The 278,246-nt window shown below is 40.0% G+C and overlaps 1 protein-coding gene across 11 annotated transcripts; it reads left to right on the top strand.

Annotated features, from left to right (window-relative positions):
* Positions 1–42,575: 42,575 nt before the first annotated feature.
* Positions 42,576–208,539, top strand: kirrel3b (kirre like nephrin family adhesion molecule 3b). Of its 11 annotated transcripts, none has more exons than XM_063492875.1 (17): positions 42,576–42,833; positions 42,984–43,055; positions 138,197–138,346; positions 143,176–143,325; positions 157,463–157,620; positions 164,755–164,905; positions 174,984–175,089; positions 181,921–182,069; positions 182,227–182,354; positions 182,831–182,957; positions 191,898–191,998; positions 195,022–195,220; positions 196,537–196,644; positions 197,182–197,265; positions 197,579–197,688; positions 198,452–198,538; positions 203,661–208,539. In XM_063492875.1, the coding sequence occupies exons 2-17, from the start codon at positions 43,010–43,012 to the stop codon at positions 204,120–204,122; spliced, it is 2,316 nt and encodes a 771-aa protein (XP_063348945.1). In that variant the 5' UTR covers positions 42,576–42,833; positions 42,984–43,009; the 3' UTR covers positions 204,123–208,539. The 11 variants fall into 11 exon arrangements, with proteins under 11 accessions (XP_063348945.1, XP_063348944.1, XP_063348949.1 ...); XM_063492874.1 differs by having other exon boundaries at positions 197,579–197,694; XM_063492879.1 differs by having other exon boundaries at positions 195,022–195,232.
* The last annotated feature ends 69,707 nt before the right edge of the window (positions 208,540–278,246 follow it).

Below are 278,246 nucleotides of genomic sequence, written 5' to 3'. Positions count from 1 at the left end.
TGTTTTTTTAGATTGGATGTCCAGTGAAATACATTTCCTACACATCTCCAAAAATGATTTGTTATTGCTTGATTTTTATGGCTTGCCTTTAAGGTGGGTCAACACATTGTTCCTTTAAAGAACACTATTCAAACCTTTAGAGGTAACAAACTGGTCTGTATTTTGTTGCCCTGTTACAACACAGTTTAAATTTTCATTAACTATCATTCCATGTTTTTGTTCCATGCAGTATTTGCCTTTTATTCAAACAAAATAAAACAACAAACTGTGCCATGGGAACTAGAATAATCCAAAAAACCTCTCCGTCTCACTGCTGCTGAAAGGCTGAAAAAGAAAACGGAAAGCTAAGGCAAAAAACGTGAAAATAATAGTAATACTATTTCAGGTTTCAATACCTTGAAGTTAAACTTAAATGGTGTAATCTCAGAACACAAGGAGGGTTTGCATTTGTTTTTCCTTTTCCCTTGTTCCATTTAATTGAAAGCAGGTTGACCCTCAACATGCATCAAATGTAAAAGCTAAACAATTTCAGATACACCCTCCTATAACTATCATTTAAATGTACAAGTCTGTTCTGAATTCACACTACAGTGAATCAACCTCCCTAGTTGGTTTGATTGGATTCACCTATGGTTTTATTACCATCAATGGGTTCTCTTTAAGGAGTGACCAGATACCCCAATTGTACTCCCATTTCCAATGTGAGCGAAAAGACCTTTATAAGCAGTTAAGCCTCTTTTCTAAAAGTACCTCAGGTCGACTCGACTCATGTCTACTAGGTTTTGGTCATTTTCCTTTACACTTGAAAATGAAACAGCTACAATCTTTGACATCATTTGTATGTGAAACAAACACAACACAACAATGGAGGATGTAGAGGCAATGGTATTCCTGCTGCTTGGTCTGTGGCTTTTTTGTCAGACCTGGGGTCCATGGAGTTGGTTTTTGTGCAGGTTTTTGCGAAGGAGTCGTTCTAATGACACATTGAGGGACACCATTGACCGGCCAATTGATGGCATGAAGTCTACTGTCACGGTCTGCGGGAGGCAGACCGAATGGAGAATGAGTGGAGGACTGAGGTGCGGACACTGACAAGGAGACGGAATTACTTCAACGTAAAACGAGCCTTTATTTGGGGCTGATAAGAGAGCATACAAAAAAATTAAGCAAACAGGTTGAGACCAGACTAAGAAAACTATGAATAAACTATTACAAGACTAGAGAGACTGTGAAAGCTATGAACGCTGAAAATACTATAAAACATGAAGGGACACTATGAAGTCTAAACCTAGACATGGAGAAGGGAACACAGATGACACCACACTGAACACAGGAAGACTGAGGGCTTAAATACTACACATGAGGTGATCAGGGGAAGTGGAGACACATGAGGAAAACAGCTGACTGGAATGAACATAATGACGCCACAGTGGAAGCGAAAGCTAAGTACATAGAACATGGAAACAAGACTTCCAAAAATAAACAGGAAACATTACGAGACGCAGACATGACATGAATTTAACCAGCACCACAGAGACATAAAGCATGACAGGTAGACATGAAGCAGGGAGACTTAGAAAAGGGGAGAAGACGCAAAGGGATCTGCAAAGCAAAGGACTAACACAGCAATCTAGGTATCGTAGCACTTAATAAGGTATACTAAACTCAAACCAGAACACGAATAGAAAACAAAATACAATAAAACTCAAACACTGGGTCACACAACCTAGTACCGTGACAGTCTACCAGGTAACAGGTAATGAGAAACCCTAAAAACTGGGTCGAGTTGGGTCGAGTCAAGGCAAGCAACAACTACTGTAGTGGAAAAGAGGCATTAGTAGTTAGTCAATCATCTTCTACAGGTTGAATATGTTGTTGTCTGAATCTTTCAGCCTTCTGAATGTTACTGAATGAGTGCCTGGCACCATAAATCATAAGGATCTGTTTCTGGGGGTGTAAAAAAGTCTGTAGGGAATACCGAAGCTTTGTAGCTTGTTTTTCACTTTGTTGAATTGGGCATGTAGTTTACCAACTTCAGATTTCATGTCCCTAAGAATAATTACAGGCGAGCCTTTGTAAGTCAGATGGCCTTTGGTTCTTGCTTTTTTCAAAATTTTCTCTTTGTATCTGTAGCAAAGTTGGTGAACAGTTAAGACTTGCACCTGCTCTCCTTGCTGTGGTTTTGGTCAGTCACTGGTGATCGGCATGGCAAAGTTTTCACTGTCAAGCACTACTGAAAAAAATCTGCTGCAGATCCACTGCCCTCTGTAATGCCGATTATGTGCAGGTTTTGTTGATGGCTTCTGTTTTCCAGATTGGTGCATTTGTCTTGTAAGTTCTTATGCTCATTAATCAGATTTCCATGTAGCTTTTATGAAGTTGCAGTTTTAATTATCACTTCATAGAGTGCCATCTCCATTACTTTCTGTGTTTTTGCCATCTTTTTCTGTGATGAGTACAGGACTTATGTTTTCTGAGTGTTCATTTCACACTTTTTTAAGGTCTTCCCTGAGTGAGGGTATGACCTTTTGTATCTCTTGATGCAGGCTCTCAATTTGCAACTTTATGTCACCCATTAGTCCCTCTAACTGAGCCAAAATACAGAAGCAGTGTGTGAAAAAGTAAGCACATCCTTATTCCTTCTATAGGAATTAAAAGGGTAAGTAGCAGCCAAGTGCTGCTAATCAAATCCACTTAATTAACAGATCATCAGTGGTCTGTGAGCACCTCTATAAAAGCAAAAGTTTAGCCAATTTGCCGGTCTGGAGCATTCAGGTGTGTGTTGACGTAATGCCAAAGAAGGGGTTGTAAGACTATTTCCAAACAATCTAAACTCCGGCATTCTACAGTGAGAAAGATTTTTGTGGAAAACGTTCAAGACAGCTGTCAATCTGTCTTGATGTCCCAGCAAATACACACCAAGGTCAAGCTGTGAAATGCTCAGGGAGATTCCAAAAAGCCATAAGATCAACATCTCAGACTCGAAGACTCTACAGGGCTTAGTTAGCATGTCAAATGTTAAAGTTCACAATAAGGAAAAGACTGGACAAGTTTGTTTATAATGGGTTGCCAAGGAAGAAGATGGCAGCATGACTTTGCAAATGTGCATGTGTTTATACACCTCTCTGCATTTAATTATTATTTACTATTAATTCCCCCCCCCCCCCCCCCCCCCATTATCGGATAGCTATGCCTGGTTTCTTCCTGTTAAAAGGGGAGTTTTTCCTTCCCACTGTCCCCAAAATCCTTGCTCATAGGGGATCTGATGATTGTTGGGTCGTATAATTGTTTTTCGCACATAAAGTCCAGACAACAACCTGACTGAAATCCTGTGGCAAGACAAATTGTGTGCAACATGTGTTGTTAACATGTCTTGCTGTTCATTTAGGTTTTATTTACAGAGACTTTGTTTTAGCTGCTGTTAATCCTAATCCTGCCCACATTTGGCTATTATTTAATGTTTCTAGTGTTCCGAAGATACAAAGCAAAGTCAAGATGTTGTACCATCTTAAAGTGCCACCTGAACAGTTTTGATAAGCCTTGGTATTGATTCTTGAGCTCAGCTGCAGAAGTGGAACACCAGTCTTGCAGAAGATATTCCCTTTTTTGATGTTTTGATGATGAAGGTGGAGATGTAGTAAAAGCAAAGGTAGCATATGATTCACCTAATGCTCATACTCAGCAAACAAATCAGTGACCCTGTGAGCCCCCACAGATGGAGGCGTTATCCACTATTTCATCATAAGATTGACCATATCATAAGATATGGTCAATTTGTACACGATAAGATAAAGGCAATCACTCAGAACAACTGTGGATTGCTTTTCAGTCTCTCTTCCCTCTAGGCAGGCAGCTGCAAAAAAACTAAAAGCAAAATATCCCGCAAAGTTTAAGAGAGCGAGATGCACCCAATTACAAAGATCAGTGATTAAATGTTTGCTTCAGTTTGTCAACTTTAAGGAATCAGACAATGAAGCCAGCATAAATTTTACAATTGCAGATATTTTGATTTGTCAGCTTATCCAGATTTCTGGACATTCTTCGTTTGTGAAGAAGGTTTAACTGCTTAAATTAATATGAAATCAAGACATAACTGCACTTTAAAGATCAGAAACACATGGCCATGTATACAGGGTTGTTATTAAGGTTGACTGAACATGAAAATCAGAGCCTTAGAGGACTTATAAATGGACTCTCAAGAGTCATTTTCATTAAAAATGAGTCAGCTGAAGGCTTCAGCCAGATATTCTGACTGAGAAAATGTGAAATTTATTAAAGTTTACAGCTGCAAGCATGGACCAGCCGTTTGTCAACCATGTCTGTTGTTTGAGCTTCGAGTGTCCTTTATTTTGAAACCGCTTGTTAAGTCATATGGTATTAGCCCTGCCCACATACTGCACAATCTGAATCCTGTCTCCAGCAAGGAACAACAACAAAATCCTTTTAATCACTTCAACCATTTTAAAGAATGATTCAGTGAAACTGTCGTCGCTTGTAGATGGAAAATCTAGAGACATGACAGATGCCCAACATGGAAAAGCACCTGTTTGATTTGGCGGGGTAAATGTGTGTTGCTCTTCTTAAAGCACACACAACTGGTGCTTCCTCAGAAATCTTCCTAGAACTAATCAGTTCAAATCACAGTGATTGCTCTCAGCAGAAAATTAATCTAATTTTCTGTCAAAGCAGCTGCCAGTTACTTAAGATCTGATCTCTTTCATTCTTTCACTCTCATTTCTCTCCTCTCTCACTTTCCCGCTCTCTCTTTAAGCCTTGGTTAATTAAAATGGAAAGGAAAGGTTCTGCAGTCAGTAATTCGGGACAACTTATAGTGGAAGTTAATTATAGAGGCCAATGAATCATATAAAGAACATTTTCAACTCGTTGCTACAAAAAAAAAAAAAAGTTTAAGCGGCCGATGTGTTTGTTGACCTAAAATGAAAAGGCAACACTTAAAATTGCTGTTTTAACAGAATACAAGATAAAACAAAAACAATTGCAGGAAAATGTCAATGGAACAACAAAAATCTAATTCTAATTAACAAAACCAAAACAACATTTGGACAGATCTGATTATGTTATAAATTTACATTGTTTTTTAACCTTTCATCAACCAGGAAGTGAAACTCTTGAGATTTTCTGCAAGAGGGTCCAGGGCTGACATAGGCAGCATTAACCTAGCATGTTTACAATGGCAAAAATCCACACAAGCACAGGGATAATGTGCAGATAACACATACAATACTGTATGATTTTAATAAAGGACTGACACACCAACAGAAACAACAAGTATGCCAATGTTTCTTGATATAGCTCGTCCAGGTCCCTGAAAGTCCAGCAGATGAATGCACATCATTCACCAAAATATATTTTGTCATTTGGTGTTTTGATGTTGAGCAAACAATGTGGCCAAAATATCCTGTATTTATTGTGAAAAAAATTGTTCTGCTACTTAGAGATTCCCAATTTTTTTAGTACGTTGAAGGTTAAAAGCCATTTGTTGTCCACACTGTAGAACTGAGCTTGCCACAAAAAGCTATGATCTTCTTTATTTTATTTTATTTTATTTCATTTTATTTTTATGATATTCCCTGCTTTCACAGTAGATCCAGGCTTCAAACACATTGTTCAGTGCATAAAACCCAGTTTGTATTCATTTTTGTACAGCGCTGCACTCACCTTACACCAATCTACCACCATCATTTGGATTATTTTTGCACCTACTGTATGTTCTAGACTTGACATGCAGTGCCGGTCTCTGCCACAATGCCTCTTTTTCCCCTTTTTTGGACTGGATGTACTGTACAATAATTGTGATCATTATATCTCTAAAGGAGATAAAGGAGTATGAACCAAACACTGCATCAAGTGTTGAGAATTAATTTGTCAACACAACATTTACAATTGGGTCGCCTCGCCAGATTGTCATAACAGGACGTCGAACAACTTTTTCTATTAAGAGGGAAACAAAGAAAAGGATGAAATCAAGAGTTTGAAGGAGAGAAAAAATATTAGTACAAAAAACATAATTAAATGTCAGTCACACAAATGAAGAAAAAAAACTCTTTACAATCAAAAGTGTTGAGAGTTTGAAATAGATTTATTTGGTAGGAACACTGACAAAAGATGATGTTTATCATCCAAATCATTCAAAGAGGCCTAATAACTTTCAATGAGTTTACTGTAGCATGCCGCTGTTCCAACATCCATGCACTTGCATTATTGATGCCGCTGAAACCATTGAAAAGATCATGTCTATGTGACATTTCATTATTTGATAACTGAAAGAGCATCTGTACTGTTTTGCCCTATCTTTCGGATAATCAGTGGATGCTCATTCCCTTCTTTGTGAAGTGCTGATACTACCCCTCAAAATGAGCATGGAAGTCAAGCATGAAAGGAAAGCAGGCACGTGTTTCTCAACTAAAAGGGAAAAAAAGAAACAGACACGGAGACATGTTTAACATTCATTCATTTGTGCAGTGAGATGAGTGCATGTTTCAGTGTGATGACACAGTCTTTCAGCTTTCATTGATTCACAGAAAAAAAAACTGCTTATAGTGGCAGTCGGGGTCCATTAACTGTGATACTCTTCCAGGATGCTTGTTGTGTGGACCATTATTAAACTCCAGTTAACAGCTGCAGTAGACCATATTAGCCGAACAGAGATTCTTTGTTCATGACAGCCTCCCATATCCCAGCACAGCAAGAGCACTAAGACACTTTCTACCATTGTAAGACATCTGCTTTCAAACATTAAGATTTGCTTCATAGCCTCTAATGGAGTCTCCAGGGTAAACATGTACGCTTCTGAGACTTGTTACATGCTAACCTCTCAACATTTTTTTATTCTTTATTTAATCTGTTTTTAGAGAACTTTAATTCTTTGATTTTTTTTTTGTTAACATGGGAATGATTCATGCATTCTTTTAAACTTTCTCATCAAGTTAGCGCATTATGTAAGAACACATTTATTGGCTCGAAGCTGCACTCTCACTTCTGAGTACCCAAATGAGGACAAATGCTCACAGCAAACTGCTGATCATCTGTCTGGTTAAAGTTAGACTGCAATCCTTAACCAGGATATGAAGTGAGAAGCTTCTTTTGAATACAACTTTATTTTGCTATTTTATGTTTATGGCACCTCGGCAGATCGATAAATGGATTGGTGGTGTCGCTTCATGAACCGGATGCTGTACCGGTGCATTGTGGTTAAAAGAGAGCTGAGTGTAAAAGCCGATTTACCGGTCGATCTACGTCCCCACACTCACCATTGGTCACGAGCTCTGGGTAATAATGAAAGAACCAGATCGCGGAGCTTTCTCTGAAGGGTGGCTGGCCTCTCCCTTGGAGATAGGGTGAGGACTTCAGCTATTCAAAAGGGGATCAGAGTAGAGCCGCTACTCCTCCACATTGAAAGGAGCCAGAATGAGCACCTAAATGAGGTGTTCTGGGCATGTCCCACTGGGAAGAGGCCCTGGGGCAGAACCAGGACACGCTGAAGAGATATATCTCTCGTCTAGTCAGGGAACGCTTTGGTGTTCCCCTTGACATGCTAGAGGAGGTGACTGGGAAGAGGGAGATCTGGGCTTCTTTGCTTAGGCTGCTGCCCCCGCGACCAGGCCCCGGATAAGCAGAAGAAAATGGATGGATGGATGGATGTTTATGTCTTACCAAAGGAGCCAGTGCTTCAACAATCAGCCAATAAGTGCAATCATCTTTATCAAAAAAGCAATGCCAATAGGGAGAAAAGTCAAGTGAGAAATATCAATATATTATGTGGTATCATAGTGCATGTATGGAAACACTCTCATCTTATGGCTGCCTTTATTGCAGTACCAGCACCTGCTGAATCTGCCTGCAGTAACTAATATAAGATTTTCTCATTACAGGCTTTGTGATCACAAGGCAGAAGCAGGAGCAATAAAAATGAAGGGAAACGCATGCAGCCTAGCAGATAAGGTGGTCTTGATCAATAGCTTCAAATTCTAACAAGACTGACCCCTTGGATATTAGCACTAATCTGAAAGAAGGCTCAGTAAAATTGAAGTGGAAGCAGGGCAATGATTATCCTCACAGTGAATATCACTTTCTAAGCAAGCATCAGTGGTGCTCACATAGAGTTACTGCTCTGGATTTGTTAGAAATATGCCATAAAGTGTAACATGAATCAGAGAACTTGTGTTCAGTGCAGCCTAATGTAAATATTTAGATTTTTTTTTAAACAATTTAATTTAATACACCACATATAAAAAGCCATACCAATATACTTCATTTTAGAAAAGTCAGTGATGCCTTAGTAAATAAAAATTCTCAATGCTACACACAGTTCGTCCAAACTCATCTTGTCAATTGCATGTACAGACAGGGGATAAAAAGAGCAGATATGAAGTCATGGTGTTGAGCTAATAACAGACAGAACAAGGTTTTATTACTTCTTTAACTTTTTTTATACAAGAGGAAAAACTGCAAGGACTTTCAGGGAGTTATGCATCAATCAAATTCATTGGATACATTTTGAGGCCAACCTTTAAAGTCACCCTGTTCTGCACAGTTAATTACCGAACTGGCAAACTCCAATAGGACCAATAATTCTCAAGATCAGGCCACAGGTCGCTGGCTTCAAATAGCTGAACTGGAATTACGATCATCACTTATGGGTGGTATCTTCAGTTCTTGAGGTATATGTTACTTAGATGACATGATCTATAATACATGATTAAAGTTTGTGTTCAGATATACACAAACATTTTTTGTGACATGACACAGTGCTGTTTCATTTGTTGATTTCATTTGCAGCTGTATATTATAAATAGTGGCTAATGAGCAAGTGTGTCTTTCTTCTGTCAGTGTTACTCTTGAAAACATAGTACTCTGCAAAAGTCTTGATCTGCCCCTCATTTCTTTATATTTGTTCCTTCCATGGAAACTTTCATGTAACTTTTAAATTGGCTCTGAGCAACTATTAGAAACTATTATATAATAATAGAAATAATATTTAAGGAATATGGGAAATACTCAACAGTTTTAAAAATAAGATGTGGGGCCAGACTAAACAGCTACAATAAGTATTTCATTGACAGTGACCATGAGGAATATAATATGGATGCTGTGGCAAACAGCATTAATAAATTATTTGTAACTGCTGGACCAGATTTAGCAAAAACAATCACTGATCCTGGGATAGCAGAAGAAAAATTGAATACCTCAATAGACAGAAATCCTTATTCCTCACAGCTGTGGGTGAAAATAAAGTCTTTGAAATTGCTAAAAAAAAACAAAAATGTAAAAATATTGTAATGACAATGATAAGATAGTGGCTAAAAAGGCCATTTTAAATAAATCTGTAATTTATAATTTCAAACTGGTCTTTTTCCATAATGAATGAAAACAGCAAAAGTTATGCCTCTATACAAATCTGGCAATAAAAACCATTTTACAAACTACAGGCCTGTCTCTTTACTGGAAAACTGTATAACAACTGACCGGAAAAATTTATAGATAAACATAAACTACACACTGAGAGTCGGTACGGGTTCTGCTTAAGCAGATAAAGATCACTGGCACTTTTAGATTTAATAAAATTCATAGACAAAAAACAATATGTTGTTGGATGATTCACAGACTGAAAAAAGGCATTTGACACAATACATTATGATCTATTAATAGGAAAACTGTAAAGTTATGTTGTTGGGAAAGTAGTTTTAAATTAGGTTCGGAGTTATTTAACAGTCAGGAAGCAGTTTGTGAAATGAATGGTTGTTGGTACTTATGTATGGACATTGCTTGTGGTGTACCCCAGGGGTCAGTTTTGGGCCCTAAATTATTTAATTTGTACATCAATGACATTTGTAAAGTGTCCAAAGTATTAAAAATTGTACTATTTGCTGATAATGCAAACATTTTCTGCTCTTGTGATGATTTGCAGCATTTATTGGATGAGATGAGTAATCAAGTACAAATGTAAATATTAACATAAATGGTGCTGATATTGAAAGAGTCAATGAAAATAGATTTCCTGGGGTAGTAGTAGATGAGAGTCTAACTGGAGAGCACATATAAGAAATATGCATTCCAAAGTATCAAGACGCATTGCAATATTAAACAAGGCAAAGCAGGTATTGGACTGTACATCACTCCATATTCTCTACTGTTCGCTGGTTTCACCTTACTTAAGCTATTGTGCAAGTCTGGGGTAATAACTATAAAAGCACATTAGATTTACTTTTTATTCTTCAAAAAAAAATAATAATAATAGTTCGCACCATCCACTATGCAGGCTATAGGGATCATACTCACTATTCTTGCAGTCTGAAACAGCAGATCTAGTGGAATTCCAAACAGCACAGTTCTGTTCAGAGCAAAAAAAAGAAAAAAAAGAATAAACTACCAGGTAATATTCAAAGCATGTTTGTTATTGAGGGAAGGAAGTTATAAATTAAGAAGTTTTTGTAACTTCAAAGCTATGCTGGATTTGGCTTGTTGTCTAGAGGCTAGAGGTTATTGAGTTACAAAAACATAATGATATGATTTGTACTTTATGTGACAAATATATTGCATTAGAAACATGTTATTATTACTGCAGTTTATATTAGTAAGGAAGCTGAATAAGTATTAACTGATAACTTATGGCGAAGGGTGGGATTAAATAAGTGTGCACTTTTTCCCACTCCTTTTCAAAATGTAACTGAATCAAAACAGGTGAATCTATATGGAAATGCTTTATTTTGTATTGCATTTTTTTCTTTTCTTTGCTAAATGATCTTCTGTATATTGCCTACATGATCAAAATAAATTGAACACAAACAAACAAATGAACAAAGCAATAGTGCTCAAGACCTTCTGAAAATGTTTCAAATATTTTCTTTGAACATTTGCTGCTTTTTCACCTTCTTTCATTTTGAGTCCAGTTCTTGTACCTGAGGAGGAATGTTTAATGGTTATGACACTTGACACTGACCTGTGAATCATCCATAAGAAAAATGCAAACCAAACTCAAGGGATGAGCCCCTAAAAACTATTTTAAATAGTATGTTAAGGCACTTTGTTACTAGCAGCATGTTGCAAAAAGACATCATTTGTCTATCTACTGCAGATGAACCATATCTAAAAGTCATATCCTTAAGAAACAGAAAAAAAAATCCATCAAAGACCTGACACAGGACCTGAGAGATGCATCAGCCCTTTCAGTTGATCCATCTACTGTTTGCAAAAACGTCCTAAGACATGGTCTCAAATGAAGGTTGACTGTCAAGAAGCCATTATTAAGGAAGGGAATTGGGGGGAAAAGCCTGAGGTACTTTAAATTACACCAGAATTGGACCCCAGCAAGTGCTAGTTTGTAATTCAACAATGTGCCCTTGTCCTTTTGTGCAATAAAAATAAAAGTAATGTCCATATCCACCCTGCGTGCAGATAACTTAAAAACCTGTGTAACACAAGTATCTGTAAACTAGTAAATAACTGTAAACTGCAATTGCTAAATTTAGTAATGTGTTACATTATTGCATTACTGAAAAATGTAATGTGATTACAGTAATGTACACTAATGTGCTACTTTGGGATGTGTTACACACAGCACTGCTACCAATTCAGTAAAACCATACTTTATATAAACCTGGATAGAGGAAAACACAATGGAACACTATCATGTCATCAGTCATGGATTGAGTACACAACTCAACATTATTAAACATGTTTGGGATTTTCTTGAAAGACACAATAAAGGGCAGCCAATATCCAAAGAAGTGTTTTGAATATCCTTCAAAAAGTCTGGAGAACTATTCCTGAAGACTAATTAAAGAAATGACAACAACACTTGACTAAGAGAGTTCAGCCTGTGTTGAAGAATGACGGTGGCCATACCAAAAACTGACTTTCAGGTTGGTTGTGATATGTTTGCACGTTTCAATAATTTGCTGCACCTCTTCACAATTTTCATAGCAAAAAGAATTACTTTTTTTCCCAAAATTACTTTTGCACAGCACCATATTTTATTAAGAATTAATTTTAAATGAATGTTCTTTTCTTTTCTCCTGTGTGTTTCAGTGTTTCAGGAATCTCCACTGTAATATAGTTTCATGATAACACATCATGAACCTCAACAGATAACACATCAACAGAGCCTACAATACTGCTTAAACATTAATGCACCATACTTTTTCAGTCTCACATATTCCAGTCTTTGACATTTAATATTGGTATAGTGTATAATCTTTTCTAAACAGTTAAAATAAAAAATAAGTATTCAAAGGTGTAAAGTCTCTTGTCCTTGACAAGACAAGATACAACATTTAGGCAACTCATAAAACTGTAGAGCACTTTATAGTCTTCTCCTGAAAGCACCTTTGAGTGCAGCGGTGCCATAAACAATGACCATTATTTGAGCGATAAGAAAGGATGGCAAGGAAAAAGCAATGTCTCTCAGTGGTTGTGTGCACTTGGCTAATTTATTAATTTATTTTTGTATAGAAGAAAGCCCCAGGGAACTGAATGTTTTTTTTTTAAATCCATGATTAATGAAACATTAATCATAAATTTTGTAGAGGAACAGGAAGACTTGTCACTCTGTATTTGGACCCATTAGGAACTAGAGAGGAGGAGGAGGCAGGGAAAGGGAAAAGGGGTGACAGATTGTGTGGTGGAAGAAGATGATTTGGGGGTGGATGTCAAGGCAGGAGAGGAGAGTGGGAGAACAGCAAATGAAAATGATAGGAAAAAGCTTTTTGGAATTCATAACATCGTGACATAGCAAGAAGCTTTCGACAATGCCATAAGGCCTTTATTTTAAAATCCCATTAAACCATCCATAAGACTGTGCGTGAAGCACTATTAAGGACAAAAAATGCGATACTGAAGTTTCAGCTTTACATTTCAAACGATAATGATAACACCTACACATTAGCTGAATTTAATGTACATAATGGGCTTAAAATGCCACAGTGTCAATGCAGTTACGTGTTGTCTCAAAACAATGTCATTCAAGGTTGTAGTCAAAAGTCTTCTTGCTTTTAACCAGTTTGAAATTTGTATTAAGCAAACACACTGCACTTTAAATCACCCTCTCCTTGAAATGAATTCATTTTGACACTTGTGCATTTGTGTTCAGTGCGTAATACAGTATATCCTCCCATCTGTATTCAAATCATAAGGCTTATAGAACTACAATAGCACTTGTCAATATTTGTGCCAGGTATAACAATCCCCTCTTTTCTAACTTTCCGCTGAATGCTAAGTGCCCAAATTGAAGTGAGAGGCAGCAGAAACGGGAGACTTTTCAACGGCGATGCCTTTGAGGCAATCATTTCAGCGTAGAATAGATGGGTAGGGATGGGTGGAGTGAAGAAATACAATGAAATAAACATGGCAGCTGCTTCTGTTGTGAACTTTCAGTGATTTCACAGTTCTCGGAATTTGTCAGCAGCAGCGCCATTGAGTGACTGCTGATAACAGCGGTGGGGGCTTTGAGTGAACAACAAAACTCAGATATGTTAACTCTGCAAACTAATTCAGTCCGCAGACAATATGCCAGATCTGACTTACTCAGGGCTGGATGTAGATGATGTTTTTTCCAGAGTTAGATATTTAAATATATTCATGGAGATTAGCTAATTGTATACAGGGGGTCGGCAATGTAATGTAAACACCATGTGGAACAGGATTTTTCTATTAAGTTAAATCACAGTAGGTCTGACAATTTCCACTTCGGGAGTCGAAAAGCATCACAAGATTGGCATGCAGTTTTATTCTGTAAAACTGAACACAGAAAATACACAACCTGTACTTATTTGACAGAATATAACACAATCAGGGCAGCAATGCTTCCACAGGAGCACACTCACACATCCAAACAGGACACATTTCTAGTATTTTATATGAATGGAATCACAGTGGAACTGTGACGTTTAAGGCCTCAATCTCATATCTGCCGTGAAATTTAAATCTAAGAAAGTAGTCTTGATCTTGCAAATGAAAATGGAATGAGGTTCTGATTCATTACTTTCCCTTGGCCAAGAACATTGGTGGGTGACTGAGAGGACGTGCTGTGCAATGGAACAGGATGGAACTAAGGTGATCTAATGGTCTTGGGTAGCAATCAAGAGGTGCAGAGGGCCACACGGTGAAATAGATGCTGAGGTGGTTGTTGGCATGTAGTAGAGCAGAGTTTTCTTTTTTTGTATTCTTGCCATCACTTGCTCCTGGGCCCAGGGTACAAAGATATACAGGGGCCAGGAGTGTCAAGTCATTTCCCCCCTCTGCATCAATCCAGCCCTTTGGCATAACTCACTTTTGACACTGATCCCATATTTGTCAGAGTCTAAAACCTGCTTGAATTTTGATGGCAAACCCCATGCAGTCCTGACTGGAACTCCAGCAATCCTGGTGGTTCATACATAACTGAGCCACATCAAAGACATGACAGAGTAGTTTGGTCTATCAAAGTCAATAGAAGGAAAATTATGGGAAAATTATGAATTCCCATTAATGCTGAATTCCCTTTTTTTAAATTGTTTTTCTTTTCGTCATTGTTTACTATGTGTTTTATTCTACTGTTTTTAATTGTCCTTGGTTGTCTTGAAAGGTGCTTTTAAATAAAAATTATTATCATTAATAATAATAATAAAATATAAAAATAAATTGGACAGTGATTCCTGATGTATAGCAAGTGAAGTGTTACTCAAAGGCCTTTCTTGTGTTTTATTAGAGGTGTTCACAGCTAGATATATTCCCACTGCTGCCACGTGCAGCCACCCTCCATCATGTTGCCCCATTCTTCAAAAGCTGAAATAATGTGGCAGGGATTTATTATCTTACTCAGGAACCAGGCTTCATTTGCACAACAGAGGCCACAATCCTCAATCTGGCATTGATTTCTTTTGATTTATGTGAAACAAGCAGTGTCAGGAGTGCATATTCATTGAGCCCACTGCCCCTCCAGTCTCCTTTGTTTACAATGACAGTAATGTGGACTGTTGTGACACATCGAATCAAATAAATACAACTGGAAATCATCTTCCATACCAACTCGCTTCCCTCTTTGTAAAAAGCTACGTTTCTCTCAGTGCGAGCCCTAAATGTTGCACTACTTGAAATATTTGTTGTTTCCAAGAATGCTATGTGTGCATTTGCGTCTGCTGTTGCAAATTGCTAATCAAGAGTAAACTTCTGACAATTAAATGAAAAACACCACAGGAGCTACAAGTTGTGATTAAAATTAAGTCAGATATGGCTTGCAATCAAAACAATAAAGAAAGAAAGAAAAATGTGACAATGCCATTTTCCTGTTTGTCTCTTTATTGTTTTGGCAACTCAAGCTAATAAGAGATTAAATAAAAGATTTCCAAGGCCATTTCCGCTTCAACCCAATCCTAACCCTGTTGCTACCCAGTGGACATCAGTGGGACAAGTTGGCAGCCATATGCGTTTTAAAAATAGTTCATCACTATTCAGAGTGATTCTGAATGTCACAGATGAGGCAATTATGTCACCTTTTAGGTTCACTTTAAGGGCGTCCATATTCAGTGAGCCATGTGGAAATCACTGCCCTTTTTATAAACACACACCTCAAGGGTAAAAAATAAAAAAGCCTTTGACTCCGGAACTGTTTACATTCAGTGGATGTGAACACCTTCTGAAAGTCAGAACTTTAACTCATATACACCGTTTCATTTGAAGTCCAGTGCAGTGGAAGTGAGCCACAACTGTGAGAAAAACATTGTTTTTCCAGCATTGTTGTTCCTCCTGAAACCTTTCAATATTTAGCAGTCTCTCTAGAGTCAGACTTTAAAATCTCCATGTATATTATGTAAAATATATGATGATATCCAGTAAATAACCAGTTACAAACATGTTTTCTCTTCCCTTAGGTAAAACGTAATCAGAACTAGACTACTGTGTCTGTATGACAGTCTATCCCAAATAAAGCTTGTGTAGGCTTAGATAACAGGAGACATTGTTCTGTAACTTTCCATTTCATTGACTAACAGTTGTTTTACTTGTCAAATTCTGTTCCTAATTAGATCCAGTTGTCCTCTCAGTGCATAAGTGGGTGTAGGGAAGTTGTTATACCGTCTGTGAAATGATGGATAATCAAAGTTTGGACCAATGCTCGATTTTCTCCTGGCAGGTCAAGAAGGGTTCTCTTGTCTTACTCCTACTCTCCTCTAGAAAAACAGCTGTGTCTGTACTTGAGAGGTCACACTTAAACACTGGTGCAGTCTGCTATGGTTTTAATCACGACTTGTCACTGTGTTGCTGTTGTTTTGATGCTCCTTTGAAAATTTAAAGGGTATCGACAGCATCTGAAAACCAAATTGTTTCGTGTTATGAATGTTAGAAGCAAAGACACTGTGCTGTTATTTGTACAGGTTTGAAGGTAGTAGAGGTCATAAAAGGTTTTTGCTGTACTCCTATACAATTTTAATAGTCACCGCATCACATGACGCAAGAACGTTACCAACCCAGTACTGACTGAACAATATATTTATAGATGGTAATAAATGTATTATATATAACACTTGTTTACCATTGATGTAATATATCTTGTGCTAGATGGTATGGTGAGCTCTCCACTTGCAAAAATTAAATAAAGTATAAACCCCTAGAATTCAATAAAAACTACATGGTTAAGTATCTTGTTAGTGCTCTGAATATTAATTTGTTCTTAAGAATAGGCACTGCCAAGTCTTCTGAAATGATTTTTTCCACACAAGAAAGTCAAGGTAAAATCTTTTTTTTAATCATGATTCATACCTGGAAGGGAATTGAAAGTAGTATACTTCTGGAAAGAAGAAATTTCATGTTCACGACAAGGGATAACAGAGTCTCTAAGACAAAATTAGGTGTTAATTTTATAAGATAAATAATTGTACTTGTACTTAAATGACTTGACTCTTTTCCTGCTGCTTTGGATTTTCAATGTCCATGGTTTAAAAAAATCACTGGAACTTAATCATATTTTTAAATGTATCTGCAATCTTTTATGTTTGTACATCCAGTGCAATACATAGCTATTCAACCCTCCACCATTTATTTCCCTCTTGAAGCTGTACCTGACCCTGACCTTGTAACTTTTCTTCAAAATGCTCCTTAACCACTTACTTAAATGATATCTTCAATAAATACAAGAAGGGCATGATTGCTTTTTGTATTGCATTGAAACCACTGAAATGTCCACTTTAGCGAGTGCATATATCATAAAATTGTCTTGTTTTCAGTAACAGTGCAAAGTTAGCTATCATCAGATACCAATAAAAAACTGGTTTTCAACATGAGAACAAAGCTGGCTTTGTTGGCTTAGATTGAAAATTAATTTGAATGTCCTTTTCACAGGGCAGCACGGTGGTTAGCACTGTTGCCGCACAGCAAGAAGATCCTGAGTTCAATTCCACCATCAGGCCGGGGTCTTTCTGTGTGGAGTTTGCATGTTCTCCCCGTGTTTGCGTGGGTTCCCTCCGGGTACTCTGGCTTCCTCCCACCGTCCAAAGACATGCAGTTAGTGGGGATAGGTTAATTGATTAATCCAAATTGCCCATAGGTGTGAATGCGGGAGTGAATGTGAGCGAGAATGGTTGTCTGTCCCTGTGTGTTAGCCCTGCGACAGACTGGTGACCTGTCCAGGGTGTACCCCGCCTCTCGCCCTATGACAGTTAGGATAGGCTCCAGCGCCCCCCGCGACCCTGAAAAGGATAAGCGGAAGCGAATGGATGGATGGATGTCCTTTTCACATCCAGTGTGATGCTATGCATTAATGTCTGAATTTACATAGGTTTACACTTGTATAAAGCTACACAAAAGTACACCACATAATTCAATAGTTTATAGAATCACTTTTAGAAGTAATAGGTAATCATTGTCTGTATGACTTTATCACTCTCCCTCATCATTGTAGAAGAATTTCAGACCCTTTTTCTCCTTTTTACAGTGCTGCTTCAATTCATTGAGGTTTGCAGACATTCACTTATGCACAGCCTAAAGTCCTCACATTTGACCCTAGAATACCTTGGTAAAAAGGTTCATGGTTGGCTCAGTGACTATAAGGTGCTCTGTTCCTTTGGCTGTAAAACAAGCCCAAATTATCAGCCCTCTTGTCAGTTAGTATGTGTTTGTGATGATGTGCTGTGTTTGGTTTTCTCCAAATAAAGTGCAGTGCATTATGGCCAGACGTCTCCACTTTGGTCTTGTCTGTCCAAAGAACATTGTTCCAGAAGTCTTGTGATCTGTTCACATAAAACTTTTGCAAACCTAAGCCATGCTGCCATGTTCTTTTTCAAGAGAACAGGCTTTCCCCTGGCAGCCTTTCCAAATAAGTTTCACTTGTTCAGTCTTTTGCTAATTATACTGTCATGAACTTTAACATTTAACATGTTAACTGAAGCTTATAGAGTCTGAGATGTAGTTCTTGAGTTTTTTACAGTTTCTCTGAACAATGCACGGTCTGACCTTGGGGTAAATTTGCTAAAATGTTAACTCCTAGCGAGATTGCGGCATCGTGTTAATGCAAGCATGAGGACTCCAGACAAGCAAACAGGCAAAAAAATTGCTTTTATCAAGGTGTTTACTCTTGCTAGTGAGTTAATCAAATACATTTCATTAAAGACATCTGGTTGCTACTCAGAATTTCTATGGAAACATTAAGGCTTAGCAAAAGTGTGAGGAGTTCAGTCATTCAATAGCGGCAGACTAGCACTGCTACTCCTCAATATCAAAAGGAGATAGTGGAGATGGTCTGGGCATCTGACTAGGATGTTTTCTGGGCACCTCCTGTGTTGTAGGCATGTCCAATCAGAAGGAGGCCGCTGAATATTACATCTCTCAGGTCCAGGAATGCCTCTGTGTTCCCTTGGATGAGCTGAAGGAGGTGGCTGGAAAAAGGGAGGTCTAGGCTTCTCTGCTTAGACTGATGCCTCCACAACCCACCCAAGATAAGTTATTCTGATCATGCCTACCCCTTACATATTGTTCCTCTTCTACACTTTTACAGTATGGTTTGGGACACTGTTGAGACAATATTCCCTTCATAAAGAGGGTTTCAACCTGCAGATGCATTTGGAAAGCATAAACACTGTAAATGGTATTAAAAATTGTGATTAAATAGTTATGGCTGTGTATGCTTTGATATTTTGTGTAAATAGGTATATCCCAGCAAAGTCGCGGTTCAGAGTTCATGGCCTCAGTCATTTCCATAAACCTGCAATTTCACAGAAACCACAAATTTCCTGAAAATATTTTTTTTGAGCAAAATGTGGCTTCGTGGATGAAATACTGCTGTACTCAGAAGTGGGAAGTTTCAAAGTAGCCAATCTGAGAGTGTTATTCATTTCTTGCAGAAGCAGTCCAGGATTTCTGCATCATAACTAATGTGTGTAGCTATCTCGAGTGTTTCGATGAATGTGCTCATGTTTTGGTTTTGTTCTTCTTAAAGACCTAAGATGCTGCCCAAATACATATTTAGGGTTTAAACTATAAAACTAGACATTTATAGGCATTTTTTGCGGTTTTTCATAATTCGAGGGTGCTCTACGGACGTAACCCTGGCAGATTTTGGGGTAGACTGTAGTAGATTTTCCTTGAGTGATCCCTGTTTACTGCCCCATCAGTGGGACCAAGAGGTGTCTGCCTCTGTGGGAACCTCAGCAAATGTAGTCAGAAAACATGACAATGTCTAGCTTTCCCTTTAATTACGTTACCAATGTCCCTTTAAAAAAGGCACACACATCACATCATGTTATCAAGCTTCCCTGTGTAGGGAGTAAAAGTATGTGATCGCTTTGATTTTGATTCACTGTAGGAAAAGTCATCTAGTTTCAGGCATAAAATGGCATTTAGAATGTTTTTGCTGCTGTCAGTTGTAAAATCTGACAGGTCACTTGGCAACATTTGGGATTACTTAAATTTGTTTATCGGTACATATGAAAACATCTGCCTGATGTGAATTAAATCGCCCAAAGACAACTAAAGGCACCACAGTGAATACTAACAAAGTAGAAAGATTTGACATTTGCAGCTCCTCCCTTTCACTCCTGCACACACAACAGATAAAAGAAGGTATTAAATTTGCTATGCCTTGCAGTGTTAAAATGTACCTAAAGGACACTGTGTGAACTCTCTGCCACACCTCCTAATTCTATTCCTCCTCCTCCTCTTCCTCCACCTCCTATATCTTCAAAGACAGAAAGAAACCACCAAGAACAGGGTTTAGGTCCCAGGAGATCCTCAAAGAATGGGATCTACTGACTGCATGTAATATTTCACAATTTAACCACCTGGGATGATATAGTAGCAGAAGGTGGGTTAGAGCACATTATTATAAGCAAGATAGTAATTTTCGATTTAAATGTAAATCAGTCTCTTTTTTTCAATTACTGTAATGCTGTCCTTCTTTTATTTTGCGACCAGGGATCAATAGGTCTCAAACTTAGAATGAACCCCTAAAATTATGCAAGTGTATGAAGCATCATGTTGGTGATTCACTGAAATTTGCACTGGTGATTTGTACTGATTAATAAAACAGGATTTACTGCCATGAAATCCTCAACTGTCTTCTCAGTCTATTTTCCTCCATTATTTCATTTCACTTATACTGCTAATTACAACTTATGGAAATAGGGAAAACTGCCAAACTAATTAAACCATATTTTTTTTCTGTCTTATAGCATATACAATTTAAAGAGCTATAATTAGACCATTGTTTCCATTGTATGGCCGATAAATCAGTAAATAATTCTTGTTACTAAAGGAATGGGTGTACAATTCCCTACTGAATTGCTCGCCAAGTGAAATTCTCTTCCTTTCACATCTAACATGTGGAAGTGGTTTGTATGGTATTTTCCCTATTAGAGCGGCTCTGCACAGCATCATAGCTGCTTCTAGGACTCGAATTCTGAAGAGAAGCCTACATTCCAGTTGGTTTTTCAGTATTCCTTAAATTTCTGATCTTCTCACATAATCCTTCCTTTCGGCAATCAGCTTCTGGTCAGTCCCAAACATGTAGTCCTGCAGGATCTTTGTTCAGTTGTTGAAAACCTCTTTCAGTTTTGTGTCTTTGGACTTTCTAACCGATATTCCTGTACAGTGTGAATGGATAGTGAGTTCATGTCCTGTTCACTCTTTACATACAGGTGATGGTGTTGTGTATGGGAGGTGGTTGATAGTGTCTTCAGTTGTGACTCCGTATCCATCCACCCAATGTAATGATCTAGCTCAGGGGTGTTTGACAATACCAATAATCTTAGTATCATCTTGTCACTTTTAGTGTAAAATGTAGAGGGCGTAAATTTCTTAGATTCAGTCTCTTTAGAGCAGCCCAGGGCCTTCTATTGATCAGCCTAACATCTGTTATGCTCAGCTGTTCTTAGAACCATACATTCTACTCCTTCCTGCAATGTCAGAAGTGATTTTGAAGGGAAAAAACAGCAATCTTCTCTTGCTAAAAAAAGAAAAGTGGGAACTTATACCCCAGAGATGCCCTGAATGGGGTGAAGCCCTTAGAGACTGAGGTTATGGTGTTGGGTGAGTACTTAATCCAAGGCAGCAGTGAATATCAGGCAGACAGATTTGATGCTGAAACACAATGTAGGGCAGGTTCAAATTGTTGATTAGCTTGCGCTGTGTGCCAAACCTGAGGATAAGATAATATTCACACTTTTTTCTTTTTTCTTTTTAAAGACCCTGCAAACACAAGAGACAAACTGTGGACCCCAGTCTGAAAAACTACCACTCGCAAGAAACATGGACCACTGGGAGTTTAGCAGTTTCTAGGGCCAAAGGCAATTTTGAAAGGGCAGTGAAATGAGCACCTTTAGAAAATGAGTCGACAGTAGTGAGCATGACTTTCAAATAGAGGAAGTCGAGTAGCAAACTCTAGTATTATGTGCGACTAGGGCCTACCTCCAACTGGCAGGGGCTAAAGAAGGCCTGATGCAGAACAATAATTAGACTTATTCCTAGTGCAAAAATATACAAACAATATCTTACAGACTGTGAGACATCCCTCCTAAAAAAAATTCAAGGGGATTTTTTGTAGTTCTGTGTTAAGCCACTTAAATCTGACTTAAAAATCATTCAAGCACGAAAAAAAGCAAATAACTCAAGAGCTTAACCAGTTGTGTCTACATATAACAGACAAATTAGCAAAGAGCGCATTTTAAATGTAGTTAACATTTTTAATTAAATATTCAAATTAATTATTGAATGGAATTAAAAATAAAATGTAGGCACATTGTTACTAGTAGCCTGTCACAAAAACAAATAACCTGTCCCATTACGTTAATTGAACCTCTGAAAAATGCCAAAGATAACAAAGTTGGATAGGCATAAAATTGCATTTTTGCACCAATGAGTGCTATTAGCTAAAAACTTGGCACAACTCAACATACGGTGTAGTGTGTCCTTAAAAATTACAGGATACTTGTCAAGTTAAAGACAAAAGAAGTGGCAGAACTAAATCACTATCTACTGCAGATGAACAATATCCAAAAGTCATGTCCTTAAGAAACAGGAAAAAAGCAAAGCAAAGACCTGAAACAGGACCTGAGAGATCCGTCTACCCTTTCAGTTGATCCATCTACGGTTTACTGAAACCGTATCAGAAATGGTCTCAGTGACAGGGTGGCTATCAAGAAATTATTCTTAAGGAAGGGAAACAGGTAGAAAGGGCTGATGAATGCCAAATTGCACAAGAACTGGACTAAACATCAACAACAGGCTTCTCGAATGATGAGTTCAAATTTGAAATTTTAGTACGGTGAGTGTCTACAGCCATCTGTAAAACACGGTGGAGGCTCTGTCATGCTTGGAGCTGTAATTCAGCCAATAGTGTTGGGGATCTTTTCAAAACTGATTATTAACACAGAAAAGTACCATCGGCTTTTCATTAAACACCACAACGCCATCTGGAAAACTTCTGATTGGCATGACACTGATATCGAACACACTGCCAATGCAGTAAAAGAATACCTGGATATGAAAACATACAATGGAATCCAGTTAGTCATGGATTGGCCTCCCAACAGCAAGGATCTCAACATGATTAAATCAGCATGGAATCACCTTGACAGAGAATGTAACAAAAGAAAAGGAAGATCTGAAGAAGAGTTTTGACTCAAGACTCTTCATAATACTGTACTCACAATGATTTTCCATGTCAGTAGAAGGGAAGCAAAAAGATTGTTACAATGCAAGCAAGGATTTCTTTTTTCTTTTCAACAAAAAAAAACATCTTCCAGAGGTGAGGAAAAGAGGGGAGATTATACCTGCTTTCACAGAGTCTCCAAAGAGCCTCTCCATGGCCTAATGTTCTGGATATGCCAGACTGTAGAAGCGGCTCTTAGACATGGAGCTCCTGGAGGTACATCTATTATCCAATTACCCAAGGTAAAGTATGTTTAATAAATTTTATTTGGGACAGTGCATAGCCAAAGGCTAATTTCCATCTGTTGTCCAAAAAACATATTAAAAATGGACATAATCATTCATAAAAAAGTTCATAATTCATACATAATAAGAACTCTATCACCAAACTCACACATACAAACCATTCTATTCCCAAGTAAAACATTAAAACTATACAACTTATACATGATCACACGGATGAGGGCATCTCTAAAGGTAGAGGTTTAGATTCATTATAGGGAGCAAGGACAAAGTGTCTTTCAGAGGATATTTGGACAAACAGAAATTACTCCAACGGATGATTCTGATTGTAGCCGATTTAATTATTTGTGTTTTTTACCCATGTTTTTTAGACCAGTCATTAATTATGATCTGTAGCTGAGGCAGGTAGGCTGTTTTTAAGTTGGCATAATGTGTACTGTGTGTGCATATGTCAGTGTTGATGGATGCTAATAAGATCCTCATGAGGTGAGTGTTTTGTGCTGTGACCTTTAGTGTTGTGGGGAATATGGCTAGTTTGTTGGATCACTTGTGAGTGTTGTTGGCCAGGTGATGGCAATAACACTTAGGGGTGCTGAGCCGCCCTTGATGTAATCATTGTGTGGCCATAGCTCTCCATTTGTGGTTGGTCACTAGTGTGCTTGCTTTACTGAACTTTTTGGATTAAAGTAACTTGTTGTGGTATAGGGCCACTTGTATGTGACTGTTTGTGTGGTGGAGACAACAGATCACTTGTGATTATTTGTTCCTACTTTTGGTTTTGTGTTGTAGGTCAGGTAATCGTTTTGGGTTGGTGACTGTTGTGCTCCTTTGTGTTAGTCACATGTTACTTTTTGTGTGTGTTCAGTGTGGCAACTTCAAATCCTCATGCCCATCCATGCTTACAGATGCCAACTATAATGTGAACACTGTGCTTCTGTTAGCTTTTACTTTTATTTCAGGTTTGTGGGTTGAGGACCTGAAGGCTTCAGAGGGGCTTTTAATAAATTTAGGGGTCCTAGAGGAACCCTTTTGAGGGAGGAGGTGTTACGTCCCTCTGCAGCCCCTAATCATCTTAATGTGTTCGTTCAGCTGGTGCTAATTGGCCACACCTAGTCAGGTGTGGATAAAAGCATACCTGAGGCAAGCTTTCAGGGAGCTCACTTGTCTTTGCCTTGGTGGCACCAGCCCTTTTAGCCAACCTGCCATGCCATTTTAAGATAAAACCTCTTCTCACACTCACTCAGGTATTTGTCTCCTTTTTTATGTTGCGGCTTTTGAGCCGGGTCGTAACAGTGCCCAACAACTATGGGAGTGTCTGGTGAGCTGAAAAAAAATGGAATTTCAAGTAATCATCGTGGGTACAGTGTGGTGGATGAAAATAAGATCCATTTAAACCTGTTACACTCTTGAGAGCATAAAAAAAGCTCTGCTCTACCCCTGAGTCAAACAGAGCGTTTGTCTGAGTAACTTAGAGACTGGATATAAGTGTTGCTGGCAGCTGCAGGCAAGGCAGGGACTTCACCTGCCAGTAACCCCACACCCACCGGTGAGTGGCCTCTTTTGGCTTCCCGGGACAGGTGGAGGGAAAATGTTCCATGAAGTCACAATATATACACTCTCACCAACTAAGATCCAACATCAACTTTCCAGAGGTGAAAGACAGGCTCTGCATAGCAGCACAAGTTCATTATTCTACTCACCTGAAGAAGGCAAGTGAAAAGAACTGGGACAGGCCGATTTCCATGGAGCTACTGGCTGCTGATCGAGGCCTGGCTTATGAGTGAAGCTGTGCCCTCTCTTAGGAAATTGTCAGTCTGTGGTGAATCAAAGGTAGTGGTATCATCACTGGATATTCGCGCACATTTCATCAACCATTAGGGAAAATTCCCCAGGAAGTCCAATTTTCACGTTTCTAGCTACCATACTTCCCAGTAGTAATCCTAAAACTTATAGAAAGATATATTTCTTTTCTCAGTGGTGAATGACCGAGCAGCATTAAATACTAGCCAAGATTAAAAAAGAAATCTGCAGCAGCCTAACTAACCATTATAGAGCTTGGGGGCTGGTATGGTGGTTAGTTCTTGGATCAAAGTTGCTGTGTGAGCTAAATGCTCTGTTTCTTCATCATGGTGTTCAGAGAGCATCTCCTGAATAGCTTTAAAGTCTGAAGAGAAAACATGCTCCCTGAATTTGTATTTTACCCAGTTTGTTCTGTCACAATGACTGAAGGCCTTTACACACCCAACATGTAAAATTTGTGTGAATATTTTTTGAGGACTCAAAGAATTTGTGGCACCTATTTTTTTCTTATTTTTTTTTAACAGATCTGATCAATCACTCAACTGCATGTGGCAACATCTGCGTTCACAGCTCTAAACATGCACTGGAACTAAAGATACAGCGATATAAAAATAACAAAATAATTTTATTTTACCTCAGGCACACAGCTAGTTGCTGCTTCAGGTCAATCAGCTCTCTGAAATTATTTCTCTGCCTTCTCAGATATGGTCCCAACTCTGCTAACAAGAGCTCAAAGTGCCCCACTGAGATCCTGAAATATGTACGAAAGTGGTCGTAATACAGCTTCCAACTCCTGGATCAAACCATGAAATTCTCCCTGCTGCTGCCTTCTCTTGAAAATTGGATAAACCCAGAATCTCGCTTTCTTTCTTTTCTTAATTAGAAAACATCAGGATGGCCTCATCATCACTTTTTTTTTTTGTGCATTTTTTTACGGTGATTTTTTTTGGGGGGGGGGCCAAAAACATTATGCTTTCAGTGTGTATATACAGTGCATTACATGACAAGTTTGTATCCTTGTTGTTTTTTCGCAAACCGCTTGGTGCATAAAGGCCTTGAGACTACTAGAGGACATATACAGTGGAGTAAATAATTTTTTCATACCCTGCTGAAAGAAAAGAAAGGGGGGAAAAAAAGAACAGTCTTTAAATCTTTAAATATCTGTTTAATAATCAAAATAAAGTTTTTATGATAAGATAAAAATATTCTGTATTTAAACACGTGCTGCAGCATGTAGACCAGAAGATAACTGTCGAGTTTTCTTTTCCTGGCATTGACATAAATTGTTAGATAATTTCAACAAATCTCTGGTTATCTGATTACACTGTCATAACGCTGTGCCTACGTAATTTCGTTATCTGGGGCAACATCACACTGAAGAGCACTGAACAGAATAGATGAGGGCCTGTGCAAGGGGACTGGCAATTGAAGAAAGAGCAGAACAAAATTAAGGGGGCACATACATTAAGCATTTCTGACACTGGCAAATCAGTTTTCCTTAGCAATTACACCAAGATAGCTTTGATTTCATCTGGGGATGGCAAAGGGGGATTCAGCATTACATCTGTCAGCAAATACAAGCAAAATTTACAGCCTGAAGTGAATCTTGTGAGCTTTTGAGGATATTTTAATGACCTGCCTTGTCCTTTACAGGGTTCACAATCTGATTATATGTAGTGAGGACAAGAGGCTAATTGAAGTGTCACTCACCAATAAAGGATCTTTCTTTTCTCCTTTTTATTGTAAGTGAAGAAAATCATCTTTATTTGAATAAATCGTCATCACTTGAAATACACTAAAGCTGATATATAGAACTAAAGAAGCCATTCATTCCTGAAGGCACAGTCCCAAAACAAAAATTTTATATACTTTTAAGTGGAACTGAGGCAACAGTTATTAATTCCATAAGTACACACTTTAAAAGTAATATTTATGTGTACTTTACCTTATGCTATTTTATGATGTAGCCAACTAAAATGTAACAGATGCTGCCTGCCTAGAAAAAAAGACCAAAAGATAAAGAAAGAAAGAAAAGAAATCTATGGGGTATCTATGGGGAATCTTTTATCAAAGGTCACATGAAAATTATTTTGAAAATTGCCCTACCTGAAAAATATAAATTCCTTGTTCCCTCATTTATTCACACACTAGCATTGCACCTTTAGAGCCTGTCATGATGGATGCATGGGTACGTTTTAGGCTCCAATCTTTTTGATTCTCATTCATGTAGCATGGGGTCATGTCGCATGTCACTGAACTGAATTATGGATTTCTGCTTCACCTAGCTTACACTGGTATTTGTATTTGTGAGAAATTCACTTTCTGAAGTAAAGGCATTAGCCAATCAAATCTCATCAAACACTCAAGTGCAGCCAAAGAAGTTGCATTATCCAAATGTCTTGAGAGAACAAAGTTCAGTTTGGCATCCAAATGTGGGAGAAGTGAACGAGAAGATCACTGCAGCGAATACTCAGCTTGTTATATAAGAACATTAAGTTACTAATAGGCAGCTAACTTGGCTAATGCTAGCTGCTAATCAAAGCCCAGCAACGTTGCCTGCTGCTATGAGTTAGCGCCAGCAAAATGTTTAAACAGTGCAGCCTGAGTGCATTAGTTTTTGTTGTGCTAGTCTATCTATCTATCAAACATTAAATGATGCATTTTTTAAGTAATAGCTATTAATGTCAGTTTATTCGTTTGTTTATTTGAGAGGAGGTGGACAATGCAGTAGCATAAGTACTGGACTGTGTTGTTTTGAACACCTTACATCTCAGGTCAGTGTGACATTCTCAGGGCCATTAATCAAGACAGCAGGAGAACAGGAGAGCTAAGAGGACGTCAAAGGAAAATACATTTTGACCTAGATAAAGCTTTCATTGAATGAAAAAAAGTGCCATTATTGCACTTAGGATTCACACGTCCAAAAGAAGTAATAGATAACATCTTGACAGGTACTGGTTTAAACATATAAGGTGGTGCTAATTCTTATAGAATTAGGGCTAGCTGAAAAAGAAGAATATTTTATTCTTATTTTTGCTTTTTCCTTACTTACCTTTGCACAGATAGTTTACTAAGAACCAGCATCCAACCATCAGCAAAAATCATATTTTTACTAATAAGAAATTAATATACTATTTATAATTTAGCCCTCCTTTATTACTTCCATCTCTTCTGCGATAATTCCCTTCTCTCAGTACCTGACTAAAGACAGGCAATATTAGTGTTGCCTCTTCTTAATGTTTCCATATTTTATTACAACCTTCAAGCATTGTATGATGTGTGTGTGTTTTATTGCAAGTGGCTGAAAAAGTCAGCTGCAGGCTGCTCTCTGTAAATGGGAGCTGTGAGTGTTGTTATGTACTCCTTATATACACTATATTGACAAAAAAATAATCCCTTTTGATTAATGAATGTGTTCTATGTTTAAGTAGTAATGAAAAACTAACATGTGTTGTTCAGCTACTGGATTCGGGACTCTTTAACAGAAATAGTAAATGGAAGTGAAGATAGAAACGGATAGTTAGACCAACATCAAGGAAAAATGCACAGCAACATGGGCATATATTGAACAGCGAGGTTCAATGATTTATTTCTTGAAACAAAATGAAAGATATGTGGATCCCAAGATAGCACCAGATTGCCCTTTCCTCCAGCTTATGTATTTAAATCTCCTTGGCAGAAAAGCTTCATACTGGGAAGCTGTACAAACAAAAGATAGATTTACTGGAAAAAGAGGTTAAGGTGTAACACAAACACCATCTAACAGGATTGTCCACACCTGCCAAAGAAACCTTTGGCATCCTTCACACTGGAAAGAATGCTTTTACTTTGAAAATATGATTAACCCAGTCACAGCATCAAGACAGACTTAATCCAAAACATTATGTGCAGTTAAGTTTTAAATATACTTGGCTGCATATAAAGGATATACTACTGCTGGAATAAACAAAAAAGTTTTAAAAAAGATTTGTCATTACACAATCAGAGAGCCTTTGTTTGTTTGCAAAGATAGAATCAACCCAGTTGATGTAAGAGATTGGATCTAAAGAGCTAATGTACATATACATATATATATATATATATATATATATATATATATATATATATATATATATATATATATATATATATATATATATATATATATATATATATATATACACACACCTGCTTCTAGGGTTAAAAAAAGCTCATATTGTATTTTAGTTTTCATAAATACAGAAAACTATAATGCAGATTATAAATATATGTAATATTTCATGCATGCTAAGCAGCCAGTTAAAGTTTTATGACGAGACACGCCCTTGATAGCACCTATTTGTAAATGATAAAGCGTGACCACACCCTTAGAACAGTATTTCACGACAACTATGAATTGTAAAATCTCAGAATTGAGCTATAACTAATGGATCAATACTGACAACATATGGAAATATCCAGAAGAAAAATGTTTACTCCACATAATTTACATTTTTGGACTGCAGCTACATCTGAAATATCTTGTGTCCCTTGTGAGAGACTAGAAGTTCATAAGTATTTACAAGTTCTTATGTATCAGGGTGGGCAGAAGCCAATTAACAATTTGGAATTATGTTTAAAAGTTGTTGACAGTGCTAACAGTGCCATATAGGCACTTGGTTTATATTTTCTATGTTTTAATCATATTTGTACATGTTCACCGAAATTTAAAGGAGAATATGAAAACCTAACCTTACCCACTTTTATAGCCATGGAGTTAGCAACTCTACACTACTCTCTCTGTACAGTCACTTTCCAAGGTGAATGGTGGTATGACAACAGTTTTGGCTGGCTAATGATTTTAAAGTACTCTTTATGGTCAGATTCCATCCTCACTTAAAAGTTAAAGAGAATTTACCTGTTTTTTTGCATCTGTTTTTTATTATTTTAACTGTCTGCCTTTGGGATCATTGTTAGCAATACTCTATAGCCCTTTAAGTGACTCCAGTAAATACTACCATTAAGCTGCCTTCTCTGACTTCTTATCCCAAAGTGGTTTGGTATAAAGTTGACCCGAAGTCTTACCTTTTTCTGCCCTCTGTTAGTTTACAGCTATATTAATTATTTATTGGGGTTTTTTTTGTTTGTGTGTGTCTTACACCTGTGATGGTAAGCCACACATGGTAAGATCCACACCTCACCACTAATTTGCTTCACTTTAGTTTACTTTGCAGTCACTACTTTAAATATATTTTACTTATTGTCCAATATATTGTTTCTTTATTAAATTAGTTTACTTTTTTCCATCATACCTTACATATGGAGTGCACTCATATCAACAGTGCAAGGTCAAATTTCTTACATCTTTCTTTGTTTGAGTTACCTGGAGGTTTGGCTTCTCCTTCCTGGTTGGCAAAAGGTGTGACAAAGGGCTGGGGAATCTGAAGTACTGCTGACAGCCTCATTGGACTGAACCACATGCTTCATTGTCTGGGGGGTGTTTGGAGTTTGTTTAATTGTTTTTGTGCTAGTTGGTTATATGACAGCCATTTTTGTCTTCCCCTTGTGTGTCATATGGTTTAGCTAAGCCAGTATCATTTCAGCAGGTCAGTCTTATTTCTTGAGTTGACCTCCTTTATTGGTCTGCCTGTTTAAGTTCTTGGCTTTGTTAATTATTTTTCATATTTTGGGGTCAAACATTTTAAAAAGGAAAGTCATTTCAACCTCTCCGTGAATTGGTCCTAGGTGAGGGACCAGACAAAGAGCGATTCAGAAGACCCTTATGAGGAAAACATAGAGGGAACCGTTTACCCTGCCCGGGATAGGGTTACCGGGGCCCCGCCCTGGAGTCAGGCCCGGGGAGGGTGCCTGGGCCTGGCTGGTGGCCAGGTCTGGTGGCCGGACCTTAGTCTATGGGGCCCGACCGGGCACAGCCCGAAAAGGGGACATGGGCCCATCCTCCCGCAGGCCCACCACCCGCAGGAGGTGCCGTAGGGGTCGGGTGCATTGTGTGCCGGGCAGCGGCCAGGAGCGGAGGCCCTGGCGGACTGATCCCCGGCTACCAAGACTGGCAATTGGGACATGGAATGTCACCTCTCTGGTGGGGAAGGAGCCTGAGTTAGTGCGTGAGGTTGAGAGGTACCGGCTAGATATAGTCGGGCTCACCTCTACGCATGGCTTGGGCTCTGGAACCAGTCTCCTGGAGAGGGGCTGGACTCTGTCTCAGTCTGGAGTTGCCCCTGGTGAGAGGCGGTGGGCTGGGGTGGGTATTCTAATATCCCCTCGACTTGCTGCCTGTACGTTGGGGTTCTTCCCGGTGGATGAGAGGGTTTGTTCCCTGCCCCTTAGGGTCGGGGAATGGGTCCTGACTGTCATCTGCGTTCAGAGTACCCAGCCTTCTTAGAGTCCCTGGGTGGGGTGCTGGAAGGTGCTCCACCTGGAGACTCTGTTGTCCTACTGGGAGACTTCAGTGCTCACGTGGGTAACGACAGCGAGACCTGGAGGGGCGTGATTGGGAGGAACGGCCTCCCTGATCTGAACCCGAGTGGTGCTTTGTTATTGGACTTCTGTGCAAATCACAGATTGGCCATAACGAACACCTTGTTCGAACATAAGAGTGTCCATAAGTGCACGTGGCACCAGGATGCTCTAGGCCGCAGGTCGATGATCGATTTTGTAATCGTATCACCAGACCTGTGACCATATGTTCTGGACACTCGGGTAAAGAGAGGGGCTGAGCTGTCAACTGATCACCACCTGGTGGTGAGTTGGATCAGGTGGCGGGGGAGGATGCTGGACAGACCCGGTGCACCTAAACACGTAGTGAGGGTGTGCTGGGAACGCCTAGCAGAGGCCCCAGTCCGTGAGATCTTCAACGCACACCTCTGGCAGAGCTTCAACAGCATTCCGAGGGAGACTGGGGACATTGAGTCCGAATGGACCATGTTCAGCATCTCCATTGCCGAAGCTGCTGCATTGAGCTGCGGCCGCAAGGTGGTTGGTACCTGTCGTGGTGGTAATCCCCGAACCAAATGGTGGAAACCAGAGGTGAAGGGAGTCACCAAGCTGAAGAAGGAGTCCTATCGGGCTTGGTTAGCCTGTGGGACTTCGGAGGCAGCTGACAGGTGCTGACAGGTACCGACAGGCCAAGCAGAATGCGGCTTGGGCGGTGGCTGAAGCAAAAACTCGGGTGTGGGAGGAGTTCGGAGAGGCCATGGAAAAAGACTTTCAGACTGTCTCGAAGAGATTCTGGCAAACCGTCAGGCGTCTCAGGAGGGGAAAGCGGTGCTCTACCTGCACTGTGTATAGTGCTGGCGGAGCACTGCTGACTTCGACTGAGAAAATTGTCGGGCGGTGGAAGGAATACTTCAAGACCTCCTTAATCCCACTGACACGTCTTCCGAGGAGGAAGCAGAGTCTGGGGATGAGGGGGATGACCTTCCAATTTCCGGGGGCGAGGTCACTGAAGCAGTTAAACAGCTCCTTGGTGGCAGAGCCCCTGGTGTGGATGAGGTCCGCCCTGAGTTCCTGAAGGCTCTGGACGTTGTAGGGCTGTCCTGGTTGACACGCCTCTACAATGTTGCGTGGAGATCAGGAGCAGTACCCCTGGACTGGCAGACCGGGGTGGTGTTCCAACTACAGGGGGATCACACTCCTCAGCCTCCCTGGGAAAGTCTATGCCAGGGTGCTGGAAAGGAGATTTCGTCCGCTAGTCGAACCTCAGATACAGGAGGAACAATGCGGTTTTCGTCCTGGTCGCGGAACACTGGACCAGCTCTTTATCCTCTCAAGGATACTTGAGGGCGCATGGGAGTTTGCCCAACCGGTCTACATGTGTTTTGTGGACTTGGAGAAGGCATTCGACCGTATCCCTCGGGGTGTCCTGTGGGAGGTGCTACGGGAGTATGGGGTGTCTGGCCCATTGCTACGGGCCATTCGATCCCTATACAACCGTTGCAAGAGCTTGGTTCGCATTGCCGGCAATAAGTCGGACTCGTTCCCGGTGGGTGATGGGCTCCGCCAGGGCTGCCCTTTGTCACCGATTCTGTAAATAATTTTTATGGACAGGATTTCTAGGCGCAACCAAGTGGTGGAGGGCTTTCACTTCAGTGGCCTCAGAATCTCATCTCTGCTTTTCCCGGATGATGTGGTTCTGTTGGCTTCATCAGGTGATGGCCTCCAGCTCGCACTGGAACGGTTCGCAGCCGAGTGTGAAGCAGCGGGAATGAGGATCAGCACCTCCAAATCTGAGGCCATGGTTCTCAGCCGGAAAAGGGTGGAGTGCCCACTCCGGGTCGGGGATGAGTTCCTGCCCCAAGTGGAGGAGTTCAAGTATCTCGGGGTCTTGTTCGTGAGTGATGAGAGAAGGGAGCCGGAGATTGACAGACGGATTGGTGCGGCCGCAGTGATGCGGACGCTGCACAGGTCCGTCGTGGTGAAGAGAGAGCTGAGTGTAGAAGCAAAGCTCTCAATTTACCGGTCGATCTACGTCCCTACCCTCACCTATGGCCATGAGCTGTGGGTACTGACCGAAAGAACGAGATCGCGGATACAAGCGGCGGAAATGAGCTTCCTCCGAAGGGTGGCTGGCCTCTCCCTTAGAGATTGGGTGAGAAGTTCAGCCATCCGGGCATGGCTCAGAGTAGAGCCGCTGCTCCTCCACATCGAAAGGAGCCAGCTGAGGTGGTTCGGGCATCTGATAAGGATACCTCCAGGGCGCCTCCTGGGTGAGGTGTTCCGGGCATGTCCCACCAGGGGGAGACCCCGGGGCAGACCCAGGACACGCTGGAGAGATTATATCTCTCGGCTGGCCTGGGAACGCCTTGGTGTTCCCCCGGATAGGCTAGAGGAGGTGGCTGGGAAGAGGGAGGTCTGGGCTTCTCTGCTTAGGCTGCTGCCCCCGCAACCTGGCCCCAGATAAAGCAGAAGAAGATGGATGGATGGAAGTCATTTCAATTTAAAGAGTTTACGTACTTAAGTGTTATGGGTTTTTTTTACAGCACTAATATTGTCTTGTGTATGGTAGTTGTTAAGCTTGATTTTATTTGAGCACAGGAGTGTGTCTTTTATACACCCATCTGACCGGCTCATTGAACAGCTTTCATAAAGTCTTCAGTTATTTCTTGTTAATTTTGTACAGTTCATCCAATGAACAAAAAACACATCCGTAAGTGTTTTGCCTGTGTGTAATTGTTTTTAAAAGTTAGTGATGGGCATAACTGAGGTTTTCAAAGCTAAACAAAATTTTTAACATCGGGATTAGTGTGCACACACCATCAGTATAAAATAAAAAGATATTTATTTTAAAAATGTATAGTTCATTTTGTAGACTCATTAACCATGGTGGCGATTTGAAACAGTGTCTAGCATATTTGAAGGCCTGCGTCTTTGTATGGCTGTCTGAATTACACATTTAAATATACTGTAACACAACCTTCCTTGCTTATAATTTTCTTTGGTCGTCACAGAGTAATTTGTGTACGGAGGCAAATGCTTGGCTTCGAGCATCTTGGATGCAAAGACTTTGAGGCTCATTCCGCATTTTCAATTAAGACTGCTGGCAAAACACTTACCTTAGGTTAACTGAATATTATTAGTGCAGGGCTAGTAATCGGCTGATTCGGCATATGTGCTTTTTCTGCACATCAGCATTTTACTTTTTTTAAGAAACACTCCATTTTCATGGTTGTGCTACTCATTTCAGAGTAACATATCCTCTGCTGGGATTACTTCCTTTGGAAATCTACCCCAAGGCATTTTATATTTCTATCTGGAATGCTAAAAAAAGAAGAAGAAATAAATGTAGCATTTGGGGTGAAAAACTCACAATCAAAACCAAATTTTCACAACGTGAAATTTGGATGTCTTACAATTTCTTATCTTTTTTTCCCCATTTGTTCTCAGATTCATTTTTCTGCATGTTAGTTTAAAGACCAGGGAAGACACAGTTGTCATACCATATTCTGGAAGATTCACTGGTTAACCAAATATGATTATAGTAGCATACATACATTTTGTCTTTGGTTAATATTTATCCTTTAGCTGTTGTATTCTCTCCCACTGTCATACGGAGAGTCCAAGCCTGAGGGTAAATCCATAGTTCACCACATTTCTTTTATTTACCACACAGTGTGTCAGCTATGGGCATGCAATGCATGTCAACAGTTTAGCCATTAGATGTTAAACAACTTATACCAATTTCCCTCCCAAGAAAGAATCCAACTTGACTTATGCAAAACCCTGTGACCCCTAAGAACCTTTCCTAAGGTGCATAATGCTGACCGCTGCTCTTTACCTACCTTTCAGATGAGCATGGCAAACAAATCTATAGCAGCATTTTGCATGTAAAAACCTAATTTCCACAGTGCAAAGGAGATGAAATTCAAATTGGGAAGAGTCAAATGACCCAACCGCCCTGGAGCAGTGGGAATTTGAGTGAGTCAGAGAAGAGCTCCAGGCTAAAGCAGACTGTATACTTTGGTTCAGAAACACCATTTGGTCAGATTACATGAACAAAAGGACATGTTTGCACAGTAAAGCTGCACTGGATGTGATGTGAATGGGCATGTCAACATAGTGGGATGCTGATCACACTGGTCTGTCTAACATGGAGCTAATATATTCTTAAACAATACTCTTAAGATAGCCTGCAAAACACATCTGAATTAATTTCACTAGATAACAGCCAGTTTGGTAGCATAGAAGACATGCTGCATTAAAGCATGTGGAAAACAGCATGAGACACAGATCCTGAAAATATAATGACAGGACAGAGGCATCAGACAGAAGAGATATTAAACAAGAGAGAATGACAGTGTGGGGAGGGACTGACAGAATCAAAGTACAAATCAGTTTTTGGGTACATGTGTCAGAAAAATTAAAATAATTTTTTTTAAAGGGTCAAAAGTGATAATTCAGTTTTTGGAATTTCTTCAGATGCTCATCCTTTTCCTCTTGGGTATATGTGCTCATTTATCAAATTAAGTGTAAGAGTGGCATTAGTTCGGATGCTTTGGGGGAAACACCTCTTAAGCTTAAGAAGGTTCATAAAATGTACCTTATAAACAATTTAGCTCCTGAAATGCCATTCGGCATTCAGCGAGGTTAAAAACTAATGAGCAAAGACCTTAAAGGGAATAGTGTTAATTATAATTTTAAAAGATACTGCAAAACTAATTTCTCGCCCAGTTTTTTTGTTTGTTTGATTTTTCTACTTTGATACAAAATAAAAGTTAAATGAACAAAATTCCAGTGGAATTGGTTTTCTCCCAGTAAATGTCCTGTTCAGATGTGCTCTGGAGAAAAATAAGATGTCGCCACTCTTTAAGCGTTCTCCCCGCGCCCTGCCGTACTGTTTAATTCCATTTATTTAGACCTCTGCTCTGCTACTTTGGAGGCTTGATTAGAATGAGAATCTTAGCCATCAGGGCTAGACATGTAGCATCTCTAGGGAATCATCTGACTGACAAAGATTGAGTGGATGTCCTTCCCTGAAAGACAACTGGCTGATTTGTTAATTTCAAAATACAATTTGACGGTAACACACTTACCGTACACATGCACACTAGGATGCACGTACGCTTCTACAGGCAGATGTGCTTCAGACCTTTCAGTGTTTCAACAACGGATATGCAGGCCCAAGAGAAATAAACAGATATGTCACTTTCTATTTAGCTCAAAAACACGGTGGCTGTCTATCATCTCGACGTGTCATTTTTTGAGTGTGTGAACGAGACTTTGCATTTCATCTGATGTAGAAGTGGGGAAAAGGGCGGGGAGGCAAAAGATTTCATGGGTGGAACAAAAAAGGTAAACAGTATACAGTAGCTTCAACACTTCAAAAATCTCATTTCTCCATGGCAGCTTTACAGTTACAAAAATACAGATTAATGCCCTAATCCATAAAGCATTATAATTTTTTTTCTCCTTAAACAGTTGATAACCATGAAAATTACTCATAACCTCTAAATTGCATTTTTCGTTCCTATACTCTCAGTTTTGGATTGATTCTCAATCTGCTCCTAGTAATTTTTAAGCCTTCAAGCTTCAAAGGTCACTTTGTAACCAAACCTAATTAATTAAATTAGTTTGGAGCTGCTGCTTTGCTGCGCAGTGTAAGATGAGCTTGAGCTTTGACGAGCAGACATGAAAAAGTTCTGGATAAATAAGATTTATTGCCTTTTCTCACTTGAAAGGAAACTGTTGGCTGCCTTGAATAATCCTGTCTCTTGAAAGTCAGAATAACATGAAAATCAGTCCTTTATACTTACAATACTGCGGCGTAAGTATTGCAATTTCAATAGAAATCTGTTTTTCTTTGTTGCACAGCTAAGTTAAATGATAAGGCCTAACTCACAGGCTTCAGATATATTTTATTAGGACTGAGGCTTTGTGTTATTTTAAACCATACCACAGTTGTAAAATGGCATCTACATAGCTGCATTGATTCCTGTTTTACAGGTTATCAAAGAGGCCATGAAATGTAAAAGAAAAAACATCCACCCATTTTGAATATCAGAATAATGGGAGTTGGGTGGCATAACTCAGTATGTAAACATTTTGAAGTCCTTGAAGCTTTTAAACTGCTTTGTGGCTCTGTTGACATCTGTGTAAAATCTGCTAAACTGAGACAAAGACTAAATTTACTAAAGACTAAAAGAAGAAAAGAAAAATGCAGGAGCAGGGTTACAAATAAGTGAGTTTGACAGAGTTTTGTATGGTCTGCTCATCGTCTCTGCCGTACACTAAAAGCTTGAGGCATTATCTACTGCTAGAATGAGCTATATGGATTTTCATATTTTCTCTGAACTACCTATTGCGACTCCAAGAGTGTAATAGAGGTGCGGTACTCCTTTAATTACAAATATTTTTAGCGCAGAGATCCGAATGCCATTAAACAGTCACTAGAGGACAAACTATCCGCCTGAATCTAAGGTTATTTGAAGTCATCGCCGATGTGTTACCCTGCTGGAGCTCAGCAGAGCAAAGTAAAAGCGGTTCAGTGTGTTTCTCCATTTGTTGTTCAGCGGGAACGACTCTGTGTGCTGAAAACAAGTGAGCGCCGGCAATTTAAAATATCAATGTGGCAGCACACCACTTGACAATCGTTTACAACAGCACGACAATGGCCTTAGTCCCCGCCCATGGGCCTGATGGGCTAATGGTAAGTCCTCCTGTGGCACTCATTGGACAGATCGTTCTCCAACGGAGAAAAGCCTGTTTGATGTCAGTCAGCTCGATCAAGTGGACACAATCAAATGTTTGGGCCCAGACTGGATTTTTAACACGTGTGGTGACTGTGCTCCAGCTGAAGGAAGCAATACCCTTTAATAGATTGCCCACATGACACCCATCAGTCACACAGATTATTTCCTCATGACTACATATGACCCACACATAAACTGCATTATTACTTGAAGACAGAATGACCTTGACTGCTATATGATGAAGATGACCTGAAATTAAGAATGTGGGTGATTTACAGGCAGCAACATGCGATTAATGTTATACTTTGTTTCAGCTCACTTTCAGTTCCTTTCAAGCTTGTCCTTTTGACTGGGGATTATGGTCATAGCTGATATAAAGAGACTCTTAAACCCAGAGAAAAAAAGACTTCCCTCTCTCCAGAGTCTTTTAAGATTATGCCCCCTGTGGGTGCACTGTGGGTTTAAGAGCGTAAGAGCCCTTCACTAGACATCACATCTCCGCATGCATCAGCTCTGTGCAGGGATGTCACAAAACAAAGCATGTTGATTTTTGTTTTGTTTTGTTTTGTCTGTAAGAGGGCAGGGGGGCTTTTCTGGTCTGCTTTTAACTACTTGAGAATTTGGGATGTGAATGACACAAGCTGTAAGACTAAAAAATAAAGAATGGAAATGTTCCTACCTCAAAATGAAGTAGTCATAATGTCATTTACAGTCTTTGTAATTTGTTTAGATATATATATATATGTAGTATTTTTTTCTACAAAAATAATCCAGGTTAATGTTTGTCCTACAAAATGGAGGATTGTGAGCACTGGAAGTACAAATTTATTTGCCTGTTTACCTCCTTTACCCCCATTGCTCCATTGTTATTCTTTGCTCCTACTCATCATGTTCTTAGGCGGAATGCAAATCTGTTATCCTCTGATTCGGGCCGCAGAGGGGTTGTTTTTGTGTGTAGCTGTTAGTTGCACTGATGAAAAGACCACCTGTCATCTGCTGGCCCTTTGATTAGATTAGGAGGTCAGAAGGATGGATTAAATTGATATAAAATAGACTAGGCCCTCATACAGTGCTTACTGTGTCATTACAAGAGCTCTGATCCAGATGTATTAAGCATTTCTCGTACTCATGTGGAGTCCATCCCTGTAGTACGGATTTTAATATCAGTCATTACTAATAAGAAAAAAATATAGGATATACAATTTATAATGTGCCAACTTGATTCATATAAATTGTGTTTTCAATAAATCGTCCAGGGTCTAATAGTTAAATACGGGATTCATAAAACCTATATCACCTCAATGATAGAATCACAGGCTGAGATGATAAAGACATGGGCTGATGGTTTTCTATTCTGTTCAGTTCAATTCAGTTTTATTTATATAGCACTAAATCACATTAACAGTCACCTGTCAGGTCCTTAATATTGTAAGGTAAAGACCCTATAACAATACAAAGAAAACCCTAACAATCAGATCACCCCTACATGAGAAAACACTTGGCCACTGTGGGGAGGAAAAGCTCAGTTTTAACAGGAAGAAACCTTCGGCATAGCCAACTTTATGCTTCGTTTTAAGTCTAATCTTAAAGGTAGAAAGGGTATCTGTGTCCCGAATCCAAACTGGGAGAGTTGGAAGTTCCATATACGAGGGACTTGAAAGCTGAAAGATCTGCCTTCTATTCTACTTTTAAATACCACTTCTTTCTACCTTAAACAGTTATCTCTAACAAACAAAGGCAGCCTGTCAATCTCTCAGTATGCAATAAAAAATTCTAAAAAGCAATATAGTTTATCCAGTATGTATGTGAATTATTTACAGATCTTGCTTACCTGCAGATGACACTGGAAAAATGGTATTTAAATCCATGTCAGTGTTATAGCATTATAAGAAAGAAAGAAAGAAAGGAAGAAATGTTTCATTGTGTTGGATTCTGATTTTGTCTTTTAAAACTGATCATTTTCCTTTATTAGTTTCATGTTTCTTTTCCGGCAATTATCCATTTTTTCCTCTCTCCTCCTTTCCCACCTTTATTCATTATCTGGACATATAAAAAGGTTCTGTTTTAAATATCAGACACCGAGCAGTACTCAGACTTGTACAGCGTTAATTATAGTAGCTGTGGATTAACAACTTACCGTGCTGGGAATTTAAACTGAATTAAAAGCAGGAACAAGGCTGATAAATTGCACAGTCAAAACAACCATTTGTATGACTAGGTGGTTCATAACTAGCTAACTGCTTTGACAGGTTACTATTTTTGATAAAGACCTGATCCGGTCCCAGACAAAGGGTTTGTTTTTTTTATTTTTAGTTGGTAAGCTGACAGTCGTGCCAAGTTTATACAAATGCGGCGGTGCACACATGAGGATGCAATGCTGTAAACAAAACAAGCGATTCAATAATTTGAGTCATGACTCATTTCATATATGTGTTCCTAACATTTTCTCAAGATTACCAATCTTATGCAAGAATTAGTCACATACAAAATTGCAAACACCAGAGTCATTTGGATTGCACATGAAACAATTTTTAATTTTTATTCTATCTTTATTGAACTAAGTCAGTTTAATATCCATATGTAAGTGTTGGCAATGGTTGAGTGAAATCATTGCAAGCACGTTGGTGTCATGTATGCTGCTGTTAGTCTGTCAGCTCTCTCCCTTTAAAGAGGTCATTCGCTGTGAGCCACGTGTGAGAAAGGCCAGCAGCCGGACAATGTCCTGAAATGACTCTCTGGCATTTTCGATTTTCAAGAGTTCCCATGTGAAAACATCTCTGGAGTAATGGAGAAGTTCATGACGCTGAAAACTATTTACCTTAAAATGTTTAAATGAAAAAATAATGTGTACACTTTCTGATGAAAATTGTAGAGCTGTACTATATACTCCATTATCACATGAAGAGAGAACACAACCAACTAAGATATTTTATATCTATAGACACTCTTGTCCCCTGTTAACTCCATGTTAAATGGTAAATGGTAAAAGGCCTGTATTTGTATAGCGCTTGCGCTTTACACTACAATCGGTCATCCACCCATTCACACACACTGGTGATGGCAAGCTACATGTTAAGTAAAAATATTTGCAGAAACTGGTATATCCCACCTTTCATTTCAGTTTAGTTCATTTCAGTTTAATTTATATAGTGCCAAATCACAACAACAGGCGCCTCAAGGTGCTTTATATTGTAAGGTAAAAACCCTACAATAATACAGAGAAAACCCAGACAATCAAACAACCACCAATGAGTAAGCACTTGGCGAGAGTGGGAAAGAAAAACTCCCTTTTAACAAGAAGAAAACTCCAACAGAACAAGGCTCAGAGTGGGCAGACATCTGATGTGACTGGCTGGGAGGGTCCCAGCTATTATAAGGTGAGAGACGGGGTACACCCTGGACTGGTCGCAGGGCTAACACAGAGACACACAACCGTTCACATCGCATTCACATCTATAGGCAATTTAGAAACACAATTTAGAAGCCAGAGTACTCGGAGGAGAAACACGCTGAAGCGCCTAACTCTAGGTTACTGGTGACCCGGTGGATATTAAAATGGTTTTCTGAACAGCAACAAAGTCAAGTACAAGATGTGGAATACTGTTACACATGAACCTTGCTTGCCCTGTATGAAAAAAATTCCCCTTTATTAAATATTTAACATGCATAACTAGGAGAACTTGTCAGTAAGCATGCAGTGCATTTGGCTATTTTATGGTGCCTTGCATCATATCTCCTTGAGTGAGTGACTATGAATCTAATTCCCCTTTAATAAAAACTGGATACTAATGAATCATACGGCTTTGGTGGTGAATGTTAATCTGGTCTTCATTCATTCACCGAGAAAAGCTTACAGATTCCAAAATCCACTTCTAAAGAATCCAAAAAAGGGATGTACAAAAGGACAAAGGTCTTAACAGGGAGGAGGGGCTGAAAGTGCAGTTTTTGTTTGTGAATGTCTGCATAATTTGTAGCTACAGAGATCTCCTCCTATTCTCATTCTAATTGGAGCTGCACCCTCTCCCATGGCAGCTCTGGTTCCCAGAGTGAAGACCCAAGCCTCCCAGACTCTCACTCAGGCACACAGCCACCCAGACAGCCAGGCTGAGAGAGAGCGATGGAGGGAGGAGTCTAGTAGTGGAGCTCTATCCCCTGACAGGGTCTGCTGTGGTAGAGCAACAGAGAGAGAGCGAGAGAGAGAGAGAGAGAGAGAGAGCGGGCAAGTGAGGGCTGAAGGCACTCAGAATGGATGGGCAAAGAGAAACCGTGCGAGCGACAGAGGCAGAGTGAGCGAGTGTGTATTCTCAGAGTCAGCTGCGAAGACAGAAAGTCTACAAGCTCACACCACAAAGAGAGCGCGCAAAGGCAGAGCTGACAACCGGCTACACTCAAGAGTGACACACAGAGGGAAAAGACACAGAGAGACAGGAGAGGGAGAGAGAAGAAGAAGGACCAGAAGAAGAGGAGGACAGAAGACAGACAACCAGCTTTCCTCTGGTAAAACAAGACTCCACTGAGGGACTGTAGCATCCCCCCCCCCCCCCCCCCCCAACCACCCCCCAGCAGCACAGAGGAGCACTGTCTCATCTCGTGCATGTGTTTGTGCCTGCCAACTTCAATTTCACACTCGCCTACTGTTTTTCGTAGGTTTTGCCCCTCTCCACTCCGCAGTCATGATCCTCTGGGTCCTTCTGCTGCTCCCGTGGATCTCCGGACATGGTAAGTTTTTTTTCACGTTAAAGTTGCTAATTCATCACGTCTCTCGTTCTCATGATTGCTGTGTGTGTGTTTGTGTGTGACTGGCTGGCTGAGAACTGTGTCTCTATACCCATGTCTTGCTGCTGCGACGTCTTTCTTGCGCTTGTTGCTGTGCCATCTGCGTTCTTTTCTTTCTTCCTTTTTAAAAAAAAAACAAAAACCTGTTTCTGATATAGCGCTCCCGTGTGCGCTGTTATGTCTGATGCAGAATGAGAAAGGAGAAAATTAAGAGCGAGAGAGAGAAAGAAGAAGAAGAACGGAAAAAACAAAGTCTGTATGACTGTAGTGGGGGTTAAATAAATAGGAGAAGCTGCAAATAGTTGCAGTTTGCACTTTTCTCCATCAGTTGCTCATAGCTGTTCAGGCAAGACAAGTTAAATACTTCCTATGCGGGCTTGTTATTCCTGTCACACACGCAGACACACACAAACAAAGCCCCCTAAACCCAGTCCAGTTCAGTCGAGCGTTCACTCCTGAGTCACATTGTTTTGAACTGACAGCCCTTTCCACATTGACTTCAGCTACAGGGAGGAGGGGGTCTTGGTGAAAAGAATGTAGAGAGAGTTGAAAGTTAACGGTAAAGTGCTTCAGAAGGCAGACCCATGTGGATAGCTTGGCAACCCCAGCCCTTTGGACAGTATCTGCTGTTGTTATTTTTATTCCTAGACAGACTGTTTGTGGACAGAATGAGGATGGATTAGTTGTTTCCCCTGCTTGCCACCAGGTGGTTGTCTTTGGAAAACAATAGAAGTGAGTAAAGTAGTGCACAAGTCTGACTCTGTGTAACACCTCTGTGGCGCTGGGAGACGCAGAGACACACAGAGCTGAATCAGACAGTCAGAGTTCGGCTTGGAAGGTTTGCAGCATCATGCCTCCCCGTTAATGAGCGTGCTGGTTTATACTACACGGGGCAAGAGCCAATAACTCACCACCTCTTTTCAGTGGTTTGACCCCCGTCACATTGGGCTGTATTCTAAAGAGGCAGTGGCTGAACAAATGCCTGTCTGTGTGCCTTTAGTTGTTTCCCACGGGAAGTTGTAATTGTGACCTTTTTATTTTATTTTATTTTTTAAACCACAGCTCAGAAACTGCAAAAAACCCCAATACAAAAAAAACCCTCTGAGATCTCAGTTTGTTGACACATTGTGTGGAAACTGACAGCTCAAAGTTGGTAACATGCTGATAAAACAGCAGCTGTAAATGAAACTTGGTAAACAAGATCATTTTCTTCTGCACTGAATTCAGCTGTTTCACATTATGATTTATAGTCTATAGCATAGGGGGGCGAAAAAAAAATGCACTGCTCGTCAAACGCAGCAATTTGCTGTGATTATATTTCTTTTCAGCTGACTTATTTTTCATGTAGAGGCAAATAGAAAATAATGATATCATAACAGACCTATTTGAAACTGACTGATGGAGCAATTAAGCCCCCTCTCGGCTTCTCTCACGCTTTAACAGGGGGGTAGAGGTTTTGCAGATGAAGCGTCTTTATGGTTTGTGCTCTTCACGACAGCATATGTCTCAGGATACGGTAGCGCTAGTTGTGTAAATTGAAACAACGGGCAGTTGGAGCAGTGAAAGCGCTGTCTCTCTCTCTTTCTCTCTCTTGGCTTTGGGAATGGAAAGTTGTGGTCCATCAAACACCGTAGACGATGCTATTCCTGATTGTGCTGCTTTGCTGTATTCTTTTCCCCTGATTCCATAAGTGTTTCTGTGCCATCTGTGCTTATTGTGATGCAGAAATACATGATCGTTCATTAGTATCTTCCACTTTGTTATGCATCTGCTAAGTATTTTATCTGCAGTTGACTTAAGCTGTATATTCTGACTGTACTTGATTTCCATGTCTTGCTGGTGTAGAGTATAGATAAAACTAAAGCTGTGGAAGACATTCAATACTGAACATTAGAAGATCTCATTTTGTTTTGTTCCTAAATCTCAACATTTTCATTCCCATCATCGCAGGTTTAGCCCCAGTTGTGGGGAACAACTAGCACCAAATCTCATATATACCAATTGGAATGAGACGATTGCTAGAACTGGAATGAGATGGGATTGCTGTGCATTTCAGCACAGTTGGTTATTACCATAATATAAAATACCACTTTCCCTGCCAGGTAAACGGGGGATAACAGCCTACCTTCTCTATTCATGCCTCTGGGGAGAAAAAAGTGCTTCCCTGAAGCTTACTGTTGTTGTACAAATTACGGCTCTGTTTATGTGTCGAGCCGGTGTCAGCAGAAAGCTGCGAAAAACAATCTTGTTTTTATGAACACGGGGGACAGTGGGGAGTTGTGGCCATTGCAGGCATACACTTCGACGCAGCTATCCTGTGAGACAGCGAGAAAGAGAGCAAGAGAGAGAGAGGAGTCAGTCCAAAACGAGTGGCGCTGAGCAGTTTTTCCTTTTTTCTCTCTCTCTCTCTCAACTTTGAGAAGTAAATGGTCCAAAGCGAACAAGACGGAGAGGGGGAGAATAAGGAGAGAGGGAAAGCTGTTGTGAGCTGCTCTCATTCCTGACTGCACTGTTATCGCATCTAGGGCACCTTTTCTTTCGCTGTCACCTCTCCAGCCAGTGACAGATGACACAGCTCCAGTCAGAAATCTGGGAGACAGTCTCCAGGAACACATTCACCTCAGGCCAAACTCTTCCAGGCCCTAGTCCATCCCTTCATACCACCTCCCCCCTCCTCATTTCTCCTGCCGTCTAATACACCATATAGCATCTCTCACATTCTTCAGCCTGTTTGCGATTTCACTCCTCACCTTGCAGTGGCACATTTCCCTGTCATGTACTCACTGAGTGTCCTTCTTTGACTCCTTGTGTTTATTTGAATTTTTTCCCTCTTACTTTGGGTGATTGATTGTCTGTGTAGGGCAAAAGCTGAATATGTTGGAAAGGAACAGTTCCTCCTATTGAATGTGCTAGACTCTGAAGAAAATGACCAAAAGAAAAACTAAACATTGCTAAGTGTACAGCCTTTTTTTTTTTTTATCCCTCTCGTTGCCTATATTTCCCCTGCCCTTTTTCATGTAATTTCCTTTCTCTTCACAATGTGACATCAACATACAAAGTGTCTAGTCTTTTGTCTTCTGTTAGGGTATCTTTAATGTGGGTTTTAGCCACTAGGGGTGTTGCTGCTGCACAGGAATGAAAATCCCAATCTTAAAATCTCCTTAAAATCTGCTGCCCACCCCCGTCACCTTCATTATCTCCCACCACTTAAATATATCTGGTGTCGGAACTCCTGATTTTGCCACCAAGCCAGACTAAGCCGTTTCTTAGTCCTGGAAAGCACGTCTTAGTACCCCCCCAACAGCCCCCTATTTCATTTACTACTGTCTATTAACTGCTGTCTGACGACTCTAAATCCGCTTTTCATGGGCGGCAGGCTTTGATACATATTTCTCCACCAAAGTATAATTAAATGTCTTTTCTATGTCATGTTTGGATATGTGGATTTTTTATAGATGGGAAATCACTCTTGCTTCTCCAGAGAGGGGAGGGAAAGAGGGGAAGAAATACAGCTCATGACTCTGCACAACACTACTCAAACAGAAATACCAATTTTCAGCCTCATTATTATGAATAGTTATTTGTAAGCAACACACTCTGCTGTCTAATGCATGGATTATGACTATAATAACTCAGAGGTAATTAATTATTTTACCCCAGTTCTATTGGAATGCTAAAAACGGCGTAAATTTTCCAACATGCTGTTCTAGAAGTCATATGTTCAGTGGAAATATAACAAGAGCCCCCAAACGCAGGCTGTAATGGTCGTGAGCATTGTCTGTATTTTGAAACGGTACAGGATTACTAAAATGCATGGTACGAGTCGCAAGCACGTCCTTGCCTTGTCCAGGTCATATGACTTTTCCACTAACCGTGACAGTAATGTAGTGAGTGACGGATGATGTCACCAGTTCATGATGGAGCCCAGTGGCATGCAGTCTGTTGCCTTGTTTGTGTTGCATGTCCCATTAAGGCTAGCCAGCTTAAGTCACCTCATCCACTGTGACTCCTGCTCATTTCTATGCCACGATAGATTAAGCCCACTGTAATCCCTCTGAGCCGAGTGCCCTGTTGGATATTTATGGTAATAAGTAAACATATGAATAAATAATCTAAGAGGCTGCTGCTGGACAGCTGGAACTTGTAATGCTTCAATGTTAGGAAATACTTCTGGCATTAAAGAGAGATGCTATTTCTAAGAAAGAAAGAGGGAAAAAAGATTAAAACAGAGTTTTGTTGATTGTTGTTCGACTAGAGAAATGAAAAAAAAATATTTGAAGATAATATTATATTGACGTACACGTTCACAAATATTAAAATGTGAAACCTAAGTGTCGTTTATCCAGTGACTATGGTCTGGATGAAAACCTCATTTTCAGTCTGCCAGGATTCAGGTCAGCCAGGGAAGGGAAAATGATTAGTTCAGTCTTCTTGGAAAACCAGGCAATGATCTGCTCCTCTCATGCCGTCAGTCAGTCTGTCAACAAAATCAAGCTGTTTACTGTTGGGCCTCATTATCTATCTAGACGCTCTTCCCAGTTTTCTTTAGTACCAACCAATCAAAACCCCAAGGCCCTCATCTCCTCTCTTTCCGAGTCTCTGCTGCTGGATCCCATTCCTCTGGGATGAATTTATCCAGATTGGAGCACTCAGCAAAAGGGCATTATCCCGGATTACATGTCTGTTGGGCGGCAGTGTTAAGTAATTCAACCAGATGCTGTTGTGATCGCTGGGTCACCTGTGAAGTCAGGGTTAGCAGCTGCACTTCTTCACTCTGCTCTTTCTTGTCATGTCTCCGTCCCTCTGAGACTTTATCCTCGGAGAACAGGGATAGTGGAAGTTTTTTTAAATAGACCAGTGCAATAATACCACAATATCGATACTTCACTAATGCTGAAGAAGCATGTGGAAGCCCTCTCTAACCCCAGTCAGGATTTTATTTGGTGACAGATTATGGGTTGGATTACCGGCTTCTAAATTGCAGTTTAATGCACAGGAAACAACAGGCTATGCTTTTTTTTTTTTTAAGGCGGCTCTACAGGACTGTGTGTTCAGATGTGGGGGTGCTGTATATAGAGCACTGCTGGATCATACTGTGTTATCTTTCCTTGGAGAGGGTAAACATTGGCATAACTGGGCCTCAAGAAATATATTGATGGGTTTAACGTGACTGTATCCTTCCTCCTTTAATCCGGGTCTTTCCCAGCTGTGGTTTTGATATATTTTTAACTTGCTGCTAGGATCTGTAATTGCTTGCGGAACATAGCTGTTGATAGCTAGATGGGTTCAGACAATGTAAGGATTAGCAGTTTGTTCCTAACTTGTCAGCATACTGCTTTGCAGACCTGAGGCATGAATAAGTCTTTTGTTTAAAACATTCCCACAGAACGACTGCCTGTGATTAGTGTTTATTTTGGCCTACATTTAACCTTAATATATAATTCACAGTCAATTATGTTTTCTTCCCATCATGGTTCTGCAGATTTACTCTACAAATTTCATTTGAGAAAAAAAATCGATCATCTCACTCATAATGTGAGCACAAAGAATATATGTATGTATGTATTTTAAAACTCTCAACATTAGCATGCCTGGGATTAAACCACTGAGCATGACTTAATAGATAAGAAAAGACCACAAGGCTTTGAGATTATCATTTAGTCATTTTCCAGATCATCCTTTTGTTCTCACAGACATCCACTTGTAGAAAGGAGTTTGATCGAACAACACATTTAAGGCAGTTAAACCTGCGTCCAGTACATTAGTAATAAGAAATTATTAACTCAATCTTGTCATTTTGTTACTGGCAACTGAGCAGTTTAGTTAGTTCACAGTTAGTTTGCAACATCAACAAAGTGCATGCATTGTTGTCTCTGTTGCAGTTTGAATCTGAAGAAAATGACAGATTGCTGCTTTGATATTATGATCGGGTGGGCACAGGATTGGATTTTGCTAAAAATCCGAGCATTCCTCATTTTGAGTGTTAGTCACACAAGATTATTTTTTATTTTTAAATAGTTGACTGTCTTGGCCTAACATTTCTGGCCCATTTTTCCTTAGGGTGGTGCTATCTCTGCAAATCTTCACCTCCAAGTTTAATTAAATTGCATGCAAGCATGATGCAGCACAGTACTGCTACCTGTGTTGTTTTACTGCTCAGGGAATTTGTTAGCAAACCAGCCTAGCAATACATCGATTTTATGGTGAAAGGCTGTGCTTGGAAGGGGCCCAGAAGATGCATGTGACGCTTCAGCACAGCAGTCACTTGAGGAATTGGGTTGCTGATCCGATAACAACTTCCTAGTGTTTGGCTGGAAGTTTCTGGGACAGCCCAATATTACACTCGGGTGAACTCGCCCTCCTCCCCTCTCTCCCGTTTGTTCCCTATCTCTTTCTCCTTGTAGCCGTTCCGACATTCTCATGCCAAAGATTCATAACAATGGACTCAAGGAAAAGGTTTTCATACCGGACACTTCACATGCATTCTGTGTCCGCCTGTGTATACATGTGAGTACATAAGCGCACTTTTACTGTGCTCCTGCAATTACAGCTGCAAGCCCTGAATGGCAATATAAATGCAAATCAGCCTTTTAACGTGTACAGGCTCTATCTAAGGAAGAGAGAAGCTTCTCACCTGTGGGTGAATGTTGATGTTGATGTGTCTGCCTGGCATTACAACTGCTGCGCATGTTTTAAAAACTGGCAATGGATAGTAATGTACAGTACTTTAATTTGTAAGTAAACCTTGAGGCTGTTGTAGGTGTCTGGACCCCAATATAATAAAGAACACTCACGGGAACTGCTGTAAAGCATCATTGTGTGGGACAGCCTCCGTAGTGAGATGCCGTCCCTACTTGTGTGCTTCCATTTTCGTAGATACATCTAAATTGTGCTCAACGTTGCTAAATGGATGGGCACAGTGGCTTCTATTTATTAAACGGGGTTGGAAAACAGTTCTCTCTGTGGTACCAGGCACCAGTGGTGAGAGGCATGGCTTTTTGAAAAGCTATTTGATCTGCCACTGATACCCAGAGATGTTTTATTCAGCAAAGCACATCTCACACAATAGCAGCACAAACTTGCTCTTGAGCCAAGCCAAACTTTTGAAATCTACTAGTGGGTGTTGGGGCCTAGGAGTGGGGTGGGGTGGGTGCATGTTTAATGCTGGCATCCACCCCAATACTTTCATACATGATGTAGATGAGCTTTTTTTTCTTTTCTTTTCTTTTTTTTTACCAGATGCCAAATGGGGCTTTGAGCCACCTGCCTGTCCCACTAAAACAATTAAGCAATTGGGAAGAAAGGACTGTTCACTAGTGGGGATCTCAGTGTTAGCATACCCTCCCTTTTCCCAAACTCTTTTAGAACCCCTCGGTGTTGGCACTGTGCCATCTTCTTTCATTTCTATTTATCTTTTGGTTTCTGTGAAAGCAAGAGCAGTTGACGACAGCCTGTGTGTGTGTGAGAGAGTTTTTGAGATGGTAAAACACCATCCCTCTATTGGTCTGTTGGTCTCATGAGACACTTTTATGAAGTGCAACTTTTGTGATTGCGCATTTATAAAGCAAATATGTCAAATTTAAATATAGCCCCCATCCATTTGGGGCTATATTTGACCCTATGACCCTATGCAGCAATATGTTGCTTCAAGTTCTCCTCCCATGCTTATGGCGTGTGAAGGCACCATGCAACACTGTGTTACAGTGGTGACCCTTAAACTTGAATTTGTATCAGAGATCATGGGGTTCAGTGTAGTGCTGCTCCTCTGTGATGAAAATCACAAATGTGCTGAAGTGGTCGAAAAAAATACGTATAATATGCAACATTATGTGGAATCCCAATGAGACCTTTTGATTGCACCTTAAACAGTGGATTACACAGCAAAGCTTCATCTGTCATAATACTCATATGCAAACACACTCAGGCATATATTTTGTTACCTCATTTGCATTATCTGGTTGGCTGAGCACAATAATAGTTAAGAAGACCTTTATACTTTATAAATAAAGGTTTGTATTGATTCTCAAATATTAATATATCCTAATATAAAGAAAACGAACAAAAAACGCCTCTATTGATTTTAGCCTGTGCTTTTGGTGTTTTTTTTTTTACATGGCACTGCTAGGATTCACTCTGCCCACTTTAATACTAGTCCTATTTTTATACGCGGCAATAATTTGGTGTCACAGACAGGATCAGCTAAAGGCAATCCTTATATATTTTCCACTGCTGTGGGTCTCTGCGACAGCACACCTCTTAAGGCCTTTGCTCCTCTTCTGTCTTAAGTCCTTTCTCTTTCTGCTGGGTTCTTTGAGTGGATGACAGAAACCTGATAGAGTAAACAAAGTGAATTAAAGTATAATTAATTTTTAGTGGCCACTCCAATATTCACTTTGCTGATTTGGAGGTTGAAGAGCTCTTGTCGCACTCTCTGATTTTTATTTTATTTTATCAAGTGCAATTTAATATTGTGGAGGCTGGCCTGGGCAATGAAAAAAAAAATGCTAATGCACATTGGGGAGTTTAAATGATTTGCTATCCTTTCAAATCTGTTGGCAGGGGTTTCAATCTGGCTGGCGTCCTGGGGGAATTCACAGTGGTCATTGCTCAATCCCTGGGGGACATTAGCGCAAATCACAAAGGAGCACAGAAGTCATTTCAGTTTTCCACTTTCCTTTGGCCAATGCCCAATGCTAAATGGCAGAGGACTGGCTCACAGTACTGGGAACGGCAAATGCTTTCCCTCTCTCTATATCTAACCTTTTAAACCTGATTTAATCAAATCAAAATACCACAGTGCAGATCCATTTAAGACAACCTGAAGACAAACAGTTGAAGAGGTACCATAAGGCCTTGGCGTGAACCAAGGGCAAGGCCATCCATTATTTCCTGTGCAACCAAGAGCACAGGGACACGGGAAATGCCTTGCGGTGCATGATGATGGACAGACTCCACATCATAGATTGGATTAGAGTGGCAAGAGAGAGAGCCCTAAAAGCTATGGCAGTTTATTGAAGCCTTATCTAAAGCGATAATGTTACTACAGAAAGGCCCATGTAATGACGGATGAGTGGACAGCACCCTGTAAAGAACTGACATCAGGCAAGATAGTATGGCGAATAGGCAAGTCCACTATGGTCAACTCATCTTCCTTTAAGAGCAGGAAATAGGACTTACGGATAGTCACTATAAAATGGACTGTCAGATGCTGGCACCCTGGTTACCCAACAGTGTCATCATCATAGGTGTATCCAGTTTAGAGAGGTACAGTGCTCAGGTCTGCTGCAATTTAGATCCCATTTCATCACTGATAACCACGAGGCATCTGGGGGGAAAAGTGTCATTGCAGAGATTTGTAGAATCCCCGAAGGCAGTGTTTGGTTTCATGATATATGAAATCTACATTTCAAAATTCCTTGTCTTTACACGTAACAGTACTTTTCGAACATGCTGTGGAGTATTGGTGAAGTGGTAAAGTTGTACTTAGGTGAAATTCCTGTTCTTCTTCTTAGCAGTATTGTTCTGGGATGACTAGAGGACATTCTCTCTGCTTTAAGGCAACATTATCCATCTAATAGCAGCCAGATGATAGTAATGACAACACAATGCCTTCCAAGGTAAACAGAGATATCTAGTCCTTAGGAAAGGAAACGAGAGGAGACGACAGAACAACAAAGCCATAAAAAATGGAAATAAATCCATCTCTAAAGGAATGGCCTTCTTGTCAGAAATTAAAACATATCTGTGTCTTGCAGCCCTAATCCCTAATGCCAGCGCATTTGTTGTCTAAGTAGAGTATTTGTGCATATGTGCGAACAAGCACAAATGTGATTATTTTTCACTTTGGCTGTATGCTAATTCTATTACTTTGCATTGTTTGCCTATCTTAGTCTCAACAGCTTTGGTTCAGACTACTTCCAAATGTTTGTTTTCAAAGGATACCGTACTGTTTGCGTTGTGCAAAGTGGCACAGTCATTTAAGTGATTATTCTTTTTCTGAATACCCTTATGTGACTTTTTAGCTCATGTCCCACTATGATCTGGTTGAGAGGAGTCATTGCCCCTGTCCCAAGCCTGTGTGACAGTGGCACAGCAGGACATTAAAAATGCAGCAGAGCATCTAAGGATGATCGTGGCAGCACACAGTTGGATGTTCAGAGTTCTCAACCAAGCCCCCTCCCCATCACCTCCAGTGCATGGCCCCAAAACTTTCCGCAGGTTACTAGTATGTATTATTAATGCAGCTTTCATTAAAAAAGATGCAATTTGCTCAGACCAGCTGCACAACTGCAACACAGCCTCATTTGAAACATGGAGAAGCTCTCTCATAAATATATGTTGGATCTCCTGCAGCCCAAAGACTCTCTTCCAGATGGGTGTGCTCCACACTGAGGGAAGAGTTAATGGTTTGGATTTTGCTGTCAGTCTTCATGAGCAGACTCCTAATGATTTTACATTCCTCCACTAAATGAGATGAGATGTTTAGTATCGGTGCAGTAGGCTGCTTAATATACGTGTTGCATTAGAACGCATTTATTTATTTCAAAACAATCAGTTCCTCTCACTCTTGTTCCTTATTAAATCATTTTTTTTTTCATAACAGTTTTCTTTCAAATACAGAAATAGTAATACTTGTGTCTGGCATTAGCTAAAGGACAGTCCTTAAACCAGAGCCCCATGTGGGTCTGGGGATTGATATTGCTGTTGTTTACTCCAAAGCAGACATCTTTTAGCTTCTCCCTCAGCTCAGATCCTTTTGATCATCACCTCCATATTGGATATAAAATGGAGAATGAACAGCGCTGCTGCACAAGTGACTTTTAGAGTTCTGTGACTCTTTGAAGACTGCCAAACAGTCTTTCATCTCAAAAAACAGCAGCTGCCTCGTACAAAAGAAGTACAGGACGAAATAAGAGAGAAAGGCAGTATCCCGGGCTTGAAAATGAAACAGTGTAGATTGTGGGGTCTCGTTGTGATCGCATTTCCTTTAAGGCCTCCTGTGAGGAAAATGACATGTACTTCATGCAGCATTGATAGCCGGGCATCTGTCAAACAACCGGGGCTTAAGGAAGTGTGTGTGTGCGTATATGTGTGTATGGGGTGGTGGTAGGGGTGGTGGTAAATAAATAAATAAATGAAACAATCTTGACTCAATTTAAAAGGCACAGCAAATGACTGCTTTTCTGAAAGGATCATTTCTTTCAGTTTAAACTTGGCTCAATAGGTAATGCAGAATTTTCAGGCCAAGAGGTCTTGAAGTTTTCCTTCGTGAGAATTTGCAAGTGACTTTCAGTATTATGCCGTTATCGAGTCGATTTGAACAATGCCAGCAACATAAAAAGAAAGGAAAACAGAGACTACAACTTAAATGAGTTATTCTTGAATTAATGAAGGAACAGGATCTGTAGAGTTCCCCCACTGAGACATGAACCAGATTTCAACCCAGAGCTCCCTCGAGGTGACGGCCAGCATTTCTCTGACAGGACATCTGGTCCCAGAGCATGGTCACCAGTGGGTCGATGTCACCACCTTAATTGTAATGTTTCTCTCTTCCTCCATGAAAGAAAAAAAAAAACAAGAAAAAAAGGGGAAAAACTAGGGCGGCTTTCCATAAAAGGAGAAAAGGAAAGGGGGAGCCACTATTTGCTGGGCCGTGTCGGCATGCCACATCATTTAAGCTGACAGCTCTAATAAATTACAGCAACAGATCGCTGTGAACAAACAAAGCTTAATGGAAATAAAGTGAGAATTATCAGCCAAGAAATAAAAGGAAAAAAGAATGAAATTAGTGCAAAGAGAGAGGATGAAAGGATGTCAGGCCTACATAGCACAGGCATTAAATGGGCAAATTGCCACTTTGAAAGATAGGAAATGTTTTGTTCTCATTATTGCTTCCTTTCAAAATGGAGAATAATGAGAGAATCCTGAGCAGACCTAAAATGTCCCTTATCAGACTCCTCAAAATCTGCCTCTCTGCATTGCATTTCTCGTCCCTTTCGTCTTGTTTTGCTGCTGATTTTTCTGCTCTGTAGGACCCTTGCTCCACCAATTCAGCCAAGCCAGAGAAAGCCTGGAAGCCTTTGTCATTAAAAAGCTTAGGCATGTGGAAGAGAACGACAAGAGATGGGAGGTATGTCAGGGGAAACGTTTGTCAGGTACCATCAGTATGAAAGCTGTTGCACATAGAGACCTTTGAAAGAAAGGCAGGTCAGAGAGGGTCCACTTTCAAGACCACTCCATTCTGTCTGAAAAAAATAAAAAAATAAAGAGGCAAATTGCACAAATAAGTAAAATGAACCAAACTAAAAATTGCTAAAGGACTCCAAAATTTTCAGTAACCCCATGAGGATGTGATCTGTCAGGTGCACAATTAGTGTAATTACACTTATTTTGACAGGATGAAAGCTCCTGCCTTGGCAAGATGGAGATGTTAACTGGAACAAAGGACAGGAATTAGAGTCAGATAAGCTTGATAGAATAAAGGTAATTGAAGCAGACCTTAATAATTTGCCCCATGAAGAGTTTGGGTCAATCACACAGGTTTGCCTTTGCAAATACCTGTTTTGTTCTTTCATTGTAATTGAGTGGTTTATATTCCCCTGCAGCACTAGATTAAGTCCTCTTAAAGACACCCTTTATTTTTTTTTATATTATTTTCATTTGCTATGACAAAGGTGCGTATACATTTTTCCTTCTTTCAGCTGCTCACCTTCAGCAGTCACCTGCCACCATCTCATTCTATCCCTAATATCCTGTTCTGTCACTCCAACCATCTGCACGTCCTCCTTCGTTACATCCATGTATCTTCTCTGTGGTCTTCCTCTTTTCCTCCTGCCTGGAACCTCCATCTTTAACATCCTATGTCCTATATCCACTATCCCTCCTCTGCCCATGTCCATACCATCTCAACCTTGCCTCCCTAACTTTATCTTCAAACAACACAGCCTGAGCTGTCCCTCTGATACACTTGTTCCAAATCTTGTCCTTCCTGTTCGCTCCCAAAGAAAATCCTAGCATTTTCAGCTCTGGCACCACCAGCTCGGGCTCCTGTCTCTTTGTCAGCACCACCGTCTCAAAACCATATATCATAGCAGGTCTCACTATCATCATGTAAATCTTCCCTTTCACTCTTGCTACTATCGTTCTGTCACAAATCCCCCCTGACACTTGTCTCCAGCCGCTCCACCCTGCCTGCACCCTCTTCTTTACTTTCATAGCTTAGGTTTTGATTTTTGAAAAGCCATCACAAGCTTTGTCAACAGTGTTTTTTGTAGCCATTGAGAAAATATGTGCTGTCCAAGTTTAAAGAGGTCCCAAAAGATGAGAGGCGGAGGAAGATCATTTAGCTTTTCCCAAAAATAATAATTTTTTTTTCTTCTTTTGTCTTTTCTTCTTCTTCTTTGAGTAGAGCGTTGATGCTATGGGGTGTTGTTATGATGCTGAATTAAACAGTAAAGCATTTGAGCCCTGCAGGGACATCCTTAACCACGAGCTAAAGTTTTTGTATTGTGTTTTTTTTTTCCCTTGTCCACTTTGTTAGCCAGAATGTGCTGGACTTCAGCCAAGGTTTGCCTGCATGGTGGACATAGAATCCCATTGCTTTTAAAAAAAACACACGAGAGGTCAGACACCACGAGACTCTCATTAAAACTAATTAAGAATGTCACTCAATAACAGTAAAACAGTAATAGGAACTGCTACTTCTCTATGCAAGCTAGCGGCTTTCAGAAGCACTTACGCAGGAATGAGGAGGGCTTTTATGGGAGAGGGGTGTGAGATGTAATATGAGTGCCTTGGGAATAATGTACGTCCCACTTCTTAGCTACATTCTTTGTGTATTTATGTGTTTGTACGGCCTTGTGTTTGTGTGTTCCCCCTTCTACCTGTGTGCATCTATGAATGCTTTGTGTATGGCGTGTACTCTAGAGAGGTTTTGCACTTAGGCTTAGTGTGTGTGTGTGTGTGTGTGTGTGTGTGTGTGTGTGTGTGTGTGTGTGTGTGTGTGTGTGTGTGTGTGTGTGTGTGTGTGTGTGTGTGTGTGTGTGAAGAGACCATGGAGGGCCGTCCAACAGAGAGCACTGCATTTCGAAAGGTGCCAGAATGAGTTTGTCACAGAGCGCGTAAACTTGAGGAGAAAGGGGACTGCAGAGAGAGAGAGACTTTCCCCAGGCACCCAGAGTCTGTCAGACTGATTAAGTCACACGGTTGGAGTGAGAGTTGGGAAACTGAACCAGAGCATGCTAGGGAAGCACAGGATGACAACAGAGAAATAAAGAAATAAATAGAAACATGCAAGTATTAACATGACTGCATATCACGTGTGCACTTACTTATACCTGGCCCCAGAGACTCATGCTGGGACACTGCACACCAGCCCACATCCCATCATGCCATCCTGCAGCTTCCTCACCCCGCGGCGACATAAAGCAGGTCAGGTCCATCTTAAAGTTCACAAAATGCAACATGACAGGACAACTCTAACATATGCCTGTGTGACAGTGAAGCAAATAGATGACTGATGGCAGAGTACTATGTCTTAAGGGGAAGTGAGAACAGTATAAGGAAAACTGACTTTACATTTGTCTCCCTTTCTGCATTGAGTTTGCTTTCAGACAAGCAGTAGAAAACTGGGGCACGAGCTGCAAGTTTCAGCTTCGAATGCATGGATCTATAGGAACTTTTTGTAACATGAACATACCATACATCAGCCCACGTGCAGGCTCGGCTTGTTTGTTACTACTGCAGAAATGCCAAGGACTTTTGAACCATCTAAAAGAACGGGCAGAGTACCATACCACATCACCCTGTCATCCACCAGACTAAAAGATGAACTTGTTTTTTTGTTCAGAGGACCCTGGCTGCTCTGAGGTGCCCTATATTTGCTTTCTATCTCATTCAATCAGTCTCTCTCTCCCACAGTGACCACAGACCTGTCGGTATTTCGCAGAAGGGCAGCATCCGCAACAATACCAAAGGCTTAAAGTGAAATATTTTCTATTGGACTTCTATTTCTATAAGGTGAAAATGAGTTATGGCGTATTCTTCCACTATAACTAGATGTGTGATAGATACCTAGCTATAGAGCAAGAATACCTTACAACTATCTAGTTATACCTCTATAACTAGACAGGTATCTATGTTATAGAGGTATTCTACCTCTATAACTAGTTATGTGGTAGGTACTTCTCACTAAGTAAATGCTATGCATCTCAACTTCATCCTCCCACGACTCGCCACCCCCGTACTGAAATTAACATTAATCGTCCTTTCTTCCAGAGGCTCTACAGTCTACAGTGCTATACCAAAGCACAATCTATAGCACCTCTAGCATTTAATGCTAATTGCTAGGTATTCAAAGCGAGAAAAGGCCTCTCTGAATTAAGAGTCATTTAGCGAGAAACTGAGTTCAGCCTAGCACTGCGATGCCTACAAGCTAATTTCTCTGCTATCTTGCATAGAACTCTGGAAGTGTAGTTCTGAGTGTGCTTTTGCTACATTGTAATGCAAATTTAAACCCGGGCTTAGCTTTGCGAGTAATTACAATGGTAGAGCAAAACAACACAGTTAATAGGTTCAAAGTATTCCATCAAACAAGAAACAAGAAAACTACCTTTGTGAGAAAATATGGCTTTTGACTGTGGGCCCCATAATCAATGAGCACAAAGCAACACTTTGGTCTGTGCACAGATTTTAATTTGTCAGACAAGAACTTGATTCAGCTGTGTTTCTTTCAAAGGGAATTGAAACAAATAGATTTCTCTGTATTCAGGAGCACTGCAGGAAGTATTTTTCTTCCCCCTGCATCTGCGGTTCAAACAATGGGGGCAGTGTGTGCCTTTGATCAAGGGGCATGTCGATGTTTATGACAATAAGAAATCTGCAGTCTGTCCCAAAAGTGTTGTAACTCTACCTTCAAAGTGCACTTGCTTTTTTCCCCCCTTTTTTTTACAGCATCCTCTTCTCTGCAACTTTCTTTACTGTCTTGACATTTTTTAAAGGAATTGAAACTCTGGCATAAAAATAGAAGAAATATACACGTATTTCATTCATTCATTTTCATCTGTATATCTATCTATTGATATTTGATTTATCTATTCAGTATGGCTTCATTTGTAAAATGTAGCAACCTGATGAAAACGGTGTCACAGTGAATACTTCACAGTGAATGTGTGGGTGTGTTTCTGATGGCTGTGTGAGAGGCCAGTTCATCTCTGTTGATTTGTCCCCAGTTTTCTTGGGGCCATGCACTGACACTTCATTGTACCGTCTGTCTGTGCGCTGTATCAGCAAGACAGGCATAAAGGGCAATCCTCTATGACTGGAGCTGACCCCAGTGCTGTGGCCGGGTCAAGGTCTGAGCTAGTAGCACCAGCTGAGGTCCTCTGCCACTTGCAATACATATTTGGATAGGATCATACAAGCGCAGACAGGATTTCAGGGTCACTGTGACAAAAACTTGAACTTAGTTTCTAAGATGAGGATTGTGCCTAATCTTGGATCAAAAACTTTTTTTCTGGTGGAGATATTTGAACTCTTCTTCCAGTCAAAGACTAAGGGAGGGTTGTCAAACATAAGGCCTGGGGGCCAGAATCGGCCTAGCAAAGACTTCAATAGGGCCCTATGAAGGAGGGCATACGTTTTTGGATTAACTGCATTTTTTTATAAGTTTTACAGCCTTTCCTGCTAATAATGACCTCCTCCATAGCCGTGCTTCTTTAATTTATATGAAGATATCTCTGGGATTACATATGCTGTTAAAAGTCTTTACACTGACAGAAAGCGAGTTTCACTTGTCCAGCACACTTAAGATCAAAGTGGATATTTTGAGTGGGTTTGACATCCCTGGACAAGGGTTTAATTTAAGTCCAGGAAGCTGGATTGTAAAGACCCCTGTTTATTTGTTTTTGACTTTGTGTTTATCGTGACGTAACCTCGATCTAATCGACAAAGGTTGATTACTTCAGTCAAGCAGATAATGTGTATGTGTATTTGTCTCACAACTGAGACTTGTTTTAACATATACAAGCCTAATTAGGAGCCTTTCAATGTGCTGGCCTTAAAAAGGCTTTAATTAAGACTTCCATTACACTTCAAGAGCGTTCAAATTAGTAGCTCTTTAAATAGGTTTTTGTTTGTTTGTTTGCTTGCTTGTTTGTATTTTTCTTGTTTTTTGCAGGCTTCATTTGTTTGTTAATTAGTCATTGTGTTAAATGTATATATAATGTGTATGGTTGCCTTATAAAGAAACTAATAAAATAAAATAAAAATGTAATAATAAAACATATTTAACGGTATTTGCTGAAATGAAAAGAAGTGACCATTTAAACAGTGTGTTTTGCTTTTTAGAAATTGTAATTTTGGCCTGTAGAGACTTTAATATCCAGAGGTGGGAAGTAACGAAGTACAACGAAGTTCGTTACTGTACGTAAGTGCCATTTTCAGGAATCTGTACCTTACTTTACTTTTTTCCTGAATACTTTTTACTTTTACCCCCTACATTTAAACAAATATCCTTACTTTGTACTTCTTAATTTTCAAAACAGGCTCGTTACTTTAGCTTTAAAGTACTATCACTGCGAGCCTCCAAACACCAAACATCAAAATTTGAGCCTAAACCGAAACACATGAAAGGCGGTGGTGTTCGTTTATTATTCACCGGGGGATGTCGCATAAAAAGAAATGACGTGTGCAAAAGCCAGGGGTTAAAAGTGGAAACTGTGTTTGTTTGTTTTTGCCTTTTTGACACAATGACGGAACGACTGCAGGTGTCTACAAGTATTTCAGCATCTAGCCATCTAGCTAGCCCTACTGAAGAGGAGCTAGCATAGACGGATTAACATTTTTTTCAAGTGTCTCACAGCGTGTTGCTAGCTAAACGTCCAGCTGCTGTACTTCACAGGGAGAGAAAAGAAAGAGCTAACTTCACTCACAGATGGAGAAAGATAAGAAAGGGGTCAGGAGAGGAAGAAGAGAGGTTGTATTTAAAGGTAATGACTGCTCATTTAAAACTTACATGTAAGCCGTCATGTTTGTAAGTTAGATCATGGGTCTGTACATGTGACATTAAGTTTTTTCATATTTTGAAACATGCAAGTCAAGCTGAGGTAGACTAATTGTGTTATTTAAAGGCTGCAGGAAAATGGTCTGCAGTTTAGTGCAGGATAAACAGGTTAGCTGGTGTGATGGATTTACAGTAAAGAATAGTGTGTGACTGGCGCACAGTGGCTGTGGTTTCATGGTCAGACTAAAGATACAAAAAGGGTAGCAGAGATTCATATGACTTTTAGTTGATGATTCTGAGATCCATCGACTGTCAGTGCAGAGGATGGAAATCAGCCAGGACGACTAATGAAACATCTGCTGACATCATGTTGAGTTCAGTTGTGCCCATCCCCAAAGAGCAGCAGGTCAGCTGATCACAGCCTGTACACTAAGAAAATCTATTGGAGCTCTCAATATAAATTATTGTGAGTTATGTTTCCCCACACTGAGCTATTACAACCAGTTTTAGGGCTCCCCCACCTCCAATGCGACTTTTACCCCTGACTGTACTCATTTTCCTGTCTAGATGCAAAGTCGTCCTCAAAAATGTAGGCAACATAAAATAGAGCTATTTTTATTTTCTTTTTCTTCAGATTCAAGCTGAGTATAATTAGAATAAAAACAGTAGAGTTAAAGTTTGTATTCCAATCTACTGATATTATTTTGTTATTTTGTTAATAAAGCACACGGTTCAGTTAACTTTGCACAAAAATAGAAACAGCCTCCAAAGAGCTGCGTTCTTACTTTGAGTACATTTCAGAACCTGCACTTTTTTACTTTTACTTGAGTAAAGATGTTAAATCAACTTTTCAACTTTTATCTTTTAATGGTAGTATTTGTACGGAATGTCTGTACTTTTGCCAACTCTGGTAATATCACACAGTATAGTATGGACCACACAGTATGTAGACCCCATATAAATGTTCTGATCATATCTGATTCTTTTTCACTGTTGGATTATGCCGTCTGTTGTCTTTCCGTGTTACACTTTTGGCCTGAGGTTGAAAAAGTATCCAGGGGACACCAAAAACACAAGTTTTGCCAGTGGCTGTTGAGCTTTACAGTGTTCTTTCGAATGAAGAGACAGGACTCTGCAGAAAAATCACACTGTTGTTTCATCTGAGGCAAAAAGGTGTTAATATCCATCTGTATAGCAGGGCAGCGGCATATCATATTGTCCGTGATAATACTGGTATCAATTTTTATGTGATATAAAAATGTCACGGCAGGATGATATTGCTATTTATTTTCCCTAGTACATGGAACAATAAGGCTACGATGAAGGAGATGCTAGCAGCTGGTGATGTGCAAACTGAACCGGTGGAGCACTTGCTAGCTGCACTCCAATTAATTGGAAATGACTAAAATGAAATAGTGGGGAAACAAGAGTTTTAAGCAGTAAGCTCCACCCAAGATAAAACATCCCAGGTATCAAATATTTTTTTATTTTTGTTATGTGACAGTATTATGCAGGCTCCTGAAGAGCCAGTTTGGTTTTTGTTAAGCTACAGTGTTAAGCTGTGATTTTGTGCTTGTACATTTCCAAGGAGAACACTACCTTTGCCAATTTTGTGCTTACATTTAAATTAAACTGTGTTACTGGATATACTGCCATGTCACTACTATTGCACTATAATACTGGCACTGCTGCTGGCAGCTTTTGATTCCCTGTTCAAATTAGGCAGTCTGTCATTAATGACAGCCTGCAAGCTGCAAGCATCAATAAAATGTTCAATATTTTTTATTCTGTATAGTCAGAAATATCATTATTGCAAATTTTCTTAAAATGCTGTGATAGAATTCCAACTGTTCACTATATAGACAGTAGAACATTTTTGCTGGTCCATTTACCACATTAGACTGATCGCTGCCTGCATCCTCCATAATAACAAAAGAGGTCTAAACTAACTTACTTACATTTTTGCATATTTATAATAAATTCACAGTTATGCTAATGTGGCAAGCCAAAATGAGTTTTTTAAAAGACCTTTGCCAAGCACTTTAATGTATATTTACATGTTCAGTCTCACTGTCAGCTGGTCAATAAAACAATAAAACACAACGGTGCAATGAAAAGAGTATACCCACTGAGCCAGACACAGAGCCACGGAGCCAGCTCAGACTCTTTAATCCAGGCACCACTTTTTCTTTTGCTTCTTCTTGCAGAGTGCTCTGAACCTGCTGCGAAATTGAATTTTCCACCCCTGTGTGTACATGAACCAGCCAAGCACTGCATTGTCAGAGTACTCAATTAGCTCCCAAGGCGGAAGCCAAAATGTTTTCCAACAGCAAATGTATTCTTCACAGGGCAAGCTCTCATTAGCATAATGCTTCTATTCCTATAGCACGGAGTTAGAAACCTTCCCAAGGTTGAAAACAAAAACAGTCTGAAGCTTTAATATCAGTGTCCCTCCATGCCATTCCCCATCATACTTAGGAGTAGAGTAGCCTTCAGTGAAAAGGAATGTTAACCTCTGCTTAAAATGTCTCATTAGCATTAGTAAACACTCTTCTAGTATGTGGTGCACATAGCAAAGCCAGTCTGTTCTTCTTTCCTTTTTTTTCTTCTTATGCCCAGGTTTTTTAAAAATCTGAATTTCAATGATACAAGAGAAGTCTCTGACTTTCTTATAACTCATTAAAACAGATGCTTCAGTACTCTTGTTCTATTTTCTCACCAGAAAATCTAAACATACACTATGTGGGTCCACTTAATCTAAAGAACAAAAGAGATTTGAGATTTAAGACCTTATAATGCTTTCTGAAAATTGTATATTTGCAGAAAATGATTCATGTTGTTTACTGAATGTGCTGACATTGAAACAGTTGGCTGAAGCATTAGAAATAATCTGCGCCGACAAGTAGCTAAACAGTTCTCTGACAAAGTGACATTGAAGTCAACACAACTATACAAACTTTTTTCTTTTTTTTCCCAGCTGAATGGCTGAAAGGAAGCAATAGAAAAGAAAAAAAAAACACGAAGACAAAAGCAAGCTTCAACAACTGGAGACAGTTGGTAGCAATGGCACAACTCTTACTCTGAACCCACGCACTCAATTTTTGTGTGACTGAAGTGACAAAGTGGCAGTAATGCACTGAATGGAGAGAAGAAGAAGAGGTCAGGGGGTTGTAGTCTTGCCCCATAGTGTCTCCTCACTCTCATTACTGATGGTGCGGCAGACTCCAGATTTAGTGCTCCTATGTTTGTCATACGCCCTGGGTCTTGTATGTCGGCCCCAACACCCACACATACACATATACACATACATGACAGCTTCCATCACACAGGCAAGGCACTGATATCAATGTGAGGGTTCGTTAATAGGTTGTTGTAGTGGGATTCACACTCACACCCTGTTCTGGTGTAAATTATGCCAACAGTCTTATTCGCAGAGCGCCCTATCACAAAAAATTGGGAAAGAATCAAAAGTCAGATGAAGTGTCACTGAATCAGCACTACTTCATTTAAGTGGGACCGCAAACAAAGGTGGCATGGTTTAATATTGTGTCTGTATTTTATTTTGATATATATTTGTTGGTTGACAAAGTTACCTTAGATCCCTACCATTAAAAAACAAAAAAGATTAGCATGAATGGAAGTGGCTGTTTTCTTTTTGCTCTGTGGAAGTTTGACTTGCAGTAACACTCAATGCCTTTGGGATGTTGACCGTGAAGAATGAAAGTCAAAAGTCAACAATGTTTGTTTCCCCAAAGGCTGAAACATTGACAGGTTATAAGCACAGGTGTAAGCGGGAGGGGCTTGAGTGTATGCTTGAACGCATGTTTAGAAAAAATAAGCGTTTTTCTCAATCATCAGGCTTCCGAGCTAACGTTCCTGGGGCTTTTTAATGGAGCGCACAGATTAGTGCACCCTCAATAAGGCAGAGACAGCACCAGGATTAACCTTGTTTTAAATATGCCATGTGAGAAAGATTGGTTGACCTTAGTGCGGCCTATGCTTTGGACATACCATCACACTTGATAGAAACTGGCTGTTAATGGACTTCGCAGTGCCAAGAAACACCCTGATGACATATGCTCATGTTTGAGATTAATATTGTTTGCCTTCCAGCACTCACTACTTGCTATAGCTTCAAATTAATTTCCTTCTTTGGCAAGCCGCTTTGGCCTCTGTTCCATTCTCTGAAGCAGAATGCCTTTTTGCTCTGAATGCCTATGATCTAATTCTGTGATCTGCTCTGGTTTCACCTACCTCAGTGAGTCAAAATCTTTACAGCTTCAGCGGTTTCACTGCAACACATGTGTCAAAGCCTCTATTTTGAAGGAGGTATAAAAAAAAGAATCTTACTTTAATCCAATTCAGAAACTTGCAGATCAGATGTTACATAATGTTTGTACAAGCGGTGATCGTGAGCCAAGGTTAGACTTCATCAGGTCGGGAGAGGAAACAGAGGCATTGCAAATAGTGAGGTACCTTTAATCCTCCCCATTAACAGAGTCCATTGCCTGGGATTGGGGCAGTTGGAATCTCTGTTTGAGATGAGCTGCATTTCACGAGAAAATGAAACGGGATGATGGAGATCAGTGACAATATCGGTTGGATAATCATGCCCAAATCACAGCCATCTGCTCTCAATCTCCATCCCGATCTACATGCACTACCATCAATCCCTCCCCAGCAAATCCCTAAATCCTGACAATCTGTAGCACTCAGCTTAGGACCTATTTTAATCCACCTAGCAAGCCCACATTACTGGACAGGAAGGTACAACATCTCTTGGACCCTGTGTCCATCTAGAAACTGAATTTCTTCCTTTATATCCTAATATGTACTCTTTTTTTAATATATTCACGTCACTGTTTTCTTGTAAGCTTTTGTCTCTTAGATGAAACAGGTGTAAACTCATTTTTATGTGGTCAAATCTAAACTTAACTGCTGTAAGTCAAGGCAAGTACGGTTTCATGTTTTCTTCATCATCTGCTTATTTAACAACAACAGGAATAATAATTTGAATATCAGCAATGCAGGGGAAAATGCAAAACGAGAAGTCTTACCGATTACAAGGAGATGCCTTGACAGCAAGCCTGATGTGGGTGGAATATGTTAGGTCTTTTGCATATGTGTGTGTGTGTGTGTGTGGTTAGGGGGTGGGTGTACATGTTTGTGTGTGTGTGTGGGTGAGTGGGGGTGGGGGGGATTCAAATACATATCAAAACTGATGGAAAGTGGATGTCGAGAAATATTACAACACAATTTAGTTTTTCTTTATTAACAGTAAGAGAGGATAAAAAGTGCATCCACCAATACCGCACCAAAGAGAGTATGTGTTACTCTGTCTGTGCACCATTGGAAAGAAAGGGTCCTGGCCTTGTGGCTAAAGGCCAATTTCAGGGACCTGAAATACCAATTGGCTAGCTGTTGAGTTTGATAGGATGAAGAATCCTGATAAATGAAATGCACCTTGACTTTTACTGATGAATCCACTTGGCTGCAAACCTCTACCCCACTACCTATTATTATCTGGAATCTGTGTGTGATTGGTGTGACCGCCATAGAGGTCAGAAACTAATATTTTTCTTTAGCACACCTATACAGAAAATGTAAGAATGCAAACAATGGACTTTATACTCAATTAAATAATGTAAGTATATATATATATGTGTGTGTAGCGCTATTTTGCTGTCTTTTTATAATTGAAATCTCCTGGAGGCTTATTGCAGCTGTATATTTCCTGTCAGTATATGTCTTTTCAAAGGACATGGCACAGGACCTCTTCCCACATATTTTATGCTCCTACTTTCAGAATGAAAGAACTAATCAATACTAGCCAACTTTTTCTGCTTTGTTTACAGTGAGTTCAACTTTTTGGATTTTGAAAAAGCAATTGCTGATTTCAAAGCCTTACTTTAAAATGCTTATTTCTTTGAAAACTAAATAGTTCTGACTTTGTGAGTTTTTTGATCAGCATCTACATCTTCTTCATCTTTAGTATGTGTATTGTCTTGCAGCTTCCCTTAAAACACACAGTGTGCTAAAAGCTGTAGTACATAGCTCGTGTTCTTGCTAAACAAAATAACTGACTGTCTCATTGAGAGGAGCTTAGATTCTTCACATCTTGTTTTGAGACAATGTAGTCTCAAAGAAACTGGCAAGTACCTATGGCTACCTTTCCAACAATAACACTCCATGAGCAATTGAACTTAAGTAGGATTAGACTGCTGAGAGCAGTCACATTTGTTTATGTAATTCCCGTCTTTTGGTTCTTAATGGAAGTGTGCTTTCTCAAGTATGAGTCAAGAGCTGTTGTCATACATGAACAGCAGCCGTGAACTTTTACAGACAATCCTTTTCAGAGAATGCAAATGTCCAAATCAGTCAGACATTAAAAAGCCTTTTTACTGGTAGCACTCAATTTAACAGTTTGTGTGATGGCCTGTTGAGCTCATATGATGAAAGACTATGTAATTGTATAGTGACATTAAATAATTTAGCTAGTAAGGACGTGTCCAGTACATTGTGCATGACTTGAGAAAGGTGTGACTGACAAAATAGGTACAGGCGCTGACTTACGCTATGTTTAAAACAGCCTTTATACAAGTAACAGATTACATATTGAAAAGGCAATCTGCTACTTATGGTTTACATAATTGCCTAACAAGCAAAAGCCCCCAAGTTTGATCCCATGACTCAAAATCCCTTGGGGTGGCATCAGGAAGGGCATTTGATGTTAAAAAATATGTCAAATCAAATATGTGACACTGATATGTGTATCAATAAAAATTCTTTTAAAATGTCATGTTTATAAGTTAAAAAAACATCCTGAATTTTTACTTTTGAGACACCAGCTCTTCACTGTGAGTTGGGAGTAGTTAGAGTAATTTGCTATGGCAATAAGTGAAGTAGCAATGTTGATGGGAGAATTCATTGTGTGGCTCAATATGGATGACTAACGTGCTTTGCTCAACTAGCTTTGTAGATGCAGCGATCATATCTTTATGCAAGATTGCGGCTTCCTTCATTTAGCATGAGCAGGATTAGATGGAAACGCATACAGAGCCCTCCCCATTTCATGGTACTTGTGGAATGTTGTGGTGAACACATGGAAACAGAGGCTGACGGCATAAATATCTCATTTCTGTCTCAGCATAAATGAGTTCTTTCACAAACTCTTGTAAGCACTATCGAAATTTTAAGTCGACGTCCCTAGGCTGATGCATGCAGCATTTCTTTATTGTCATGCCAAAAGTGTAATCCTCACACACAGTCACACTGAAGTAAGTAAACTGTTACATCATAGGGTCATGGTATGTGTCTCGAATTGTTTATAGGCGTACCGATTGTCATTATGGCTTTTGATGGATTTTTACAGGAAACTTTCCTGGCATTTTAAAGACAGCAGAATGGTTAAAAACAATGCAAAAACCATAGTTTTGAATATGTATCTGAAAATGGGTATGAAGACAAAAATGCAGTATAAATGCACCTGAGTTTAGTAAGTAAAGTAAATTTGTATTGCAATGCTACCTACTTACAGGGATTTTGAACATTATCACGCTGGCTGGTTATCAATGTAACAGTTTTATTGCCATCAAGAAATTATTAGTTCTGAATCATAATTTAAAAAAGCATAACATCATAGAACTGCAGCTTTGGCAAAAGATGGATTTTATCATGTTTTCATTATCAACTTGTCTTCAGGAGACAAGTGTTGGTGTACAGAAATTGTTGCTTAACAAATTGACTGTTTTGCCCATCATACATTACAGCATGGCTACAAAGTCGTAGGTGAGCATTTGCAACAACAACTGTTCTTCAGAGAAGATTATCTACAGTTAGCCAAAAAGCCATCCATTTAAGTGACTTTATCGTAACGATGCACACAGTACGGGTCTTCAGAGCGAAATGGGAATAGCTGGGAAATTAATAGCACTCGACAGATACAGGTGTTAGATAGCATCCTAATCTTTGTATTATGTGAAGAGAAGGCATTTTCCCAGATCATAATGTGTGGTGGTATGTGCGGGTAGTTGTGGTAGGCGTTATGGTGGGGGAGGTAGGAATAGAGGGTGGTTAGGAGAAAGATATAACAAAGTGGAACAACCCACTTTGTCACTTTCAAACCAGTAATTTGTAATGGTCGGTTAAATGTTACTTGCTGTTCACTCTGAAGCTTCTCTTCTGAGAACAAAAATAGCAGATCTTGCTCCTGAAAATTGCAATAAACCATTTATACTCTATGCCTGCTTTACTTGAAAGCAATCAATCCTCAGCTACAGTATGTGTGTGTTTATCTCTCTCTATCTCTCTATATCTATCTATCTATCTATCTATCTATCTATCTATCTATCTATCTATCTATATATGTGTATGTGTATATATATATATATATATATATATATATATATACATACATACATACATACATGTATATATACATATAAATATATATATATATATTTATATGTATATATATATGTATATATATATATATATATGTATATATATATATATATATGTGTATATATATATATATATATATATATATATACATATATATATATATATATGTATATATAGTACAAACCACAGGAGAGTGTGAGACTCCCTTATAACTATGGTTCCAACTCTAAATGTTAATTACAGTTAGTTATAATTAAATTACACAAGGTAAACGACTAAATCAATCTGAAAGTCATACTCTGTGTCATGCTACTGACTGAGGCATAGACCTGTAATTATATTATTTAATCTATCTATCTGTCTATCTATCTATCTGGAGAGACAGAGAGAGAGAGCAAAGGAGTCTTTCAACATCGTTCAACATCACCTTGTGAGGTAGTTGCTTTGCCATGAATGATGGACCGGAGGAGGAGGAGGGTGGTGTGCCTTCTTTTTTTTTTTTTCTTGCCGATCTGAGACTTGAGTGAGCAGCACCGGAGATTGCATTACCTCCCCATTGGCTGTTTACAAAGCCTAAGTGATAAGAGAAATGAGTTAGTAAATAACTAAGACGTCCCTTTAAGCTCTCTTCCGCTGTGCTGGTGTGTGTGTTTGTGTGCGTTTGATACACTCATCCACTAAACAGTTCTCAATTAACTGAGTGATTGTTTTCACCAGATTGGCCCCAGTGATTAGCAAGTGCATCCCGAGCCCAAATGTATTTGTGTGTATGCGTGCTGTGCTCTTAACAGTTTGATGTGAGAGCACTGATCAAGGTCACATCAGAGGACAGCCTCATTAGAAGTGTATTGTACATTGTACGTTGCATACGGGTATATTTTACGTCTAATGCTTTCAGTGTTGCCTACTGAGCAGTATCTGTTCATTTTGATTCAATAAACCGTTCACTGGGGCTTACTGATCTGACTTGGATATTGCTGATTATACACTAAAAAAGATCATACATCTTGTATCAGCCTATGAGATTAGGTCACTTAACTGAATAGCTGAAGATACTGCGAAACATCCCCATGGAAAAGCATTTTCAGGCTTTCAATGTCTCCATGCATCATGCAGTTTTCCACTGCTACTGCAACCACATATTATTGGCTCTCTAATTTAAAGCTACCAAGACTGATGGTGGGTTCCAGAAAACATTTTTTTAATTTAGCCTGACGGAGTGCTTTTATATCATCTGCAGTAATTGGCATCCATTAGTGGTCTCCTTGCTATCATTGCAATGGTTTTCAATATCATAACTCTTTTAGCCATATGGTTGGTGTTTTGCGTGCCCCTGAATGGCACAGAGAAATTCCACCCATCATTATCCACTTCCACGTGCTTTGTTTCTTTTTGCATTGAAAAAGCGGTGTAACACAGCTGAAAATCAAAGCGCACCCTTTTCTCCTTCCTGCACAGATAAATCTGAGGCACTCAGCATGAAATTAAGAATTGATTATTGTAAGATGATTCTGCTTGGTTAACTGGATTCAGTGGCATTCGCTCTTACAGACTGACACGTCATCCTGTCCCCCGGGCCGTGGCATTAATTCTTTTAAATCTGTGCAGGTGACCTCACTGTTTAAAGATTTACACTGGTGAGATTTTGCTCCTAATGTCCTTGCCAATAAGAGCCTGGAGCTCACTAGTGGCAGCCACAGCTCTTATTGCCTTAACAGATGAAGAAGAAAGGAATCGGCCAGGCAGGCTCTCATACATCTCTTCTACAATTATGGGTTGCTCCCCCATCGTAAACTCTGTTTTTGTCCTTCTTCATTTTGTTAAAGCTTTGCTTGAGGCATGGGTAATATGAGGAGAATAAACAACTTGTTTTCTGAGATGCACTGCATTGTGGTGGCAGACAGTCTGTGACAGGTATGACAGCAATGTTCTCATGAGTAAAATTTTAAGGACAAAGCTATTGTATCTTTGATGAGTTGTTGTTCCACCCTCACTGTTGTGGACTGAGCTTGGAATTTCTTAACAAAGAAGATGCCTCTGTTGTGATGAATGACTGCAATCAATGCAAAGGCCCCCCCCCCCCCCCCCCCCCCACCACCCCCCCGAAAAAAATTAACAGTCAAAGTTTGTGGTATGAGCATCCAATGCTATGAACATTTTAACATTTTCTGACACAGCGGACAAAAAAACGTCCTCACAAAATTATTTTAAAATACATGCACGGTCAAGTCACTCAGCTATTTCATATGTGTCAGGCTGTGCATGTTTGTCTGCCTGCCTGACTCTTAATTTCATATGTCTACTGGAAACAGATCAGCTCACACCTTGGTCATAATCCTCCACAATGTGTGGTCCAGACAGGAGCTAAAATCTAGAGATAAGGCTCTTGGGGTTACGGACACACACACACACACAGAGGCAATCGTGGAGCCTAACTGGTATCCCTCCTCTGCCTCTGTCCCCGTTTCCGTCTTCGACATATCCCCTCGTTAAAGAACCATCTTTAAACTAATCTGAAGAAAATCAGATAATCAGGTTCCACTCTTTAATAAGGCAAAGCAGATAAAAGCTGCCATGCTGACAAGCAATGGGGGATCAGGTAAAGGGGGGGACAAAAAAAACTGCAATGATTAAAATTGTTATTATTTTACCTAGCAGTGATGGCTAGAAACAATTTCCATTTAAGAGAACTGGGATGTGTATAACTCGATGACAATGACGATTTAACCTCATGCAATGTTTTCCCCAGGTGCACTCATTTTTCACATTTCCCAGGCCTACGTGCTTTCAACAAAGATCCAGGAGAAATAAAAGAAAGGGAGACTCTGTCACTCAAGGACTAAAACGGATTCAGTCTTCGATTTTCTTTTGTTCCTTATATGTTTTTTTTTCTTTCTTTTTAAGTTAAATACTGGGTGGAGTTTAGGGGGTCTCCCACAGAGGCCACAGACAATCAATAGGAGCTGGCTACAAGTGGGTACTTAATTTATTTTCTGCTTTTTTACTGTCTTCTCTTCCCCATAGCGGATATACTTTGAATCACCGTTTTGATTCGTACTGTATTCATTCTTGTGTTGGCGATGTCTGTTGTCCACTACCTCACCTCCCCTGCCTTCTTTCTGTGTCGTATCTTTTTACTTTCCTCCAGCTCCACACCTCAGTGCTCCCCACATTCAGGTTCTGGTTCGCCTGTGGCCAAATGACCACCCATTCGCTATGCTCCCTGATACAACAATTCCACCCCATGCATTGCCCTGATATTTGTCTGCTCAAGGGCTATGGAGGGGCTCTGTCTGTCATTTAGTTTGACAGCAGTGCATACTTATTTGCCATTCTATTTTGAGGCTTGATTGACGGGCCGACAGCCTTGACATTCTTGCAGGCGTTGCGGAGCCTGTTATTATGCATACATTAACATTCTGATAAACACATGGTCGGCCATTGAGGAAATAATTACATGCCATCACTCTACTGTCTGGGAAGAGTATGCTTTGTTGTGTGTGTATGCACTCACACACGTTCATCTGCGTGTTTCATCTCGTAAATATGATCTCTGTTCCTCTTGTTCCTCCCCATCCATTAATGAGTTCGACAGCAGGCCCTCTGATCTGGAAAGCTCATTGCGTGCTGCAACACACACATATATACAATAAGGAGATGAGTGAGTTTACCCACAAAATTTTAATGGTTTGGTTAAAAAAGGGGGGGGGGGCATAAAGATGAATTGGTAAAAAAAAAAAGTATTTATAGATTTATCCAGTGATTAAACTAGTCTAGTCTATTGAAACAACAGTGACTACTGCTAGTAATCCCATGATAGTAATATGAAAAACTAGATATTTATAAATTCATTAACATGTAACATTCAGAAACACAGCAGTGCTAAAGCTGACAGTTGACTCACAATGTTACCTTACCTCACCACAAAGGAGCCACTGGCTAATCATAGATTGGCAAGGGACATACTGTTCAACTTCCCAAAGGCTCCAAGTAGCCACCTAAATCAAATTCTGTTCACAGCTCAGTGACACAAAGTATCAATCAAGCAGCTTGTATCTGCTGACACCTCTGATCTGACTGATGGGTTGTGGCAGTGAATGATCATCGGAGTCTTAGTGGGTTGTCCTAATCTGCAGAGCTCTGACATTAACTTTGGATATGTTGTTTATATTTTGGAAAATATAAGCAACTCACCTTTTAGAAAGAAGAGAAACAAGGTAATATTTTGCTGTGCATTTAGTGTTAATGCTAACACCATGTGTCACAGTAATTAGAGCCCCCTAGGCCACCCTGGTAGTTGCTTGAGTCTTGACACTTTTTGAAACAATCATGTCAGCAAATGCAGCATATCCAGCAATTGTAGCCCTCTCAACACACCTTTATTAAACTGTGAAGTAAACAATAAAAAAAAGGCGAAGAGTGCAACTCTGGCAGTTGGTGTCAGATTTTGCTCAAGTCAGCTAAGCTAATTTAGCGATAACTCTTGAATTTTTTAATGTACTTGCACCTGCTACCATGTATGTGTGTGTGCGAGTCTTTGCACATCGATTAATTTATGTGTGTGGTTTGCTGTGCTCGAGAGATTAGGATTTGGCTAGTTGGATTTAGATGAACCGTTCACATGAACCACCGCTTCTATTTCTAAGAGACCTGCGACTGCCATGAATTTTGATTTTATTGTCGTGCTGAATATTTCTAAGAAGAAAGTCTTCCATAGTCCCCATAGGGAGGCAAAACCTCCTTGGTAAAAGTGCAAATGGCAATACGTAGCATGTCAAGCTGACAAGTAGGACTCACAGGTCCTAAGGGAGCCTTGTTGGTTAACTGCTGTCTACTAAGCACAGTATTTGGAGCAGTTTGACTCCCAAGCTCCTTTTATCTTATGGGCCCCCCATCAGTAAATCAAAGACTGCAAACACTATCTCCCCTTTGTACCCTGAATAGAGCTCAAGCACTCGTGGGAGAAACAGAGCTTACGTGAAAGAATACCTAATGCCTGTGTGCCGACAGGAGCTGCCCAGCACTAGAGCAGAAAGAAAATGAAAAAGCGAAAGCAACGTGATGTGATCGTCAGGCTCTTTTAACACATAGTTCTAGTGAGAGTGGGGCTTTCAATTATTCAACCCTTTTCTTTGCCCTTGAAGTGTACATTCGTCTTGTTTCATTCTCCGTGTGTTAACAAGCAGTGTCTGGCTTGCTCCGGCAAGGATGTGGCTGTCACCACCATTACACTTCAGTGCTTTTTTTTGGGGTGTGGTGGATAAAAGGCCAAAGTAGAGTGTTGTCGTCAGCTAAAAGCAGCTATGGTGACAAATAAATGGATCTGTTGTTTTTAAAAAATAGTCCTCCAAAACATAATAACAGACCTGAGTATCCAGGCTCTTGAGGTTTGAGACAATGGCTGTGTGTTGTGATAATGGATCTAGCGGGTGGAGTGGGCACACAGATGTAAATCTCAGTGAATGCACGCAAATTGGGCAGTTGAGGTTGGGTAAACATGTGTATTTTATATTTGTTGTGACCATTATTGCTTCATTCTCAAAAAAAAAAATGTAGATTTCACATTTTGTTACAAAGGTGAACAACAGGTACTGCTGCTAGGTCAGTGAGTACTATTTCAGTGACTTACTAGGAACATAATCTGAGGAATTCTGCATATAGCCAAACCACCGGCTGTGTTTTCAAGTATTAAATCTGACCATTTTTAGCTAGTATCTCTATATAGTAAATCTTAACGTAAATGTCAATCACACTAAAGCAGTCAGTGTTAACTACTGTTTATAGCAGAGTATAGAACAGCTTATAGCTTAAAGCAAAGCTTTTTTTTTTCTCTCCTGACCTGGTTTTCAACATTGTCTCAAGGCTGGGTCTTGAACATGTGCCAGCCAGCACAGCTTGAGAGCTTATATTTAGACAAGACTGCCGTCTGCCCCAAAATTACTCATGCTGTGGCTCCCCTGGGATTCCTGTTAGCTCATCCAAGGCTCCTTTCTTCAAAAAGGCAAAGGGGCTGTGACCTTTCCTCACTGCCTGTGGTGTTTGTCCTTTGCATGGTGCCATACCTTGACCTTTTCAGTCTTTTTAGATTTCAGCAGGTAATCAATTAGCTGCTACTTAGATTAACAGTCAAAGGTGAATAAGACTGTGTTGTTATGCCTTTTGTGAAATATTGTTTTTAATGATTTCTGTGTGTCTCTCCTCCCTTGGGTATATGAAATGAACTGAAGTATGAAGTCTGTCTAGAACTTTCTCCTTGTTTACGAAGAGAATGAAGTATGTTGTGATTGGGTTTGTCCTTGAAACATTAGAAAGATGAGAAAATGCCTAGAGTGATCTTTAGATTCTTAGCAGACAGAGCGCATTGTGTTTTTCTGCACAGCTGAAAGAATTGGGTGAAAATAAGTAAAAGCAGTCTAAGAAAATGATGGGGATTTCTTAAACTCTGCTGCATTAATTAACCAACTACACTAAGAAAGTTGGATAAGTCAATGTGGCAAGACTTCTCTAATGAGATTTTCTTTTCAACCTTTTGTACAAACACTCAGGGTTTTGAGATTTTTGTAAACACTCAATTAGGTTGTCAGCTTTTCTGCAGGATTAAAACATGCCCTCTGGTTCAGGAAGTGGACCTCCCTGATGACCAAAAAGCCTGTTTGATGGAGCGTCGACCTTCAGCCTATAAAGGAGTCTAGCACTGTGTTGGGATGATGAAGCATGATGCTTAAGGCTGCCTCCTCTTGGGCGGCTAGGGCGGCTTGAGCGTTTGCCAGTGATAGTCAAGAATGAAAGTTATTTAGCATGAATAATAGTATGTGGAGGAGGAGGATGCTCTGGGTGAGTCATAAAGATTCAGGTTTGGCAGGAGGTAAAACAAAGGCACTGCTACAGTTGATGGGAGATGACAGGTAGGGGGAGACATTAAGGAGGAACCAGCCTGTTGCTGTCAGAAATCACAGGGATAAAATGGAAGCCTGTTCAGTTGAAGCCTGTTGAGAGCTGTGACAAGAGCAAGTGAAGAATAATGGCTTGGACCATCATGTCTTGTTTTCCTAATCAATATATGACGTTGATTGAAATTGATGAAATGTACATCTTCACTAGAGTTAATAGTGAACATATAAACTTGGCATTTGCATATAGGTTATCCTGTATGTATATACATATATATATATATATATATATATATATTAGGGGTGCAACAATACTCGTATCGATATTGAACCGTTCGATACAGTGCTTTCGGTTCGGTACGCATATGTATCGAACAATACAAAATTTTTAATTTATTTTATCAACTTTTCTTCTGACGATGCTCTCTGTGTTGACCGCTCAGTGAATCTGCGTTCGACTACTCCCCCTAGGCTGCACTGTCGAGCACAGATCCACTGAGCGCAGCGCAAGCTAGCGAGACAGAAGTTCAGCTCGTTGCAACATGGCAAATTGAACCTCCCCCACCCTCATTCAGATCTGGCGTTTGGAGCTATTTTGGTCTTCATGTGACGTATGACCCTGAAGGTAAGCGCGTCATGGACAAAAGTAAAACAGTATGTCGGATGTGCCACGCAATGCTCAGTTACATTGGTGGGAACTAGTGCGTTAGCGCAGTTAGCTCGTTAACGTGTTGACGCCGTCCAACCCCACGCACGGGGCGATCCGCGGTAGCTCGTTAACGGAGATTTGCCGCGTTGTGGCGTTAATGTCATTTCAACGAGATTAACGCTGACAGCACTAGTGGGAACACAACGAATATGACTGCACATTTACTCCGACATCATCCTAGTGCAAAGACAAGTGGAAGCAGACAAAAACAACAAGCACGCATGCTACAAACTTTACCCGAGCCATTTAGACAGCCGTTAGCACATGATTCTCCTTATGGGGACCTGATATGTTTAATATGCTGCTGAGAATATAGCCCAGAAGAAGCGTATAGTATAGCTTTTATTTTGGAAAGAGCCATTTCTCTGTAATAAACTCTCTTTTCCAAAGATGAGTGATTTCTCGATCAGATAGATTTATTTTTTATTACTTTGTTGTTTCAGCAACATTAAATTTAAAAACTGTACTTTTGAGTTAAAATATAAATTTATAATTTTAATAAATGACAAATTAAAAAGGCATGAACATTTTTTTTTGTATCGAAAAAATATCGAACCGTGACACCAAAGTATCGAACCGAACCGAACCGTGAATTTTGTGTATCGTTGCACCCCTAATATATATATATATATATATATATATATATATATTTGTTATTGTTTTCATGTTCATCCATTTTTTGTGCCACTAAGGACAAAATCTGGTGATAAGAAAACCAATCAAAATAATGGAATAGCCATCCACCTGAATTGTATTTTGTTTTTTTATATTAATAAGCAAGTAGGAATGCACCGACTGAATGGCCAGTTATCGCAATCAGTCCATTTCCAGTCTTCCCAGATATCTCACATATGTCAATTACAAGCTGGTCTGTTTTATGTATATGCCACAGGCACGGGCAACTAACCGTGATCACACTTATAGCCACATGCTAATGTGTTGTTAGCATGGCAGCTCTTCACTATGAGTGAAAACACTCATAGTGAATTGAGACGGGAACACCATGCAAAAACTCATAACAACAGCCCTAATCACACACTTAAATCACTTTCACCACTGGACATTTTAAGGAAGCTAACAAAGGCTAAAGCTAAAGCTAATCAGTGGTCAGAGCCAACCACAAGCCAGCAGCCTTGAAATAATAATCAAAACAGCTACGGGGAAAAGTATGGAAATGATTGAAGAAAAGAACAAAGGTCCAACTAAAAGTTAATAGCATGCCCGTAGCCTCTTTCCCTTGCTCCATTCATGCTGGTTGTTGCATTATCTGATAACATTATCTTACATAAAACTGCTAATATATCATATATATATATATATATATATATATATATATATATATATATGATATATATATATATATATATATATATGATATATATATGATATATATGATATATATATATATATATATATATATATATATATATATATATATATATCATATATATATATGATATATATATATATATATATATATATATCATATATATATATAGTGAGATGAGCCCCCTTCCTCTGATAGTTAAGTTTTCTTTTACCACTCTCAGTGCTTCTGTATCTGTCCCTCCTCCTGGTTTCCCAAGGCTTCCTCTAAGGAGTGCACACATCACTTTATCACACTGATGAATCTGGTGGGCTTTTCAAGGAGAGATTGTCTGCCTATAATGCAAAGACAAATGCCCCCTGTCCTTCCTAAGCTGCTTCTTATGTTTAAGGTGATGCAGAGAGACAGGTTGATTAAAAGAAGGTTAAGAGATGCGCTGGGGCCGTCACTCAGCTGTCATGACGGATTGGTGACAAGCAGGTCAAGGGTGTTGCAGCCCAGAGATGGCGGTAGAAGAATGGAAATAGTCCCCCAAGAACACCCACTCACCTACAAACACACATGCACACACACACACACACGCATACATTGCACACTAACCTTCCTCTCCCACTTTCCTCTCACTCTGACAGCGCCTCCACAGTTCAGCTGAATTTACGATCGTACAGGTGTTCACAGAGAGACATCTCAGCCATATTTTAATTAAGGCAGGCATTTACTCAGGAACAGTGGCAAAGTCACATAGAGGGGAGCGGGACCTGAAGGGATAAGGATGTTGACCTTTTCTCAGATTGTCTTGTCGGATGATTCCGATTCGCTGTGTTCAGTCAGGTTGAGGTTCACTGTACATGTGTGAGGAGAAAGAAAGCTATGCTTTTGTTTCGTATGAGGTTGGGCTTTCAGTAAACCGAAAACAGAAAAAAACCCCGTTAATTTTAAAAAATGATATGCTAGCAAACAGATGCCTCGTTATCATACAGAAGAGCACAGTGAAGAATTTTTGCACATATTTTGTTTGACCTTGAACATACCAGTCATAAAAATAGCCCCAGTAAGCAAGAAAGGGAGATCAAGTACTTTCCCCTGTAGCCATTTAACCATGTCTTGACCAGAGATGCACACTGTGTGATCACAGCAAAATTTGCAGGTATGCTGAGAACTGCATATGCTGAAAATTTGTTGAAATGCTAGTAAGCATTCTGACAGATTGATTAAATATTAATTTTCATGTAAGTAAAAATACATGCCAAGTGGAATTATTTGATTAACCTAATTAAAAGCAAATAATGTAAAGAAATGATGATGCTTTTTGAGTAGTCAAGATCTTAACTTTACTAAAGAGCAAAAGGTAACTTTAGCAGTGGAATTGCAAGATGTTGTTGTTAGGAAGCTCATAATCATAGTCAGCATTTGAGAGACACAACTATTTGGACTCAAAAACCTGGATTGCACATTGGTGGCCTATGGTCGATCCATTCAGTTCAGTTGTATGTTGTTTTCATCAATTAGTGAAAGAGCTGAAGTAGCAGTGAGAAAGCTGACAGCAAAGCCATGGTTGCTTGGAGGTCTTTTACTTGATCTACATCAACAGATTTTATTTTCATGCAGTAGTTTTTAATTGAACTTTAACCTCACATTCATAATTTTAGAAATTATTTATTTTGATTCTGTTTTTATTTATGACTTTACGTATGAATAGCAGTTTAAGACGTTAGTTTTTTGTAAGTATGTATTTGTCACATTGTATTTTACAAAGTTAATAAAACAGTGTTTAAGCTGAGCTTGATGCTGTCTTATATATGAAAGAATGATCCCCAGTGTCTTCCTTACAGTCAGCTCGACGCCATATAAAGTTAACACTGGTATCGGCTCTGTCCTCGATATCAACACATACCTTAAGCCAAGCATCCCTTTTCTTTTTCATAGTACTGTATCACATAAACATGTACTCAGCTGGACTGTTGTTTGCTGGCTGTGAGTTTCAAAGAAGAAAAGTGGAAAATCTTTAGCATGCTAAGTTAAACACTAAGCCAAGGCTACTGTCACTGAGTTGTTTTTCTTTCCCGAGCTAATGTTATTATTGTTGCTGATGTTCTGCAGTTCTGCTGTTTCCTTCCTGTCTTCATAATGCATGAGACTGACTGTGCGCCTGTTATTATTTTGAAAGTGTTGGCCTTGCAACATCAAACACAGTGACTTAAGGGAGAAAGCAGGCAGCACATCCAGCTAGTATAATCTCAGCAGCCATCTGTCTGTCACAGGGCCTCGGGAGGAAAGAGTCAAACCAGACAAAGATGGATTCTTACTTTTTCTCGATTCTAATTCAGATATGTGAGAGTATGCACAGTCAAATCCTTGTTTAGCACCTGAGAATTACACAGCAAACTCAGTCTATTGACTGATGAGAGTTTATCTAAGATTTCCATCTTTTCTCTGTCTAATAGTATTTACTATACAGAATTTTTCTTGGCTAGGTTAAATTCAAAGGGAACTTGTGACTGTGTTTAAGAGCAAAGTTTTACATGTGGGAGGGCATAAGAACCGGTCCCCCTCTGTTCACAGCATCTCAAGCGGCCACAACAATGTCACATTGGCCTGGCTGTAACACTAGCAACATGGGGCTGAACATCTGTGAATTTCCATGTTTTACTGTGGGCAAAGTTCTCTTTCCATTTCATTCTGAAATAGGAAAGGTAAGAAGAAGATTCATCTTTCCATTTCTTTTTTCTTTTTTTTTCGCCTCTCCCAGTGGCATCTTAGGTATGCTTATCTGAAGCAGCAGATGCACAGAGCTCATGGGACCTCATCAGAAACATTCTGTGAAGGCATACCCACTGCCAGTGAACTGTTGCCTCCTTTCCTGCTCTATTCTTTCGAGCCCTCTAACCTCTAGCCTTCTGGGCCAAGAGACAGGAACACCAATATCCTAAACTCAGGATGAAGCTAATGTCATATGTAGTGAAGTGACAACTTTCCTCATGTGGGAAAGTTCCCATCTCCACTCAATATCCCCCCCCAAGAGTAAATGCATAGCAATTGGTACCTCAAGAGATCTTGTCTTTTTCAATGTGTGAGCTAGTGCTCTCAAATAACATATTGGCAAGCTTAAAAAGTCACAGAAGTCTGTATCATGAGTTGGAGGGGTAGTAGAGTTTTAACTCTCATAACTTCCATTCAAAAGACTGGAGTTTACATCCCCTGTAGAAGCTCTATTTACTTTATATACTGCTTGGTTAGGTTTACATAACCAAATTACAGGAAAACTGTCTTAAGCACGGGTTAGTAGGGAGTTTTATCGCATTTGCAACATGCTTGCCCTCCACTTTATTTGTTATGACAGTGATAACTCCTGATACTGTGACATCAGCAGAGAACGTCTGGTTAATGTCTCAGGCCTTCTTTTTCAGATGCTATAGGACTTCTTTAAAACTCTTCCAGACTACCCTGCTTATTGAAAAATGACACTAAAAGTGGCATGCTAAGATCATATGCACAAGGGTGTGTTTTAATACACTATTACACTACAGTTGCATGAAAAATGTGTCCTCAAAGAAAAAACTGTATGCAGAAATGTATGATCCAAAAGGACAGCCATGTAAATATATGTGTGTGTATATATATATATATATATATATATATATATATATATATATATATATATCTTCCATCGTACTGCATTAGGTTTAAACTAAACCCACAAAATGTGTTAAATAGGGTTTGGAGTAGGCTTGTTGCCGCATGCTGCTGATTTTTCGTGCCAGGAAGGTCAAAGCTAAATTAGAGCACCAATCTGCTCAGCTACAGCCTTTATTTTTTTTTTAACTATGAGATATCTTATCTTATTTTATTCTATCATGACAGCCTCTGGATGCTATCTTTAGAGTGCTTTGCTCCTAAAACTCATATTAATAATTTTATTTTGCTTATTTAATATGTTTGGGCACTGCTATAGCGATAGGACAGATCTTGTGTGTAAATTCTGTAGTGACCAGTGGCCATAAAGAATAAAAGGGAACAAGCAAGTTTAATTCTGGTCTGCCTGGATACAGGATAACGTATATGCAAATCCACAAACATTTTCTAAAACTTCCAATACAACTAAACCAGTGAAGTCTGATAAAGGAGACAAGTTAGATAGACTTTCACTTAGAAGTTTAGGGTTTGACTCTTCTGTAGAATATTTTCACTTCTTTTTATTCTTATACCTGCTCTCATATCTTCACTAGGTTTTATATTTTGGGCATTGCACTGAAGTTTTGTTTACATTTGTTGTTCTCCCTGATTCTTTTGTGAGGTTCTGGCACAAAGATTTTTTCTTTTTTTTCAACACCTGAAACTACTTGATTTGGTTCAGGGCAAACACTTGTGTTTTTGGTATAAAAGGAAAAAAAATAGACTCTTTACTAACAAAGAATCTGCTCTTCCATTGTCTGGTTAGCCTTGGCGCAAACGTTGCCTCGCCTAATATATAATTGACTGCCTGAAAGGGAGAGACATTAAGAAAGCAAGAAGGTAAATGTAGAAGACAGAAGGTGATTTCAAACCCACGTGGGAACGGTCACAAATGTTAAACATGTCATTAAAGACAGTTTAGTTATATGGAAACATACAATTTAGGACGTTTTACCCCCGAATTTAGCTCATTGGCTTGGGAGAAATTGTTTTTGTGTTTAACTGACTATGTATTCATGTATATGTTTGCTTTATATTTAATAGATTTATTCTGTCTCATCTACAGCATTAAGGATGAACTTAAAAAAAGAACCCCAAATGAACTCGCCAAATGTTTCCAACAGATGAAAATGCATTGCCAGATTTCAGATGAGTTCAACTGCTGCCTATTATCTGCGCTTCCTCTTTGGATTTGCATTTTTAATTATCAAATCAAACAAGATCTCCAGATTATGAAACTGCACATATTATTCCAAAAGCTTTAGTTGTGATAGGGAAACAGTGGCTTTTTTTTTTTATCACACTGTGAGCCATTGTGTTCAGTAAATCTCTGAAATCTCTCTTCCCTTTATCAGAAAACTGCAGGTATACAGTTCATACTGTATGTCAGCGCAGGCCAGAGAGTATCTAAATGCTCAGGGGTGAGAACATTGTTTGCCGCAATTATGCAGCGCTTCAGCAGGACTTGTCCAATCTCAGCCTACCGGCACAGCGTGGCGGTGATTGTTTAATCGGAAGGCTACTTACTTTTCCATTTCCTTTAACAAAGTTGTCTTAAATAAAAAAGAAAGAAAGAAGGAAAAAAAAGAAAAAAAGCTCCATGCGAACCGTGACAACAATCTGAAAACATTTTCACGATCAGGTGCAGAACATAACCACTGCAATAATTTTAACACTTTTTAAATAACGAAGCAAATATTCAGTCAAAAAGTCATCACGACCATTATCGAGGTCATCTGAGCATCCACTTTTTTTTCTGCAAAATGTCACAGTCATACCTGATTTAAGTGTTTTGCTCTTATTTTTTCTGAATATGTTTGTGTTTCCAGTGACCTTAATGATCAAAACTCACTCCTTTAGCCTTTAAGGAGACAACTGAACCAAAATTAAGATTTGTACCTGTGATGTGCATGTGTGTGTTTGCGGTTTAATAAGAAAAACAAAGAAAACTACAAAACCTTGATATTGGAACCGGGGGGAAACAAAAGGATGCCAAGGCTGATTTCCAACCTTTAGACACTTGATTACAATTGATCCCAGTGAGGTCTACAGTTGAAACATCTGCAACAGTAATTGTTTACCCACTGTGTGTGTGCGTGTGTGTGTATCTGCAAAAGCGTTCCCTAAAGAGCCTTTCCCACTTAGAACAAGCAAGAGTCTTAATTGCTGAAAATGTTGTGCCGTGCTGCACAGGACTTGTTTAGACATTCTGCTTCTCTGGCAGGTGCTAATTGATCCACCTCCGAAAGGTTTCTGACTTAATAAAAAGGAGGAGAGAAAGAAAGAAAAAACTTGTTACTGTTGGAGGCACAAACTTCTTTTAATTAAAATGTGACTTTTCTGGAGTTCTGCCATTACTAAAAACAAATGGTGTTAAATTATAAGTACTAAATGATGACATTCAGCCCCTTTGATTAGCTGATGCATTGGATGGATGTTTTTCACCTCTTTGAAACAGGCAGCTCTACTTGCATGCTTTTAAAGCTTTTCCAATACGCACAGGTGGATGTGAAGGCTATAGAAAACAGACCCATTTAATGCACCTCCACACAATTATCACCTCAGGACTCTTCTGTGTTAAATGCATCAAGTTGTCACTCAGGGAAATTGTGCAAAACCGAATGCTATATGGTTCCTTCACCTTAATCTACATGGTATTTGTTGTTTTTTGCAGTTTAACAAGCTCCATTTATATCTCATTCCACTTTGGCCAGTAAGCTTAGAAATTTGTCATTGTAGGTTTTCCATGTAATATGTTCTTTTGTATTTCTTTTAATTAGATTATTTCTAAATTGCAGATCACATGACTCAACAATCCATTCATCCCAAACTTAACCCTGTTAGACTGCCCGGCGACTTCCACATCCACTGCTTAATCCAGTATCAAGTTCATATTTTCAGAAACAACTGGAGGATCAACAAATCCAGTCGACACAAAGCCCTTGGAAGGTGGGCAGCTGTAGAGCTTGTATTTGCAGAAGGTGAAGCTTAATGGAAGCTGGGGAAGGGGAAGTAGGAAAGCTGTACTTGAGATAGGGCCAAGGAGGAGTTGTCAGCTTTGATTTATTAAGTGCAGCTCCTGCTCTGACTGCTGGTAACTTGTCAGTCCCCACATAATGGATGGGGCTCACAGCTCACTGCTCCATGATTGGCTTTTTTTTTTTTCTTTTTTTTCCTCCTTTCCCTGGACCCTGTCCGTCGGGCCTCTCATCCATCGCTATCTTGCTCCCATTTCTAATTAATTTGTTATTCACAATCTCCGCTACTTTTCCCGTTTGCTCGGGTACAGAGGACCCAGCAGGCCACTCTTTTTCTCACTGTCTCTCTCCGCTCTGCATCGCTCATTCAGTATTCTCATTCGTGTTTGACAATGCCTCCCTGCAGTGTCAGAGTTGGCAAATGACTACTTTCCTTCCAATACCATTCTTCTAACACGGTGTCGGTCCACAGCAATACAACTGTGCTCATCATTCACTCACCGGAGATGCCTGGAAGTTTTTGTCTCCATCCTTCAAAAGCCAGTCAGTAAAAGAGCTTTACAGAGCCCGCTCGCTAAACTTATCCCGCGTGGGTACGGTAGTCCGCAAATACGTGACGGGCCTCTTTAGCTCTTTTGTGTGCTAAATGTACCTAGAGTGAATCATTTTTGGTCATTATGCTAAGAGCTCTCTATAATTTCATACATGGATCTGAGGAATAAAGAACATATTGATGCTGAAGTAGAAGAAAAACACAGTGTCAGAAAAAGTGCTTTTGAAATAGATTTTTTTTTTTCAGTTCTACAACCCTACAATTCAAGAGAACAGACTCTTGGGGAAGCTTAAGTTTAGCCTGTCATGCAAAATGCAGCGTGCAGCGTTGGCATGCTCGGCCTCACAATTCTTGTCAACTCACGTACAGGATGCGCGTAAACAAATACGAGACATATAAAAAAAGATGAGACAATGTAGTCCACTTTATTTGGAATAACATTAAACCAAAGCGATAGCAGCAACTGTTGAGGATGACTAATGTTGTTTGTCTTGTAAACAGTCAGCCACAAATAATAGGAAGAAAGTATCTTTTTTATGCTCTGCAAAGCAATCACAGCTTGGGGTGGTCTTAGTTTTTAAGACAAAGCTTTCAAATGCATGTGCGTAACGCATCCGCGACGAACAAAAGAAGGATGGGGGGAAAAAAGCCACATGCACAAGATGTAGAGTTTGAGGTAAGCCTCTGTGATGTTTATGCTATGACCCTTGCACTGAGCTCATGATCAAAGTGGCACACACACACGTTGCGCACACACAAACATCACACCCAGCATGAGCCGTGCTGCCCTGCGGTGGACCCGTCCACCGCAATCCCTCACATCGCCGTCTTGTGCGATTAGCTTTGTCTTTGGCCAGATGCAGTGCAGCGGGCCTGGAGGATCTAACACTGTGTGGAGCTATTACTCAAAAACAATCAGTCACAACCCACTCTGATTTCATGTTTTCTCTCTCCTTTGTACTTCAACCGCTTCGCTAGATCTGAGCACAGCGGGATGGCTTCTTTTGAATTTACAAGTGTTTTTTTTAAGGATTTTTTTTTACGTAACACATATATATATATATATATATATATATATACACACACACACAAAGACAAATTCATTACTCTGAATGGTAAATGTCATGCTATGCTTTCGCCCATTTATCAAACTGCCTCCAAGAGTGTGACAGAATTTATTTAAGAAAGTAAGCCTCTTGCAGTGGTAAGCATCTCGGCCTCTCGTGGCTGTTTCCTCTGTGTTTTGGGTTCAGATCACCATTCTGCTCTACCAGTGTAGTGACTGCTTTGCCTGGCTCAATTCTTTTATTGCGTTGCCATGAGCGACAAAGTAAGACAGACAGACATGTCTTACTTTGTGATTGATAAAAGTCATCTCATATTTCAAACTTTAATTTTAAGCCAGCCTCTTATCAGTGAACTTAAAATCAAGGGTCCTGGATTTATGTTAAAAATAAATAAATAAAAATAACTGGAGCCAAACAGCTGATCCAATAAATAAATAAATAAATAAATAAATAATAATGTGATGCTCCATTTAAGTCACTATACTCTGAGGGACTCTTGAGGGACAGTGGGTACAGAACAGCATGAAATGCTCTCATTAAAGTGGTGTGCTAACATTTGAAAAGTTGCGTTTTATGCTCTTTATGCTAAGATTAAATGTTGCACTGGCATGTCAGCTGAGCTCTCTCCTGGAGTGGGGGGGAACAAAATGCTTGGAAAGAACTTAATTTTGTAGAGGGAAAAATAAAGTTGGGAAAATGCAAGAAATTCGCTTGTTTACGCTTAATGTCTAAGAGTGAACTTGTAAGGATAGAGGTGTAGGGGCATAAACAACAAACAGTGAAAAGCAGCCTCAAAAGACTGCTTGATGGGTCACAGCATAATATGCTGTGCAGGGTTTATTGCAGAAATGTAAAGTGTGTGTGCGGGCGTGTGCGCGTGAGGGGCGGGACAATGTGACGGCGTAAACAAATAGAGGTGTCATTATCTGACAGGTCTGGACCTCAAAGGAAGCGGGTGATTTTATTTATTTCTTTTTTTTGTAACAAGACAGAGGTATTGATTTAAATAGCTCTACCCTGCACCTAATGGGTTGTGTCATTTGGTGCCACCTCTGCTGCATCCTCAATCTGTCTATTACCTGTCAAGCATGGCGTGAGGGTGCATGCCGTTATTTGTGTGATTTATAAAGAATTTCATTAAAAGGACAGTTTGTCATTCACGAGCACCCGGGAACTACACTGATGTGTTAAGTTAAAAAAGAAGAGAATGGTGAGGTGGAAATGGAGGAGAGGGAAACGAAACAAGTGATGGGATGGAAATGGTCTGGCATTTATATAGCACTTTTCTGTTCTTACCGACCACTTAAAGTGCTTTAGACTACAAGCCACATTTAACCATACATTCATAGGGTACTTTATTCTATACACTTTAAGTACTTTATCTACGTCTGATCTGAATGTAAAATAACTGACTGACCTAAAATTCGTGCATTCGGGCTGTGGGAGGAATCCAGTGTACCTGGATTCAACTCCACTGGCACAGGCAGAGCATGCAAACTCCACAGAGAAAAGTCCTAGCTGGGATTTAAAACAGGAGGTGATCTTCAAACCACTGTGCCACCATGATGCACACAGAGAAGTTCATTGATGAAACAAGGAACAAGGAATTAGGAATTTTTTATGTTACTGAAAATGAAGCGTTTAAAAAAAAAAAAGTCAGTTATCAGGTACTCATCCCATTCATGTTACTATTAGAACACTCATAGTTCACACAGTATCAACATCCTCTCTCTACAATAACAAAGACTCTTATTTCCTCCTCTCACTCTGAACAGACTGCATTTGTTAGTGTATGTTTAATAGTCAATGACAGCTCCAGCCTTAAAACACACACACACAAGACCACACATTCTCACAACCACACACTGACACAAACACAAAGTATGAGCGGTGGAATGCCATTCCCTCTGATGTAGGCCTTTTCTGACTTGTGAAGGTCAGTGTACGAATTGCAAAACACATATTGCTTAGTAGCTTTTTGAGGGCTGCCAGTAACTTATTTGTTTGCTTTCTTTTATCCTCTACAAAAAATAAATAAATAAATAAATCTGTGTGAATACGCACATCCACACAAACTCACTTTCCGCACCAGATGTGGCAAAAACACTGCAGGTGTGGGTAGGTGTTAGAAATAAGCCGGTTGAACCAAATTGCACCACTTGAAACATTCACCTTAGCTGACACACACGGTCTCTGGGGCTTTTTGTTCAATTAGCACCAGTTGTCAAAATTTGGGAAGACTTTGATGACTTCCATAATCTTCTTTAGTCATTAAATGCAGATCAGTAACAGAAACTTCCATTTTCTTCCACTGGCTTCTGAAAGATGACTTTTTTAGCCATTATGCTGACTTTTCTAGAGACAGACAGAATTTACCCAGCTCTCTACCTCAAAGTATGTGATATCTGATTGAGCCAATCTGGGAATAACACAAGTAATTGCCCAGAGAAGCAGTAGTGAGCGGTACCCTCCACCCATGCCACACAACATGCACAAACAAACCAACCAGAATAATTTCAAATAGTGAGAATGAGCCTGATGCATACTATCACCTGCTGTGTGCCACGTCTTAGACATGGCAGCTTTAGGCAATAAATCTCACAAAACTGTCAAGATTTCATCTACGTGTTTAGAGTTTTACTGAACTCCTTTGGACAGTATGCATTCTGCATGTGCATCATACTGCTAACAGCTGCACATCATGCCAGCCTACGCTATACCATCATCACTGCTTGCAGCCCATTTCCCCAGTCAACCTGTTAGCCAGAACGGCAGCAGCAGTTACAGCCCGTGTGGTTTGAACATCCAATATGTTAGAGCCTCAGCTGATAAAAGGGAAATGCAGCGGGGACATCTGCAGAAAAAAGGCAAAGCTGGATTACTTTCAAGATCTGAGCAAAACTGCAACTTGATTAAGTGGGAGAGGTAGGTGCATGCGGCATGGCAGGATGTCTCTTCAAAATCACTGAGATTGGTCAAGAAAAAAAAAAGAACAGAAAAAAGTCAATATATACTTGACGTATAGCCTGCATGGCGAACACTTCCCAGAATATAATATAGTTTCTTTGCGCATTGTGCGCTTTCATTTGCTTGAGATACATATTAAACATATTACAGTGTGAGGTCACAGATCATTTATCATCAGCAGGATGGCCAGATGAAATTGGTGGGCTAAACCTTTGCTTTTCATAAGTCATTGTAAGTTTTACTGGGTTACTGCCAAAAACGGCTCATACAGCATGCTAACTGATGATGCGCCATGCCTTAATGCATTTTAGAGAGACAGTTCCAAAAAACGTAAGCAACAATTTCTTCAGTAAAACTCCAGTGTGCTGCCATCTATCTCATTAAGTTATCGTCCGACCAGTAACTGGTCTAATAAAAAAAAATGAGCCAGAGTTCCAGTTAATTTCTTTTGCTTTCAGTTGCCTCTTCATGCATTCAGGGGCCTTATATTTTGATCAGCACTTTCTACTCAAATTATTTCACAGCATATGACGTATTTACTTTATGTTAGTAAGATCTACTGATTGACCTTTTTAAAATCAACTAAAACAGTTCCTTTTCTTAGGATACTGGTTTTTTATAGCTTTTGTTGTGTTTCTCCTCCTGCTGCTAGCTTATAGCATATGCAATATCTGTAGCAGGATGTTGGATGACAGCAAACAAATGCCTTTCATGGCCAAGAGGTTAATCTTGGTACACTAACAGCTCTCTATGGGCTAGATTCCTGCAGCCCTGGTGAAACTTCCAATAACATAGAGGTTGCTGATGACACTGTATTCAGTTTACAATACAGAGGTACTGGAATTAATCAGAGGGGGATAAAAGATGTCCCATGTCCTATTGCTCGCCGCTTGTCCTTGACTAGACTTTCTGTTCTCCGTGATTGCCTAGTGTTTTCATCAGGCCACTTTCTATTTATCACAATAATTCGGTGGCATTTTCCTTGTACGGTCAGCAACTATCAGCACCTTGGTGTTGCAAAGCAAATTATCTCCAAGTCCTCTGGAGTTGGGATTTTGCTGCTTTGGTGTTATCTCCAGCATTCAATCTTACGTATTTATGAGGAAATTTATGGGAAAGGGCATTCTGTTGTGTGCTTATTAAACAGTAATGTAGGAGTGGGAAAATATACTTACTTTCTTTTGTGTCTTCATTATTTTATATTAGTGTTATATCAGATTTGTTTGTAGTTGTTAGTCAGAAGGCTACATGTAAATTGGATTGATTTCACCACGGTACATCTTAAAAGAAACATCGATTATATTTTCATTTCCTTTTTTTTCTTTATTATAATTATTTTTTTTTGTCATGACCAAACTCAGTGAGTCACACTGATTATCAGCATTTCTATGCTTTCTGTCTTGGATCCCTTCTCATCTTTCTTCTTCTCTTGCTCACTTGTTTGCCAGCCCTCGTTTATCTCGACAATCCAATAATTTATACTTAGAAGCGACTGGGCCAAGGGAAGCAGCAGAGGGTGAGCCAAAAGAGCTAGCGATAGTGGCTAATTAGCTACAGCTGCTGATGGGACTGCTCCTCGCCGCCTGCCAGAGGAGCCTTGATAAAATTGTTATCAAATGCAATCAGAAAAGTCGAAGCCATTTTTCACCACTGCATTAGGATCCCGGGCAAATTGGAGACAGTGGGTGGTGAGAAGGATGGGATATGAAAGGGAAGTTCTATATGAATGTTTTCTGTATAGGTATGTGGGAGGGTGGGTGTACCAGGAAAGCAGGTATGCTTCATCACAATGTGCAGCATGTAGGGAGAGGGAGACACATGGGACCTGTGTGTGTGTGTGTGGTGTGAGAGCGCTTATGTATATGTTCCTAGTTTCACTGCACAGGTGAACCATTTCTAACTAAATGAGGCGACAGAGTAGGGCAGCGACAAGCACCCAGGAGAACACTTTTCATCTTACCATCTCTGCACTGAGCTTGCTTTTACATTCACCATTGTGTACCTCATCACTGTGTCTAAGTGTTACTACAGCAGATGGAGCATCACTCTATCTGCAGGATGTGTGGGTCGAGTGTATGCTGCACATTATGTATGTAATGTGTTATTTTATTGTTATCTTTGAACCTATATAGTTAATGTCCATAAGGCTAAATTCTCTAATAGTTAGGAAAAGTTAGTTGTATATATCGCAGCAGGGCTTCTTTCTCTTCAGACACGGCTATAAATAGAGTCACTGCACAGGGAGACACAGGCAGTGAGTGTTGTATCATAGATAGCAGCACGAACAGCATGTTGTTGGTGTATGTTGTGCTCTGAGGTATAACAAGGCAACACTGCATGTGACAAACTGTATCAGGTAATTTATGCACCTACAGACGGTAGGCGTGCGCCACTCGTTTGTGGCTTTTGCGCTTTCATTTTGTGTTAACTGTGGTCAAATGGATTCGCTTTGCCGCCGCCTCCGCATTAATGTCTGCATCCTCACTTGTTTTGAAATCAGACTCTGGCTTTTTGGTATAGTTGCAGATTGTTCCAATTTTTGAAGAATATGTGCATGTTTGTATCTATATGCCTGAAAGTGTGTGTCTGTAGGATCTTTCCCAGGTGTTTACCCTGGCTTTAGGTCTTGGTCTAGGGAGGGTTGCAAAGGCCAGCTTGCTGGCAGCAGCTGGAGAGTGTCAGCAGATGTGAATTGTCAAGCGTTCTGTTTGGTTCATTAGCTGCTCTTCCACTTGCACCAAACACAGCTGTTGCCTGGCCCACAGAGCAAAGGGGAATGTTTCTGTGTGTGTGTGTGTTGTGTGTGCATAGATGTGTGGGGGTGTGAGTAAAAAAGGGTGGATTAAAAAAAAGATACTTAATCAGGTTGGATTTATTTGTATGTAGATGTACATGTGCATTTCGAATCAGTATTGATAGAATAAGTTTGTTTTTCCATCTCTCAGTCACCTCGGTATGTCATATTTCCTTCTCTGTATTGCTTCAATGTTTTCTCTGCCAACTGTTCCGCCAGCTAACTAGCCAAACTATAGTTTTATAGTTTATCCCCCCACCCCATCTGTCAAGGAAAAAGTTTTGCAGCACAGCAGTATGTTGCTGTGTGTGATCTCTTTCAGTATGATTTGTAATGCAGGAAATTCAATGCACATTATTATTATCTGCAAATGAGCATCTATAGTTTTTTATACAGTAAATTCAGAAAAAAATATGGAGTTGATGACTACTAGAGGGTTATATCCACGTTGATTCTTCATATTCTTGTCTGCTCAAGGTATATGAGTGTAAACCCATTAAAGGTGGATTACAAGGAGATGTATGTATGTGTAGATTTGGCCATAGGCACTGCAATTTTATGTGTTCTTCTTGATTGGTTTTGCAAAGCTTGCATCTGCCAGATAAATTAGTACAAACTATCCCGTAATTCTTCTGTACCTCTGAGATCAGAAAGAAGCCCTAGCATATTAGCAATTAAAAAAGAAGCCTTGATCTGTTCGAGGTTTCTTCCTGTTAAAAGGGACTTTTTCCTTCCCACTCCCACCAGGTGCTTGCTCATAGGGGGTCGTCTTTTCTCTTTATTCACACACATTCACACACTGAATGTGTGTGAATGTGTGTGTGAATGGGTGGATGACTGGATATGTAAAGCGCTTTGGTGTCCTTAGGACTATTAAAGCGCTATATAAATACAGGCCATTTACCCATTTATTTACCATTTATTATTGTAGGGTCTTTGTCTTACAATGTAAAACACCAACTGTTGTTGGTGACTTTTTTTTCAATAAAATCTGTACCTATTACAGATTTTGTTTAACATTTTTTTCCAAAAGGCATATACATGCTCATAATAACAGCAATAATAAATGTTGGTGCATCTATTTTTTTCCTTGGTGGTAATTAAAAACAGCATAATGCTAGACCCTACTACTTATACAACTATTATTACTCATTTATTTCTGATATTGTTTAGCCGCAGCACCATTGTCCTGCCTGGCCCGAGCCTGGTCGTGTACAATATGCATGCAGCTTGCTGTATGCTCTGAATAAATATTTATTCAGAGCCAAGGTCTGCTGTAATTAACAGGAAGGCGGCTGGAGAAATTCTATTATGCTTTTCCCTGGAGTCACCAGCAGCTCTGTAAGTCTCAGGTCAGCTGGTCTGGTTATGGAGATGTCTCATTCACACATTTCAACACTGCGTGTGTGATACACGGCCATGAATATGTATGCATCTGAATGCATGTGTGTGTAAATGTTGGCAGAAATGTGATACAGTGCAAGCGGGTTAACAAATGTTATAACTGCATTAGACGGGTATTGTCTCTGCTGGGAGTCTAATTGGGAACAGTGCCGTGTTTAGTAGACAATGCTTGAGATATAAAATCAATTATAAACTTAAAGTCTGCCAAAAATATGTAAATAAGAGAGAAAAAAGGTGTGCATGGCACTGGTGAAATAAAACATGAAGAAATTAGAGCTGAAAATAAAGCAATGATTGTTTTGAAAGAAACATATTTTTAGCACTTTGGACCTTAATAAATGAAAGAAAAAAAAGATGTGACAGTGTTAAGTTGAAAAAGTACAGAGCAGGGGAGGAGGGATGAAGTAAGAGCACTAGGTTAGTATCTGGAAAGAGGTACACAGAGGGTCTTCAGTACTGGCGATGCAAAGCTCCCACCTACCCGCCCCACCTTGCCCCTGTTTTAATGAAATCCCTCCAGCTTAATTAGGTGAAAAAGCACAAGATGTTTATGAAGCATTCTAGGCAGCCAGTGACAGCCACTAAAGAGCCATCGACTGCAAAAGCGGTGACAGGGTGGATCGACATGCTCACAGAAGAATACGCCATGAGGGTATTTATCCTGAACCTGCAGAGCTTGCATAGATGACATCTTAATAAGCTGAGCACTATGATACATTTTTAACAGAGCCAGTCAGGCTCTCTGGAGGACTGTGCACCAGTGCCCACATCTAATTGGGTTTTCACCTCCTCCAGCATCATTGTAGCGTTACGTTATTGTTGTATGAAGTTATATGCATATCCCCAACCACTTTACTGAGGATTGTCCAGCCATGAAACCTTACTTTGTTTTTGCTCTTTACGTCATGCACTTCATTTGACTTGCTTTCACTCAAGTTTCAATGACGTCACCTACCAAGAGAAAACTCAAAAAAGGAGAAAAAATGAAAACTTGCAAGAGTTTCTTTTTGGTGTTTAGTGAAAGTGCATTATAAGAATCTGAAATGAACACTAAATGAAATGAAAACTAATTAAATTGCTTATCTGTTAATTGCTTTGGTGTAGTATGAATGGCAGTTGGGGCAGTCTTTATGAAAAAGCTGGAAAACTAATGAAAATACAGTTAAAGTCAATGTAAGCCTTCATATTTTCTAAAGCTGTTTAGTGGAGTCTTTGCCGGGCCGATTCCAGCCATCAGGCCTTATGTTTGACATCCCTGATTTCGATTGGGATTTTCTTTTAGAGGCAAGAACTATCCAACTGCAGGTAAAGAAGCAATATATCATGAATCCGAATATATGGTTTGAACTTTAAACTTTATACATTTTCTCACCACCTTTAATCCCTCAAAACAAGAAGTGGTTCTGAAAACGGCTTATTGGTACGGCTCAGCGGCATTCTCAAATGTGCCGGACTTGTGCCAGAGCTGGCACTGCTGTCAGTGTCTCTCCCCCCAGCGAGCCACAATGACGAGGAGCACAGCTTTGATGTTTTCATTCACACAGCTTTTGTTTACATGTTTACTATTTCTGGCCGTGCACATCACGTCAAGAGACACTGCTGCGGCAGTCTGCATAAAAACAACAACAACAAAAACCCAGGTCAGTGGAACAGAGTCAAGCGAAATAAATAAATAAATAAAAATGAAATAAATAGCTATCATTATTTTATATATTTATCTCCTTCGGGGCTAAACAGCACAATTGTGCTCTCCATGCTTCCCCAAATTGTACCGTCCTTATGAGAGAGGAGTGTGGGAGTTGGATCTCTGGAGACCTGGTGGTTGAGGCACGAGGGGGAACTATGTTCAGCCTGCATGAGCTGCCAGTGAATCTGTTAATTAAGCATGCTAATGGTTGTAATTGTAGCTGGTGGTGAACCCAGCTGTTGAGGTAAATGCTAGGTTTAGCCCACTGGTTGTCAAGATTCAACTTTATGTGTGTGCGTGCGCGCGTGTGCGTGCATTAAGTACAGGCACGCATATATTTTATGCATGAGCGAAGGAAGGGATAAGGTAGAGAGCGAGAGTAAAAGCAAGAAGGACCGAGCGAGAGGGAGAATGGCCTGGCCGCAGAGCGGGGAGGAGGTGAGAAGTGAGTGAGAGGCACAAAGTCTGTGACGTGATAGAAAGTCAAAGGAGAAAGATGGGCTTTTTAACCTCTTGGCTTCCCGTGTTTCACTCGGCACTGGACGTCGTTTTTGCAGCTGCTCCCTGCAAAATATCCAATAGGTGCTTGCCCTCTGCCCGTGGTTTAGGGTGCCGAGGTTGTGGCTAATGTCAGGCTAATGCTGATCTAACCCCAGCTGGCAGCAGGTGTGCACTGGCAGTTCAGACAGGTGTAGAGCCAGTCTTTACCCCCGCTCATCTTGTCAAATGTTCATTCCAAGTGCCTGTCTGTGTCCATTTTTTTCTACTACTTCTTTTTTTGGGGCACATATTGGTGCATCAGTTAGGTTGAACATTAAGAAAGCACTTGATGTAATTCATTAGCGATGTGTGTTCAGCTTTCTCTTTGAAATAGCATAGAATATCAGGAGATTTTTTGGTTTCTGTTGAAAAAACGTGTATACAAAAAAGAAAGATGATAATGGCGCTGAATGCAGAGACATCTCTTGACAGAAGAGTTCTCTCAAGGGTAAAAAAAGGGCCATTTAGCAGGGTGAGAGAGCTGAAGTATATAATACTCAAAGTACAAATTAGATTGAAAAAAACAAAAAACAGTTCCAATTTGAGATATTCTTTATGTTATTAGTGGACTGGATCTAATCAAGGTGCTGTTGTGGATAACCTAGTTAAGATTTTATAATCATTGCATGTCAGCTAATCATGTTTTGTTCAATATTATGACCACAGTGGTATTGTCAACCCATAACTTGGGACGTCTTGAAGGTTTCGTCTGACCAAGTGTCGTCCTTGCAGATAGTCATTCAAATCGATCAGCTGTTCAGGCTCTTGTGTATTCTTTGTATTCTGTGTATATTTTATCATCAGGACCATTAAGAACGTCTGATGAGGCAGTTATGTAATCTGTATAGGCATTTAGCTACATCGGTAATCTGGGCTACAGTAGGTGAACTCTTTGGTGCTCAGAGGATTCACACATATGGCATTTGACATTTTTCAGCTCTCAGTCCTTAACAGAATAGCCAGAAATCTTTCATCCTGAAGCCAAAAGTGAAGCAAAATAGCTGTTTCTGTTGAACTTTAATTAATCATTAATTGGAAGGCACATTCTCGCCCTTTTTGAACATTGGTCTAAAAGTGAACCTGCCCCACGCTGCATAAAGAAGCATGTTCTCGTTTATACCCAGTGGTGAGAGGGGTAATCAGTGTGAGCCCAGCTGTCTGGGCTCCACTGTTCACGCTTTGATCGACGAGTTAGTAGATCTATGATAATTTGCCATGGTTATATCAAATGAATGCCGAGTGAGTGGGGTTTGTGGGGACATGCAACTTTTTTTGCAAGCCTGTGATCGCAGTAAGGAGCCGAGTTTAATAGCGTCTGTCAGAAATGTTTCTCGTCATTAATCAGAACTGCAAAGCATTTGCAAGCAGTTCACAAGCAAAGTTCAAGGGCAATAATGTTCCTTTAACTTCCTTATAACATGCTGGCAAATGAAGCGTACAGAAGGTGTTTTGCTTTCGGGCAATAAATTTCGCATCAGATGCAAACGACATCGGATTTATCGTTGTTGTGTTTACCCTTGCACTGGTCTCATCTAGACACTGCATTACTGAGGCATTTTCAGATCCTTAGCTTCTTGCACTTAGATTCTTAAAATTGAAATGGCTTGCACCTTGTTGCATTCACTTCCACAAAAGATGCTCGGTTCTATTGCTGTGCCACTGTGTGCACGCATGCTGTGCATATGCAAAACAGAACGTAATAAAACCTGGCATGTGGTAGCCGATGTTTTTGTTGAAAAACCTCATCCATTGGCTGAAGCATAAAGCTGCCACTCTGCCGTTTCATGTGGAGACCTAAGGAGCGCTAGACAATGATATTAGAAATAACCTTTGTTCAAGTCAATAAGCAATTTTGCATTACTCGTTAATCACAACGCGCTGGCCATAGCGGGGATGTGGGTTTCACAGGGGTAGGTGGAACTGTGTGTTCAGGTTTGTGTACGCAAGGTAAGAGAGACAGACATAATCTAGCGTGCACACAGACAGAGAACGAGAGAGGGCTTTGGTTGAGTTATACATGCACACACATAACACACGCACACAGCATGTCCTTCCGTCGTCCTGTTGTCTGCTGGCCTGTTAGACCCTAATCCTTTTTATCTGTCTGCGCTGTGTCTGTGGGTCTCTGTATTTGTTCGGGCACGTTCGTGTGTGTCTGTTGGTGTGCAGCTGAGCAGCAGTGTGTGCTGGTCGTGATGAAGATGTCAGAGGGAGCTGATTAGCTGCCTGTTACCTTCTCTCTCAGGAGATGGGGTCTTGCCATGGGCAGAAGGTGACAGATGTGGACCCATGTCATTACTGTAGGAAAGAACACTGAGTGAAATTCCTTTTTTCTGAAGTTTTTTTTAGAGACATGAGATTTGTTTAAATTGCTGTTCCTGTTATTGTGTTTGGCTTTTTACTTAGGTACTTCTCTGATGTGGATGCATGCAAGGATTGTTATTTTAGAAGAAAGACATTGAAAACACTGGGCAAGTGTGTAGAAAGAGAAGCGGGCAATCACCAAATGAACTTCTGACCTTCGTGGTGCTATAAACTGAAGGTGGTTTATGAGTCTCAAAGGTACTTAGACGGCTACAGAGAGCCAGAGGACACAGCAACAGTATGAGATCAGAATCTGTTTTCTTGGCTTCAGGATAGCTTCTGATATTGAGCTTGGAATTACTTTCATGTAATCCATTCATTCTCATAGCTGATTCCTGGAGGAACCGCATTCTGATGATTACTCCGGTAATCTCTTCCAAAGGCTTTGGTTTATGGAACAACAAGCAGCGTGCAGCGATGTGGACATTCCTCTGCGCTGCAAGGAAACAGATGACGTCAGCGCTCGAAGAAAGTCAACGTTTGTCTCACCGTTATACCCACCTGCATGTTTTTACTATCACTCTCCAGATATTCTGCCTTTGTTCAAACTTGCTGGGAAAGAGCATCATTTACTACCAGTGTTTATCTGAAATCAGCAATTAAAACAATTTCACATCAAAGGTACTTTCTCTGGCAGCAGAGAAATACGTATGCATTTTATCCCACAGTTTAAAATCACACTAAATAAGATTCTGTCGACAGGCTGTGACTGCAAATCGTCAAAACCTAGCTGCCGCCCAAACTGCCCATTTTTTTTTATTTATTATAAATATGTTCTGGCTGCAGGGGTGTGAGACAGGCACATAAAGACAAAGAAAAAAAATGTTTGCGTGTTGCCCTTCTGACCCCACAGCACACACACATATGCAAAATCCCCTCACAGCTCCCCAGCCGTGTGTTTTAAATCAGTGGGGAGGACAAAATGCAGGGGAAAGGATGCTTCCCCATCGCTAGAGCATCCTTTGACATCAATCTGTGCTATTACTCCTTTTGACACCTGGTTCCATGTGACTAGATGGCCTACAGGCTGGACAACAAAGACAAGGAACAGGGGCAGCAGATACAAATGACCCCCCCTCAGGCCAGTCCTTTCATCCTGTAGGAATGTGTGTGCATGCATCAGTGTGGGGTGCTGCGGAGGGGAGTGGGTGGACGGGCAGAGCGGTCAGTTAGAGGGAGGTGCAGTAGAATTATACTTTTGCACCTACACACCATATAGAGCCAATCCGGCAGAGGTGGGCACTGAGTGTCAATAATGACACTAAGACGCTGCTCTCTACATGATAATGATAGATCTGGGGTGGTTAGGGAATGGTGGTTAAACTAAGGGCTCTACCCACACAGGAATCCAATGATTATAGGAATGTATCCAGCTGTTGGTCCTTTGTCGGGACTTCTTAGCAGCCTGTTCGCCTCTCTCGGTTTAGCAGCTCAATAATAGCACTATCACATACACAATATGCAGCACAGTGATAATATAAAACAGTTGCTCATTGTCTTGCTGCCATCCTTTTGACTCGGGCTACCATTTGGAAGAAAACTGTGAGATACCAGGTTGAGTGAAGGACATTAATGGAAGAAACTTTGCCACAGGGAAGATTTTTTTCTCTTTTTTCTTGTTCTTAAGGTTATTTGCAGTGACATTCTATAGTGGGTAAGAGGCATTATTGATTAGGTTAAGATACAAAGAGTCTTTCATGGAGATCTGGGTTTTCTCACTGCAAGTCTAGCAAACATCATTAGCAAGCTGCAGAGAAAGTAACCAGCCCTGAAAGCCTGAGTGCAGACAAGCCTGTGCAACAAACACAGGTGGCAGCAATAAGAGTAGTGGGCTTTCAAGTGCCAGCGATGGCTGGGCTATCACCATGTCACCTCTGTCCCTAAAAAAAAGGAATGGATGGCCAATTTGCTTCTTCTCTCCACCCATGAAAGGTCATTTGTAGAGAGGCAATGCTTTTAAACAAAATGTGGCAGGCTTTTTAGTGGCCTTGGTGGAAGTGCACACAGACTTCTGCATAGGTAAAATATTTATGCTGCAATTTAAATTCTCGAGTTATTTTCCATTTTCATTAGACAAAAAACAAAACAAAAAAAATCCCTTGCCAGCTTGTATAACTTTTTTTTTTAAATAACAACATTTGAAATATGTGTGTGTATCACAGGTGTTCTTGTGCTGAAAACACTCCATCTAGCTCTACAGTGCAGCGAGGGAGGATGAGGACACTGTGCGAGTGGGAGTGAGGAGAACTTGTGTTTTTGCTCTGTGCAATCATGAATGTGGCGACTGGGGCAGGGTACCCTTTAAATGAATAAACAAAACAAAAAAATTAAGGTTATGCAGTGCAAAAGGAGCCAAAATTTCCCTCTATGCGCTAGAAAGCCTGTGCAGTCCACCTCATCTCGTATGCGTGATTATATAAAGATGTTTCCGTTAACTCAAAGTTTACAGGCATTATGTTGACACAAAAGCTTTTCATTGCACGGAGTCGTTAGTTTGCTCTATGATGTATATGATGACAATTAGTTGATAAACCAATTAAGCATTTATTAAAGGGCTGTGATCCCTTTCGAGTCTGCCCTCTGCTTATACGTGACAAACCTGATGGTAATGTTCTCCCACTGTCTGCTTATTGACGTGATGGGTATTCTAATACCACATTCAAGTGTGCCACAGAGAGTCACAAACAGATGCACTGCGGTGGGATGACTAATTACTAATCAACTCATTATGTTGACCTTTGTGTGAGCAACGTACATTTTTTGCTAGTCGTTCCTTCATCTGGTGTTATTCCGCCAAGTGTTTGCTAGTCAAGCAGCTGTAGGAAAATGAAGGAATGTCAGCACGTGTTTTGGTAGCAAAGCAAAGCATAGGCCACTTTACACTTTACATGAGGCCCAAATGTCTTAAAAAAATACAAGAGGATGATGAGAGAAGAGGATTTTCGTGGATAGCAAGGATGAGTGATTCAGAGAAAGACGGGGGTGTTTTTAATCCGGTATGTCGCCACTTAAATCCCAGTCACTTAATTTAACCTCCTTTTGTTTAATTAACCTCAGATTTCAGAGCTAATTAGGTTCAGGTATTAAAGACAGATTATTTTTTTCCCACTCTAGCTGCTGGCAAAAGTACGGATGTGCATCAGATGAGATCTCATCCGGGGTAACGCTGAACCTTCAGGGGTGACAGAATCCGGTAACGAGAAGCGAGCTCGCCTGAGCACAATGCCGAAGGTTCAGCCGTCATGAAAATTCCGTATCGCCATTGTTTTTCCAGTGGACATCAAAAACATTTGTTATACCTTGAGATCTGCTACACAAAGAAGGCTATCAGACATGGAACAATGGTGAGGCAAACAAAACAAAGACTTATTTTCTACGGGAAAAAAAATACTAATTAAGAACACCAAAAAAGGATCAAGGATTTCTATTCTGTTTTCTTTTCTTCCCCATGTTCTTTCTTTGTCAAAATGAATTGAAAACTGTCTTTTCAAACATGTGCCTCTACTAAGTGTATTTTCTTTCATGTGACCACACACACAAACCCCTGTACATAAACTCAGTCTCCTCAGATTCTGTACCGAAACAGTTCCGCTTTCCTCTTGCGAGTGTACGAATAATATACCATGCCGGTGGCAATCTGTGATTTTAACTAGAATGTCAAAATGCGCCTTAAGAACTGCTGAAAATATTGACCCCCTGTTTTTAATAAGTCCCTATAGTAGGACGACAGCACTGTACTGAAGGGGACTGGCATCAGTATGTACTGCTCAGTGACAGAACACGCCGCGAGCAGCGTCCTCCGTTCACCCAATCACCAAAGCTGTCACGCCGTGCCTCATTAGCCTGATGGGAGATCCGTGGCAAGTGGCCCCACACTAACCTTCCGTGGCCCACAAATCAATGTGATCACAACAGGATGTGTGAGGGAGGGACAACAAGAGCATCTGTCCTGTCTGTCGGACAACAATACTTGGGGTTAATTATTGAGGCGGCGATCGCAAATGGCGGAGCCACTTGTGCGAATGAAGCGTAAACAAAGCAAATTGGAACAGGTATTACGCGGTGTCCATATTAGGCTTCCCTGAGGCCTTTGTCTGATTACAGCAATCACTACGTGCCTCTGGGCTACATAAGTGAGGCACATGAAGTGGTTTTAAAGCACAGGCTCGCACATCTATCTTTCCATCCATCTACCCATCCATCGCTCCTGCTTGATCCTCTACCGCCTCTTAGCCATATTTGAAATTACAAAAGCCTCTCTTATGGGGTGGCTTATCACCCATGTAATGACAAAGTTCAAATGTGAATCCATCTGCACATCTCAAAAAGCCATTGAAATCCTCTCCCAAAGGTGCTGATGGCCACAGCAACTACTGTCAATTTAGAAAGTATCTGGAGTCTATAAAAAGGATTAAAAATTTTGTGGCTCTAGACTAAAAACAAGTTTAGCACTCTTGTGGGCACAGGATCTAAATCCGCTTCAGAACGAGCCTTTTTGAGAGGAGGGATTGATATTTATTTTTCGAGTTTCTGAGAATTTTTAAGCACGTTCAGCGGGGTGTCGCCACGTTTCAGCAGCATTAATCTATAGTCCAGACATTTGAACATTTAAAAGAACAGAGAAGCTTTCAAAAGATGCACAGTCTGAACGCTACACTTCTTTGGTTCCAGCTCAAAATGGCAAGCATGATACATTTATGAGTCCTCCGAGCTGAGGGAAAATGCCAAAGCATGTGAATCATTTAGCATGCAGCCGAATTCAGGTGACTTTTTTTTATATAAAAGAGACTCTTTTGATTTCTCTCGCTTTGCCTTCGCTCATCACAGCAGCACTGTCATTTCCCACGTGCACACAGGGGTCCCAAAAGCTCCCGCGAGCGTGCACGTAGAAAGGTGCTGGAGAATAATTGTGATCGAAGGCTTTTATTTTTTCATGTAGTTTACTTTCATACCAAAGGAAGAAAAGCTTCCGCGCACGCAAGCGCACATCTTCCCTTAGAGCTCGAATAAATCACTGGAATTGTAAAAGTGTTGCACTTATCTTACCCAAACTGGAGAATATTTAGGATTATGTGAGTCTCGGTGTAGGATAACGATGTGATATTGATGTTTCCTTTTAGCCAGACTTTTTTTTTTCTCAGTAAAAACCACCAAGGCAAACAGGCACACATGCACAACCAGCAAACTTAACACAGCACAACAACAACGGGAACACAATGAAGGGCCTCTCATCCAGGGCCTCGGTATAATTAACTGGAGCAGCTGAGTTTAGGGATTACTCCAGGAGGGGCGGTGAATTAAAGCTCTGCTAATGAGTTGAAGTTTCTTAATTTGTTCTCCCCCGTAATTCCAGAATGGATTAGCAGTAGCTTTAGTCACCTCTTTCCACCGATTAGCATGGCTCGCCCGGTTTCAGCATTTAACTGCAGCGTGGAGCGAGGCGATGGAAGCAGCAGGGATGGTTACACAGCTTATGAGTCAACTTGTTCAGTGGTAAATGCTCGGCGGTGTTTAGCAGATAAAGGTATTCACCTACTCGGGAGTAAGAGACAATGAAATAGGGTGCATTGTCTCAATTAAATGATAAGAGCCGAGAGAATTTTTTAATTATTTAACCAAAATAAAAAAATAGAAAACATGCAATCATACATTGTGTGTTTGTGTTTAATATGCTGATTTGTTGCAAAACACAAAAAAACTGTCGCACGTTAGTCCTGTGAAGGTGAAGTATTTTAATTTGATTTGGTTACACAGAAAATATCTCAGTGTTTCTTCTGCTGTTTTGTTTTTTGAATCTCTGTTTTTCCACTTGCTCATCCTACCTCTCTCCCTTCCCGTGTGTCTGACTCCTCAGCAGCACCAGGATAGTGGACTTAAGATTGTCAATTAGGGTTAAAAGGCTCTGAGGGTGGTGGAGAGCAGTCAAGCATGACGACTGGACCTGGCAAAACACCTGATGCCTAATAATGAAAATTGACAGGGCTTGTTTTTAATTCTCCTGCTACTTGGGGCCATGTTGCTCAGGAGCACAATAACGCCGGAGGGTGGAAAGCCACACCTTCAGGCAGGTTTTTCCATTAGCCCTATGCTCTCTGGCATGCATGCTGGAGTGCAAGTGTGTCGATAATGCACACGTTCTGAGTACCAGTCAAATCCCGCGGATGGAAAACCCCCCATGCTTTGGACTAAATATGAGCAACAGCAGTGTACCGTTGTGCTGATTTGTCTTCTTTTTAAATTAAAAAAGAAAAAACAAATAGAAAAAAAATACATAAGAGAATTCAATAAGACAGTACAGTCATCTTTTATGTGCTTCTCCCTTTCAAATTATGCAGTATCCCCTTTCTGAAACACCTAATCAAAGCTTTATGAGATCAACAATGTTATGCAGGAAAGCCAAGGAGTATGGCTTTCATATTGCATTTGATGGGTGCAATTCACTTTGCATTGACAACGGCATCCGAGAGACCAACAACAAAAGCTGGAAGAGACAAAATGTGTAGTCTGAGTGATACGGGGGGTTTAATCGACCCCCAGGAAGGAACGTCTTCAAAAATGATGCATTCAAATGTGCTTTTTTCCTCTCTTAAAGGCCAGTGATCACCACAATCAATGAGAGGCTAATATTATCAAATTTTTCTATTACATGGCTTTTATATTATTGGTGTTAGAGGACGGTCAAAAACTTCCTCCTATAGAATGACAAGGTCATCAAACAAAACATCTGACTGATTACATAGTTAAAATGCGTAAGCTATGTCTCGTACCGTTTGTGACCAAAATGTGAAATAGTGATAAACAGAAAAAAAAAACACTTTGCAAGGCTGCTGGCAGTATTTGGGCTCTTACACTGTCAAAACATCCAATAAAGTAGGTGAGAAGGTCCTGTAGCCAATTAGGGAGCAGTAAAAGACTGAGGCTCAGGAGAGGTTTTATTGTGAAACCGCATCACTGCAACATCCTCAGATTATTTTTAGATTCAAGCCCCAGAGCAGAGGCTTGCGAAAGGTGTGTGAATATGCCCTTGCCTGGGAAATGTCACACCCGCACAGCAACATCAAGTGTTGAATTCAGTCCTAGCTTAAGGTATAAAGTCAGAACCACTCTCAGTCTAGAGCCAAACACGTGCGCTCTCATTAGGCTCTCTTGTAAGTATAGAGGGCGGGGAAGAAAGGAAATATGCAGTTTCTAAAGCCTACGGCTGACAAATTAGTGGGAAGATTTATTGCTGTAAGCAGGAGCAGGCTGCCTGACCGATTAGAGTGACGTATGCATCTCATTGGTGGACAGCTTTCATCAGGAAACTGAATTGCCATGGCGACAGCCAAGTGACTCAGGATGGGAACAGTGGGTGGGCTTGTTACATACTGTGCCATATTTGCAGGCACTTAAATTACTTATGCAGCCACTTAAACTGATATTGCTTTTGTTTATGATAGCTTGATGTTGTTTCATCATGGATGTCTGAGTGAACAGTAGTGAAGTGGAGGGTGGTCATTCAGTAAAATTTGTGAGGCTTTTAGGCATCAGTGCTTCATTAATGGACAATTTAGGAGTTTTATCATGTACGTGTTGCCAGACTTTAGAGTCCAGCAAATCTACTTCACTCTTGGTGTGTGTGTGTGTGTGAGAATGTTATGAGTTTGTCCATGCATCTATTAAAGATAGAGAAACCATTGTACGCATCTAAGTCAGCATGGTCGGGATCGTTATTCAGAAGGGAGGATGGAAAGTGAGAGTGATACAGAGATCTTTAATTGAGGAGACCCATTCTTTAGCCAGAGGGTTCGAGCACTGCTGACCTCTGCTGTGACCACAGTCATGTTGACAGCAGCTGCACTTCACACATACTCCCCCAGGCCTGATGTGTCCACTATCCTTAAGTGATGAGACCAGGTTATAGGAAGATTTATAGGGCTCAAGCTGGGCTCTAAAATCATGCCATGGAGCGATGTATCACTCACTAACAAACAGCCGAAGTGGCACAGCCTGCCTTTGACATAAACTTACTCATCCCTGCTGGTTAAATCATGTGAGTGAAGGTTAAAAGCATTTGTGTTGATTCTAACAGGTTTATGTTTGTTGTTGGTTTGTGGGCTTTGGTAGTAAAACAGGTTAGGTAAATGTACATGGAGACTCATGATGATTTAGTTATATATATAGTGTTATTTTCTACCAGAATGATAAAATGTAAAGTAACAAAGAGTTGATTTCCCCATAGTCAGCTTGCCTTTTCGTGGCATTTTGTGAGCAATTTTGTCATAATTGATCTTTTTTCTGTATGTGTTGCCTAAGTTTTTAGTATTTGACTAGTTTTAGTTCCCATGCATGTATTCCTTATGGCCCAGACTGAAGTACTACACATTTTACCCACAACGTGTTATTATGCATTCTGTAAGGCAGTAGATTTTATGGTAATCAAAGCCCCATTTTCCCAAGGTTGCTGTGAAAGTCATGTCTTTGTACTTTTTTTTGGCTTTACACTGAGTTGAAGTTGTTATCAGGGATATTTCAGGTAATTGCCATAATTCAGTACAGTAAAACTGGCCACAGGTGGGCTGCTAATAGGAACAAAAGGCTGTGTTCATTATGTCCTCAAGTCAGCTCTTTTATGGAGTGAGTGAGGATATCGCGCAGCACATTTGACCACGGGCCTCTATTAGAAGAAAGGTCTTCCACAACTTCCATTATACTGTTCCATAATTCATCAAACATGCTGAATTTTTCAAGAGGGATTCGTCATCAGCTCAGATTTTTATCAACAATGGGCTGCCTTGTAGTTCACTGATTGGTTTCAGACAGGCTAAGCAGCAGATGAGAAATGAACATAAAAAGCTGCGTTAGGATACCTGTCAAATCTGTCAGTTCCCCAAACCTTGTGTTCATGGCCCCTTATAATGAATTAATGATTAATCAGGATTTTGTGAAAAGTCTCGGTGAATGATGGAAGAATAATGAGATTGTCTTTGATCACTTTATGTTAGCTCATGTCAGTAATTTGCGGTAAGTCATCTGAATTCAGCTATTGAAATTCTCTGTACGCTGCGAGCCCATTAAACCAAGTTGTTCCTAGAAATCTTCCACATCAACAAACCCGCCAGTGAATCTCTGATATCCAGGAAGATTTGAGTTACAGCACTCCCGATTCCGCAGCGGTCTCTCAGGCCGGCTCAGGCTTCCGATCCTCGCTGTGGACAAACCATTATTATGTTCATGATTGGACTCCCTGTGTGGAAATACCGAGTGCTCTCCTCTCTGACTGTATGAGCTTAATACTGTGTGGCAGGTCCGGCACTCCACTGCCTAAACACATCTGTCATGTTTTGTCATTGTGATACAGCAACCAGCCGACTCCCACCTCTGTGGCAGGGCGCACTCTGTCACTGTGCAGATAGATATGTATATAAGAAAATAGGCAAAAGAGAGAGGTTAAGTGTCTGTGGTAATGAGGCTTACCAGTACTTACATTACATAAATAGCAGAGGTTGCGCAAAGGAACAGAAAAGTGAGAAACTGAGCTGAAAAAACCAACAACTTTACACACAAACTCACAGTATGCAGCAAACATTTGCATACCTATACCCACGCATTACGTCATTACATTTCAGGAGCTACATGTGTCCACACAGTGTTTAAAGTTCAGACATGAGGTGTCACGCTGACCCAGCCGTCTGATTCATACCAACTTGCTGTACAAGTTTCTAGATCGGAGTCAGAGCAGGATGCTTTATTTGCTCTTAGTTTCTCAGGCCCTCTGCACTATGTTGTCTTCTGATCATAAAAAAAAAAAAAACTACCCCAAACAAGTCTGGCTTGACCTTAATCTCCAATTTGCACCCGCATGACTGCATTACCAAGACTCCAGAGACAGATACTGTATATTAAACCATCTCACCTAGACCTGCTCTTATACAATACTCTGTGCAAAACTATTCTCTTTGATTCACTTTTCTCTCGAGTTTGCTCAACCAAGTATTGATTGTCAACATGAATTGATCAGATCTAACCTAGAAAAAGTGAAGTGAATCTCTAAGATGTCTGCTGGCTAGCACAGCGTGGTGTGTTCATCTGGGCTTCTGTTTACTCTTTAGCATCCAAGTCTGAAATTGACTTATGGCATTAAACGATAAACAAGCGTCTAAGGAAAAGTTTAAAGTTTTGTGTGTGGGTTCTTTTTCTGACATCGGTTCCCTTTTTTGTTTTTTCTAGTGCCTTGGAACGATGTATATTACACAACACTCATAACAATATCTGAAATGCAATGGAAATGCGCAATCGATAACTTATGAGAAGCAAATAAACTGGAAAATAACACAAATACAAACAAACTCAGACTGTTAGTGAAAATGTGGCTGTGATGTAATGGCTCACTTTAACGAATGCAGCTTGACATACAGGGCTACTTTATCACAGTTAACTGGGGGGCTTGGGATTTTGGCTGACAGTATTCTCATGGATTCTCTAAGGAGGGGTACTATTAGTGCTGTATCATCTGCAAAGTGAAAAACATTATTAGTGACATGACCAACTCACATACACACATACACAGTGTCAGAAAACACAGCATATGTGTCCACATGCTCTTTGTGTCCACATGCTCATTGAGCTATGATAATTAACCCATCATAATGTAGAGAACAGAGATTCTAATGAGCGAGGATGTAGGATTGGACAGCACAGATGCAGTGCACGGGGTTCACACTGAAAAACCGAGGGCTAAAATCTGAATAAGTTCTTAAATTAAGTTGTTTGTGTCAACGTGGCGCGGTGTCATTTTCAGTTTTGATTATGTAGTAATTGTCTTTGTTTTGTTTTGTTTAATGAAAATATTTGTTAATTGCTTTTCTCTTATGTCCTTGGACTTTTGACTTTTTGATTGAAACCTCCCCCCCCCCCCCCCCCACAATGTTGAAGGCAATCTGTATATTTTGATGCCATTTTCTAATAAAACTATTCTAGAAAATATCTTTTGGAAAAAACATATCAAGAACTAAAATATATAGTAAACAAGACTGACCTCTGAAACTGTTGCCACGAGTAGCATTTCGGAGAGATTGAGCTCTTGTTGGCACAGTATGGCAGTAAGAAAACACATCAAAGTGCCACAGGTGCTGTGGCCTCTGTGTTTTGATCGAAGACTTAAAATAACACATTTCAGAGGAGAACAGTAGTCATTTCAGTGGCACTGTTTGGACCACAGGACTTTGCCCTGAAGCTGAAAGAAAACCTGCTGGAAAAAACAACAACAATCTTTTGTGATCATTGTGTCGTGCATGAGATTGTTTACTTACTGCTACAGCGGTTTGCAGGCTTTTCCCCTTTAATCTTAACATCAGCCAAGGGGTCTCTGAGAAATGCACATGAGAAGACATAATTTCTTACTGTCAGTGCCCTGCATTTACAGTACAGACACAACAAGCAAGGTTGAAACTTGTTCCCAGTGGCCAGGATGAGTGACAGGGATGAAGAAATGAAAGCCACTGTCACTCAAGATTTTCTTGCCTGTCATTAGAAATGTGGTGCCTGTCATCACAGTGAGCTGGCGACGAAGCGCAGGTGGAACTAAAAGTGGGAACGGCTATGAAGAGAGTTAACTGTGACTGACAGGAAGAACAGAGCAATTACAGTGCCTGCCAAGGGCTTTGAGTTCACTAGAGGTGAGGATAATTGAGGAGGCAATATGTAACTTATGTTAGATATTGTTCCTTCAAATCTTTTTAATCGCCACTTTTTTTGTCAGACATGATTTTTTAATGGCTTTTAGCCCTAATGTTAAGGGTTTTATTTACATCTAAAGCGTATATAGCTTTCCAGGCAGAATAGGTGAGCAATGTTTAAAAGTACAGCGTCTAATACCTCATGTTGGTCCCTATATGTATATAATATTGTCCATACTTCCTACTTTGCTACTCATTTGGCAATAAAAAAGAAAAGAAAAAAAAAAAACAGTTGTGTTGAGAGCAACAGCATCTCCAAGTATAAAAGCTCTCTAACCAGCCAGAGACAAACATGGCCTCTCTCCAGAATCACAAGATGGCAGGGGCAGATGGCCAATTACATCCCATAATGCCTAATTGTAAATGATGAGGCAGGTGTCAAATTAGGCCTACCTACAAATGAAGGGGAATTCATAACACATCACCTGAGACACATACAGTCTGTAGTTTGAAAGAGAAACATTAGATATAAGGGGTTACTCTGGAAATGTATAGACAGTGTTTTTACGTGACCTGTTATATAGAAACATTTGACATTTCAAATACTAGATGTAAGAATCACCAGGCACCCCACGATATTATCCTAATACTTTATGCACGATAAAATGTTATTAAAATTTTGAACATTTTGCAATATGTTGGGTATTTTAATAACGTATATTGCCATTTATTGCCTTTTCAACTGCAGATTATGTCCTCTAAGTTAAACTTTGCCAGTATTGGTTTTAGCTAATAAGATAAAGTTATCTCACTGCAGTCATTTTATTTTATTTTTTTGCTGCAAAATTAGGTTTTTAAGCATAACAGCACTGTCACTAAAACCTGCTGTAAATGTTGCCATAAGATGAGTCAGTCTGCTGTCAGTCTGTGATGGAATAGGGTCAAGTTGTCGATTACATGCAATCTGTTTCTGATAATACAGCAATTAACTGTAAAAGATTGTCAAAAGTTGCATATCTGTTGCTATTTACATAGGCAGAAATAAACATTTAACAGAATTTTATGTTTAACTATTACATCTGTGTTCAGCAGCCTTTGTGTTCTATAGGAAAATAATCACAGTACAACCAGCTGGCGACCAAGTTGGGTCGAGTCCCCTCCAGTTGAGCTCATTGATAAAGACTCATTCAGACTGATGGCAACATGTTGGCAATCTGTCTGCATTTATAAATTAGACAGCAGTTATTTACAAACCTTCAATGATCTCTCTGAGAGTGACTGCAGTCAATCCAAGTCAGACTGCAACTGTTTGCAGAAAGGTTGCCTCCTATCTGACAACCTGTGCAACCACCTTGCGATTAAAAGTGGTCACGAGTGTGCAACAACCTGAAACTCTGGACAACAATTTAGTCACTACAATATGCAATTGGTTGCAAAATGTGAAGAAAATAAATAGTAGAATCACCAGGTAGCTACTGATTTTTTAAAATAGAACATGTTATCTTATTTTTCTCCATATGACTGAGCCATTAACTTAACACTAACTCTGAATTAGGAGGCAGCTTTGATAAGCTGAGTGTGTCCAGTATTTCATTTTTTCAGTTGAGCTGTATTGATCTAAGTTTTCTCAGCTAATGATATCTTAGGATGGTGGTGAATGAGATGGGCCCTCTTGTTCTTAGTATTCCTAGAATATTTTATCAACATTTTGTCTCTCAGTATCTCCATGCAAAATATAATACTACCCTGTATTGATTTTCCCCTCACTCCAATAAAAAAAGATTAGCATTTCCCGATTAATCCAACTATGTGTGCAAATAGTGCAGACCTCTGAACTAAGAAAGACGAGGTTATAGCAGAACTGTAACTAACCCGCAATGAGATCTTCTATGAAGTCATCAGAAAGTAAGTGATCTCTGTCACAAACAAACCACGGAATGCTTTCACTGGAAACTTAACCAGCTCAATTTGACAATGCGTCTCGTATCGCATTACTAAAAAGTGAGTGGGCTTGGTTGAAAATCAATACATTTCTAACATACTTACAAAATGAATTTACTACTGTATATTTCAGTGCTTTATATTATGTATTGTGTCCGATGTTCAACAGAAGCGTTTGCCTTGTTTCACAGTGCCTGACATTCACCCGTTATCTCTTTTTATATTTCTACATTGTAAATGATTTGAGTGATTTATCACCAAGTCTCTTAAATTCTCGGACAACCAATGCAAAGTTAAATTTAGTCATCCAGAGAGCGCCTTATTTGGCTGGGTGAGCTTTCTAAAGTTTGAGTAAACAAATGAAAATGTCATCAGCGTCAGTATATGCTCAGGGACGTGACAGAAGACCTGAGCTACAAAGCAAAGAGCATGAAAAATTACATTGGTGAAATGCAATGAAGGATACGTTTTAAGTTTCCAATATTTAAAGTCTGGCAACAAGTTAGGATATCTCACACACTGTTGGCTTGGGTTTGATCTTTTTAAAAAATGTTTTTTATTATGCAGCCCCAACACTTTTTGGATTTGTGCAAGTGAGATTGCTTACATACTATGTTAAATGCTTCTCTTTGTAGAAACAGTACATAACTGTGTTTCGAATGAGGTGCAGCGCTGTTACTGTGCAACTATCTCAGACATCCATTTCACTCTCTGAGTAAACAGACCTGTGTGGCTCTGCAGTCAAGGTGTTTAGACACCAGAGAGTCACTACAAGGACGTACATTTCTGCAGCCAGTTAACCAAGCCTGCACTGCTCTCTCCTCGTCGCTCTGTTTGCTCATCTCTTCCCCCCCTTAAGAGGTCACTGCGTCCCCATTCTCCTTCTCGTCTTTCCAAACCTGATTATTGGCTCTCCATCCAGACACAGTCACTTCTGTTAATTAGAACAAACCTTTTAGTCATTGAACATACATCTTCTCTTCTAAGACCGGCCAAGACCGGAGCGGACTTGCCACGGACCATCATTCATGTGAAGTGTCTGTCCTCTCTGTCTTTTCCCAGCCCCTGCCTCCTCTCTGTGGTGGCAGCACAGCTCCCGTCCAGAAGCACTGAGCTGCTAAATAGCCACAACCAACCGTCCGGAACGACCCAGCAATGAATATTAAAAATCCATCAGGCTGCAAATCAACAAGCCAGTACATGGCAAACACCATTCTTTTCATTTGGTGTTACTGTCACCCTTGCCCCCCCCCATTAACGCCGAGCTGTTATAAAGAAAGTGAATCAGCGCTATTATGGCACGTGAGAACCAACAACCTATTAGAGACTTTTGACCCGCTGCTTCAACATTTTGTCACGGCCATGTGACAGGAAAATGCAACAAACTTCAGAGGGACACCCAGAGCTAAGCAAAAATAAAGTAAAAATAAGAAAAAAGAGGAATTCTTGAGAGCCTGGGACAAAGAAAAGATGCTGATTGTTGATTGCTTGCACTCGTAGCCAAAGGTTGTCCCTGTAAAAGCTTGCCCTTTCCTGAGCAGCCTGGCCTCTCTCTCTTATGAGTATGCTCATATGCTTTTAACGATGCTCTCTAGCATCTCTGTGCTCAGCCATCGCCTCAGGAAGATGCTATTCCATTACCCTCACCCTCAGAGGAAAGCACAAACACATTTGGCGAATCATGTACAGCACGTAGAGATCTGCCGGGGGTTCCTTGCTCAGGCAGGCCTTAGGTGCTGGGTGGGGTCATTCAGGTGGAGTTCTGGAAATTTAAGTAGCGCAGCGCACAGAAAGAGGATGAAAAAAGTGAAACTGAAATAGAAGCAAAACTGACCGTTTGATGACCTCAGTGTCAGAATACACTATGAAGCTGCAGAGAGGGAGAGAATGATAGGGATGGATCAAAATGGTATCTAAACACATGCTATTGTAGGTTTCTGCTGTGTAACACTACATGCTTGCTGACCGAGTGGGAGAGGTGAGAAGCAAAGTTAGGCTGATTTCAATCTCCAGTGTGACATTGTGTCCGCTCTAACTGATTCCTATGGAGGGGGATGATTCGATTTTTACTAGAGATCAGTGTAGTTGCCTGAATCTAACATCACTTTTTGTCAACACCCTGTTCCCATGGCAGTTTGTTGTTTTGTTTTTTTTTATCCCTGCATTTTAATAGTGGCACGAGCAAAGCAGAAACAGTTTAGCATGTTTCTGTATTTGTAGCTTGGCAGCCATCCCTTGTGGATGCTGAAAAAAGTAATGGGATCCATCCTTATTCATTTCCTGTGAGCTAATTTGATCAATAAGTGTTTAACTAAAGTGATAAAACAGCTCCTATTTGATCCGCATAAAGAGATTCATATTCATTTGCTTGTAAGTATCACTGGTGTCGTTGAACATTTGTTGCATGGCAAGGTCGTCTTCTGTGGGAACTTCTTGAATCATAGCAGCAGCTCTAAAAATAAAATAAAAGGAAATGTAAAAGAACAGAGACTAGTATGATGTGTGATTTTCAAAATAGATGCTTCATTTTATACCTCTGTGGGATATTTTCACATTAGGATCCAGTCGGGCAACTCTAGCCGCCACATTAGTGATGATTTGTGTCTTTCTAGTATCTCTGTCCACTGTTTGACTAACATGAGCTCCTGTGTTACCAGCATCATCCCAGACCCATGCAGAACAAACACACAAAGACACAGCAAATCCCTAGACAGCCTTGGGCAAAGGACCCTGTCCCCCTGACCCACTCCGCATGGCCAGCTGAGTGTCCCACATTGCCTGCCCACTTCACAGCATATGGAAGCAAAGTGCTGCCAATGCTGCAAATGGTGGTTTAGATCCATCTGAGCCCAACTGTCACACGGTGGCACCTGGGGCGTGAGTCTTCTCAAACTAAACTCTGCTACAATCAGGCCACGGGCGCTTTGAAGAAAAACTGCTGCAATATAAGATGTCTTCTCCCTCCAGCCAGCTTGATAAGTATTTCATCTCTTCCAATCTCTAAAACCATTTGAGCAGACATCTATAAAATGAAAAAAAAAACTTGAAATGATAACACTGAATTGCGTGTAAATTCTGGTGTATTGTTGATATATACTTCCAAGTCTCATAAAGGGGCTAAATTGGATTTTGAAATTATTACTGCATATGTGTTTTGACAAAGCGCTCTTTTTTTCCCTCCCTTATGCAAATAAATGAACAGCGGCCGCTGCCTCTAATGCCCCTTCTCTTCCTGCCACAGGGCAGACATTAGTGTCACACTCTCTTCAATAGAGGTCTGTCATAAAAGACACATCAATAACCAGAGACGTCTCAATGTTCTCCATTATTATTATTCTTTAATGCTACCACAGAAACGATTTAATGCCTTGCACATTTTTCTCCTTCCTGCCATTGCTGATCTGCAGAGTTTCATTAGCATACAAAGCCCTGTTTTAGTTGTGGGGGGTTTGTGGTAGATAGCAGCCAGCCAGTTAGCTCATCTTTACTAACCCCCTTTGTGTGTGTTTCTTGCTGCCAGAGCTAAAGATGATGGTTTTGTGGCACATTGGGGAGGCTCTGTCACATTAATCCTTCCCACACACCGCTCTAAACCCAGCAGTGCATAATTCTACTGCAGGGTTGCTCAGATGGCCCCAGATACCATAAGCATGAGGTTTGAAGACAAACAGCATCTGGCAAGAGGAATAAAAAAAAAAAAGAAGAAGAAGTTGGGCAAAGGTAAAAAGTCGTTCAGGCATCTGTGCTTACTCAGCTGAGTTTGTGCGTATGTGAGCGGAGATGTAGCAAGAATATAAACTCTGCTTAGATGGACGGTTTTATTTTTTGGGGGAAAAAAAATCATTCCATGCCTTTCATAACAGGACTCACATGGCATCTTCTTGTATTCCATCTGGGAAATGGTTCTTGCTTTTTTTTATGTCACGTCTGTCATGCGTTTGGGGGGGGGGCTGCAGTGCAAACTTGCTGCCAGGCTTGGCCTGAAAAATGCATCTCTATGCAGAGAGCTTTTGCCTTCAGCAGCATGATTGCTGTCTGCCCCGTCTTTCCAAGTATCTTCAGCATCTTTAAGCCCCTCCAGCTTTCTGCTACCTATAAAGCATCTGGAATTTTAGTGGGAGACAGGTGCTGCAGACAGACAGTCAACAAGTTTTTCACGTTCCCCTCAGCCGTCCCTAAACACAACTTCTTTTACGTTGTTGTAACAGAAGCTAGACTTCATGTACGCACACAGATTATGAGGTATCACACAGTACGCCCTGTAAAATGCTAACACACATTGAATTAATCACAAATTAGTGTGCATCATTTTCTTACACTTTCTGTCTACTCAATAAGCCTCATGCTCATCCCTCTTGGGATGTTACTTTTTTACGTAACTAATGTTTTAACTTAACACTTTTTCTCCCCAGACAAACGCACTGGTGACCTAGGGTTACAGGAGCAAATTGGTGTCACTTTAATGTGCCCGTATAGCACCTCTGGTATCACACTACTCTGAACCTAAAATGTCAGTGTGGACTAGGTGCTAGTATAGCAAGAGGAGGAGTGTGTGTGTGCGTTGTGTCGTGAAGGTGGACATTGTAGATGATGGTTGAATAGGAATAAAAATGTTATTCATTATAATGTGTTACATAGCTCAGAGGAAGAAGCTATTGTATATGAGGTGTATAATGACATTTAGCGCTCGTGCAGAACACTGGGAATATATCTAATTACCAAGCAAATCACCAAGGAGGCTATTGGAGGGAGGGGTTCAAAAAGCTTAGGCAAATGCAGCAAAACACAGAGGTCAGTGAAACTCAGAATGCTCAGTTGTGTGCAGTGCAAATGCTGAATGTTTATGTCACCGCTGTACTTCTCATAGCCGAATATGGAGAGCATCAACTCACACAATAGGTTCCCTTTGGCTAATGTAGATGTTTGCTTTAATAACTTGCATTGGAGTAAGCAGATTCCCAGAGGGTACTGCATCTGCAAGATGAGCGCTCCCATCACCCTGCCGCTCACACTGGCAAACAAACACCCAGACATGGAATAATCTACTGTCCCGCATCTTTATGGCCGATCTTATCGCAACAGCGTAAATGTCTTTGACTTTGAAGGCGTGAGGTGAGGGTGCAGGGCCAGAATGCACGTGCGTCTGCGCTGTGTGCAGGCGTGCGTGCACGGAGTAGGGATGGGGTTAGTGGTGGAGGGAGATGGGGGATGGTGGAGTGGTATTTGGTATTTGCAGGATATCTGGTAGGCCAGCGTGCCTTTGGATTAGAGATGGCTCCGTTATGGTGGCTGCATAATTAGAACAACTGTTTTGAAGGTGCTGCAAAATGGTCTGATTTTACAATATTGCACCCCCACCCCCCTTCAGAAATTATAAAAATGTGATAAAAGAAAGGATAATAACAATAATAAAGCCTTAGCTTCTGCAAATTAATGAGCCCTTATCGCTGTGTAATTTTCATGTATAGTATGTTTAGTTTTCATTCACTATTCTAATAATGAAGGAAATCACCACTGCCTCTCTGGCTCGCTAAACATTTTACTTGACTGAGATTTGTAGTTCTGCAGAAATGAGAAAACATTTTGTCTCTTCCAGAGTGAACGGTTGTCATTCTTACCATAAAATAAAACAAGTTGTCTAATTGAGCCACATAGCTCAGTGTCATCCCGATGCCAGAACCAGTCAGGAATTGCTCAGCTAAACCGTGAGTGGCAGCCCACGTGGGTGCATGTGCACGTGGGACACGCTTGGAGAATGTGTGTGTGTGTGCGCACATACCTCTGTGGGTGGTTCACTGGCTGTAAGACGAGGGATCCTGGCTGTGCTGGAATGCACCATGGCAAGGTCTGCTGGCCTGTTGTGCTCCAGGTAATTGCTGACATTTCTTCATTTGTGCACCTAATTGCTGATTTACACTGCTTCTAATAGCATGTGAAGTCAGATCCAGACGGCGTAATGGGCGAGGGGGAGTCTAGCCAGAGGTGTCCAAATGGTTCACTATCCCTCCCTGTCTTTTTCCCCCCATTCTCTTTCCCTTTCTGTCTATTCCACTCTTCTGTGCCTGGCTGACATCTTCGCTGCATCCTTTATTTATGCACTCTTTCATCAGTACGGCGTTCTCCTGGCAAAATGCCTAGTCAAATTGTCACTTAAGATCAGAGATGAGTTTATCTCTCCCTCACTCACTTGTTTTTCTTCCTTGCTGTCTTCCCATCTTCCCAATCCCTTCATGGGATGACTTGTGCAGTCCCTGCATGGAGAGGCTAACAAACGGTTTAGAGATCAGTTGACTGGAAAGAATGGAAAGCAGGCTGGCAGAAAGCGAGACAGTGGCTCAGCTTAAACTGACACTGAGCAAAATCACATTGTACGCCATCGCTGCGTTTTCCCAGTGCATTTAGCGAAGATTATGATTTTTTTGCGCCAAGATGTTTTGTTTATCATTAGGGGAAACAAAGCAAAAGAAAGTGATTATTTCCCAACATGATAAAGTTGCAGCAAGACCGCCTGCTACCGTCTTCCCATATTTTTCATATTTATGAGGTGGAGAAAAAGAGATGGAGGAAGTGTTCAACCATTTATTACAGCATAGGGGCCGAGTCATTTCCTAGAAATGAACACACACTGGGGTGTGATATATGGGATCCCCTCTTGCATGTAACGGCAATTTAAGTGTCCTTTATGATTTCATCAAAATCCCCTGTCCTTGTGTGGTGCAACTAAACACATTAAAGCAGAATGACGGATGGCCTCTGTGCGTGTAAGAAAAACGGGTGGAGGATACAATATATATTGGGGATGGAAGGTTTTCTAATTAATTATAATGAAAGAAATTTGCCCCGCTGCATATTGTTCAGGTCCACTGGATGAGAACTGCCATGACTGCATCCATGTGCATGTGTGTCTGTGTGTGTGATGGCTCAAGTGCCCCACTGTGGCATGCCAGTGTTGGACTACATGATGCTGACTTTAATGGCTGCCTTAATGAAAAGCCCAGACCCTAATTAAGCCCTCTCCACATTGGTGGGGACACGCTAGATTCAGTTTTCCTCTCTCTCTCTCTCTAAGTTCCCTTAAGGCCTGTTCTATCACTTCCTGTAGGACATGTTGCCTTGACATCTAAAAGCTTCCTTCTAATGGGTAAATTGTGTCTGGCAAGTATGTTTGTCTGTGCCAACATATGCTCGAGCAGCAGAGCTTTGATAACATAAAATCTACTGTCAGCTCCTTTTTTTTTCTTGAGGCACATAAGCTCTGAACCAGTACACATCTCAGAATTTCTGATCATCGGGGACCTTTACTAATGGAGACTTTCATTGACAAGAAAAATCTTTGGGTTGGTATTTTCTAATTATCTGGTGTAACTGGCTCAGATATGTCTTCTTTGTAAAAAGAAAAAAATGTCCCCAGCAGGCTGGGGGATCTTGTTTTTTGCGACTCTTTAGAAGGTGTGCGTCGCTGATTCATGGGTGCCACTGTTTGATAAGGGTAATGACTTTCCTAAACACTCATCATCGCCAGTATGGAACGCGTGTCGAGTGAGCTGACCGGAATGTTCTTGAGCAAAGTGACACGGAGCGGTGACGGACAAAGTGACTTCTTGGAGACGTTAGAGGTGTGGGAGATGTGCGAACCCAGCAGTGATGGATAGAGCCGCAGACCCAGCTTAGTCATCCTTCCAGTCTTCCTCTGAGACCTACAGGAAAATATTTGTTGCCCGTGTGCTCGTATACACAGCACACCTATAGCGTCAAAGCAAGAACACCTTAATTAAAGTTTTCCAGTACCCAGCTTGTGTAAATCTTCAGCAGATATAAAATAGTGTAATAAACAGCCTTTTCTTTGTGAGCAATTGGCAGCTGTGACCTTCAGCTGTGTTCCACCGCCAAGCAAATGTTTGATAAAAATCGGTTCACATATCTAAATGGTGCTGTTTCTTCCTTTCTACCCTCTTTTTCATTTGACTTGCTTTAATCATGTTTCCCTGCTAGCTGTCACAAGTAAATAATGAGTAGACTGAAGATGTCTTTGATTTGCAAGGCCTTAGCTAGGTCACAGCTCAATTGGCACAGACAAGGAAAAAATCAGCCCGTTTGCTGAGGGCTCATTAGGAGCCTTGCCGCGTGAAGCCAGGGTCACTGGATGATATAGAGTCTTTTTATTGAAAACCCCTTGATCCTGGAGATCACGGAAATATGCTCCGCCATGATGGCAAGAGAGAGGGGAACAATTTCTCCAGATGACAAATTATATGCTTTGGGCTCGGAGGAGAAAAGAGAGAGAAAGCATGAATACAGACAGACAGAAGAAAGAGAGAGAGAAAGAGGGAGAGGACCTAATCTATACCTATGTGACTCCGAAGCCTGCAGATGAAAAGTTGCATCATGTCAGACCCGGTTTTGATGCATGCTGCCCGCAGATGAGACAGCTGGCAGATATACTGTGGGTAAGAAGGCTATTCGATCAACATTTCTGCAGGGTTATCAGCATCAATTTTTAATAGTCTTCCATTAGAAAAAAAATGGAAATAAATCATTTCTATTCCTTTGAGCCAACTGTGTGAATAAATGTAAACAGCCATTAGCGCCTGTCCTTCGCTCTAGATAAAATTGGTAAAACAACCATCTGCTTGAGCTCAGTTTTAGACTGTAGATGCTATAGTGTGCTATATTTGATATTTCATGGTAGATACATTGATTAAGTTTGGGTGTTTGCTTCCATAATCAATAGTTTCCATCAGTAACAACTTTACATCATTGTTTTGGAACTTTTCAATCTGTTGTAGTCCACATGAAAACTCAAATAGTTTCCGCTTGAAGAAAAGTAGGGTTTTTTTGTGTGTGTGCATGCATGCGCAACTAAAGCACAAACTAACAGGATTAATACTTATCAATTAGTACATCTGCAACAGGCTTAATGGTGGTAACATTTGGTATATCATTAGGCATGTCATCCAACAGCTGGGCAATAAATCCTGCTGTGCTGACCCAAAACACGCACATATTCACAGAAAAAGTTGCCGTTTTCCTTTTTTCTCAGTTGCTTTTAGTATTCCACATTACTACTGCGTGTGCTTCGATAGTCAAGAGTATGGGGTTTCTTTTTTCTAAAACATTTTCTGAGATTAGGAGGTATTTTTCAGTTGGAGTGGAACTTAGTTGGCGTTGACTTCTATAACTAATTCTTCCTTTAAGGAGGTTTTCAGTGGCCTCAGCCCCCATTATTCTTGCACATCTTGTTCCTCTGATACTTCTCCCTGCTTGTTCTCCCACGTGACGATATCATTACTGCAGAGATGCCGTGATACCAGCAATAATTATTCATAAAAAATACGAACCTGCAAATTAATGGGGAGACATTATGCATACTGGTCTATCGTGGTAATGCATTTGAGGGTATTTTTAACACAGGGTAACGCCGGCGCACAGGTTATCACCTGCAGCCCGTTATTCATATTCAGCACTATTTGAGCCAAGGTTAAACGTGGGTATTAAAGAATGGCGGGCGTAATGGTGTCACTACAGGGATGCATGTTAATGCACTCTGCTTATGTCCTTTATTTCCATCAGAACAGTCGATATTTGGTTTATTATTCCCTTCTGTTACTTATGAGAACATTGGCAGAAACTTTTTTGCTATTTAGTGTCAAACTGTCCCATGCTAAAGCTAAAACTAAACATTAATGGTTTGGGCGACTATGTGTGTGAACAGCCATTAATCTTTAGTAATGGATATGAATTTTTTTCTATTGTATTATACTACATATTTATGGTTTTACAGTCCAAGGTTGTCCACTTTTAATTGGGAACAGTTATGGCACTTGCTATCAACCTCTGCAGAATTAGTTATTCAGTCCTCTCTGGGGCTGCATACAGTATGGCAGCAGCGGTAAGAAACTGTGAAAACCAAGGTCCAGATAGAGAGAAGGATAGAAATGGACACCCAGGGAGCTAGACAGAGCCAGAGGAAGCTCGGGACAGAAGGCTCAGGTTGTGACATGTTAATTGCTCCTCTGCAGCCAGGTGCAGCAGAGAGTTGGCATCTTGTAAGGTCTAAAACTGCCTGGGAGTAGTTGTTTCTCTATTTTTCATTCACACCTGACAGGTAGCACTGACACTCACTGTGCGCACACACTTACTGCCTGCAAAAGCATAACAGAATCAGATGTTTATCATCCCAAAGGGCATCACGTCACACTGCCAGTCCAACTCACTCCAGCTGATTGCAAACAAACTCACTGACATGTGCTTCTACAGTACTTGGTTCCAAACCTCTCCATGCAACTGTCCGTTTATAGCTCCTTTTGAATTGCAGGGATGGTATTTTCGGTGGTGTGTGTAGGATTAATACAAGCAGATTTTTCCCTCTCAAAAAGAAGGTTTTGCTCCCACACCATGATAATTTTTTTCCACTGTTTCATAAATTTAAGTGTGGGGGAATTCTTATGTTTGCTGATTTTTTTTTTAAAAGCTTCATGTTTCAAATGATTATGGCACAGTACAAGCCTCTGTAAGTAAGGCATTGACACACAGTTCTGCAAGGCAACAGGAGAGAAGTCACACAGCGAGGACTAGCTTACTAAAGGTCAGACTGTCACTATGTGGCAGCCATTCTAATCTCGCTTAACCCGAACTTTAATAGTGCAACATGATCTCCATTAGTGACTACAGAAAGCGACACTCCATTTGTATAGGCGGTCATCTCTGTGTTTTTCTGAGATCATATATGATTGGGTGCACATCTCATACTGCATCTATGCCTTGTAGAATTTTTCTAGCTTGCGACTGGCTTCCTGCCTAACAGCGGCACAAAAGCTCCGACTACCTAGGCAACGTCAGCCAAGGGGTAAGAGCCGAGGGTAGCTCCTCTTGTGCTGGAGTCATAGAGGCAGTTTGGCGACTGGACAAAAAGCAAGAGCAGAAGAGCCTATAAGTGGCCCGGTAAAACCTGCAGAAGACCATGACCACCGCTTGTTAAGAGTGTATCTAATTGGTTTACAACCCATGTCATCACCACTTACAGTGGTTTAAGATACGCCTCCATAACCCAGTAGTCGTGGGCACTAAATGGAGAGATGGAGAGGACCTTACCCTGGATCATGAACAGGTTTAAATGGAAGCTCGTTTGATATAATGACTTATAGCTGGTCTCTGGAGAGAACTCTATGGTAGATGGCCCAGTTTTTATGACTGCTTTTAATGCTTGGCATTCGGGCTGTAACAGTCTACATTCCCAATGAGCTCTCATTAAGTGGAGGCAGTTCAGCATGTTTCCCCACTCTAAAACCCATTGTGGTCATCCAGTTTTGTTTTGTTTTTTTCTCCCACTCTTTCTACCAGCTTATGAGTAACTCTTCCATTTGGAACAGCATAATTATAAACTATTTATCTGTAAATATTTGGTAAATTATAGTGCATTGTTGGCTATATCGCACTTATAATAAGTAGATAATAAGTAGGTAACAGCTAGAATAATTTCCACAGTGACCCATCAGCTCAACTAAGTATCGTGTAGTTGCGACTGTTTTAGGTAATGAGATAATAACTCAGATTTAATTACATAGTTGCTAGGAAATTTGGCAGCCTCATAGGAACACCTCCTCTGTAACTCACTGATTCATGTTATGATAGTAGTTATCCAAAGTTTATATTGGTAATCAACACTGTACAATGGAAGCCAGTAATAATAGCCAAAACTTTTTTAATTCTATATCATCCACAAATTAAGAAACGGCAAATATACCATAGTGTAAGGGTGTTTCTCTGTGCTTACAGTGTGGTAGATCTTCTCCCTGAGCTATAATTTCACTACATACCATTGCAGTTTGGATTTATGGGTAATAGAGGAGGATTTTTTAAGAGACTGGCTACCTACCTCTTCTGTGCAGAATTTATTTAGGCCTGTCTGAGTTCTTATAAACCTAAACCAGTCAGGTAATACTGAGGTTTTGCATGTTATTTTAGCTATGCTTTACTACTGTTGTATAGCTTATTAAAACTTAAAATACATTGATTTGGTAAATCCTTTGTAAATACTGGACTGAAAAAGTGACAGTCTCTGTGTGCTGCATCTTTTCCTACTAGAGCTAAATGTGAGTAAGAGTCACTGGCAGTAACCTGCCTTTTTCCTCTGGTGTTAATGAGACATAAAGTGTGAAAGGAACTATTCAGTCACTCACTTCATCATTGATTGTTGAGCCAGTCTGACTAATTTGGTGAAGTGACACATACAAAAAAAGGGACTTAATCATTTCTGGCCTACACCAAACAGATTGACTACCTCTGTAAAGTCCTTGTCGCACACAGAATCATTAGTCAAATCAAATCAACACCCAGCTAAAAGTTAAAAGTGTGGAAGAGGCAGTGTTTATTCTTTTTTTTAAAAAGCTACACTTCTTAACGCCTTTAACTGCGCAGAAAGATGAGAACTGGCAAGTGTTAAAGCGGGCATCAAATTAGAAAAACGAGAAAGAGCAAAAGACAGAGACAATGCTGGGTGGGGGGTTGCAGGTAGTGATGGGAGGAGCGTGGGGGTTCAAAGCTCTCCTACTACTGGGAGCAGAATTATGCCTCCAGGCAATGCTGTTGGCAAGAAAGTTCAAGAGGTGTGGAAAAAAAATGGGGGGGGGGGGGGGGGGGGGGGTAGGTTTAAGAAAAAAAAAAGCTTTCTTGAGGCTTCACAGTCTAGTAACCAGGATGCTGAGTTGGATGTGGCAAAGTGCCCCAGGGGAGGCCAGGAGCGCTAAGAGACAGTAACCTGAGATGAGAGGTACCGAGCTTCAGTATCAAACCACTCCTGTGATACAGTGAAGACTACGCTTTCTGGTCACTTGATTTCTCAGTAACAGCGCGAAGGAGCAGTTCTCTTGGCTTGCTGTTTGTGGTTAAAACCAAGGAGAGAGAGTTTAAAGTTTTTCGGTGTTGTTTTGTACTTCTTCAGTAGAAATGCTATTTCAGTTACTGCCTTTGGTAACCATGGTTTGGTTTAAGTATTAGAGAGCATTTATAGCATGTGTTAAAGCCAGATGGTTTATATATATATATAATATTTAGAGGTGCTAAGTAGAGGTACATAATTTGTTCAGCTGAGTGGTTCTTGCTCTATTGTTTGCAATATTCAGTAACCAGAGTGTTTTGTGAAATCTAGGAACTGGGAATCTATAGTCTAATATAAAGTGGTGCTTGAACATTTGTGAGCCAGTTCGATTTTTATGACCTCGAATGTTTTCAGATTGTCACACAAGCAGTAAAAGTAGATAGAGTGAACCCAATTAAACCAATAGGGAAAAAATAATAAACTTGCTCACTTATTTAAAAGTAACAGCAATAACTACAACAGCCAGAGTCCTTTTGGTCCGTATGGAAACTTTCAAATATCTGAAAGAATACCCCTTCAGAAAATCCAGTAAAGGTTAGAGTCTGTTGCTATGACGAAAGGTCTGTTGAAATAAATGGGAGTACAGAGTTTTAACTTCCGTTTAAGTGTTTTCATCATCAGCCTTTTAAAGACGTTGAATTGCTTATAATATTACAATAAAAGTGAAAGTAAAAGAAACTATTTCTGATGTTTTTTTTCCGCCACAGTTTCCGGTAAACCTCTTTTTCTCTCATCGCCATCACATTTATATTGCTGCCTTAAGTCTCCTAAATTGTTGGACTACTGCATTCCGCACAGCTGTGCAATTTTATGGCATTTGCTAATGTACTGTAAATGACATGAAATACGACTAACTTAGTTTTCTGCCAGCTCTCGCTTTTATATCATTTTTTATACCATTTTGAATTCCCATTTATTTATTTGAAGGCAGATGTGATTTTATGTCCTCACCATAGCTGTAAAGTGCTACTTTGAAATGCAAATTAAGCTTTGATTGAGGGATTTTCATGAAAATGGCGTTGTGTACAAAGTGGCAGTGTGAAAGCAAGTCCAAAGGGAGACGTTTTGTGGTCCCATTTGGGGCTTTGTGACGAAATGGTTGGTTAGGGGACGCTGTAGGACACGAAGTTGAGGCCCCAGCGTGATGAAAGACCTTGCGGATGGTCTTCGTCTTGTCTTCTCACTGCGAACCACCCCTCCTGTAAGAGTGAAATTCCAGTTCAAAACACCCAACAGCTTTCCAGCCACTTTAAAAATGATGCCTTCAGCATGCTGGAAATGAGGTTTTTTGTCCATTTAAGGGCAGATTTCAAAGAAAGGCTTTGGGAATCCAAATGAAATTACAGGATAGAGTGTCTGCTTAATGCCTTATATGCACTTAAAGGTAGAGTGTATACTTGAAAGGTAATGGCTTTCTGCAGTTAAGTATTATGGTGGCTCCCACACTGAAATGGATCTCTTTACTCGTGTCTTGACAGAGTTCTCTTAGTGAAGGTGTGGCATAATGTAGTTCCTACTCAGGTCTCTTATCTCGTGTCAGTGTTATCCTGCACACCTTGATAAAGCTTCCTTTCCTCCCTTGTCTTGTAACAACATTCCACTCTGTCTGACAGGTACTGTAGCTAGCTGGATCCTGCCTCTCATCTCTCTGTCTCTCGCTACACACAACACACACAAAAGGCAAGGCTTTTTTCACTTTTCCCCAATTTTTTATTTATTTTTTGCTTTTCCTTCCCATTAACGTAGCACATAGTGCTGCAGTATCAGAAATACGTTTGGTTAACTGATTCCGCTCATCCCAATCGCCCTCTTTAATGGTTAGAGCTGCTGACACCATACATTCTGCTAACAAGATCGGAATTAAGTTGTACACTGTGCAATGGAAAAACTGAGTATGCCAATCAAGTCGGCAGTAGTTGTCCATTCGAAAATCAAACATGCCGAGTTGTTTTCAAATTTGCACACGGTAGGCACGACGGATAAGAGGGAATATGGATGTTATGAAACATCGGTTCCCTCCTTTTCAAACACCTCCTCCTGAAAGTGACACAACAGATCAGCATTCCTCATTTGAACTCTTACCTCACTAAGCTGTGTTATGTGGCGTTGGGGCATTAGTGACATGCAGCCTGCTTTGTTAAATAAGTATCTAAATGTGGTATATCTGTTTTTAAGCCATAGCCTTTCACTGCCTGCAGTATAAAGACAGACATCCTGCAACTCAGCATTTACCTAAATTAAGATAAAAAAAAAAGATATTGAAAACGTACGACAACCTAAGGTGATAATTAGCATTTATGGGGAAATCATAAACACACAAATTCTGCTATAATAGAATCTCATTTCCATGTACTATAATAATATGATTACAGCTCACTTTAGAATAGACAAGGCAGGGATCATTATTGTAACATTTCTAAGCATTTATGGTAAAGGTAGAATGCCTGTGCTGCCTGTAATGGCCATGGCTGAGCCACTGACGCTGTGATTTAACCTGGCACTTTGGCGGCGGCGAGCCGCTCCTCCAAATCAAGGCTAAGTGGTGGATTCATCAGTGCCCTGTCGAGATGAAACACTCGCCCGGCGGTGACACAGAGATGAGGCCCTGATTGGGACAAATACGTCTCCCTCTGGTGTCAGCTCTCATTCACCGGTCTGAGCGCAGGCTGAAAGAAAGACAAATGTTTTGATTAGGAGTCTCTTTCAATGTCACAGCAGCCAGGGAAGAAGAATGAGATGAGGCTGTCTCCAAGGGAAGCAAATAGTTGAAGACGATGAGAGGAAAATGGATGTCTCCACTGTCTAGAGGGTGTCGAATGGGGATTCTGAGTCAGAGAAAGCTCAGTAAAATTGCCTCTTTTAATGTGACTGCATATATTTTTTTCAGAATACCCTTTCAATTCCAGATTGGTGATTGTTAAAATTCAAGTGAAAATAAATAAAATCTTTCAGAAAAGTAACAGTGACATCGGCAGTTGTTTATGGCTCTGTCTGCATTCCCTTTAAAAGAGTTTTTCAAAGCCAAGACAACAAAGTTTGTGAAAATCAGTTACCACTAAGCACTGTGACTTACTGCTGCTTATTCCCTCATCCTCAGAGTATTTCTATTATCATCACAGAATTGGATTGTGGGTGTAGCCACATCTGCCTGCCTGTCTTTACAGGCATCTTTTGTAGATGAAAGATGCGGTTAAAGCACACTTGCTGATCCCATGTTTCCCCATGTTCTTCACATATCACACTCAACCTTTTGCTAATCCTGCAAGCTACCTAACACAGCACCTCGTGTAGCCCGACATTTCCTCACAAAAAGAACAAAATGTTGGTGCCTGTGTTCCAAAGTTGAGAGGGAACAGTGTGAGTGAAAAAATACAACGCAGCTTTGCGAGACTTACCTTGACAGATATGGCGTGCATTTCAGTGGGATGCTGAAATGAGTAAACAGCTCAAAGTGCCCTCGCTGTTGTTCTGTGAGAGCTTTATCATGGATGGGAAAAAAAAAATCAGAGTATGGTTTATTTATGGTGCATCTTACCATTTGAAACCCCTCCTCTCAGTGCACCTGTTCTGTAAAGATGTCTTTTTTGCTTTGCTTTTTTTTCTAAACTAGAATAGATGTATCCTGAAAGAAAAAAAATTATATATATATATATATAGAGAGAGAGAGAGAGAGAGAGCGTCATCTACCAATCCGAGGGTCGGTGGATCCATTCCCTGTCTACTGCAGTCTGCATGTCAAAGTACCCTTGGGCAAGATAATCAAACCCCAACTTTCCCCTTATGCATCCTTCAGGGATGCTAGCTAAGGCGCTTAGGTATACAAAAAGGTGCTTGTATGAATGTGTGTGAATGAGTGTTGTTGTAAAAGGTGCTTTGAGTGCTCACTTAGAGTAGCAGTGCATATTTATTTGTTACTGAAGTTGTGCAATTAAAGGTTCTAGCCCTAAATCCTAACCCCTAATCCTTGTTACTAGGGGTTAGGGCCTTGAAGTGGAATGTGTTAACCAACTATAATTTTTTTTTTTTTTTTTTTTTTGCCTGTCCCGTTTGGCTCTTTTGCCATCAGAATTATTGTCTAAAGGCGAAAAAAGATGCCCAACGGATTTACTTTACCAAATGGACCATCCCAGCCTTGCCGTAATGGTCTATTTGATTCACCTTTTATTGTTTATTTTATTTTCACTTGCTGAATACGGGACAGACTTGACTGGGGGAAAGAAAGGGGAGAAAGAAAGAGGGAAAGAAAAACAGCGGAGAAGAGGGACGGGGAACCAACTATAATTTTATAGTTGCTGTTATAAAGTTAAATCTGGATTGGAAACCTTTCCTATACACCTCCGAGACACACTGTTCCATGCATTTTGGTTATATTTTGAAAGCACTTTGATCCTATCTCTTTATTTAATCACACTCAAAGAGATAAAAATACTAAAATAAGTCTTGAAAGTCTAGGTACACTTTTATCTTGTCAGCCTGACAAAATATGAGTTATGGCTGGACAAAAGACAAGTTAATGCAGCTTTCTGTCCCTTTGACATATCGTATAATAGAAAAATGTGGCTCTGCCTCAAAATATAGTGTATGCCCTATTGGACTAAGACCTTCTTTACACCGCATCCATCAAATCAGCCACCTGAGTCTGTTTCAAATACTCATCATTCCTTAATGAATGTGATCAATCCCAATGTACACCTGCTCTGAACACCCTCCACGGTCCCTTCTCCGCAGTATCCTTTATGAATCATCAAGTGTGTCGATATCCATATTCCGACATCTTTATGTCAGCAACAAGACAATAACAGGGCTGGCCCTGAGCTCTTAAAGCAAACATTTTAACAAAGACTCTAGTGACAGAAGGGTAGTGAAGAGGCTGGAAGCCATGAAGTGGGGAAAGTGGACACAGAAAGGATATAATGGAGCAGAGAAACAGAAGGGACCCTTCCTGTTCAATCAGGCCCCATCTGAACTCACAAACTCCCTCTCTTCTCCATCTTCCTCACTAATTTGCATCTCTTTTATGTCTCTGCTTCCTATTATGCAAAAGTGCACGCTAAAAAAAAAGTAGTCCAGTTCACAAAGTGAGTCGCTCCATTTCCCCACACTTTTTAATCAATACCCGTCAGGGTAGGGGGGGTTATGTGGTGTTCAGTTGCATTTATGCTAACTGGAATATTTGAACTGTTCTCTTTGAACTGTAGTTACCTTGGAAACTAGCCCACAGGACTTGTTTTATAACAGTAATTACAATTAGTGGTCAGACGAGGTCTTGAGTTTACAGAACATATAAATACAGAATCTCATATACATCCTATAGGTATAGCACCCTGCTTTGTGAGCTTTGCTCACTGGCTGCTTGGAAACAGCCTTGACGACCTTTACGACCCCTGGCTTGCTTTACATAGATGACTTTTCTAGCTCATTGTATGCAGACTGCCAGGAAAGATGAAGCCTAGAGAAATTTAACAAGCGGTTTGTCTGCTCTGATACTCCACTTTCTGATGCCCATGAAATCCTACTTCTTCTGGCCATGTAGCTGATGATAAAGCGGGCTCCTGCAAGGCCTTCCCGCTGTTGCCATTTGTAATTTTTAGAAGTCATCACTGGGGGCGATACATCTTGATTGTGCCTTGGCAACTGTCATGCTCCACTAATGCACAGTGTGAGAGGGGGCATAAATGCAGAGTCTTCCGGCAGCACTGATGTTTATCTTCCCTGCTTCATGAATTTGCATTCCCATAGACACAATTTACTCATAATGGCAGGCATCACAGCGTAGATAGGCCCAGTGTATTATCAGTCAGTATACAGTGTTTGTTTTACAAGTGGACAGGCAGGAAAGGGGGATTTGAACATTTTGATGAGGAAGACAGATTGATAGTAATATATGCCTCCTCTAATGGGCTTGATAGAGCTTTATGAAATATTCATCATTGGCTACTATTGTTGTAACGTTGGCAGCTACGTCTGAGGGATCACATTTTTATATTAATAAAGTAGCCCGTGTAGGACAAGCCTAATGACTCTGAGAAATATTGCGTTATTCCATATCATTGTTCGTATAAAACGGGGGGTTTTCAAAGTTTTGACTACGACGTGCCAGTTTACGAGCAAGGGTATGATTGATGGCATTTCATGAACACATTTAGCTTGTGTTTGTGAAACGTGTGGTTGGAGAATGGTGGTTTGTGCTGGCTTCTTTTTTCACTAGACTTGTTCGTTAATGGTGGCATCCTATTACAGTACTACACTTTAATTCAGCCAGCTTTTTAGAATGACCCATTTTTTACTCGAGACTGATCGATCAAGCAAGGTTCTTGATTTTAGTCACTTGTGGCAGTGAATTCAAAGATTATGAAGTTTGGCTCAATGCTTTTGTCCATATAGTGGACATAAGGCGTAGCATGAAGTGTGGATGCTTCATCTTTCCTTCTTGTGCTTGTGAGTCACACAGAATGTTGCGAAGGCTCACCACTGGCCTACAGGTCGCATTTTGAGATCCCCGAGTGTAAAACCTTGAAAGAAAGTTGAATTTCAGTTTTTAGAATCTAACAGGGATGAAAAAAAATCCCATTATTACAGTGAATATCATGTCCCACCCAGAGCAGACTTATGATAGATACTCAGGCAAATATTTGAGACCTTGTCATTCCTGCTGCTCCCCTCCTCTCTGAAAGTAGATGTTTGTTCACAGTGTCCTTTCTGCCTTTCAGAACGCAAGGAATGCAATTTCTTTTAGAATGCAGCGCGTTTTACAAAATTATTGGTGTTGCACTTCTCTTGTTCATTGACTGTAGATTTGACCCTTTTCATTGTATCTGCATACTGTACCTTTCTCGCTACTTTCACAGATTTATTTGGAGAGAATTAAAACTATGCATTCTCAGTAACTTTCATCTGCAGAATTAGCACTAAAATTAACGCTAATGTAGTACAGTGTGGTTTGAGGTAGTTTGCACAGGGTGCATTCTGACTGCCAAAATCTATAATGACTTCGTAATTGCCTAATTAAACTCCTACAAAGCCGCTGATCATTTGCAAGGAATCAAAAATCACTGGGCAACTTCTGGAATTGTATTGTGAATAAATTTGATTAGAAGCGATTGAACAGTTGATTGACGTGCAACTTTGGTTGGTTATGTCTGATAATTAGCTGGCACTTTTCCTGCCAAGTTTCTGTCACACATTTGCAGTGACATTGCTTTAACACCTCCAAAATTGGGGTGTGTTTTTCTTTTCACAAATGTCAGAATGCTTTCTCGGCCATTATACGGGATTCACTTTTCACCAATCAAACAGTGATTTTCACAAACGTGGAATGGACTCTTGTAGATGCGGGCAAGACGGATGTCATACTACATATCAGCACTGTTGAAATAATATTCAAGCTGTAGATAATTATAGTGCAGATACCACTGCCATTAGATTTATGTGGAGAGTGAGAGGAATGGAGCCCAGTTGTGGGCTTATGACTAATCAGTGTCTGATGAAGGAGGACATGGAAGTACATTGTATTTGAATATTTTGGTTTGTTTTTTAAATTCAGTTGCTAGAGCTAAAGATTTAGATAATCAGCATTAATACTGCAGTGGATTTGTGACTCACAACTCCAGCTACTCAAGTCTTTTGAAGTGTTCAGTAATAATTTACAGAGCTTTGCGAAAACAGCAAAATGGAAATCCAGTCATGTGCTTAGAAAATGTACTTCTTTTTTGTGGTCACGGGAATACACTCGATAAGAATCATTTAATTTAGTCACTTTTTCGTCACCCTTCTAACAAACAACCTGACTGTAATGGCAGCTACCAGTGCATGAGAAGAAGATAAAACATATCCACCAGACACTCACTCGCACCTTTTCCTCCTTCCAGTGCTCTTCCACTTCCATGCCACCGAAAACTACCAGCAGAATCTGTGGTCAGTGGCGACCAAATAACAACACATATGAGTAACTCACACACTCCCCCATATTCTGAATCTCTCCTGTGCTTCTAAATTGCTAGTATAAAATGCCCAGGCCAGAGGGGTAATAGTTTTTGATAATGATCCTGGGCTAAGCTTTGGTGCTGTGTGGCCACATGCCGCACAGACAGCATGCTGATTATTTCTCTAAAGTGTGTGTGTGTGTGCGTGTGTACACGGATGTGTGTCCGTAATGGTAATTTCCAGGCCTGATTGGCAAAGAGCGATGAAATTGGGGGCAGTTAGCACTGAGGGGAAAATAGTGCTGGAGTGTGTGGAAATGCAGCAGCCGTCCAATGGTAAACAAATTATCTGAAGTGAAATGACAACATTAGGCGATGCAAAGTGCCGGTCCACATTATGAATATGGCTCCATGCTACGTTTTTGACTACCTGTGTTTTTTACACCATTTGAAGCAACTGAGCAGTCCTCATAAAGGATCTCTGGCCACCTCACCTTCTTAGGCAAGGTATTCAATCAAAAGCCAGCATGAATCATAATCATTTCATGCGCGTAAACATACACTGTAATTTACTTTGCATCGAATATATAAAAGATGAATAACAATATGAGGATATGGAAATGCTGAAAACGTCTTTATGTTTTGCCACATGCGTTAAATGCGGATAAATATTGATGAGCTGAGAGGGAATGCTTTGCTTTCTCTGAAACAATCTCAGTTTTTGTTGACAGAGCCGGCTTAGCGAAAGGCGGATGTGAGATAATAGGTGGATAGCTCATGTGAATGATTTGAGCAAACTGCTCAATTTGCCAAAACTAAAGAGCTGTAAAACACTTCTTTATGTGACTTATTGTTTCAGACATTATATGAAAACCAAATAAGTACTTGACTTTTTTTATTCGTTTTCGTAAGTTCTATTCATAGTACAGGCTCGCCGTTGCTGAGTGAGAAAAACCCATAGGGTTGTCTGTTGTCTCTAGCGACAGACAAAAGGTGTCTGTGTCTGCTCTATGTGCCCACACATTTACAGAACCTAACCCCCGAAGTCAAGACCCATTTGACTCACAGCAAATTGGCATGTCTAGACTCTTTTCCATTTGATTGTATTTAGTTATTTATTTATTCGAGCAAGCTCTCGACTAAACTGTTTTTTTTTTCTTCTATTAATGTGGATCTCTGGCTCTGTGGGCACCCGAGCCCAGTCCCCCTCCTCCTTTTTTTTTCTGTCAGGAATGAGGAGTTAAGTGAGGGGATTAATTACTAATTGCACTTTTTAGCTATGAAAGCATTCTTCATGAACAAGTGAGGAGAGAAGTTGTTGCTCTGACACGCACATGCCAGGCAAATGAAGACAAAGTAGATTTTGGTGGCTCGGTTTTTTGCCACCACTGTGATGCCCCGATGATGGATACCTCTGGGAAATGTGACAAAGAGTGTTTTTGGTGCAAAGTGGATGGATGAATGAATAGATGCAGCCACATCAGCCTACCCACACACATCATCCCATGTCACTATTGCTGCTGCTCCCTTATGAAGACACATTAGCTGCAAAACCCATCCAGGCTTTAAATTGAATGAAGGAGGTCACTTTTTTTTAACTGCTTAAGTGATAGGTACAGGCTGGTGCCGGGTAAGTCCTACGTTCTCTTGATCGCTAGCTTGATGGTCCTCTGAGGACACCAGTTTTGCAGTGGCAGCATTTAAAAGAAAATGTTTTGAAAGAATACCTTCGGAATAAAGACGGATGAAGTCTCGAGTGTCAAGTCCTAATTTAAAATGAGCAAAGCTGAAATTGCATTCAGGTTCCCATGGGTTTGTGGGTTGTTTTGTTTTTTTAGAATAAAACCATCTGTTCTTCACTTAACCTCAGTCTTTGCTGGAGAACAGTTTTGTTGTTTGAGGTGTGCTCAAGCTAAAGCCAAGAATAATCACATTCAGGTTAAGGGTTATTTTAGCAATTTAGTATTCCAGTGTCAAAGTGTTGTAGATTCATTTTAAGTTAAGATCAAGATCCAAAAGTGGCGGATGTGCTACGTCATGTGTTAGGCCCAGACTGCTAGATAGTAAACTGTTTGCAGCATTGTCCTTTTGAACGGTCTTTACATTGTCATGCAACACATTGCCACTTCCAGCTTATCTCAACTCTTACAGATGAGCCCTGGTTGACACTTTTTAATGTACTGGGTATGCACAGTGATGTTATCCTAGTGCTCCACTTTGTCTTATGTCAGACATTTGCTTTTGAAATGAATTTAAGTTTTTAACTTAAGTTACATTAAATTAAATTCAAATTAACTTTCTATCACTCTTGGGTCAGATTCTGTCATGGCTATAGTTCAGAAGTCTACTAAACAGAAGGTTGGTGTTTTGTTCCATGGCTGCTCCAGTCTGCATGTCAAAGTATCCTCGGACAAGATACTGAACCTTCATCAGGGTGTGAATGTGTCCGAATGTTAGATAGAACTAATGTGTGTGCAGTAGAGACATGATGATGATGAAAAACCTATTCCGTGTTTTAAGAAAGAACGCATTAATTATTATTTTTAATCAATCTTCAAATACACAGAGGCAAACAGACAAATATTAAATACAGAAACACACTGTGAATGTGTCCCCTGGGAAAGTTTCTAGATGTTCTAAGTTTCTAAATGTCCCTTTGTAATATTTTAGGGAATATCTGGACTTAGAACTCCAACACCACTGATGGGTGGTTAGCAACTTCAAAAGTCACAATACTTTGAACCGCACGCCTGTCCCAAAGTCACAGGCTGGGCCATAACTTATTTGTGTCACCTAGAAACATTTCTGGTAGAAGACAAATTTGTTGTCTAACTGAGATGTTAGAATTCAACTATGGAGGTTTCTCCAATATGCAAGATGATTTTCAGTTTTCTGGGTTATGACTACTACAACACCGGCAGAGACATTTGATTACAGACTCGTGGTGGGAGTCCTCCTGAAGTCTATCTACATAGATCTTTGACATACCTACATATTCTAAATTAATGGATTACAAAGTGTGTTAAAATGTGATGCCGGGAGCCAGACTCTATCAAACAGCCACAGGAGCACATTTAACAACGCATTCTGTTTGTGGAAATTTTCCCAATTAAGCAACACACTAGTACAGCGAGCGTATTTTCCGCTACAGCTGATGTTAACACTCAAAATGTGTGGTGTGCCTCAGTGAAGACACAACTTCAAGTAAGTCTACCGGTAATGGGTGGCATATCATACATACCTCATGTGTGGGAGAGAGGTGCGCAGTCACACCTTTGATGACACCTTTAAAGAGACCATTTTCAGACACAGATGTTTGCATGTAGTAGTTCTAGGAAAACTAGTCCTTAGATTTAAATTCTTTCTACAAAACAGACTGACATGGCTAATCTTTAATCCACATCCTTACATCCACAGATGTGAGACACGAGTGATTATACGGGGAGTGTAGGAAGTGTGACTTTATGTGTGCTTCCAGCCTTCCAAAGGTAAATCGATTGACATGAGTTAGTTGGTTTAACAGTATGCCATAGCTCATCAGATTCAGGGACGTCCTTTGTTAACAATGGTTTTTCTGAACAAGACAGCAATTCTGTTCAGTTGTGGTCTATATGTTGGAGTCCTTCATCTGTGTGTTCAATGGGTAGCAAAATAACACTAAGATAAGTTCCACACATGGAAACACAGCAAAGGCTGAACAAAGATGTCTGGATCTGAAGGGCAATACGTATGGCGAGATAAAGTCTCACAATGTGCATGCTTTTTTTGAAGGGCCTCGTGATCCAGAGAGAAAATGTTGAGTCGAAAGATGATGAAAAACCCATTCCGTGTTTTGAGAAAGAACACATTAATTATTATTTTCATTTCTTTTCCGGTTATGGCGCTAGTGATAGATGGATATCAAAAGGCAACCCTGTACTGAATTGTGTATTCCTTCACAGGGTACATAGGCGAGCGCAAGAATGAATATGAAAAAGTACAATTTCAACGAGTTATCCATCATAGAAATTCAGCTCTAAAGTGAAAAGAAAGATTGCAGGATTCCTCAATTGAATTCAAAATCTGTTTCTTGTACGACAGCAGTCCTCCCTTTGTTTGTGGTTTGAAATCTTGAAGGATAAATAATTCTTTTTGAATATAAAAGCGAGCATATAAGAAAGCAGCGTGATGCAGAGATGCGAGATGAAAACGCTCTTTAACGTCCCACACAGTCTTTGCTCTGTTTATCATCGTAATTGACTACATGCTACTCTTCTGTCAGCTTTTTTTATTTGCATGTGACTAAGATGAAAAAGTCCATGTGTGAGTGCGCGTGAGCCCCTTTCGGCGTTAAAACCCCCCAAAAAGCAGCAGTCTGTAAAATATGCAGACTTTTTGCCAGTACATTGGAAAACCAGGACACTAATGGAGAAAAGGGCTAGAAAAATCAAATCCAAACAATTGAACTCAGAGGTCTGAAAATAAGAAAACGCTGTGAACAAAACTGAGTAAAGCGAGAGAGCAAGTAACACTTTTCAAACCTTTGCTGCGGTTTGTGCTCCCAAAACAGTCTGAGGGCGTCTGTATGAATGTGTGTCAGTGTGTGTAGGCTTAAGTTGATCGGCAGCCTGCCAGTGTTTTGAACTACACATCAGTACCACTTTGTACCCTCCATTCTGACCCCCCCTTTCTACCCGCATGCGACACACACACACACACACACACACACACACACACACACACACACAAGCCTCCCCATTAACACACTCTGCCTCTAATGGAGTTCACTACTCACTACTTTCCGCTTGAACATGCAGTAGAGGAGTGCATCTAATAGTAGTCGCACACAGTTGGACTACATGGGTGTGAGCTTCAGTTAATATATGCCACTAGAGCCTGTGTTGGCAGACAAGATTGTGTTATCTGCTGTGGTGTGTACGGGCCCAGCCCATCTGTACGGTGACATCCTTCATAAATGAACCAAGCCGAACTGTGACGGCTGTCTCTTAGCCTGTGCTTCAGTCCTGTTGCTGCACTGACACCTCTGATGCATGCGCGGTATCTTGCCTCAGTATCATGAATACTGAAAGGATGTGCCACATTTGTATATCACCCTTTAGGCTTCTTTCAACGTGATTCCGCGCGCCTCCCTCTCTCTTCACTCGGTATTTTGCGCGCTGAAAGCAGGTGCTTATAAAAACATCTCTCTTTCCTCCTCCTTTTTTTTTTATGTAAACATTTTCTTGCCCTCTTCACTTTACTAGCTTACATTAAAAATAGCGCAGTGATTTAATCTGCTTACAGTTAACCCCTCCCCTTTCTTTTTTGCCTTTTTTTCTTTTGCTTTTTAAGGGACAGAGGCCATGTTTTCCCAGCAGCCACAGGACCTGGTGGTGGTGGCTGGCCAACCTGTGACATTACCGTGCAGTATCCCCGGCTATCACGGCGTCGTCCTGTGGATCAAAAACGGCTTGGCGCTGGGTGTGGGCAGAGACCTCTCTGGTAAGCATCTATCTCCCATGTTACCCTGGATTTCTGTGTTGCCCTCTGTTTCATCTATTAATTATACCCTCTAATATAACTGTCATATTCAAATGGCTGCTTTTTGTCATCTCAAGTCCACACGTGTCAACAAGCTACCCTTTGCCAAATACATGAATCCACAGAGAGATAAAGCAGGGCCCCTAATAGTGTGTTTCATAAAACAAGAATTGCAAGTGTACTAATTGTATCACTCAACATGAATGAGCAAAAAGAAAACTAATTTATGTCACTCTGTTACATGCAAAGTTGAATCTTTCATAGTTTCAAACCAACTGCAGCACGAAATGAGTTGTTGTCCTGGTCTTTGTTGGTGCTTCAGGCTTCTAAATGGCTTTTTGAAGAGTACCTGGTGTCCTCTAATTACACTGCACCTCGTGCATAATTGTCTTAATTGTTTAATTTAGTGCAAAAGTGACTACTGCACTGTCACTTAGTAGCCTGTTGTCAAACCAATCAAAGGTTTGTGTGCTGGCGACCTTGATGAATTTCAAGGAAACGCATCGCTCCTTTTAATAAACCTGAGCAACCTTTTGAAGCGCAAAGCTGCTGGATAAGAAAACCCTGCAACACCATGTCGCTGTTGCATTATTTATTGAATGGTTCATAAAATTCTCCCGAAACAGAGATTCATTTGAATGTTTACGCAGGGCTCCGTACGCAGCGGGATGCATTACTCTTTAAGGGCACAGTCTTTATTTTAGAGCTGTCTAATTTGCCTCGTGCACGTCTGCTCTGTGACCACTGAGAAATCTGAGTTAATTGCGATTCGCGGCATAGTGTCACAATATCCAACTGTGGCCATTTTCAAAACACAAATGTCTCTCGTGATCACCGGCGATTAAATATGTATTGCTCTACAGATTTGAGGTCCTCTACCCTCTGACCTTTAGCAAACGCTCTTTAAAGGCCTTTTCCTGTCACCAGCGCGGTCTGTAATTAAACCTCAGTGGCTGACAGAGCCAGTAAAGCCATCTTATTCTCTCTTCAGGTCCTTATCAGGCACAGGGGAGGCTGAGAGGTAGCTGTAAACAATAGTCCCACAGTCTTCGAGTCTTCTTTGGAGGAAAAGGAGGCAGACAGGGAAAGTACTTATGATTGCTGGAGATAGAATGGAAGAGAGAGGGAGTAAGAGGGAGCACAATTTTATTTAGGGTCAGAGTGGAGCAGAGATGTTTATCCCCTTCTATTTTATTGATTTAACAAGACAAGACGATCAAGATGAAATCTCATTTCAAGAATGGGTAAAGTCGGAGTGAGGTGGAGAAAAGAGGAAAGAGAGAACGTCGGGTCGTCACACCTAGGAGAACTGCAGTAGATCACTCTTTAACAACGCATCTGTAAATAATTTCCCAGCCACGGGCAGGATGTAGAAACTCTGGCCTTCTCCATCAGCTCTCTTCTTCCTGTTGTTGGGTGAATGATCAGACCCGATGTGTAGAGTTTGAGAGTTTAAAAATGTGCACGGTTTCATATAAAGGAGGAATAGATTCCTGTCAGGAGAGGAAAGGTTGCTGAAATCAACCCTGTGATACGGACAGGAGCTGAGTGCCTCCTATTGAAGCAGATGACACTTTTTCAAAATAAAGCACTCCACAGCTGTCCCTTTTTTTTTTCTTTTTCTTTTTTTTTGCCGCTCCTGCCTACCTAAACAAGTAACGCATGCAGAAGTAAACGAGTGATGGTACATCATTGCAAGATGTACACAAAGAAAGGAAATTGGCAGCTGTATACATAAAAAGTGCGACGAATCAAATGTTGCATGGAGCATTTCAATAATATAGGTCTGCTTGGGTATTCATAGAAAGAAGCTGCGTTGGCAGCGTGCTCCGCCTGGGACCTGTTTCCATTCACAGGAGCAGTGATTAAACTGAGAGAACTCTTTCACCATTCAGCGCGAGAAATCATAGCACAAAAGCCAATGATTCCTATCTGTCCCTGAATTTCCTCTTCATTCCCTTTTGTGCCATGCTTTTCCACTCTAATTAAAGAAAAGTGAAGTAGCCCCACAGCAGCTCCACATGCCAGTCAATGCCATGAATATGTATCTGCTGCACAATTTGACGGCGACAATGGGCAGAGGGGCTATAAGTGAATTCTCCCGGCGTGCACGCAGAGCGAGATGGACGGGGAAGTGTTTATATACGTTTTGCCATGCACTTGTGGATATACTCCAGGAGGACGCTTTCTTGAGAAGAGACTGATGGCAGACCTTTAGATGCGAGCAGGTGCTACTCCTGCCTCTCATGAGATCAAATTGAACACTCCGGTCATCTGTTCACAGATGCAGCAAAACCTTTCTCTATCCCCCAGTGCTTACACTGTGTGAAATGTGCTCTAGGTAAATGCCATAAATCACTAGGCCACGCCTCAAGTGTCTGTATAGTTACACGCACACGCGCACGGTCACCATTGATTCGGCCCGAAGACAAATCCATTCTCCTCTGATGGATTCATTACTCCTTAATGGGCCTATTTTACATTGTTTGCTTTGGGTAACGCGTGGTGTCTTTGAAATTCCCCGAGATCTAAGATCAATGACCCACGTCACATGTGCCGAGGTGATCAGTCTTCATGTGTGTCAGTATAACTTCAGTCACATTGGCAAAATACATGATCAAGGTGCTTATGAGATGACAAAAACACATTTCAGCATGTTTATACTGTTTGGAAATTAGACACATTCTTGTCATTTACTATCCACGGCAAATGCAAATTGCATTCCGTTCGGATTCAGCTAATGCACAGAGATGAAACTGGAACGGAGCCATGTCCTCACACAGCGAAATTATTCTTAGTTTGCCAGAGGCACAGATGAGGTAATTGGCAAGATCATCTGTTTGCGTAACAGAAATTTGCATGCCTCGTACCTTGCCACAATTAAGACGAGCAAAGCGAAGTTGTGAAGTGCATCTTGTTTCCCGGGTGCAGTTAAGGCTTGGCTGTGTAGTCTGCAGTCAACTCAAGGTCACATAATTCAGATTTGCGCAATGATCATTACCCTCGTGATCCAAAATGGCACTATTGCTTTGAATCTCATCAGTGAACATAAAACTGAAGCAAAATGGGTCTCTGGGTGACCTTGTGAACATAATGGTGCATCCTTTCATTTAAGCTTCTGTTTTTTTTACAATTTTTTTCCTGAGTGTGGAAAAGTAGAAAGCACCTTTTCAGGCAGTGGTTATTAATACTATTCATGGGAGCTTTTACTTGTGATTGGGCCTGTGTTAACTGTATGTACAGCATTTTTTTTACTGCCATTCCTCCATATGAAACTGAAAGAAAGAAGACATTTATCAACTGCGTTCTAAGTATTCCCTCAGAACAGTAGCTGGTGGCATTTTGGTCATCTTGGTTAGAGTGCCACGTCTTTAAACTTCTCCTGTGTCCTCTGCCTGGTTGCACTGCTTATATTTAGGCATTTTTTTGTCCTTTGTTCTTCCCAGTGTATAGGCCCACAAGATTAAAAGCTACATGTTGGAAGATGAAATGCAGAGAGTAGTTTAATCGGCTGTAACTCACCCCACCAGCATATAATGAGGCCCACTTCATGCTCTATTAAAGGCTACTGGATTCAATGAAGCAACCATCAGTAATTGGACTTTGAGCATACGATGGGCTTTTGCAGTAGACAAATTCAAGGACTTAAAAGCTGTTATAAGGCTGCCCAGTCTGTTATGTTCCCTGTGGTTAGTAAAACATATAATCAGAGAGCAAACCCTTTATAGTGATTTTGAGGGATCGTTGAAGTGAACTTGACTTATAAGGTGGTTGTTATCGGAAAATCCATATTTTGTTCCCAAAAATTTGTTGGTAAGAAGCCAAAACTTATGTATGTGAGCAGAAAGTGTGAAGTTTCCTGTTACAATACACAATGTTTGGAGTGCTGGCCTTCTTAAAAGGCTGTCCTTGTTCCCCTGTAAAACTCTCCAATTCACTCCTCAAGGTTCATCAATGATATTTATATAAGCGCTACTGGAGGAAAAAGTAGTTCTCAGCTGGAAGTTACTCGAATTTGTGGGAGTTTAATTTGTATAAACACACATTCCCCGTGTTTTCCAAGCACTGTATCCACAGTAATTAAAAATATGGAGCATGAAAAAAAAGAGAATCTATCTTAGGAAACGAGCAAATCCAAAAGCATGCGGAATACCCCACAGAGCCGCCCAGTTAAACTCATTCTTCTTCTTGCTCATCTAACCCCATCGAGGGACGCACGCCGCTAAACACTCGCAGTGCACATTTCGATAATAGTTGAGGGCGATTTCTTTAAAACCATCTCTCTTGACTTGTGCAAAATGTCCATGTCTCTTGGATGTTGTTCTCCATTCTTCCCTTATTAAGCTGTAAATCATTTCAGAAAGCTTTGCTGGAACAAGTCAAACTAATTCCTGTTTATAGTTGCAGTAAAAAAAAAGAAAAAAATCATTATCTTGAATGCTACAGCTACTCATTAAAATTGGCAGGAGTGCTGTAAAAACATGGAAATGTATGAAAAATGCATTGTGAGTGAAGTAACAAATTAAAATTCAAGCTATGTTCACCTATAAAGTCATTGTAAAATCAGTTTCTCTGTTATCTAAATTACATGCTTTTGCAGCTCAGTTAAAGTTAATATGTTAATGCCTGAACTGTGAAAGGTAACAAAGCAGTATTTTCTTTTTTTCTTCCTTTTTTCACAAAATGAATTTGTTATTAAAAGCTTTAAAAAAATAATCATTTTATCATCTTGCTTTTGGCGAGTGCACAGTATTTTGATTTTCAAATGGACAAATGTGTTTGCACTGCAGGCTACCCTCGTTACACAGTGATTGGCGACCATGGTTCAGGGGAGCATCATTTGCGAATCCAGCGTGTTGAACTGACGGATGATGCAGTGTTTGAGTGCCAGGCAGTTCAGGCTGCCATGAGGTCCCGTCCTGCCCGCCTCACTGTTCTGGGTAAGTCAACACTGAACACACGGCAACTCCAAACAAACCCACTGTACCAGTGCCAGCAGGCTCCAATCACCGGATTGCAAATGGCTTGTGGAAAAAAACAAAAAATCCACTGGCTTCTTTCTTTTTAATCTGTCAACTATCACTTCTTAGCTTAGGGAAATGTGTAGAACAAAGTAAACACCTTTGTTCCAATTATTTGATACAATAGTGTAATAACAGTATACATGTATTAAATCTAAGTATTCTTGAACCTAAGCACTGGATAGAAGCACCACCAGAGCTCAAAGCAACACTAACAAATTCAATGCTTAAAAAGGTTTTAGGGGTTTTTTTTCTTCCCACTTTCCAGCAACAAATCAAAACTAATATTTCATGTGATGTTTTCCAAAACATGATAAAAAATGATGTTGCGAATCTTGAACAGAAAAGATCCTTTATTTAAGCTTTTGAAAGGGGATCAGGAATCCGTGATAACTTTTTCCCATTTGGCAGACAGTGTCAATATGACGAAACTTTTACAGAACCTTATTTCCACTTTAATTTCCTTCCTCGGCATGCAGCCTCCATTTCCATTATTACCATAAGCTTGAGAGGTGACAGGCTCTTAATTAAACTTTATTGGGTTATCATTCAGTGTTTTCATTTCTGCCTTATTGGGTAGCTCTAGTCCAACCTCTGGCTCACGTCTCTTACCTGGGTCTTTCAAGTGTTCTTCCCTTAACCTTCCTCAGTAGGTGAGTGCTGAATAGATAACTCAAGTCGGTGGCAGAGCAAGAGAGCGAAGGAAGGAATGAGTGAAAAGCGTGGGGAATTTGTGGGATGTCTGACGCCCGCTCCTCACCACCAGCGACTCATCCGCCATATTGATCCAGCCTAATGAAAAGTGAAACTAACGATTTTGTAGGGGAGAAAACAGAAAGAGAAAACGAGAGAGGGGAAGACAAATTGCAGCATAATGTTTCTCTGGCAGCACAAGCCCCCTCCCTGCAAATGGCTATAAGTGAATAATTATGGATACTTCTTCAGAGTTTAAAATGTCTGGTGTGACTGCACTTTTCCCATCATCTACTGCTTTCCTTTTTAGGCTGCATGTTCACATCTTTCAAAGTTCAGATGCTCTAACATCGAGCTTTTCTTAGAAACTTTGCAATCAGACCTCACACTCAGGGGACATTAGGGGAAAAAGAAAAAAAGCCCGACAGGCAATTCAAGATGTTATTGCTGGACGCAATACCCATTTTAATGCATGATTCTCCTACATCTGCAAACAGATTAAACTTCCACTTTGGCTTTTCAAGCAACTATATTGAATCATAACACCGGCCTCCCACTGAAAGCTTCTACAGTCTAGAGCAGGGATCTCAAACTCGTGGCCCGGGGGCCACTTGTGGCAAACGTCACCCCTAGTGCGGGCCGTATATTGACGTGAAGAAATATAATGCGATTTGGCCCTTGAAGTTACTTTTTTGTTAGGGTAGACTTGTTTGTTGTCGAGTGCAGTGTTATAAGTTCTTTAAAAAGCAACAAATGATTTAATATGAGCAGAGAGTAGAAACATGTTGAGGGATTGGCTGTGGTAGTTCAGTGAGAGAGTTGTTTGAAAAGAAAACAATTTTCACTTGCAGTCAAAAGCTAATGTGTACACTTATGTCTGCATTTTTATTTTGTTAAATATGAACAAAGTGATAGCAGAAGTGCTGCCACGTGTCTGGCCAGAAAGAGAGTACCAACTTGTTTATTTGGTAGTTCAATGAAAGGCTTCAGTTAAGAGTGAGAAAAAAAATTGCGTTCACGTTTGCAGTTTTGTGTTGTTAAACAATAATTGAAATGTAAAAACACAAACAAAACACTACATTTTCAGAAATATTTGTGGGTGTTTTCTTGTTTGTTTGTTTGGTTGGTTGGTTGGTTTTTTTGTACTACTTGAACACTAAAGAGTCCCTCCAATGAGATGACAGTGCCAGCAGTGGCCCACAGCTCATTTAAGTTTGAGACCCCTGGTCTAGAGTATGGAGAAAAAGGTCTATATTAACTCAGTCACAGTTTTTATCACTCACTCATTAATATATAACAACAATTAGTAATGTTTTGATGCATGCTCAGTCATCTAGGTAAGAAAATCCCCAAAAGGTTGATTCAACTTTTTGGAACACTTAGTAATCCACAGTTCTTTTCAACACATTACTGGAACACAGTATTCGGTTGAGGCATAAATTAGTCCAAAAACTAATAAATCCCCATTTGTAAAAATGGCACCACTGAAGAGCATGCTAGGTAATGCTAGCTAGCTGGCTTGTTAACATCTGGCATGGGCTCTGCTGCTGCACTCAACAACGGGAAAGAAGTAAAAATGCTCCAAAATAACTTGTGACCAACAGAGGAGCTCCATCTGCTGTTTGGCTATTTTTCAGTTGTTTAAATAAAACAAAACAAAAAGAAAAAAACTGATTTTGCTGTGTTTTATGGTTGTGCTGCTTTGGACAGTATTTTCACTATGTGCAGGGTTCGAACAGACATTCAGCGACAGAGAACCAAGTGAGTCAGGGATAGCATGCTACTCAAGGCTAAAAGTTTTTTTGGTTTTTCTTGGATTTTTTGTTTTTTTTGGGAAGTTGTGTTTTATATTTTATTTCTTTTTTTAGTGGCACCATATGTTAAAATGATCACTGACTTATTCAAAAATAATAATGATAATATCTTAATTATTAATAATTAATAATTATATAAATACAATGCTATAAAAAATATTCTCTGACAAATTTCAGCCAAATCATTTTATGTTCACACAAGGCTGGGACCCATGTCTAAACTTCCCTTTCTTCCCTGTCTTTGAAAAAGGTTGTTGCTCTACAATCAAATGTTTTTTTTAAAGAGGAATGGACTTTTGAAAACATTCCAGTCAGGTTTTAGAGCAAACCAAAGCCCAGAGTTGGCTCTCAGAGTGATGAATAATTTGCTGGTTGCTACTGATGCTGGTAAATCCTCTATTTTAGTTTTATTAGAGCTGAGTGTTGTGTTTGTGGATCACTTGCATTGCATTGAATTGTCTCCAACACTGAGTTGGCCGTGTTTTTATTCTTGTTTACAGGATATGTCTTTTAGTGTTTTCACATTAATGCTCTAAGAAGATGAGCTGTGGTGTACCTCAGGGATCTATCCTTGGACCTTTACTGTTTTCTTTAAGTTACTCCTGCATGTCATCCACAGGCATGCTGTTAGTTTTCACTCCTATGCAGATGACACGCAGCTGTACATTCTCTTTTAACCTCAGTAACATTAATGAACTTGATGCCCTGAACAACTGTGTCCAACATGTTAAATGCTGGTATGCTGCCCATTTTAGCCTATTTTGGCATAACCCTAAATATGGATAAAACTGAAGTAATCATTATTGGCCCCAATGCAGCTAACCCACATGTTACAACACATCTGAGTTCTATGTCTCTAAAGTGGGGTCAATATGTGTCTCTTTTGACAACTACCTAAGCCTGAATAAGCATATCAGTTCAGTTATTCAGTCTTACTTTATGCAGCTTAGGAGAATTAGCAAGATCAGCTCAATTTTAACCAAATGAAATCTAGAGATAGTTATACATGCTAATATTACAATAAAACTATAATACATTTTTATATATGTCTGAATCAACATTGTCAAGCTTGTCCATGTGCAGCAGTCAGACACAAAACTAAAATAAATAAATAGGTGTATTGGTTACCTATTAATATTAACTGATCTTAAGATTTTAATAATGTTTTTCAAGGCCATCTCTGGGCTCACACCAAAGTATGTCTCAGATCTTCTGACACTGTACGCTCCCGGTCGTAACCTGAGGTTCTCAGCCAAGGCTGTGCTGGCCATCCCACAGTCTCGGCTGAGGACCAAGGGTGACTGAGCCTTTTCTATCAGGGCACCCACTCTTTGGAACAACCTCAGCGAAGAGATCAGATTGGCAAGCTCTTTATCGCCTTTTAAATCCCTCTAAAGACATATTTTTATACGCTGGCTTTCTCTGTGCTTCCATTTTGAGTTATTTGTTTGGTGTCTTTTATAATGTTTTATCATCTCTTCCTTTTCTTCCTTTATAATCTTTATTATTTTGTATTTGTTTTTAATTTACCATTTTCTTCCTCTTTTTTCTTTTTTTAAAAAAATTCATTACTTTTAATATTCTTGTGCTGCCAGCTTTTCTTTATGATTATGTATTATTACTTTATTATGATGCTAAACACCACTTTGTTTAGCCTTAGTAGCCTTGGAAATTTTCAAGGTAAAAGCTGCCTTCAGTGAAAGGTTGCTCATATGGGAGAAAACAGTTGCCATAAGCAGTGGATGCAAATATTTTTCTACTTTCAGTTTTTATTTCACGCCCCCCCCCACTGTACTCCATGTGGCCGAATCTTGGCATATTTCAAGTAAATTAAAGCAGTAAAGCACTATTTGCTAACCCTGAAATTTCAACCGTAAGCAGCACACGGCAGCAAGTAAGTGCAGCATTTGGGTGAACTGTATTATCTTAGCTAATAAGCTACGAGAAAGGGAACACCTTTATTCGTATTTGACTTACTGAGAGTGAGAGAGTTTATCATACCTCCCCATGAGCCTGAATGGTAGGTGTTTGTTTAATCCCCTGCCAAGCTCAATGACTCCACAATGCGCTGCCAGGGAGAACTCCAGGCTGATCTACACACAAGGTAATGGAGGAAATATATGCAAGGCCTGTGTCACTGCAAACTCCTAGCTGTCAATTACTTGCCAGCAGTGACAGAGTATGTCTATCAACTTGGAAGGCAGCTACGGCCACACACACGCCTATATGTGCGCACGCAGACACAAATACGGTGCATAGCATATATGCATTATGCTTAAATGCATCCTCACACCCACCAGTGCACACACACACGCACACAAAGTCTTCCATCTCCAAACTGACAGCAGAATAAATCTAAAGCTCTCCTCTCCATCTTTTATAATTCAGTTTCAGTCCATATACATCCATGTGCCATGTCAGAGTAACTTCTCAACACTTAACTTTGATATCTTTGGAAACACAGAACACAAATATTCATATTGCTAAAGAATAAAGTTGCATGTTTCAAGTTTTCTGTCTTTTTTTTCTCTTTTCTTTTCACTGAGTTTGGCCTTGTAAGAAATACACATGTAAACAACCCACCCATTCACTAGAAAATGGAGCGAAAGTCTTTACTTCACTCTTATTCATTTCAGCCAATAATTAAATGGGGAAGAGTAAGGAGGTTAAAAAAAGACTGACTACATCAACATTTATAAACGGTAATGAAGTCCCTTCATCGAAAAGCTTTGGCAACTAAATGGATAGTGAGCTTAAGAGTTTGCATGGCTTGCAGGCTTACTCTCAGATGCCAAAGGAGAATCAAGGTCTTGTGAATTAGTCATGAAGGAAGAGAATGGAGGGTTTCAGGTCCAAAAAAGACCCCTGAGGCTAATTATATCCCTTGCAGCTAGTTGGCACCTCTCCAGACCTTTGCTCTAATCTTTCTACCTTTGGTTGGGGACCGGTGGAATGAAAGGAAGTGGGATCACTGTTGTTTGATTAAGGTCTTTGTCTGAAAAACTTATCTAAGGTGTTTGGTTTCTTTTAAATTAACTGGATTGTGGTAATCCTTTACACAAAAGAAATATGCTTTTAATGAATTGTAGTGCCATTTATTGACGGACATTTTAGTCTTTATTTTAAGTGGGTTTTTTGTCACCATCTGCATTTACTCACTCCTTTTTTTCCCAGTCACTTAATGAATCCTTCCTACTTAATGGACAGCCTTGAATTCCTTTAATTAGTTAGTTCTCTTAATTTTGAATCCTGTCTTAAAAGGACACACAGTTAATTTGTAAACTCAAACAGAGAGCTTTTGGTACACTGTTCACTGTTGGCTGTTCATTAAAATTTACTAAAGATAAACTCAAAAGATAAAAAAATACCTGGCCACTAGGCCCAATATTGTTTATTTATCATCACCAGCTATTCTCAAGTATTTTTTGGATCATCCATTAACCTTGATGAGATTATTTTTTGGCTTGAAGCGTACATATAAAGACAGGAGATCTTTTAAGATGTTGACGTTATCTGGAGGAAATAAAAAAGAGTTACAAAGCTTTTTGTGTAGTAGAAAATAATCCCCCATTCAGAAATGTTGCATCACTTGTTGTGTAACACCAGTGTCTCTGGATATCACAGTTCTTAACTTTTGTTTATTATGTACCATATGTACCAAATAATGTCAAAAAATTGGTACTCAGATGCTAAACGGATACTGAAAAGAACTATGGGATCACATACTCATTTGTAACAGTATTGATACCAGCAGTGCTGTCGTCGCCTCCTCCAGCTGACACACAGCTTCACACAGCAGTGGTGCAGACAGACAGGCACAGAGCCCCTCCTCTCACTATCAGCTGAACACTTGTTTCTTTTAATGTAACAGATTGAAGCAGAGAATAGTCTAGCAGCAGCTAGACAGAAAATGCGACAGCCTACCTTAACAGCTCTATTTGATCGGCAACAAAAACATGGTGGCAAGACACCAGAAGCACAGGAAATTAACATGGCTATAGCTGAGCTGTGCAAGGATTGGTATTCTTCACATCAGTTTTGCCTTTTCTGTTTTTTGTATGTGTTGATAATAGTACTGAATATCTTTCCAAGTGCTGGTATCAAGTTTGAAATGTTAGTATTGTGGCAACCCTTTATTGTCTGGTTTATCCAGTTACGCTTAAATTGTTGTCTGAGTGTGCAATAAGATACATTTTTGAGCTTTTTTTCTCGTAATATAAGCTCTGTTATTAATCTTGCATATTTGTGCATCAGCATTTCAACATTTACATTTGCAATTAAACCATATGTGGTTGATTCACTTTTGGAAGAACCATGTATGTGCAGTTGGTGCAGCGGTTGAAATTCAAAGCCCCGCAGAAGATCTTTGGAAATGAAAAGCATTCATAAATACAATATTACGCTGGTCGTCTGACAAACATAATTGATAGCACGCCATTTGAATGAACCATTGTGTGCAAGATATTTGTTTTCCCTTTCCTGCATTGTTAATGTTTTGGGCCCATGCTTCAGCAACAATATTCATGTACACAAAAGCCCAAGGGTATCTTTTGTTATTGTTGTTTTCAACTGCCAAAGCTGAATCAGCCATTTCTGTGGATAAGTCTGAATTCATTATTTCTCAAGGATCACACTGCCATCTTTTTAGTAATGGAAATGAACTTTGAGGGCAGGGCTAAAAAAAAAGAAAAGAAAAGAAAAGAAAGCTACTGTAGAATTAGAAGTTTTCATGCTGAAAAAAACCCACAAACTATCACAAATAGTTTATTAATGTGTATTTTAGCTTCAAGTCTGCCTTTGAAGTATGTTTCAGTAAGTAAGTCCAAGGGCAAGTGAAAGTTTATATAGAAGACCTGTATTTTCTGTATTAGTTGCACGTGATCTTTCTTTTATTAAGATTTTGATTCTTCGTTTTTTCATTAAAGGTTAAAGCCATATCAGTATCCTTTTTACCGGATACTGCTGTTTGAGCCACATTTTGAGGAACCCTTATTAAATTTTTTGCAGATTTCCTTGTAAGTAACCAATTTGTCTTTTACAAAAGGTAATTTAAGCCTAGCCAACCATCTCAGTAGTATAATGAGAGATAAGGTGTCCTAAACGGCAGTCATTCTGGGAGAAAACTTGACTGTAACATTCACATTACACTGCCTTTTCTGCAACATGAGATGGGACAATAACTACATCTATGGTATCAGAGGCAGTGAGCAGGTGTGCGATTATGGCAGACAGACTGTATGTAGGATGTTTGGTTTTTTGTTGGTTTTTTTTTTCCTTCTCAGCATTTGAACAGAAGGAGAAGAAATGACATGAATTCATGTGCCGCGAAACAACAGTACCGACTGTGTACAGGTGCTGAGCTAATTTGAATGCACCGCACTGCTCAGTGAGTAGGTTTTCTTCAGTTGACTATAATTCTTGTCAGCAAACTAATGATTGGCTTATATAATAATATAACATAGATAGATAGAAAATATAACAACAAGGGCTGAGAAGTGCCAGAAATTTTGAATGAAAAGTTTTTACTTTTAACTGTGAGTTGGAACTTGGATTTTGACCTTGCCTTGCCCCCCCCCCCCCCCCCCCCCCCCGACACACACACACCACACTCCTTAAATTCAAACATACATACATAATACACACATAATTATAGAGCACAACTCAGCTGGGTGGTGAGAAGCAATGTCAGCACCCTCCCAATCTGTGGAGAGCAGCTTAGGGCTGCACATGGCTGCGCTGTGACGGAGCAAGCAGTGCACATCTCTGACAGCTCTGGCATCTACCCACTCCTCATCTCATCTTCATCCTTCCTTCCCTCCATATTATTTGGCAGTGTTCGCAGAGATCATGATGCCGACTCGTGCTGTGTTTCTACACTGTACATATTAAAATTTAGCAAAAATTAGTTAGTTTGCGCCTTTTGATCATCTCTCCTTACTGTCCCATTGGCGTCCAGCTGCTTTCTTCCTCTAGATCTCTCTTTACTCTTCTTTGTCTTTTCTAGCAACTTATTATTTCATATTTCCACCATGGCGCCATGGATTTTCTACAAATCAGTGCTGTGCTGTTGTTTTTGCAACCGCAATCTGCCATTTTGTCTGTTTCTCTTATTTTCCTTTTCATTTCATTTTTATTCACTCTTACTTGTTCTCCTGTCTCATGCATGTGCACACTCATGGCTGAAGATCTTCTGGCTTCCAAACAGATGTACTATGACAGCACTTGAAGAGGGCCGGTGATTTGGGCCAGTGAGCCACACATGTCTCTTGTATCCACCCTGCGCTGGGTATTCCTCCCTTCTACTCTTCTGTTTTTCCTGATCTGTCTATCACAAACTCTGCAAGCTGTCGCGGCAGGGTGACAGGCAGCCCGCGCAAGTATTCTTCTGGAATAGACAGGAAAGTCAGGAATCACATTGATGTTCAGGACACGTCCGCCGAAGCACAGCTAACACGCTGCCAGCCTTCCCCTCCCCTACATCGTCCAGCCACCTTATGTGGAGCTCTCTCATTCATTTGCCTCCAAATTGCTTTTCCTCCTTGCTCGCACTCCTGGAAAGCTGGGGTGCTCACAAGATTTCATTGGCTGCTTTGGAGGACTTCTCCCATTGCTGGTTTCCTAAAAACTCAGCAGGATCACCACAAACCAACTCTAGTGCATGCTATCACATAGATTCAAGCTTTATGTCCAGTGTTTGGATAATTCATATGTATCATGAGACAAAAGGCAGCTTTATGATCCCCTGGGTTTATTGAAGCCCCTGTTGGAGCTGACAGACTTAATGCTTTTCACTGTTAATTACACATCAATATGCTTTGGTCTAATTGATTATACACTACCAGTAAATGATCTCACTGAATTCTATGTTTTTCTGACATCGCTGTCTGTTTTCACTCACTCTGATGGAAGGTAGGGCATGTAGTCAGACATTTATAGCGTTGCGAAGCACATAAATGAATCCCGAGCCTTATGAAGCATCAAATGAGGTAAATGAATGTGAGTTTTGACAGAGCAATTTGGATTTATCCCAGAAATAAATAAAAGGCTCCTTAGAACCCACTATGACATTTATGATCTGAAGCCACCGGATCAAAATACACACTCAAATCAGGCCCAAAGAAAGCTTTCAAATGATGAAAGTAATGAACTGGCTGTATCTTACAGTTATTCTTTACCTAAATCTTGAGCTGCAGTCACTGCCAATGCTGCATGTTTGATTAATACATAAGTAAAACAAACCGCTTCGTGGCTATTCAGCAATCAGTCGTCTGCTTATTTGTATAAAACGTGTAATCACCGAAATACCTGCAAAAGTTGATGTCTGTGTGAATTCACGCCAGCAAATTTGCACAGACGAATGCAAATTTGAGAAAGCCTTGAAAGGGATTAAATTATTATCCTCGAGAAAAAAAAAATGGACAGAGTGGAGCAGAGTTTGCAATGAGTCAGCCCTGTAATTAAAGAGGAGTGATCAATCTGTACCACTGACCACACTTATGCCAAGTCCATCGAATGGCTGCAGTAAAGAGCTAATTTAGAACCATTAGGGACTGCCGAGTTTGCAAACAGCCCAGTAATGATGATGGCTGATTCAAGTTCAAGGCTTGGCCTCTGTATAACTGTCAGACCTGGCAGTCATAAGGCAATATCAGTGAAAGATCTTAGATGAAGAGAAAGATCTATTTTAATCATATTTTTTGGTCATTTATATATTCAATGGATGCTAGGTTATTGGTCAGATGTTCCCATTTCCTCTGCGCTCAAGTCTAACTGCCTTTCTGTTTTGATTAGAACATTCTCCGTGCTCCTTTAGTGGCGATGAGCACAAGTTGTGGCTTTTTTTTATTAACACAACCAACAATTTCAGCCCAGGCTGTCACAAACTGTCTCCATATTGACACACTCTGCATAAGACCTCAAACACTGTGAAGGACAGAAAGATACAAAGGTATGCTGGATGGAGGCAGCCAGGCATGTCCTTCATCTCCTTGTTATATTCCCCATTTACCCTTTGTGTTTTTCTGGCAAGCATCCCTCCAGAGAGACATGACCTGAAACCGTACCCAGAGTGCTGTTTTTGCTGCGACTCCCTCTTCCATGTAACGGCACTATGCATGAAATCATAAACTCCTCTTGCACGGTCCACTTTGCACCTCTCAGAGGAATACGTAAAGCTGAATAATAAACAACTGGGACAATAAAAAGGTCAAAAGGGTCCATACAGTTACTTACTAAAACAGCCTGGGAGAGTATAACAACACTCATTACTAGAGTCACTCTACGACCCTAGCTGAGCACCTATTTACAGAAAACTGATTTGTTTGAACGTATGCAAGAGAGGAACGTTTCCTTGAACATTACGCAAAAGACCTTTTATGTGAGACTTCTAATCAGTTTAAGCTTTATATCACCTTACATGAATGTGTGGTATTCAAGCCCGAGTCCATCACTTGCAAGAAAGTCCAGATAATGACTTGATCACAGCTTTATGCGAAAACGTAGAGATGTACATCCCCGGGAAAAAAGAACTACATAAACGTTTCTAAAGGACCCAAGAGTAATGGAACAGCACATGTTCACAACAAGGAAAACTCTGAATAGGTGTGCTAAGAGAAACACGCCACAACTTCAAATAGGCCTTGGTAGCATGTTTTAAACAAACAGCAAAGTCTCTCTGATCGAACTGAAGGAAAGAGCGCGGTATGGGGCTCGCTGAGGGAAAATTTTTGTGAAATTAAAAAATGTTTTGACCTGAAGTTTGGGAAAGGTTTGAATGATGCAACGATACAATGACCGAAAACACAAAAATAAGCCAGCAACAGAATGATTGAATGAGAAGAGAGCACATGACCAAGTGAGCGGTTTGACCTCAGTATAGCCAATTGTTGTGCCATTATTCAAAACATTAAAAATAAAAAAATTTAAATCAAGGTATCCCTGATATAATGATGAACTGGGACTATTTTGTATGGGAGAGTGGACCAAAATTTTCCCTATCATTTTTAAATCCATTAGCAGCTAACATGAGTCCTGATCGAGGTTGTTGCCGCTGCTGTTGTGATGATTAGCGAAAGAATCTTGGCAATTCCTAATAGGCCTTATATCCCCCCTCCATATAAAACCTTCTTGCTTGTCATTTAATTAATGTTTCAGTCATATGTGCAAAGGAACGCTGCCAGCAAACCAGTAGGTTTGTATTTTTGCAATCAACAGTCAAAGTGCCATTACTGAGCCTCACTTTTTTTATTTATTGACAGATGGGGGAGCTTTCTGGAATTGTCCAGGCTCATAATGCTGCCTTTTTTTCAGTCTCTTATTCTCTCTCGCATTTGCATGCCATGCTGAATCTCTATTCTTAGCAAAAGAATAACTAAAGTGATCTTTTTGACCTTGCATCCAATTGCTGATAAAGAACCAGGTGGTGACCACATTCTCACAAAGATTTTTTCTTACTTGCCTAGATCAGCACACTGTCTTGTCTTATCTGCTTGTGCTGACCTGAGATTCCTCTACCTCTCCCGACCCTCTGCATATTAATGAAGTACAGATGAAAGGGAGCCAGCCAGAATTAACACTGCATTTCACACTCAAGTACATAATAGGAATCAGTGAGTCTGAACTGTCTTTGAAATAGCAGTTTTCCTGGTCTGATTGGTCAGAGTTAGGTCTAGCCAGAGTACAGACTTCATTGTTCCCACGCTGGTCTGACTAAGCCTTTATTTACTCAAAAAAAGTGGTAGTGATGGTTATGCTTGCAGATTATTTGATTAATAAAGATTTTTTCCCAATTCCATGTTTTAATCAATAATGTTATGTAATACAATGATATTAGTCAGACTAGCATAAATCTACCCCCCTTACAATAATCAACCACAGCATGAAGACCAAGATCTGCACGTCTTTATCACTGGAGTGCTGTGACAGGTTGATGACCAGGCTCGATATGTGTATTCAAACTACAAAGATATGTGACCATTTTACCAATAAAACATCTTAAAATGCAGCAAACACAGCTTGAAGAACTTTTTGTGAGCAGAGGAATTGGTCTTTGTTTAGTGCAATTTAAAACTCTAAAACTGCATCTGCTCAGTGAATACATGTTTCCAAGCCACAGTACAAGACGAGTGCCGCCTCTTCTTGTTCGATTATTTTCTGCTGTATCTAAAAGGGATCTGCAGACAAAAAACCCAAAATAGTCACCTTATTATTGTGTGCAGTACATTTCTGATAAACAGTATTTACCACTGACCTCAATGAGAACCTGTTTCCTGTAACTGCTTCAAAATGAACAACTGAATACTGAATGTAGTAAGCTCAGTCGGAAGGGTTTGTTTTGCATTATGTCTAATTTAATAGAGTGTTGAGTGGGAAACAAAAGTGAGTCTAAAATGCGGCGTTGGAAATAACAGAAATATATGCAGAGAATACAATGTTCCTCTCACTGTAAATGCAGCTATCTGGGTCTGAGATTTAACTAGCGGTGTTGTTAAAAACACATTTAGCAACGTTGAACTAAAACTAAGTTAAGTTATAACATTTTTTTCAGTTATTTAAAGAGTGAGCAACAGTGCATCATAGCTGCGTGCGCGCCATTCGGGCCCTAATGTTGCCATTAAAGAGTGCTTTTATACATATTGTCATTCAATGTCCAGAAAGAACCCAAATTGCATTTTCTCTGGTTTCATTCTTCTCACATCTGTTTGACAGCATAAATCTAACCCATAACAACCTTTCTTCCAATCATGATGCTATTGCACGGGAATATGGCAGCTGCCTGCAGCCTTTGATTTCATCTTGCCCCAGATCTGCATTGTAATGAGCACTCAGGTCAATCAATAATTCACTGCAGTTTCACTTATAAAAAAAAAAAGAGTGAGAAAACAGATCAGCTCATGGGTAAAACGGGAATATGACTTTGATCAGTGCCATTAGAGACACATACAACACTGTAGCACTGCTTTTGTCTTTCTGCTGTATTTGTCAACACAGTAAGAAATAAAGGGAGGAAATCTGTGTGTCTGAAATACGTTTAATGCTGACACATATGTGCTGAGTCTGCAATGAGTGATGATAGAGTTTATTGTTGTTTAGAGAGTCATGCTGGGACTTCAGTCTGCAAAGCTTTCCTTGCTTTGAAACCACACCATTCACTGAGTTTTCCATTAGGTATGTGGTAAATACATTTTTCTCTGTGAAGTCATTACCTTTAATGAACACCTAACAATAGTTGCAGGTTTTGTTTTCTAAGGAAACCTAATTTGATACAATGAACTAGCATTTTGTCCCCTGTTGGCATCATAAGTGCACCCATTAAAAGGAAACTAACTCTGATATATAGTTAGGGTTTTGCTGCGAATTCGTAGCAGGCATTACTTTTCTGCAGTTTTGTGTTATTTGGGTCATCGGAACTTTTTGGATCATAATGCTATGCGGGTGTCAATATGCCCAACTTTGCTATCAACATAAATATATCACACATTAAACAATAGCTTGATCTCACGTCTGCACATTTTACTAACGGCCTGTCTTTCTTTGTCTCTGATCAATAGTTCCTCCAGAAGACCCAGTCATCAGCGGAGGGCCAGTTGTAAGCCTAAGGGCCGGTGACCCACTCAATCTGACCTGCCATGCTGACAATGCCAAACCTGCGGCCTCAATTATCTGGATCCGCAATGGAGAGGTCCTTAATGGGGCCATGTACTCCAAGGTAAGCATAGAGGTGTGTGTCATTCCAGGTATGTAGACCAGCTGGAAAAGGGTTGTTGATGACGTGATGACGCAAGAGTGGAATTATTTTATATTACTTGATTTGCTATTATTTGTTACTATTATTAACATTTTCTTTACTTAAATTATACTCTACTCCAGTTTTACCCTTCCACCGAGTGACCGATGGATGGATTGCTTTTAAAAATGCAACCCCTTGAAAATTCCGATTGCGTTTGAATTACTAAAATCCGGCTGTTTTTTTTTTTCTTTCTTTTTTTCCCTCCAGTATCCAAAGCAACTCAGATAGTGGTGAGATCACAGAGCTATCCATGGCTTTGCGTTTGTCTTCAGTGTTTGGATCTTTTCCTTCAGTGGCATTTATCCCACCACCCTAAAAAACTCGACAATGTCACTTTCGCTGCTGGAATCTGTCTGAACCTTTTCATGCCACAGTATGAGTCTGAATGACAGATCATGCTTTTGATGCTGCGGTACACAACAGTGCCCATACACAACGGCCCAATGTTGGGATCACCTGATCCCCATAGACTCTTGACTGACATTAGCCCTTAAGGCTAATCGTCCATTCAGCACTGTCATGTTCTATTTCTATTTAAACAAAGGACATAAAGAGACTCGGCACTTTAGAGCACTAACACCTCCCCCGCCTTCCCTCGCTCCCTGTACTGCCTCATCCCATTATCGGCTTTTTTCAAAGAGCATATAAATGCCATTGATTGGACTGTGGTACAGCACCAGGCCGTTTTGAATAAAGTGATTGCTGGAGGTGCCGTTTGCTAATACTGGGCGGGGAGTGCGCTTCCTGCCTTCACTTCCTCTCAGAGCGAAGGCAGATATGGGGACATTCTGTGCTGGTAGCTGATGGATGCTCACATGTCTGTGTTGAGGCGAATGATGTGTGTCTCTCCTCTTTTATCTCTATTGCCTAACATTATGGAGTGAGGTTAGGGGGGTCAATTAAAAGAACATGACTCCTTTGTGGATCCAAAGAGCAGTGTGGGAGACTACATCATCGTCATCTGATCTGATGGTCTTCTCATATCCCACAGATGTAGAGGACTAATGTGAGCAGATGTGGTGGAGGATTCACAGAAATAGCTTTCCTGATGATGTCAAAAGTAATGATGGTTCTGACCCGAAGATAATTTTCCACTAAAGGCCTCAAAACCTCATTTCCACGAGCTCTTAGCAAACTATTTACTGGACCAGTGGTTAAAGAGAAAATGTATGATTAACGCCATTGCTTGGCAAAAAATGTGCGTCAGTTCTCCCATGGAAGAGAGCAACCTAAATGATGCATTGCTTATCATTAGTGAGGGTAGCTTTCACTAAATATAAACTGTGGTGTATTATGGAGGAGGCACCCCAAATAATTAGAGAGAAAAGTAAGGTGAGTGGTTCAAATGTCAAGACTTGCTTGGGCTTGAGTAAATTATTGAATAATGCTCAATTCTCAACTCCCATCTGCTCCAGTGGAGCTGCTCAGCAGAAAACTGCAAAGGGCTGTTTGTAACACGCAGCCTCAAGGTCTGAGCTGTGCTTAGGAGGTGTGCAAATTTGCTCCATGATACATTTGTGTTGGAATGGTGCAACAAATCTTTTGAAGAACATGATGCACTTCCTTACCATAAAGCCATTCTTCACTATGTGCAAGATATTTTTCCTGAACGCTTTGGTAGCAAACTGAGAGTGGGAGATAGAGGATTATCTCAGTGGTAGAAGGGGGAAAAAGAACAAAAAAAAGGAAGGAATTATATTTTTATGAGCCATTCTTGTTCTGGCGTATGGAACACCATTTTGTATACAGTCTTTGCTTTGTCACCTTTTAATGCCAGGTAAAGGTGCTAAAGTTCACATGAAGTTGATAATATCACTGTTAGCAGGAAACATTTTTTTTAGTTTTTGTCTGGTTTTTTTTTCAACCCTCAGAAGTATTTAACACAGCTGCTTTTTTACTGTCCCTTTATTCCATTATGAGTTTTTTTTTCTCATAAAGCCATGGGAGGTTTGTGTAATTAGAGCACTTTATTGTATTTTAATCATCACACTCACTGCATAATGGGAAGGGAAATACTTACAAATAAAGTAACTAATTAAAATTTGGTCGAGCATTATTGTGTCGCATTTCTTTTTGTTTTGAGACAGGTGTAATGATGTAAGTCAAAGGGCTCCTTAGTTTCAACTGTACACGTAATCACTGGTTCCATTTTAAAAAGATCTCAAAAGATTTTGACAATCCAATTAACCTCATTTATTAAACATTAAAAGTAAAGGTGAAATATAGATCACTTCAATTAATTGCATTTAACAGCTTTTGAAAACAATGAGTTAAGTAAAAGAAACCTATTTAACCTCAGTTACCATGTGAAAAAACAAAAGAAATAAAAGTATATATTTCATATATATATCGTGACAAGTTGTGTGCAATTAACTCAAGAGAAGAGGAACATTTTGTGGTGTAGATTAAAAATGGAAAACTGTTTGAATATACATAATTTGATCTGGTCAAAGTAATTTTGGAAGAATTATTAGAAAAATAATTATTATATATTCGTTTTTACACGGTACATTTACTATGTATCACTGTGTATGCCTTCAAAGTTTAATTAGGTCATCTTAATGTCAAAAAATGTAATTTAATTTTTATTATGATTTTACAGATTTTCCAGTTTTAATTAAGTTTATGTTGGTGTTGACCAGTAGTAAATTGCATGTAAATTTCCTTATTAGGCAAAAATTATATATAAATTTATATCCATATACAGTACTATGCAAAGGTTCCTTCATTCTCTTATACTTTGCTAGGAAAATGGGTAAAAGATTAAATAATTGATTGAAAAACAAACAAACATACATTGAAATATAGTTTAAGTCTAGAACACTATCGCAATAAATAGTAACACAATCACTAACGCCGGGTGATCAGAGTGGTCAGCTTTTACTTTCAACTGTGCCATGTCTAACAAAATGAAAAAAAGTGTCATGGGGGATGCTAAAATAATGCTCCAAAATTACAGAAAAATCTGGAATTCAAGAACAAAAAATTCCTAAAAAAAAAAAAATGACGCTGGAAAGCTGGTCTTTGATACACCCATTCCTGGGACATTTGAGACTTCCCTGGTGAAGGCACAATCTCCTCGACACACTAACAGCTGCAGGAGAGAGAAATCATGTAAATGTATTTGCTCGGTTGAAAATCACCCAGCGATAGTGTTCTAGGGTTAAAAGGCAAAAACAGAGTTTGTACAAAGCTCGAGTTTAAAAGTCAATATTTGGTATGATCACCTTTATTCTTCAACACAGCCTGAACTCTCTTAAGCAATTTATTTAAGTAGTCTTCAGGATACTTTGTAACTGTGGATGTTGGCTGCCTTTTGTCCTGTGCTATGTCTGTTCTGTTCTCTGATGATCTCACTGTTTCAGTAATGTTGAGATCCGGGCTCTGGGAAGGTCAATCCATAATTGATAGTTTTCCGTTGTGTGTTTTTCTATTAGCTTGTACTTTTGCTCAGTTTTTTTTCCCCTTTTCTTATGGACATAGCTTTCGGATAGAGTTTAGTTTTATCTTAGGCCGGTTGCATCTGCTTTTGTCTTCAACTTTCTTCCGATTTCCTCAAATGTTTTGAGGACACACTGCACACCATGCTGAGATATACCAAGGTTTTAACTAATAGCTCCTTGCTGATACAAAAATACTATTTTGTGCCTTTCATACTTTGAGATTTTTTATAGATCGGACTAAAGAAATGGGAACAAATTATGTGTTTTTATGGCATGCTACTAGTAGTACTAGTAGCACATATAATTTAAAATTGGTTCTAAGTTTCATATCTAGACACAACACTGGTTCATTCCTTGAGTACAGAGGAAGAAAAACCAATTTATGCTTGAATGATTCATTCATTATTAACAAACAAACAAAGGTCTGAAAATGGTCAGGCACAAGAACTGGACTGAAAATGAGTGGAAAAAGTAGCCAATGTCCAAAGAGAAACTTTGAAATACCTTCAGAAAGTCTGAAAAAACTATTGCTCATAATTTCATTAAAAAAAATTAGAGGTGGCTATAAACCTTTGCACATAAATTAACTGTATATTAAATGACATTAAATGGCAAAAACATTTTGCTTTTGGCTACATGTATTACAATTTGAGAAGAATACAAATAGAAGAGAGCTTCAGAGTAATCACAGTATTTCGGACTAACAGTAGATGAACTTTTCTGGTATGTATGTCAAGTTTTATTTAATAAATTATTAATTAGGTTCATGTATTTTAATGACTAGTTAACTAAATGGATATTCTTTTTGAAACCACTCACTAAAGAAAAGCTCATAGTTCATTCTTTCTCTTTCTCTCCATTACCCATTTCTTTTTTACATGCAGCCACTTAGAGAAAGATTAGCTTCCAGAATTTTTTATGCTTCATGCTGAGGTGATCTGTCTTCAGTATGGACTGTTACTTTCTTTCTTAGATACATTTGGCTGCTAAGAGTTATATTTCACTTGGGATATGCATTACTTATAACACTCATGATTTTGACATGTGTCTGAATTCATTCTAAGTCAGGGTTCTCCCTTGTTATTAATACTGTTTCTGAATAAATTGGTCGACGCACTTTATCCAGACCTTAAAACCTGGTCTCAGTACTGGGGTTGTGCTATTCTATGTTAACGAAGCACCGTAGACCGTATTTGTTTGTTAGTTTGGATTTTTTACTTCTCCATCGAACAAACATGCCCAGAGCTGCAATCATCAGTCTTTATGGATATAAACTTAACACCTCTAGCTGAGCTGTTATTGGACATCGTTCAGTTCTCAGGCAACCTATTTGACTAGATTTCTTTTGTTTGTTTGCTTGCTTGTTTTTCAAACTGGTCTACTTCTGCAAAGTCACTTTCATGTTTGGTTAAAGCTTTGATTGGCAGTCACAGCTTTACATTTAGCTTTTATGTAGGTATTGCTATATTAGCTGGCCAGGGGCTTATCTAGCTGTGATGCTGTTTTTTGAGAAAGAAGGCTGTCTGTCTCTTAAATGAAAGCCACAGAAAGCATGGTATACCCCTACTTAAGCCAGACCAAATTAGTCTACAAAGCAAGGAAATATTAGACCCCAGTAAAATGAGAGAAAAAAAGACATACTGAGATGCCCATCTTGAAACTCCAACATTTATTAATAACCAATTTTCACCTTTTTTTGTAACCCTCTGGAGGTCAGAAATTACCTAGTACCTAGTAACTATAGCTTAAAAAAAAGACAACTCATTCCCTCTCAGTCCGGTTATTTTGTCATTCATCTCCTGCCATGGTAAAAATATTCTTCACATGGCTTCAGGAGGTGAATATAAAAATTTATCAAATTATAATGTGGCATGGTGTTGAATTCAATGCTGCAGCCAGCTAACCCCTTTTCTAAGATTAATGACTTCAGACAGGTCCAAAGCGACGAGGGAAACAATCCTGATTGTGTCAGAAAGGATATTACATTGACATATCCCGCGTCTGACAGCCAATGTGTTCTGCTTTAGAAGTGACTCATGCACAGTTATGAATTTCATCACATGGTTCTTCACATACAAATGGGCTTCCCACAAGTATGCAAGGGATCTAATATCCCATTACAAGAGAATACTTTTTTTTCGCATCAGTAATACAGAGTTTCTAATCTCAAACTCGTTTAGTAGATACTCTACCCTGACGTATTTTAATTTGAAAATAAACCTCATGGCTAGGCATTTCCTGCAAATGCCTAGCCATGAGGTTTTACAACTTCCATGACATTTTAATCATGCTATTCACAATATAGTATGCTTAAGTGAGAAAGACAGCATAAATGTGGATAATTCAAATGTTCACATTAAGTGCAGAAATGAATGGATAATTACCACTGGTTTCTACTTTGGCAATGAACCTCAGTTTGACTCAGGAAAATGATTAATGGGTACTGGTACTGGTAGATGGAATCTATATGTTGCATTTTAGCACAGAGTACTAAAAACTTGCAAAGTTTTAGTTATGTCATTTCAGCTGCATACGTTATAAATCTAAATATACTCAGCAGTACTCAGCCTGCAGTAGTTAACTAAGTGCTGAGTAGATATAGGATCTGATCATCAGTATTTTTCTTATTGTATGGTTGGCTACAAAATTATGCAAAGTGAAGGACAAGTACTGTATGTATTTTTGGTAGATAAATCCAAAGCTAGCAGTGCAGTAAAGCAAGTCAACTGAGCTCCTTCTGGTCAACATAGGAGTAAAATATTTTGGTGTTCTTCAATAGGAAGGTCTTTTTTGTGTCTTCAAGAAATGCAGAGCAACTGTGAGCCTGCTTTAAAAAGATGGCAGGGAAATGCATCCTGACTTTGTGGTTGACCACACTGTGCCCTGTTGCCCAAGCAATTTGTTCTAGTCAGTGACTTTGTTCTGTCCCGCACTGGTTAACATAGACTCCCAGAGCCCTCCCCTGAGCGTTTGAGGGAGCGTGAGAGCTACTGAGCGCTACCAACTGATTCCAGATGGCTTCCACAATGTAGGGCTCAGAGGATGAGCGCTGAAAAGAAGATTGATTTCCTTTGTGGAGTATGACAAGCCATGCACTAGAGCGCAGCTCTCCAGACACACAAAAGCAAACTCAAGAAATATATTTCTACTTTTTTTTTTTATATCAATCTGCTTTGCAGTAAAACTACAGGCTAGAGTGTTCTGAGGGTTTGTCTCTGGATCCCCAAGGGAGTAGATTTGTGTATACATAAATTTTCTGCCTTTTTGCAACAATTTTATACCTTTTCCATCAAAGCTTATCCAGCAAAGCGTTTCTTCCACCTCTTTTCTCTGTTTGTGCATCACTTAAACAATTTATAATCCCAGCTTGAATTGGGACTATTGAAGATACAATCCGATATCCCTCGGATTCTGCAGCATTTGGAGTTCAGTACTCTGCTCAGCATAAAAATAGCTCAGGTTCTATTTATTGATTATGATAAAGCCAATCCAAGGTCCCACTATGGTAATCCATTAGAACAACAAAACAAACTTGGCATAGATTTAGAGGCTTAAGCATTCATCCACAAAACTGCCTTAACTTTGCTCTGTATTTCTTCCCTCTTTGCAGACCTTGCTCCGGGATGGCAAGAGGGAAAGCACCGTAAGCACACTCTACCTATCACCTTCCAACATTGAGACAGGTCAGCAGATCATCTGTAAGGCCTCCAACAAGGCAGTCCCCAACGGCAAGGAGACCAGTGTCACAATTGACATTCAGCGTAAGCATACCACTTCTTCTTCTCTCTGTTATTCTGATCTGTGAAGACCTTTTTCGTGAAAAATATGGGTGGGCAAAGGGTCAGCTTAAAACTTGCATTTCTAAATATATGAGGCATTTCTCACATGTAGAGTCAAGACACTGTCAAATACCTACGTGGCTAACAGTGTGAAAATCAAGCATTCATTTTCGGCTCTGGTGAATATTTATAATTGGTTTCCATTTTTACTTACATATAGTAATCCAGCGTATGGATTGGTGCTGTATTACTGTTTTTCTTTTTTTTTCCATTTGTTTGTTCTGATGCAACATCAAAGATGCCGTCTATCTAAAATGAATGGAGCCTCCTTTTTTTGGTCCATCTACCTACCTGCTGTGGCACTGCCTGTTATGGTACTGTGCGAACTGTATCCACCTCTTTTATTTCCATGCTCATGCCATCAATCTTTTTGATGAGAACATCTACAGTTCCCCTCTAAAATAGGCAAAGTAAGCCCAGCGTGTAAAACACATTCAGCCTCAATTGTCAGGGAATCTTTTTTCGATCAAGAAGCATTCACAGTAAGAGAAGGGCTCTGAACAAAGGGATTTTGCATCACTCACAACCCCTTCAACACCATTAAGTATGACTAATAAAGCAGAAAATGCTATTTAGAGAGCCATTATGACTGACGGCTCCATTCTTTTCATTATGCACACCACAAGAGGCAAGCATGGCAAGAGCGGGCACGACACGATCAGGCCAACTCAGGCGTGGGGGTAAAAAATGATTAACAATTGTTAGTGTTTGCAACTCTTTCAGTTTGCCCGCTTCATTTTTGTCATGCAGTCAGAGAGGGAAGTCATCCCACATGTAAACTGATTTGTCACCATGTATAATGATGTGTCTGTGATAAATGCTTGCCATCATAGCATCATCCTCGCTTCTGAATGTATGATTTAACCCTGAAAAATGAGTGGAGCAGGTTTCTAATTAGCATTCCAAAATGTGCTCTTTACACAATTAAAGCTCCTGAAAACATTTTTCACAGTGTGAGATCAAACCAAGCGACAGCAGAGACTAATTGTCAAGATTCAAATTGTCTCCCACAAGGCTTAGGCTCTTGTCTCCCTCGTTCTCACCTCCCCCGCCCTCTCCCAGATTTGACAGGTAATGTTCAGCACAGTTCAGCAGAACCTACAGTTTGTGCTGAGATCCGCTTCTAAATTAAGTTGCCTCTGAAATAAAACTTGCTTCAGTTGAACTTTGATTCATTTGTGCTCGATATCAATCTGTTTAATTTCAGTGCAGCCTTATTTGGTTGCAAGGGTTCTGGCTTAGCAACAACATCTGTAACACAAGTGCAAAAAGATTATGCTTTAAAGACCTGACTATTCACCAAACATGCTGTAAATCTAACGTCTTCAGAAAAGTGTTAAAGACAGGAACGGAACATTATAAAGCGGTGCCTTCACACTAAAGTTCTTTCCTTATACAAGAGGAAATAAACACAAGCTGTGCTCTAATTCAAGTGCTTGATCTTCCTCAAAGCCTAGTCCATAAAGGACAAGTTAATTACCAAGACACTGTCCTCACATGACAAAGTTTCAACAGCAGGAACTGCCAATATCCAGAATGATAAACATTAATTAGTATCATACAAGTACAGTGGTTGTTTTTATCAGTAACTCATAACCACCTTAGCTGGGTCGATGACTTGACTGTATGATAATTCCTCTATTCCTTTTAATTGTCTCTCGACCTCATGAGTATGCTACTCAGAAACTGCACACATTTGCTCTCTCTCTTGCACAGACACACAAATACACCTTCAACAGTCAACTAATGTATGTGCAGACACGGTAGCGCTATCTTTTGTTACTTTGTTTCTTGAGGGCAAAAAGTCTGCTTGAATGCCGTAATGCAGAAAATTGCAGAGGATTTTACTAGTTATGTTCTCCATATGGATTTAAAATGGATCTGGGATTTGTCTGTTTGTTATTGCTTTGCTGTTTTGTGTAGAAGTACATACTTTGCAGGGAGTCCACACCACAAATGAGCAAATAGCAGTTTGTAGTGGGAAGAAAGGTACAGTCGGGCGATGGGTTACACAGGAAAGACTGAAACGTCTGCCTTCAGTAAGTGTACAGGACTGCTGTACATCGCATCGCATGAAACAAAGCGCAGTGTAGTGGCAGCAAATAAGGAAAAAGTGACAAACAAGAAAGCAAACACCCAATCCTGAACAAATCTTATGTTTTAAATGTAACCAAATATCCCATGACCCTGATACCTGAACACAGCAGCCATAGAGATATACCATGATCCTTTTGTATTTGCATGCATGCTTTTGATTTTGATTTTGTTATACTAACAGTAGTAACTTGGTTTAATGAATCATAATGATGATATGTTCAAACAAGAGAGCATGTTACTTCTTATTCGGAGCAAGAGTGATATTAGAAGGCGAACCTATTTCTTCATTCCACGGTAATATTTTTTTAGTGAGACTTTTCTCAGAGAAGCTGAAAGCCATCACCCTACCTATCAAGGCAAGGGTTCCTTCAGGAGCTTCCTGTCACCTTATGAGTTATATGTAACTCTCTGCAGTTTCTGCTTTACAGTTGTTCTTGGGTGTTCTATATTAGAGGAAAAACCAGGCATGCATAAGAATGTAACAATACATGTTCATAATTGTTTCAGAGTTAAGTGTTTGTAGAAAAAATGCAAGGCAGACACTGATGATTCAGTACTGCACCTCTTTAAGCTGAGTATGATCAAGTGTTGCTGCATTTCCTTTGACTTCCATAACATTGAACTGTATCAGGGTTCTACTTTTAAACCAGGGTCATGTGAATGTCACTCAAAATGTAAATAATTAAGCCTATGTGATGTTCTTAAATAATATAAAATTACAATTGTTTTTTTGAACTCTGATTACATGGTTACCATTATGCTTTTTTGTACTGATATGCTGTCACTGTTGCTGTATTTTTTAGGTCCTTTGCGAAATTTGTGTCCAGCATTCGCCCTCTTGAAATTGCTGTGGTTGGGCCGTGTGGAGAGTTAAAGAAGCAGAATAGCAAATTAAGCTACCAATGTGAAGCTCATAACATTTTATTTTCACATAGCATAGAAAGCATTAAGCCTTTGAGTATTAGCACATAAGCTGCTGTTTGTTAAGATGGCCACGACTGCAATGCTAATGTTCTTAGAAAGACAATACAAGTTTTCATTAGCTGGTAACAACCATCTAATGGACTAATATTTTCTGCATACTATGAGAACTTACATTGAGGGGGGGTTGCATGTAAACTCCAGAGCCCCCCTAGTTCATGCCCAGGACCCTGTTGGTGTAAGGCAACAGCACTACCACTGAGCTTCTGTGTTCAAAATAAATAAACAGCCTCAACCTGGAAGCCTGGCTCTCATAGAGAGACCTGTTTACCCAGCTGCCAAGCCAAATATTAGTTCTGCAAGTCCACAAAGAAAACTGTCCCACTGCCTATTGCCTTTAATAAGGTATTTAAAAGTCATTTAAAAATGTAGCAACACTTAATGACATTTTAATGACTAGTCCAAATTGAACCAATTTACTCTCAGGTCAGGGAAACTGTGATTAATAACAGCTTCATGACAGCCAACGTTAGAAGCAACCACATAAGACAAAGTTATGCCAGGTTATGTTGTCTTGGTTGATATCATGTTTCTATAACTGATGTGTGAAACAATACCAGCTTTGCAATGCAAACGAGGTAACTGAATGATATTAATGACAAAGCTAATGACAAATATTCATATTTGCTTTACTGTAACTTTATTTTTCTGATCGAAAATAAAAAATTAGGAGTGGAAATAAAATAGTCTGGTCTGAAAAAAATCTATGATGGGTAAAAAAAACCCAAAACAAACAGAGGATGGAGTCCAGTTCCCTCTAACAGGAACTGCTGAAAGGTTATTATGGATCTTTTTATGAAACGATGCCAAAAAGCCAGAGATATAATGGTTTTCAATTATTTATCTGACACTTCATGCGATAGCTGTTTATTGAAAGCAGTGAGATAAAACTGATATTGATGCTCTTGACTCATTGTCAGTAAGACAGCAAATTAGCAAATATCCTCAAATAGCAGTGTATTCACCAAAAATGTAGATTTCTCTGTATATATGCTGGTAGCCTCTGTTGGGTGTCTAGTTGTGAGTAAATACCACAATTAATTAATGAACAGTCTCACTTCTTTTCCCGCCTAGACTTATCTAATTGGCCGCATTAGTGAGATAATACGAATGACAACAAAAGTAATTAAAGCGTTCTCATTCCCTCTGCCATTCTCAACATTTGCCATTCTGCCGGCTTCTACGCTCAGGTACCCTTTTTCACTTATAGCGTAATCGAAACACGACCCAGCGCACTGCTCTACAGCCTAAACCCGTCTAAAACCCAATGCATTTACCAACCTTTCTTTTCTTTTATCATTACTGAAATGATTTACACCCACTTCAGCATTTTTTTTTATTCCATTCAACATCCATGTGTTACCTGACCCAGGTTTGGACAAATTTGCATCTAAATACAGAACGTGCTGGTGATGTTGCCAAAATGAGAGGGATTTAGAGCCAACAGAGGCAATTCACAATCCTGGATAGACTGCTGACTACAGTTGTCCATACGAGTCCATTAGCTGACTTTAATTATTTGATAGCAGAAGGGTGGCTACCCCCTGATGCTGTTTTCTGCAGCAGCATGACTGAACTTGCAATACGCTCTTTGGACTTAGATCAGTAAACTCCCCTACCCTTCCATCATATCACTGCAGCAAAATACGATTCTGGTGCCACAGTTTCATGTCCCGCTGGTTCCCACTCATCAAACTATTTAAAATATTCCTCAAACATTTTCTAGTCCAGTTGCATACTTTGCAAAGCAGTGCCCCACATAGAAATATGCTTCGAAACACATAGGCTAGTGGGAAATTAATGCACAAGGGACGGATAAAACCAAGGTTTTCCATGTGTTTGCATTGCAAACAAGCTGAGCCATGTGGGGGAAAAATGAATGCCATTTGTTGAGACTAATTAATAAAGAACATGCAGATGTGCAATTGGGGAGGATTTGTTTTGGTAGCTTGCTCTGCTACATGCTCTCCGTGCTTAATTAAGCAGATAATGGCAAATTTATCTGAGATAGAATTTGTAAGTGAGAAGGACTGAGTAAAAAGGTAAAGGGGCACAAAAATGCTCTGAATTATGATGCATCCGCACAGAATTATCTTCCTTATATGTTAAGCTGTGTGAAGACATCGTTTCTAAATGTTACATTTTCATTACCCCAAACACATCACAGATGCTATAAAGCATCTCTGGCTCGTACCCTTGCATCAGCAACAAAACTGAGATGGTCAGGAATGTAATTGGCTACAGATGTGCTAGAGGAAGCACACATTTAAGCGCCTGTATGAATTGAATAATAACATCTGCCTTCATTAAACTCGCTAAATTCTCAATGAATTTACTCATGTGAACAGCAGATGATCAATGTTAGACCTCAGGTTGTCAGTCAGTCTGTTCCTCTCTGCAGTATTCCACTCAGCCAGCCACATGACAGTGCGCCCATATCGTTAAGGCTAGAAGCCACGAGCGGGCGGCCCACAAACAGCTTTCCCAGCCTTCATAGGCATCTGATGCTACTGGAGTTTGAGGCCGGTCCTACTGGAGAACAGCTGTCTGTGATGACCCAGAGAGACTGGAAATTGAGCTTTAAGAAAGGCAAAAAAAGCATTTTTTTGCTGGCACGATCTCCAGGAAACAGAGAAGTTGGAAGATTGTTCCAAAAACACCATCTGGTCTCCACTTTGAACTAACCGATCAAAAGCTGTCGGCCAACTATAACACCACCCTCCCCAATTCATCCTGTTGTTTTCACAGAAGCTCCGATCAGTCCTACGATTCCCCTTTTCCTCTTTTCATCCGTTCCTCCCCCTTTCTCTCTCTCTGTCTCTCTCTCTCTCCCTTGCTACTACCCTCTTGACAAATGTTGGGAATTAACAGTCTTGCATATTGATGTGCCGTCGCATCATGCCTCAAATGCCCTCGCTGAGCAACTCATGCATTTATACATCATAGCAGCAAATGGACTTTATTAAGTAGATGTCTGTCATATCTAAAAGGTCAGTGGTTAGACAAGCTACAGTCCCTTATCCACACCCAGGGCACTGCTGATAGACTTTTGACGGCTGTTGCTCCCATGGCTGTCTTTGCTTCCGGCTTGGGGGATATGGAGCTATCCAGGAAGTTACTGGAGTAACTTATAGATGGAAAATCCTCATGACATTACCACTTGCTGAGAGAAAGTGGGGGGATTTTTTAAGGGAGGGTCAGTTCAATCATTTGAAAAGAACATTAATTTGTAGCCGGGGAGACAGTAATGAGCATTTGTGTCCTTAGAAGTCTCTTGGCGGCCAGAAAGAGGTTGGCATAGTTAAAAAGGACAGTTCAGGAATATTTTTAGTGAAAATGGTTTCTGAATTAGCTTCTACATTACTGTCTATCAGCATAGACACATCCGTCAGATCTCTCTTGCTTTCTTTTTATGTATGCCTCTCTCTGTACTCTTGCACATTCTTGCTGAATTTTATTACCACCTCCACCACTGCCACGTCTGTCATTTTACCCCTGAGGTCCCCTCTGCCCACAGTTTAGTCCACGCAATTAACAGCTTGCAATGTTAAGAAAAAAAATGTACTGGGCAGCTAACACTATTGCTCGAGGCATGGATGGCTTTCCTGTTTTATTAGAACGTACACCCATGTGCACTTTCATATGCACACAAAACCCCTTGAATGTCTGCCTTTGCTCACAAACACGTAGATGCACACAGTTCGCTGCTCGGTGCCTGGTTGACTGTGGCCTTCGGTCGTTCCATCCGCAGTATTGTTGTTTTCTCTATTGGCCCAGGGAGAGCTGGCACAGGTGGAGCTCTTGGATTTGAAGAGCTCATGGTAGAGTAGTTGGTGGGGGTTTGGAGGTGGGGGGGGGGACTGTCCTGGAGGGAAATGAGTCTGCTGATGGGGAATATGGTGTGCGAGTAGGAAGGAATATGACACCTGGACCACCCCCCTCTCTGGGTTTTTGTGGCAGCTGAGCCAGCCTAGAGCATCTGCACAGCCACAGGGTAAAAAGCAGTTTTCCTGCACTTCATACCCACACACACACACACACACAGAGTCTTACAGAATCACGCTTCATAACTATACACAGAGTTGTTTGGCTTCATTTCAGTGGCATTTGGGTGTTTCTTTAATTCTATGTGGAATCTCTTTGCCGACCACACTGCTCTTCATCCACATCCAAACACAGTTCCTGCTTGGTGCTTTAGCTTTTTTTTTTCTGAACATAGAGCAGCTATACCTTTGAAACAGATGGCTACACTAGCAACAAACTCAGATCCAGCGCTTTCCCCTGCTGACTGCTGCCTTACCAGTATTCCACTAGTATCCCAGAAAAAAGTGCTTCCACGTAACACCATGTCTTAGATTACATTTGGTTTTACTAACTTACAGTCAAGGGATAAAAATAGTTGTAATCCAAAACACTTTGTTCACCTGATTCGCCAGTAATAATACTAATACACTTGAACAACTACTGGTTATTTATATATTAAATGATAATTTTCTCTGACTTTGTTCAACACTGAACAAAATGTACCCAGCATAATTACAGAAACCCTGATGAATGAATCTCCGTCTGTGAAACGGTGAGGTAAATAGCTGCTTGTTTCACACGGGACGGGTTTGATATGGAAATGAACGCACATCTTCAAAAAGAATCCCACCTTTGTCAATTAGGACAAATTAAGTTGTTTATTAATTTTGCATAATGTGAATATTTTTAATTGTAACACCCGTTTTAATTGTACCTTATAACATTATTTAATTGCAGCGTATTGCACTGTGGACTATTCACTGTGTGCAAATTGCCGTTAGCCGAAACTCATTATCAAGTCAAGTTTTCCTTTGATTTGCTCCTTAGAAATAATATTTGAGAATAAAAATAGCATGTTATCGTCCACACCTGTGAAACACACTACAGCGTTACTTAACAACAGCACCTAGTCTTCTCATGAGCGGTATGAATATTAGCCATCTTTGGGGATAACACCAACCCCAGCATTAACCCCACTAATTCTGCACAATGAGAATATGTCATTTGTGTTTTTAACACACTGTTCTGCAACCTCTTTAATTACCTCTGGCAGCGAGGTAATTAAAAATCATTCTAATTGTCACACACCGAAGTCTGTTTACATTTTTCTCTAAAGATACAGGGTTAGGATAAAGTTGGGGTTAGTGTTAGCACTTGTGATGAACTACACCTCACAGGGGTACAATATGGCTTGAAAAACTCAGGAGAACAAACTATGCTAACTTGTCACAACTGCTCTAACTACCACTGTAATATGTTTTAAGATCATCAGATTTAAATGACTTTCACCTGTTGTTTTTATTTTGGAGCATTTTTCTTATGATTAGCATTGTCAATACCCTAACCATAAGTACAGTCTGATTTAAGTTATGGTTAGCGTCGGGGTAGTGAGAGAAGTGTAGAGTTAGGGTAGCAGTTCGCTCACTGACCAAGAGTTGTACAGCAAACATAACCCCAACAAACAGGTTCTGGTGTCCTAGGTTATGTCGTAACATATTTGCTACGAGGTCATTTTTTCAGTCAGTGGTATTCTGCCCTTGTATTTATAGTCACTTCACTCGCTCGCCTGGAATTAGAGGAAACTTCCTGTGACTAGCGATTATTTCACCCAGAGAATGACATTCATTTTCTATTGGTTTGGGGTTCCTACATTGATTAAAATCACTTCCTGTGTGTATGCAGCTAAAGTAGATAGCAACTGTGGCTAATAATAAAATATTAACGTTGACATGGGAGCTAAGCAGCAAACAGCGTTCAGACCTGACTGTCTGAATGTTAATAATCTAAAATTCCAAATCTAAAATCTAAAAAAGGCTCAGTTTCTCGTAAAGTCCCAGAGTGAAGCAGAAAAAAGTCTACCAGCAACTAGACAGAAACAGTGGCAGCCAACCTTACACGCCCCATCTGTTTAACAACAAAAACATGGCGCCAAGCACAGAACTACCTCAAACTGCTGTATTTCTTTTTATACAACAGTATATGTAATACTCACACATACATGTATATGTTTCACTATGTTTATTTCAATTTATAAATGTTTTACACTATATCGTACCGCTTGAAAATACTGTTGTCACTGATGTTATTGTTCTTTATTTTTAAGTATTTAAGTATTTTTGTCTTTTTTTCATTGTGGTATCAAACACCGTGTCAGGTGTTTTTTTGTTTTTTGTTTTTCGGGGGGGGGGTATCAGTTTGAGTTTGAAATTCTAGCATTTTATCAACCCTGCACAGCTAAATCAGTTTTTGGACAAATCTGGGTCCTTGTAAATAAAATTAATTAGTCCTTGTTGTCATGAACCCGACTGCACAACCAGGACAAAAAGGCAGATGCGCACAGAAGCCAATTAAAAACTTGTTTGTTTTAAATTAATGAAACAAAGAACAATCTTAAACTAACCATGGTGTGTGTGGCCAGTATGATGAGTGGTGTAAGTGAGCGCATGAGTGATGAAATGGTGTATGCAGTGTTGCATGCTAGTGCAAGAAAGCAAACCATAATCCAAAACGGTGCCTTGGGGAGCCACATAGCAGCTAAGCTCTAAGGATGTCTGCAGAGCACCGGTCCAGTGAGTGAGACCAGGTATTGCCAGCCTTGATGATTGGAAACAAGCCACACCCCCTCTCCAGCCCCTGCCACACCAACAAGCTTAAAGGAAAGCAGGGTGGAACGGGTCGCCTTGTATTTTGAGGTTGCATGTTTTCCCCACTATTTATAAGGGTATTTTGTCTCCTTTGCAAAATTAGACATAATTTTCACTTTTCTTGCTGAGTCTTTTTCAGCCACAAACAGTGTCGACAACAAAGTGTTTGTCTCAGGTTTACAGTTCACTGCAGCATGTTTGAGGAGGCTGCCAGTTCGGTAATTGGTTGTCTTTGTGTCTCTATGTTTTTATAGATCTCCCACTTGTAAATCTCTCAGTGGAGCCTCAGCCTGTTCTGGAGGGCAACCTCGTAAAATTCCACTGCTCCGCAAAGGCCAACCCTCCTGTCACACACTACAGGTGAGATCATTAAAGAGTACGAAAACAAGTCATGAATGCTCAAACCATGATAATATAGTGTACAAGAACAAAGCACCGCGGTAAACTTTAAATGACGTCTTTTCTAATTGATGTTGCTAGTGGATGATACATTTTCACACAGAGTCGGAATTAACGCTTCATTATTGATCACATTCATCATTGTCATCCAGCTCCTTATGATGTCATGACACCATTATATGTGCCCACACTTTAAAATGAAGAGACGAAAAGGAACGTTACGCCGAAAATACACCTTAGAAACCTTCATGTTTTACTGAACCGCAATAAACTAGTGCAGGGCTTTGTTGTAGAGCTGTTAGCTTTATGGTCGTATCATCTCCCTTGAACTTGAAATGTCCCGTAGTGTTTTCGTGCAGGGCCCGTACATAATTTTTATTTTCGTTGTATTTTTAAATGAGTCACATGTTTGAAAGATTGGATATTATTATCGCGCTTGGATTCAGTGTCACAAGATGTAGTAATTTTACTGACTCACTCGGAGGAAGGTTAAATCATCACATTAGAACAGAATAAAGAGTGAAGTTAACAGATCTTCATTACAAGGCAGACGTTAGTCTGATTAAAAAAGAAACGCAAGACAGATCCTGGTCCCAGCTTATCTTATGTTGTCACCACTGTGAAGCAATGTAAAGGGTACTTCTGAGAGGCAGAGACATATTTGTTTATTTGGATGCCTTTAAAAGGGACAAAGACCACAGATTGGGGAAATCTGTGTGTCTGTGCAAGAAAGCAAAGGTTCTTCAGCAGCCCGGTGCAGCAAAAGGGACAGATTAGGGTGCCACTGAAAACCACTTGAATGGCTTGAAGACTGATAACATCGCCGGGGCCTGTATATGCTTTCTTTCATCTTCGGGAAGTTTGCTGACAGTTTTCAGAACATGTTTTCAGTTTCAGCTGTTATGTCAAGGTTGTTGACAAAAATCCCTTTTAGTTCATTTTATCTAAAGTACCAAGAGCCAAAAAATGTCCAAAATGTCATGGGATTTCACCGTTTTTGAAGCCGCTGTTCAAATAAGAAGCGTTTTTTTTCCCTCCAGTTTTTTTATTGTACTGCAACTATACAAGCTTGGAAGGCTGTATACTGTGTTTTTACTTCAAGTCTGTTCTGTGTATTTGTCAGACATACACATCTCGTGCTTCAGCTAAACTAACAAATCTTTTCTTTTTTCTGTTTTTTAAGTAGACTGCCAGACAGAGTATTGATAAAATATTGTCAAGCCACTAGATTACATTAGAGTGCATTAAGATAGTGGTAAAGTTCATTCAAGTTTCTATTTTAACCCATATGTTGGTGGTCACGCAACCACTCAACTAACCTGGCAGGTTTAATATCAAAGTAAAAACAGAAACAATTAATTTCTAACCCACTGCTTTTCCTCAGCAGTTGCCCTCTTTGTCTATTAAACCTTGGCTCATTCTCAGTTGTACATGTTAGCCTGTGTTTATTTATTTTTTCTTACATCAGTAATTGTAATGGCACAAGAAAGTGGACATTAATTATTCTCATAAAGCCTTCACACAGCCTTCCAGAAGTGTAATACTGAAGTGATTTGTCAAGAGATGGTTTTCTGTGTGGGAGGTTTTTAAAACCCGGCAAAAAATAAATGGAGTGAAATCGATAGCAAAGGGAATTGGCTGGCTCAGAATCTTGTAATGGTACTGGGAAATGAAATGGATGTACAACATACTCACAGGTGGCAAAACAGAGATGTTGCCTTTTGATGGATCCTGCCCTTTTGAAAAAGAAAAGGGGAGGAAGGGCAGTGATATTGTGGAAAACAAGGTTTGTATTTGATTGTGTAGGTGCACAGCAGAGACAGAACGTCTATCTTACCTGCAAAAGGGATTTCACCTCTATTGTTATAAGACTGGATCAATGTGAGAGCCAGACTTCTCCCCAGGGTATCGAGAGCTAAAATTCAATGGCAGTTGAGACAACTTTTTCTTCTAGTTTGACAAACTAAAAAATGAAAAATGGTTCGGAAGCTATGCTTAAAGCCTGAGAGAAAAGAGACTAAAACTGCCATATCCCCTCTTTTAAATCTTATTATTTCTTTTCCTTTCTTTCTCCTCGCCCCAGTGTTATTGGCACAATCCACAGTGGGATTTAGAAACCATAATCAGACTAATAATTGCCATTATTTAAAATTGTACTCTTTTTGACAGTTACACAGTTTCATAGTCTCTCATTCAGATTTATCTGCAATTTGTACAAGCACTTTAGGACTTCCATGGACCGTTGCCGTTCAGGTCATGGTAGACTGAGAAATTTTGGGAATCATATCGCTTGCCTGATAGGCTTTGACTAGGGAGAGACCCTCACAAATTTCCCCTCTAGAGAACAATATCACAGAGGGGAGCAGGAAGCTGGTCAAGCAGTGTGGGGCCATTATTCAGTACTAATACACTCTGTCTACCCCAGATCAGATATAGTACAAGGACACAAGAGTTCTTAGACGGATGGTTTCTTTTCCATTCCCGGGAGTGCCATCCATTCCCAGTGTGCACTGCACCACTTTGCCATCCTCCAGTTCAATAGACTCCTGAGACACAGACCCAAGATAGTGGGGGCACTAGTCAAAGGAATGGTGCCTTCTGCTGTCCATAACCTCTTGTGCTTAAACATAGCAACAGTAATAAGATATATTTCCATACCTGAAATGCTTGAACTTGTGCCACATCACAGTTCAAGAGCAAAGAGGGAAGAAGGGGACTGTTGGAAGTGAAGATAAATGCAGTGCTCAAAAGAGTGAAATAAGAGTAACAAGCAAGTGTTTCCGCTGGCAGTCAGGGAATCAACATACTCCAGGAGGGGAAGACGAGTGGGTTGGAACATCTTCATTACTGTTTATAATGGTTGGGAGAGATAACTGGCAAACATCAGAATCACGCAGCTAGCACACAAGGTTTTCTCAGATCCAAACAAGAAGCCACCAGAGAGAAGAGAAAGAATAACAAACAAAGCAAATCAGGTCCCTCATCTGCCGATACAGCATAGCTGTGCACAGAGCAACAACAAAACCCATTCCTTTGCATGGCACTGTAACAAATAACATCCCAGTCCTCCCAACACTTAAGCGCTGTTGTTGTTGCTACTGCTGGATGGATTGCTTGCATGGATTACACTGCTGTGACCATACCCAAAATCAATACAAACTTGGGACATGGCTAATTTTTACATTCATCATAATCCTCAGCCGTGCATGTTTTTGTATAGGGAGCTATGCAAATGGATAAAATTCTTCAGCAATATTTTTATTTCATTGAAATAAAAGAAAAGAAAAAATGTTATGTACAAAAATGCCAAAAATAATTGTCTCTGTAATTCAGAGCATATTTGCAAACGCACCATCGTGCACCATTTCTACAAATATACAAGTCAAGGTGAGGGAAGTAAAAAAGCTCAGACTAAACTAAACTGTTTTTAATAGCCCCCACCTAAAGCTTGGCATAAATCTAAACAAGTAAACTGCTAGACAAATCCAGATTGTATGGGGGAAAAAAGTCCCTGATTGCACCTTGAAAAGTTGGTTGGTCTAAATTATTCCAAACTTTTTTGAGGTTATCCTAAACTTTTAAGGACCCACAAAACACTTGTCTATTTGTCAAATCGATATCTGTAGAACCTGCTTCGGTTTCTCCGTAGATCAAAAAATAGCTCTATAATTTATGTCCATGTCAAAATGGCTCTACGCTATTACTAAACCTGCATATTTATTTTACGTTCCTCTGAGAGTAGTCATCACTTTCAATATGCATGGAAGGCAGAATAGAACGGCGCTGTGCCGTGCTTAACCATGCTGATAATAACTGTAGGGCCTGATTTACTGTGAGTCTCAATGCTGATGGCACAGATACCTGCCTAATTTAATTGTTATTGTTTTATTGCCTTAATCACATTCAGCAAATACACCCCCCTCCCCCAGCTCCACGTCACTTTCATCCTTAGCTTCCATTAACGGCAGACCTTTTATCTGTATAACGCTATTAACTTACACACCCATGAACATAAAACACACACACACACATTGTACAAACCTGCGCGTTCACACGTAGACACATGCCCATGCATAGAGTCACTCAGGCACACAGGATTCACACCCTTTGTCTGAATCAAATCCCTGAATAGAACACAGCAGTGTAAAGTGAGTCAGCTACTGAGTAAGCTCGCACTGGCCCTTCTAACCTCCCAAAGGGAATGCAGGTGTTTGTGTTAGCTTGCTCCAGCTATGTTTAGACATGAGCCTTGGACAAGGCCCAGCACACCAACAGAGCTTCCATGCTCCCTGCGGATGACGGCGTTCTGTCTCTGCTCCCTCTAACACTGTCAAAGGCTCCCAAACCTGGCAGCCGCAGCCTCCACTCGGGAGCAGCCGGCTGCCCGAACATCTGTGCTTACCCCATTACGACTCCTACAGTATGCCCTGGTAAAGTGAAACGGTGGCATAGTCTTATGATAAATGCAGATGTCATAGCATCACTGTTTGCTCTTTATCTTCAGTCATGAACCATCTACTGAGTCAGTTTACTTGTTTCAAAGCTTTCGGATCAAATAATCTTCGTGGTTTATAACTTGTGAAATTTACTTGAACTGTTGCATTTCATCCTGTTATGCTCTTTTTTGCTCTTGAATTTCACACTTTTTTCTGAATTTCAAGAACACATTAAAGAAAATTAGTTTTATTAATTTATTTATCGACCTCAACCCTTGAAAATTTGCCGACTATGTTGAAAAGCCGGGTGTGTGCCAAATAACCAACTAATTTAAATGAACTCGACAAATTCTGCCAAGAGGGGCAATGAAATATCCAGCCAGAATTATGCCAGAAGCTTGCTGCTACTAAAAGCGTCTGGTCGAGGTGCAACTTGCTAACGGACATTAACCGAGGGTCAAACCATACTTTTTACCCTGTGTGGATTAGAGAAAATAAATCATCATTTAAATTATAAATTAAATAAATAATGCACCCAATCCTAGCTTTTAAAATCTTTAAAAGGTATATGCTGTTAATATTTTTATTACAACCTGATAAGAGAAAAGTTTAAAGCAATCTTTAAAAGGCCAAAGTTACCATGAAATTCATCCACATGATGAGTGTACGCAAACTGTTTTTAGAAAGACTGGCTTACCGCCTTAGTTACTTATTTCTTTCTGCTGTTTAAAATGAAGTTCTATGGGGATTCACTCAATCTTGGAGCAAACATCAAGTGGCCAGCCACTTGACCCACTTTAGTTTCATTTTTCTTCAGTGCTGGAAGTTGCTGCTTGGTTTTGTCAGTAGCTGCTTCCAAGAGCAAGAGTAAACTGGGAACCGTTTGCCATTCTAATTCCTGTACTTCATTCTCCTTCATCGTGATCTTTGTTCAGTAATCAATGTCACCATCGACATCATCATTGTCATCATCCTAATCATCATTATTATTGTCTTCATCCTGATTACCAGAACATCGCAAGTGTAATTAATAACGTCTTCGCCATCAACATCTGTATCATCCAAGTCATTTAAACAGCAGCTGAAAAAATAATAATTATATTCATATTCAGAATGATAGGAACATCAGCAGTCATCATCATTAACATAATGGTTTTCACATTATTTTTGTCTGGAAATGTATAGAATCTACATAGAATCCTAAGTATCATTGTGGGTAATGCTCTGCTACTCGAATGATTGGACTTTGCAGATATACAGCCATACTGTGTAATATTCAGTTTGTGTGTTGTAATCCTCCCACGAGCTGACCAGTTCGCAAACATCAATACTACTTGATCAGACAGGCCTAAAACACCTGTCTGCCCTAATTTCATTATTTTTGGAAACGCAGGTGTTGCAGTGCTCTCAGCTGTATTGTTGTCACACAAAAACACGGCTCGGAAAAGATCTACTGCTTAAAATAAGCGAGCATGGGAAAGAAAAAAAAATCCCATGAAGCCCAATTAGAATTCTGCTTCAATTCACTTACTGATTGAATGAGGTAATCTGTTCTCATTTAAATGATTTTTAGTCAAGCATGGGGCCAGCTTAGTCATGGAAAACAAATGAGTTCCCTATCCCACGAAAACTCTTCTCGGTACTGGCAGGAATATAAAATGGAGACAAGCACTGGCACCGCTGTCATTGTTTTCATTTGCCACATCAGCATGCAGCCACATATTTACTGTGGAAGATATCAGCGTGCATGATGCATTGCATGCCCCACAGCACCGTCTAAATTTTTCCAGAGCGATCCGGCACATCCACATGCGCCTTTGCTTCATTTTTATAAATGGGCCTTGTCTGTCGCGGCAGCAGTGAGCCATCCGCGCCACGCCGAGTGAGACGCCACTGCCCGTGACATCATAAAAGTCTCACCTGAACATGTCGGGGGAGGGGGGGTCTGTGTCATCATCACACCGGCTATCATTCACAAACACAAACAGATGCTTTTTAATGCGATCCCATGCCAATTTATTAACGTCAGCTGTTGTGTTTAATACAGTACGTGTCAAGCAATGTCTTCAAAGGTGGAGGAGCTAACCATTTGTCATTCTGTAGTGCTCTGGCACTCTCTGTCTGGCGTAACGAGGAACGTGCTGTCTGCTCCGAGTTGCCAGGGAGCTTGTCACTGCATGGAGGGCTGCCACAAAAATATGCTGAAGCCAGCACAGAAAACCAGCCCCAGAATGATGATTTATTTACACAAAAGGAACACCACCGACACAAGAAGGTGTGAGAAACCTGTCTTAATGTGTTTTCTCCTTTTCCTTAATTTTCCTCACACCCCTTCCGACATCTATCCTAACACCAGGTGGGCCAAAGGGGGAAGTATAATTAAGGAGGTCTCCGGGGACACATACGAGGTCATCGTGGATCACTCCTTCTTTACGGAGCCTGTGTCATGCGAGGTTACCAACCCTCTCGGCAGCACCAACATCAGCCGCAATGTTGATGTCTACTGTGAGTTTCTCCTTCAGTAATCCTGCATGCATTCCTTTAATGCCAGCAGTGGAATAATGCATTGCTGTGTTGCATGTTTTGGCACTGAGCTCAAAGAACTCTGGTCTTTATTTATGGATCTATGGATGTTTTTCTTGTTTTGTTTTTTTCCCAATAGTTGGTCCTCGCATGGCTGCAGAGCCTCAGTCCTTGCAGGTTGACCTTGGATCTGATGCTGTGTTCAACTGTGCCTGGACAGGAAATCCCTCTCTTACCATCGTGTGGATGAAAAGAGGCTCTGGGGTGGTGAGTATTTCAGTTTGCATTGATAACGTCTAACTTAGACCTTATATAATCACATAATGCAGCCGAGAGCAAACCTTTTTTTGTAATTATTCCTGAACTTGTTTCTACAAAGTACTTTGGGTTATTTTTTTCTATCATAGCTCAGTGGTTTGTAAAGTTCCATTAGACCTAATTTTTTTTTGTCCCAGCCTCTTGGTGACCTGCTCTCAAGTGAGATCCATTGATTTGATCCTCAAATTCAGTCTCATTCCACCTTTTCTTTTGTCAACATTAAAGGCCAAAGCTTTACTCGCCTGAGCTCAGACCCTAAATTGGATTTTAATAATTGAGAAGAGGTGACCTTTAAGGTATTAAATGGTTCGTGTGCTGCCTTGGTTTTTTTTTTTTCTTCTGTTAGCGCTGCTTTGCTGCCATCACAAATGCAAAGGTGACTTTGGAGTCGCTACATTTGATGATCTTTGACTTCTTTGCCGCAGGTTCTTAGCAACGAGAACCTCCTGACACTGAAATCCGTGAGACAAGAGGACGCTGGGAAATACGTTTGCCGTGCCGTCGTGCCACGTGTTGGAGCAGGGGAGAAGGAGGTTTCTCTTACTGTCAATGGTAAGCTGCAATATTTGCATGTCTTACACAAAAACGGGTATTGATACACCTCCAGGAAGCTGTGAAATGCATGCAAATAGAAGTGTGAGTGTTCAGGTCTGAGGTCAATGGCAGCAGGAAGACAGCAACTTGTCACAAGATTCTGTATCCAGCTTCCTTTGTAGTTTATATAAGTCTTCCTCTGTGCAACTTCCAACAGAATATATGACTGCATTTCTCTCCTCGAGTCTTTTTCATTGAATGTATCCGTTTCTCAGAGACAGCTAATTTTATCAGGCAAGCATAGTAACAAAACACAAACCAGCGTACACGGCAAAGGAACGTTCCATAAAATGATGCTCATGCAAATTAATTTTGCTAACAAAGGTAACGTGATAAAAACCCAGCCGTTTCGTTAGCTATCATTACTGTGGCAGCTGATGAAACAGGAAAAAAAAATAACCACAGACCTTGTGTTTTCAAGATTTGGCGCATGTTTCATAAACAGGTGAAATGTACTTAAATGCTAATTATATTCTGCGTGAGTCACAGGGAAGCTGCGTTTTCTGAGGCACTGACTGACTAATGAATACCAGCCTTGGTGGGAGACCTGGCAACTCTCAAACAAATGACTTCATTACCAGTGCTTGATATTCATGGCGCATGCTTCGGTGTGGCAGAGGTTCTTAGTTGTGGGATTTACATGTTTCTTCTTTTCCCTCTTGTCCATCTGAAAGAAACCTGTGCCAAACCGAAGGGGGAAAAAAGAAACAAGAAAAAAAAACAAACAAAACAATCCAGCTTTACAATGCCGGCAACAAGATGATGTTGAGTTAATTCTCACAGTGTATCAATGCACATTTTGAAAGCTAACAAAAGAGTTTGCCTGTAAGCAACACTGGTGCTCATTTGGGGATGAAGATACATCAAGTAGCAAACAGTGTGTTTTAAGATTTTCTTTTCAAAATCCAGACGCTAGTTTTGCATATCAGAGAGAATGGGATACCAGTATTCCCTCCAGCACAAGATCAGAACCATGACTTTCTATGAACTGCAATGAACCCCCCTCATTTTCAGCCAGGAATTCAGCTGGAATCAAGGCAGAGAAGAGGAAAATTCATGTGTAATTCTTTTCTCTCCCATCCTTTTGAACATATACCGGCATCTTTTCTGCAGCCTTAATATGTAAACAGAATCCACCATATCCAGTGTGCTGGCGTATCTTGATGCATCTCGTTTCTGCTCATGCATCTGTGGAGATTGTGTTCTTTGTGAAAATGCTGCCACGAGAGAAAGAAGACGGATTGTTTTAATAAAGATTACAACACAACTCAGAGCACACTGGGAAACATGGAACAAAGCTGAAATAGCATGTTTATTCAGTCCCTGCAGACTTAATTCAAGTAAGTTTCCAATGTCTTCTAGTCTTTTATTTGTTCATATTCTTCATCTCTCTTCCTCTCTCTCTCTCACTCTCTCTCTTGTTTTTTGTTGTTTTTTTCTACCCACCACCTCTTTGCCCGAATTGTTATTTGACATTCAAAGCCTCCTTCCTTTTTACCCTTCTGAATAATTGAAATTCATCTCTTTTTCAAAACCACACGAGAAATCCCGAGTCATTTCTTACCCAGACCTTGAGAAAATCAGATTGTCAAACTCGCGAAAGTGCAAACACTGTGGTTGAAGAGGTGGCGTGTGCCAAGTTGTCTCCCGAGGTTCCTTGATTGTCCTACGACAACGACTCGACTGCTGATACATAAGGTCTCCTTCCCTCTTATCATCCTGCCATCGAACAGCAATGAAAGCGTATGCGCCGCACGGCCGGTTCTCACGATGAATAAGTAAACGAACGAATTAGCACTATTTTTGTACAACTTTTTTTCTGTTTGTTTAGTTTGTTTGTCTTGCACAGACGGCCACAATAATATATATACAAATAAACCCCCCAAAAAAGGAGCAATGCTGTGAATGTTTACAGTATTCATGATGCGACAGTGTCTGCTGCACATTCGAATGTTTCTCTGCAGTTTGTTTTCCCTGCAGTTATCTCCTGATTCCTTAACGGCATCGTTTAAATTACATGTGTTTATAATTTGTCATTCCCTCTGTCTCTCCCTCTGTCGTTTTGTGTCACCGGCTCCCACTGTGGCATACCACATAGACATGAGGATTTTGCTTTCCCTGGGGAAGAATGTAATTTAATTATAATCAAACAGCTAGCAGGGGAGGCAGTTTCTGTTTAAGTCACTAATGGATACATATTGCTTACTCTAGACAAACGTTTTTAGAATACATAAGTCCTCAGCTTTTCATACATGGTCGTCAGGTAGATGGGAATATGAGGAAGAGCAGAAGACACGTCCATGTGTGTAGTTACAGTATTTGCATGATATTTTTGACCATTCTGCAGAAACTGGAAGGAGGTGACTTATCTGACATGCTTGAAAGGATTTAGCTTAACTTTTAAGTGCTATATACTCAGGCAGTACATATTAATTAATATATATCCACGTATATGTGTGGTTTGTGTTTGTGTTTGTGGGCATGTGTGCGCCTTTGGGCTATTAATATGTATAACAACACACATACAGTACTTGGGCAGCCCAGGGAGCGAAAACCCATTACCACAGCGAGGGAGAGAGAAGGGGACGGAGAATCCCTCAATATCCCACAGAGCAATGGGTTGTTATAGATCTTTTTTTTCTGCCGTTTCTCTTCCTAGACAGTCTTTATGTGCCAAGTTAATTAGCATTCCTGCCTTCTTTAAACTAGCTGTGACACCACATAAGAAAGAAAAGTGCAAATTAACGAAGGGGAAAACATTTAAGATGCGGCATATTTTATCTGACCGGCTAAATTTAAGCTCGGCGAGATATGATCTGCAAGTCTTCCTGCAAGACTTTGAACTCATTTTTTTCCCATTATGTGTACCCCTGATGTGCACTCACTCTGCTCAGCTCAGACATTAATTTTCATATGTAGGGGAAAAAAACTTTTATACCCTCACTGTGGGGTTTACTGTACAAGCAGGAATGTTCATTCAAAAGTTCAAGCTAGTTCTTGCTGGCTTATATGATTTTTAGAGCATAACAGTTTTGAAGTCACTGGCTCAAATGTGTCAATTACGTGCAGGGAGGGGATAATTGTTAAGACATCTTGCTCTGAAGATTCAGTAAAGTGAGAAGCAAGGATAGGAGTAGTGTAACAAATGGAAGAAAGTGTGGTTATATCGTGTGGTTATTGACTGCTTGTGGCCATCTTGCAATGCTTTTAGTAACTATGTGACCTGTTTTAGAATATAATGTGCAGCAATATCTATTTTCTATAGTAGTTAACTTTTTATATGGAGAGCACTAATTTGGTCAGGCCTTCTGCTTGTCACTAGGATCAGTTTGTTGTTTCTGGTACTGAGTAAAAAACTGGGATGCTTATCTGTGTTATGCTACTTGTATTACAAAAACATAGCTTAGCGTGCATGTTTGCATGGGTTTCCTCCATTTCTATGGTCTCTTTTCAGAGTCCAAACACATGCTTGTTTGTAATTAGTGTTCATTCATGTGAGTGGGAATGGTTGTATGTGTCTCTGTGTCAGTATTGTGACAAACTCGTGACCTTTTCAAGGTACAGTACTGTCTAAAAGTCTTGACCGACCCCTCAAGACTCATCAAGAACCCTGCAAATGACTGCCAATAGAACCTACAGTCCAAAAACTGAGTTTGTAAAATGCCAGTAATCTTGAAAGTCAATTTTTGGTATCTTTATTCTTCAGCGCAGCCTGAACTCTCTTAGGAAAGCTTTCTTGTCATTTCTTTAAGTAATCTTTAGGAATAGTTCTCCAGGCTCCTTAAAGGACATTAAGGCTCTTCTTTGAATGTTGGCTGCCTTTTCTTGTGTTATCTGTCAAAATAACCCCTCTGCTTTAATAACGTTGAGGTCCGGACTTTGGGGAGGCCAATCCACAACTGATAGTGTTTTAATGAATTGGCAGTTTGTTTGTCATTCTAAAAATGAAGAATAAAATCAGTTTTAACAAGATCCCCAGTTTCACTGGTTGACATGCAGCCCCATACCCTGACAGAGGCTCAGCTGTGTTTAACAGATTCTTGTAGAGACCTTTCTTTCGATGTCTTCTGTACATATTGTTGATGATTTGAACCAAAAGTTCATCAAAAAGTTCATCAAACCATAAAACCTGTTGCCACTTGTGTAATTTGGCTTACTTCAGCCTTTTCTCCCCGTTTCCTTTCCTTAAGAATGGCTTCTTGACAGCCACCCTTCCACTGAGACCATTTTTGATGAGGCTTCAGTGAACAGTTGATGGATTAAATGAAGGAGCAGATGCATTTCCCAGGTTCTGTGGCAGGTCTTTGCTTTATTTTCTTTCCTATTTCTTAAAGACATGTCTTTCAGATACTGTTCATCTGGTTTTTAGACTTGCCACTTCTTCTCTTGTTCTCCACTTTTCTGGCTTCCTCAGCTCTTTTTAAGGACACATTGCATTTAATACAGAAACATACAAAATGTGGAGCTATACCAGGCTTTCAGCTGGAGCACAATAATCTTGTTGGTCCAAAAATACAATTTTATCTTTGGCATTTTTAATAGATTTAATTAAAGAAATGAGAACATATGATGTGTATTTGCAACAGGCTCTTAATAACAGTTTACCTAAAGATACCATTTAAAATGGGTTCTTGGCTAAGTTCTCTGTTATGTGCAGACACAATACTGGTTCATCCTTTGCGTTAGGTGCTTTTCTTATGCTTGAATGATTCATAGGTGGCTTAATCATCAAACAAAATAACATTGCTCTTAAAATGGTCAGGTACATGGACTGGACTGAAAATGAGTGAAAAAGCAGCCAATGTAGAAAAAGAGAAAAACTTCTTCACCCACCTCTGTGAATCTTGTCTGTGCGGCTGCGGTTAGATAAATTAAGCATCAGAACTCTTTGAAACACTTTTCAATTAAAAGATCAGCGCAGGACTCATGTCCTGCTGCAACTCACAGCTTGCTGAAATTGTTAACAGTGTACGTAATGAAAGTGTGTGTGTGCCCATGTGATAGCTGGAGCTGATGTAGTTGTGCCAGATTATAAACTTATTAGAACGATGACTTTTAAAATTACCTCAACAAAGCCATTGACGGTAACTTTAGGTTAAAACCATAAAGAAAAACTAGATCTTTGTCAGCGTCGTGGAGTGCTCGTTTCCTTCATTGTGTGTCCATTCAGTACAAATAAGATGCATCGTCAATCAATCCCATCCTCATTCTTGGCGTGTTTTTTCACTCTTCAAAAGTGTTTTCCATAAGAACATTAAGTGTTACTGTTGACTGATCGTTCCAAGATTGTTGTTTTCATTCAAAATAAATGCTTATGTGCATAAAGCAAGCAAGAGGCTCTCGAGTGTAGAATCATAATCTGTTTTGGGTTTTTTTTTTAGGCTGAACCAGATTTTTTATGTTGATGTTTTCTGTTCATGTTTAAAGATTCTCTTAGCGCATACTGATTGTAGTTGCAGTTGTCGTTAATGCACTGTTTGTAGCCAGAAAATAAAACAAGCGCCCGTGGCCTGTGGTGGTGATGCTGAGTTATTACTGTAAATGTGTGTTCACAGCGGAGTGTGGAGACAGTATAGATCATGCTGCATGCAGGAATAGAAAGGAGAATATACAGTCTGGTCCCTGTCGTAAAGATGTATTCAAGCAGGGCAGGCTAATGTGGCGAAGCTGTCAGATTATTCAGGCCAGGAAAATTTGTGTTTCAGCAGAAGTTACATATGATGGTTACCTCAGCCAATCAGGGATGAAGATGAAATCATTTGTGACCTATCTTTCCTACACTACACTACACTGTGATATATATTGCAGTTGGAAGTGAAACAGCAGAAGGATTACTATATTCCAAGCACAGTCACTCCCAGTAATAACCAGCTTAATAACAATATATAGTCAATATATAACAATATAGTCACTTTCTCTTTACAACCGTGTCTGATTACTGTCTTCTGTGTTGTCACACTGCAGTGTGTGACGCAGCTCTTACAAGTATGACTTCTTTGCATAATGTCTATAAGAGCTGACTTTGCGACAGCTTGAACATATAGACAGGCTCTCATTGCCGTGGGTTCCCTCCAGTGGGAAATCATCAGCCATCAGTGACCATATCAGATAGTTTTCCTCTGTTTCACTTGCCCTGCAGCTGTTTGTGCTCTCTTTCATCACAAAAGAAAACAGAGAAATCAGAAGAGCTGCGCTGAGGTAGAGAGGAAATGTCAAGCTGTTGTTCAAAGCGGATGCCTCAGTTTAGGAAGGAAGTGTAAGCCCTGGCATTTTGACACCCACACCGACATTGTGTAATCAGATTGCAATGTCCACTCTAGAGTTAACACCTCCTCAAATGAATGAGTGAAACATTGTGCCCAACATTTTGATTACCTCCCCTGCTGCTACCATTGATGTTGTAGTGCCACCCACCTCTCAGCTACTAGCGTGTTTTTGCTCTGATCACATAGTGCAAGCAGCAAACACGTTTTTTTACGCACACGCTCTGGCATACACACACACACACACACACACACACCCACATACTTTTAGCCCCGGCTGAGCCAGTGAGATAAAGCTATCTAATTATAATTCTCATTTGCAGCTCTGATCCATAGAATAGATCCTCCCCAGTCACTACCACCACCCTTTTGCAGCCTGCAAGCAATTGATCTTGCTGTGCGTTGACAGTTGGAGTCCATGCTAACCACATACTTATTTCCATCTTGTAATAACAGGTTAGTACATATAGATCATGCATATAAACCCCCTTATATTATGAATACTATGATATTATAGTATATTATGAATATACTATGAAACACACATCCCGCATTCATACTGTCATTCCATGTTGGCAAAGCAGTGAAAGAAGAGGAGCAGCTCTCAATCCATTTTTCTTAAAGTGTCTGCATCATTCAGCGTGCAGCAGTAGCAGCCTTCCAGCATCCTCCAGTAGCATACCAAGACACCATCTGGCAAAGTCTCATTAAAATGCTAATTCATTTTAATAAGAGACAGGTAATAAACTGCAATTATGTATCGTCAGAGAGATGGCTGAGAGCGGGAGTTTGAGGGAAGTCGGCAGGGATGTGAGTTGTCTCACTAATCAAGAAGCTGCCTCACTTGCCACACCCTCAAACTCAAACCCATGTTTTTAACCTTAGCCATCACAAGAGACTCACAAAACGCTTGATTTTAACAGCTTTTTAAAAGCTTTTTTTTTTTTAAATCAAATATAAAGGACCCGATGGAAGCCTTTACCAGTGCTATTTATGTGGGAGCGTCTCTGTAATAACCCAGCTTTTAAAAGCAAGGAAGCAGAGGTGGATGTGAGCAATTATGTCAGTTTGTAATGATGTGATCATGTTTATTTTTTGCTGTTTTGTTTTGGGTTTTTTTTAAGTGAATTATGTCCACTCTATGAAAAGAAAATTCACTATAAAAATAAATAAAGTACTATAGAGGACTATAAAGTGAAATTAATTCAAAGAATTTCAGGGATGTTGGGATTTTTTTCCCCAGTAACATGATTAAAGTCAAGGATGATGATTTTAGTGAATGTGATTTTTTTTTCTCAGACATGCCCCGTTATTTCAGTCAGGTTGGATTTCTGTCTTTTGAAGATATCCAAATTTGAAATATCAGACTGAAGGTGGGAGCAGCTAATTAAGAGGAGAGAAAAGTGTTATCAGCACCTTGCATTCACATTCAAACAGCATTATGAAGGTTTGAATTAGTAAAAGAAGCTATTACCTGCTGCCATCATACTACTCTTAGTTTACTGTAAAAGAATTTATGTGGAAATTAATGTGTATGGCATGCTTGAAACAAACATATATTCCCTCCAAAGGTTGATTTAGTCTTTAAATATCACACTGTAAGTGTAAAGCATAGGCTCGGTACCTTGCCTTTCTACCAATTTTACTCACTGTGAGTTCAGGGCAAAAGGAGGGGGGAAAATCACATGAGTGATGGAATTGGGTTATGTGTGACAGCTTGTCTTCATATTAGTGCTGTCACCTGGTGTGAGCAGCCTCAAGACCAGATGGCAAGCAGACCAGTCGTTTAGGCTGAGCTGCCCTTGTCAGGCAAGATTTTGTAGCCTGACCAAGGTTTAGCATATGCTGGCTTGAAGTCCAGTAGCCCCAGCACTTGTTGAATGAACTTGCCTTGCCTGGGTAGTTTGTAATGCTAATAAAGCCATTCCATTTGATCAGGTTCAATTTGAGAAAATCGGATTATACAGAATGTCAGTTGATGGTTATAAAATTGACTGCAATAATAAGGCCGTAATACAGTTTGATATAATAAAATGTTGGATATTGTTTTACAATATCTTGATCGATACTGTGATTAGTTCAGTTATAGAGGTCATTCTGGGCAACTGTAGCGAGCTTTGGCTTTAAATGTTTATTTGACGATTTATTGGTTCAGGGGTCAACTCTGCTGCAAGCACATTGATTGAGGTGAAACACTGCGACAAGGGGTGTTATCTCCCCACAATGGCATTTTCTCTTTCCATCTGTGCAGTCCTGATTACACTCGAAGAACAACGTTTATCTCAGCGGGAGAAATCAAGCCAGCCATAAATCAACAGTTTCTCTATCCAGAATGAAGTCTAAGCTGCCACTTATGCCCTTTGTTCAGTCCTGGTGTGCCCTTGGCTAGATTGTACTAAGGGATGAGGCAAGTTCATATCTCACAGCAATATAATCTTCCTCAGGAGTCCCAAATTACAGAACACTTCAGGTGTTACCGCTTGAAATAGGAGACATTTAGAATATAATCTTCCACCAAGAATTCAGTTGAGAGGATTTGTCACATGACCTGAAACTAAATTTAATTATTCATGTTTCAATTTCTGTGGCTCATCTTCTAACTTTCTTTTTTTTTTTAATGGTTGTTCTTTTTCAGGGCCGCCTACTATCTCAAGCACACAGACTCAGCAAGCTTTACATGGAGAGAAAGGACAAATCAAATGTTTCATCCGAAGTACACCTCCGCCAGACCGCATTGTAAGTACATCTGGACTGTCTGGCTCACATACTTGAGATTCTGAGGATTTTGCCATGAAAGAGGATCCTAAAAATATACTTTTGATCCTACGGTTCTCATTTAATGCACGCATGTGAGCTGTGTTGCGCTGATCATGTTAAGATTTATGGCGCTCGTACAATGTAAACACACTTAATAAGCGCGCTTTGCATGAGTATCCATATTGTGCATGCATGTATGAGCGTGGTTAATTGCCGTACTTTGTCATCTGATGTGTATTTTGTTATACTAATGCTCAACATTAACCAGCAGTGTCATTAATACCGCGTTTATTTCAGGTGGGCCTATAAAAACTATGAGATAACTCAATAACTTCACTTTTGATTTAATTATATTAGTGATTTTGTTTTAATTTAAACAAAAATTCAGTTCAGTTTTATTTCATAACCATCAATCAGTTCACGCCTTGCAAGGTAAAGAAGGTAAAATCAGACAACCCCCTATGTGCAAGCAATTGGCGACAGTGGGAAGAAAAAAAACCCCCTGTTGTCAGGAAGAAATCTCCGATAGAACCAGGCAAGAAGATGTCCATATTGTATACAATGCATGGGGAAAAAAACTATGATACTGCTGGTTTTACACTGTACAGTCATTCAAACACATTGATTTTAGTATTTTTAGAATAAAGTCTTGAAGCTTAAACCTCAAAGTTTGAATACTGTGATGGTGGACTTTGACTTTGACACCTGTTTCCCCCATTGTATGTTTCTCAAGGCTCCAAGTTAAAGGTGTTGCTTTTGTTAAAATAGAAATCTCTCTTCCCTACTCTGCACTCAGCATAAATAAATGTGCTTTATACTTCAAAATAAACATCTAAATATTACCTCAAAAACCAATGCACTCTGTATTAAGACACCCTGAAAAAATATTGATTATTTTTTTATATGTATATGTTAAATTTTCATAGAAATAAATGCAATAAATCAACATAAGAAACTGTATAATGATTTTAAATATCATGTCGTATTTGATCTCTGACCCCTCCTTCAGGAGAAGGAGGGGTCAGAGATCAAATGGAGCTGTTTAAACTGTTTCTTAATGCCATTGTTTTTTTATTGGGAGCATATTGATATATAGGGAATGATATATGGTGATTCTAAATATCATGTTACTTTGGACCTACGACCTCTTCTTCAAGGTCAAATAGGGTCAAACGTACATAAAATGTATTTTATCTTAAAAAGTATGCTTAAAATTCTGCTGCCTTTGTGTGCATTGGCAACATTCAGGAAATGATATATATGGTATATGGGGATTCAAGTATCCTATTATAATTTGCATCCAAATATCATGTCACATTTGACCTCTGACCTCATGTTTACATTTCACGCCTGCCTTTCTTTCAAGTTGACTCCAAAATATGTTATATCTTCAAAGAAAGTATTGTTGAGAAAAAGAGAACAAGCTGCCCAGCAAGTTCCTGGGGGAAATATACTTTAGTATAATAATATTGTATAATAAGCTCAAGTTATTCATGTTCAGTTATTTACAAATCAATACCTATTATCCATTATCTACTCCCACATAATGTTTGCATAATCAAAGCAAGCATCTGTCACGCTACCCGTATCTGATTTTTACTGCGCTACAAACTTCTTGAAAAACAAAGAAAATAAAATGAATATATAGAAATATACAAAAATATTCCCTGAAAAGAATGAAAAAACTGAGTGAACTTCCTCAGGGGAGGTTTGAGTTCTCCGAGTGCTTCTCGCTTAAAAATGTATTTTTCGTCAGTTCACATATTATCGGCATGACATATTATCAGCTCAACATATATTTCAATGTGTTTTTTATTTTATGTTTTCAAGAGGCTACAATTACATTTAAAATAATCAAGGTCTAAAGAGTAAACTCGACTTAACCACATCTTACATGATGCATGTTTTGCATTTCTATCCACAGAATAGACTCAGAATTTGACTTTTTTTTCTCCATTGAATAAAAAAGAAAGTTATTTCAATACTGGCTTTTCAAAGAACCAAGACAAGAAATTCACTTATATTTCAAATATTTTTGTTTTGCATGCAAAATGTGCTAAAGGACGAAAGAATTGCAGCATTTTTGCACTCCATCTTCTACTAAGAAAAAAATATGTTATTTTTGGGACCTGATCCAAGTTTTTTTTTAATGGCAAATTCTTCAGACTGTTTTGTTGTTCTTTGTACTCAGATTTATTTACTGTACTGAAAATATCCACAGTACCTCTTTGCAGATTCTTCTGTTTCACAGCACGCACCTCTGTGTAAGTGGCTGCATGCTGTCTCCCGATAGTCAAATGCAAAAAGGACTGTGATTCAAACACTGCGATGAAAAGAAAACTGCTTAGACATTAGCTCGGTCTACAGATCCAGGAGAAATTTCACTGAGCACTCAACAGCAACAAATGGGCAGTTAACAGGCACAATTTTGACCCCACCATTTTTAACCTTAACACAGCATTCAGAAGAGTTTTAACCAGCCACAGAAGCATTGAATATCCTGAATGGATTCCCATTTATTCATGCCTCTTCTAGACTTCTGTGGATCACTGAGCTATTCACCAGACAAAATGAGCTAACATTCTACGCTGATATCAGTAATTCATACCACCTTGTAACAGAACAAAACATCCCAAACGCTCCCCGTATCATCGTAGAGCACTAGGTTGATCTTGTCATGGTCATTATGTTTCTCTATTGAGAAGCGTGCTGACATAGCATAAAGAGCTTGCCGCGAACATACGGGTGGAATGACAAAACGACTAGGCCCACACACTTACATTGATTGCAATACCTCCCAGTGAATTCAGGCATCGACCAGCAGGATTCAAATCAACTGTGTGAAGTGTTCTGTGGTTGCTTGGTCACCTTTAATAATTGGACTGTGTACCAGACCAAAGATCCACCCACCTGGAGTAAAATTACTTGCTCCACAGTAAATAATAATAATAATAATCACGAGTAACATTGTACATACACCTTTTTATTTTTGTGTTTTTCAGGCCTGGTCTTGGAAGGAAACGGTGTTAGAGTCTGGAACGTCCGGCCGCTACACCGTAGAAACTGTGAACACAGAGGAGGGCGTCATCTCCACGCTGACCATGAGCAACATTGTCCCAGCAGACTTCCAGACTATCTACAACTGCACCGCGTGGAACAGCTTTGGCTCTGACACCGAGATCATACGCCTTAAGGAACAAGGTGGGAGCCAAGGTTCGACAGGTTCCACCTTCCTCTTATTCAAATCACGTGGCTGTGGTTTTCTAGAGAGTGACCAAGTGGCGTTTTATGTACATTGTTGCAGGTGTCCAAATCCATTGTCGTCGACTGTGTTGCGTGTGAGGTTGCGCATGCATGTTTTAGTGCGAATGCATTTTTGCATACATGTTAAATTCTGCACGAATGACGATTTTTATGATTCTTAGCTCATAGTGAGCATCCTAAACAATAGCACTGTAAATTCCTGCAACTAAATCCCTGTAAAAGTCATGATTACATAAATTCCAGAAAAACTGGTATTAAGTGAATGTCTTCTAATTCTTGTCTCTTAGCATAGACCCCAGTATAAAATTTAATATGGAACTTGATTTCCTTCAGTTAAAAAACAGCAAACAAACAAAAAAAGGACACTCTTTCCTTTTGTTAAATATGAATACTTTGTATCTGTGACCTTTCCACCTCTACCGTCGGGGAAGCTGTGTTTTCTATCCACTTATCGCAAATGATAAATTATAAGCTGCTTATGTGAAAGTGACATTGATCAATGAAGACATTAAATGGGCTTTAATGGTGTAGGAAGAGCACTTGGTTGTTTGCGTTTCTTTAAAATACGGCAAGGTCAGAAATGTGAGCTGGAAACTTGGGTTCTCATTAAAGTATATTTTAATGAGGAGCTTTTCTACTGGAAGAGCATATAGATATATGCCCGCTGGTTTAGTCTCTTCCTACTTGCAAACAAGGAACACACAGGGACGATTACGCTTCACAAATGCACACACACTCCTGCGTTCGACTCAATGGAAATAAAAGCCCTCAGTTAAATGCGTCTATTAGTCTAAATGAGTGTAAATTAAAAGTTATCAAACAGTGCGATAATGAGACAATATTACTGTGTGTATAATGTTTACCTCCACAAATAACAAAAAGGTTTGGTAATTAGTTTTTGTTTGAATTATTGTTTCGACATAGAGGGTTTTTTTCTTTTCCTGTGCCGCTGTACTTATTTAAATTATCTGGTTTTGTGCCCAGTGAATAATGTCTACGTAGTAAAAAATCCTCCTCTTGCTTTCTGATTGTCTGAGAGACTTAAAGAGGATGACAGGAGGAGAAGAGAGTGTGAATGTGTGTGTGTTTGAAAAAGAAAGGTGGCTTTTACATTATAACTGTATGTTGTTGTGTCCTCACCTGTAACATGTCATACGCTGAATTCACTGAATACACTGAAGTGCATATAAAATGTTGTTGTTAAGTCATTGTAGAAGAACATGTTTGTTTTTTGTTGTTGTTGCTCTATACAGAATCTCTCCCAGTGGCGGTGATCATCGGCATTGCCGTGGGAGCTTTCGTGGCCGTCATTGTCCTCATGGGCACCATCGGAGCATTCTGCTGCACCCGCTCCCAGAGAAGTATGTCTCCTTTCCAGTGTTGCCTCTGAAGCATGCATGCTAAAGCACTGCATTTTTTTCCACAAGCACATAAAAAAATGTCCATCTATGTAGTTTTAATTTAACCAAATAAAAAAGAAAAAGTGTAATGTTTTACAAATTGGATCGTTCGCAAATTGTGACTTGAGGTGTCTTAAAAATGGGCCATCTACATAAAAATAAAACACACGGAGGCATCGCCAGCCAGAAATTACCGATGCAAGTTATTTTCAGGAACGTAGTGTCACATTTAATAGGAGATGAAATCAGTGGTTGTGATGGACATCTTTTTTTTTTTTTTGGTGCTGAGATAGACAGATTGTGATAAGGGCTCATTTCATGCACTCTCAGTCTGGCTGCATTCATTTAAAGCTATTTACATCATGCGCCGTGTTCATTGCCACCCACCCATATACAGTACCAAGTGACTCAGGTTAGAGGCACTCAGCCACTATCTCTATCCAAGAACCACACTGTGCTACTGGTCCCTTCAGCATGTCTATTGTCTGTACACTACAGAGGAAGCGCACCTGGTTATGCCCTCACTGCCCGTCTCCATCTGTGCTCACCAGAGAGAACTTGCAAGCAAAATTAAGACAGAAAGTAAGACTTTGTTATATGACAGTATAACACCAGCTTTGTCCCAAACAGAATGAGCCACCGAGGAAGGCTATGTGAGATTGCATATATATGCAGAAAAAAACCCAAACATAATCCTGTGTTGGCAGGAAACAAGTGATTAATAACGCTTTGTGTTGTCTTCGGGAAGTGGGAGAGCTCTAACAAAACAAACCCAGGGATCTCTGTTAAATTCTGTAGCACTGCAAACTGCACTGGGGGGAAATTATAATGTCAACAAATACAGAACAGTGTTTATCCGTCTTATTAAGATATATGTGGCGTCTGCTTATGCTAGATCTGAAAGGAGTCGTGTCGGCAAAAAATGACATCCGGGTGGAGATTGTGCACAAGGACCACAATGCAGCCCGAGAAAATGAAGAGCACACCTCCATGAAACAACTGATGGTGAGTGTGAGTGTCACAAAATACTACTTTCCACTTTACTTCTTCTCATGTTCTTTTGGAAATATTGAATCTCGGCCCTGTTTTTGCATGTTCTCTTTGGCGGACAGGTAATGAATGCGGTCTGCAATTAGTATGGGGATTTTCTGTGGAATACTTCACTTCATGAGTAATGGAAGAACAGAAAGGAATGCGGGTTGTATATGTGCTGTCAAGGCATAGGGTGTATATATATCATCATGATAACACCGACGCTGTGAGGAGAACAGACCCCGATACATTTTAACTATGGGGATGCTGATGTATACTAGGTAATCCTACAGTGGGTGTACTCTCTGCATCCACATGCCTGCTAGACACAAAAAAGAACAGCTTCCTCTTTTGAGCTCTACCAGTGTTTTGGATTTAATGCAGTTTGCTCCAGGGCTGGTCTATTTGTAGTTAAAGCTCTTGGATTAAATTTTTCCTTCAAAATAATGATTTCTTTTCAAATTATAAAATACGGTCGACACTTGATGTTAGAGCGAGAAAATGAGCGTATCTACTTCACAAATCTGCATTTTGTAAAGATAAATAAAAGATATTCATGGATAAATTATTAATGGTGCCTGCAAGCCCAGAGTTAAGGTGAAGCATGTCTGAATGATTTTTTTTTTTAAAGAACAAGTGATAAAAGTTGAACCCATCCATCTCAAAATGTCTCTTTTTGTGGGAGAGCTTGGGAAGCTACACAGATTCTTAGATTCTTTGCTTGATTTCTACGTAGGTTGAACGAGAAGAGTTCCAGCAGGAATCTGTTCTGAAGCAGCTGGAGGTGTTGCAAGAGGAAGAGAAGGAGTATCAGCACATAAAGGTACGGCTTGTGAATGATGACAGCGTGAAGGCACGAACGTAGGAGAACAAAAGTGGAAAGACAAAAAAAAAAAAAGAAGTGGTGAGAGGAAGAGAGAGAATGCCTTTGGGGCAGATGGTGGTCTTCAACTCTGGAACTAAAATAGCTGAAAAGCATTAATCCCTCTTCTGCTACACATGAGTTTTCCAAAGTAAGTCCAGAGGCAAATTATTCCTGTTATGGGTTTGATTTTAATAATTAGCTTCTCAGCCAAAGTGGCTCATGAAATCAGAGAGCGGTTGGACTTAGAGACACTAGTGGATGGGGGTTGTGTTGTTTCAAAGAAATCTATCAGAAAATCACAAAACCACTTAACAGGTGGTGACACCATGAGCAGGTGAGTCTTACTCCATGTTCATGGTGGCAAAGAACAGGAGACAAATGCTCTATTTAGAAAATGTGAGCCTCTTAACCTCGGGGAGATGTTTCTTCTTCATTTTATTTTCATAATTATTTGGAGCTCTACAGCAGACTGGTTGGCAAATATGTCATTGCAATCACATCTAATGAAATGTTTCTTATTCAATATATCAGTGGACGTAATAAAGTTTTGGAATGATGTACCTTTTGACCAGGTGTCCTTTGAAGAAGAGATTTTAATCTTAAGGGATTTTCTGGTTAAAATGCACTTAAAACAATTCCACCTGCCCATTTACATGGCAGTAAAACAGATAGGTCTGGACATGTGAGGCACTTTACCTAGGGTCACTTTAGTTCTCCTATCGCATGTAGAGACTTAACCGCTTGTAATAAATGATTCATGCTTAGTTTTGCAGATCTCAAAACCCTTTTAAGTACCATCAAGTGAAGGATGGCCACCATCTGTTCTACATGTTTCAGTTTTTCTACTCTTGGTCAATATTAATACTGCAGTTTAAAACCTTTGGATTTTCACTTGGTCACCAATTCAATATAAACTATCACAGGTTATGTACAGTAAACACGCATTGTATGAATATTTCAATTTTATTTATACAGCGCCAAATCACAACAGTCGCCTCAAGGCGCTTTATATTGTAAGGTAGACCCTACAATAAAACATACGGAGAAAAACCCGACAATCATATGACCTCTTATGAGAAGCACTTTGGAAAGGAAAAACTCCCTGCCATCTGCTGTGATCAGTTAGGGAGAGAGAAGGAATACAGGATAGAATATAGGTGTAGTCCTCTAGTTGTTGGTATTAGGTTTATCCCTCCACTTAAGCAAAATTTTCAAGATGACACCTTGTGTCTTTGTGCTTCACAGAAGGATTTCTTAGGTCTCTTCTGTTCAAAGCAACTGCATGACCCGAGATCTGCTACCAATAAGTCAACTTTTTCTTTATCACAAAGAAGCAACACAGGCCAAGTCAGTGGGACCTGCATCTTATAGCGCTATGCCAATATTGACAGAGAATCTCCTAGAGTCTCTCACTAAATAATAAGATAAGAACACAGCTGGTTGTGGCCAATGCCCCACTGCTGACAGCAATGTCTACACACAGTAAAAGGACATCAGATTGCAGCTGTGTCTGAAGTGCGTAAAAGCATTCAGGTGTTCTTCATTTACCATGGGGCTCTGTGTGGAAAACACTCCTTTAAAAAAGTATGGTCCTTTCACACAATTCACTGTCGCAGCAGGATAGAGGGACAGCTGTTCACCAGACAATGATGGGATTAGAGGAACACCTCATGGCACGTGCATGAAAAGGCTAGATCTGACAACACGTCATCAACTGTCTAGCATGCTTAAAAGGGATTGAGTCTGTCAGGACTCAGATACACTGTGCAGATAGAAACGGATGAAGGGGCATGGAAAGATGCACATGGTCTTGTGCAGATGTGCGACACTTCCATCCCTCGGAGAAAGACTGTGGATGAGGATAAAGTTCTTGCAGCGTGCGCACGGAAGCCATATGTGTGCCAGAAGGTCTGCTTCTGCTGCTGCATGTATGTAGGCTTGCGTGACAGCATCATACAGACTGTGAGAAAACCAGCGTTTTGACAGTAAGTGTCCTCTGTGGTGGACAAACAGCTGTTGTGTCTGTCTACTAGCCGTGGGCAAAACATAATGAGACCGAGTGTGCAGCAGGCAGAGCCGGTGAAACACCTCTTCTACATTACTGTTGTGAGGCAGGGGGGAAAAAAGGCCTGTAGTAAGATAGCCTCTGACCTAAAAGAGTAGTTCATGCTCTTAGGTGTAAAAGAGGGATTTGGCTGTAAAGTAGCCCTGCCCTAGACATCCCTATTAGAGAACGAAGATAGTGAGACTGATAACCTGCGTGAGGTCACTAATTCTCTCAGTGAAAGTAAGGATAAAGCAGACGAAGACAGCATTTCCAGACAGATTTCACCTGGCTTGAACTGGGGTTTTCCAGCTGGTGAGGCACTGGGGTAAATGCCAACTAGTTGACAAGAGAACACAATCTCTGATCCTTTCAGATAGCACTTAAACAAGGGATCTCTTGCTGAATCCTGTGTGACAAGATGAGATGGCAGTAGCATAAAATAGATCGGGCTAGCACCTTATCTGAAAAACATCTGCAGATAGGTCAGTAAAACAGACAGCGACAATGTGCTGTCTGATCCTCTCTCTATGCACCAGCACTGAAATAGTACCATTTACCTTCTTTCCCTTTCCACTGTCTCAGCAGCCTTGTGCATATGAGCAGTGGCGCTCCGGTGGAATGATCCTAATGGTCCATTGGGGATACGGGTCCACCTTACAGCTCTGGACTGATTCAAGAGTGAGGCATCAGAAAATTGCCCTGTAAAATAGGATGGAAGCTAGGCTATGCCGTAACAGCGGTGGCTGTTGGTCATCAATGTACCTGTCATCAGCATCTAAGATCTGACACATTTTTAATGATGGCCAGCAGGTCCTGAAAGAGTGTTTTAGCAGTGGACATATTGCTAGCAGGGAGTGAGATGGCCACCGCTGTGGGGCACAGTGGGCACAGACCTGCCAGATGGCCTGTGGAGTGAGCACCACTCCAGCCTGTTTAGGCAAGCCTCACAGCAGGGATGAAGGTCTGATGGGAGAATGTAGGCGGTCTGGCAGCCAGTGCGCAAGTAGATGCCTCTATACTACTTTTTTTTTTCTCTTCAGTAGAGCTGACTACTTGATTAGCAAAAAAAAACATGGGAGCACATCGCAGGTCAAGCAGGTGCAGAGGGCATGTGCAGAGCATAAGTGCTAAAATATTCTTCAGGACTGGGCATTCATGAAGGGATAATGCCAGTAGTGACAGATTTTAGAGGGCATCGCCTGTTTGAAATGCAGTAATTATATTATTTGTGTTATGCCATACAGATTGATACAGATTAATTATAAAAAGCTAAATGATCTTTCTTCACCCATCCAATAACATATAATGTTATACTCTATCAATACTCTGATAGGGTAAAGCATTTAGGGGCCCAAAGTATGCCAAGAAAATATCAGCCCACACCATTAAATCAAGAAAAACCAGCCTAAACACTTGATACAGATTGGGTTGGATCCATTCTTTATGCCAGATTCTAACCCTACCATCTGAATGGTGCAGCAGAAATCGAGACACATCAAACCAGCCAATGTTCTTTCCAACTGTCTATAGCCCGTAGGAATTGTAGCCTCAGTCTCTTGTTCTTAGCTGGAACAAGAGGATTGAAACATCTGTGTCACTCCTGTGACCGATTGTCACTCCTGTGACATCTGGTGTGCTCTTCTGCTTCTGTAGCCTGTCTGCTCTAGAGATGCTCCTCTGCAGATCTTATTTCTAGTGAGTGTTACTGTGACCTTCCTAACAACTCGAAGCAATGCGGCCATTTTCCTCCGACCTCTGACATCAACAAAGCATTTTTTCCAAGAGTACTGCTACTCACTGGCTATTTTCTTTTTGGGGGGTGATTCTTTGTAAAACTCATGCAAGTGCCATTAGATCAGCGGTTGCTGAAGTATTCAGACCAGCCTGTCTGTCACATTCATAATCATTTAAATCATCTTTCTTCGCCGTTCTGATACTTGGTTTAAACTTAAGCAGGTCATCTTGTCCATGTCTACATGCCTAAATGGACTGAGTTGCTGCCACGTGATTGGCTGGTCAGATATTTGCGTTAACAAGCAGTTGAACAGTTGCACCTAATGAAGTGGCCACTGAGTGTAGGTCTCGTCTCTTCACGCTCAACTTGCTGGAGACGGCTAGCCTCATACAAACTTTTTTCCTTTGTCCAAATGACTGCTGACATTATCGTTCTCGAGTGCACTTCTGTTGTTTTAGCCTTCTTACCTGCTCTCTCTGATTTTTTTTTTTTTTGATCCCGGCTAATGACACCTTGCATGAGGCAAGAGCAAAAGGGGGACTGAACAAGTGATAAAGGGCAGGCGCAAACAATCTCCCTGTCTGCTTTCTGGTAATGACAAGCATAACGAGCATCCTCTCAGGTCGTCTCTCTCATTTCCCCATTATGAGCATTCTTCTTTTGGGATTTGCCACCATGCTCACTATGCTTGACATTTACATCCGTTCACACAAGGACATGAAAAAAAGAGAAGAAAAAAAGAACCTGACACATACCCTAACTGGACCCTTAGCAACAGCACAGTGCCTGCAGCCAAGCAGACAAACAAGTGGCACAGCTCTGGTCTCAGAAGCCATTTAGGTGCATACATGAAATTATAAACACTACAATCCATTTAGGTCCAATTAAAGCCGGTATGAGAGTGAACTTTGCTATGACACATTGGATGCCAAACTATGAATCATCAAGGCCTGCCTAATTAGCAAGAGACATGATTTTAAGGTCTGTGTGGGGGCTAACTAAATCCTACCCCTAAGCCTCACCAGTGTTGTTTTTTCTTGTCTTTCTTTTTTAAATTTATTTAATTTTTTTTCCCTACACAGACCGCAGACTCTTTCCTTATTTATTTCAGCAGTTTGAATGTTAATTATTGTCAGTTTGACCTTGACTTCTGTTGAGCTTTGAGGATAGAGGTACATTCACATATAAACAAATAAGATTTGTTTGTTTTTCTTCCCTTTCTTCTTTTTCTTTTGTGTGCATATGTGATATATAGATGTATAGCTCTAAAGAATCTTTCCTTCATGTGTTGTCAATAGGACCCTACAAATGGCTACTACAGTGTAAATACCTTCAAGGAGCATCACACACCTACCATGACAGGGAACCCTACCACTGAGGTGAGGAACCCCACCAACACAGGTACCCTGGGAAAGCAGCGGGTACCGACGGGCATGTCCTTCACCAACATCTATTCCACTCTTGGAGCTGGTCCCAACCGACTGTATGACTACAGCCAACGCTTCGTGCTGGGCATGGGCAGCAGCTCCATTGAGCTTTGCGAGCGGGAGTTCCAGCGCGGCTCGCTCAGCGACTCCAGCTCTTTTATCGACACGCAGTGTGACAGCAGCGTCAGCAGCTACAGTAAGCCAGACGGCTACGTGCAGTTCGACAAAGACAGCAAGGCCTCCGCCTCCTCCTCATCCCACTATTCCCAATCCTCCTCGCAGAACTCAGACCTCACCCGACCCCTCCAGAAGCGCATGCAGACCCATGTCTGACCTCTTGGGAGGGAAGGGCTTTTGGAATGGGGTGAAACAAACCAGCTAGGATTGTAAAACTGAAAGAACCAGCTCCGAGGAGCGCCTAAAAAGAACAATGTCAGTAGGTGTTTCCTGTGGATGCCTGAAGACACTGGGGCTTTAATGCACCATGTGACTTGTTTAGACTTCCCAGTGTCCCAAAAAAAAAAAAAAAAAAAAAAAAGGATCAAGAAGCCTTATATTTCGCTCATGCTCAACTCATCAACTCCCTGCTTTGTGCCACAGAGAGGTTATTTGCCAACACAAACACTGCACGAGTACAGCGTTTAAACTTTTGGGTTTTGCAGTGACACTGTTGACCGATCAGAGGGCAGGAAAACAAGGCTTGTGTGACAATCAGCACCCTTGGGATGGACCACTTTCGCTTTTTTGAAGAAGAAAAACTGGAAGTGTTGTCAGGAGTGTTTTGGCACTCAGCACAAACTGTCTGCTAATGAGTGCAAGCCAGTGTCCTGCTGCTCTCTTGTAGTTTGAAGCACAAAATTCAATGTGCATGTGGTTTTAAGTTGTTAAAACAATACCTTTTTTTCTCTCCTCCACTCCCACTTTCCCTTTAAACACTGTACGTTAAGCTCGGCTTGTTCAAACTCGTCTCCTGTGTAGGTGTAAGAAAACTTCCTCCATATGCCCACAGACGTTTCAAGCGCTGAAAAGAGCGGTTGTTTTTCCTCTCCACAGCTGTATCTGGGCCACAGAGCTGAGCAGATAAAGAAGGGCCGAGATCTCATTTTAAATCCCTGAGTCATTATTTTACTTTGAGACTCTGCGATAAAAGAATATCAGTGTACATACGCGACTGTAATTTCTTTTCTAGCGTCTAATTTCTGACTCTGATTTCCCTCATGGATGACTATAAATGAGACATGAGCGCCTCTTCTTGTCCATATCTACTTGCCTTGAGGGTCTGTTTGAACTGCTTGAACTGGGTCAATACAAACTTTGACGAAGCCAGATTGATGTACCCCATCAGTTCTTCAGGTGGGGGAGCTGCATCCACCGTGGTGTTACTGCGCCAAAATCCAGCTCCGAAGCTGCAGCAGGAAAGCCAAAATGAGTTGTACTTGTGAATTTCTCCTTGTAACACCACAGACCATCAACCATATACTTGAGGTTCCCTGCTAAAGGAAATGTAAACATGATATTTTAGCTTCTTATTGTGTGGTTATCCCATTGCTTTTGTCGATATCACTGTTGACGCTGGAGCTTAGTGCATCCTGACTGTATACCTATGTGTGATTGTGCTGCTCATCAAGGGACATAACAAGCAAATTTAGAGAAAAAAAATGGTTTTATTTTGATGTCTGCTATTCATTCAGAGCTGCTTCGGGGGCTGATGGTGGCTTGTTGGGTGCATTCTTAGTTTTTGTTATCCACACTTGTGTGACATGTATGGATCGGCTTTATTTTTCAATCACTGGCACTGTAATTGTTTTAGTTGAGAGTATAGTCAGAGTAGTGATTTAACTTGCACCAGAAACACTCGTACTTTGTGTAAAATGCTTAAGGTGAGCCTGTTATAGTTCACCTGGTGTCATAGTCCAACACTGCACATGCTTTGGTCAAAAAGGGTTTGCAAGGAACACTGCAGACGCCGTGTAGCTAAAGAGCCAACGTATTTTAGTCTTAATGCTACAACACGTGGATGCTACCATATATTGCTGTTGACCTTAAGCTGTGTTAACAGGCTTTGATAAGAGCATCCCTTTACAGTAAACACAGATCCTTTTTTTGCAATAGCTGCAGTTACGTATTGCACCCACATCACATTTAATTATAGCATTCAGTAGCCTCATATGTCTGTGCACTTTCAAGGTCTTACTTTCAAGCCATACTGTTTGTTATTTTATCAGATCTGTAAAATATAGTGGACTTCCTGAAAAATTACTGTAAAAAAGAAAAAAAGACTTAAAAATGGTGGCTCACAATGATCAGTGTCAGCTTTGTTTTGTCAAATCAAACAGAAACATCACACAAAACTATAAATGGTTATTTTTAAAAAACCTAATAAGGTAGTTGTTCCGTATGTAGTGCAGCAGTCAATTGGAATGAACCTGTGTGAGCCTGAAACTGCAAAATCTGCCTCTCAACCCATGAAAAAACAAGCACCGTGTTTCCAACAAAAGCAAGTTGTTGTTGTAAGCACTTTACATATGATTATATTCAAGGCATTTGAATGGGGTTTTCCACTTGAGTGGCAGCGGTTTGGACTCTAATTTTACAAATGGATTGGTGCCCATTGTACAGCTTAAGACAAAAAGCTCTGTTTCAACGCTGATAATCCAGCTTGGCACTTAGCAGACTGTATATAAATCTCTAATGCTGTCTTTCTCTGTATATAATTTTTTTCCAGGCTTTTCTTTCTTTCTCATTCAGATTCCACTATTCCAGAGCTCAACAAACACCACATGGCATCAGAACTGTAAAGACTGACGATGTTTCCTTTCTTTGTTTCCTGTCCAAAACAAAACAAAAAATCATCAACCTCGCCGTTTCTCACAAACTACATGAAAGGCTCGTGCGAGCAATTTTCTCTTCCCCCAGATCTCACAGGGAAAAACATGCTCACACCGAGCACACACGAGGCTATAGGATGAGAAGCTAAGCATAGCCGGGACAGCTTTGAAGTGAAATACAGTAAGAGGCGATTATTCTTGCAGCCCCTCTGAGAGATGCCCAGATGTCCAGCAATATATTGCATTTGGCACCACCATGACTGTCAAGTACGGGTGTCGCAGTTTTTCATTTATTTTTCTCCGCATTTATGAGGGTAGAATTAAATTATTTCACTGATATCATCAACAATTAATTACAGTGCAATCTACTTTGGGGGATTTAAAAAAATACAGAATAAAGTGTCCGTATGTTATGCATTACTTTACATTCACATGATCGGAATTCTAAAAATGTGCCCGTTTAAAACTTACCATACAGACTTTTAGCAACTCTCTTCATGAAAACAAAACAAATTTGCTGTCCTTCTAAAAATGGATCGTTTCCTCTATCTGATGCAGCTTTTGCACTGATCCAAACATAATGCATTTTCCCAGTCCAGAGAATCTGCACACTGCACAGCAAACAGATAAATATTTGATAGGCCAGCCTTCTGTCCCACCTCCCCCCACCCTCCAGAATGGCAACAGCTACAGTGGGCATGAGAGTACTAGAGGATGTGAGTGCCATGTCAGTCTTTGGGAATCAAAGCCCATGTGGGGACGGAGTCTGCCCTGCTCACCTGTGGACGCCTCGCCGGCTGGTGCTGGCGGCGCCTGTTTGCCTGGCTACAAGCACTGCACAGATGCCAGGGCATAACAGATGAATAAACACAAAGACCCGGAACAATTACAAGGGGTTGCTGCCCTTTCCTGATAAAACAGAGCAACCCCTTTCAGAGAAGAGCATGGAGCGTAGACTGTTTTTCAGAGATGCTAAAGACTAGCCTGTAAAACACTGGATAAGAATGTTTCTAAGGTGAGAGACAGAGCTTAGGAGCAGTGTGAAGGAAAGACACTGGCTGGAATTTATAATGGCTTTTTCTGTTCATTGCCAATGTTATGTTTGTTTATTGCAAAAAGTATGTTGCTTGGTTTGAAATAACTGGGAAAAAATAGATAAAGAAATACTCAGCATTAGTACTTTCAAGGTTTTGTCACGCTTGCAAAGGGACTTTTAAACTGGGTTATTCGAAGTCTACATCAGTGTATGATAGGTGTCACTGTGCATGACGGAGCACATTAGCGAAGGTGCCATTTGAACCTCTGAACTGATCATAATAAGCCTTTTTTTTTCAACCGTGTAAATGCTTTCTGTCACTCAGTTTCTCTCTTTTTCTCTCGCTTTCTTTTTTTCTTTTCTACCAAATCAATACCTTGTTAGTAATTTAATAAAGTCCAAGTGTAAGACCTGTACAAAATAGCATTTGGAAACGACTCTCAGAGTTTCCTTTGTCTCGCAGGGTGCATTGGTAATCAGTGCGGGTTGGTTTGCAGCAGACAGTTTGCAGCAAATCACATAAGCAAATGGGAAGCATAATAGCATAATGCCTTTGGAAGTCAAATGAGTACCCTTCAACGTCATTGGTTGATTTGCTCTGTACTCCAAATAACACAAAATACTTGCAAATGCTACACGAGGCTCAGAAGGTACTTTACTTAAATGGTCATTGCAAGAATTTGTATAAATAGTGAACCATAACCATACAGTAATTGTAATAAAAAGGCAATGTGTAAATGCTCTTTTGGGTGAACCACTATTTTCAGGAGGTGGCCCTCTGTATCTAAGAAAAAAATGAAAAAGATGTATTTTAACTGTACCGGTCTGTGAATCTATGATGCTTTTGCTCTGTATATTTGGAGAATAAAACTGATGTTTGAGTTGGTGTTTATGTTTACACTGGTCTGTCAGTGAGAATGAGATTCGTGAGTTACTGCTTTGTCTGCACAGAAATCTTCACCATTAGTTTTGTTCTCGCATATTTCAAAAGTTCTTTCATTCCTATTAATGCTAGACAGTGAGCAGCTTTTATGAAAACTCTTATGCTACGGTGCCCACTGGGAAATATTAATCATTAATGGCCCAAGTCAGGCCTTCCGATGTAGATGAGAAGAGTGCAGGAAATGTGCAGTCACTTCACAAACATGCACACAGTATACACATTTTGACGAATGTAAGATCCAATTGCTGTATGCAGGCAACTAGGCGGGCAACCTCAAATATAATGAACACCCTTGTGATGTTTTAATAGTTTGTCAATGAGGTCCAGATTCAAGCAGATGCTACATGCAGCTTCAGGCTGGGCAGCAATTTGTGTTTTGCTTATATCACAAAATGAGAAAAGGGTTGTAGAAATAACACCAGTGCAATCCTGTTTAAAGCAACGTTTTGCAGGTGTGGCAGCACAAGAACAGAGACAATCACATTCATGTCCCTAATCCACCTGCACAGTGGCTCTTGTTGGACAGTCAGCCAGCAATAAGCTATCGAGAGTGTTTTGTGGCTGGCTTAAGTGTACTTTGACGGCATTTGTTAAAAGTAGGCACGCTACTGTTTATTCGCTTTGTCCTCTGTTTTCCTAGGCAGTCAGCAGATTCACACCATTACATTTACATGCAGCCCTTTAATCCATTAATAGGACCATTGCAGTCTTACTCCAAATTAAATGAACTCACATAAACACCTTAACTTGCCTGAAGTACTGGCTCCAATCCTACAGAACTGAAACTTAAAAGTGATTTGAATTCCCTCATGCACAGAGTCAATACAATGCAAGGGCAATTACTCTTTAGCTGGATTAATCCACTTGCAGCCAAGGTGGGAATGTAGTATTCTTGAAGTCGGAATCAGAAACAATTCTCTTATTTGAGAAGCCTAGAAGAGAAAAAGTAAGCATTTCTTTGCTGCACACCAAGCCCAGACAGAGAAAGGACTCGCTGCTGTGTGTATAAGCTTACCTCTGAGCGAGTGCTATAACCAGTCTGGTCTTAATATTGAGAATTCATCTGCCAACAACATTATTTCCCTTGAAAAGTTTCCCGTGGTGAATAAAAATGGCCATGTTTTTCCAAACATTATACAAATTGTGCCATTTGTGATGGATTTGTCTAATCATAGAGCTCCAACTCATTACTGAACAGATCTAGGCCAGACATTTGCTTGCATTATGGCTTTAAACACTCTCCTTGGAACTAGGGATTGGAAGGAGCTAATCATTCATTCTTTCCTTCCCGCAAAATGTAGAAAGCTTGTCGAGTTCCCCATGGGCCTCACCTATTCCGAGAGATACAGTATTGTTACAAAATGACTCATAAATGACTCTGCATCCCTTCAAATGAGCCGTTGCGACGGGCTACTGTGTCATGAATTACCTTGGCAGATAATTGCATTTGGAATCCAATTTAACAAAGGCACAAATTTAGAGCAAATGGCAGAGTAAGCGTTTGCAATGTCAACGCACTCCATTACAAAATTATCTACAGACAGGTATTTACATGGTGTGGAAGGGGAAAAAAAGTGTCAGGGTGGTGAAGAAGCTGAACTATACGTGGCTAAATCTCCCCCACTGCCGTCACTGCCACGATAAAACTAGCATGTTCTTGATATCATTATCGTGTTGTGTTAGCCGCCGTTTAAATTGTGAAAATTGTCAGGTTTTTTTCTAAGCAGACAGCCTGATTAGATTGTCAGTCAAACTCATTTGTAGTCTCCTAACTGTAAACCATATGGTCTTACAAGCGAGCTAAAAAGAATAGATGAGTGACACATTGAAGCAAATCTCCATACTGCTGCTTCCTTGATGCAATTGCCTATGAAATGCTTTCTTTATAGTCATTTGTTTGCCAAGGACAGCTGGTTGAGCACACACACACACACACACACACCAAAAAACTCAACCAACATCTGTCTCTTGGAGAAACATCAAATGACGAGAGCATCCTAAAAGTCACCGTTTAATATTTTAACCACTGACTGCGCATTAGGTAGGAGGTGAGGAATATGCAAACAAACAAGTCTGTTTAAACTAAATTTCCTATTAACATAATTGTATTTTTCTTTGCAAGAACATCCAATATTGTGGAAAATTATCCACTTGTGGTCGCGAAAACACTGTCGTGCTTTTTGTGGTCATGTTAAAGCACTGGAAGCTCTTAGTTAAGGTCAGAGAAAGACCATGGTCACAATACATTTATCTGCAGTTTGATCCAACCTTAACCTTTAAGATGCCACCTCTGATTCCCTCATGCATTTTATATGCCCACCAGCTTAAACTGCCGATTAATATATAGTAGTCTATAAAAGTGGCCCTTCATTTATTCAGGAAACAAAACTGCATCTGATATAATACAGCCTCATCTGGAAAGCAACATTGTTACCTGTTGTTGAGAAATTCAAGGTATAGCATTTTGCAAAATCCTGTTTCTTCACCCTTACCTGGACATGGGCTTTGAGAGTCAACTCAGTAAATCTTTTGTAACCAGGCAGGTTTGTAGCGTTTGAGCCAACATAGCCTCTGGTATCCCCCCCCCGAGTCAGCAGAGCTGCATTATTTAAATCAGAGGAGGTGTCTTTCTCTGTGAATCCCAAATCTAGTCCCGCGAAGCTGCATGTGTAAAATAGCCTGCTTATTAGATAATATTTGAAAACACTGCAAAATACATTCTTTTCCAGGCACATTTAGTTATAATAAACCATGACTCAGGTGTTATTTAATATTATCACTCCTTTATCCTATCCAGTAGACGCATAATACTGCGTAGCTCAAAATAGATTAAGCACAATTTCCCATTCATTATTGTTGCATGCTGTTACTGTACAACTCTACAACTACAAGGTGATTCCCTGCATTCGAAACGTTATTTATCCTTGGATTTGTCCTTATCCTTGACTTTTCTCTGTTGCCCTTTCTTCCCCTAAACTTTCTTTAACAGATGCTTAGTCCACAGCTGAAGTACTATTAAAGAGCTCAACCTTGCCAGGTGGTGGGTGGTAAATAAAACAGAAAAACCGGTGGCCTTGCGAGGGCAGTGAAAATCGACCGACTTGGCACAATGTTTTTTTTCCACCTTAGGAATGCGCATTTAATGCTGGTTAAGATAAATAAATCTCCTCTCCTGATTACAAGCTGACTGAGAGTCAATCCCAAGGAGCTTCTTAAATGAATTATTGATCCTATGACCTTTCCCTGTTTTAAAGGCTTGCTTTTGTTTGTTCCAGCTTTGTTGACTGGAGCCACACTATGGGCAATTTGGATTGATCAAACATCATCTTTCCATATTAGACTGTTAATTATTCCGGATGTATTTGCACTGTATTATAACAGGTGAAGCGTGAGGCTGTGGGCACACATTATTAAGCATGCCTCAGCACACACAGATATGTGTGCGCAGCTTCTGACCTGTGGTCAACCTGACAGAAAGGACATTTTCGGCAGTATAATCTCACCGCTTCCTTGACGTACGAGCGCAAACAAAACGCGTAAAAACTTTAAGAGTTCTTTGGGGAAGAAAAAAACAACAGATATTTGACTTAATTATATTCTCCATCATGCACTTTGAGTGTTTGACAGGGCTCGTTGATAGAAAATCTTCTGGATAAGGTCCCATAGTGCCGGTTTAGTGGAGACAAATGTCAACCAGTTAATCTTGTGTCAGGATTGATATGATAGATGTGTCTTCTTTACAGAGACCTGCTTTAATTTAATCTTTGGCATGCTGACATTTTGCAAATGTAGACAGGCTGAAGTATATAAATTGTCAGAGGGTGGTATAAGGAAAGGGGCTGGCTAATTGTAAAGCAAAATGAGCGCACGCACTGAACAATCATCATTTTCCTAATTAAGGTTTAGTTTGCACTTCAATGGTGAGGGCTCTTTCTAATGGTTGGAGCTCTTAAATTGCTTTTCATTTGGAGTGCATTCAAAACAAATGGAACAGCCTGCAGACGTGACATTTGGAGTGCAAGCCTTCTATTGCAAGCCTTCTATTGCAAGTCTTCTATTGCAAGTCCATTTGTTAGACTCAGCCCTTTGAGTTGGAAGCATTCAAGAAACTGTTAGCGTGAATGAATATTAATGATGCATGGACAGTGGACACAGGGAGAGAATAACACGAGCAGTTGTTTTGGCAGCTTGAGACTTGGCTGTTTGAAACCCAAGCTTATCTACTTAATTCCTGTAAATGACGATGAAAAATTATTTACCGCAGTCTGATGAAAGGCAGCGATGACCTTTATTTCAGTTAATCCACTGGAAAAAATCTTTCCCAAAAATAAAATACTGGAAAAAAACCACACACAAAAAAAACAAGACCTTGGTCTCTGATGTTATCAAGAGAGGGGGACTGGAGTTGCTTCAGTGATAAAGAATAAAGGGATGTGGTTTTGTTCAGCAGTTGATCAGCTTGCAGGGGAACAAATTGCACAAATATTGACTTGGGTCCCATGGTTTATCACATAGATAAACCAGCTTAGAGTACATAAAAATTTTGAGCTAACAAATCGTGCTCTCACAACTTTTAGATTTGATACAGAGTACAACAAATTAAATAATAGAAATGCCATGGCCAGATAAGGGCCAGACATCAGAAGTCAGAAATTTCTAACAAACAGCATCCCCAGCTGTATGACACAGCAGCACGTTGAGGCGATGAAGACTGGAGGTGCAAAGCCATAAAACAGCTGAAATTGAAAATAAGAGATACGGGGAAAAGTGGAGAAGTCAAAGATGGTCAGCATGGTTTCATCTTGTGTGTAAGGGAAGAAGTGGGTGGGTGACAGACAAGCTCAAAGTGCAAAGTGTCACAGACTCTCTCGCAGCCATAGATGACTGGCAGCAGGCAGATGGCTTCCTTCATGCAGAGGCATGAAATGGGAAGAGTAAAAAAGAAAGAGACAGAGGGAAGGTGGCACCCTTCAACTCCTAACGATGCTCACACCGCCCCCATCTCACTGCTTGGCCGGACGAGTGCCCCACATGGCGCCCGTTGCACAGCTGCTGGCTTTGGTGTGACTCATGATGCCATGCTTCTGCCTGCTGGGTGGAGACAACAGGGAGGGGGGGGGGGGTTAAATATGTGTGTGCGTAGGAGAGCCGTGAAAGACTGTTTGTGTGTCGTGTAAAAGCGGGGCACATGGGGAGTGTAAAATGGGTCAGGGATAAGAGTAGCCAAGGCTTCACACTGGGGCTAGGACTGACAGAATAGGGGTCAGGAATGGCCCCCACAATTCACCCCGGAGCATGAGGTCCAGTGAAGGGTGTAATAATGCCTTAATTGTGCCATGGAAGGGAGTTATTGAGTTATTCACACAAGCGTGGAAGAAGGGGGTTAGGCCCAGGGGTTGTGACCAAACTTGTAGTCAAGGAAGGACAGAAAACAGTGAGTCATTTCTCTAATGAGTTGAACATTCCCTCTAAGTGTCTCTTGGTAAGTCAGATGTAAACCATTCACATGACACAACAACCCCTTTGATGAGATTATGTGAACCGAAAGTTACTAATTAGGCACACAAAGCAAAAAAACCCACAAGGATTCATAATGTGTCATGCCACTGGGCATCAATACAAGCTGGATTTTTTAAATTATTATTTAATTTTATTCTTTATTTATTTTCCCCCTTCCTTCCTTCCTTCCTTTCTTTCTTTCTTCGTCTTCTTCGTTTTTTCATTCTTTGGAGAAGTTGGTAGAAAAGTCTAAACATCTGAAGAGAACACCAGGTAGGAGTGAAAATGGCAAATTGGAGAATATAGCAGAGATCAAACATTTTGGATCAGATATCATACATACACGACTTGCAGATACGCTGCTTAGAAAGCCTGCTCGTTTATGAGAGCTTTTCACTCGGGGATTCTGATTCCATACTGCCCCCTTGTGTTCACAACTTAAACAGCATGTTGTTGTTTTTTTTCCCTTTATGCCCTCTACAGACTGTCAATACCATCCATATTGTGTGCATCGGTTAAAGCAGAGAAGAATTGTTGCTCACTCACTGTAACTCACAAGAATACCATAAACACGGTTACTCTGACTCTTCATCCACACACATTTGTATTATTAATCTTTGTACCCTTCCAATCATTAATTATTATACATGTTGTTGAATCAAATGAGTCATAGGCTCTAAATGTTTATCCCAGAGTTTCCGAAATGTTACCAACCTCATCTGCATAATGAAGAATTTCTGAACTCATTTACACATATGGAGAACAGTTTTGACACTTGGCATTAAAATGTCAAACGTAATCAGGGAGCAGAATTAGGTGAGTGAAGAGCACCTCCCACTGTGACAATAATTAGAAGTCTATGGATAGAAGAAAACTGATGAGGAAGTCAACCTAAAACCTTTCAGGTGCCCTGAAAGTGCTTCATCCACAAGGAGAAATTTTCATCTAAGGAGCCACTTATTTAATTATCTCTCGTTTAATTAACCTTTTATGTTCTAAGTCAAGTGTATTATTTATCCTGCATAATCTTTTTTTTTTTTAAGTCTTTTTCACATTCAAGGGCGTCTTTTTAAATAATAAAAAACAAAAAGAGTCATGCAAAATATGTTTTTAGTGGTGTACAATCAACTTGATGTTATTGTTAACCTTAAGATGAGCCCTTCAGATCTACACAGGAGGTTTTGTTGCGAGTCGGTCATCCTACAGTAGCCCAGAACAGATACGTATGATACTTTATTATTGTTACTTTAAAACATAGAAAATGCAAATTTCTTTGCTTCAAAAGGGAGATCTGAGTTGGGTTCACTATGGAACGTTACCAGTACATTGTGCTAAATGCTTGCACACAGTGATCCTTTAGCATTTATGCAAAAACTGATATTTATGTACAAGAGCCATGCGGAGAGGCATTGGAATGCAATTTTTAATAGCCAAGAATAAAGAATAAGAGGAATGTGAGCGCATGTCAAATGAAACCAAAACCACTTTACCTTCATACACTAAAACCTGTCAGAGTTACATGGTGGGTTGAAATTTTGTGGGGTTTTTTTAGTTTTTTTCCAGCATTTTTTATTCTGTGCAACCAAATCAATTTTACCGAAAATCCAAATGTCACAATATAAAACCTCGTTGTCTGAAAAACTTTTTTTTTCTATTACCAACTTTGCACATCAGTATCCTTGGATACATCACTGCTACAGTCTCTTTATTTAATGTGTATGACTTTAAGGAACAACATCAAATATTGGTACTAGTTATCTGTTGAATCTGTTTTCTGATAGTTCATTGGACAAAACTTGAAACATATGAGATACAAAACAAGGTACACTATTGAAATAGTTTCCTTTTACCTATATTTTGATACCACTTTCATCTGCTATCCATGATTCTTTTTGGTCAAAAATATTTTTATTATATTCATTTCTTCAGACTCACTAACTATTAGAACAGATTCTGTTTACTGGTAGGATTAAAAAACATGGCAATGCATTAGTGACACTATAGACACAGCATGTAAAATGTGTGGTTGGTAAGTTTAACTTCAGCCCTTTGCTGATATGATAAAAATCATGATGTTGAGCGTGTGAAGCTCAACTTCCATATGGGAATTACTTTATAGCACAATAAACAATGTGGCAAAACATCATAGATCTAGATACTTGCACAGTTTCTTCACAAACAATATGTGCCACAAGACAGTGTATTGCAAAAATCAGCCATGGGAATAGCTTATATGATGGAACAGCTGGAATAAATAAACCCCTCACAGCCAGAACCAGCCTTCACCAAACTAAAAAAGTCAATCAAAGGAAATCTTTAAATGGTGTAAATCACATTTGTCTAGAATATATTGGTTCTGGGTTTCAGGCAGCAATGTAGATAAACACCAGGGTAAGGTTGACAGTTTTTTTAATCTGACCCATAACTGTTTAACTTAACTGCATTTTTTCAAGTTTGCTCCTCTGAACTATCAGAAAACATTTGTTTCTGTTAATTTACATTGTACATGTTAAATTGGTGGTGTTTTTGCTGATTTATGGATCTCATGATACTGATGCCCAATATTGACATCATAGTATCAGAAAATTGCTGCAGATTTGTCAGCTGCACATTCTTTATGCAAATTTCCCATTTTACCACTTCCCACAGGTGCTTTATTGGAGCATCAATAACTGGAGCACTGTTGGGTACAGCGAACTCACTGTCATGTTCAAGAAAACTAGTTTGAGAATATTTGACTGCATTATCTTTCTGGAAGCAGCCATCAGAAGATGGTTACACCGGGGTTATTAAAGGGATGGTCAGCAGCAATACTCAGGTAGGCTGTGGCATTTAAACAATACTCAATTGGTAATAAGGACCCTACAAAAACATCCCCCAGGCCATTACAATACCAACACCAAGTGGCACTCAGTACAGTCTGCTGCTGCTGTAGTCTTAGTTCTGCTGCAAACCCTGGAAATGGTTGTGTGGGAAAATCTTAGTGTATCAGCAGTTTCTGAAAGCAGCCCAGCCCATCTGTTACTGACAACCATGACATGTTGAAAGTTCCTTAAATCACCTTTTGTCCCTGTGAACTTCGGCAGGTCATCTTGACCATGTCTACATGCCTACAGGTATTGATTTTCTGCCGTGTGACTGGCTGAATAGATGTTTGATTTAAAAAGCAGTTGAGCAGTACCTAACGAAGTGGTGAGTGTATGTCATTCTTGTGGATTTCTCCACACTGTGGCCCAGTAGGTAATTTTCAGACTTCAAGCTTTCCGATGCATTGATGCCGTCTTCAATCACGGATTGCTTTTGCCAAGCTACTTTCTGAAAATGTCTTACTTCTCTGACCTTTCAGAAATGAATTTGTTTTGTGGCCTTGTTGACAAGCATTTCAATAGGCCTGCAAGAAAGAATGGAAGAGTTATGTCACTAGAAGCAACGCTGCATTCCTTATTTAACCCACACAAACAACAAGTGAAGCAAGAGCCAGTAAACTCAAAAGCTGTCGAATTTACTGTTAGGTAAGTGCAGCAGGCAAATTGGACCATGATCAAATACAGCATTATTGATTGGATTTCTGCGTGGGCCAAGATCCTGACTTTATTTGCACACTGACATGGTGAGCAATATCATGGTGAGCGTTCCATTACGCAAACAAACACATGTTCATACACGCACATGCACACATGGTGCCCTGAGGCAATTCTCTGTTATATTTCAGATGTAAGATGTGAAATTTGAGAGAGAAAATCCAATACCTACAGTAAAGGGGGACAGTATCAAACCTGAAGAGCATCCACTAATTTAAACCAGAGTGCAGTAGGTGCGAGGTAAAGGCAGGCCGTCTGAGAGCGATACCTGTTGAGCCCAAAGGTCTAAAACTCAATACTGCCAGAGGAGTTCTTGCCATCCTATAAAAAAGAATTAAGGGCTGCTGGAGAGCAAGAAAAAGAGGCAGAAAATGGAATCTGGCTGAATCTGAACAAAAAAAAATCTGCAGCACAAAACTTCACAGTAAACAGAAAGAAGTCAGTAGAGACTGACTGAGACCGAAGGATATTCAATAGATTTGTATCTCAGCAAGAAACTTACATGATTTAAGTTTCCCAGAGCATGTGGAAAAAATGCTGTTCTTACAGAGAAAGGGCAATTTATTGGGAAAATTATACCTTCCGATTTAGATGCATACATATTTAGGTTTTTGGGGTATCACATCTCTGGAGCTTCTGTCAACTTGGCTAAGAGTATCTCCTTGATATTAAAGATTATTATTAGCACCTACAGCACTAGAAGTAGTGATACTTTTCTCTATTTCTCTTTCTCACCCTTATTCTCGCATATCAAATGATGAAAACACTGTGCCTCTTCCACACTTTAAAACCATCTTAAGTGCCTTATTAAGTTTTCATTTATCAATTCATTGCCTAGCTTGCTGGCTATGTTTTTTTTATGTTCCTCCTTCATTTTGACAAAATGCATGTTTACTTTCATTATGAGCCTCCATGATAAAGTTGCATATTAGTGTGATTACTAAAATGGCATCAATATTTGATTTTTTTTATTAAATAATAGTCATGAGAATTAGTACCTACAGGTAGATGATGGAACCTCATCAGTTGAATCTCTTGGGACTGTTAATGGTGCAGATGTGGGATGGGTAGTTGTATTGTCCCAACTACTGAAGGATACAATATTTCTTAAGGTACCATCTGTGATCAAACTCTAAACAGCTGGGCAGTCTGGCTAAAGAAAAAAAAACCTTTAAAACATGAAAGTACTGCACTGTCTTTATTTAAAACAAAATCTTCTACATTGACAGGAAATATCTTTAATAAAAACTTTTAATTTGACTTCTGTGTTCTGCCGTAATAGTTAAAATATGTAATGTGAGTAACCTATGCAAGTGGACACCAAATCTGGATAATTTAACACTGGAAAAACCTGATCTAATGAGTCTCAATTTTGGCTGTGACATTCTGATGGTATGGTCAAAATCTGGCATAAATGTCACCCTGTCTTGTGTCTGCAGTTGAATCTGCTGCTGGTGGTGTAATTTTGTGGGGTATATTTTCTTGACACCTTTCACATTGTTTAAACACCACAACCTACCTGAATATTGTTGCTGACCATATCTATCCCTTTGTAACCACAGTGCACCCATCTTCTGATGGCTACACGGAGAGATTGAAGTGGAAGGGATGTGCAGCAGGTCAAGGTGATGAAGAACAGAGACGAAAATGTGCTAAAAGATTTAAGAGAGAGTGTTGAAAAGAAGGAGACAGTACTGTTCAATGGCACAAAGCTCAAATCATCTCAAACTGGTTTCTTGAACATGACAATGGGATTTTAATATCCTCAAATTGCTTCCACATTCATTAAATCTCAATCCAACGGAGCGCCTTTGGGATCTGGTGAAATAGGAGTTTTGCAGATAGAGATTTCATGGATGGGCAGAAACTGCAGTTCTGAAGGTAAAGGTGGGGTCCAACCCAGTACTAGCAAGGTGCACCCGAAAAAGTGTCCGATAAGTTTAAGTACAAACACATGCAACAAAACTCTTTCTTATTTTTTTCTCCCGCAAATATTCCAAGTTAGCACGTAGTCCCTGTTCAGCACCAAAATGAAAAAGACATTATCAGTCACTATGATTATAAAGTGTGACATGGCGGTGATTCTATTATCCCTAGTTTTCTTCATTTCAAAGTGGCTTAAATATAAACATTTAAGGAACATGAATTTACGTTAAATAATTAGATCCAGGTGATTTTCTGTGTTTTTAAAAGGTTACAGAGAATGAGCTATGTGATTGAAATATTTAAAAAAAATCACAAAGTTAAAACATTAAACTCCATCAGCAACTGAGGAAAACCTTTCTCCAGCTTTCTGACAATCCTTTAGGAGCAACTTACACTTAAAGCTCTTTCAAGTCAATCTTTGTTTGCTAGAAATATGCAACTAAACCTTTCAGGTGGTAACTTCAGTGGAGGTCATTGTGATTCAAAGGATTAGGTTCATGTGATCAAGTTCTCTTCTGTACAAGCAAACACTTCTTGACATCATCCGTATTCCTTTCTTCTATACGCTGCACATTTTCCATTCTTTTCCATTCCAGCTCTATCTATAGCTATATTATCACCTTCTAAAAGGTGGGGAACATTCTTCACTCAAAGCCTCCAGGTAAACCATTCCAATACTCCCAGATGGTATATTACACATCATGAACATGATGGCATGAGCTCTAATGAGCTGAATACATTACTGATACACTGGTTTTATATATTCATACAACAAAGTTTCCACTGTATAACCTATAAAGAATGTAAATTACAGTTTTTCTTTTACTGCATTAAAACACCTTTTCAGTATGTAAATGACATGAAGCAATGCTATATCACAGCAAAGCATAAGCTTTGATTCCTGCAGCCTCTGGTCAGGAGATGCCAGAAGTGTGTGAGATGCAGCATCTGTAATTTGACAGATAAATATCAGTATAATTGGATAAAATTGTCAGTCAAATCTGTGGTGTGGAAAGCCACCCATGACGTTAAAAAACTCAAAATGTGGAAAATCTACAGAGAGATTTATATATTGGTAGTGAACATACTTGTATATGCATCACTAGAGTGGTTTCTGGCATCATTCCAACATGAAGAGAATGACAAACTGATCTATTCGCTTCCTTCTTCGAAGAGGAGGGCTAGTGAAATTGAAAGTTCCAGCGCCAACTCATTCTGGGCTTCCACACATCTATGCAAAGATAACAGAAAATACTTTCTGGGAGCGAAGTGACCTCATTTTGGGTGAAAATGTCAAAAGAGGAGAATTCTGCCACTCTGAGACTTGGCCTGACGGCTATGGTGTTAGCTGAGTGGACTGAAACATATGAAACCGACGCTGTCTCGCGCAGACAGACTGGAGAGTGGAGTGGAAAAATAAAATGCATGCTAGGGCGAGAGAAAGTGAGCCCACTCCCTCTGTGCTTGTAATTAAATGCTAGAATGTCATGTAGACTGGCAGATATTGTCCGTATATTTGCAGGTGCTCAGTGTGGCACTGCCACTGTGTTTCTACAGCAGAGCTCCAAGGTTAATTAAAAGAGCCACTATCTGCTGGTCGACTCTGCCAGGTTCCAACAAGAGGACACATAATTAAAGTGACACCTGTTCATCCCCATTTGTGGGCCCTTCACAGCACATTGCTGGGCCACAACACAGAGGTAAGGCCTGGCAGAGAACATGCAGCTGTAGAGCATGAGAGGGATAATTTTTATTGTTCAGTGGGATCTTCAGGATTTAGTCATTTAGCAGTGGTGATGTGGGCAGTTGCTGGGTAGACAGCACAAGTCACCTGTATTCACCCTAAAAAAAAGTCTGAGCTTACTATTTTTGAATAAATCAAAGGAGATGAATGTATTAACAAATTCATTTAGATAGTAAAAACCAAATTAATGCGGGGCTGTATTTTGATATACAACAACAAGGAGAAAATTATGAATATATATTAAGTCAGAAACTATAGTGGTAACAGACAATTCGCCACTCATGACAACGGGAAGGAAAAAGCTCTTATGAAAATAAGCATCAAGCACTTGGAGAGTCTTTTAGCCTCTTCTTTGGGTTATCATAGTGTTGCCGTTGATCACAAACTGTCAGCTATAATCTCTATTGTGTCATCTAGTCTAGCAGTCTTTTTGTTGAATATAAATAGCGTGGGTATTTTCCATTCAGCATTCTGAGAACCTTTAAAATCTGTCTTTTTCGCTGCTTTTCTTGACCCTTCCTGCAATTCTTTAACCTCTCTTTTCTTGACACAGCAGATTGCGCGCTGGAAGACAACTTAATATTATGCACAGATTGTCAAGTTGCTGCTGAAAACATCCCCGATGTTAAGGCACATTATTCCTGTGTCATTTCCTACATGATGCTTCTTGCGTGCTACAAGGGATTGTCTGGTGCTGGCAAAGGAAAGCTGGGACTCACGCTGTGCTGTCATTTCTCTCCAGTCCCCAGTGTGCAATATACCACTGTACTGTGTGTCGATTCAGTGACCCAGGCTGACAAATAGAAGCCCAGTGGGAGTCTGTGCCCTACTCGCTGCACAACAGGTAATTATCACCACTATCACCCAATAAGTGGTGTATTCAAATGAGGAAAATTGATATGTATATTAGTTGCTGTGCCTCTCTCTACGCCATGCATATGCACGTCTGCCACACGCATAACGATCAGTGGGCACGTATGAAAGTTTGTGCTCATACACAAACCACAACACATACATGTTTCTTTGAGCTGCCACAGTTGTCAAGAAGACCCCACAGCACAGAAATGTGGAGTATCTCTCTCACACACACACCCGAACACACTAGAATTTCATCTTCACACCAGCAGATTAGGATGCAGAAGACACCATGCAGTGCTTTTTATTAACATATGCCATCACACCAGGGGGTCAACGTTGATTCGTAAAGCATCACCAGCCCTGCAAAAATTATTTATCAAATCAACACTGCCTTTTTCAGCTCTCATTACTCTTTGCTCTGCCATTCTGCCTGCTGCAAGTTTCTACACAACACAACAGGGATACCAATTTAACAGGTTGTCTTGCTCAAGAGTAGCAACTAAGGGTTGTGTCAGGCTCAGTATAGGTCTGACAGAACAGTGAGTTGCTTCAGCTTCAAATTCACAACAGCATAGCTCATTTATATAGCTCTTTTCAGATAGTAATTTCTTTCTGGTCAAGCTGTAAAGCTTGATATAATATTTTGTAATCATGGCCGATTGGCCTTAAAAAGCAGTTGCTGTGGATTTAAATATATAACATGCACTATTATAATAAGAGTATTGTCAACACCTCAGCTCATCTATATTCGTTATTATGTTCATGTTATATAAAAAGCCAACTACAGTAGAGAGGTGAAATTGTTTTCTTTGAGCAGAAAGGTATGCTGTTAGTATAACGCAGTGGGTGAATAAAGCATGTAACACTACCGACAGTCGCCATCAGCTTTTGCTACCCAGGACTTTTACCCACTGTAAATATAACAGAGTCATTTAGTTGCCTAAACATAACCATATAATGGTGGCAGATCACACAGGGCTCATGTGAGTCACTTTTTGAATCTCTACACATGGTTAAGGGATTTGGGGTAATCCTGTGGCCTGAGGCAAACAGTGCAAGTACAACGCTCTGGGATTCAGCTGTGGCAGAAATATAGACAATGCAGACTGCATCTGCTCTTTGGGCTGTTTATAATTGTCTATACCTTTTCTAATTTTATCCCAGTGATTTTTAACACCTGTTTTAATCATATTTGTAATTTTTGCCTGGCTTTCATTTTTACCTTGTTGGCTTAAATGACTTTTGTGTTTTTTAATTATGTTTTTGGAGACCTGGAATGTAAATGCGTCGGCCTTGGAAGAAACTTGAGCCCAATCAACCAAATGGTGGCACTTTGTCAGATGGAGATAAAAACCTTTTAAAGAAATGAACAACATCAGTGCAAAAGAAATGGCTGGCATTAATCACAAATCTTCACAAAGAGACGGGCAGGTCTATAACTCATGCAGTCTTAGAGTAAATAAACTCACTTAAGATGTATTATGGAGTATCTAATGTATATACTGCACATGGGGATTTTTCCTGACTTTCAGGCAATTCTGCACAGGCTTTATGTTTCCTATGGACATGGGTCGAAACGATGGACTATGTATCAAAGTGATATTAAATTCCTACACGATTAATGCAATACTTTTGTTGAATCCCACGAATTAAAGCCAAATGTCTGAACTTCACTCACATCTTGACAGTTTGGTTTAAAATACACTCTGTTGGTGTACAGAGGCAAATTACAGTAGATAGACAAATAAATAAATAAGCCATTGCTGACCTTTAACTAACACAGTTAATCTACCTCAGTTTGTTTTGTAGCGCATTTCAAAATATGAAAAAGCATGTCACATGTACAGAGCCAATATCTGATTTATAAACGTGAGGTCTTACATGCAAGTTTTAAATTTCCTGTTTATCAAGTCCCACTGAGCAGTCCTTACCTTTAAATCTAACCTCTCTTCTTCCTTTCCTGGTGTGTCTTTCTTATCTTTCTCCATCTCTGAGTGAAGTTAGCTCTCTTTCTTTTCTCTCCCTGTGAAATACTGCAGTTGGACCTTTAGCTAGCAACGCACTGTGCGACAAACTCCACACAAACAGTGTGTGTTTGCTGATGTTTGTTGAGCTGACAGAATTTTGCATTTGAAATTACCTGCCACCTAAGAAATATTACTCCCTTTATGCTCGCTCCTCTTCTGTAGGGCTAGCTAGATGCTGAAATTAAGCAGAGAGAAAATTGTTGGCCGATCACTAACGACTACTCCTCCTTCTCCTGCACAACACAACTAGAATCTGAGGCTTTTCATATTACTTATGTATCACCCTAAGCAAAATTGGGTATATCACTAAATAGTTACCAAACCAATCTACTCAACAGGGGCTGGTTCCTAAATGGGAATGATATACACTTACCAGGCACTTGATTAGAAATAGCTTGTTAATGCTTCTAATCAGCCAATCACAGGGCACTAACTCAATGCATTTAGGCATATAGACATGGTTAAGACAACCCATTGAAGTTCAAACTGAGCACCAGAATGAGGAAGAAAGGTTATTTGAGTGACAATGATTACAGCAAGTATGGTGCCAGATGGGCTGATCTACTGGTAGTTTCCCACGCAATCATCTGGGTTTTAAGAAAACGGTCAAAAAAAGAGAAATATACAGTGAGCTGCAGTTCTCTGGGAGAAAGTGCTTTTTTGATGTCAGAGGTCAGACGAGAATAGGAAGACTGCTTAGAGCTGAAAGGAAGATGACAGGAACTCAAATGGCCACTCTTTAACACAACACATTAAATCTTCAATTAGATGTCCACACCAGGTGCCACATCTGTCAGTTAAGAACAATAAACTGAGGCAACAGTTTGCACAGGCTCGATCATGGAATTTCTGAACCCAAAGAGTAGACAACAGCAACTATGAGATAGTTTAAAAGTTTTATTGTTAACTGAAGAATTTAGCAGGAGCAAAGTGAAGAAGCACTGGGCAGGAGCTATCACTCGGCAGGTGGTCAGGGAAGGTCTGTGGAATTGGAGAGAGATTGTTAAAGAGAGTGGATGGTGGGGAGGAATGGAAACAGATGTAGGTGTAAATCTCTTACTTGGGATCTGAAGGTGAGCTCTTTGTGAGAGAGAGGACAGTCAGTGGGCACGTTGGAATCCAGTTTTAGTTAGGAGGCTGCAGTGGAAAGTGGGCAGACAGACCAGAATCAAAAGAGGGGCATTTATTAGAGTGATGCAAGAGGTTGGGAGGATGGCAGGGATTGAATCTAATGGTGAAATGAGATTTCCAAAGGCAAAACAGGTAGGTTTGATAGTTGAGTACTGTGAAGTTTGGAGTGAGGAACTGAGAAGGACATGAGAAAAAGATATCGTTGGGAAGCAAGAACAAAACGCTGATAAACAACATGGAAGCTGGTTTTACCACTAGCGGCTGAGAAAAACTGGCTGAGAATCACAGTTTGCAGCCTTCAATGAGCTGATGACAACCAGGTGTGCAAAGGGCAACTTGGAAATGAGCAGTTCCACCCAAGGCTAGCCACCAGTCCACCTGCAGAGGGAAGCAAAAGTAAAAACACCACAATCTGCCCAGACCCTAACAGACTCACCAAAACTGGACTACAGAAGATTGGGAAAAGAAATTCCTGGAAAAAGACCAGGAAAAATAAGAATTTCTGCTGCATCATTCGGATGGCAGGGTCAGAATTTGGGATCAACAATATGAAAGCGTTGATCTGTCTTGCTCCTATATCAACAACTGAATCTGCTGCTGGTGGTGTAATGGTGTGGGGGATATTTTACTTTGGTACCTTTAGTACACTTCCAGCTGACCATTGTTTAAACACCGCAGTCTGCATGAGTTTTGTTGCAGACCACGTCCATTTCTTTATGACCACAGGGTACACACCTTCTGATGGCTGCTTCCAGCTGGATAATGTGCCATGTCACAAATATCAAATCATTTCAAACTGGTTTACTGACGATGCCAATGCACTGTACTGAAATGCCCTCCACCATCATCGCCTCAATTGAATAGAGTACCTTTGGGGATGTGGTGGAATGGGCTATCCACAGCATTGATGTTCAGTCTCTAAATCTGCCACTGTTTGATGCCATCAAAACGGACTAAAATCTATCTGAGAGATGTTTCCAGTATCTTTTTGAATCTATGACATGAAAAATTAAGGTTTTTCTGAAGGCAAAGTGGGCTCCAACCCCGTACTAGCACAGTGGACGTAATAAAGTGAGTGTACATATTAAACAGTATGTTAAGTTTGATATTTGTGTAATTACAGATTTGATCCCTATTTTGTTTCATCACATGTAGACCTTGTTTCATTCACTAATTCATGTTCTGTCAGAGTCGTTCGATTTAGTTTTAGTGCACTATCCCACTGCTCTGTACAAAACACATCAGATTAATCAGCCACCAATTGTCTTTTTAACCATTTTAGAAAGTTCCCAGCTGCCCCTCAAGTTGTTACAGAGCCACGAATCACGATCGATAAGAGCACAGTGAAGAGTCGTCTCTTTGAGGTGTTCTTGGGAAACAGTCTATTTAATTCGTTATATTATGGAGAAAAAGTATTTTAAAAGAGTTTGTCATCCTACACAACAGCCACTGAATTTAGAGGTGCACAATACGTCTAGTTTATACAAGCCTAATAAGGACTACAGAGACTTATTAGTCAGGCATGAGGCTTTAGTGATGGTTCAGCTAAAGGTCTAATGCTTTCGGTCCAGTCCAGAAATATCAGTTACAGACAGAGTAGTCAGACACATTTAAGTAGAATAATGTTCTGCCAGAGCAATGCTCTTCCTAGGTTTCTGACTATGGCAATATTATTAATACGTAATAATTATTATTTTTCTTTTGCTCACAGAGAAAACAAATATTTAACAAAGAACAAAATAAACATTCCTCTTTCCTCACTCTGAAAATTTGTAATAAATCCAGGTATCGAGGAAGTAAACTCAGGATAGCCTCATTCAACTGGTTTGAAGATGTCTCCATGGAGACCAAGTTGACCATATTCCCTGTCGTCTTCTTGTCACTGGCAGGCACAAAATTAATTAAAGCAGGGCTTCTCTCTGGAGCATATTCTCTAATAAGTAGCTCATTGCCCTTTCTGACATCTGAGCATGTGTGTGTGTTCTTGGTGTGGGTGTGCATCCAGGATCTTTTTATAAATAGCTAAAGAGTGGGTTTTCTTCTTTTTTCCACTGTCGCCAAGATTTAAGAAAGGCAAATAAAGTTTGGTACAAAATGTATGTGCTTGACATCCATTTATCATTACAGCGGGAAGAAGGCACAACAGGGTGGTTTTAGTGATTTAATGGTCCTGGGCAAACACCAGCGTGAGGCCCCTCTTCATTTTTGCCTTCAATTACTACTGTAATAATCATAAAAATATATCTTATGAATATGGACTTTGAAAACAAGAAATATGTTGGCCTTTCTTAAAATACAGGTTTTGTTTTATAGCAGAATTGATTTTATTGAAAGTTACTGAGGCATTTTATTGAACACCACTCTCATCTGTGGCTTAGTTACATAAAGGTAATGTTGATCTCCACACACTGTCAAAATATCCAGTCAGCTGTGTTCATGCCCCTTTGGTGCTGTCCCCACAGGAGCTCCCATAGACTTTACAGTTCAGTGGTCAGGGCTTGTTCATTGACTCGTGTCCTCTGCCATGCTGACACAAACTAGAGGCACAGAAGATGTCATATGATGTCACATGGAAGTGTTTCGGAGACGGCGAGTCGAGAAGACAGAGATGAGCTCTACTGCGGCGAAGTAGGACACCAGAGGAGGTGAAGGGGCATGATGTGAACATTTGGGTGAGCATGATTTTGCTGCAGCTGGGAGTAAATGTAGTTTAGAGTAAACTTTTGAATACAGTCTGAGTCTTTATGCATTTTCACAGCATTTCGTGTTGAAACATTTATACGAGTTGAAATATCTGTGATAGACCTTCCATGGTGTACCCTGCTTTTTGACCAATGATGACCTAGAGATGGTTGAAAGATAGTAATTAAGATAGTGATTAAAAATTTCAGTCAGTTTGTACCTTGACACTTCTTGACACTTTTAACTAACCATATTCATTTTTTGTATGATTTTACAGTTATGATTCCATAAATATACAATATCTTATCTCTTGAACACATTTTCATCTTCAGGTGTAATCACCTATATTTTGTTACAGCTCAATAAGCATATTTAAAGATTAAATGTAATATTCTGCAGGGGTGCAGCTTCATCATCCATTAATCAAATGGTGTTTTTGTTTGTTTTTGATTCCTTTCTTCACTCTTGTTATTTAACATAAATGTCAAGGTCCATATTGGCAGGCATTCATATTTCTGGCTTCAATGGATTTAAATAAGGCTCTGCTCTCTATTTACCCGTTGCCATGGGGAATCATCAAAGTTCTGTTGCCGATGACTTTTTTTCATTACCCACGCGTTTGCTTAACTCAGGGTGAATATACTTGGAGTCGACTGAACTAACTCTGATCAGCTGTTCTGGAACTGGAAACTCTTTCATCTCAGGGTTAATCAACCCAGAGTTCAGGATTAAAGTCAGATTTTCTTAAAGCCGCTTTCTGAAAGTAGCCCGTAGAGATTCATCTTGTTGCCAGGAGTAGCCATACAAGTCAAGCAATCAAATTGCAGCCACAACTGACTGGATGACTGGTGCAGGAGAATCCAGCTTTGTATCTCTCTCCCAGGGAATATATAAAACTCGTGGTGGCTTCTATTTGTGACATTTGCCAAATCCTTTGTGAGCTGATGTTCCCACAAGTGAAGGGGCTGAATTAAATTAAGACTGTGTCATGGGAGTACTGCACTGGACCTAAAGTAGGAATTGTTCAACTGCTACCATAAGTAAAATTAAGTCATACAGTTTGGTAATGAAAGACTTAAACACCCACAGCAGCAATAAGTCATTGCTGATGTGGGCGAAAACTGCAAAACAAATGAGAATGTATTAGGGAAATTCTGCACTCACAGTCACTCGCTTTAATTGTCCAAGTGTATGGTGAATTCATTAATCAAATTGTACACCCTGAGAAAATGTCTCTCCTGCTTTGTACTTTATGACAGGTATTGTTAACATCTGTATAATTTTGACTACATTTCTCCATGAGCACACTATGCATATATACTTGTAACTGTGGATACTGTTCCATTATGTTGTTCAAAGTAGTCTGTAGAGGTGGCCTATTTAAACTTTCTTACTGTGCATCTTACTTTATAATCTCTTTTTGTGGATATACAGCAGTTAAGTTCTAATTGTGCTCAGTAACAGTAGTAAATATATAAAGGCTTCCCTTTCATAGTTTATTGCTTCATGAAACAGCCAGGTGAAGTAGGAATTTCAGAATGTCTGCACAAGCTTAACACTGGAGCTGTTCTGTTAAGAGCATACACTATGTGGACAAAAGTATCGGAGCACATATCTTGTGTTTTGAATTCAGGTATTTTCAGTCCCATTTGCACATGTGTATAAAATCAATCACTTAGCCTTTGCAAACATTTTTGAATGAATATGTCATTCTAAAGAGCTCGCTGAATTTGAGCAAGGTACTATAATGGCATGCTTCTGTTGCAGCAAATCAGTTTATGAAAGTGGTGCGATTACAAGGTGGAAGCATTTAGGAACCATAGCAACTCAACCAACCGAAAGTTTCACAGCTGGATCGCTGAGTGCTGAGGCACAAAGTGTGTAAATGTTGCCAACACTCTCAACAATTCAGTAACTTCAGTTCCAAATCTCCTCTGGTATTAACATCAGCACAAAAACTGTGTGCTGGGAGCTTCACAGTCGGGGTAACCATGGCTAAGCAACTTCTGTAGATGCAATGCGTAGGTGGCCTAGTAAAGCTAGGCAATATGATTTAAGAGAAAAAACAATTCGAACCAAAAAAATGCAACATTAATCCCCCCCCCCCCCCCCTCTTAGAACACAGAGTGTCCTCTTCTAGTGCTTCAACATTAGTTCAGCCTTGCCAATTCTTGTGTAATTGTACATAATTGGTTGAGCTATATAAATGTTTAAACACAAGTGCGTGAATGCACAAACTGACATCTTGTAAGTTAACACAATAATATTAAAATGCAGAATAAGTTTGATGATGCCTTTTAATTAATTTTTGTATGTAAGAAGTGTCTTTATATTTGCTGAGCAACTTTGTTTAGTTGCTGGAAAATGTGTCTAAACAGTTTACAGAAAAGCTGTGAAACAAGCAGCAAAACAGAAGTAAGTAACTAAGAGTCATGTTAATTTGAAGAGTGTGAATGTGGTAGAGTGTGAAACTGCTTTTTTTAAATTTCTTTTTTATAAAGATAGAATCATGCCTGACAAGAACAGTATCACATAATGGCTAATGAGCAAGTAACTTCAACAGGAAGTTAGCAGAGAAGCTTTTAAAGAAAGCTCATGAATGTGGGGGTGGAACACTATATTCTTATCAGGTAAAGACAGCAAATGGAAGATCGCCAGTCAGAAATCCCACATGGCCCAAAACAACTCATTAAGAAACACAGAATCGATAGACAGATTGTTAGAAGGATGCAAGAACGAACACTAGACGAGGCCAGGCCACCGGCTTACTTTGGATCATCGCTTTAAGCCAGTTTTGACTTTCACCAGCTTTCCCACAAACACACACTCTTCTGCCCCCGCCTTCCTCAACCTCTGCCTATCCATCCGCTTCACTAACCAGCTCTGTGGTTTTGACCACGTATCTTGTTACAGTATCTGACCATGCCAGAGAGAAGGGTCCTTGTGCAGATGACATTTTTATCCCTGCCCATCCCCAGCAATTCTTACTGCCTTAAGACATCTTCAAAGACAGAAGCTGAAAATGAAAGCATATGGTATATAGGGGTGTGGCAAACGATAGAAAATTACAAAATGGAATGTTGATTTTAGAGAAAGCAATCTTTAAATATAATTGTGTTTCAGGTGTCTTCATTGTTGGTCCCTGCCTTTTTTCTAAGATTCTGAAAAATACATTTTTGTAGATGCAGGCGTAGTAAAAAGAAAAACAAATTGAATACCAGCCAACAGTAAACAACCAGTAGAAATAATTCACTGGTAAACAGCATTTTTGTTTTTGTATTGTATTTGTGATCTCTAACTTCTTCACCTGGAGTGGCTTTATATTTACCATCTTACCTCAGCCTCGGGCTACATGCCATTTCAACTTAAGACAGATCATCAGTATGAGTGGCAGCTATTGGGAGGTGAACTTTACCCAGTGAAGGGGAGTCAAGCAGGACTAACATACTTCGTTCCTGCCTCAAGGTGAAAAGTTGTGTATCGCTACTTTTAGGTTATCTTTCAGCAAGTGTGTACTTTTAAACTATGAAAGGGTCATAAGATATTCTTTTGCCCTCACATTTTAATGAAGAATGGGTTTGTTTTTTTTACTAAATGACAAAATGTGTGTGTTAAAGAAGATTGCTTTCATATTTTCACAGGCTGGGGGTCAGATTGCTTCAAGTTTCATCATGTATTGGCGTTCACCTTGAGTGAATCCCTTATGGGACCTGAAGAAAATGGCTTTGTTCAGCAGTTAATCATCTGTTCTAAGTGCAGGACCTGTCCATCTCTCATGTCCCTGTTTTATGACATAACTTTCTGTCAGTATGTCTCTTCATCCGCCATATCGGTTTTGTTTACTGCTGCAGTAAACGACTGTAACTACTCTCCTCTTGACAAAAAGATGCCGTATCTGTCTGGAAAGAAGAAGCAGAGGCAAGAAAAAGGGAGGAGAGATGAAAAGCATATCGCAAACATGAGAGGGGAGGAAAGGGTGAGAGATGAAAGGGCAACATGAGTAGAAAGAAGATGAAGACAAGCCTGTTTATGTTGAGGTTTCTGTCTCTGCTAATTACTGTTGCATGCCTCATTAAGTACAAGCTAAGAGGGTGCCGGCATTGGAGGTGAGACTTCAGCATCAGGAGTGCAAACCATTCCAGCTCCTGCTCTCCTTTGAATCATGACTAAGACACAGCAGCCTACTTGAGAAGGTGTTGCTTGGGTCAAGGCCATTCAGTCGGTGCTTAACATAGCTCCTCTATCTATGCATTTTGCTTAAGGAGGAACTCCAGTCCATTAACCTCTTCTTTCCTGCAGTTCCACTGCTAAAAGCTTACTTTGGTGACCTGTTCCAACCATTAAGCTATAGACCAGGGGTCAGCAACCTTTAACACCCAAAGAGCCATTTGGGCCCGGTTTCCACACAAAAGAAAACACTGGGAGCCGCAAATACTTTTTGACATCTAAAATGAAGATAACACTGTATATATTGTTTTTTACCTTTATGCTTTGTGTGAACAACTAAGGTGTGTTGCTTATGAAATCCATGAAGTGCTACAGATAAAATAACATTTTATTTATGTAATGAACACATTTTGAACTCTTAAAGAAATATAACAAAAGGAAAGACACCCAGCTGAACTAAAATGATCCATGTAGCAAACAAAAACTGTTGTGAGCCGCCATCCTTATATCGCCTTTGGGCTTTTGGAGCCTTGACCTGACTTTTAAAAAATAATTGGAAAAAAAGCACTATGCTGCTAAAAGATGATAAAATAGATATTTGCAAAATTCTGCCTAAATATGTATTTTACCTGGTTAATGTGTGTGGCGGGGCGTGGTCTGCAGCACCGCTGCAGGGGAGGCGGACGCACCTGAGCGGCACCCGCAATCACGCCTCGCCGCCTTAACGTCTGTGCCATCTATGCTGTTGTGTTGGTGTGTGTCGGGCTGTGAGCTGCAAAGCTACAGCCGGCTGTATGCCTACAGCAACCGTGTGTGAAAAGCATGTTCATGCAAACATCGTCTGCCGTAGTACAATGAGGCTTCTGCTCCTGAACCTCTGCACACAGCGTCTGCAAATCGGGGCTGTACGAAGTCACTTCATCTTTACGCAGGACTGTAAGCTGTCATCTGTGAGGCGTGAGCGGTGCTTGTTTTTAACATAGTTCATGGTGGAGAATAGCTGCTGACATAATGTGGATCCGAAGATCCATAATTGGCCTACCTGGGGTTGAAAGTCTCGATAAATGCACGGGGCTTCCGCGAGTGTGACGCTTATTTTGAGCAATGAAAAAATAATAGAATATAATTTTATTTTTATATTTCAATATCACAATAATCTTCCAATTTAGAACTACAAGTTAAAAAAGAACTAACATAAATAAAATACACTTCAGCTAAATACTTCTAATTTATTTTCCCAAACCACGTGGAGCCGCACTATAAGGACTAAAGAGCCGCATGCGGCTCCAGAGCCGCAGGTTGCCGACCCCTGCTATAGACTATCCTGAATCCTGTAGATAGGTAATGCAAAGCACAGGGTAGCACATTAAACCCATGGCATTATATACAAGTGCTCCTGTTTTGGATAACACCTATGGACACAGCCATTCTGGCTGAGCAAGTGGCACTAGCAACATGTGACTAGCTTACTTCGCTCGGTACAAGCCATGAAAATATTGGTTATTGCATAACTGACAGGCAAGGGAACCGGAACAGGTATGTTACCTGTCAGTTAATGCACATTCACCAGCATGCAGTTCTTGCACAACTCCAGCGGGTTGTATCCTTTACACAACTAAAGAACAAATTGAATGTACTTTTTTTTAAAAAAAAACATAAGAGAAATAATACAATTTTTTTTTAGCCTTTTTAAGCTTTAATGATGATCTTACTTGCTTAACTTTAAGGTGAACAGTTATCATACCCACATTAAGATAATGAACCCAGGGCACCATCTAACAGAAGTTAGACAGTATACATTATAATAACTATTACATTACAATCATCATAAGAAATATTTGTAAATTTGAGTATGTATTTGCTGTCTTTTGGGAATTTATAGTGTATTGTGGAGACATTCCCATTTACAATTTACAATACTGATTGATCCAGATTAACAGAAGATTGAAAGAGTACATACACATAAAGGATGCAAATAGTATTTAAAATAAATAGATAACAGAAAAGGTTTCTCTGAAGTATCATGGGGTTATCAAAATATTTCATTTGAGACATCCAACTGCAACATTTTAATGTAGCTTTTTAGTTAAAAGAAAAAGTAATATGCACAATCACTTTCCAGAAGCAATGAACAGTCCATATTTAGAGAATATTATTTGGACATTGTATATATTTAAAAAATACTCCCTGTTTCCTCTGTTTGCATTAAAATCTGCAAGCTGCAAACTCACTGGATGAGATCTCCTCTTCTGTATATTTCTCATTTAATCCATATTTAGGAGGGGAGAGATTCTGACGCAATAATGTCAGGGTTTTGGAGGATGATGTTTCTAGTCCTGCAGCTATTTTCAAATCAAATTATTATGTGGAATTAGCCAATTTAAGCTGGAGCATGCAGAAACAGTATTTATGACCAACAAAAGCCATTTGGTCCCTGTTTCCAAACATGCCAAAAGTGCCATGCTGTTGAAAGATCACACATCTCTACTTGTATTTTTGTGATATATATGTATAGGTTATGTCCAGCCTAACATGCATGTTCTTTCATGCATTAATCGAGTCAGAATTTGTTATATGAGCAACATTCTTCTGGCAGCATGTAAGTAGTGTCTCCATGGATAAAATACAGTCTGGATATGGATAACCAAAATTGCTGTGCATATGCAGTAAGGTACAAGGTACCTTGTACATAAGGAATGGCTGTTACCATACACCGCCTGCATTTTCAATAAAAGCTTAGATACTGGCAACTTTAAAAAGCTGAAAAAGAAGAGAAAAAAAACATCAGTCTGTTCCCACATCTTACATTCAGCTGAAAAACTGAAACCCAGAAAAAGATGAAAAATCAAAAGCATTTACAACTTTCTTTAAAGAAAAAAAAACACTTTTTAAAGAAACATTTCTAAAGCGTATGTTCCAATAAGAAAGTAAATAAATGGATGATTAATTAAAAAATGAATTTTAAATCTAAAAAAGAACGAGGCAATGAAACACCAGAGAAGTTGTGTCATGCAACAAAATAGATAAATAAGTAAAAATTAAAACATATAAAATTAAGATAAACACCTAGCTCCAAATGTTAAAGCACATTGTGCACATGTTACATACTAACAGCATGACTCTGAACGTTTAACAAATGGAAACATTTGGAGCAATGTGCAATGAAAAAATATGGAAAATAAAGCCACAAATAGCTAAGGAGCTGATGTCCTACAACAAGCAGAATATGATAAACTCCAGCAATTTGTCCCCATTATGAAATGCTCATACATTTCAAAATAAGAGGTGATGTCATGGGAATCTGGTTGTAAGTGACTGCATGGTTATAAGATCCAGACATGTTTTGTGTTCTATGTGACAGTTTAGAAAAATGTACGTCAGTTATTGTTGTCTTTGGATTACTACTGTGTTGTTGTCCTCATAAAAAAAGAAACAGTGATGGCAGATGATGTCTTATTCCAACTGTTTACGCTTGAATCATTAAGTGACACCCATGATTTGCAATAAGCTATTTCTTGTGTATTTAAGTGTTAACCGTCCAGCGAGAGGGTGATGTCTGTAAAGGCATGAAAGAGGGAAGAGGGGGAAAACCCAGCTAGTATAGAAAAAAAGTTTTAGGATAGTTTCCTCACAGAATGGTCTTACTTGACCTTTTTACTACAAAAAATATTTCATTTTCTCCAATCTCCAACAACTGTGAGACACACGTTGCCTGACACACTGGTTGGATCTCAAACTCAAGGTTGAGGTGAGCCTGTTGGGGAGTCCATGAAAATCCAGACAAGGACAGGGGATGTTGAGAAGTCATACAAAAGAAGCTAGCTCTACTGTTCTTTGCTGGGACAAGAGTACCTGATAACTTCATTAATCAACATATCATAGGCAGATTTACTTCACTTTTTTGTGGCTTTTTTAATTGAACAAATAAAGTAATGAAGCTTATGATCTAACTTGTGTTTGTGCTGCACAAACAGACAGACAAAAAAAACCATGAGATTGAAGGTTTAATAAAAGTAAGGTATTTGTTGAAACCCTGTGGCATTGGATGACATTATAAAGAACAAAGGTTTTTATTTTTCGACTTGCTGAGAGTTTTCAGCCTTGGCATTTTTATGACATGGCCCAGAGGATTTGCTTCTCTCCGCATACCTTCTTGATAACATGAAAATGAAACATCACCCAGTCCACATTCCTGGGGCAACTCATAAAACTTCCCTAAAATTCTGCCACACTAATTTCTAAGTTATTATTATAAAGCTGCCACAAGATGTCAACAGCAACTTTTTATATTTAAAATTAAGCCACTACAAAATTGTGTTCCAATTTAAACATTTATGCTTCTACTTGTGGAAAGTTCTGTGTTTTTAGAAGTAAATTACATAGTTTTATTCAGAGTTCAAGGGGCACCAGTATCAGATGGATTTTACATTTTGCAGGAAGTTGCAAACACCTGCTACATAATTTCCAGGCGTTTTGGAGATTTCAGAACGTCTTCAGAAACAACAAGATATACTTATACCAGCTCACTGGAATATCTGTTTAATCCAAACGAATGATAGCTAACTGACAATGTAGATGGGCTCATTGCATAAGGTTACCACTAACTACTAGCTGCAATATGTGGATGGTACATTTTTCACCCTCTCAGTCTGTCTTTGTGGTGGAGACACATACTGTTGGAGACAAGACTGCAAAGTTGGCTTCAAGTACTCTGGCTGGTGTTTCTAAATCTGAGGACAGCACCAAAATTGCATAAAAACCGAGTGTGATACAGTCAGTCAAACCTTATGGTTTTGTGGACTTGAGATAAAGCTCAAGGTGAAGTTCGAAGCTGGATGTGGTGTGACCCAATACTGAGGAATTACATAGTCATTAAAAGATGTAGTAAAGACCCTTGCAGGCAGGAATGTCAACGGGTGCTGCAGCTAAATTTTATGCTGTGTACCTGGTTTCTTATTTTAATCACACATGTGTTGTTTGGTCACACTTGCTCTCAGTGAAGTCTTTGTTTCTCATATCCACGAGCAACAGCACATCTGTTCTTCCATAAATGTCAGTAAATTTCAGTGAAGGCATACAGGAGTAGATCTGAAGTTTGGTTCAGAATGGATGATCCCAATCAGTCTTCGCGTACCTTAATTGCTGACGTTTCACTCACTGATTTGAAGCTCTTCCACTCAGAAATGAGCCGTCAGTTGTCACAGGAGCCTAAAAAGATCATCTGTACAAACAAGACAAATAGCTTTTCAAGATGTTTAGCAAGACCTTTTTTAAGACTTGGAGACCAACCGCTCCCACAGAATTTTGAAGACGTGTCACAGCATGATGAAAATACAAAGGAAGTTGCTTAAAAACTGCACAGAAACCAAAAAAGTAAAGACCCAAATGAAAACTGGCCCATCTAACCCAAACCCTGACCCTAACACCTATCTTCCCTTAGGCTAAGAAAACCCCTCACGAAAGAGAACATTTCATCAGTTAAATATTTGATCTGAATGCTTGTCAGGGCAAGTGTAAGCCTATGAGTTTCCCATACCTCTATTACACTCGAACACTGAGAGGGTTGTCAGATGATGCAAAGAAAACCCTCCTAAAGCGTAAGCATTAGTGACAGAGGAATAGAGAGCAAGAAAGAGATTAAAAACAGAGAGAGCGCGAGGTAGAGAAAGAACTCGTCAGTGAGGTTATTAAGAGAAAAGAGCAATTCAGTCTGACAGAGGGCAGCATGACGGGCAAGAAAGAAGAGGCTGAGAAGCACTTCAAAGCGTGATTGGTAACTCATTCCCTTGACTTCTCTCCTGCAAACAGCTTATAATGTAACAATTTCTGCAAGCCCTACTGAAAAAGAATAAGTCTGCACTACATACTCGGAGGAGTAAGACTAAGACCACGCACATTTTATTGCAAACTAAACAAAGCTGTGCATGATTTACACTATGACATTTTGAGAGAATCGCGTGCCCCAGAGCAGCTTAGTTTGACAAACATGACAAGCGCATCGGGGTGAAAACGCAGCATCTTTTCTCTCTTTAAACGCTCATCTGTGGTGGACCATCTCTACTGTTGCGTCTATGGAGCCCTTTAGGCAGAATATAATTTTAATCAGCTGTCTGATTAGTACGACCTTGGGAACTGTCTTCATTCCACTGGGTAACTGACTGCAGCCGAAGATTGGTGTTAAGTTTCGTCAACACTACTCGGAGCGAGCCTGGAATATGTTAATTAACTCATTGATTGAGGTGGGCGGTTCATTTTAAAAGCAGAAGTCGAGGTCTCTGGTGTGGGAAGACAAAAAGAAAAAAAAAACAGTGCTGTGCATATCAATGGCTAACATCAGTAGCTTCTGCAAACCGTATCCCTGCACTCCAAGGACACATTTAGTATCTGTTTCCATCGAGGCTATAGATGCAAAATAGACCAGCTGAGAGTGTTTTTGCCTCCAATGCTCTTGCATTAATTACTGCAAACTGTATATGCTACTTGCAAGTAGGGAAGTACAACAGGGAGTTTTGCTTTTGAACTCATTTAGGAAACTGGGTTAAACTTTTATCATTAGTGCTATTACTTGCTAGTACAAGGACACAACAGCCACTCGGCACACACATCTGAACTGCATTCGAGAGAGAGCCTTGGCATTCACTTTGGTAGACTCAGGAATGTCACAAATGTATGAAGCATGTCTTCTCTTATTTGTTTTAACAGGATGAATCTTTTTTTTCCTTCCCTACCTCCAATGACTTCTCTCCATCCTTGGACTGGTACACTGTGTTGAAGTTGGGGCTTTGCGTCAAGCGAGAGGTAATTGAAAAATGCAGACAACAAATCTTTTCAGCCACGTTCTGAAGGCTTTGTCCTTTTGCTATACAAGCAAATGTTGCGAGACAAAGAGTGTCACATTTTGCATCAGTGCTAATGTGTAGGGAAAATCACCGAAGCTAGTCTTTGTGGGGTTGTCACAAAGCTTCTTTGGCGTTTTTGTTTCTGTTATATAAAACTATGCATAGTACAGACACATCAGCTGTCATAAGCTACTTTTTTCCAACTACACTTGTGCTCGAGTCTCCTTTTGTTGTATCGGATGCAATTCTCTATCTCACCTTACTAAACTAGCAGTCATATATAGCTGTAACGTCGATTTCTCAGTCTTCTTAAATTGCCAGCAGCCACAATCACATTATAGTGGGTACCTAAATGTAGGTACAATGAAAGAAAACAAGACCCACTCATCTGAGCGCAGATCACACATGCATAACAAAAGAGGAAGCACTGAAAAGAAGAAACAAGGTCATGCTTACACTAGAAATCGTGTGTGGTACAGCATCAGGTAGCAAAACTTGCTTTATTTAAAGGAAAAGGAGGATGAACGTCGACAGAAAATTTTCTCATTGTAATCAAAGTGCAAAACGGGGAGAAGAGCCACGCACTATTTTAAAGCCCATGTACGTTATCATCATTGTTTTTTGAGATGTCGCCATATTTTGGCTCACTGATGTGTTACGTAGACGATAATACACTTTAAAAGAGGGGGAGCTCGATTACACCCACACTCCGGGGATTTATTATGATGTCTCTGCTCCAGTGTAAGATATTGAATAAGGACAAGGCGAGAAATGGGTTTATACTTGTGAAAAATTGCTCTTAGCAGCTATGCTCAACAAGAAATGAGGCGGCTCACAACGGGTAGCTTTAAGTTTATTTTTTTCTTTAAAAAAAGCGATTATACCTTTCTCACATGCAGGAAAGTTCTTGTTGTCGTCCAAGGAGGAGAATCTACACTATAATGGGGGAGGTGTAGCTGTTCAACATTCAAATGATGTTGTGTGTCACATTTGACTGGATTATTCTGGCCTGAGCAATACCCAGCTGTCAGGACTGCCAGAATATGAAGCAGCGCGAGAATCACAATCAGATTTTATCATCAAGTGTTTGTGTGTGTGTGTGTGCGCCTTACTCGAATGCGTCTTTGTGCGGTTCAGTGAATACACCACTGAATTGAGTTATTAAGAGTCTTTTTCATGTGTGCCCTCTTTCAGGTGACGCACGTGCATGTCTGTGTGGTGGGGAATTTTATTTATGTGAGCTCGTGTCAGTGTGTTTCTGGTCTTTGTGTACATTTTCTTAGTGTCTGACAGACCATGAGTCAGTGCAGGATGTGGAAAGGAGAAAAAAGAGAACAGCATAAATGTCATGATGAAAACAAATCACAGACATATTGCCAGGTAAAGTAAAGAAACAAAGCTTAACACATCAAATTTCTCATCATTTCTTTTCATCAGCTCAGCATCTACATCATCATCAGCTCTGGCTCCATCTAAACGCCGCACCTTAAAGATGGTTATAAACAGACTGTTTACACTTTTCAGTATGCCTTCCACAATAATCAGCTTAAAGCCGGTGATGTGGCAGTGCTGCTAATGTACAGTAGATTTGAAAACTTATGTGAGGATGGCATTCAAGGAATAAAATGACAAGATGTTACATTCTGAGCAAATTAACACAGATGTTGCGGGGGGAGGGTTGTACCCACACATCTGACATCTATACGTATATAAACATATGCAGAAACTGAAGGCTCACTTTGTCTGTCGGGGACGAAAGAAGAAGCTCAGCAGTGCAGCACTAGCGCCATCTGTTGGGACAAGAGAGGAAGACCACATTATCTCCCAGATGAGTTCGTGATGAACGATAGAGGGGAGGAAGCGGGATATTTTATGGATTTGATCAGTCACTGCAGGGGCCTGTACAGTGATGTACACAGTCCTTCCTGTTTAGTACTGTTGAGTAAAGGCTGTGTGTTTTTCTTGTCTGTTTTCAGGTAGGACTGCCCCTATTTTTTCCACTTAGCCACTGAGTCACATTGTTTCACACTGTATCGCTATAGAACTTAAAATTCAAGGTTAAATTATGAAGGTTACAAAAATCCAAAAATTTTAACTTTTTTTTTTAACACAGTTTATTTTTTATTTTATTTTTTTTTAAAGATCGTTAGCAATATCACTTATGAAGGCACTTGAACATGGCATTGGATTTTATTTTCAACCATCGGTTGCCCTATTGAGGTAAATGAAAGGCTTTAGATGGTACTCCTTATTTCTTAAGTGTTTTCCTTTATCATATTTCAGCACCTGTCAGCTTTAGTGGAGGGAGGCAAGTGTCTGTCTGTGCTGCTTGCATTTGATCTCCGAGTTTAAAGCGCCGCTGAAGAGATGATCAAGGTCAGACATTTTATTGCGTTACAGTCGCAAAAGAACCCCCTTTACACAGATCTAATGTGAAGGCCAAGAGTTTTCATGCACTTTTTTCTATAGCTGATGATCTCACATCGAGGTTCTCATAACCGCAGTGCATGGTGGTAGCTCATTTGAACACCCCTTGTATTAAAGAGTTTCTTTATTTTAGGGGTTTCTGCACATCTATTGATATATTTAATCGACCTTTTTATGAAAATGTATAACCAGGACTATTTCAAGGCACATTTCTATAATAGTATTATATATTTATACTGCAATTGTACTGAAAATTGAAGTAAATGCATTTAAGCAGTTGCACTCATGGATACACCTCATCCGTGTTCTCACAACTGAAAATAACGGTGATGTCTGTATATGTTTATTAAAGGACAACAGCCTAGTTTTAGTGTACAACCCTAGAATAATTTCTTTACACACACACACAAGGAGACACATGCACGCACAAGACACCTTAAAATAGACAAATAACAGAATTAGCTGTTAGGGAGGAGTGAATTTCTAATTAAAGGGTGCAGGTGTAAAAACTAGGCTGCACATCTGTTTACACAAATTACAAATGTTTACTCAATGCAAATCAGATAGGGTTTGTGTACCCAGCTCTGTCTTTTCCACTAATTATTATTCTAGAGTGAAGAGCTAAATGTGTTGTGCTTTTTGCAGGGGAAAAATTGCAGCCTGTAATTCACGGGAATAATGTGTACACAGATGTATAAAACAAGATTTACATTTGCATTTTCCAGAGTATCTTGTCTGCCCTCTAGTGCATCCAACGTTTGAAGATTTAATTGCATAATGTGAAAGCAAGCTAAGTTTGTTGTGTTTTTACTGAAGTCGTGGACAAAGAGAAAGCACAAATGAGGTGCACTCAATTTAAGAGTAAGTTGTGAGTTATTATTCTGCTGCAAGGATTTTCTTTCTCTCTCTTTTTGTACTTAGTGTGGTTAGTTTTGGCATTTTCGTCAGTTTTCTGAAAACTCTTTTCACCTTGGCGGCTTTATCAATGTGTGTCTCTTTAGAAAGATGTTATAAATAAGGATCTGTGACGACATCACCTCCCTGCAGGTTTCAATACAGCTGGTTGACACATTTACATACGCTTTAATTATCAGCTGCGAATGAAGTATTAACAGCACATTAGAAATAGCTGAATATAGAAGCGTGTGTGCTTCTTCGGCAGTGTTGAGCAAAGACCTTTATGCTCCGAATTAGAATAGATTAGTTCTCTTAACTCGTCGTTAATGAGTTATGCTGGTGCACTGAAAAGTGGACGCCGTCATCCCCAAAGCTTTGTGTTGAACAGTACACACAAAAGAAACCCTCTGTATTATCTCCTGACTTGAGGCAGACAGACGTGCTGCTATCCTACAAGGCTTGTGGTTTTAGAGGATTGTGTACTGAAAACCGCAAGACAGCTGGTGTTTCAAAATGTTATTCTAATATCTCCCAACAGCTGAGAGTGGCAAGGGACTGTTTGTTCTCGTCAATGGCCACTGGATGACAGAGCCACTTTGTGGGCCATACGCAGCATAATTAGGCCCTTCTCTTAAGGCGGGACGGAAGGCCACGCGAAGGTAAATAACTGAAAGACAGACACGTGAAGTCTGTACTGGTTCAAATGGAGTCCGATTACATTTTTTTTTCTTGATGTAATCATCTTTTTCTTAGATGAAAAAAATAGAGAGACTAATATTTGTGTTCATGAGTTTTCTACAACTCTGCATGCATGTTCTGCAAACCGAGTGACATGCAGCCAGTAGATGGCATAACACAATCATGACAACAGCCAAAGAAGCATGCACAAGTGTTTGATTCAGAGCCTACAGACAACGCTCCTAAAGGCGTTTGCCCATGCAGTTCAAACTGCAACTAAAGGCGTGTTTCTTTTATAGAAATTCCTCAGGCAAGAAATGTTATGTTTTTAAAAAATCTAAAACATGAAGCTAAACTGCAGTTCTTATATTACATAAGGGTGGACAGTAGAAAAGCAGCTACTGCTATTTGGTAAACTTCCAGATGCATATGAATATTATGATATAATATAATGCACTGATGCATCCAATACAGTACTGGTGTCAGTGTTCCAGGTGAAGGCATTTTGTTTGAGCCAGTTAGAGTCATTATGGATTAACTGATTAAGCTTCAAACACTCAAGAGATCTTTTACCCTCATATTCAGAGTATATTTTTTTTTCCACAAAAGTTGCCTTTATCTAAAACAGGGCTGTCAAACATAAGGCCCCGGACCAGAATCAGCCCAGCTAAGAGTCAAATCTGGCCCACTGGAAAGTGTAAAAGAGAACGTTTTTACATAGTTCTGCAGTTAAAACAAACAAACAAACAAACAAAAACCTAAAGAAAACAAACAAGCAAAAAAAGGACATTTTCTGTGAATTACCAGAAGCTTTGTTCTATAATTACAGGACAATCTGAGCAATTTTGCATATTTATTTCTTAAACTTTAAGCCCAAAGAGTTGTGCTGACACATTTATTTCAGTTACCACAGCAACATTTCTTTATCATGTATAAAAACTAAGAAATACTGTTGAAATTAGATATTTTTTTTAAAATTAGGACATCTCAATTATATGTGTAATTAAACTTCTTTTCACTGACGGGGAGGGCAGTTTCACTGGTCCGGCCAATGATGTAAAAGGAATTTGACATCCCTGAACACTTAATTTAAACTGAGTTTTTTTCTACTTTACACTTACAGAGTTTACAGAACAACTTTTTAAAAAGTGTCCCGTTAAGTTTGACACCAGATATTCTGCTGAATAAATATTTTAATCAACAGAAAATCCAAAGAAAACATATCAAACAGTGGTGTGTCATGTTTCCATTTACCATCTTTACAACAATCGCTACTGCACTCTCTTTGCTTCCAAACAAGCTTTTAAATGTTTTTTATTTCCAGTCAGACAAAAGTCACAACCACTGGATTGAGTGTGACACATCTAATTGTTTTCACTTGGCAGTTTGATGTTTGACAAGAAAACACAATGACCCGACCAAAGAGCTGGCACACAGCGTACCACAGTCCCCACAGCATTTGGCGATGCTATCATGCCCAACCCTCCCCTTGTTGATCAGAGGCAAACTTGCCGACGCCACCGTGTCGCATTCTGGGGATAGCTGCGCATAGGGCCGCTGTGATGTGCCACCTGGCCCCTGGCTCCATTGGTCAGGAACTCTCCCTGACCTCTCCATTAAAACTCGTTTGCCACCGAGCGCCGCGTTGGGGGAGAGTCTCTGAGGGCCACTTGCGTGCATTCTCCCCGTGATGAGGACAGACCCGAGGGAGATTGCCAACACCTATTGGGGAAGCTTGGACTGCCTCTTCCTCTCAGTAGGCTCATAAGCTGCCTGGCCCCAAGAACCATGCAGTTACAGATCAAAGATTGTCCATTTGGTAGGCAGCCAAGAGAGCACTCTGTGCCTCCTTGCCGCATTACTAATAACCATAAGCTCTAAAACAGCAGGGTGTCTGATAGAAGAAAAGCCAAAAAGATTTTGAAAGGAGTAATTGTTAAACCTTATACAGAACTGCTGAATGTTACATTTAGGATTATTGTTACTTCTTAGTTTGTTCTGCACGCTAAAACAGATTGGAGTGTAATAACTGAAATTTGTTTCAATGTTAATCCACTTTTTTTATTTGCAGAAGAAGAAGGGCTGAAGTTGATGTAATTAGACTAGCAACTGTACTTACATGTACAATATATTTTGCATGACTGCCTTTAAATGAGTTATTATCCCTGAGAAAATTCCCCTATCTGCCTCCTCCCTCATTAAGAAAAAAAAGAAAAAAAAAAGAAGAAGATTCCCAGTATTGTGCCGAGTTAGTTAGTGCAGAACAGGTGTTTGGTTTGTTTTCACATTCGGTCACCTTGCCAAAGCCTCTACTAGTCCTAGACACAGCATTTACACCCGTAACAGCATGTGCTCTTAGACCTCACATGTAGTCTACACCATGTTTTTTTTTGAGTAGTCCTCTGCAAAATGATAATATTTGGCTAAAGAGCAGAGAGTAGATGCTAGAAAGCCCACGGCACTTGGTACGATTGGCTGGAAAGACACTGTCTCCACCTGTTGCAGGTCAGAGGCTAATGCCTTAAGGTCAAAGGTTGATTCGACAAGGCTGCTTTGGAACTCGTGCTTTCTCTGCCTGTAACAGTTCACATACTTAGTGCTGAATGTTTGAGTCAACAGTGGAGACTAATCAATGAGATGCATTGAACTGGAGAGTGTGTGGGAAGCTGAATATACTGTCTAAGCAGTCAAGTTTAACATTTATAAACTTCGGGTATTGTTCTGCGATATTCTAAATGACATTACTGACAAATACACATTACTGAAATGTGACGTGTTATCACAGTTTGCACCACCCTGTTGGCCCTGTTATCCTTGAGCTTAGCTTGAGTGGCAGTTGTGGCCAAGACGATTTGATATATGGCTGCATAACAGATAAATGGAAAACATTAGAGCAAAAGCAACTGTTATGTGGCTTTTGGGCTCCCAGAGTGCTGCACAATGTCGAAATGAGCAATGTAATGAGCAGATAAGTAGGCCATCATACATTACATCTCCAAATACCATGGACTTGTAAGGCTCTTTTTAATGGTACCAGGGATGTGGGCCACTTTTAGCCACATTTAACCCCCAGGGTTGTACACCTCAGAGGATTCAGAGGTATGGCCCGGGCCTAATTAGCCTGAAAAACAATAGCCCCCTGATCACCATTCCTTTGTGCTCCCCTGCATTGTGCAGAGGATCTGATTACAAACTTGCGATAAACAAGGAGCTAAATTAGATGTGCAGTTGTTGCCATTGTCCCCAATTTCTGATACCCAACCTACCCCCGCATCCTTTGTACTCTCAGTATGTATGAGCCAAAGCAGACAAGCCTGAAAGAGTGACCGGTCCCTGATGGAGTATAAATGTATAGTAACTGACAAGAAGGGAGAGCTGATACAGTTGCTCTGCCCTCTGCGGTCACCTTCTTCTGGCAAGGCCTAAGGTAATTAAGACCATGAATGCAGTCCAAGTAGTGGGCTGCTTAAGACAGAATATTAATGTAGCTTTGATGGATGGAGTCAAAAGTGATTTCTTGCAGCAGAGCGTGGGTTGCGAGCCAGCTGGTCTTGGGTCAGAGAACTGGATGGTGGGCAGATGCTTAAAGGCCCTCTTAGCCTCTGCTGATGGAGCACAATTGATTAATGCCCCCCAATTAGGGAAACATTAAAAGCCACGTTTTCCAAAGCACAATTCAGTGTCACATAATGCATGTGGGGCATTTTGTGTATTCCCAGTCCAATAGAAGACAGAGCAGCTCAGTTTGCATGGAATCCACACTTGGCAAATTTCCACTACTTTAACTGCCTGGTATGTGGAGCGTTGATTCTTAATGGTTGAGCTTTTAGGAGCGGCTGTGTAGTTGGCGTTTGATTATATAGACATCCATATTAAAAAAGATTCGGTGCATTAATGGGAATCTGTGTTCAACACAATTTCTGATATTGTTTGTTTAAAGCATGTAACGTACTTAAAACTACAAGTCCAGGATCTCAACTGATCCCACAGACAGCTGCTGTCACGTGTGGCTTAGCACTTTTTAACGCTGCCTTCTGTTGAGCTGAATTGTAGACTTTTAATTTGCATCAGTATTTTTAGACCTTCTGATTTTCATCTACAGCTTTAAAAATAACACATTGTGATGATTTTGGCAACCCATAAAAACGAGGTATAAAGCATTAGCGGTGGATCTTCCTCATTTTTGACTGTTGAAATATAAGACTGTAAAACTGTCAGGCTCGGGCTTGAGTCAGCTTGATGTTTTATAGCTCCTAAAGCATTTTAAAATAAAAATGGTAGCATTAGTCATCCCTCATCAGTGTCACGCAACATGCGCAGCGCTGGGGAACTGCTAGCCTTGCCTCCAGTAGAATCGAAGGGACCCCTTGCCATTAGTCGAATGCATTTTTGCGCTTTGTGTGATTGGGTTGAATGCGACCTCCTGTATTGCAGCTAAAGCTTTCTGTCTTTTTTTTTCTTTGCAGCCTACATACCTGCGCACTGATTCCTGTACGTGATCCACAGCCTCCCAGAGGACATGCAATGAGCCAGGGAATGTGTCCTTGTTACTCACCAAGCAGTCTTTTATGGTCTTGTAACAGGAAGCCCCGAGCTGAGACATCTACTGCTCTGGCTGTCAGAAAATCCCCCAGACTTTCTCGAAGGGAAGGGGCAGCAAGGGGGAAAAGGGCAGAATTAAAACGAAGGGGCGCGGCGTCAAAATATGTATCAAGGCATCACAGTTGCAGTTAAAGAGCAGATCGTTTTTGCCATCTTTTCTAATTTCACATCATTCTTTCTAACAGGTTAAAACAATTAAACCAGAAAAAACCTTCTGATTTAGTCTGACTCATTTCTCATCTGAGTTAACCAGTGAGAAATGCCACACGTTACCATACATGTCGAGCCATCCTCGAGAACAAGTAATGGAAAAACTGATTTAAAAAAATATATTCCTATTGGTGATATTGTTATAGAATGACAGTGTAATTGATCATGTCCCTGAGGCTCTATGTTGCCTAAGCTCTATATGTGTCTTAAGACGAGACAGTGTCAAGGCCGGGGACAACTGCAAGGCGCTTGTTAAGTGTCGGAGGCTCGTGCCGCTGGGACCCTTGAGCCATTCCTGGCATCCTGCTTGAGTAGGCCCCCTGCAGCACGCCTGAGGGGGGGGGGTCCTGTCCCATGCTGTCCCGCTCATCTATTGACACAGCCGTATTATGTCTAGGCTTCTCCGAGCTCTGAGCTCAACGGGCCCTTGATTGTATAGAAACCAAAAATAAACAAATCAACAAAACAAAAGGGGAAAAGCAGACAAAGAGAGCAGGCAGCATGGGACGGGCAGGCTTTTCCATCTGTTTGGAGCTGTCAGCCTTTGGCCTTTGGAATGATTCCACTCGCCACCGCTTACCCACACACGTTGCGAACGAGAACTTTGAGTCAAAAAGACCAGCGCGCTGTCTCATTATTATGATGATAGAAAATACACGAGGCAGCGAAGCGTGCATCAGATCACAGTCCCGTCTGTTGTGATAACTGAAATATGACGTACCAGTTATGTGGCTTTTTCAGCAAGCCAACTCTTAAAATAAAAACAAACACTGAATCGTTGGCGTAAAATCTAATAGGGGATTTCTGTGCAAGGTGTTATGAATTAGACGGTTCTATTGTTTCACAGTTGTCTTCAACAGACTTTTATAAAAGCTTGTCTGTTCAAGCATCATGACATTACTCATCTGCTAGGAAGATCAATGACAAGCTTCACCCCATTCACAAACCTTAAAATAAAAATGCTGTCTCCTGGCACGTTGAATCGAATGATAAATGCGATTACTGATACGACGGTGTTTAATGTAAACACAGCTCAATGTTTCATCTCTGTTTTGATGTTTCTTTGTAGTTCCTATCCTTTATCTCCGTTAATAAAACGATTCTATCCCGCGAGATTCATTTAAATGTTTTGACGGGATCGAGGGATCTGTTACTGCACTGTTATGACTGTAGCCATGGAAATAGGGGGAAGGTTTAGACCAATCTCAATGAATTGGTTGTAGCTCAGGGTACTAGAATTCATCCAAAGAAAACGTTTCACGAGTTTTATGCCCCTCATTATGCAGGAATAATTGCTTGAGGAAATAAAATAGATTTAGATTTACCACTCAAAGTTTTTCCTGAGGTCAGTTTTTTTGTTCTTTTTTTAAATATACCAGGAGGTCAGAGGTGGTCAGGATTAAGACTTTAGTTATAAGAACCATCCTTTATGTGGTTTCAGCTCAAGCACTTGCAGCACAAAGTTTGCCTCTTTAATCTCCTGCTGACGGATGACTTGACATTCAATATTCCATTAAAAAAGCTTTGTCGAACACGACCCAGCACTACGGGCAAACAGAGGATAACGTATTTCTGCCATTTGCGCATTAACAACGACATTATTCAAAAGTTTTAAAATTAAGTGATGGTAAAAGATCGTTTAAAACAAAAACAAAACAAACTCTTTCATCACGCTTTGCTATGGATTCGACTAATTAAACTGCACGATTTCTACAGCTCGACACAAAAATGTCATGGAAGATTTATTGCTTGTTAACAGAGTCATAAACTTGGATATGGAATGCCAGTTTTTAAAACACCCAAACCTTCCTTACAGTGACAAAAAGCCTCAATAAAACCAGGGACTTATTGCAAGGATTGATTATAGTTTCAGATCAACTGCCGTACACACTATGGAATCTTTAATAAAGGGTTATCATGCTCAGTGTTTGTTACCAATGCAGCACACCTGGTAAAAACTCCTCCCACTCATGTTAGCACGCCTGCCATTACTGGACACCTGCTGCTGCTCTTGTTTTGGAGTGACTCAAGTGCATTACATCAATAAAGTGCATGATGAATTAATGAGAAAAGGAAAGGATGCAATCCCGGTTGCTGACACATTAACATCTGGCTGTAGATTTGAAGAATTACCAGAGCATGAGAGCACCGTATATTGTACTTCTGATGATTGTTATTAGTGCAAATGACGCGTGTAATCGCGGCTATAGACAAGTGATTCCTTTTCCCTCTTTTTTTTATTATGTTGTTTACAATCTATACGGACAGCTGTTGCAGTTGGAGCTGCTGAGCGATGAGGCTATGTGCCGTGCAACGTTGCCCTCATTTGCCATGGCTTTCTTCATGCCTAAGACCTTTTTATTGGTTGTGACCAACCTAACTACGAATTAACAAGGTTTTGAAATGGGGGGAGGGAACAATAATAAAGCTCCTTAATAGGAATCAACTTTGACTGTCTCAATGAATTAGGGTCTGACATTTTAAGCACAGCGTGGTATAGCCTGCAAATTGCACAGATTCCTCCTTCATCACACAAGGGCTAACAAGCTCATAACCACTTTGTGGCCAGGGCAGGAGGGTAGGCAGGTGAGGCTATATTAGTTGACTGGGTAGGCCATGCGTCCCCACAGGTGCACAGTTAAGCCTCAGGGTTCCATTTGTGAAGATTTTGGACAAAAAAATAATATAACTGTGTTGAGCTGCTTCCCTTAGTGCTCATAGGAGACCATCATAAGGAGAAGTAAGCATTATATGCTGTGTTGCGTTTGAGTGTGAAGTGGGCTAAATGAGTCTGTTTTTTAGTGCAAAGTCCTAATATGACACATAAACCCTCATCAGACATGTTAAGACTCCAGCAGGGCAATGTCACCAGTGATGCTTGCATTGATCTAATACAAGTGCCCAAAACAAATGTATCTATAAAAAAAACCCCTCAACCATCACAACGGCAAGAAACAATACCAGCGCCACATCCCTTTCAATGCACTCAACTGATGGGTAACTGGAGTCGCCTTGTGAGGAGCCCCGTGCAGCGTTATCAGGGGTGGGAAGGGGGTGTGAACAGCGGCAGAGATGCCTCTGAGGTCAAGCCTTTAATAATGATTACAAACTGAAGCTGGCTGCTGGAGCGACAGGCTGCAGCTGTGGGCCGGCCAGCCTTTGAAGTGCCCCCCGCCTGTTGCAGGGTCCCAGCCCCCCTCGCATGAGGAGACGCTGGAACTATGTGGCTGCCTGTGGGAAAGAATGTCATGCGACGCCAGGGTGACGGAGCGCAGGATGGCTGAAGGGTGGACGGCTCGACTGGTCCTGCTGGTGGGCTTGTGGGTTGAACGCTGGGGACCACTAAGGATGGCATGGTGGCTGTATATGCTGCATATGCTGTTGTTAGGTTACACCAGCCACACACAGGCACACAGGATCAGGGTAGGAGGGACCCAGAAAATAGTGAACACACTCATGCTGATAGAGACACACACACTGTTGTAAGCTTTTTTTTCAACATAAATTTTATAGTTGCAAAAGTATTTTTAACTACACAATAAAAGTGAATCCCTTCTGTGTTACCTTCATTAAAATCTATGCTTACCCTTCTTTCAGACTTGCAGACGAATACAGTTTTAAGTAATCCAAGCTGCGCTGTGAGCATGCGTGAACGTAAAACTGACATTCACATGTCAACCAAACTAGAGTGCTCACATGTGTTCTTGACAAACTGGTTGCACACAAGAGCATAAAGCTCAAGCTGCAATTATTTATTTTTTTTGATAGCAACAGTAAAAGGCCCTTTGTTCGGGTAGGAGCAGTGCATAATAAACACCTTTACATTTCACCCAGCAACGTTTGGAACATGCACTTCATCCAACATAATTTATAGCATACTGCAAGGACCAAATAAAAAAAGAAAACCCTTTTACCTTTGTTACAAGATGCCTCGAACTTGAATTTCAGAGGAACGATTTATGGCTGATCTCCTTAATTACTACCTGCCCGGTAATTTTACGAGTGACTTATTATGCAGACATCAACATATCAGGCCAGCGCATCAAATTATTACTTAGCTTGCAAACTGAGCAGTGACAGTAAGGACTGCAATGATTTGCTGCGGTGAAGATGCCAGAGGGGAACGATGCAATTATTTATTATTTTTCAAGCCAGTGTTGCATTTTAGTGATGCTCACCACATAACGAAAGCGTGCGCGTACACCGAGCATGAAAGTCTGCCAAACAGGGACTTCAATTCAGGGTTGTTTTTTTAGCTCAGCTAGTTTGTTTTTCACCACTTTTAGAGACACTGTTTTAGATGTTGTTGTTCACATAATCTGAACATAAGATTTAACATATAGCTCGCAAAAAGAAAAAAGTCGTTACAAAAGTGATTAGAATATGTTTCCATTTCTTGACCACATCAATTTAGTGGAACTTGGATTTGAACAGTTACACACTTGGGGAGAGCTTTCATGAACATCAGACATGACATCATCAAAGATACATTGAGATAGAACGGAGAGATTTCTTTTTTCTTTAGAAAAATGGGGAAAATGAAGAAGAGCAGCTCAGAGAGCAACACAGTCATGACATCACCCATTCCATAACAATGATCCATTGTGGTGTATAGGCTTCTGCTCTCTGGCAATTGCTGTCCATAAGTTTTATTTGGCATTTTATAGCTGTTAGATCACAGCAGCTCAGTGCCATGCTCAAAGGTGGCCACTTGCTGACAGTCCACAGAGAGAGCCGAGGGGGGTGGAGGGTTCATGGCAAACGCTTTTGAGAAAAAGTGAGAGTGTGAGAAGAGGAGGGGATGAGAGAAAAAACGAGTGAGGAAAAAAAAAGTCATGGGTTTCAGTTCGGTCCCTCTGATGCAGAGCCGGCCTTTCATCTCCCCAGCGAGGATTTCCGTCCCATTTCCCCTCAACGGACATGTAATTGCTAAATGACAGTGAAGCAAAATGGCTTAATACGCTGCAAATCCTCTCTTCACTGTAACAGGAAAAAGAAGGGCTTTAATTTAAAAGCAGGACACTAATGCTGCCGCTCATGCCATGCTTATTTGAAATAGAACTTTGGCTTTTGAGGTCAATGAGCCTTTCAAACTGATTCATGTAAGAGGATGTCGCAGCTTTGTCCTCGAATATCCACCTGTGAATACCTTTTGTTTTGCAATTGTTATAGTGCCTCTAAATTAAACTTCATTGTGTGTTGGGTACGTAATTAGTGTAACTTGCTAATCACCGCAAAGGCATTGGTTTTATTATTAAATTTAAGCCATACAGAAAAGTCCATTCAAATGTCCGCATGCTGTGAACGTTACTTCGTTTTTGAGACCTTAAATATCTTTTTCAAGTGAAGCACACGTGCAAGCAGAGGCAATTTCGACTGTGTCTGTTGTTGTTGGAGGTCACTCCAAGATTTGCATGTAAAAGCGACCAATTGGGTCCTCTGGAGGAAAGCTGTAAAGCCTCTCCATCACCAGGATAAACACGCCAAAGTAATTCTTTTACTGTAGCCAAGAAAATTTCAAACATCAGCAAAGATGTACGATAGACTCTCATTTCGCTTTCTGGAGCTTTTTGAATCTTTTCTGTCTTTCTGTCCACACATAAGCTGTCAAAAGTCTGTTCAGTAATCTTTTTTTCTTTAAATCGTACATGACTCATAATTTTAACATCCAACTCTGATCTACTGAAGCCCATTACTTCAGCATAATTGAAACGTAAACATACTTCAATGCAGATTAAAAAGGCTAAGTTAGTGCTGCTACAGCAATGACATGTCCCCCTGTTCAGATATTTTTAATACCCTGCTACACCACCCCCAAAACCAACTTTTTACGACCTGCTTCATAAATGAAACCATTCTCCGCAAATGTGCCTATGTCCTCTCCTGTGACCAGTAATAGCCCACAGGCTGATTGAGTGTGCCATAATGTAATTTGGACATTAGACTTGGTTAGCTGCATATGTATTGGCAGACCCTTTGGTCTCTGTGCTCAATTTGACCATGGGACTTAAGGATAATGTTTCCCTCCACCGCCGTTAATTTCAATAGCTTTAAATACTGACGAGGCTCTGACCAAGAAGTCATATTGGGCTACCTGGCACCTCTAGCCATTGACATTAAATTCTATTTATTATTCAATCTTTTATGCAGCCTTTTTAAAGGTTTCCTTGGTAACATTGACTGTTTGGTAACATACTGACTAGAACTGTCTTTGAATCACCACTGTTCATAGGGACAGGTGTTGATAGAGTTTGGGTGGTTAGCAGCTATGCTAGTTGCATGGTCACACGAGTTTTAATGAGTTAGGCCATTGAAAAATGGGAAGCAGGATGAGCAGGAGCAACCAAATATCAGCACTGTGCATCGTGTTTCTTGAGAAGAGATTGCCAGACATCTAACATTCTGTGAAAAATGTTTAATTCAATTTTGTTTTCAGCTTAATTAATATATCCCCAGAAAAGTCAGTACATACTAAGTGAAGAGGTAAGGACTTTGCCCGTCTCAGTACTTCAATATTGCCTGTATCTGCTCACACATTTAACCGTTGCCACTGTCTTGATTGAGCATATTGTGTTCTGACGAGCTGTTTCTGATAAAGCGATAAACATTTCACACAACAAAAAACAATTTAACTGTTTCATATCTTCGATGCTTTATCTCATACATCATTGAACTTGTAAAATTTCCTCTTGTGATTGCACCCTGCAATCAGCATTCCTGGTTGCTGTATAAACAGTTCCATTTCAGATGTGTGACTCATTTGATTGGTACTGTGCAATTCAGATTTGGAGTAGCCCTGCTTTAAACAATACTAACCGCCTTTCATGACAGCCGGATGCATTATGTGGGCATTATAACACCATAATTAAATTACTAAGGACAAAAAACAGAAGGTGGAAGTTGTTTCACACCCATAATGCCCAGCTTGCATCTTTTCATTTTCTCCAGGTCTGCATGCCACAGCAATCAGATTTGTCATTTAGTGTTTATGGAGAATGCACGGTTCACACAAAGGTGTATAATTTATGAGGTGTGTGTTGATTTATTGCTTTGAGGATGGATGGATTGATTGAATAGAGCACTGGTTGGCCTTTTGAATGGCATTATTGACAGTAGTGAGTAATGTTTTTGCAATGTTTTTGTTTTGCTTGTTCCTTTCAGTTATGGGTTTCAGTTATGCGGTGGGGCTATGGTGACAAGGACAGCATGCCTTAGACATACTAAACAGGTTACTGTTTGAGACTGTGAACATTTAGGAACAGTCAAGAGTGAAACTGGGACCTGGCACCGGGAGACATGGGCGGAAAAGTGAGACAGAAAGCATTCTAATAGGTTGACAGCTACAGGTTTCATTCGGCTTTTGAAGAAAAATAGGAGAAGAAGTCAGTGATTGTTATAGTTCACCTGCTGCAAAGTCCCCCCCCCCCCACACACACACACACAAAACCCCCAAAACAAAGCTTCTCTCTAACTCCTGCAGCTTGCTGAACTACTTAACCCACTATTACATCATCCCAACTGGATGTATGCCAGACAATACTTGGCTACCAGCCAAGCTACATTTTTTCTTCCATTCTCTCTTTTTTTTTCTAGCACCACACACTGGATGAAAACAGCACTTTTAGTTCTTCTTATATACTTTGTGCTTTTCAACACCCGGCGTGCACGGCGCTTTGCCGCTAGTTGCTGACAGCTGTTCTGTCCTCCTGGTAAGGTTGGCAGGTTTTCTTTTATTTATGCCACTGCTCACCTCATGTATGCCACTTGAGAGACAGATGGACGTGTGTAACAACAGATTCTCCTGGATGGCAAATAGTATGTTTCTCCAAGTAATCCCTGCAGGAGAATGCATGCTGAAAGATTGCCTCCTCCTTATCAGTCAATGGGCATTAAGTCTATCAACAGCTAAGGCCTGCAGGAAAGTTTTTGTTTTTTTTTAAGTTAAAGTCATTCTTCATTTTATTTTTTTTCATTAACCCTCTTGCCCAAGGCAGGTGCCCTTAAATCTCTGTCTGATGACCGGAACCAGCACTCCTAAGAAGGACTGAGAGAAATAAACCTGAGTAAGAAACTATGAAATACTAAGCATTCCAGTGTTTTACTTAGTTTTGCATGCTGAAAGGCATCTTTGAAGGTCTTTGGACTCCACTGCTGCTTTTGAATTTCAGCTGCAAACATGGCTAAAAAACACCCAAAACAGATCATGCAAAGCATATCTGTAAAGTGCAATAGATCCTTTCTGAACCTTATTACTACAGCAAAAGCATGTATTGATAATACAGTATTAATGATATTTCATATAGCCCTGAATTAGGCATTTTGCTAAGTATGACAGCAAAATCTAGCAAACTACAAAAAAAAATAAAGTTCAAAAGTCCTCCTTTGCAAATATTACTAAAGTTAGAAACTAAAATGAGCTACTTTCTCATTATTCCATAAAGTCACCTGAAACCAATTGTCTTGTCACACACAAACCAAAATCCCTATGCTAATGAGGACACACAAAGTCGACTTGGCTAGCTTTTTGTTAACATGCTGTCTATGAAGCTTGCAAAAAGCCTTAGTTATGTTAGGAGTAAAATGCAGTTGTTTATGTGTTAGATACAGTTTGCACTTTGACATTGTTTTCATGTCCTTTTGCACAATAAAAAGAAAAGTAATGTACATATCGCCGCTGCAGACTGCACCAGCATTTATTATGATATTGTTACTGTACAGTAATGCTTTATATCACTGTGGTACTTAAAAAATGTAGTGTGATTACAGTGATGCATTACTTTGTAATGTTTTACACCTAACACTGCACACAAGTGTGCTCCCCTGGAAAAAATGTAATAGCATATAAAGTAAAAGTACTCATAATGTAGCAGAATGACATTTAGCTGTCAAATGATTGTGATATCACAGAATTAATTTGTTCTGTGATCAGTCTAGTATTGGAACAAAGAAATATTCAAAGGAATTAGTCTCAAGAATGTAAGTGGAAAAGTTTTCTTCTGCCTGATGCAGTAAGGGACTGGAAATTCTATAACTGGACCTTTTCCATTAATATAAAAAGTATATAATACATTTTTACAGCGATACTTAATAACATGTGTTTATTTAATCACTGTTATGCTTTTATTTTATCTGGCATTTACCAGTCACTTTTATTCATTCTAACAACCATTATAAATTATTCAGTGTATTGTATTGTAAAGCAGTGTGATGATAAATGTCACTGCTGACTGCTGCAGTCTTTACTGTACACTGTTTGCATAGTTAGATGCCTAAGTACAAATCTGTCCTCAATGGATCATTGAAACTTACCGTGAAATACATTTTAACTCTATCTACACTGGTGTCAGAGAGTTCTAGTTATTCTCAACTATGCATATCTGTGCAAGGCAAATACTACACATTGTTTAGACAGGACCCCACGTAGGTCATATTCGTAAGTTTTCTTAACTTGTCAAGAAAAACAATGCCTGATGGCTCCAAGTGGAAATAATTGTAATGCTTGATTTATTAGCAATAACTCCTAAATTCCCATCACTCTTCCTGTCTTAAAAAGAAATGAGTGATGTGTATTAACGGGGAAGGATGGGATCCTGTGAATGCACTGGGAAAATTGGCATCACAGTAACAGTGAAAAATAACACTGAGCAGTGGAAAAAGACACAGTATACCTCTCTTGTAAAATAAAGACAACCTCTAATTCACCTGGTGAGAAAAGCATGTCCAGTCCTGAGTGTCAATGCCAATGCGGTGATCTCACCAGTCTGATCGAGCTTGTGGAAAACAGTTTATACTTGATAATAGGTGCCATAAGATGTTCTGTCCAAAATCGAGATAATCTGTTGATTTGAGATCAATTAAAAGAAGTGAGGGTGTGGGGTAACTGTAAAGGAGGGAGAAAACAAGGGCAGCAGGAGTTCTTCCGTGCTAATATTTTGTAGGTGTCGTGAGGCAAAGCTCTGCCGTAAGCACAGAGAGGTTGATTTACAAACTGCTGCTCACACCCAGCATGATGTGTTGACAGCCATGTCAAAATGTCAAGCTTCGCACAGATGCACAAACCCTGTGTTTTGTCAACCAGTCGTATACTTGTTATTTAATTTATAGACATGCAATGCCTCAGAGGCAAGGCTGAAGCTGCAAAAGCAGGCTGCAAGGAGCTTACAGACAGAATTTGACAAGGGGTTTTATGCATGGGTCGCATGACATTTTGCACGTATCACCCCAGCTGGGGATGACGGATGCTCCTGCTCATGTAGAAAAAAAAAAAATATATATGTGTATATCACATTACATTCAGGACAGGTGTATCCATCCCACTGATTACATCACATCAACATTTTTTATGGTTTGTGCTGCTTAAGGAATTCATCCTAGGTCCTCAGACACATTTCTTTCTGTATATGTATGGGGGAGTCACCTGGAGGCCAAACAGTAATGCCACATTACAACTCTTACATTTATTTTTGCATCGCTTTCAGTGTTAATATTTGCATTACTACACCCAAAACTAATTTAGTTTTGTTTTTGAGTAAAATATGCATGATTATAGTCAATACACTGTGTATTTGTGTGTTTAGTAACTTCTGATCAAATATGATATAACTTAAGAACACAGTAGAAAATCTGCACCTGAACTTACCGTGTTCAGCAGAGCAGTTGCATGTGCTAGAGACACTTCAAGGACCCTGCAGAGCAGTTCAGCGAGCAGCGAAAGCTCCATTTGAAGGATACACCTGGGCCTTTAGGAAAGACTTGTCAACGATTTTCAAGTAGAGCCATGAAATCTCAAGGGACACTCTCTCGTCTGAATGGCTTTATTAGTGCCTCTGCAGTCATTTCGGCTTCTCTTAAATGGAGCAACACTTAGAAGTGCGATGAAGTAACTCGGGGCCCATTAGCTCACTTCGCAGCACGGCACCATGCTGCTGGTGCAGAGTGATATTGCCAGCAGCTGGGTTAACAACATCCAGCTCACATGAGGTTAGGAGTGATATGGAAAGAAAAGCAAGCGGCACACTTCCTTTTCTTGGTTTTTGAACAGAGATATTAGGGCTTGACTTTTTCTTTAACGTTTCCTGCACACCAGCTTTGATAAAAAATCTTTTTGCTTCCCAGCCTATAAATAGCACACATTATCAGTGAGCATACTTTTGTGATCACTAGAACCACGCGTTAGTTTGTAATCTGAGACTTAACTTCTTTGAAGTTTTATCTGTAAATTGGCAGATTCAAGATCAGAAAACAAAGTTGTTGTTTTTATTTTACCGTTGAAGATGACCCAGTTGAATATATTTGGATGTTAATACATGAAGTATAAGTTTCTTTTACTGACATTATATAAGTGGTGGTTAATAAAGCGTCTGTGTTTCAATGCAAAGAGGTGTGTGTGGTCATTTATGAATGCCTGTCACACTGTCATGATCCATATGTACTGTATGTAAAAAAGAAAAAAAAAACAGCCACTAAGCCTCCTTGAGGCCTTAACCATCTCTTCATGCACATTTCACCGCTTAACATGTCAAGAGAAGAAACACATTACGAGATCTTGCTGCCTCTGTGGGTATAAATTAAGCTTGTGACAGGGGTGTGTGCAAGTATGTTTAAGAGTGCCCTGTTCATTTGAGGAATGTCCCCAGTCCATCCGGTCGAGCGGAACTCTCCAGCGAAACTGGAGAACAAGTATCACTTAAGTTGAGCAGAGATACCGAGAGGTTAAGAGCAGACACCTACACGTCGCATGCTTTTCACTTTACCCATTCAACTCTTCTGTCATCTGCTGGCGCAACTTAAGCGAAAAGAAAATTACATGCTGCGAGATAAGAGCTGATGACTCGCGCAAAGTTCATGCGTTCTGCTGCGAGGCCGTTCTCAAATTTAAAAAGGATATCATATAGTTGTTTGAAGGGGTCAAATGAAATTGTTAACCTCCCACGTGCCGACGTGAAATGGTTTTGCTTTTAAACGACCCAGAACGGGCTAAGTGAACAATAATTAAGATTTATGATTAAAATATGACAGGCTAATTTCAAGCTGCCACATTTCTTGAAGAAAGATTATTGCTGGAAAATAACTACATGGATTGGATGACTATATTTAGAAGCAAAACTCATCCCTTAATTGCACAGACACATCATAAACTGCACTGTGCATCTTTTCCACTGATAAACTATTAAAAGTTTACGCCCTTAAGACAGCATGGGGGAAGTGATTAAGGACTCTTTTCTATAAACCACATTTTAAAAATATCAAATAAATGAACCTTATCATTACAGAAAAAATTGAAGAAATAATTATGCACTCTCATTTATAAGAGGAAATGATAACAAAGACTGATGGGTATCAAGAAAAGGAGAACAAGGGTGAGAAAGAAACAGGAAGAAATACTCAGCTAGGCCTTCCTTGAAACTGGCTCACTGTTTCAGTGACTGGGCCCTTGTCCCTTCAGGCTGATTTACACCCAACCACCTTTTGACTATGCTCTGTTTGTTTGCCAGTTCCTTAGCAACTGCCGGTTGTTTTCAGTATGTACTATTACCTGTCCTGTTTGTCTTTTGACAAGCAAGGTGGAATGTTTCATTTTATTTATTGCCCAATATCATTGTTGTATGTGGGGACAGGACGACTGGTTACATCTTGGTGAAGAAAAAGCTTTTGTCTTTCTGCACTCGGACCATTTCTTGCAGACAGTTTTAAAACACCCTTCCTAAACACGACATGTATTACAAGTGCACTTCTATTTAAGTAGTTGCTTGATTTGGGGTAATTGCAGTATTTCAGTTAACATATACCTTGTAATTTCTTGTTTTTATAAGCTTTAACACTCAAATAACTGTGTCATATGCTTTTACTTCCTTATCAAAACAACGTAAAAAGAGCAGCTACGCTCTGATTGACAGACTGTGGGGCTCGCTGATTCAGCCGCAGTGCTTTTGTGCTAAACCATTACGTGCTTGCACAACTCATCTTGGCATGAGTTAACCGTTGTCCATGTAAATACTTCGTTGGAGAGTAAAGTTTTTGCTAGGGGTAGGTGCGGTCATTCTAAGGTTGTGAAATCTACATTTGTAGAGAAGGAAGAAAGCATAAGGGTGTGTTCAGTGGCTTTACTTCTTGATCCTTTAATGCTGTTATTGTCTTGTTATTTAATCGCTAAATCTAATTTTTTATTCCAGCCATTAATTATCCTCTCTTCACCAAGTTCTCAGTCAGTGAGCACAACGTGAGTCCACTGAGCTATGTCTGCTTTTAAGCGCTGATGTCATTGATAGCCCACCGGCGGAAAGTTTTTGAAAACAAGTTGAAATGAAAGACTTATTGAAGACTACTTGTGTTCTTAAAAAGTGAAAGGTTGTTGAAACACAATTTTGATTACGCAGACGCCTGTACAAATAAACTACCCGTGCAACACACAATGAGACACAACACAATGAGACGCATAATTTAAATGTAGACAGTCGGTGAGATAATGATTTGATTCTTTTAAGTTTACAAAGAAATTAACCATCTCTAATTTTGATGGTATCTTCATTGTAACAGAGAGAGAGAGAGAGAGACAGAATATTAACCAAAAAACACAGAAAAAACACACATTACGTAATAGTTATGAAATTGATTTGCAATTTGATTCTGGCAGATTGGCTGTGTGCCCATATGGCACACATATTACAATCAGTCAATCTATTACAGAAACCCAAAATCTCCCAAAGCAGAGCTGTCCACATAATCACTTTCTTCCATTCCAACATCTCCATCAACATGGGCATGACTAAAGAACATCAGGAACAAGATTGTAGACCTGCATGAGGCTGGAATGAGCTACAGGACCATCACCAAGAAGCTTTGATAGGAAGGTGACAACTCTTGGGGAGATTATTTTGAAATAGTATAAAAGGACCATTAACTGCCCTCAGTCTGGAGCTCCATGCAAGATCTTCGCTCGTGCGATGAGGTTGATCATGAGAAAGACGTTGGATCCCAAAATTACACAGGAGGAGCTTGTTAGTGATTTGAAGACAGTTCAGACCACAGTCACCAAGAATACGAGTGCTAACGCATCAAACCGTAATGGATTTGGAGCGAAATCTGCAAGTTTTCCCTCCACAAGAAGGCACATGTACAGACCTGTTTACAGTTTGCCTTGAAAATCTAAATGATTCAGAGAAAGCTTGAGAGAAAGCACTGTGGTCGGAGGAAACCAAAACTGAGCTCTTGGGCATCGACTCAACTTGCTGTGTTTGGAGATGGAGAAATGCAGAGTATAACCCAAAGAACACCATCTCCACAGTCAAGCATGGTGGAAACATGCTTTAGGGCTGTTTTTCCAATAAGGGTACCTGAGGACTTGAGGAGCCAGTGCACGGGATTATAAATCATAAAATCTTAGACTAGAACCTCCTTTCCTCTGCCAGAACACTGAAGATGGGTCTTCCAGCAAGAAAATGGCCCAGATAATACCACCAAGACAACAAAAAGGGAGGCTGAGGAAGAAGCACAATAGGGTCATGGAGTGGCCTAGCCAGGCCATCCATCAGTTATCCATCAGCCAAGAAACCTAAAAGATTTAGAGAATTTCTGTAAAGAGGAGTGTGCCAAAATCCATCCTGAGATGTGTGCAAACTTGTTGACCATCTACGAGAAACATCTTTCCACTGTGTTTGCCAAGGGGTTTCTTGTCCAAGTACAAAGTCATGTTTTGGTCCAGGATCAAATATTTATTTTAGTACGGCATTCAAATCTTATACTTTTTTTAATGTGCTTTTTCCTGGAATTTTGGTTAACATTCTGTCTATGTCGGTTGATTCTGTTCATCTGGACGCAGTGTTTTCAGTGGGAGAAATGTTTCATCACTCATCCAAGTGACTTCTTCAGTCTCAGCTGACTGCAGGTTTCCCCAACCTTATAAACAGTACATTGCACAATGACTGAAACTAGCACCACTGAATGAACAATGGGCTGTGAGGTCAGTTCTTGATCATTAATGCAAATTTTCTCTCACTGAAAACGCTACGTCCAAATGAACAGAATCAACCCTTTTGGGATTTACTTACCTGGATGACTGAGCATGGATCAAGACATTCTGTCCCTCTCCATTAAAATGAAACTGCCATGAAAAATTAGAGACTGGGGATCAAATAATTTTTCCCCTTCCATACATGACCCTTCTCTTCTTCTTCTCTTTCACCTGCCTGATAGCTTTGTCTTTGAAACGCTTGACCAGAGCTGTCCCTCTTATATACTAATTTCTTATCTTGTCTATCCTGGTTACTCCCAGTGAAAATCCCAGCATCTTCAACTTTGCCACCTTCAGCTCTATATTTATACAATGCCATCTGTGTCTGTGTACATGGAGTGGATGTCGTCCATGGACTGATCATGGCTAGTTAAAATGTCAATCAAAGGTCATATTGGAAAGAAATCACATAGAACATAGAAAAGTAATGTGTGAGGTAAACATCTAATAAACTTAAATATAAATAAACTTTAAGTTTTTTAATTTTTGATTTAAAAGCTGCACGTTTTTAAAGGCCTTGACTGGCAGGCCAACGTCTATGGTCATGTGGTGCTTGATGGGTGGTACAAGATCAGCTAATTCACATACACAGTAATATGCAATTTTTCTTTATTCCCCAAAGATGCACGCATTTATAGGGCTTTGCGTGTTGCAAGTGCAAGTCGGCAGCACTTTTAAGAGAAGTAGTTAATCGTGAGCGCTTGCCACTGCCTCCCTTCCATTACAGCAGCATTAGCAGTCGTTATCCATGTAAATAACTCCTATTTTTATTAACTTTTCTTGACACCATTTTCTTGAAATTGCCTTTTTTATGGTCCTCTTTTTCAAGATAATTGCATTCAAGTGAATTACTGCACATACAGCTGGTTGTAAAGTGCTTGCAGGGACAATAAAGAACCTCTTGGGCCATGCACACATTCACATACTCTTGGAGGCATCTTTTGCCAGGGAATGAAGTAATGTTATAAAATTCAAAACACGTTTCGCATACAGCGTATTAAAGTACAATTGCTCCTTTGGAGAGGAAATATAAAAGGTTAAAGCAACACAGAATTTTATTATATGAATAATAAATTGAGGTTTTCTTGCTTTATAATGTCCACAATATTTCCCAAAAATGGGACCTAAACTGTCCCTTTCCATATGGCTGTTGGGCAACAGGTGCGGCCCAGTGTCTCCACTGATGGATATGATAGCTGCTCTCTGGCTGGGATTCTTAGAGGCGGCATAATCCAAGCCTAATCTCCCTATAATTCAGGGAGTATTGGGTTCTTCAGATGAGCAAGTGGAAACCTTTGCCTGTGTGTGAGAGCTGAATGTCTAAACTGAGCTTAAATGAAAACCTGGCACAAGTTTTCTTTTTTCTTTCATGTCTTTATGGGTTTTTTTTAATCTGTTTTAGTCATGTTCGCTCAAAAGCCGCATGTGGGACTTTAGGTGTCAACTGCTGCTGTGTTGTTGCTACTTGTCGGTGCTGTTTTTCTTTGTCCGTCGTCCTTCTTTTTCAGCCAATGCTCATATGTAAATATGCACTGAGAAACATGTCAGTGTCAATGATATAACTGAAGAACAAAAACTCCATGTAAATCATTTGATGCAATTCATTGTTTAAATTTATTACAACAGTAATAAAACTTTTTTTGTAGCAACTTTCAAAACAAGTAAACATAGTTAAAGAAAAAGCAAATAAAAACATGGCATAAAACAGTGAGAGAGAGAAAATATCGCTACAGGTAAAATTTAAAACAATTAAGTTAGTAAAAATAAAAATAAAGTAGATAAGGCAGGATTAAAGGATTTAGAGTAAAAATATGTTTTGAGGAGTGTTTTCAATTCAATTCAGTTACATATATATCTATCTATATCTCTATATATATATAGATATAGATAGCGGCAAATCACACCAATTGTTGCCTCAAGAGGCTTTATATTGCAAGATAAAGACTCTACAATAACACAAAGATAGCACAGAAACCCTAACAATCATATGACCCCCTTTGAGCAAGCACTTTGGCAACTGTTTCCACAGAAGAAGGGGCTTGAAAGCTGAAGACTCTACCTCCCATTCTACTTTTAAATACATTAGGAATTAAAAGTACTCACTGAGCAGCTACTCAGTTGCTCTGATAAAGAGGTCCACAGTTTTGGAGCATTTACTAAAAATGTCCGACTTACTTTTTTAAAGAGGTGGGATGTCTGAACCTTTAGGAGAGTATGAGGCATAATTAACTCTATAGTCTAGTCAGGAGGGAGGTCATGTAAGGCTTTTTTTTTTTTTCCCCGTTGGTTCTTTAGCCATCAGAATTATTGTCTGAAGGCCAAGAAAGATGTCCAACAGCTTTACTTTACCAAGTGGATCATCATGACCTTGCCATATCGGTCCATTTATTTATTATGTATTTATTTTATTTTATTTTATTTCCATTTGTTACAGATGGGACAGACATGACTGGGGTATAGGAAAGGGAAAAAGAAAGAAAGAGAGGGAGAGAAAGAAAAACAGAGGGGAAGAGGGACAGTGAGAAAAGGCACTTAAAAAAAATCACCTGGATCACCTGTTGAGAGAAGAAAAAACAGAAGAGAAAACAAGCAAAAGAGAGAGCAACATAATAAACACAACACCATCGCAATAATCTAGCAAACAGTAAATAAGAGTTGATTCTAAATATTGAATGTTATTGTGCAGCACGCAAGATTGACAGCTCACAATGTGCTTTGAGGTAGCAGCCAAGAAAGGTGTAGTTTGTGTCTGTGAACACCCGTGTGTACACCTGTGTGCACACCTGTGTGGGGTGTGTGGGGAGCCATAGCCCCCCGTACCCCCAGGGCATGAAGCAGGCATGGAGGAGATCCAGGCACCAGACATCCAAAGTCCCCAGAGAGTGAGAGCCCAAGGAGGGTCATCGGAGGAGGGGCAACTGTGCCACCCTCCTGGGAGGAGCTGAGGAGAGCCCCAGACGGGCCATGTAAGGCTTTAATGTATTACAAGTTTAAAATCAATTTTACATCTAAAATAGGTAGGAAGTTTTTGCATTGAGAGTTATGTGGACTTAGACCTTTGAATTTATTATGAGGTCTAGAGACTGAAGAAGGACTTTTGGCTGTGAACCAAGTAGAGGGAATTGCAAAAGTCCAAAAGCGATGAGATGAAGGCATGGCTGACTTTTCTCCAAGATCTGCTTGATATTAGAAGTTTTAAACATAACTACATTACTCCAGCAATTTCGTTGCCACAGCAAAGCTTCGAGTCAAAGATGTCGTCCAGATCACAAGACAGATTTTTCCTTTGTTTTCCCACCAAATTACAGATCAGTTTGATCTTCTTTTATTTTCTGAATAAAAGAAAATCAAATTTGGAATCATTGTGCTAACAGAGGTTTTGTGACACTTAACATCAGAATAGACAAACCAAATCTCATTCTATAGCAACGTCACTGCAGACTTCAACTCTAGTTCATGTTTGCTTTTTATTTTATGTTTCATGTACTACTTGTTCTCTGTGATCTTCAATTATTTTTTGGATCAACATTTCACTATCACTGTGACAAATCCACTTTATTTGTAGCTATCTGGTTTAAAATTGCGAAATGATTTTGTTGGAACAAACATCTTTGTCATTTTAAGTATGTGCTCATCAAAAGCCCAACTGTATGTTCAACTTCCTCAGTATGTATCAGTAAGTCGTTACATAGTAGTAATGAATGCTGACGGAACAGGATGCTTTCAGCTGACATGTGTCACAGTGTCATCGGTGCTACTCACCCAGCAGGTTGCTGTCAGCACACAGGTGCCTAAACTAATTTCACACTAACAAACACCAGCATACAGCAAACGCATACACCTAAGTACACACACACACACACACAAACACTCAGATCAGCAAGGATTACTGTCAGAGCTGTTCGTACATCACGACCGAGCAATCCTTGGACATGTGCCAACAATTTCCTTTCACCTGGGAAAGGAGAGGGGAGGAGAAGTAAGATAAAAAAAATTACAGAAGATGATGGGGACGATACCATTTGTTTATTTATATGGAACATCTTTACTGAGGGGAAACGAGTGAAAGAAAAAAGGCTTGTATACCCTTCTGTATTGTAGAGATGATAGATTTACTGCCTCAATAAAATAAAGAATTTGTAACAAGGATCCCTTTCTAATAGCTATTGAGAAACTGAAGACCTTAAGAGATGGAAATCTGCAATGATACAGCTTGCTTTTTCCATTGCTTGGATGTGGGAGGTCTCGAAACTCACTTTGAGGTTTTAATCCAATTAAGAATACAATGATTTATGTGTGCATTGTACCAGGAAAGTCTGCAGGACCTTTGTTCTCAATAACTCAAGCCTAATGCTTCTTTTGCTCCTTTTATAAATCTTGACTGATTAAACTGCTGGAAAAAAAACACTTAAGCAACTGAGCACAGTGTTGACTTATTCTTAGAATCCTGGCACAAATCTAAAGAAAATTCAGGGCAGATACAAAGAGAAATTCAAGACAATCAAATATATTCAAATCTCGACAGTAAATAAAGAAATTTTGCTCTCTGTGTGGAAAGTGTGGAGTGTCAAGATGACGGTTAATGGAAAACACAGAGGAGTCAGGTGTTTTTGTACTTTTGGCTGCTGCTCTGTTTGTATAACCCCTGTGCATGGATAAAGACCTGCAATGACATGCATGGCTCCTCTATAAAGCCATAATACCAAGTATGTACATTGTGTATAATGCATGTGTTTGTTAATGTATATGCCTAGTGCGCATCATTAAAGGTCTGTTTGTGAAAAGCACATACATCAGTCTGTACACAGTCATACTGATTCAGAAAGTATATACAGAAATTTGCATAATATGTATCTAGTAATGATGTGCAGATTTGTAAATGCAGACACAGTCTATTAAATCCAGTGCGGTGTACTAAGAGAACAGCAAACTAGTTGGTCACAAATGAGCCAATCGGGTGAGAGAGAGAGCAATCTGCTAGCAAAAATAATGCAGTGCAGTGGTCGGCTTTGCTATCGTCTATAACAGCTATAGGATCCATAGAAGAAGAAAACGTTATTTACCGTCAGATCCTGGCTGATCCACCTGTTTGTGTGGCTGCTGCTACTGTGCCTCATACTGCTCTCATTTTGTTCTGCATGTGGTGTGATAGTGAAGGGATTGATAGAGTCCAAGAAAAGAAAATCTGTCTCACACTCAATTATATTCAGTTACACTGGAACAATATACACTACATGGACAAAAGTACTGGGCCACCTACTCATTACACCTAAAGGAGCTTCTCGGCCATGAAAATCCATGCCATGAAGCTCCCGGCACACAGTTTTTGTGCTGATGTTAATGCTAGAGGAATTTTGGATCTCTGCAGTTATTGAATCAGCTGAGCCAGTTTCTAAATACTGCTTATAATGGTGGAATATCTAGGAGGGAAGAATTTTCACACAAGTACACGTTGAAATCGTATTACAATACCATGTGCTTTAGAATTAGAGGTGTGGCCTACCTTTGTCCGTATAGTGTATGCCCTTAACAGAAAAGCTTTTGGTTTAGGCATGTACACACACCCTGACCTGCCTCACTTAGCTCTTTCAAGCAGTGAACTATGACACAGAGGCATTAATTCATACTGTTACTTATGTTCAGAATTAGAACTTACACACTGTATATCCAAAAAAGAGGTTTATAAAGTAAGATGCACTGCAATAAAGTTTTAACAATACAATAATGTGTATAATCTAATAGGCCACCTTTACAGGCTGCTTCAAACTACATCAAGGAGAGGTGAGGTGAGCATAATTAAAACCATAAGTGCATACCTGTGGCAATAGGACTGAAAAGACCTGAATTAAAAGATTAAGAGGTGTTACCCAATACTTTTGTTCACATGGTTTATCACAGGATCCAGACATTTATTCTGACATGATTCAGATCTGCTTCAGTCATATTGATAGATGACACTGACATTTCAATATAGCATGTAATTGATCGTATTCAAAACAGAAGTGAAAACTTCACTAAATTAATAACATCTTCGTGAGCTCACTGCTAAGTAAAAACACAAGTGTTTGTGATCACTGGAATTTCATTAAAGGTGCACCTCTGTGTAGAAATGCAGCTAATGCTGCAAAACAACCCAGCTCACTGTAAAGCAACCTTTTTGTGTGTAATACAGTCATAGCTTGAATGGATCTTGAATCGCTGAAGTATCCTGCCCTCGGTTTGAGATATAAATATACCGGTAGGACCAGAAATGTATGTGCCTATCCTCTAAACATTAACGATGATGACTCAGTAAAGAACTATAGGTCAGTAGCCAGTCAAAGCGTGGAGGCATCCACCCATGTTTATGCACTCCTTCTTGTCCAAAACATAGGAAAACTATGTTTGAATGATTAATTAAAATACTGTTCTCCAACAAATTTCCCTCATAAGGAAAAGTCTTACACATGTATATACAGCAGCACCATATTTAAAAGTAACTCTCCCCACACATACCAGTCACCAAGCTGTCACTGTGTCATCAGACATGCATGAAACTACATTCATAAACTCTAACCGAGGAATGAGGCTACATTTTTCCCCAAAATATCTAGTCCTTTGGCATTACGATAGTAGTGGTGGAGAGCTTGTTGCACATGGGGAGAGCACATGGTCCTAAATCTTCCATAGATATTTAATTGTACTGACATACTCATGAATCCATTCAATGAACCCTCAGGCCCTGTGGATGGGTTAGCAGGGTCACCTCTGTGTTGACCCTAACAATGACAGCAGTATAGTAGTAGTTCAGGGTTCCAATTTTCCCTTCAATTTTTCACTTAGCTGCATGAAAAGGTTACTCACTTCAATTGTTTTGCTGGTTTGTTACACTGCACAACTAGGGGTGCCCTGCCCTGGTATTTAAAACTAAGTAAATCATTTATGTCTTACAGATTTTGTCAGTCAACACAGAACACTGCCTTTCTTTGTGTGCGGCCACTCAAGCTAACAGAAACTTACCAGTTGTGTTTTGAGGTATTGTTGATAAAAAATAGCAACCAATAGTCTGTATCCAAGGGCATCTTTGAACAATAGTCTCCATTGTGTGTACAACACAGTCATCATGAGAGCCAGATAAAATGAAGCATTATGACTGACAAGATGTAATGCTAAATTTGTTTGAATATCTTAGAAGATTAAATAAACATTAAATTATGACAATCAATCCAAAAGCGTAATTCTGACTACCAGGCCGGGCCACCTGTAGCGTACAGTTACAGTATTACAATGAGCATAAATCCATATTTGCAGAATGAGGCCATTCTTCTTCTTTTTTTTCAGACCAGCCTTAGGATTGTTTTTAATTACTTACTCAAACTAAACTGTGGTTGAAACTAAAATTGTTTTATATGCGATCTTCACAAAGCATAGAAAAATAGATGAGGATTATGAAGAATATGACCGTCACTGATTATCAGATGCAGTTCTTTTCTTATATGTGCATTAACTGAATTTGTTATGAGGTCTTGTTTGCGTATCTTTCACTGCCCCTGATGCAATAACAGTCGGCATAGAAATTTGCAGTTCTTTGTCTCATTATCTTTACTATGTATCAGCAACTGTGCTTATCTGGATGAGAGGGTGTGAGCCGCAGAAACTGCGGTGTTGACAGCTAAACAGCAGGAAGTAGAGAGAAAAGAGATTCAAATACCAGGGGTTAAGAAAGGTAAGAAAAGAAGAGACTTTTGTCCCCCTTTGGATAAACCTAAAAGTTGCAAATCCATCCATCAAAAACAAAAATGGGTATTTATTTTCAGACAAGCACAGTAGAGGTGAAGAGGGGTCAAAGCCACATTTAGACAACTACAAGTGACAAGCTGACCTTTGACTTGAGCACCCTGTAACTTCAACTGCTGGATGAGAAGTAAACCTAAGAAAACACTGTCCTCTACACCTTTCTGTTATTTTTGATCTCATTCTTCAGTCTAGCATGAAATCAGTTTGCCCCAGAGCCAACAGTCACAAATGCCTCTTGAATGAATCGTTGTGCATGTGTGTGTGCGTGTGCAAAGTTTTGTGTGTATACACTGGAGGGCCTGAAGGGTCATCGGTGTCTGCAGTCTCCTTTCTTCCCTCTCCGACATCCCAGAATGCCGTAGCACATGAGAGGACTGAGGATTAGAGAAAGTGTCCTCTCAGATGACTCGTCCATCTGTGCCCAGGATCGAGTTATAAGGAGTTGTGATATTGGGCCGATGCATTTCAATCAACAGCAGATCCAATTCAAATAAGCCCCTCAGCTCCAAGGAAAATCCCTCCTGAGGCTGTGTTGCCGTGTTCCCTTAGTGGAAGAAAAATATTGCAGTGACTTTTTTTCCCCCTCCCTTTCAAGCACTTTTTGTTTTTCATTTGTTGATCAGGTTGTGGATCAACAAGCCTGGTCCTGCCTTTGCTTCCTCATTCTCAGTTCTAATAGTAAGGCCATTTTCTTCATTTCTTCTCCCCCACCCCCCACATCCCCACCCCCTCCAGTTTGCTCACTAATCAGGAAGCACTTGGTCCCTATTTATCACGTAAATTGAATCATTACCACCCACACCACAGGAAAGAAAAACATCATCATCGCCTAATGCATTTTGTGGCTGCATTTATAGTGATTGCCATAATGCATTATAACAGATGTGAAGGTTTAATGATAATGTTTTGATCTTCTTCAAACAAGATGGCTTGTGATTTGACCTTTGAACTCTTTCATCATTTAACCCAAAAAACAGGGAAATCCCTGCATAGTATTATATCCTTCCAAACATGTGAAAAAAAAATAATAAAATGTATTATATAATATATTTATTATCCCTAATATGAAGCTCATTTGAATGTATAGCTTGTACAATCGTGGAGGTTTGTCTTCCTGTATCCTGAGCGGAAAATACTGTTTGTAACTGACCCTATTGATTCTTTAAACGATACATTAGAAGAAAGACAAAATCAATAGAGACAATTAATTTTAGAGGCAGAAAAGAAAGAAAGGTTCTGTATTCCTGACCAACAACAGTTGATTCTGCCATCTGAAACAGCAACTGTGTGGGACAGATGTTATCACCTACTTTGAAACAATTTCACACACTATTTAAAATGACTTACACGTGTCTTAAAATTATTTACAGCTTAATTACATCTTCCCCCCCGACTTACAATAATTTACTTGCACTATTTCAATCATTTACGGTATTATTTATGTTTTCTCTCAGACACTGTACACACTTCAGATTACTTATGCACAATTTAAAAGTATTAACAGCCTAATTATATCTTATCTTGGTATCATTGTAGGGTCTTTACCTCACAATATAAATTGTGAGGTAATTGTTCTAGTGATTTGGCGCTATGTAAATAAAATTGAATTTTACTTCATCCCCTATAAAAACTTGAATCAATACCCCCTCATTGTAGTGTATGTACAAACATATACTTAGCTACAAACGTACAGGTAAATGTAACTACATTGTAATTACACCCTTAGACATGAGCTGTCTCATAAAGTGTTACCAATATTTTTTAATATTATTGAAAAGTATGCTTATTTCAGGGTTTTATCTGTTTGTTTGTGGTTGGAAAATTCTGTGTGAAATATTATGTAACACTTCTCTCTGCCTTCCTTGCATTAGAAAAAATGAATACTTGGTGTCTTGGTCTTGTATTAACTGCCCATCATCATGTCTACTAAATGAAATCAGCGCCAATTACTAGTATTTCAATGAGGAGTGACTCTTGGGAGCAGTGCTGTGGCTTTGTCTGGTGTAAAGCAAGATTAACCAGAGTATACAAAACAGACAGATGAGCTAAAATTTGCTTGAGGCGACTTTAGGCTCCTCTGGGGGTCCACTGCCGATTCTACACTGGCTGTCAAGTGCAAGTCTTGGACCTTTGACGGATGTTTTCGTTCCTTCTACCCAGTGCTGGGATGGGCCTCATCTCTAATGGTGGATTAAGGGGATTGACAGGGGAAAAAAATGAATGAACAAAAGGATTAAGCAAGTAGAAACTATGAATGAATGACTGCTGAACAGAGAATCGAATCACAGCCCAATACAGCACTGTAGCAGCCTATATGAGGCTGCAAAAAAACAAAAAGAAAACAAAGCTGAAACACAAAGTAGGGGAGATTAGACCAACATATATATATATATATATATATATATATATATATATATATATATATATATATATATATATATATAAAAAGAAGAAGTAGTATTGTTTGGAGATGTGTTGAGCATTGTCAAGGTTTTTCTTTCACTTGCTTTTCCTTTTGGCACGAGTTGACACTATGATAAAGTGTGTCTGTCTTTATGTCAGTTACACCCCTATGTGTCTCTCTTCAAACTGCCATGCCCTCATGTTTCATCACCTTTAAGTGCTTATGAAATTATCTATATTCAGTGATGGCTCAGAGCCTGTTCCCTTTGCTTCACCAGCTAGCAATGTTGTTTGTTCAGTCAGTCCTGGGGGCAAAGAGAGCTCACCTTGTCAGAGCCAAGGACAGAGATACCACCTCTTCATCCATGCTGCACTCCCCCCTTCGTATTTTCAGACTTTCCCTCCACCTTCTTATGTACGCTTCCAACTCGCGAATGTACATTTTTTGCGTGTGTATGATGAAGTGCTAGTGAGTTTCAGCTTGTGCTTACAAACCCGTCTCCGTGGCGCAGCGCCAGGTTCAGGCAGATAGCATCTTGAAGAAATTACAGTATTGCATACTCAATTCAAATTACTCAGATGTTTATAGCAACCAGTGCCACAACAGGTGGAGAGGGATGAACCTTTGGCAGGCTGGCAGGTCTTTCTCTTCATGGAGCTGTGGTTTCTGATGCCTTATGACAGCAAGTCGAGAAGAACTGACTCACCTGAGTGTAGCACATATAAAGAAGTTTTTGTCTGCAGCAGAAAGAGAGAGAGAACTGAATGTGTACAATAAACTTGCCTTAATGCACACTCCCATATTACTTATGTATAATTTGTGTTTGCAAGCTTGTATTTATTCTCAAAACCGCACCTTGTAAAACAAATTGCACGTTGCTGTTGTTAAAACATCATTTTCATTGTTGTTTCTTCCGTTTCCTTCTTATTTGCCACTTGTTACTCATGGTGCATGCCTGACGTTTTTTTAAAAAAAATAAAACTTATTACAGAACTTATGAAAACATCTAAGTGTGAATAATTTAACTTAAACTAATCATGATTTGTAATTTGCACTTGTCATTTCTGACAGTCATGAGTAATATGTGGTATTATTTCTCTTTGAATAACCCACAGATTAGTCATGCCTGCTTCTGCCTTGCAAGTAGCTGCGTGTATGCGCCTTGCCATAAGCGCAGATGTTTTGGAACGTCTTGCCACAGATCAGCAATTACCTCCACTGAATATAACTGATAATTAACAAGTAGATTTTATGAAATTAGTTTTTTTTTTTAGTTTTTTTTTTAATTTCATTCATAAAGCCACGTGTGTGATTCAGTAGCACTTAGCAAAAAGATGCCACTTTAACAGAGTAAATGAGGGGGCTCCACCCCTAGAGTTGACGGCTGACCCCTAGCTGCTCCCTGACATCAGCCAAGGCAGAAAAGCAGAGAGCCACTTCTCAGCATCACTGGCATGCTTTGCTGTCAGAGCAACTGACAGAGGAGAAGCTAAACATATTGAGAAAATAGCAGCTCCTCACAGCATGCCAATCACCAATACCATCATCTCTTGCTTTATTTATTTTTTCCCCAAGTGGAAATATTTGACGAGAGAACAGATCCCTCACCTGAGCTCATCGCCTGCCTGCTTGCTGTCCAACATTGCTCAGCTAAAGTGACACTAAGTCCTTTTACAAACACACACACAGACACACTTTTCTATGCATTAAAAGGACCTAAATGTGAGCATTTAGATGGAAAAGAAAATCTGACTCTGTCAGCACAGGAAAGCATCCCTATGCTTGTGTGTTTTTTTGAGTCTTGTTTAAAGAAATTTGAACAGGGAGGAAGTTTTCCTTGCTGCTCTGTCAAAGCAGAAATAGACAAACATGAGCCAGATAAACAGTGTCACAAAAAAAAGAATGGAACCAACTGCAGACACACACACACACACACACACACACACATTTCCTTGGTTGACTTCATTTTACTTTGGTCAGGCACAGGCCTATGAAATGAGCTTTCAGCAAATACGTAATTGCTCAGTCATTCTGCCACTCGGCTGATCCCACATTACACAGCGACCGCTGTTGCACTTTTTCCCCCCAACTCTCGTTGACATTTCCTTGGCTTTCAGAGCGCCTTCCTTCATAAACTCCAGTCTTGGTGTAAAATGTGGATTACAAGCATACTGAGCTCAGTTTGTCATGTAGCCGAGATTAAAGTGCATTAAAAGCTGCTTTTTATGAACAGGGGACACCGCGAGTGCAGGACGAGAGGGGAGAAAGGAGAGAAATGTAAAAGAAAGGTCGGAATAAGTAGGAAATGATCTTTTTGATCAAGAGGTCCTAACATATACAATATGTACAAAGAGGTCTGCGAAATACTTCACTATTACTTACTATTACTTCATTGGTTGTGCAACAAACTAAATATCAGACAGGTTCAAATCTTCCACATCGCTATTGAATTTTATTTCGGATAGTTTCAACTTTCAAGTGACCGTTAAAGCTGGGAGGTACGGAACAAAAAAACTCATATTCAGCATCAGAGTCGCTCCCAGCTGTAAACAATCTCTCCTCTAAGCCATTTTTTTTTATCTGAAAGGTCTGATTTGTTACTGTAAAGCAAAGCAAGGAACAGCACCATAAAATCCCCTGTCTAAATGGCAAATGAGAGTATATCTCTCAAAGGCCAGACCAGGTCACAGTGGGAAAAAAAAGAGAGAGAAAAAAAAACAGAACAGCAGGCTTTGCTGGATTTTGTATGGATGACTCCCATGTTCTCAGCTGTGCCTGAGAATGAGTTATGATCACAGTGAGAAACTCCGACAGTACCCACCACCCACATGGTGGCCCTCACTTTGTTTTTTTTTTATTTGGCTTTTGATGTTTGCTTATATCTTGTCATGAATAAAATATAGAGAGACATGCTGTAAGTACGGGGAAAATATTACAACTGAAAAAACCTCGGGCACCAAGTTTATTGCTGATATATATCTGGAAAGCAGCAAACAACAGAGCATTTACAATATGTGGTTGGATGATGACAAATATCTGTGACAGTTTGATACACTGCTATCTAAATCTTTATTCTGATTATGATTGATTCTGATTATTACGTGAATCTCAAGAAACAAAATCTATAAATTCCCATATACGTTGTGTGACTTTAGCCATTTTTAAAGAGCACATAGCGGATTAGTTAGAGACATTATCCAAAGTTGCCTTTTCTCTTAGGAGCTGGCCCAATGCTTTTTCTTGAGGGTGCTGCCTGTATAGATGTTAGTGCTAGAGGCGAGAAAAACATCCACTCGGTCACTGTGAGTTCATCTGACTGTTACCTGTTCTATTAGGCACAATTGGACACACAGACTTTGCACTGTGTGAGTGAAGACTGTTAACGTTTATGTTGCGCAATTCCATTCCGATGTACCCGAGTCGGGTGATTTTTTTTACAAAGGTTTCAGGGCAGAAGTGCATGCATAAAATGGCTCTGATCAAGTGGGATTGGATGATTGTGCAAGATAATAAATAACATACAGTGACAGTATGTAATCCAAAGGATTCTATAAATCTTTCTCTCTATGGTGTGTGGACATTGCATCAGCTGTATGGCTAAGATGTGGCTTTAGCTCGGCTTAGATACGAAAAACGTAGTTATTTTGCTGCTGGACCATTCACCAGCGTGTGCTTACCACAACCTTTATTTTTGTTGCACAGAGAACACACTTCCTGCACGGGCATGCATTACTGGACGTAAACCAAGATGTGCACAACATTTCAACACAACTTCTTGGGAAAAAAGATGGTTTGAAAGCTCTGAATCATTAATAGGTGAACATTTCAGACAAACTGTCTTTAGTTTAAAAAGCAAAAAAAAAAGTGCATTCCTTAAAAAAAGAAGAAGTTTGAATGTGCATTTGAAAAATTTTCAGCACAAAGCCAGTGGTTACAGGTTAACTCAAGTTTTCTTGAGTTTAACTATTCCACAGTGCAAAGTCCCCCAAATCCACACATTTCTAGACTGTTTCCAGTGCTCGTTATTGACGAGGATCTTCACCGGGGCTTTTGGGCTAGTTTGCAGTCAATTGGACATGGCAGCACTCGACAGCTCCTGGCCAAACCTGACAGTTCTATTACCATCTATTTCCTCAGTAGGCGGATATACAACACTGAGCCAGTGATTATGACTTCTATAACAGGCCCCTCAATATCCTTGCAGCAAAACACATATACCCACATGCTCAAAGGCTGATTTATGAGCTTGAGAGCCTGGAGGTGGGAGGCAGTGTGTCGTTACCCCAGACATGGTGACCAGAGCATGAGCTATTGAAAAGACAGGGAGGCGGGCGGCACTGTAATTAACTCACTAAATACATTAGGCTGAAAGATCCCACAGTACATCAACAGGGGATGCATTGAGAAATGATTTCGGGCACTTATTCTTCTAGAATCTTTGTTACGGATGATTGTGCAAACGACGGAAGTGATTTAAAGAAGAATTCTGACTCACGAGGTCCTGGCAACATTTGAAAGCTTCTTTGGGTCGTTTCCCAGTTTTGAATGCGGATGCTTTGCAGATGTTTCACTATCACAACAGATGTAGAGCTTTGTTTGAAATCATCATTTATGATTTAAAAATGATTCATATCACCAGTTCTCTTAATGCACATTTGTGTGCACAAACGATGAAACAGGTTCTCTTAAAGTGCACGCACGTTGAGTCTTTTACTGACTGACACAACTCCACAGATCTAACATAGCAAAACTCTCAAGGGCATCTTTAGACGTATAATCAGAGTCACGTCAAAGGAATGACAAGTGAAATGGAAAAAACAAACAAACAAAGAGCACAATGCTCACTCAGGCCCTGTCCTTGCTGCGTATTGTATTTCTGAGAGGCATGTGGCAAAAAAAAATTTAAAGTCAAACTTTGCCCCAACACAAAGTAGCATCTGCAGTAAGGCGGGGCAGCTGTCAGTCAGCTAAGTGCTGGCACATAGCCGTGCTCCTACCTCCCATATTTCTTCTTTTTAATTTGCAACTGTTGTGGCCAAAAGAAAAATCACTGACAACTTTAAGGTTAGAACAATCAACCGAGAAGTGTTTTTTATGTTTGATCAGCCTTTAGGTTCATAGATGTATCAATTAAAAAGGGTGTACTGAATGTTGTCTTCATAATGGGTTGGTCTGCTTTGTAAGAGATGTGT

This window comes from Pelmatolapia mariae, linkage group LG14 (assembly GCF_036321145.2).
Source record: "Pelmatolapia mariae isolate MD_Pm_ZW linkage group LG14, Pm_UMD_F_2, whole genome shotgun sequence".
NCBI classification, from domain to species: domain Eukaryota; kingdom Metazoa; phylum Chordata; class Actinopteri; order Cichliformes; family Cichlidae; genus Pelmatolapia; species Pelmatolapia mariae.
This window is presented reverse-complemented; position numbering and strand designations above follow the sequence as displayed.

Coding starts and splice junctions, on each gene's coding strand:
- kirrel3b (XM_063492869.1), top strand. CDS start 43,010: ATGATCCTCTGGGTCCTTCTGCTGCTCCCGTGGATCTCCGGACATG. Junction 182,958..191,897: donor GGTTTCTCTTACTGTCAATG/GTAAGCTGCAAT, acceptor GTTCTTTTTCAG/GGCCGCCTACTATCTCAAGC. Junction 191,999..195,021: donor CACCTCCGCCAGACCGCATT/GTAAGTACATCT, acceptor TGTGTTTTTCAG/GCCTGGTCTTGGAAGGAAAC.